At 43.4% G+C, this 234150-nt stretch overlaps 3 protein-coding genes and 1 long non-coding RNA gene across 11 annotated transcripts; 3 read left to right on the forward strand and 1 right to left on the reverse strand.

Moving 5' to 3' along the window:
- The first annotated feature begins 8111 nt into the window (after window positions 1–8111).
- ANKRD66 (ankyrin repeat domain 66) lies at window positions 8112–22372 on the forward strand. 3 transcript variants are annotated; one of them, XM_049653764.1, is made up of 5 exons: window positions 8112–8179; window positions 14245–14409; window positions 16195–16423; window positions 21014–21147; window positions 21765–22372. In XM_049653764.1, the coding sequence occupies exons 2-5, from the start codon at window positions 14247–14249 to the stop codon at window positions 21767–21769; spliced, it is 531 nt and encodes a 176-aa protein (XP_049509721.1). In that variant the 5' UTR covers window positions 8112–8179; window positions 14245–14246; the 3' UTR covers window positions 21770–22372. The 3 variants fall into 3 exon arrangements, with proteins under 3 accessions (XP_049509721.1, XP_049509720.1, XP_049509719.1); XM_049653763.1 differs by having other exon boundaries at window positions 22222–22372; XM_049653762.1 differs by having other exon boundaries at window positions 21014–22372.
- Window positions 22373–50084: 27712 nt separating this feature from the next.
- On the forward strand, window positions 50085–87064 carry MEP1A (meprin A subunit alpha). The gene is made up of 14 exons (XM_049653765.1): window positions 50085–50157; window positions 50243–50267; window positions 50356–50406; window positions 54917–54957; window positions 55680–55755; window positions 66276–66393; window positions 71054–71229; window positions 75520–75741; window positions 76511–76660; window positions 79426–79641; window positions 80943–81416; window positions 82151–82324; window positions 82843–83143; window positions 86219–87064. Exons 1-14 carry the CDS (start codon window positions 50089–50091, stop codon window positions 86373–86375), a joined length of 2250 nt encoding a protein of 749 aa, XP_049509722.1. The 5' UTR covers window positions 50085–50088; the 3' UTR covers window positions 86376–87064.
- A 5645-nt stretch (window positions 87065–92709) lies between these two features.
- LOC125938533 (uncharacterized) lies at window positions 92710–98614 on the forward strand. The gene is made up of 3 exons (XR_007462729.1): window positions 92710–94052; window positions 95257–95361; window positions 97279–98614. It is a non-coding gene; the product is annotated as an uncharacterized LOC125938533 (long non-coding RNA).
- Window positions 98615–101057: 2443 nt separating this feature from the next.
- On the reverse strand, window positions 101058–197902 carry ADGRF5 (adhesion G protein-coupled receptor F5). 6 transcript variants are annotated; one of them, XM_049653769.1, is made up of 23 exons: window positions 197601–197902; window positions 153673–153798; window positions 146615–146669; window positions 136205–136378; window positions 133826–134002; window positions 133580–133689; window positions 132270–132328; window positions 131285–131427; window positions 127335–127556; window positions 126181–126384; window positions 120653–120823; window positions 118634–118753; window positions 118271–118480; window positions 116035–116247; window positions 114104–114259; window positions 112077–112285; window positions 109885–110064; window positions 106708–108102; window positions 105117–105158; window positions 104969–105028; window positions 104045–104129; window positions 102728–102794; window positions 101971–102075 (listed from the first exon to the last, which is right to left on the reverse strand). In XM_049653769.1, exons 2-22 carry the CDS (start codon window positions 153772–153774, stop codon window positions 102730–102732), a joined length of 4152 nt encoding a protein of 1383 aa, XP_049509726.1. In that variant the 5' UTR covers window positions 153775–153798; window positions 197601–197902; the 3' UTR covers window positions 101971–102075; window positions 102728–102729. The 6 variants fall into 6 exon arrangements, with proteins under 6 accessions (XP_049509723.1, XP_049509725.1, XP_049509724.1 ...); XM_049653766.1 differs by lacking the exon at window positions 102728–102794 and having other exon boundaries at window positions 101058–102075; window positions 197601–197892; XM_049653768.1 differs by lacking the exon at window positions 102728–102794 and having other exon boundaries at window positions 101058–102075; window positions 133580–133686; window positions 197601–197891.
- Window positions 197903–234150: the final 36248 nt, after the last annotated feature.

Below are 234150 nucleotides of genomic sequence, written 5' to 3' on the forward strand. Positions count from 1 at the left end.
GCTATAGACCACTGCGCTGCAGGTAAAGCAGCCCAGAGCAGAGATAATTAACAAAAGAAAAGGTGCCTTGTTAATTCTGAGGTCACATGTCCTACCTGTCCCATCCCCTAGGCTAGTTAAGATAAACAAGGGGGGGTGCCTCATGTCTTCTGTAAACAACCTTCTACCCCACTGCCCAGTGTCAGGATTTTGCTTTGTATTAACCCAAACCCCTAACCCCGAATATCTTCAAGACCTCTTCCCTCACATCCACAAGTTAATGTTCACAGATTCATTGTCTCTTTGTGCACACCCATCACCATGTTTGTAAGCCTTCTGATCCTAATAAAAGTGGGGCAAGTACCCTTATTTGAGGCTCTTGTCTTTTCCTGGACGTTAGCCATCTCTTGCTTTTCATCCTGCATCCTGCTCTTTTACTGGCCAAAAGAGAACTTCAGACTTAGAGTCTATGACAAAAAAGAAAATTAATTAAATTTAAAAATTTTAAAATTATCCTTTGGATAAATACCTAGTAGTGCAAAAATGTTGATTCAAAGAGGCACATGCACCCCAATGTTTATAGTAGCACTATCAACAATAGCCAAATTATGGAAGGAACTCAAAGGTCCATCGACTGATGAATGGATAAAGAAGATGAATAAGGAAGATGGAATATTAATCAGTGATAAACAAGAATGAAATCTTGCCATTTGCCACAATGTGGATGTAACTAGAATATATTATGCTAAGGGAAATAAGTCAATCAGAGAAAGATAAATATCATATGATTTCACCCATATGTGAAATGAAAACAAAGCAGATGAACATAGGGGAAGGGAAGGAAAAATAAGATAAAAACAAAGAAGGAGGCAAACCGTAATAGACTCTTAAATACAGAGAACAAACTGGGGGTTATTGGAGGGGTGTGGGGTGGGGTGGGGCTGAGCTAAATGGGTGATGGGCATTAAGGAGGGCACTTGTTGGGATGAGCACTGGGTGTTATAGGTAAGTGATGAATCACTACATTCTATTCCTGAAATCTTTATTAAACTGTATGTTAACTAACTTGGATTTAAATAAAATTTAAAAAATAAAATAAAATAAAAGGAACTCCAAGGGAGGAAATGTCCAGGAAAGGCCTAATGCTAGTGTGACACAGCTTACGATAGATTGATTTTGAACTACTGAGTGGTATCTAAATATAGAAATTACATTTAAACCAGAAATCCGAGAATATACCTCTCTGAGTGGCCCAAAGAAAAAAGTATGAGCAGAGTGCTCTATTAGACTATTGGAGACAATATTCAGATAGTCTAATAATGGGAACATTGCTTATTGGTTTTCAACTTTTAGAATCACCTTATAAACAAGCCAAAGTAGAATAAACTATGATTACACAAGAAAATGTAAATAGATTAATTTTTAAATGTAAAAATAAAGGTAGGTAGGTAGAAGGAAATAGAACTGGGGAGGAGGGTGGAGAGAAGGTTGGGTTACTAAGGGTCTCATTTTAGAAAATCGAGAGATTCTGTCTACAGTTGGTAGGACAGAAATAAAGTTCTGGATGTATAGCAATTCTGCAGAGGAGAGAACAAGCATGAATATACAGAAGTAATTCTATCAGGAGGCTCAGGGAAGAGAAAAGATAGGGCCGGTGTGTTTGTGAGCCAAATGCTCACTCTCTTAGTGGAAATTAGATAGATAGTGCCTAAGATGATCCACTAAGAAATAATAGTACCATGTATTATTTTGGAAACACAGGGAGATCACCAAAAACCCAACAAGAAACACTGTTAAGATTGATTATCTTTGGGGAATTAGACTGGGGTAGGGATGGAAGAGTCTGACTTTTCTGTTCTAGAACACCTTAACAATTTGAAGTATGTGCATGATTACATTGAATAAATATTTAAAACTTTTTGAAATAGGAATTTGTCCAAAGGAAGGCTTCACAGAGAGTGGCTTTTGTGAATGAGTGGGAGGTCATCTGGAAGAAAGAAAGCAAGAGCACGTAGAATGCTGGAACAGAATGTAGAACTGTATGAGCAAAGGCACAGGGACCTAAAGGTGAATGACATTCCTTGGGAATGTCAAGTTCCCCACTGTGGCAAGCATCAGGTGTATAGATGGGGTGGGCCAGAAGTTAAGGATGACAAGATAAGCTGGGATTACCATAAGAGTCTTCCCAGTGATGCGATGGGGTGTAGAGTGTGAGCTCCTTAAGGACAAGAACTCTGTCATTTTTATTCCCCTGCATCCAGTACGGAGCCTAGCACACATTAGTTGCCCTCTGGAATATTTAAATGAATGCAAAACATCGTGAGGCAATGGGAAACCGTCAACATTTGTAAGCAGAGCAGTAGCATTACAGATTTTTGGAAAACAATACTGTACTAAAAAAAATTGCGATGGGAGAAATTGAAAACAGGGGATGAATTGGGAGGCTAGGGGGTGAAAGGTGGATATAAACTGGGATAGTGACAGTGGGAACTGAGGTAGGAAGATCTACTTAAGGGATATCAGCAAGGTATAAAGGATAAAGCAGAGGGATGAGTCCAAAATGGCCCCGAGACCTCTAGTGGGGAAACCAGGTAGATGATGGAGCCATTAATTGAGAAAGGAAAAGCAGGAAGAGGAACAGGTTGTTGAAAGTGAGATAATAATGCAGTTCTGTACACATTGAGTTTGAAAGACTCGAGGACGATGTTTTTAAATTGTGAGTCTTGAACCTTTAATGGCTTATTAAATGTACTTGGTGAGTTGAGACATATTTTTTAACGAAGTGAAACGTGATAGATTTCAAAGTATATCACATGCGATAAGGTTATGTTGTTTCACAGAACAACTTTGTTCCAGTCGTATACATACTCAGGTAACTGACATAGAATGTGTTTTCTACCATATGTTAAAAAATAATGTTTGAGAGCCTTTGGCCTTGGATACCAGGCAGAACGAGTGGGGGCGTGGAGTTGACTTATTCCTGTTCAACCCCTGCCTGTGCACATCTCTTTCCAGCTCTGTAGTCAGTGACTTCGCTCTGATAGCTTGAGATCAGCCATAGGGAGGGCTTCATGTCACAGAAATCAGCAAACACTACAAAATGATCCTTTCTTCCAGTGAGCTAGCACATCTGGGTGGAACCATCTCCTGGGCCGTTAGTTGTGCAGGTCCGAAACTCAGTCTCAAACCTGGGCAGAAGTCATTTATTTGGAAGTGAAAATGCTGAGAACTCATGGGATTGGCCATCAAGGGTTTGCAAAGAGAGCAGAGGTGGAAGAATTCTAAAGAACATCACAGTCATGGACGGTAGGCGGAGGAGAAGCTGATGAATGAAATTGAGACAGGCTAGTCACAGTAAGGATAGAAAATGGGAAAGAGAAGCTCTGTGGAATCAAGAGAGAAAAGAGGTTTTAAAAGGTAAGTATGACCAACACTGTTGATGAGATAGAAGGAATGAAGGCTGAGGAAAGGGTCATGAGGCTTAGCAATTAGAAAGATGTGGTGACCCCTAAAACTAACAATATCATGACTGAGGGGTGAAGTCAGAGTCTGTAAGGAGTAGAAATGCAGATGCAAAGACAATGAGTGTAGACTATTTTAAGATAGTTGATGGAGAAGAAAAGGAAGGAGATATGGCTGTGACTTGGGTAACAGTAAAGCATGAAGAGAGTGATAATGTGGGAGATGGTCCTGGGCTCTGTCTGAGGCTGTTTGAAGCTTTCTGAGCCCCATGGTGGCTGGAATTCACTCCTTAGTCATGGAGTCAGTCTGTCTGGTGATGTGCATTCCCGGATGATGTTTGCTCTTCCAGGAACAAGGCCAGAGTGGCGGCTTATCTGGTCTTGCAAAATTAGACAGCAGATTGACCAAAGGCAGAGAAAATGAGGGAATTGATGGTAATTTGAAAAGAGATTTTTTTTTCTAGTTAAGATGAAATAATACATTCCTGTTGTTAGAAATCTAAACAAAACTGCAAACATAGGAAGCGGGTGGGTCACGCAACCCCAACTTCATGAAGGAGTTATTTAACATTTGGTGCATATCTTCCTGACATTTTTTCCAGACATAGTGCGGTAATTAAGAAGGCTGAGTCAGACAGAGCTGGGCTTGAACCCAGTTCTACCTTTACTAGCTCTCAAGGCCTTTGGCAACTTCCGTACCCTTGTAACCTTTCAGTTTCCTAATCTGTAAAGCAGAAATAAGAATAGTATTTGTATCACAAGGTTGCAGTAAGAACTGAAAGGGATAATGCATGTAAATTGCTTAGGACAATACTAGGCAAGCAGAGTGAGCATTTGAAATACATATGTATGTGTATGTATGTGAACATACACATTATACATATATATGTACAGTAAGACCTTGGTTTGGAAGCATAATTCATTCCAGAAACATGCTTGTAATCCAAAGCGCTTGTATATCAAAGCAAATTTCCCCATAAGCAATAATGGGATGCAGACAATTCCTTCCACAACCTAAAAATACTCACACAAAAATGATCACAATACTGTAATATAATACAAAATAATAAAGAAGATACATAATAGAAAGAGAAATAAACAGCACTTACCTTTGAAAACCTTCCTGGAGGGTGTGAGGGAGATAAGAGAGAGGAGGGTTACTGTGTAGGAGATCTTTCACTATCATTAATGGAATCACTGCTGTCTATTGGCTCAGTGGAATCTTTCCCATTTTGTGCAACTTTAGCAAGGAACCTATCCAATGATGTTGGTTTTGCCTCCCTTTGAGGCTTTCGCAGAAACGTGACATCGCTTTGTCCTTAAACAGATTCACTGCTCTCACTGCTACAGCCTTATTCGGGTGGTGCTTTCCCACAGAATTTTGCACTGTTTCTCACATTTTACACATCTCCCTAATCTCATTTGAAGTGAGGGATTCAGTTCCTCTGCAGACGAGGTGGAGATATAGACTTCTTATAAAATCTTGCAATTTTGGCCACTTGCATACCTTGTACATACTTCTTGACGATTTCCTTCTTAACTTCCACAGCAATCATCTCCTTCTTACGCCTTTCTTTTCAACCTTTTTCTGCATGGGGGCCATTGTATATACACTCACACGGATGTTGACTGTGGTACAGTGTTAATAAACTCTTGTCATATACCGTATTTAATGTAACTGGCAGTAAGAGGAAAGGGTCTAAATCTGCAGGCAGCCTGACCTAGAATGAAGCAAAGCATTCGTCAGCTTCCCCTTGAATGGAAAAGCAAAGGACTGTCCATAGGTGTTTTGAAGTGACAAAAAATATATTAGTGCCAGGTGTGGGCGCCTTCCAACGTTCCGAAAAATCACTGGTTTCTGCCAAACACCGCAGCCTGAGACCAAGCATCTGGGCATCCCATAATCTCACAGCGAGAGAGAAAAGAACCATTGGCTCAGTTGTGATCTTGTGACATTCGGCATCCCGTAGTACCACTCGGATTGTAAGACATCGCTCCTTTATCAAGTTAAAATTTATTAGAAATGTTTGCTCATCTTGTGGAACACTCACAGAACAAGTTACTCACAATCCAAGATTTTACTGTATGCGGGAAAGAGAATTAATATATGTAAATGCACACATACATACATAACATGAATAACCAAGAAGAACTGAGAAATATTGGTGACGTGGGTGGGTTGAAAGACAAGAGAGAGGAGGGTTATTATTGCAAGCCTTTGACTCTTGGTTTTGGCTCAGGTCATGATCTCATGGTCCACAAGTTCAAGCCCGGCATTGGGCTCCATGCTGTGGGTGCAGAGCTGCTTAGAATTCTCTCTCTCCCTCTTTCTCTGTCCCTCTCCTGCTTGCTCATGTGCTCTTTTTCTCTGTCTGTCTCTTTTTCTCTCAAAATAAATAAATACATTTTAAAAAAAGATTGATGAGTAATATCCCAAACACCTAGAATAATGCCTGATGCACAAAGGCATTCAACAAATATCTCATTTTTTCTTGTCACTCCCAGATGCCAGATCACCATTCTGTCCTCCCCATTGTATTGCCTCCTCACAAGTATTGCTTTGAGAACAAAGTCTATATAGGTTTGTTGTTATCAACTTCTTTAGAATTGGAGGGAGGCAGAAGAAAATCAAATCATGGTGTTCTGAGCAGAGGTCAACAGTAAGCAATAAATATACAATGGAATGACAAAGCGGCCCAGCCAACCCTTGAACTTGTGGTCACTGAGCATCTCTTATATATCCTGAGTTTAGTTAGGGTGGGGATTGTGGGGAATAAGTTTAGGAATTCCCTGAACTTACACCAATGGGTTAAGAAGGTTTAGGCTGAAAGCATCTGAGATTAAGTAAACAGAGCAGAAGCGCCCCCAACATAGTACAAAAGCAGAAAACTGCTTTCACAGGAAGGAAGGTACAGAATAGGTAAACAGGTAGACAGGGCCATAGACCTCAGTAGGGTGAAACTGACTGGAGTAGGGCTAATTAGCAAAAGTAAGGTGCCTTGTGGACTCATGCTCTGTCTTACCCCTAGGCGAGCTAAGATAAACAGAAGGCTCTCCTTGTGCCTGTGGTAAACAACCATCGGTCCAGTGCCAGGATTTTGTTTTGTATTGACCCAAACCCCTATCACAGGATATCTTCAAAACCCCCTTTCTCTCGCACACATGAGTTAACGTTCGTGGTTTCATGGTCTCTTTCCGCACGTCCGTCATATTTGTAGGCCTTCTGATCCTAATAAAAATAGAGCAAGGACCCTTACTTGGGGCTCTTGTCTTCTCCCAGACATTACATCCTCTCTCACATTTTAATTCTGTGTCCGCTCTCTTGCTGGACAAGAGAGAACTTCAGGCTCAAAGTCTGTGACAGGGGGAGATGGTAAGAGATGCATTAAAACACAGTGACTGTGTGAATTAATCAAATCACATAATGTCAACGGATCGCAACATTCTCATCTCTAAATGAATTTTTGAATCACGATTTCTAAAGTCCCTTCCTGATCTAAAAATGGCTTCTATGGAGAAGATACTCAACGGCAGTCACTTCAGCCAGAAATGCTAGTCCCAGTGCTTGAGCCAGTGTGACCAAAGGTCAATGTCTGGCCCATAGATGTTGCCGGGTAGCCTCTGTGTCCTATCACAATATAAGCAAGTGACCCTTGAGGGTAGATTATTGACATTCACCCCAGATGAAGGCATTCATTCAGTCATAATTTTAAAAAAAATTAAAATTTTGACAGAAATAGCACACAAAGCTTTATAAACATAAGATGAAGATAAATTCTGATCTTGCAACAATATCAATTCTTTGTACACTGCAAGAAGTGGACTCTGCTAATGGAATACTGAATTTATGTAGTAAATGCTTTCAACATGGTCTGTCTTTTACTTTGGACTCTCAGCTCGAAGAAGAAAGGAACACGAGTCTTGTTCTCCACAGAGCCTAGTACAGTATATAAGGCATTCAGTAAACACATGTGGGAAGAAAGGTAGCAGAGAAATGATAGGAGAAAGAAAAAAAAAGAATGAAAGAGGGGGGAAGAGAAAGAGAGGGAGGGGGAGAGAGATAAAGAGGGGGAGGAAGAAGAAAGGAAGGAAGGAAGGAAAGGAGGGAGGGAGAGAGAGAGAAAAGGGAGACAGGAAGACCAGCATCACCATAAAGATAGGAGATGCTAGAATAAGGGATCAAAAATGAGGAGGCCATGAGAAATTGACTGAAGGCTTTCTCCTTCCTCCACCCTGTTAGCAGGTGCTTTATCAATTATTTCAGCTACGCATCTTTTGTTGCCGTATGAGAAAAGTGTTCAAACTTCCTTTTATTGGTGAGAATTGAGTTTCAGCAAATTTAAGGGTCTTGCGCAAGATCTCAAGCTGGTTCTGAGAGTGCGGGGTGCATGTCATCTACGACACCCCGCGGTGGTCACCGGGCAGCGTGTTTCCTTCACAGTGCCCTGTGGACTGGCAATCTGTTTTTCCATTTTCATGCATTTGGATGAAATGCTACTTGAAGAGGAGCTGTCAAGGACCACACTCAGACTACAGAAGCAGGCCAGGACCGCTGACCAGCTTCAGTGGAAGCAAAGGGGCAGTCCCCTTTCCTCCAGCAAGGACCTCCTCCCGGAGGCCTACCTTGATTGACAGGCTTTACTGACGAAGGAGGGGCAGTTTCCATGGTGTGAACAAAACAAACCTCTGGCCCCTAAGACGCCTGCCTGTGCTGGGTGCCTCAGATCTCAAGCAAGAGAGTAAGTATTTTTATATTACTCCTGCCTTCAGCTTTTTACACCTATTATGGATCATTCATATTATTAGAACTTATATTTACTGGCTACTTCTTTACATTTGGGTGCCTGTACCAGAAAGACAGAAATTCAGGTGCACTTCATGAAATTTATGAAGATTCATGTGAAGGAAAGTTTGCTAAATTTCAGTAGTCAGTTGCAGGCTAGTGAATTGGACGTTTTCTACAATTTTTTTTTTTTTTTAAAGAAAGCCTCTAGCAGGATCATTTATTTTTTAAAAATTTTAATGCTTATTTATTTTGGGGGGGGGAGGGGCAGAGAGAGGGCGACACAGAATCGGAAGCAGACTCCAGGCTCTGAGTTGTCAACACAGAGCCCAACGCAGGGCTCAAACCCACAAACCGTGAGATCATGACCTGAACTGAAGTCGGAGGCTTAACCGACTGAGCCACCCAGGCGCCCCCTCATTTATTGTTTTTAAACGGCTTTATTGAGCTATAATTCACATACCATAAAATTCATTTATTTATAGTACATAATTCAGTGGTTTTTAATATATTCAAAGTTATGAAAGCCTCACTTGCCCCTGCCTAATTTTAGAACGTTTCATCACCTTCCCCCCCCCCCCCCCCCCGCAAAGAAATCCTATCCCCATTAGTAGTCACTTCCTACCCCCGCCTCCTCCCAGTTCAGGCAATTAATAATCTACTCTCTATCTCTGTGGATTTGCCTATCCTGGACACTTCACATAATTGGAATCTTACAATGTGTGGTCTCTTGTGCCTGGCTTCTTTCATTTAGCACGTTTTCAAGGTCCATTCGTGTTGTATCAGGTGTCAGTACTTTATTCCTTTTCTTTGTCAAATAATGTTACATCGTATGAACTCCCACATTTTATTCATGCATTCACCTACTAAGGGACATTTGGGTTGTTTCCACTCTTGGCTATTATGAATAATGCTGCTGGAAACATGCGTGTAACAAGTTTTTGTGTGGATATATATTTTCATTTCTGTAGGTAAATAGCTAAGTGTGGAGTTACAGGTCATTTGATAAGTCTATGTTTAACTTTTTGAAGCACTGCCAAACTGTTTTCCAAAGCAGCTGCCCCATTTTATATCCCTACCACATCTGTGAGGGGTTCAATTTCCCCACATCCTCAGTGACACTTGACATTGTCTGTCTTTTTGATTACAGTTATTCTAGAGGGTGTGAGTGGTGCTTCAGTATGGTTTTCATTTGCATTTCCTCCGTGACTAATGATGTTGAGCATTTTTTTCAGGTGCTTATTATTTTGTGCATATCTTCATGTGCCTATTCTTTTGGAGAAACTTCTGTTTATACTCCTTGACGATTGTTAATGGAGCTTTTTGTTTTTTATTGTTGAATTGTAAGAGTTCTGTATGTATTCTGGATACAAATCTCTTATCAGATATATAATTTTCAAATATTTTCTCCCATATTTGCTTTTATACTTTTCCTAAGGTATTGTTTGTAGAAAAAAAGTTTTCAATTTTGGTAAAATTCAATTTATCTGTTTGTTTTCTTTTGTTTCTTGTGCTTTTGCCGTCCTGTCTATGAACCGTTTCATTGTCTAACCCAAAGTAATGAAGATTTGCTCCCATGTTTTCTTCTAAATGTTTTAGTTTTAGGTCTTCTATAAGTCTGCAATTCATTTTAAGTTTTGTGTGTGGCATGAGGGAAAGGATTAACTTAATTCTTGAGTATGTGAATACCCAACTGTGTCAGCACCATTTGGAAAGACTACGATTTTCCTGGCACCTTTGCTGAAAGCCAATGACCATAATGTAAGCGTTTATTTCTGGACTCCCAATTCTGTCCCTTTTCTCTCTCTGTATCTATTTTTATGCCACACAATGTACTTTGTATCACAGTTTTTTGGTTACTGTATCTTTATAGTAAGTTTAGAAATCTGGAAGTTTGAGTCCTCCTACTGTGGTCTTTTGCAAGATTGTTTGGCCTATTCTGAGTCCTTTGTATTTCCATATGAAGTTTTAGGATCACTTCATCAATTTCTCTGCAAATAAATGTAGCTACTCATTGGAAACTTCTACTTGAATTGCAACTTCTCTGTGGGAAGTTGTGGAATTTCCTTGGTATGAACACAAACGTGACCCCAATGGAGTTGACTTAAGCCCAAACTTGGTTAAAGGTTGGTGTGAAATGTAAGCAGAGGCTTCCAGACAACTGATTCTAAAAATGGTTTGTTTTTTGTGACACCTGCAGGTCGGAAAGCCTCCAGTACTTGTTCACGATTTGATTTATCATCGATCAAATCCTCCGGTGTAAGGGTTTTCTTACTAAAACAAACAAGCCAAAAAGAGGAAACACATCCCATGCCATCTTCTCTTACCTAATATATACTGAGCGCTCACTTCCTGCAAAAAGGCATGTCCTTGTCCGACACATCTAGTGACTCTGAAGCACTTCAGGCCGAGGCCCAGGCATCTATTTTTTTTTTTTTAATTTTTTTTTTTTTAACGTTTATTTAGTTTTGAGACAGAGAGAGACAGAGCATGAACAGGGGAGGGTCAGAGAGAGAGGGAGACACAGAATCTGAAACAGGCTCCAGGCTCTGAGCTGTCAGCACAGAGCCCGATGCAGGGCTCGAACTCACGGACTGCGAGATCGTGACCTGAGCCGAAGTCGGACGCTTAACCGACGGAGCTACCCAGGCGCCCCTGGGCATCTATTTTTTAAAACTCACCAGTAATTTTCACGTAGTCCTTCAGTGAGGAACAACAGCCGCATCCCTACTGCTTCTCCCTTACTTCAGGTCTCTCCCCTGCCTTGTAGCCAGAGACATTGCTACTCAGTGTGGTCTATGAACTGGTAGTTGTCGTGTTGACTTGTTACAGATGCAGGGTCTCAGGTCTCCTCCTAGACCTACTGAATCAGAATCTGCATTTTAACAAGATCCCAGATGCTTTCTATGGACCAGAGGTTGGTAAACTACGGTCTACGGGCCAAGTGTGGCTCACTCCATTTTTCCAGGCATGTGGTCACCACTTATGAGGGTGGCTCTCGGGGGGCAAGCACGGTGAGCTTTGGAGAGCTAACTGCTCTCTAGTCTGCTCTTAGCACTTGTCCGCTGAGCTCACGGCTGTGCCTAGTCCCTGCCCAGGGCCCTGCTGGTCAGCGCCTATACTTTGGGGACTCTGCTGTAGGCAGTGAGCAATAGGAATGGTCCAGCCAAGTTACCTTGCCTCCCACCAGCTGTCAACTTGAACTGATTGGGCTGTTGGAGAGGAGAGAGGGCATGCTGGGATCTGGGCATCACTGGAGTAAAGGGCAAGTGACCATCCTTTCAGCCAGACCCCTCCTCCCCGGGCTGGTTGCTCTTGGCCCTGAGAATGTCTCCAGATGAGCGTGGCACAAAGGACGCTCACCCACCACCACCAATCGTTCCCCTCCCAGGATGGCCCGCCTCTGGCAAGAGGTTTTCTCTTGTTGCATAATAGTTAGGTAACGTTAAATAATCGCCTTGAGTTTTGCCTCTTGGCCTATAAAGGCTAAGAAGTCTCCTATCCAGCCCTTTATAGGAAACATTTGTGGATCCTTGGTCTGTACGTCAGTTAGAGCCACTTGCTCTTTGCAGAATGTGCCTCCCTCCCCACTCCCGATGCGCTGTTGCCTGGGCTGGATCTTCCACTATGGCCATGCCCGAGAAGACTCTTACTCATCCTTTGGGGAGTTGGCTTAGGTCACTTTTGGAAAAAAGTCCCTTTCACTTCCTAGCCTGGGGAAATGTCCTTTCCTTCTGTCCCCAGAAAAATCACTGCCATTATAACACTTAGGACATTGCATGTTAATTATGTTACGCACTTCTCTCCCCCTCTAGGGCTGTCCTCATATTTCCGTCTACATCAGGAGGTCTGATATGAGGCTCAATAATTCACATCTCAAATAAATTCCTAGGTGCTGCTGCTGCTGGGCCACAATGTGTCTGGCTGACTCCAAATTCTTCTTGAGATCTCAACTGAAATGTTGGGATCAAAGAGACATTCTCGCTGGGCCCACCGCACGTGGCTCTCTCCTCATTCTTTAATTCTATCCCAACCCCTGGGGCACCTGGGTGGCCCAGTTGGCTAAGCGTCCGACTTCGGCTCAGGTCACCATCTCGCGGTCCGTGAGTTCCAGCCCCGCCTCGGGCTCTGTGCTGACAGCTCAGAGCCTGGAGCCTGCTTCGGATTCTGTGTCTCCCTCTCTCTCTGCCCCTTCCCTGCTTGCAGTTTGCCTCTCTCTCTCTCTCAAAAATAAGTAAACATTTAAAAAATTTCTATCCCAATCCCTTATTTTGTTTATATCTGTAATTCCCAAACTTGTTGGTCTCAGGACTCCTTTACCTTTAAATACCTTTACCTTTAAATAATAAATTTACCTTATTAGAAATTAAAATGCAGGCATTTATATACATTGCATTAATGCAATATACATTGCATTAATATACCATAACATAAAAATATTTTTATGAAAAATAATTACATTTTCTAAAGCAAAAGAAATGAGAAGAGTAACATTGTTTATGTATGTATGTATGTATGTGTTTATGTAGTTGAATCCCTATAATATGTGGCTTAATAGAAGATAGGGGGGTTCTTAGATCTTCTGTATTCAGTTTGTTGTTTTGGCTGAAATATTGAAAGAAAATCTGGTTCCACATATATTGGAAAAGGGAATTGGGAAAGGGAAGAGTATTTTGTAGCCTTTTCAGATAACTGCAGATATTCTCTGATACTGTGCCCAAACTGACACATGGTTGTGTTTTTTAGTGACTTGGCATCTGAAACAACCTCAGTGTATTTTTTGTCCTCTGTCTCACTAAAATCCACAGGTCTATCTTGAATAGGTCTCTTTACCCATGCATGATTTTGTAACATAATCCACTTGTCATTTGGAAGACATCAGTTCACGGACTTATGCAGACTTCCCAAATGTTGACACATTTCATTACAGAATCTTTTAAAATAACTTTTGTGAAGTCATGCAATTAAGGGTCAACATGCATAGTTCTTACTACTTTAGTTTCTTGGTTGAAACTACCTTTTCGGTTTTTTTTTTTTTTAATATTTATTTATTTTTGAGACAGAGACAGAGCATGAACAGGGGAAGGGCAGAGAAAGAGGGAGACACAGAATCTGAAGCAGCTCCAGCCTCCGAGCTGTCAGCACAGAGCCCGACGCGGGGCTCGAACTCACGAACTGTGAGATCATGACCTGAGCTGAAGTCGGACGCTTAACCGACTGAGCCACCCAGGTGCCCCCCTTTTCGTTTGTTTTTGACTCTCCGTGTGTGATGCCACTGCCTTGCTTCATGCTGAGGCAACAGCAGCTTTGTACCTCATTGCTTTTCAACCCTCAGGGCAAATGTCTGCACAGTGAACAAGGCCAATGGCATTTTCATATTATAATGAAAATAGTTTTGACTGCATGCATCCCCTGAAAGAGTCCTAGAGATTCCTAAGCATCTGTAGACTGTAGTTTGAGAACTGTCGGTTTCTGCGTTAATGTTGTAGATAACTTGCAGCCGTGTTGTTTGCATGTTTATATCTAGTCCATCTGAATTGGTGTGCCAACAGTATTAACTTTCTCTGGAGTCCCTTCTCTGCATTCAGTCAGTAAACTTTTCACACGGATTGTCATTGTACCCTCACAACAACTCCGGCAAGTTGTCTCCGGGTTATAGATGAGAAAGCCAAGGCGCAGAATCCCACAACTAATTCAGAATCGCACTACCAGCACTTTGGAACGGGAACTGGAGATAGCACTGGAAAGTGGTTTGAGGCCAAATAGAAAATGCCAGCCCATGAATTCAGCCTGTATGCCTGGAGGCAGAGGGGAGCCTCGATAGATTTTAGGTAAGGGACTGGCATGTACTAACCATGGTGGCTGAGATCCAAATACACCCTCAGCAGCGCACACACATGCAAATTTGTGAGCGGAGAAAGAAAGTAAATGGTAAAGAATCCCGTGGAATCACGTACTGAGAAGAAAGAGCTGTAGAGAACTTCCTAAGGGGCATGTTTCCCCCCCCCCCCATTATTTCAGTCATGGAATCGACCAAAATGTCAGACATGACAAAGCTTCACCAAGCTGTGGCTGTTGGGGATTACAGTTTAGTGAAAAAGATTTTGAAGAAAGGTCTCTGTGACCCAAACTACAAGGATGTGGACTGGAATGACCGAACTCCACTTCACTGGGCTGCAATCAAAGGTGAGTGGGCAGTGCCTGGGTAGAATCCCTCTTTTGGAGCCCACCATTTGTGAAGTGACCAGTCTGTGTGGGGGTAGTAGAAAGAACATTTCTTGAGAGCCAAATGGAACATTTCAACCCTGGCACCACCACTTACTGGTTGTAGCACCTTCAGCAAATTATTTAATGTCTCTGGGCCTTAAGTGAGTTATCTACATAATGGAAACTGATGCTACCTTGGAATCTTGTGGTGAGGATTCACTAAGATAATGCATGTACAGTGCCCAGCCCATAATTTGCTCTCAATTGATATTAGTCTTCTGCCCTCTTGACCTCCAACAAGAAAGGGAACATCATTGCCGAGGTCAGACAGGGACTCTGCCTTGTTCATTGCTATAACCCCCATGCCTCACATGGCTCGGTTACAGAATTCAAGGAGAATAGTAGCAAAAGCAGCCAATGGGCCTATCAAGGCCTTCAGCAATGGAACACCATGGAAGGATGTCAAGTAAGAGAGTGTTCTGTTTGCTTTTTAAAATTTTGTTTTGACTTCTATATGGAGAATGGATTGGCAGGAAGCAAGACTGGATGCAGAGAAATCAGTTGGTAGAATTTTGCAGAAACTTAAGTCCAAGGTGATGGTGGCTATAATGAAGCACCTTTTAGTGAACACTTGCTTTATGCTGGGCACTGTGCTGTATACATCATGCCTGTGGTTTCATTTGTACTTCACAAGAACTCACTGAGGGAGGTGATCATATTTTTAATTTACAAATGAGGAAACCTGAGCCTCACACCTTCATTTCTCGTCTGGGATGCCATAGTCAGCAGCTGTTATTTACTGGCAGGTATGAGCCCACATCCGTCGTCCCCAAAAGCCTGGGCTCTTAACTGGTGCTAACTATAAAGTCGGTGGGACTTAAAATATTTTTTATCAAGGTGTAATTAATATACAGCATTATATCAGTTTCAGAGGTACAACAACACAATGACTAAATTTTTTTATGTGTTGCGAAATGAGCACCACAGTAACTGAAGTTAAAATCTGTCCCCATTTGTAGTTACCAAAAAGCTTTCTTCTGGTAAGTTTTAAGATCTACTCTCTTGGCAGCTTTCAAATCTGCAACACAGTCTCGTTAACTATAGTCACCCTGTGGTACATTGCATCGTCGGGACTTACTTATTTTATAACTGATGTTTGGACCTTTTGCCGGTCGTCACTCGTTTCTCCCACCCCTTACCCCCCACCTCTGGCAACCACCAGTTTGTTCACTGAACCAGTGATATTGGTGTGTTTGTGTGTGTGTGAGGTTTCTGTTGCTGTTGTTGTTGTAGATTCCGCGTACAAGTGAGATCCTAAGGTATTTCTTTTTCTCTGGCTTATTTCCACTCAGCGTAATGCCCTCAAGGCCCATCCCTGTTGTTGCAAAATGTTTGCTTTTCAATCACCATTGAGACTGACAAAAGCTGAGTGAGCCTGACCAGTGCCCTACAGGCATGAGTACAGCGCCTTAGGAGGGAAAGCAAGATTCCTAGGAAGGGATTGGGGGGAAGGGAATGCCCTGGAGGGAGGGAGTAGAGGGAATAGTTGGAGGGCCCAGGCCTCTGGTAGGAGCAAGGTTCATGGGGTGAAGTGGGGCACTGCGTCCCTGGTAAGAAGGGGCGGGGGAGGGAGAGGGAGGGTGAGGAGGGGCTTCCCAGCAAATGTCTTCCCTTCTTTTGGACAACCTAGGCTAGTTCTGGCCTCCGCGGGGGCAGAGACATTTTAATCTTAACCTCTTCCCGTTTCTTCCCTTTACATCTAAGGGCATGTGGAGGTGATGCAGCTCCTTATAGAATACGGAGCCAGGCCCTGCCTGGTGACTGATGTGGGCTGGACCCCAGCTCATTTTGCAGCTGAGTCAGGCCACGTGAATGTGCTCAAAATTCTCCATGCATTGCATGCGGCCATCGACGCCCCCGACTTCTTTGGAGACACGCCGAAGAGGATCGCACAGATCTATGGGCAGACGGCCTGTGTGGCGTTTCTGGAGAAGTAAGTTTCCTTTATTTCCAGCTAGAGAAGTGGCAGAGAAACAGGAGCCTGTGATCAAGATATCTGCCAACTCAGTGGTCTCGGGTCCATCCCAGGGAATGAGCAAATTCAGCTAACAGTTGTCTGAGTTGTTTTTATTAACTTTTCACAGAAATGACTAGTTTAGGTGGAAGCGACATTGCTGCAGATTATGTGAAATCTATTGTTTTTGTATTATACCAAAATTATAGTTATTTTAATGATACATATTTATAACAATGTTAACAACATCTCATTGTTATAATTACTATTTTAGATTGTACAAAAATTATCTCAGATAACAGAGGTGAGACACCAAGTTTGCCAATGGGACGTGGGACAAGATTCATGCAGCCCCTGCAGATTCCTGAAAGGTATTCATACTAGCTATGTGACCTTGGGCAAGTTAAGCCACCTTGCTGGCTCAGTTTTCGTATTAAAAATGAACCTGGTGAATTAGGCTATCAGCTGTAAGGTCCCTTCTACCTTTTAAAATTGCTGTTCGCCTATGAATCTTCTATTCTCACACTCACCTAACATAAGGACTTTTCTAGCATTCGCTAATCTTTTCTCTCACCCACACATTCAAATGGAATGAAGTGTCAGTGATGCACGTGACAGTTACAGCTTCGGGAGGCATGGAAATAAAATTTAGGAATTTATGATCCGGTTGGGTTAATCAGTAGTTCATACGCGAGGCAGTAAAGTAACAGAATGACAGTGGCATTGCCTGAAAACCAAAATGAGATCCGTAGCAAATCTGACTCCAGGGCAGGGCAGTTCATGGTGGGGAAGGGGGATGACTGTGAAATCACCTTCTAAGAACTTGAAGATAAAGTTATCGTCTGTTAAGTAAAATAGTTGCTTACAATGAGGTTGGATATCTGTAGAAGTAACCAAAGAGACCTTCTCTTAAGAAGGTGCTCCACAGTAAAAAATACTCAAGCAGTGCCTGGGTGGTTCAGTCTGTGAAACCCCTGGCTCTTGATTTTGGCTCAGGTCATGATCCCAGGGTTGTGGGGTCAAGCCCCGTGTTGGGCTCCGTGCTGAGCACAGAGCCTGCCTGGGATTCTCTCTCTCTTTTTCTCTCTGCCCTCCGCCACGTGTACACATGCACGTGCTCTGTCTCTCTTTCTCTATTTCAAAAATAAATAAATAAATAAATAAATAAATATCATCATTGAGGTGATTTGGAGGTTAAAGAGACAGAACCTTGAGTCCTGACTCGAAGACTCTTCTCCCCAATCCTGCATCATCCCCTACATTCAGTGAGCGTCATCCATTGGGGACCTCAGCATCTGCAGCATTGTTCTCTGAACTTTTAAAAACTCTTAACATATCACTATGTGGGCATGGTTCCCTCTCTTCGTTCTGCCAGTTCCTGGATCACCACACAGGGATTTGAATGCATCAAGACCTCTTCTCATTCAGCTTCTTCTTTCCCTCCCGATCCGTCGTCTGCCTGAAGGTTCCACGATCTTCCATCTATCTGCCATCTGGACGCCATGATACACTGCTTCTTCCACTCTGTTCCCATGATTCTTAAGTTTCCAACCATTTGTCCTTCTGTACCATGTGACCCAGCATTCCCACCCTTGAGTCAGTGTCTGTCTTCTCCACTCCTGTGCCTGTCCTGGTGGAGAAAAGCCCACAACGACGTACACAGGCACCATAAGAAATTCTGGGATTCCTGTCTTCAGCTGAGCCCTCAGAACAGTTGGACTATCCCTTCTTGTCCTGCTCCTCCATTGACGACTCACGTCCCCATCGTACCTCCACCTGTTCCTCAGACAGTAGGCTTTCCCCTTCATAGAGAAGATTGAAGCCAAGAGCATATGTATTTCAACCTCCTACACCTACATGTGGTATATACACCACATCCGTTCCTTCTTACCTTCCTGTCTGTCCTTCTGGGAGAAGTGTTACCTCTCCATATAGGCCCTGATCCAAATCTTTGTACCTCCTACAGGGCCATCGTTCCCATACTCTCTGTTGCATCTTTTACCCTCTCTTCTGTATTTTTGGCTTTTTTTCTACTCCTTCCCTTCAGTCCTCATTGGCCTTTGAACCTGTTCAAATAGATCTTACGGAACAAGCACACAAACGATTAGAGGTCCTTCTAACTGTCTGCTGTTTCTTTTCTCTTCCTGCATTTCTATGCTACTTGAATGTTACTCTGTGTAATCGTCTCTCCTTCCTCACCCACCTTTGCGCTTCTTCCCCACTGTTGTCTGAATCAATGCTCATCCAGGGAGGTCCTTGTTGCTAAATGAGTGACCTCTTATCAGTTCTCATCTCCCTTAATTTGGTATTTGACTGCCCTTCTCTTTTGGCATGTCTCCTTGGATAACTTTTTATCCTCTCTGATGCTACTGTCTTCTATTTCTCCTTGCACCTATCTGATCATTTCTTCTCATGATTCTCTTGGGCTCTGATTCTCGCTGGCCTTTTAGATGCTGAAATTCCTCAGCATCTTATCCTTGGCTGTCCTCTGCTGAACCTCTCTGCATAATCTCATCCCCTTCCTAGTGACCCGTGGGTGGATAAGCATGATACATGAGCCCAGCATAACTGAAGTGGAAGATGGGTGGTTCCTCCAAATAGTGGGGGTGGGGGTGGGGTGCTATTACCAGGAAAAGTGGGCCTGCAGGGCTGAGCCGACGAAAACAACAACGATCAGCCACATCACGTGTAAGTCATGTTTAGGTATCATCATCTTCCATGTGGAACTTCCCTTTTGACAGTTGAAAGGGGTTAGAGAGAAGGAATCCTGGTTAAGAGGAAATTAATCTGGACCTTGAAAGATAGCTAAGGCCTGACTAATGCAGGAGGGAGAAAGATTCTTGATTTGGAGAGAAGGGCACCAAGTCGGAAGTGTGCAGGGGTTGTGCATACGTGTGAGGGAGTGGAGGGGGAGTGAAAGGATGAGTGGCCTGGCTAAGTACACCACTCATGCTAGAGAGAAGTGGAGAATAAGGTTGGGTGGGCGGGTGACCATTATGGGATGGGCGAGCAGATGAGTGTGAACTCATCTAGGCATTGAGGAGAGGAAACAGATGCTCTAGCAAAGTCCCTTCTGTAGGGGAAGAGACAGCAGGGGTGGTATGCAGCTAGGATTGGAGGCACTCAGACCATAAGTAGGGAGGTCACTGAGGAATTTCTTAATGCCTCATGTTGCAAGTAGGTGCTCTCCTGGGCTAGGATGACGAAAAGAAAGGATATAAGAGAATTTCAGAAAAAGCCTAGACAGTATTTGACAACTTGCTGAATATCCTAGGGGTCCTAGTGAAATAATTCAACTTTTGATTCGGCTTCCTCTAAGCCGTGCATTCAACAAATATTTTGGAGCCCTACCTACCATGCCCACTGCTTTGAACTCGATACCACAAAGGATTTAAAGATAAATCAGATACAGTGTTGGATGTCAAGTTCCCTGTGTGAGAGGGGAGATACTTGTTTACATAAATAGTGCTACTACGGGATAGAAGGTGGCAAAGCCCAAAAAGAGCAGGGCAGAGGAAGGATGTTATGTGGTCTAAATACGGAGCGGTCACTTCTTGTTGTTAAGGGGACAAGCAGGTTTGCTATCTAAAGAGATAAAAATTGAATAATAAAGATTGAACTGTGCTTTTTGTAAAACTTTGTACCTGAACTACTTCAAACGATACTGTTGTCTGCTTTTCTTTGTCCATGTGTGTATGATGATCTATTTACCCATTCCTCTCTTACCTCTTCTATTGTTCCATATCTACCACCTATCTATATATCGTGTAAGTATTCTTTTCACAAATCCTTCTATATACAAATAATACATATGTGATTATGACTACTTTTCTTTTTTAAATGTTTCCATATTTTAAATTCTTATACAACAAGGGTGCTTGAGCGGCTCAGATGGTTAAGCACCAACTTTGGCTCAGGTCATGCTCTCTCAGTTCGTGGGTTCAAGCCCTGCGTGGGGCTCTGTGCTGACAGCTGAGCCCGGAGCCTGCTTCGGATTCTGCGTTTCCCTCTCCATCTGTTCCTCTCACACTTGCACTCTCACTCTTTCAAAAATAAGTAAACATTTAAAAATTTTTTTTCATAAAAAAATAAAATCTTATGCAACAAATGTACATGGTTTTATAATTAAGGAAAAAATACAATGGAAAAAGAAACGAAGGAAAACAGCATCCTAGTAATATGCTGGTGGCTCTGTGAATGTGAGTCCTTCAGCATTAGCAGTGTCGTCTACACGCTAAGCGCCCATCCTTCTATGAACTTCCCACTCTGGGCATGCCATTTTTCTCCACCTCAGTAGCTTCTTTAGTGTCCGAGGTCCCAAAGCGTACACTTGGAGATGCTGGAGCTTGGCCCCCTTCTTTCTCTCCGGGACTCCTGAGGTGGCGGGGCTGTGTGCAGAGGGCCGGAAGAGACGCCCACGCTGATGCCAGCCCAGAGTCTCCCACCCGGGTACTGAGAGCCGCCATCTTGCCCACACAGGCTGTCCCATCTGGGTACTGAGAGACGCCATCTTGACCACACAGGCTCTCCCATCCGGGTACTGAGAGCCGCCATCTTGCCCCTCTCCAGGGCCGAGCCCGAGTGCCAGGACCATCGCCGCACTGCCAGGCAGAAGGGGCTGCCTCTGGACCAGAGGGACGAAGACTGGGATGCCAAGAAAAGGGAGCTGGAGCTGTCTCTTCCCTCCTCGAATCAAAAAACTAGTAAGAAAAAGATTAAAAAAATCCGAGGCCCCACCAGGCTGAGCCATCCCAAGGAGAGGAGAATGTGAGGACAGCGTTGGTGGCTCTGGCACCCATGTTTTCTGCGGAAATAGTTTTCCCTGGCACCAGACTAGGAGTGGTTAGATCTGTGCTGTCTTTACATGATTCTAGAGACCATTCTGTAAGACCATTCTGTAGACCGGCCTTCTACCGGCAGCTCATGACCTGTCATTCAACCCAAAGCCTCGCTGGGCGTTCCCTACAGGAGCTGCTGCCTCCTTGCTGATCCAAGCTGTCCACAAGTATTGCCAGAAAGGGACAAGTGTTAGCTGCTTGTGTTTGGCCACGAGTCCTTTGCACTGTCAGCACCCCGTGACCCACTATATGCAATTATTGAATTATAGGGGGCAAAGAAAGAGCTCTCCCTAAGGAAACTGGATTGTTTCAATGAAAAAAAAAAGTAACAATACAATCCCAATAATTTCCAACCTACTCAGTTCAGTTAATCTATGGAAATAAAAAAAGGTATTTGTTACCACGTAAACCAAGCAAGGAGGTGAACAAATGTAGCTCCCAGTTTCCAGTTTTTTTTGTTTTGTTTGTTTGTTTCTTTGCAGAGTAGGGGCTCACAATCTCAGCATGGTCATTGATCAGTGATCACCTTCACATAAGAAAAACGGTGTGGGTGATGGACCAACTCATTGAGCGATAACCGGAAACCCCAACAAGAATTCATTTCATCCCACGTAAGAAATGAGAGGTAGCAAGGATAGTGGACCATGTGAATACAGCTCTACTTGTGCAATGTGTATTTTAGGGAATCTGAACACAGATCAGGTATTTCCAATGAAAATATTGCATCCAAATTGAGATCTGCTCTAACTGTAAAATATATATCAGATTTTGAATACTTAGAAAAAATGTAAAACAGCTCATTAATGTTCTTGATTGCATGGTGAAATGATACTATGTTAGATATTGAGTTAAATAAAACGTATTACTAACATGAATTTTCTCTTTTTCCATCCACTTTTTGAAACACGTGGCTCCCAGTGGGGTGCCTGGGTGACTCAGTCCGTTAAGCGTCTGACTCTTGATTTTGTCTCGGGCCTCAGGTCATGATCTCATGGCATGTGAGTTCAGTTGGAGCCCTGCATCCGGCTCCGTGCTGACAGCACACAGCCTGCTTGGGATCCTCTCCCACCCCTCCCCTTCCTTCTCTCCCCACCCCGTGCGTGTTCTCTTTCTCTCTCAAAAATAAATAAAAACTGAAAAGAAAAAAAGAAAATATGCGACTGCTAGAATGTTTAAAATTCCGTAGGTGGCTTCCCCCCCCCCCCCCCCCCGCTTTTTTTTTTCCTCCTGACAGCACTGCAGGAGAAACCAGAAAATATTTACAGCCTCCACCGGGCAGATGGCCTGAGGCGCTCCAATTGGCTACTCTACGTTCTAGATTTACTAGCTTCTCTGCCTAACTCAGTCTCTTTAGGCATCTAACGTCTTCATTACGCCTTCCTCAATTCATGTTTGTGTTAATACAGGCCGTGCTCGGTTTGAATTACATGAAATGAACAAATGCTTGAATGTCTTATAGGAAAGCAGCATAGCTGTGGAGGGTACGCTATCCAGTGTCTATATCCGTCCTGAGCATCAGTCCCCTTTCTCCTTGCTCAGCAATGCACCAAGGTGGCTCCTGCTCCCCTTGATCCTGTTGGTCCTCAACCAGTATGAACTTCGGAAGGCACCTGACTCAAGCTGGTCCAATAAGATTCTTCTTCCAGGAGGGTCAAAATGGAGGCTCTGGGCCAGCTGGTTCTGGGGTATGAGACTAAGCTCTGGGTGGAGCAGTGTCTCTGACTCTGTCCTGACACCACCCCACCTGCCCCCCCCCCCCCCCCTCCCCTTGATGTCTGCACAGAGCCCATCTTCTGTCTCTCTCTCTCTCTCTCTCTCTCTCTCTCATTCACACTTCCCTCCACTTCAAGACACAACACACACAGAGGATTGTAGGTGGAGGTCATGGGGGTAGGATGGAAAAAGGCCCAGGCTGCAACAGAGCCCCCTCCCCCACCCCCACTCCCCCAAGTTGGGGGGAAAAAATGCCTGTAGTTTTCTGTCATCACTCATCCCGAGACCCAGTCTTCTCACCAGTAACCCCCATCCCACCACTGATGGACCCTTCACGAATGAACCCCCTCCCTCATTGAACCCTCATTCCTCTCACTAAACCCCCTCCATCTCAAAGCCCTCACCCCCCTCAAAGAACCCCCTGTCCACAATTTCCCCTCCACCCACAGCACTGGCTAGGCCCTCAGAAAGACCGCCATCAGAGCCTGTGACTGAGCTGGGCCATGGTCGGGGTCGGGCTCTGTGCCTCCCCTCTTGACTGGGCCTTTCTGGGGTCCCTGCCTCCCTGTGAATCCTCAGGAGCAGAGGAGTCTCCATTACCACCCCCTGCCTCAACATTGCCTCTGCCCCTGAGCAACCCACAATGGGTCTTCCTCTGGAGCAATATGTCCCCCTCAGCACCAGCCACCATGTGCTGGGCTGAAAACCAGTAGGGAAATCTTGCCCAGAGGTTGGAGCTGGAGGGTGGTAGTCTCGCCTGTTTCAGAGGAACACTGATGACCGGAGCTTGTGGCCCAGGGGCTGGGGTGGGACGAACCATGGGGCTGAGGCCACCTCCCAGGCCTGCCCCTCAGCCTTGGTAGGCCCCGTGAAGGAGACTTAATGGAGTTAAGAACAGTGTAAAAGAGGATATTTTAACAGCCAGGACGCCCACAATTAAACTGGCTGTCCTGGAGGTGTCCACACTGAGACAGGTGAGTACACTGTGGGGGTATACAAGACTCCCATATACGAGTGGGCTGGACTCAAGAATTTCTGTGGCCCAGCTCAGATTTCACACCCCTCAGATTTCACACCTGGGTCATACATACATACATACATACATAAATATGTAAATAAATAAAAGATTCTTCTCCTGCTAACTGGAAAAGAAATCTTCATGAGAGGATGGGCCAGTAGCCTATAACCTCAGAACTGTGGAGTGGCTAATTCTACACAGGGCTGAGGAAGTGCTGGGAGGTGCTCCACGGAGAGAAAGAAAAGACTGAGGGAAAAGATGGCGGGTGGGGGGTGTGGAGGGGATGAGGGTGGGGACGGGGTTCACTGAGAACGCACATGCACAGCTTTCTAGTTTCCAGTTCTGGTTCCTTACTCAGGAAATGTGTGGAAAACTACTTTCATAATAATATTTCCTCTTTTGCTTACAGCGTATTGAATTGATCCCTCCCCCTCTTTTTTTTTTTTTTTTTTTTAAATCTTTTCTAAAAAGGACAGTATTTTAAGATCATAGGCTTAGGAGTCAAGTAGATTTAGGTTTATGTCCTCCTCCATGAAATAGGCAAAATAATCCGTACTTCTTGGGGCTGTGCAGTGAGGGTGAGATGAGATGTGCAGCCTAATGCTGGCATTGGCACTCTAACAGGTCGGTGTGATGGCTATTATGTTTCTATAGGAGTAAGCTCAGTTTTCTCCTGAGAATCCCAAAGGGGTCCAGGAACAATGCTCTGTAGGGGTCAATTGAGGGTCCCCCATTGTTCAGTCCATAAACACGCCCGGTCTAGTTTCCGTCTTCCATCAGCTTCACAGACCCGGACCAAACTGATAAGTGTTCTCAGGGTCCTTTACTGCAGCTACGGCCTCCCAGTGTCCTTGCAGAGTCCCTCGTTCATGGTTAGTCTCATTGAGACACTAGAAAGAAGAGACTGTGTATAGTAAATGAACGCAATAGGAAGAAGACACTGAGGGCTCTGTTGGAATGTGGATTCTGTACTAAGCATGTATTATATCTAATCTCCATGACCCACCTGCAGAGTAGGTCTTACTGTCCCCCTGTGACACCACAAACTGAAATTCTGAGAGGTTGTGTGACTTGCCCTAAGCCCCTGGCTAACTCTCCTATAACCTTGAAATTCTGCCCGGATTGGAAGGCGTTCTAACCCTTCAAGCTCTGGGATCTCAGTCAGATTGCTTAACTTCTCTAGAGTCCTCACCTGTTAACTGAATTTTAGCTGAGTTCGCAACAATTCTGAGAATTTGAGACAGAAGACACGCACTTCCTCAACACCCTCCATTTTAAATAATGCTCTCAGCAATGCTCTCAGCGATGTTTACCCTCATTTCTCCTCTGTATTCCAAGAATCGTGACCAGCTGAGGAAATACACAGTGGGGAATGCAAGTGGTTAGTAATAAACACCAGCTATGACCATGTGATCAATTTCAGAGATAAGGACTGTGATTCTCATAAGTATCCCTCCTCATTTTGTTATGAACATGTTTGGTGTGTGTGTGCGTGCGTGTGTGTGTGTGTGTGTGTGAATGCAAAATGGTACAGCCACTTTGGAAAGCAATTGGCAGTTTCTTACGTGGTTAAATATACACTTACCATATGACCCAGCAACCCCAATCCTGGATTTCACTCAAGTGAAACAAAACTTACATTCATATACAATCTGTAAGTATTTATAGCAGCTTGATTCATAATTGCCAGAAATTATGGGGACTATCCAAACGTCCTTTAACTGGTGAATGGATAAACAAACTTGGTGCATCAATATCAGAAATAAGTATTACTTAGAAATAGAAGGGAATCAACTACTTTTGCACAAACACCATGCATGAACCCCAAATCCATTATGATAAATATAAGAAGGCCAGATCAAAGGCCTGTATGAATCATTTGTAGGACAATCTGGAAAGGACACAATTAGGATAGAAAGCACATCAGTTGTTGGCAGAGACTGTCTACCAGAGGGAAGAGAGAGGGAAGGACTGTCTACGAATTTTACCTGTATAAAATTTTAGGGTGATATAACTGTTTCCATATCTTGATAGTTGTTGTGGATGTATGATTATCCGATACATGAAAAAGTATGAATGTTATTGTATGCAAATTATATCTTAAATACTTTTTTTATAGGAGGAAGGAATTAATGACTACTTAACTCATACACTGAGATAAATCTTTCAAAATACCGGGTCCACGAGAGTTGAGAGTGGAAAAGGGAATATATATCAGAAATTCTTGGAGAAATTCCTTGGAAATACTAAGAGTTCAATGAATTCCTTAATTAGCTGTGCAACAGAATCACCTTTGGGATTTATAGAAAATGTATGTGGCTTTGGCTTCAGAGATTCTAATTCAATAAGTCACGGCTAGGTCCCAGGAATTTCTATTTCTTCAGTATTCACTAAATTGTTGTGAAGCCCATCTTGGTTTAGAACCCCTGAGACATAATTGCCAACGTCCTTTCCAAACTAAGCATTCCCATGACTGCATAGAAATTAGAATATATGTAAACTTTTCTGGTGGAAGAAAACAACAACAAAACAATCTTTACTAATACTGATATTTAGCATTTCTTTCAATTATGAGTTGGGTAATAAAACTCAAATATTAGGGGTGCTTGGGTGGCTCAGTCGGTTGGGCGTCCGACTTCGGCTCAGGTCATGATCTCGCGGTCCGTGAGTTTGAGCCCTGCATCGGGCTCTGGGCTGACAGCTCAGAGCCTGGAGCCTGTTTCAGATTCTGTGTCTCCCTCTCTCTCTGCTCCTCCCCTGCTCATGCTCTGTCTCTCTCTGTCTCAAAAATAAATAAATCTTAAAAAAAAATTAAAAAAACAAAACTCAAATATTAGCATTTTCTATGACTTTGCTGCACACAGACACCTCATGTATTTTCATTACATATTGACATAATATAAATCATGGCATTTCGGATTATTAAATATCTAGATATGTGAAACCTCTTGAAATAACAATAACACTCATCATTAGTTGGAAATTATGATAACTATTAGAATTATCCTTGTGTCTAGTTATACAACACATTAAAAACATACATATTATATCACAAGCTATTATTTTAACATTTTGATAATTGCATTTTAAGAAAATTAGTTTCCTTTATACTCTTTTACATTTTATTTTATTTAAAAAAATTTTTTAATGTTTTTATTTATTTTTGAGACACAGAGGGACAGAGCATGAGCAGGGGAGGGGCAGAGAGAGAGGGAGACACAGAATTGGAAGTAGGCTCCAGGCTCCGAGCTGTCAGCACAGAGCCTGATGTGGGGCTGGAACTCACGGACTGTGAGATCACGACCTGAGCTGAAGTCAGACACTCAACTGACTGAGCCACCCAGGCGCCCCTACATTGTATCTTATTCATTTATGAACACTTATTCTAGGGTTGGCTCAGTTGGTTGAACTTCTGACTGCAGCTCAGGTCATGATCTCACAGTTAGTGAGTTCCAACCCTTCTTCGGGCTCGAGGCTTTCAGCACAGAGCCCACTTTGGACCTTCCGTCCCCCTCTCTTTGCCCCTGCCCCACTAGTGCTCTCTCTCTGTTACAAAGAAATTAAAAAACATAAAAAAATAATTTAAAAACACTTTCTCTAGAAGAGGTCCAGTGCTTTCCCAGATGACCAAAGGGGCTCAAAGCACAACAGACTTAAGCACTTTCATGGTAAGTCTTCTGGATTTGAAGTGTGATAACTTCCATAAATGAGACACACCCATATTTAAATAAAAGCAGAGGGGAAGACTAGTCTAAAATACAAATAGCCACTGGGTTTTGGGTCACCTAAAGTATTTCTGGTGAACAACGCCCTTCTGCTCAATCAGGTTGGCAAGGGAATTTGTTTACTTGTTTTACACAAGTTGACAGGTTGAGGGTAACAAGCCTGGGGCTTGAGAGCTGCTGAGCTAAATCTGAGCAATCCCCTATCACGATACTTCCACATATGCACCTGATGAGACCTCTTCTTCACCTATGCTTTCAAGAGCATGACAAAACAAAGCAAAGAAATCAAGCCCAGCCAAGGGTCTGAACTGGGTGCAAAGGCATAGATTTGTAAAAGCAACAGTTATCATGGAATACACACAAGTACACAAACACACACAAACACACGCATAGAATCAAACTGTAAATGTTAAGCTCTATTGAAGAAGGGCCACATAATTTATATATCCTCTTTTAAGATACTATACTTAATTATTTATTTTTATTATTGTAGTGTTTGTTTTTGAGAGCAGGGGGAGCATGAGTGGGCGTGGGGGGCGGGGGTGCCAGAGAGAGAGAGAGAGGGAGACAGAATCTGAAGCAGGCTTCAGGCTCCGAGCTATCAGCATAGAGTCTGACGCAGTGCTCGAACCCATGAGCCACGAGATCATGACCTGGGCTGAAGTCGGTAGCTTAACTGACTGAGCCACCCACGTGCCCCTAAGGTACTATATTTAAAGCTCTGATCATAGCACAGTGAATAAACCATGAGGTGTTTTTATCGTTGCTATTGTTTCATTTGGCTGTAAAAGATATTAATTGCCTATGGAAAAAAATCCCTAGTGGAAATGAGCAAAGATTATCAAAGTGAAGGCATAATGACTACTTTTGGAAAAGTACCATGTCAGAGGGCATAAGAACATGAGGGTAAGAGTCTAGCCTTTAGCCCAAGAGAAATATAGACTCTATTGCTTCCTAGCTAAGCGATACTGAGTGAGCTGCTTACCTTCATGACATCATTCTTTATCCATAAGGCAGGATTGTACCTGCTACATTGGCTCTTGTGATGATTGAATGGTATGTGGACAGGGAGAAAAGATTGAGAAAATGTGATGGGAGAAGCCTTTCTCCAAAGATCAAAATCAAGGGATTCCGTAAAAAATAAGATGGATGGAGGAAGAGAGGGATGGATAGGTAGTTGGCTTGATGTGTGGCAAAGTAAGCAGTGAGAACCAGTAGAAAATCAGTGTAAGAGTGTTTACTGTAAAATTCTTTCAATCGTTCTGTAGGCTTAAAAGTTCTCTAAATACAATGTTGGGGAAAATAATCAAGAGGCTTTTCTGTAGCAGTGAGTGGCCTTTGGAAATGTCGATGGTGCCAGGAAACGAGGAACGACTCCCTCACGTTCCACTGTGTAGTTGGGTTTAGGGCCCAGTGTAGAGTAGACAGATTTGGGCAGGTCCAAGTAATTTTGTTTCCAAGCACTTTGAACTTGAGCAATTTTTTTAGCCTGACTTGTCCTCATTTTCATCCATGACAAACAATGAGAACCATGCCTGCCTCTTAGGACGGAATGCAAATGTACCCGGCACCTATGATTAGGAAAATGGTTAGGGAATGAAAATTATTATTATTATTTTTATCAGAGTCAAGAACACCTTAAAATTAACTAATCCCAAACCCTCATTTTACAGATGGACAAACAGATGCTCAGAGGGGAAAAGTGATTTCTCCTAAGTCACACAGCTGCTTAGTTGTAGAACCAGAATTTGAATTCACATCTTCTGTGTTCCAGTCCTGTAATCTGTCTCTTGAATCGCTCTTTCTCCCAAGACTGGTTTCTTAAATCTTATAGAATTACATGATCCAACTCCATGGCAATCAAGTATCATCAATCAATCCCAATGCAAAAGAGCAAATGCCTAGTAAGAGACAGACCAAGGCTGGAATGGCGGAGTTCTCGCCCCTGGTGGTTTTGCTGATCTACCCTTAGGCAGTCCCAGATTCCAAGGCATCAAGAGATTTTGGAGCTGCCTGCTTTGAGCCCTCCAGGGATCTTGGGCCTGAGAAGCACCGTGGTTCTCCCACTGGGGCACAGGGCATGTGGTAACTTCACAGGTGTAGCTGCAGCCCCTTACCAAAACATTCCTTGTCCGGTCTCATTTGACAAGATCAGGGCAAAGAAGCAGTCCTACTGGAATATGACTGGGGTCCCAAGGCCTGCCTGTTCCCACATATGCTCCCCACGTTGGGCTAGACAGCTCCAAATTCTTGCTGAACTTGCAGAAGGGAAATCAGAGAACTTCTACCCCTTGGGAACCACATGACTATTTAGCAACATTTCACCGAGAATTCAGCAATTGGAGAAAACGGCTCCTACTGTCTGAGTCATTCTCCAATCTCTGGCCGGCTCACACGGGGACATTTCTCCAGCCTTATCTAACCGGGACTCACGCCGTGCTAGTCTTAGAGAAAATTAATCTACAAACATTTCTTCTTTAATGTTTGGTACAGGAATTCTCATGGCAATATGATTCTGGGCTTCCTTATCAGTTGCCATGAAACTTGATGATTGTAGACCCTGAAGAATCTAAAGTAGCAAAATACTTTCCACAGAGAAGTTCAAGTTGTGTATGAAACAATGAAATGCGAGGTCTGGATATCGTCGTTTTTATAAAAATGTTAAGCTACATCAGATTTTCGGATCGCTTTCCTGCCGTCAGAAAAAACATCTCTGGAACTGGCTGGCAATGAGCGAGCAGACACTGGATGCGTTCTTTCTTTCTTTTTTTTTTTTTTAAGTTTATTTATTTTGAGGGGGGTAGGGGCAGAGATAGGAAAAGAGAGCATCCTAATCACACTCTGCACTGTCAGCACAGAGCCCAACATGGGGCTCAAACTCAAGAACTGTAGGATCATGACCTGAGTCGAAGCCAAGAGCCTGATGCTTAACCGACTGAGCCATCCAAGTGCCCCTAGATGCATTCTTTAAATTTGTTTTTTATTGCGGTGTAACTTACATGCCATTGTCATGGCTCTCATTTTAAGTGTACCTACTGTTCAATGATTTTTAGTTAACCGAAAGAGTTGCACAACTATCACCCCAGTCCAGTTTGAGAACATTTCCCTCACACCAAGGAGATTCCTCCTGCTAGTTAGGGAGGCACTCTCCATTTCCACTCCCAGCCCTTGGCAACTGCCAATCTACTTTCTTTCTCTATAGATTTACCTTTTCTAGAAATCATACAAATGGGTAGATGGCTTCTTAAGAGCTGATAATCATAAATATATTACTCACAGATTTAATCAACAACTTACCAATGTATATTATGCATACCAGTTGCTTGCGAGTGAAACAGACTAGTTCCTGTCCAGCTAAGAAGGCAAGAAGTTAAAACAACTAAAACCAAGAAAAGCTGATGGTCTATGAAAGGGGAGGTCCAGGGCTCTCTGGGAATGCTTATCTAGAGCTCATAAAGTAGCCTGGAAAAGTCAGAGGAGTCCTCTTGGAGGAAGTGGCATATGAGTGAAAGACTCAAGAGTAGGCTGGAGGTAAGCAGGAGAATTGGGAGAGAACTCTGCAGCCTAGACATAGAGGATGTGTGTTGAATCTGAGGGACCCAAGCAGGTTTGGCAAGGCTGAAAATATAATGTGTGTGAAGGAGCAGGGAAGGCCAGGGGACATGGTGACCACGGCGGTTGGCCTTGGAGGGTACATAAAGCCAGGTCACAGTTGGCCATGGTGTGATGCTCGGATGGTGTCCTGAAGGCAAGAAGAAGCCTCTGAGGAGGTTCAGGCAAGGTTGCATGTGACATCACAAACAGACTGGAGCAGGGCAAGAATGCAGACAGGAAGACCAGCTAGGAAAGTGCTGGAATAATCTAGGCAAGAGATGCCACTGGGAGGCAGCATAGCCATGTGGTTAAAAGCTTTGGATTTTTCCAGAGAAGACATAGAGATGGGGGTGTGGAGAAAAAAGGAATAAGGAGCTGGCTTACACAATGACAGAGGCTGGCAAATCCAAAACCTGCAGAGCTGATGTTTAAATTCAAGTTCAGTAGTTGGCAGTTGTCGCAGTACCAGGAATAGTGGATATCTCAGTTAAAAGGCTGTCAGGTAGGAGAATTCTCTCTTACTTGGGGGAGTGTCAGTCACTTCTTCTATTCAGGCCTTCAACTGATTGGAGGAGGCCCACCCACATTAAAGAAGGCAATCTATCAATTACTCAATCTATCAATTTAAATGTTAATTTCGTTCAAGAAGACCCTCACAGAAAGACCGAGAATAATGTTGAACCAAATACCTGGGCACCCCATGGCCCAGTCAAAATTAACTATCATCTAGGTTAAGAGTAAAGGTAGTAGCTAGGGGTACCGTTTTATAAAGAGGAGTCAGGGAAGGTACCTCCAAGGAGAAGCCATTTGAACAGTGACCTAAGTGAAGTAAAAGCAAGATGCTATGGAGGAGGGTCACTCTGGGTGGAGGGAACAATAAGTACCTAGGGCAAATCCAGAACATCTGAGCTACAGTAAGAAGCCACTATGGCTGGAGCAGGAAGCTGGTGGGGGACGCCTCAGGGAAGGAGCTGAGGTTGAAGAGGCGGCCAGCAGCAGGTTCATGTCAACCTTGTGAGCCACGGCGAAAATCGGGCATCTCGTTTTAAGGGCCGTGGAAAACTACTGCAGAATTTTAACCACATTTCTGACTCTTGTGCTGAGACTAGGTTGCAGAGGGGCAAGAGAGGGAGCAGGGACACCAGTAATGGAGTTTACTGTGATCAGGCTAGAGATGATGGTGGCTTGGGCTGTAGTGAAGGCTGTAAGAAGCAGCCAGATTACAGGCATACTTTGGAGGGAGAGCAGAGGACCTGATGGTAGGGTAAATAGACACATTAATAGACAATAGACAAATCCTCAGGATGTGCCCCATCAACCCTTTTCACAGACCTCAATTATGCTCAATGACAATTCAGCTTTCACACAGGGAAACCCTTTGCTGGGGTGGCCTCTGTCAGCTGATGGTTTTTCTGAATGGCTGTGGATGTGCTCACTCTTCTGGAAAGTTGCTCTTGCTTTATTCATCACTATATGCTTCTGTCTGTTTGCCAGGAAAGCTATCTGTGCACGTGCTGCCTTCACTAGATCTTGGTAGCTCAGCTTTGCTTCGTGAGAGCTTCTTGGTTAAATATCATGGACTTGTTTGTTTGCTTTTGTCTTATTTTTCTGAAGAACTACAATGTTATTTGAGGTCTAATATACACATGTCAAAGGCACAAAGCTTACGTGAACTGTTTAATGTGTATATTTGTGACATCTACACCCTAAACAGGATTAGAACATTCTCATTGCCCAAGAAAGTTTCCGCACGCACACTTCCAGTCCAACCGCACCACCCTTGTCCCTGTTCCCCAAACCTCTGTTCTGATATCTGTCACCATAAATTAGTTTGGCATATTCAACGTGATATAAGGAACTCATTAGTATGCCTTATCTACGTCTGGCTTTTTGCATTCAACATGATGTATTTGGACCATTCATCTATGGTATCGATTGTGTCAGTGGTTCATTCCCTGGATGAAGATAGCATAATTTACTTATTAATTTACTACTTGGCGGACAAATGAGTCGTTTACAGTTTGAGGTCATTATGCTTAAACTTCAGTGAGGCATTGTTCACAACAGCCAAGAGGCGGACATAACCTGGATGTCCACTGATAGACGTATGGATAAAAAAGAGGTGGTGTATACACATAATGGAATATTATTAAGCCTTAAAAAGGAAGGAAATCATGCAATATGTGACAGCATGGGTGAACCTCGTGGACACTATGATGAATGAAATAAGCCATCACGAAAGGACAAATACTGTATGATTCCACCTCTACGAGGTCTCTAAACTGGCCAGAGTCATAGAAGCAGAGAGTAGAATGGTGATTGCCAGGGGCTGGGGAGAGGGAGAAATTGGGAGTTGCTATTCAACGGGGAAAAAGTTTCAGTTATGTAGGATGAATAAGTTCTAGATATCTGCTCTACAACATGGTGCCTACGTTAACAATATTTTACACTTAAAATTTTGCTAAATGCATAGATCTAATGTTGAATGCTTTTACTACAATAAAAAATTGCAATGAACACTGGGTATGTGACTTTTTCTTTCCACATATTTTCATTTCTCTTTGGCAAATACCTGGGAGGGGAACCGCTTGGTCACAGGGAAGGTGTGTGTTAAATGTTAACAGTTTTGTTTTCAATTTAGTTTTCACGTGTGGGAAGGCACATAGGACACCCACTTAAAGGCTTTCGTCAATAGGCCTTAGAAGGAAAACAATACGTGGGGATAATGATAAACATAAAAATTATAGGGTGCCTGGGTGGCTCAGTGAGTTGAGTGCCCAACTCTTGATTTGAGCTCAGGTAATCATCCCATGGTCATGGGATGGAGCTCAGCATGGAGCCTGCTTGAGATTCTCTCTCTCTCTCCCACCCTCTGTCCCTCCCCCACTCCCTCTCTCTCTGTCTCTGTGTCTCTCTCTCTCTTATTAAAAAAAAAAACAAAACGATAATGGGGCTCCTGGGTGGCTCAATTGGTTGGGCGTCCGACTTTGACTCAGGTCATGATCTCACAGTTTGTGAGTTCGAGCCCCGCGTCGGGCTCTGTGCTGACAGCTCGGAGCCTGGAGCCTGCTTCGGATTCTGTGTCTCCCTCTCTCTCTGCCCCTCCCACACTTACACTCTGTCTCTCTCAAAAATAAATAAACACTAAAAAAACTTTTTTAAAGAGATAAAAATGATGATAAAGAGAAAGAGAGGATCATGATAATGGTGATGTTTTTGTAGTACTTGCCATGTATAGCTTCATGTTTGTTAATTTATTAAATCCTTACAACAACACTGAGAGGTAGGTATTAACTATCCTCATTTTACAGTTGAAGAAACAGAGGCTTGGAGATGTGAACCAATGTTCTCAAGGTCATTCAAACCCATATTGAAAAAGCCCACATTTTTCAACTAATTGTACCACGTCATATAACAAGTCCTATGGCCATCATCTCTCACATCTTCTCCCAATGCCCTGACCATCCTTCTGGGTGGCTGCTTTGCTTTTTGGTGGACCTTTTGGAACCCTGCTGTGTCCAGTTTGCTTGGCGGCTGCTCTCTAGTGTCTGAAGTGCTAACGACGTTTGCCTGCCTAGACGGTCCCTTTGACCAGTTTGTTTGCCTTCCTCCGACCCCCTCCCGTTGGTCTCCACACCCCTCTCTCTTCCCCTTCCTTATCCCTACCCGCTTCACCCAATCCTCCATCATTACTGCACCCCCACCGCCAGACCCCATTATAATTTACCTAAAGCCCATAAACATGCATCCCTGAAACAACTTCTCTCAATGGTTAGAAGAATCTTCCCTCAAAACGGCTTATTTGCTCTCCAAAGTATTTTGTTGTTTTTGTGAACAATTGTGTCCAGAATCGCTTTTATAATGCAAGTATTTGACTCAATGTCCTTATTTTGGTTAAACCACCTTGTAGCATCAAAACCATGATGCTGCTGAACACAGACATGCTGTTTATGTGGGTACCTTTCTTCTATCCGGTGGGGATTTCAAATGAATGGATTTCAAGGAAACAAAAAACCCACTGGATTTGTTATGATTTCATTTCACTTTTTTCTTCTAGATACGTCTAATTATAGTTAAAACAATTAGGACACATCCCGAGTCTTGGTTTTTTGGCAATAAACTGCTGCCTAATAGCAACATACTTGAGTAGCCGTTTTCATCTCCTTTAAATTAATCTCCATGAAACCCTCCAAGGTAGAGCCAGCAGAAGTAAGTGGGAAACACAGACATTAAGCAGGAACGTGGCTAAGGAATGGATTGTCTTGAGTTTGGAATGGAACCTCCGGTACAACTTCATACAAATTTCATATATTTCATAACTCCAATATCATGGGGAAAATAACAAATTCAACCCGTTGTGGGGATGCTCTTTTTAAAACATTGAAATCAATTCGTACTGACAATTATCTTAAATTGTTTATAATGCCGTGCTCGCTGAAATGTCCCTGAAATGTAGGAGATGATTTCTGTGAAGTCAAGGCGCTGATGTCCAATTTGCTAGAAAGTCGGCGCCCCCTGGTGGACTGCAGAACAACACAGGGATTTCTGTCACGAAGTTCCAGCCTAAACAGGATAGATAGCCTTCACCAAAGTACACACTGGATCCCAGCATTGGATTATAAAAGTAAATAAAATTTTGCAAGCGGGCGGTTAAGCTTATTTAAGACATCACAGAACCTTCAAATTTGAGGTGCTATATCATCAAGGTATAACATCATTTTACAGATAAGGAAACCAAAGCTCAAAGAAGTCAAACCATAAAGCATCAAACCCTGATGTCCTGACAAGATATGAAGGCCTTTCATGAAAACAGAGTTAACATGCTCAGTAACCACACAGGCATACATATCAAGAGAAATACCTATAGAAGGTATGGCAAACGTGAAAATGTTTATTAATACCCTAGTGTTCTGCATTCCTTAAACATTCTTGATGTATCCCACCCCACATAGAGTGAATTGGTAGAGAGGCAGGTTAGGAGGCTGATGCGGTCATGCAAGGGAGTGGTTATACTCATCTGAGATGGGGTGGAGGCTTTCCGGAAGGGTGGCAAGCAGATGGTTTTGAGAGTTGGTTATGAAGGCGAATCCACACCCCTACTGCCATTAATTTCTGGGAGAAGGAAAAGGCAAGGATTGTTCCTAACGTTCTTGTTTGGGGCCATTGGGTGGATGGTAACAGAGGCGGGGAAAAGAAGATCAAGACCAAAGGAGAAGACTTTGGAACACTGGACCAAGATTGTTTAATAGTGGATTTTCAGGAACTGAGATATCTGATAAAGAACATGTCTTGGGGCCCAGAAGGGCTGAATATAGTGTCTCAAATCACACTTGAACTAGTCACCATTTCCCCCTCCTAGAGTGAAGGGGATAAAGCAGATAGAACATGTACTGCGGCATCAGACACAGGTGAATTTAAAAGCTGGATCGGGGTACCTGGGTGGCTCAGTCAGTTGAGCGCCCGACTTTGGCTCATGTCATGATCTCATGGTTTATGGGTTCGAGCCCCGCATCGGGCTCTGTGATGGCCGCTCAGAGCCTGGAGCCTGCTTCACATTCTGTGTCTCCCTCTCTCTCTGTTCCTCCCCTGCTCCGCTCTGTCTCTCTCTCTCTCTCAAAAATAAATAAATATTTTTTAAAAATTTAAAGTAATTATTGATAGGTATATAGTTACTGCTATTTTGTTAATTGTTTTTTGGCTGTTCTTTTTCTCTTGTTATTTTCCCTTGTGATTTGATGATTTCTTTAGTGTTAGGCTTAGGTCCTTTCTCAACTTTTGTGTATCTCCTATAGGTTTTTGTTTTCTGGTTACCATGAGGCTCACCCCCTATAATATATGCAGTCTATTCTAAGTTGATAGTGATATGTTTAAATGCATTCTAAAACTCTTCATTTTTACCCCCCCCATTTTATGTTTCTGAAGTCACATTTTACATCTTTATATTTTTTTGTATCCTTTAGCTGTTTATTGTGGTTATAGTTATTTTTACTACTTTTGTCTTTTAACCTTCATTCTAGCTTTATAAGTGATTAATCCACTACCTTTACTGTATATTTACTTTTGCTGGTGAGATGTATACTTTCACATGTTTTTGTCTTATTAATTAATGCCCTTTCTTTTCAGCTTAAAGAAGTCCCTTTAACATTTCTTGTAAGGCTAGTTTAATGGTAATAAACTCCTTTAGCTTTTCTTTTTTTTTTTTTTTTAAACCTGGAAAGCTCTATCTCTCCTTCAATTCTGAATGATAACTTTGCCGGGTAGAGTATTCTCAGCTGGAAGCTTTTCCCTTCCAGCACTTTGAGGACACCGTGCTGCTCTCTCTGGCTTGCAAAGTTTCTGCTAAAACACACTACTGATAGTCCCACGGGGCTGCTTTGTACGTAGCAAGCTTTTTTCTCTTGCTGCTTTTATGATTTTCTCTTTAACTTTTAACAGTTTAATTATAATGTGTTCAGGTGTGAATTATTTGGGGTTCATCTTCTTTGGAACTTTCTGGCATTCTTGCATCTGATGTCTGTTTCCTTCCCCACCTGGGTGAAGGAAGTTCTCAGGCATTATTTCTTCAAATAAGCTTTCTATCCCTTTCTTTCTCTTCTCCTTCTCCTCCTCCTCCTCCTCCTCCTCCTCCTTCTTCTTCTTCTTCTTCGAATCCTATAATGCAAATGTTATTCGCCTGATATTTTCCTATCAGTCTCTTAAGCTATCTTCACTGTTTTAAATTCTTTTTTCCTTTCTGGGGCTCTGTTTGGGTGAGTTCCACTGCCTTGTATTCTAGGTAACTGATCCTTTCTTCTGCTTCATCAGTCTGCTATTGAATATTTCTAGTGTATTTTTTGGTTTAGTTATCGTCTTCTTCAGCTTTGTGACTTGTTCGGTATTTTCTTACGTTTTCTATCTCTGTTGAAGTTCTCACTGTGTTCATCCATTCTGTCAAGTTCGGTAAACATTTTTATGACCATTATTTTAACTCTTTTTTTTTTTTTTACGTTTTATTTATTTTTGAGACAGAGAGAGAGAGAGAGAGACAGCATGAACAGGGGAGGGTCAGAGGAAGAGGGAGACACAGAGTCTGAAACAGGCTCCAGGCTCTGAGCTGTCAGCACAGAGCCCAACATGGGGCTCGAACCCACGGATTGCGAGATCATGACTTGAGCCGAAGTCGGACGCTTAACCGACTGAGCCACCCAGGCGCCCCTACTTTAAACTCTTTATCAGGTAAATTACTTCTCTCTGCTTCATTATTATTATTTTTTCCTGAGGTTTCATCTTATTCTTTCATTTGTAACATATCCCTCTGTTTCCTCATTTTGCTTTTCTCTCCGTGTTTATTTCTATGTATTAGGTGAAACAGCTACCTCTTTCAGTCTTCAAGGAACGGCCTTGTATAGGAGATGAGCCTTATCTTTCAACTTTGCCCTAGCTCTTGGTTGTCTCTTAAACCTTTGTGATTGCCTATGCAGGTTGATTTATTCTTGATAGGTCCCAGTTGTTGAGGGTGTGCCAAGACCTATCAAGTTTTCAAAGGGACGGGCAAGATATATCTCAGTCAGCACCTCGTTTCAGGTTGATTGGAAGCCAGACCTTAGCAGAAGCTTTTAAAGTATGGAAATATAGACAATTCTGCAAATATATACAGTACATACAATTGCAAATGCAGATATTTCCTGTAGGATTGACCATGATAAGTCCCACAGTCACCCCTGGTGGCCTCCAGATCAGGAGAGCTGGAGATGTTCCTTGGGTAAAAAGCTCCTTTCTGGAAGATAGCAGGAGATGTAGCATGGCCAAGAGAGATCACAAACCTGGCACTTCCCAGCCTATATTCCCCGAGATCTCCTCTATAGCCTCTAGATACCTGGAAAACCTGAATTCTGCCTTTTAGACTGAAGCTCCAAGACAAGAAAGTAGGTCTTTTTCGTAGAAAAGGGGGCATAGTTTTTGTCTGCTGTTTATGTAGCACTGTGCGGATGTTAGCCTGACAAAAACTATCTCTCCATTTATAGTTGCAGTCTTCTGGGGCCCAGGAATACAAGCCCCTTGATCCAGAGCCAGGCAATCAAGGAGCATCCCCTGTGTGGGCTGCACATGCTCACCACCTTTAGCAGGGCAGGATTGTGGGAGAGCACAGGGCTGGGGCACGCCCATTGACACTATCAAGATGGAGAGAGAGCATAAAAATTATTCCTGCCATTGCCTCCATCCCTGGAGAGAGCCTCAACAGGCCTCTGCTCCTCTGGCAGATGCTTTAAGATCAACAAATGAATCTCCTTCATGTATAACCTGGGTACTCTTTAAAGTGCTGCTTTTGCACTGGTCTCTGGGGTGAGTGAGTCTGTGCACAAGCGCTTTAAGAAATGTATCTCCTGGACAGGAGCCCCATTGGTTTTCAAAGCCAGACATTTTGGGGGTTCCTCCTTTCACTGGAGGTTCCAAGGGCTGGAGTGCCTGATGTGGGGCACAAACCCCTCAGATCTCAGGGAGAAGTTCCGGATTCATGAGACACTTCCTGATTGTGCATTGCCACACCGTGGGTGGCGTGTGGGGCGAGACTATGTCTCTGTCACTCCTATGCATCTGGATGTAGACTTCTTATTCTTTGTTGTGAAAGAGTTGTTCAGCTAGTTTTTAGGTCTTTTCCTGAGGGAATTGATCCATATGTAGTTGTAGATTTAGTGTGTCTGTGGGAGAAGGTGAGTTCAGAATCTTTCTATGATGCCTTGAAAAGTCCTGTCCTGTTTCCCTCCTAAAGAGTTAATTCTGCATTCTTTGGGTCTTTGGCTAACGGACTTTGAATCACCTTCACTTTTCTGTGGCGTGGTTTCAGAGGGTGAGGAAATTAGAGATTATCTTAAAATTACCTTTCTCAAAAATAAATAAATAAATAAAACACATCAACTCAGCAATTCTACTTATTGGAATTTGTTCTAAGGCAATAACATGAAGTACATACAATTGCAAACGCAGATATTTACTGTAGTATTGACCATGATAAGCAAAATCAACTGAAAATAACCACTCTATCCACAACACAAACTTCATTAGTTAAATCCAGTATATCCATTCAATGGAACTATATGTAGCCCCGGAAAGGCATTTTGTTAAAGAATATCTATTGACATGGGGAAACATTTATAAGCTAAGCTATGAATGTAACATAACTAACATTTGTACAAAAAAAAAAAAAAAAAAAAGAAAGCATGGAGAAAATTCTAGGACATATACTAAGATACTAATTGATTATTTTGGGTAGTGGGATTACAGTTAGCATTTTCCTACAGTGTTTTCCAGTCTTTCACACTGAATAACTACTAATTAAGTTTATAAAAGAAACTAATAAGTTTGTAACTATAAATTAATTTTATAACAAAACTGAGCAAATATTATTTTTCAAAAGCTGGGGTATCTGAAGATGCCACAGTTTTTCGTTGTTGTTATTGTTGTTGTTTTGGGTGGGGCTGTTCATTGGTGAGAGCCAGTTGAGGGAAAACTGAGCACTGACATATGCTCTCAAGAAGGATAATTTAGCAAAAAAAGATGAAATTCTAACTCAATATTTCCTTTAAAGAAAATTTTGATGACCAAAAACTAAGTGAATAAAAATTTATATCACTATTATATATGTATTTATATACATATATACTATATATACATATATAATATATATACACTATATATACATATATAATATATATACAAAATTTTTTATTTTATTTATTTTAATTTTTTTTAACGTTTATTTATTTTTTTGAGACAGAGAGAGACAGAGCATGAATGGGGGAGGGTCAGAGAGAGGGGGACACAGAATCTGAAACAGGCTCTAGGCTCCGAGCTGTCAGCACAGAGCCCGACGCGGGGCTCGAACTCACGGACCGCAAGATCATGACCTGAGCCGAAGTCGGCCGCTTAACCGACTGAGCCACCCAGGCGCCCCTATACAAAATTTTTTTAAATGAAAGATAACTGACTATGTCAAAAGTGAGACTTATGGTGACTTTTCTCTTCTTTTTAATATATTTTTAAACTTTAAATATTATGTACTTCATAATGTACGCGTTACCACGCTATAAATATATATTTTTTCCTGATCCAGTAAATGAAAAGGCTGAACTGTCAGGAAAAGCTAAGATTAAGGGCCTTGAGGACAAAAATGTGCAAGGTTCTTCTTGGTTTTCTCCTTAGCATCCACCATGGACCCAAGTGCATTTTGGTAACTGGATCAAATACCAGCTGGATGGTTACTGTGTCAAGGTGGATTCATGTTCCTTCTATGTGAGTAACTGCAAACTCAGTGACATGTTAAACTAAATAAATACATTAAATAAATAAAGATGAATAGCATAAGAATTGCTTTCAGAATTGAGAATAGAGCAGTTCTGTTTCTTCGGGAAAATAGTTGGCGGTAAAGCGATAGATCCCGGGATGAGAATCAAGAGCTTTTCTAAACATACAGCCAACCATCAATTGCTCTTTTGGTTTTGTGGCCAGAATCTGGGGATCCACCCTCAGCGTTTGTCTCTTATCCAGACAGACTTGTCTGGATACGGACTTGTTAACTACGTAGGGATGTGTGGTGATTGGGAAAAAGCATCAGAACAATGTTGTTTCCATTCGCTCAGTAACTTGATGGTCCAAATCCAAAGCAGATGGTTGAGTCTTCTCTAAAACATGTGGACTCAGGACTATGAAACCCTGCCTGAGGCTCAGAGGCTGTTAAGAAACCTATCAAATTAAATTCATTCTAGGCCTCTGAGAATGGAGATAGCATTCCTCCATGGAGATAGTCCTCCGTGCGGAAACAATAACAGTTAAATTACGTATTTATAAAGCATTTGATACATGGTAAAACATTTCTCCACATTTAAAATTCCCTTGACCTAGTAGTAAAAGAGGGAGAACACGTCTCATTAGCCCCATATTTTTGAAGAATAAATCCAAACATAGACTATTCTGCCCAATGTCATCTGGTACGTTAGTGGAAGAGATAGGATGTGAACACCAGGGTTCCTGATTTTTTTTTTAAAGTCAGTTTTATTGACATTAATTTACATACAACAAAATCTGCCAATTTTAAGTGTACAACGCCTTGATTTTTGACAAACTTTTACGGTTACATAACCACCAACACAGTCAGGATATAGAATATTTTCATTACTCCCACAAGTTTCTTTCTGTCCTTGGTAGTCTGTCTCCTTCTACTGCCATCCTTTGGTCCCTGGCAACTGCTGATTTGGATTCTACTACTATAGTTTTGCTTTTTCTGATGTTTTATATAAGTGGAATCATACAACATATGGTCTTGTATCTGACTTTGAAAGCTTAGCATCACGCTTTTGAGGTTTATCCATGTTCTTGTGTGTGCCAATAGTCCAATTGTTTTTTTATTGTTTAGGAGTACTCAATGGTGACAGTGTTTTATTGTGCATTCTATTTTATTTTAGTCGAAGTCTGCTGTGATCTATGTGATCAATGAATACATCACGATTTGTTCATCTATTTCCCTTTGGCCCATCTTTACTTTGGGATCTACTAGTAATGCTGAGAGATGCTTGCCTTCCCATGATGTTCACCTCTATCTAAGCTCCATGAGGGCAAGGACAGTGTCTGTCTGGTTCACGGGTGTTTTCCCAATGCCTAAGACAATGCCTGGCACAGAGGACGTGCTCAATAAAGGAATTGTGGACAAATGCATGGATGAACAAAGGAATGAATGAACCCGATATGGTGGTCTAGCTAATCAGCTAAGAAGGAAACTGCCCTGGAAAGAGAACCACATTACTAAGCTCATTTCTCTATTTTGATATTTTTCAGGTTCTGGGTACTATATACAACCTCTCTGAGCTCAGGCTTATAAAATGAGGACAATAGTTTTTACCTTATGGGATTGCTATGAGAATTGAATGAATTGGCTTATGTAAAGCATCTTACACAGTGCCAGGTCATAAGTGCCTAATAAGTCATCTGGTTAGTATCATCATAATTGCTCTTATTTGGATAAGAAGAAATGGCGCTCAAGGTAGGAAACTTTGTAAGCAGTTAGCAAAGTGCTCTTCCCAGAAATTCTATTAAAAAACCTAAGGGACGGCTAGTTTTCTTCCTTTCCTGTTATGTAGCGTCACTTAGCCCATCCATTCACAGGACGTCAGTGACTGGCATCCTTGCTTGCATGTTTGTGCAGAGCTGTCCTCACGCATGTTTTGCAAAGTGGCTGCCACCATAGTCTTCCTGCTCTCGCCATTGGTAATTAGAAGACGAATTTGTGTTTAAAAATTTGATTCAGCATACGAATGTGAGCAGACCTGACAGATGAATGTCAGGAAGACCTCTTAGCTCATCTATTTACTGAGATTAATTACTCTCAGAATTTCCAGTAATGCCCCCACATAGGTCCTCCTGATACTTTCCCCCTGTGCTAACTCAGATTCCTATTAAGGTGTCAGATATTGTGACTGGCCCTGAAAATAGGGGATGGCCACTTGCGTAAGAGAATCTGCTGCCCCCAAAACAATTTTGTGGTTTTCAAGGGGAAATGGGATTATAATTCCCATTTGTCTTCTAAAACGATTGACCTTCTTGTTCTCTGGATTGAGTTACATGTGTGACTTACCATCATCTTGCTTCCATTAAATGACCTCTGAAACTGAATGACCTCTCCCAGGACAAAGAAAAATCCTCAAGCCAAGCCTCACCCATTCTTTCTCCGACAGCATCTCTTTCTGAAGAATTTCATCTGTCCACGCGTGACTCACCCTACCCTGTAGCTTTGGTGTTATTCTCAATGACTAACACTGTCTCCCTCCTTAAAACGCTTTAGAGCCCCAAAATCCTCAGATGACCGGGAAGGTCTTTGTATCTAATAATTAAGCATCCCTTTTGCAATTTAAGCTTGTTTCTTTGTACCCTAACTTCAAGGACAGTAGTGTCGAAATAAATTTCCAAGCCCAGATGGAGCCACTCTTGCCCAGTAAACGGAACTTCTGTGATCCTGTAAATGCTCCACGTGACCAGAAATGCAATGTATCCAGTCAACCAGTCCCCAGCCACCAAGCCGACCTCAGGCTTTATGCTTATTTCTTGTTCCTCGATCTAAATAAGGTCAGATATGCGACCCCAGTCGATCATGCCCTGTTTCTGTGTTGCCACTTCCAATGCTTTGTGGAACATGCTCTTGCCCAAAATCCCTCGGGAGGAGCACGCCACTGTTCGTGAGCCACAGTGCCCCCCCCACCCCCATCTGTGGATTATTTCCCTTGGATAAGGGACATCAAACTTATTGCTCAGTTGTTTTACTTTTGTCATTTGGCACTAGAAAACCGAACTCTTCCTCTTTAGAATCACGTTTCCTTTTAAAGGAAAGCCCATCCCAAGAGTGTCTTCCCTTTACTCAGCAATTCCATGTGTTTGGTCTTCCTCTTGGATGCCATGGTCTAACTTGGCCTCTTGGGCAGTAATGATCTTTGTAATTAGCAGAGGTTATAGATTTTTCCTAAAATCAGGGGCAATCCTGTATCTTTCCGCTGAGTCTGTTTCAACTTCAATACGTAGGAAGGGAATCGGCAAACAGAAAAGTAAGTCTCTTGTCTGATTCTTCCCCACAGCATGAAAGATGGGTGACTGTATGCTCTTTCGATCCTACAAAGGAGGAAAAGCTGAAACCAAACCCATTGAATGCCGACCTGGATACGGAGAGTAGCTTATCAGGGGTCTCAGTGCCCAGGATAGTAGGACGTCTCTACTTGGCTCTCCAGTGGAGGCCACTGGGATTGGTCTTGGTACAGGGCAATGTGGAGTTGCCTGCACAGATCAGTGGGTCTCATATTTTCCATATAGGGTTCACCGTCATGCTTATTAAAAATGCAAAATTTCAAGCTGCACCCCAGAGAGGCTGTTCCTGGATGTGTTCTGAAGTGGATTTCTGCACCAAAGATCTTTCTAATTCTTAATATTGTATATGTCCCTGCTAGGAAAAACTGGAGGCTGCTATGATCTTTTGATTTTTTTTTTTTTTTAAATAAAAAAGGAACCGGGTGTAAGCTAACTACTAACCACAATCAGAACGGAAGCATCTGTTTATTGTCAATTCCCCAGGGTCCTGTTTATCAAAGTGTCTTCCATAGACTACCTGGCTCTCACCCTCAGGTAGATTCCTGGCTCTTACCCCTGACCTGAATTAGAATTTCCAAGTCCCAGGCCCAGCCATGTTTATTTATTTATTTTGAGAGAGACAGCGCAAGTAGGGGAGGGGCAGAGGGAGAGAGAGAGAGAGAGGGGAGAGAGAGAGAGAGAGAGAGAGAGAATCCCAAGCAGGCTCCACACCTGTCAGCACAGAGCGTGATGCGGGGCTTGAACTCACGAACCTCGAGATCATGACCTGAGCCGAAAACCAAGAGCCGGAGGCTTGCCTGCCTGAGCCATCCAGGTGCCCCAGGAATCTGTACTTTAAAAGACTTTCCAGGGTGCTTTTGAAAGATACTATAGCTGTTTTCCTAGCGGCTAAGTCTTCTTAGTAAAAGGTTGGAGACGGCCGCTATTGGAATGGGGGCCCTACATGCTGTGGCCTGATGGCCGAGCCTCTCGCCTGGGCTGTAGCTGTAGGTAGAAACAGCTGACTCACAGGTGGTATTTTAGGAACATTGCCAGGAGCCCTGTGGGTTTGGCCAGGTTTCTCCATCTTTCTGTGTCAGTGTTTTAGTCTGTACCGTGGGCATGAGAGGAGTGCCTGCTTCACAGAATTGTTGTGGGGATTCAAGGAATAGCTATACTTTAGATCCGCGGAACAGCGTCTGGCCCACAGTAAAAGCTATGGATACGACGGTTGCTGCTGCCGCTCACTTCGACAGTTTGCCAGTTCTTGCCCTGAGCACCTTTGAGCCCCGGTTACACGTCGATCGCCTGGAGGAACAGCAAAGGCAGTTGTGTCAGAGGTTAACCGATGGACTGATAGTCTGTTGAGGGCAAGCTCGGTGAGTGAAGCAGAAAGGGGCATGTGGAGGAGGCAGAGGGCAGGGAGCATCCCTGAGAAGGGCCTGGGGGGATAGGACTTTGCTGGTCTGGAGGGGCGTCCTGGCCTCCGCTCGGACGAGGCGAGAGGGTGTGTGACAACGGGGGACGGCTTCCCTGGCCCCACCTGCCACTGGCTTTTCGTTTCCAATTGTCACAGCACTTTCTCAATCGGTCAGTTTATGAAACGTCCTCCCTGGGATCAAAGCAAACCGCTGCACCCAATAGCTTCAGAGAAAATCCCATCTTACTGTATTTCATCCCACACGATTACAAAGTGCCTACTGTGCGCTAGACACCGGAGCAGGTACGGAAAGTAAAATGTGACCCTTGCCCCGTGGAGCGCCTGATCTAGCTTTGAACTGCAAAGCCATAAACTCTTTAAACCTGGGACTTAAGACTCCAGCCTTGCTCACTTGACACTCCGGGACATGAAGTGCCTAGGACTGCAAACAGCTGGTAACTGATTAACGTCCGCAGTCAAGATCATGAAAAGAAAGTCGTTAGAGACAGGTTGTGTCTGCCGAAGACCTATGATCCCATCAGTGGATGTTCGGCTGAGCAAGGAGTGTGCTGGGCTTTCGTGTTCTTACGGCCTGTCTTTTGCCAGAAGGCAGTGTGTACGGTGGGAAAGAGCTCTAGCTCACTGAGCGCTTCCTAGGTTTCCGGTACCTGTGGTTTCCGTAGGTTACCTTTCAATCCTTACACTAGCTTCATTAACTAGGCACTGCTGTCCATTTCACACACGGAAAGCAGGTGCTCAAAATGGCACAGCTAGTCAACGGCAGAAGTGGGATTTGAGTTCCTGTCCATCCGATTCCCAGAGCCGTTGTTAGAGTATATCGTTTAGATAAGGATAAGAAGGAAGGGAACGATAAATGCACATCGGGAGGCAGGGAAAGGTGGGGAGAATTCAACAGTCCCGCAACTGCCTGTTTGAAAAGCTAACAGGAGAGATTTTAGCAGGAGGGGGACCAAGGCAAGAGTGTTGCCCTTTTCTTTAGAAAACAAATAGCAAAGTCCTAAACCCCTGCTTCCTGGCTTCGGAACGAACAAATATTCATTCTTTTAATTGCTTCAAAATTTGAGAAAAATTAAACCATACATTTAAGAAATTAAAGCCTCCTGTGTTTTCCTCTCTTATACTCAGAGCCAATTATTCTCACAAAGTTTATGTTTCTCATGAAGTCTCCTGTTTATCTAGTCCCTCCCCACCCCCCTTTTTTAATCATCAAGATTGTATTTGCTGACCTAAGCCATCTTTAGCCGTTGGGCAAGTTCGGGTCCTTTTTGAGAACACTGGTGGCTTCCCGTGGTTCGAAGAGTGTGGGCAATGGCTCTCTACCCGCCCTTATGACCTCACACTCGATGGCTGCAGTGACAAGGAAGTCCGTCGCAGATCTCTGCCCATCCAAGGCTGACTCCGGGCTGTCATGCCTCCTGTTTTATTGCTCCGGAAGCCCACTTTCTGCCTGAGGAAATGCTTTTCTGACAGGAAGTGCTCTTCTGACCACAGGACTGGCCCACCTGCCCACAAAGTAGGTCTGAGATGGAGACAGGCAGGCCCTGGACCTTGAAGATTGCTGATATCAGAGACTCTCATACCTCCTGCATGCAAGAGTCAGAGGGCATGTAAAGATACGCAGTCCTGTGCTGGGGCAGGTACAGCCCATACTGCACACCTCTTCCCCACACTGCATTTGGTGGCATAGTGTTGGTAGCTTGAAATGAACCATGGTAGGGATATTTACAGCCAGGAAATCAACAAACGCTACACATAAAAGCTTGTTCCCTCTGAGATCTGGTTGTTGAACATTTATCCGTGCATGACTGATACTTTGTTTCTCCCAGTATAAATACATTTTTCCAGTTCTTTACTATTACAAAAAAAAAAAAAAAAAAACAGCCCACAATGATATGGTACTTCGTTATATGGTACTTTGTATACACGTCTGTGAATCTCTATTTAGAGTATATAACTGGAAGTGGAGTTTTTAGCTTGTAAACTATGCATCTTTCAACTTACTAGATAGCATCGATTGCTGGTCTGCCAGCAATGTGTAAGATTTCCTATTTCCTCACTTTCTTGCCGACATTTGGTATGGCCAGCCTTCTTCATTTATGCCAATCTGAGCTTGAGGTAGCATCCATTGTTATTTAAACTGATATTTTTCGGGGCGCCTGGGTGGCTCAGTCGGTTAAGCTGCCGACTTCCGCTCGGGTCACATCTCACGGTCTGTGAGTTCGAGCCCCGCGTTGGGCATCTGTGCTGATGGCTCAGAGCCTGGAGCCTTCTTCCGATTCTGTGTCTCCCTCTCTCTCTGCCCCTCCCCGTTCATGCTCTGTCTCTCTCTGTCTCAAAAATAAATAAACATTAAAAAAAAAACCTGATATTTTTCTGATTACTTGTGAGGTTGAAAATCTTTTTACATGTTTATTGCACATTTGGGAGGTTTGTGGTGAATTTTGTGTTCATACTTTGCCCGTGTTTCTCTCGGATCATCTCTCTCTTTTATTTCATATTTATTTGTAGGTATTCCTTTATATACCCCGGATAACTTACTCTCACTCAATTATATGCAGTATCAATGTCTTCTTCCATCTGTGGCTGATCTTTTAACTATACTGTTGTGTCTTTTGTCACAAAAATTTTAAATCCTGATATAGTCAAACTTACTATGCTTTATATGGTTTTTTTTTACTGTTAAGCAATATTTTCTGATCTCAAGGTTAAAAGCATTTTTTCCTATATTTTTTCAAAGTTTAGATTTTTGTATATACATCTTTAATCTATTCAGTTTGTGTGTGTGTGTGTGTGTGTGTGTGTGTGTATGAATGGTGTATGAATTTAATTTTTTCCTCATATGGAAATGCTGTTGTCCCCACATTACTATTGAAAGACTAAAGTTTCCCTATGGACTTTTTGGCTCCTGTCATGTGAAATTCCCATATAGTCTTGCATCTGTTTTGATAGTCTATTCCATTCTGTAGACTAATTTTTCTGTCTTTTTTTGGCAATAACCCACTCTCTACTATAACTTCAAAAAATTCGTGATATTCCATTAGGGCAGTTCTTTCTCCTTGTTCTTTCTTTTCAGTTTTCTGATCTACTTTCGGAAGTTTACTTTTTTCATGTAAATTTCAGAAAGGGTTTGTCAGTTCATCAAGTTTCACAAGAAACTTGGCAAGATTTTTATTGGAAAATCATTTAATTTGTAGACAAATATCAAAATAATGACCATCTTTATTGCATGAAGTCTTCCCATTCATGAATATTTTATAGATATAAATGTGTGTGTGTGTGTGTGTGTGTGTGTATGAATAGATCTATGTCCTCTGATAATTGCTCAAAACATTTCCATAAAATTTTAATTATTTTTATTGGATTTAAGTACTTTATAGATATTTTATAGATTGTTTTGATTTATACTGTGGAATGGGTTTTTTTATCTGTTATATTACATGAACAGTTTTTGCTGCTATATAGGAATGTTATTGCTGGTGTATAGAAATGTTACAGGTTTTTATATATTCATCTCAATATTATCCTTTTCAAACCTTTCCCTGGTCTGGGGAGCTGGAGATTTTATGTTAAACTTGGTATCTGTTCTTAAAAGGATCAATGACATTTCCTCTGGCTACTTTTTTTTAATGCCACAGTACATATGTGAGGGTCAAAGTTTCTAAAATGACGGCCAGGGCAAGGTCCGAAAAGTATTTATCACAAGGTGTATTTGCTAAATGTGTTCACTTGCAACAATGATTTGGATTAGATCCACTTGTGTTCTGTCTTTCATCTTGTTTTGTGCCCACATAGCAGCTGTATCTGTAAGTAGAGTTCTTCGGTTATGAGTGTTCAGAAATATTAATTCTGGTATATGTTATCCATTTTCTGTATATTTCTTTCTTCCAGATTAAACATCTCTCCAAAGGAAATGGTAAGAATCAATTGAAGTGCATAGAGAGTGTGTCTGAACTTTCTTTTGTTCAACAAGATTAATAAGAATTTTTCCCTACTTTTAACAGTGCATGATGAAGATTTTGATGAACAGAGGGATATTTCAGAAATCAATTTTGGTGGGTATAATTTCTGCATTATTAATGCCTTGAAATAATTTTAAATCTTATGATACAATTGCTGAACAGCTCTTATCTCCATGATAGAGTATTGGGTAACTTTAGGGGAGAAATGTCTATTGGTGTTTCATTGGAATTTGCTACGTTTCTGAAAAATGGAAATGAGAGACCACATTTTCTAGAGAAACTAGTGAGTGCTCCATGGATTTAGAAACATATAACATGATTTTTGTTTACAAAAATTTCAGTGTTCCTGTCTTTATTTTGAAAAAAGGAAAGAAAAGTAGATGATTATTCTGCTTGATATATATATATATATATATATATATATATATATATATATATATATTTGTATGTACCTGTAATATATGCCTAGGGCTATATTTAGTGGGGGGGGGGAACCCAGCCCCTCTACTGGTGTGTCATATTCATTAACCCCTGTTTGCTTAGGATTTAGAGAAGAGTGTAAAGGTATTCCATTTCAACATCTTGGCTACAAACATTTTTATTGAAGGACTCCAGCAATCTGGTCCGTTACCAAGAGGAGAGAGAAGCTTTTCTCTCTCTTGTTCTGTTTGTAAAATGAAGGAGAAGCCCTTTACATTCTGGGTATGTTTGGTTAGGATTGGTGGGAAACAGATATTCACGATCCTAAATACCTTATCAAGAGCTTTCCTATCCGATTGCCAAATCCTGTAATAGAGTAAGCGCTAATTTTCATTTTGCAAGAAGGGACAGGAAGCTCCTTGTGGTGGAGGTGATCTGCCCAGATCACAGATGGCAATGATGGGGCTCACCTTCAGTTCTTCTAACTCAACCCAGTGCTATTTGCAGACTACAAAACTGGAAAAACCCAGAGCTAAAGGTCGAATTTCCGTGGCTTTGTCCCATTTACAGGAAAGGGAGGCTAGTTGACATATAATTGGAAAAGCTTGAAATAGTTTTAAAGAAATAGTTTGGTAAGGTAAATGGGTGAACGGGTCCCAAGACTTCAGAGCCAGGCATGAAATCATCTCTCTTTAGTCAGGCGATCAAGGTGTAAGTACCTGAGAGGATCGGCTGTATTTTAAAACAGGGCTGGCACTAGAGTTAGAGTTTTTTCCTTATCACATCCTTATTTTTCTAGACAAGATCATTCTTTTATCTTAGAGCCATTGTTTTCATCTCCACCACCCGCTCTGAGCTGTGTGACTCCAATGAAGAAATTTTACCATGTGGGTTTTTTCTCTCTTTAGGTCATTCCAACCAAGCTGCTAGGATTGTTAGGGTTAGCTACATAGCCAGATCCTACATCACAAAAACTGTTCGGGAGAAACCACACACTGGAAATTGTTACCTTTTTACCTATCTTGTCTCCATGCCTCACAATTTAACCTTTCTATCCCAAGATTTGCTTTTTTTCAGACTTTTCATTTCACTTAAAGAAATTCCCCCTGTCTGGATCAGTAGGCTCAGATCCTCAGAGCTGCCCCAACTCTTATCTGTCTCCCAAGATGCACACCATCTATCAGCAAATGCTTTTAGATCTACCATCAAATTATATCACGAGTTGTGACTTTTGAGCACTTTCCCTTTTCTTGTCTTGGTCTAAGGCATCTGGGTCTGGCCAGGTTCTTGCTGTGGCCTCATAACTGTTCTTGCCTTCCTGCCCTCGCCCTGCACAAGGCTCTTCCTGCCAAAGTAGACAGAGCTCTCCTTCTGATATGATTCGGGCCATGTCACTTCTCTTATCCAATCTTCCAATCTTCCAACACTGACCAGTGCTGGTTGACATCTTGTCCAACACAGAATAAAGCCCCTGGAACCTTGATTCCCCAAATGTGTTCTGCAGGTCAGTATCACTTGAACCACCTAAGAGCTTTCCTAGAAATGCGGCATCTTGGGTCTCACCCCCACCTCCCTTTTTACAGACCCCAGATGATTCCCTGCACATTAGAGTTTGAGAAGAGCTGAACTTAGCCAGCCATCTGATCTCTCTTTTTTTTTTTTTTCTACTTTTTTCCCTTAATTACTTGGATTTTCCAGCCACCCTGACCTCATAGCTATTCCTCTACAAAGGTGGTTCTCAGTGTGTGGTCCCCCAGCCAGAAGCATTAGCATCGCCAGAGAACTTATTAGAAAATTCTCGGGCCAGAAGCATTAGCATCTCCAGAGAACTTATTAGAAATGAAAATTCTGAAAATTCTCGGGCCCTGCCCCAGACTTGCCCACTGAGAAGCCCTGAGGGTAGGCTCCACCATCTGTGTTTAAGAAGCCCTCAGGGGATTCTCAGGCTAAAGTTTGGAAAGCTGCTCTGAGACATCAAGGCTTTCCTCATTTCTATTTGCTGTTGCCTTTGCCCTCAATACTCTTCCTTTATTCCCCATTCCATCAGATTTCTGCTTAAATGCCACCTTCTCAGGGAGGCCTCCCCTGACCACCCTCTATAAAATGTGAACCCTCCCCTGCCTCAACACTTTCCCCCTGTTGTTCTTTTTTTCTTTTATTGCTCTTTTCACCATCTGCTACTCAAGTTCATTTATTTGTGTGTCTCTCCTCCCTCCCCAGTCAAGAATATCACCTCCTTGAAGGCTTTGTTTTATTCCGTTACATCCCCAGCAGGTAGAACAAAGTCTAGGACACATTAGGCACTTAATAAGTATATGCTGCACGAGCAACTTGGGTAGTGAATCTCCTGAGGCTTTTTTTTTTTTTTTAAAAACTTTTATTTTTTATTTTTTTAATTTTTTTTTTTAACGTTTATTTATTTTTGGGACAGAGAGAGACAGAGCATGAACAGGGGAGGGGCAGAGAGAGAGGGAGACACAGAATCTGAAACGGGTTCCAGGCTCTGAGCCATCAGCCCAGAGCCCGACGCGGGGCTCGAACTCACAGATTGCGAGATCATGACCTAAGCTGAAGTCGGACGCTTAACCGACTGAGCCACCCAGGCGCCCCCTGAGGCTTCTTTTTAAGGGATATGTGCTTCTTTGAGAATTCCTCCCCCCAACTGCTCTACTCTCTCACACCTCCATGACCTCATCTATGCTGACCAGCCTGGGCGCCAAGGTCTGAATGGGTTTGTTCATATCACTCTGGAAGAGTCCAGCTCTCACCTGCATCCCTAATCCAAACCAGGTGTCAGGAAATGTATGCTTTTGTTCATGACATGCCTAAGACAGAGAGGGGATAGATCAGCACATACTACCCCTATCAAAAAGGCAATTCTACGCCAATGAGGCAGTCGTGTCATTGCTATTTGTTTTTGTTTAATTGTGCTGTGATTGTATACATAGGTTAGGCTTATGGAGGTTAGGAAATGTGTGCATGGAGGGGCACCTGGGTGGCTCAGTTGGTTGAGTGTCTGACTCTTGACTTCAGCTCAGGTCGCGATCTTGCAGGTCATGGGTTCAAGCCCTGCACTGGTCTCTGTGCTGATGGTGTGGTCCTGCTTGGAATTTCCTCTCTCTCCCTCTCTTTCTGTCCCTCATACACACTCTCTCTCTCAAGATAAATAAATAAACTAAAAAAAAAAAAAAGAGATGTGTGCATGGGGCAAGGGATGATACAAGGGTAGCCTTAGTCATTAGGAAGTGAAACCACAGCTTCTCCTAATACCTACAACCCCAGGGGTGTCCTTTATCATGAATGAGCCATCAGCTTTGTCACATGGGACCTCTGTTACCATGTGAGGCTATGGTGATAATTCTCTAGCTTGGTTTCCCAGCTGTAAATCAGGAACTGTTCTCACAATGATATAATCTACCGACCCTGTTTGAAGTCCTTTGTGTTTTACAGGGGAGGCTGCTTATCAAATATGAGTGTTATGATAAGAAGAGACATTCTTTTACGTGCTCATAATTTTCCCCACAAGGGTCTTCCCTTTTAAGAATCCTATTTTCAGAAACACAGTGAGGCCAGACTCAAAGAATACCATCAGGGAGAAATTTTATTGTGCTAAGCTCCTGATAGATATTTGGAGATACAGTTTGAGTGGATTTATCCATATTTGCCTGGCCTTTATTGCAAGGGCATTATCTTGAGTTTGGCTTTGGAGAGTATCATTGTTTATTCATGGGGCAGAGAAAAATCAACCCATTTACCTACAGTCATGAGGAAGGATGGAACAATAGCAGAGAGTGCCCTGAAAAGGAAGTCAGGAGTTCTCAAGCTCCCTCAACTGTTGACCACCTAGTGCCTTACTTCCTGTCTCAAGATTCCCTTGTGCCCTCCTCAAGTATGAGAGATTTGGAGTCAATGATCAAAAAGATGCCTTCTAATTCATTGCTTACTTTTAAGATTCTTGGACCAGGTTTCTTTTTCCAAAATGAGACCAAGGATGTGATAAGACATGATATTTATGGGTTGTTTACATTTACTCAATTAGAGGAAATTTTGCCTATTTCAAAGTGACTTTTATCACATGAAGACGAACACTGGAAGATTTACAATGGAAAAGATTAATTTTATTATGAGAAATGCCTTTTAGTAATGCTCATTCAAATATGTATATTTTTAAATCTGCATCTAGCTGAAGGCTTGGACCTCTTTCAAGGGGACATCCTCCTAAGGGTGAGTACCTGTTAAGGACATAATGACGATCCTCAGTACTGGCTGTTTTTTATGACTGGGAGCCTCTGCTGTGTCCAGCCCTGGCATGGGCACTGTGGAGGACATGAAAGAATCTAATCTATCATCTGTACCCACAGGGGCTTCAACTGTGGTCGATGATGACAAAAACAGATGAAAAATAAGTAAACAGTACAAAGAGTCTATAATTACCATATTACATGTTCACTTATTTTTCCCAGTAAGTGAATGAGAGAAGGAAATGCACCAATATACATATCTATTTTTGAGAGACAGAGACAGAACACAAGCAGGGGAGGGGCAGAGAGAGAGAAAGAGACACAGAATCCGAAGCAGGCTCAGGCTCTGAGCTGTCAGCACAGAGCCCAACACGGGGCTTGAACTCACAAGCCGTGAGATCATGACCTGAGCCAAAGTTGTATGCTTAACCGACTGAGCCACCCAGGTGCCCCAATGCACCAATATGCTTAAAGTGACTATCTCAACTTTTAGAAATTGTAGGTCTTTTAAATTTTGTCCTCAATAATTTCTCTGAAGTTTCCAAATTGTCTGTAATGAACTTCAATCACTTTGGTCATCAGAAGACAAATGTGATTAAGTTGTTTGAATTGTATGACAGGTTGTGGTGTGAAAATTTAGTGAAAGAGGAGGCCAGGGGGGCCTCAAGGATTGCCTTCCTGGTCATCTTTGCCTTGTTTCCACAGAACTCCAGAAATGGCCTGAGAGACCCTAACACCAGATGGAAGTTCCCCATCCCTTACATTCTGGCTGACAATTTGGGTAATATTAATTGTTTTAATTAGACACTTTGGGTTTTACTCTTCTCCCTCCCCACTCCTCCTGTTCATCAGCTTCAGATTGGGAGTAACACCATTGCATATGAGGGGTTCCAAGTCCTGATGGTTCTTTATTCCATGGAACGGAATGTATAACTTTATACTGACACCAGGGCAGCTTAACTGGTTGGAGATACGAGAGGTAATTTTAAAAATTACAGAATATCAAATAACAATTTAAAAATGCATAACACATTACATGTTAATAAAACCAAGGGCACCATGAAGAACAAAAATACAATGAAATATAATTTGGCTTCACCACAGTGAAAAACTTACACTTTATTATTTTTTTTAATTAATTTACTTTTTTTATGTTCGTGTCAGTATTTTATTTTTCTTTCTTTTTTTTGTTTAAATATGAAATTTATTGTCAAATTGGTTTCCATACAACACCCAGTGCTCATCCCTACAGGTGCCCTCCTCAATACCCATCACCTACCCTCCCCTCCCTCCCACCGCCCATCAACCCTCAGTTTGTTCTCAGTTTTTAAGAGTCTCTTAATGGTTTGCCTCCCTCTCTCTCTAACCTCTTTTTTTTTTTTCTCCTTCCCCTCCCCCATGGTCTTCTGTTAAGTTTCTCAGGATCCACATAAGAGTGAAAATATATGGTGTCTGTCTTTCTCTGTATGACTTATTTCACTTAGCATAACACTCTCCAGTTCCATCCACGTTGCTACAAAAGGCCAGATTTCATTCTTTCTCATTGTCAAGTAGTACTCCATTGTGTATATAAACCACAACTTCTTTATCCATTCATCAGTTGATGGACATTTAGGCTCTTTCCATAATTTGGCTATTGTTGAGAGTGCTGCTATAAAGATTGGGGTACAAGTGCCCCTATGCATCAGTACTCCTGTATCCCTTGGGTAAATTCCTAGCAGTGCTACTGCTGGGTCATAGGGTAGGTCTATTTTTAATTTTTTGGGGAACCTGCACACTGTTTTCCAGAGTGGCTGCACCAGTTTGCATTCCCACCAACAGTGCAAGAGGGTTCCCGTTTCTCTACATCCTCTCCAGCGTCTATAGTCTCCTGATTTGTTCATTTTAGCCACTCTGACTGGCATGAGGTGGTATCTCAGTGTGGTTTTGATTTGTATTTCCCTGATGAGGAGTGACGTTGAGCATCTTTTCGTGTGCCTGTTGGCCATCCGGATGTCTTCTTTAGAGAAGTGTCTATTCATGTTTTCTGCCCATTTCTTCACTGGATTATTTGTTTTTCTGGTGTGGAGTTTGATGAGCTCTTTATAGATTTTGGATACTAGCTCTTTGTCTGATATGTCATTTGCAAATATCTTTTCCCATTCTGTCGGTTGCCTTTTAGTTTTGTTGATTGTTTCCTTTGCAGCAGCTTTTTATCTTCATGAGGTTTGCCTTTGGGGATGTGTCAAGTAAGAAATTGCTTCAGCTGAGGTCAGAGAGGTTTTTTCCTGCTTTCTCCTCTAGGGTTTTAATGGTTCGCTGTGTCACATTCAGGTCCTTCATCCATTTTGAGTTTATTTTTGTGAATGGTGTAAGAAAATGGTCTAATTTCATTTTTCTGCATGTTGCTGTCCAGTTCTCCCAGCACCATTTGTTAAAGAGACTGTCTTTTTTCCATTGGATATTCTTTCCTGCTTTGTCAAAGATTAGTTGGCCATACATTTGTGGGTCTAGTTCTGGGGTTTCTATTCTACTCCATTGGTCTATGTGTCTGTTTTTGTGCCAATACCATGCTGTCTTGATGATTACAGCTTTGTAGTAGAGGCTAAAGTCTGGGATTGTGATGCTTCCCGCTTTAGTCTTCTTCTTCAATATTACTTTGGCTATTCACGGTCTTTTGTGGTTCCACACCAATTTTAGGATTGCTTGTTCTAGCTTCGAGAAGAATGCTGGTGCAATTTTGATTGGGATTGCATTGAATGTATATGTTGCTTTGGGTAGTATTGGCATTTTAACAATATTTATTCTTGCAATCCATGAGCATGGAATGTTTTTCCATTTTTTTGTATCTTCTTCAATTTCCTTCATAAGGTTTCTATAGTTTTCAGCATACAGAGCTTTTACATCTTTGGTTAGGTTTATTCCTAGGTATTTTATGCTTCTTGGTGCAATTGTGAATGGGATCAGTTTTTTTATTTGTCTTTCTGTTGCTTCATTATTAGTGTATAAGAATGCAACTGATTTCTGTACATTAATTTTGTATCCTGCGACTTTGCTGAATTCATGTATCAGTTCTAGCAGACTTTTTGTGGAGTCTATCGGGTTTTCCATGGGTAGTATCATGTCATTTGCAAAAAGTGAAAGCTTGACTTCATCTTTGCCAATTTCGATGCCTTTGATTTCATTTTGTTTTCTGATTGCTGATGCTAGAACTTCCAACACCATGTTAAACAACAGCGGTGAGAGTGGACATCCCTGTCGTGTTCCTGATCTCAGGGGGAAAGCTCTCAGTTTTTCCCCATTGAGGATGATATCAGCTGTGGGCTTTTCATAAATGGCTTTTATGATATTTAAGTATGTTCCTTCTATCCCGACTTTCTCAAGGGTTTTTATTAAGAAAGAATGATGAATTTTGTCAAATGCTTTTTCTGCATCGATTGACAGGATCATGTGGTTCTTATCTTTTCTTTTATTAATGTGATGTATCACATTGATTGATTTGCGAATGTTGAACCAGCCCTACAGCCCAGGAATGAATCCCACTTGATCATGGTGAATAATTCTTTTTATATGCTGTTGAATTCGATTTGCTAGTATCTCATTGAGAATTTTTGCATCCGTATTCATCAGGGATATTGGCCTGTAGTTCTCTTTTTTTTTGATACAAGAGGTAATTTTAAAAATTACAGAATATCAAATAACAATTTTAAAAATGCCCAACACATTATCATGTTAATAAAACCAAGAGCACCATAAAGAACAAAAATACAATAAAATATAATTTGGCTTCACCACAGTGAAAAATTTACACTTTAAATAATAATAGAGGTGAATCTAAATATATTGTCAGCATACTGATGTCTTCCCCTGTTGTTGCAAAACAAACACTCCATCCTTTTGAGAAATAGAAAAGTCTATATTTCACATTCTCAGAGCCCTTCCTCCTCAGAAGTAATGATTTCAATTCTTTTCTCTCTTAAGATAAAGGACTGGATAAGTTATAGTTCGCTCATTGTTAGAAATAACACTTGGGGGAAATAAATAAATATTTGAAGCCATGTGTGGACACTGCCTGACCTCAAGCAGGTAACTGACAGCTGAACAGCCACGATGATGCAATGCCTGTGCGGCCCATCTCATGGATGGGGGAAGGTCAGAGGAGAGGGGAGGCTGGGACAGGCTTGCTCTATCTTAATGGGCTGCCAGGCTACTCCCACTCTCAGGAAACATGGCTTATGTTTCAATATTTTCCACCACTGTTATTAGTGCTGATCCCTTTTCTGGAGAAGAGCTAGATATAAACAAATGCTGTTGTCCTTATTTATTTATTTATTTATTTATGGAAATTTGAGTTCTTATTCCCCCAGTGTTTGCCAGCACGTTTGCAAATTTATGGAGCACCCATATTTATTGATATGTGTTTGAAGAAACATCAACTTTTGAGAGGGGTATTTTCCCCATTACACTTTTTCTTCCTGTCTGTCGCACCTGCTCTGTCCCCCTTCCATCAAGACATGGACATGATTTTTGAATCACTATTATGTGCTGGCCACTGTGCCTTCACCTAATATTGTATTTAAGCTTCGCCATGCCTCGGTGAGGCAAAAGTCAGTGCCTCACAGACTTTAATGTGCGTAAGGCCCCCCTGAGGATCTTGTGAAATTGTAGAGTGGGTCAGGGGTGAGGTCTGAGATGCTGCACAGCTGATGCTAATGTTTTTGGTCTGCCGGCCACAGCTTGAGTAGCAAGGTCTCTTTAGCAGTAATGTAGGTAACAGATTAAAAGAGCAAGCTGGAAGACAGATGGCCTGAAATAAGGTAGCAGCAGTAAAGATACAACAGTGGTTCTTAAGTAGTATCACAGGAGAATCACCTTTAGGGTTAAAAAAAGTTCAGATGCCTGGGCCCAAACCATTGGAAAAAGCCAACTTACTAGAGTTTCACTTTTGTTTATAACTCTTTTATCGAAGTTAAAGTTACATGGATTGAAATTCACAAATCAGTGTAAAAGTCAGTGGCTTTTGATAAACGCATAAACTTATGGAACCCATGCTCCCATCACTCCAGAAATTTCCTGTATGCATTTCCAGCCAATCTCTACCCCACATCCAAAAGACACGACCATTCTTTACCTTATACGTTAGTTTTACTAATGTATACTGATTTACCGATTTACTAATGTATCCTGGTTTACCGATAATTGGAATCACACAGTATGTACTGTTTTGTATCCAGCTTCTTTTGCTCAACATGTTTTTGAAGATTTTCCATATTGTTGTGGACCAATACTTAATTCTTGTTTTACTACTCAGAAATATTCCTCAGTATTATGGCAGCTGTTTATCCCTTTTTCAGTTGATGGACATTGGGTTGTTTCACATTTGTGAAAGTCTTCTGTACAAGACTCTGATCATTGTGTACAAGTCTTTGTGGATATGTATTTTTTAATTTATCTTGGGCCAATGTCTAGAAACAGAATTGCTTGATCATATGGCAAATATATGTTTAACTTCAATAAAAATGCCAAGCAGGTTTCCGAAGTGGCTGTACCATTTTTCATTCTCACTAACGATGTAGCAGTGTTCCATTTGTTCCACATTTTCAGTAACATTGGCAATGTTTACCTTTTTAATTGTAGCCATTCTGGTGGTTGTAAAATGGACTCTCATTGTGATTTTAATTTGCATTTTCCTAACGACCAATGATATTTCCCACATTGTCATGTGCTATTGGCCGTTTGTGTATCTTTTTTTATGAAATGTCTGTTCAACTCTTACCATGATTTTTTAAAAAGTTTTATTATAGTGAATATTTTCTCCCAGTCTATGACTTGCCTTTTTTGTTTGTTTTTTTAAGCAGTGTATTGATTTATTAATCTTTTCAAAGAAGCAACTTTTGACTTGTTAATTTTCTCTTGTTTGTCTGCTTTCTATTTTGTTGCTTTTCGCTTTCTTTATTTTTTCCTTTCTTCTACTTCCTTCCAGTTTAATTTGCTCTTCTTTTTTTATTTTTTATTTATTTATTTATTTTTTTAACGTTTTATTTATTTTTGAGACAGGGAGAGACAGAGCATGAACAGGGGAGGGTCAGAGAGAGGGAGACACAGAATCTGAAACAGGCTCCAGGCTATGAGCAGTCAGCACAGAGCCCAACGCGGGGCTCAAACTCACGGACTGCGAGATCATGACCTGAGCGGAAGTCACCCGCTTAACTGACTGAGCCACCCAGGTGCCCCTGCTCTTCTTTTTTTAAAATGAAGGTGGAAATTTATATCATTGATTTTAAAACTTCATTTTTAGAATATAATATAATGCGATATATAATATGGCATCTAAATCTGTACATTTTATTGGAAACTATGCTTTTACTGTTTTTCACAAATTTTGCTATGGTTGTGTCTTTATTAAAATTTAGTTTAGATATGCGCTAATTTCTGTTGCAATTTTTTTAAATCAATGGGTCGGGGCGCCTGGGTGGCGCAGTCGGTTAAGCGTCAGACTTCAGCCAGGTCACGATCTCGCGGTCTGTGAGTTCGAGCCCCATGTCGGGCTCTGGGCTGACGGCTCAGAGCCTGGAGCCTGCTTCCGATTCTGTGTCTCCCTCTCTCTCTGCCCCTCCCCCATTCATGCTCTGTCTCTCTCTGTCTCAAAAATAAATAAACTTAAAAAAAAAATTAAAAAAAAAATCAATGGGTCAATTAGAAGTGTGCTTTTCAATTTACAAATGTCTGTAGCTCTTCTAGATATTCTATTATTAATTTCTAGTTTAATTTTGTTGAGGTCAGAGAACATATTGTATAAGATTTCAATCTTTTGAAATTTACTGAGACATGTTTTGTGGTCTACCTTTGTAACTATTCCGTGTGCACTGGAAAAGAACTTGTATTTGGCTGGTTTGGAGCATGTTATTTTATCAACGTCAAATAGGTCAAGGTGACTGTGTTGTTCAAATACTTATATCTGCATAGAGTTTTGGACTTATTGTTTTATCTGTTACTGAGAGAGAGGTGTTAAACTCTTTGACTATAATTGCGCATTTGTTTATTTCTTCTTTTTGCACTTGCGTGAAACTGCTCTTCTGTGCAAGCACATTGTCATATCATCTTGCTAAATAGACTCTTCTCATTTAGAGAAGTTTCTCTTTATGTCTGGCAATCTTCTCTGTTTTGAAGTCTACTTTGTCTAATTTAAATCTAGCTACACCAACTTTATAAAACTTACTGTTTGCACTGTGCATCTTGTGCAACTTTTTACTTCCAACCTATCAATGTTTTTATATTTAAAGTGTCTCTTTTTCAGACAGTATATATTTGGGTCTTACTTTTTTATACAGTCTATAAACCTCTGAATTTTAACTACAGTATTTGGTGTATTTATATTTAATGTAATTATTGATATAGTTTGATTTAGAACTAACAGTTATTATTTGTCTTTTATTTTTGCTTTTATTTCTTCTTGCCTTCTTTTGGTTAAATCCAAAAATTTAAAATTTCACTTGGGGCCTGTAGTGGCTTTTCAGCTCAATCCCTTTGTATTGTTTTGTGAGACTTTGCAGTAGGGATTACAATTTGTAGACCTAATATGTGACAGTATCCTTAGACTTAATATTGTGCTGTTTTGCATAAAATGTAAGCATTTTAGAACAGTATAATTTCATTTATAACCCTTTCTTTTGTGCTATTGTTGGCTTATACTTTTCAACTGTATACTGTATAAACCTCATAATACAGTGTTATCATTTTTTGCTTTAATCAGTTGTCTTTTAAAGTAATGAATGAGAAAAATTCTCTATATTTACTTTTATACTTGCTATTTCTGGCTCTGTTCATTCCTGGAGATCTGGGCTCTTAGCTGGTGTCATCTCTCTTTAGCCTAGTGAACTTTCTTTAGCATTTCTTGTAGAGCAAAACTGTTGGTGGCAAATTCTCTTCTTTCTCCAAAATCACTTCTTTTTTGCCTTAAGCTTATAGGTTTTTTCCTTCTTTCTTTAAAGTTGTAATTATTGTCCTTTTCCACATTTTATTATGAAACAACTTAAATATACAAAAAGCTAAAACCATTGTACAGTGAACACTCATATACTCATCACCTACATTATACAAACAACATTCTGCTATATTTGCTTTATCTCATCTATCCATCCTGTCCATCTTTCTAAACTTCTGTCAATACATTCTATTTTTGATACATTTCAAAGTAATTTGCAGGGACCAGTATGCTTTACCCCAAACACCTGAGCATGCATATCTTTAACTGAAATTTAATATTTATTTATAGTTCTTTTTAATGTAAGATGTACAGAGAGTAAAATGCATGAGTCTTAACTGTACAGTTCAATGGGTTTTACATATTACACTTCTATAATGTAAACATATTCATACAACTCCTATTAAGAGCACTTTTATCGGGTGCCTGGGTGGCTCAGTTGGTTAAGCCTCCGACTGTTGGCTTTGGCTCAGGTCATGACCTCCTGGTTCATAGGATTGAACCCTGTGTCAGGCTCTGCACTGGCAGCGTGAAGTCTACTTGGGATTCTCTCTGTCCCTCTCTCTCTGCTCCTCCATCCCTCTCTTTCTCTTTCTCTCTCTAAAAACAAATAAATAAACTTAAAAAAAAAAAAGAGCACTTTTATTATCCCAGAAAGTTCTCTCATGCTTTTTATAGTTCTTCTCACCCTTCCCGAAACAACTCCTTTTTTGTTGTTGTTGTTTTTGCCTGTTCTAGAATTTCATAGGAATGGAATCATATTTTACGGGGTTTTTTTTTGATTACCCAGTAAAATGTCTTTGAGATTCACCAATATTGTTGTGTTTATCAATAGTTTGTTCCTTTTTATTACTGAGTGGCATTCCATTGCGTGAACAAAGTATATCACAGCTTAAACCAATCTCCCGTTGATAGACAACAGGCATTGATTCTACGTTTGAGCTATGATGACTAAAGCTACTCTGAACATTCTTGTACATGCCTGTTTGGAATATATGCTTTCATATTCATGTCTCTGGTGTAAATATCTAAAAGTGAGGGATGCCTGGGTGACTCAGTCGGTTAAGCATCCGACTTGGCCCAGGTCATGATCTCATGGTTTGTGGGTTCGAGCCCTGCGATGCGCTCTGTGCTGAGACCTCGGAGCCTGGAGCCTGCTTTGGATTCTGTGTCCTCCTCTCTCTCTGTCCCTCCCTGCTCGCACTCTGTCTCTCTCTCAAAACTAAATAAACCTTAAAAAAATTTTTTTAAGTGAAATTGTTGGGTTATAATACAGACATAGGTTTAGCGTTGGATCTCTTTCAAAGTACTTGTACCTTTTTACAAACTTCTACAAATGAGGAATGAAAGTTCATTTACACCACTTTCCAACATTCGTTGCTGTTATTTTTTTAAATTTTAGCCATACTGGTGGACATGTAGTGGTATGTAATTGTGGTTTTAGTTTACTTATTGTCATTTTACTTTCTTTTTTATTTACTTATTGTTCATTTGTATGTCTTCCTTTGTAAAATACCTGTTTAAATAGTTTGCCCATTTAAAAGATTAGTTATTTGTCTTTCTTCTTTGAGTTGTAAGAGTGTTTTACATATTCTGGATGCAAGTCTTTCGTCAGGTATGTATTTTGCAAACATTTTGTCCCAGTTTGTGACAACTTTCATGACAACTAAGCTGTCTTGAGTACAAATATTCATATTACAGATGTCACAGAGGATAGGTAAAACTTCATGAAAATCTTTCATGTTGTTGTTATTACCTGTGTTGCTTTTTATTGTAATTTACTGTAATTTACTGATTATTCCATTGATTATTTATTTAATGACCTTGATCTAATCTTACGACATCTGAACCGTGAATCTCTAATTTGGTAGTTTATTAAATGAAATAGGGTCAGGAAACCATAAAGTAAATACTGAGTAAACTGCCAAGAACTATAAACTCTTTGAGAGAATGCACAAAAGCAAATGTACAATAAATATAATGTAACTTGATATAACATAGCTTAATTTTTAACTTAGAGCCCTACCTTCAATGAGTTGATGGGAGAAAAAAGGACACACGCTAAGTAAAACATAATCTCTGTTCCTCCAGAGTATCTTTCCTCCCCACCCCATGCTTATCTTTTGCAATGCCAGCATGTGTGCTTGTTAGGGGACAGGAAAGACATTTGATCTTTGGTCATTGGTCCTAACCTACAGTTTACCAGTAAGCATCTATTGTGCTGGCCTCTTCAGGTCCATTAGGCTTCTGCTGCTTTGGTTCCAAGTTTGGGTTATAGAAATCTTTTCCAGGGGCACCTGCGTGGCTCAGTTGGTTAAACGTCCGACTTCGGCTCAGGTCATGATCCCGCGTTCGAGTCCGGCATCAGGCTCTGTGCTGACAGCTTGGAGCCTGGAACCTGCTTCGGATTCTGTGTCTCTCTCTCTCTCTTCTCCTCCCCAACTTGTACTCTGTCTCTCTCTCTCTCTCTCTCTCCCAAAAATAAATATTAAAATTTTTTTTCTTAAAAAAAAGAAAAAAGGAAATCTTTCCCAAGGCTGTTTCCAGCGCTGTTTAGTCTTGTCATCTCTCCAGAAGCTTTGCTGGGAAGCAAGGTAAAATACCATATGCGCTTCTCATGCTCTTAGAGCCAATAAACTTCTCAAAACTCTGCTGTCTTCCTCCAGCAAGAAGGTTATCTTTTTAGACTGCAGTGAGCACCATTCTCACTGCTTCTCTACAAGATACTTTATTCACACAGAAGACAAATGGCTTGCAGTCTTCTGCTCTGCAGCGGGACTCTCCTCAGGCAATTGCACTCAGGATCTCTCTGCTTGAATGGGGAAAGGGGAAGGGAGGAAATAAGGAAGTCAGTTTATAATTTTGTTCAGCTATACATAGGAGTGTATTCTTATTTTGTAGTTATATTTACATTATATATTTAAAGTTTGCACTTAATGTTTTTAAAACAATTTTTTTAATGTTTATTTTTGAGACAGAGAGACAGAGCACAAGTGGGGGACGGTCAGAGAGGGAGACACAGAATCCTTAGCAGGCTCTAGGCTCTGAGCTATCAGCACAGACCTGGATGCGGGGCCCGAACCCACAAACCGGGAAACCATGACCTGAGCTGAAGTTGGACGCTTAACTGACTGAGCCACCCATGTGCCCCAACACTTAATGTTTACATACAGGACTAGTTTTATAGTTGTAGTTTCCAAGGAATCTACTAACTACCGAAAAATATACCCATAGACCTCTGTGGATTTCATGTGGTGGCAAGATTTTCTCTGAACCATGTTATATATATTATCTAAGGTTTAAGTAACGCTCATTGATACTTTTACTGATTTCTGCAGGGCTGAACGCCAAAGGAGCCATTCTTTACGCCTTTGAAATGTTCCGCCTCAGGTCTTGTGTGGATTTCAAGCCCTATGAAGGAGAGAGCTCATATATCATATTTCAGAAGTTTTCTGGGTAAGTATGAAATTTTACAAAGTGTGAAGCGACACATGTCTTTCAAAAGAAGAAACTGGAAAGAAACGGAAAGCAGAATCAAGTCTTGCTCTGTGAATTTTGAAACTATCGTATTTTTAATGTTCTAGATGAAGAATGAGTTGTTTGGCTATGTCTGGGCAACAGGGAGATTTATCTCAATTCTTTTCCTGGGTTTAGGTCATGTTTTAACTTGCGGAGTGTTTTTTTTTTAGGTCAGGTGTATTAAAGTATAAATTACACTCTTTTTATGGTACTGTTTTAAATTTTTTGTTTTAACGTTTATTTATTTTTGAGACAGAGAGAGATAGAGCATGAACGGGGGAGGGTCAGAGAGAGGGAGACACAGAATCGGAAACAGGCTCCAGGCTCTGAGCTGTCAGCACAGAGCCTGACGCGGGGCTCGAACTCACGGACCGCGAGATCATGACCCGAGCCGAAGTCGGCCGCTTAACTGACCGAGCCACCCAGGCGCCCCTTTATGGTACTGTTTTAAATTATAGTACTCTATTGGGTGGACCTATACATAGAAAAGTTCTATGTACAGTTTTTACTTTGTGTTTCTCCTAGGAAAGAAATGATATATCAAGAAAGAAGCTCTTCTTTCCCAGTGGTATTTATGTCAACCAACCTGGGCTAGATGCAGTGGGGAAGTCAAGCTGTCATCTGCTGTGACGGCCCCTCTGTGTCTTTCAGCACAGACACATTTCCTCATGCTGCAGTTCCCCAAACTGCCTCTAGGTGTTGCCTGGATTTGGTTGTCTCGTTCTGATGGTGGTTTTGTTAATCATGGATGGATAGGAGATGGGGAAGGAAGTTAGCATATGATTTAGCCTCTCAAGAAAAAAAAATATGCAAAAAAATAGCAGTGAAAAAAGTAAAAATTGTGGCGACCACTTAGACACGAGTTCTTTACTTACCTGAGTGCTTTTTTCCTTAGCTCGGACTTTTATTAAAACTGCAATTTATGCACACCTACCCTGGGCCGGGAAGTGTGTTAGTCTCTAGACACAAAGAAGCATGCCGCAGGGTCTTAGATCCCACAAGGTTTACAGCTGGCAGCTGGGGGTGGTGGAGAAAAACAATAGTTATATATGCTAAGGGGAGTGCCGTGGGCCATAAGAGGGCAGAAGCAGGAACTCTCACTTAGCATGTAGTGAAGCATCAGGGAAAGCCACACTGCTTGTTAAATGAAGAGGGGAGAAGGACATAGAGGCAGAAGAGAGGGAGGTACAAAATGGGGGATGGGAAGAGAGGGAGAGAAGCGGGGGGAGAAGAAGGAAGAGGAAGAGGAAGAGAAGAGAGACAAGAAAAAAGCAAACATAAACACGAATGTGTCTTACTCGGAGAACTCATGTAAGGGGCATGTAAGGGGCAGTGAGATGAGCCGTGGAGCCAGGCGATAAAACGGAAGCCTGGTAATAGACAAACCACGCGTGCGGGAGTGCCCTCTTCTGTGCGTGATTCATTATATGTTCAGTTTTCCATTTTGGAAAGATTACTCTAGCAACCGTGGATAAGGAATCGAAGTAAGGGCAAGACTGGTGGCGGGAGACCAATGAAAGAATGTCCCAATCATCCAGGACAGAAATGAAATGGACGCACACTAAAGAAGAGACAGTTGGAATAGAAAAAAGGGAATGAATTTCAAAACAATGAAAACAGGGGGACTTCTCGAAAGCTGGTGGCTAGTTGATGGGAAGGGTTAAGAAGAATGAGGAATCTAAGATTTTTGATTCAGTGACTGCCGGGTGGTTACTTCATTCACTGAGCTTGGGAGTATTGCCAGAAGAACCGCTTTCAGGGTAAGAGACTGAATGTGTTCCTGGACATACTCTGAGGTTCTTGTGGGTCATGTAAGTGGAGATAACCAATAGTGTTCCCACAGTTCCTCTTTTTGTGAAGGAAAAACATGTAAAGTACACCTTGGACCTCGCCAAGAACACGGATTTTAGAGTTTGTCTGCTTTTGACATGTTCGTTTTGTCCCTTGGCAGCCTTTGCACTTCAAGAAAGTACGGAAGCTGGGGTGCTGGGTGGCTCAGTTGGTTAATTGTCTGACTTCGGCTCAGGTCATGATCTCATGGGTTCGTGAGGTTGGGTTCTTGTGCTGACAGCTCAGAGCCTGGAGCTTGCTTCAGATTCTGTGTCTCCCTCTCTCTCTGTCCCTCCCCCACTCACACTCTGTCTCTTTCTTTCTCTCAAAAATAAACATTTTGGGGCGCCTGGGTGGCGCAGTCGGTTAAGCCTCCGACTTCAGCCAGGTCACGATCTCGCGGTCCGTGAGTTCGAGCCCCGCGTCAGGCTCCGGGCTGATGGCTCGGAGCCTGGAGCCTGTTTCCGATTCTGTGTCTCCCTCTCTCTCTGCCCCTCCCCCGTTCATGCTCTGTCTCTCTCTGTCCCAAAAATAAATAAAAAACGTTGAAAAAAAAAATTTAAAAAAAAAAAATAAATAAATAAACAAATAAACATTTAAAAAAACATTTTTTTTTAAGTACCAAAACCTTTAATTATTTATTGAAGGTTTCAGGGAAAAAAGTTCATTTTCTTAACACTTTTATTTCCATTTGTAGCTACCACGGTTTCTCTTTTTTTTTTTTTCTCTTAAAAATAAAATGAAGCTAATACCATCACTTTCCAAAAGTTCTCTTTCCCCTAGTAAAATTCTCTGGACTTCTTCTCAGTTTGTAACTCAATCCCCAAGTACTTGATGAAGGGGAAGGTCAGTTTTAAGGGATGTTCTTTCTTGTGAAATCTGAGTCTGGGAGATTCTTACTGCCTGTGGCTTAAGTTAGGGGAACGGAAAAAGGAGGAAGAATGGTGAAAAAACTGGACCAAAGGGCCCAAAAACCTTCAAGGCCCTGGTCCCCTGAAGGGGGTGGGGGAGTTAACTGGGCTCTTTCTAGAAAGACAAGGTAAAAGAGTCAGACAGGCAGAGTTGTGGCATTTTTGCAACTTACACATTTCTGTTGGGAGAGGGATGTTTAAAAACAAGGTAAATAAGTACTTCCTCTGGATTGTGGGTATTTTGCAGAGTCAACTCTAGTTTGGAATAAAATGCCACCGTCAGAGATGCAAAATGATCATGGTGATGCTTGCATAACTCAATACATTTACAAAAGAGCATTGATTGTATTCTTAAAATTGGTGAATTTCATGGTATGTAAATTATACCTTAAAAAGTTGTTGGAAGATAATTAAGGTCTATCTTTGAGTAGAAACCAAAGTCATTAGCATTTGAAGGTATATGATGTTAGCAATCTTGGTGACAACAATGGTGGGTAAGACATTGTGATTGTCATCAAAGAACTTCTAATCCATTGGTCACACTTAAAAGATGGGTGGGGCACCTGGGTGGCTCAGTTGGTTGGACTTCAGACTTCAGCTCAGCTCTTGATCTCACAGGTTCGTGAGTTCAAGCCCCCATGTAGGGCTCTGCGCGCTGACAGCTCAGAGTCTGGAGCCTGCTTCAGATTCTGTGTTTTCCTCTCTCTGCCCCTCCCCTGCTCACACTCTGTCTCTCTCTCAGAAATGGATGAACATTAAGAAAAAATTTAAAGTATGAGCAGATCTCTTATTCTGTTGAGCACTGGTTAGAGTATAGATCCTGTTCCACAACTTAAAGCAGACGAGACAATTCGTGGAAAGCTTCAGATTTGCCACTAGAGGCGGAAAGTTGGATTTATGAGAAAAGACAAAAAATAATTGGGAAAAAAAGGGGCAAGAGACTGCACCGTGATGAATTTAGAGAATCTGCCAGCAGTTGCTGAGTCTACTGCTTTCTGTGAGAAGTTATGGGTCCTTCTTCCCCCGAGTCTTTAGAACTGGTAGGCAGCCAGCCCTGTGCTTTCGTAGTGCTGCAGATTGGCCGACAGCCAAAGAAGTAGACTCGTCTCTTTAATGAGGTTCTTTTTCACGATTGTAAAATTGATATCTGCTCATTATAGGAAATTTGGAAATTCATTAAAGTACAAAGGAGAAAAATTTAAATCAACCACAGCCACGACCCAGAGACAACTTAATACTGTGGTACAGAGGGAATAGTGTTATACTGTGGAATGTCCTTTGAGTTTGTGGAGGTGAGAAAGAATGCCAACTTTTACTTTTTTCTACCTGGTGCATTATTAGGATTGATTTGCCTCTGAGTAGGTATCACACTGATAATCGACCATCACTTTTATTTTTTTTTTAATTTTATTTATTTGTTTTGAGAGAGAGAGAGAGAGAGAGAGAGAGAGAACAAGCATGGACCATTGTGGAGGGGCAGTTGGGGGGGGGGGAAGCAGAGAGAGAACCTCAAGCAGGCTCTGCATTGTCAACATGGAGCCCAATGCAGGGCTCGAACTCAGAAACCATGAGATCATGACCTGAGCTGAAATCAGGAGTTGGAAGCTTAACTGACTGAGTTACCCAGGGGCCACTGGACCACCACTTTCAAAGACTGTATGTATGTTATTCCCTGCAGGGAATGTTGCTCAGTTAACTAGTCCCCTATTTTGAACTATTAGCTTATGAGAATGCCGTTGACAATTCCTTTTTTAAAATCAAACCTAACTTCCTTCAAATTTGTGTTCTGGAACCCCATGAATTACAGCCACTTGAGAGTTCTTTAGGAGAAAATCTCCCTCTCCTCTTCTTTAAAGGTGCTGGTCTGAGGTTGGCGATCAACACGTGGGACAGAACCTTTCCATTGGCCAGGGGTGTGACTATAAGGCCATCATTGAACATGAGATTCTCCACGCTTTGGGATTTTACCATGAGCAGTCAAGAACTGACCGGGATGACTATGTGAACATCTGGTGGGATGAAATTCTTCCAGGTGTGTACAGACCCAAGGGAGTTGGGTGGGATTTACCTTGATCGCTTGTTGGGACCAACCCTGGGATGTCTAAGCCACACCGGTGTGCAGACAGAAGCTTCAGCTAGAGCACAGCAGAGGAAAAGTGTATTATTTGTTGGCCTGTTCTGTGGGTGTTGCTCATCTGATCCTAACTGACCCCAGAGAAGGGCCTTAGGGAGTGATGTGTGTTGGCTAACTCAATGCCAACTGAAAGTTCATCAGAAGCTTTTGCTTTGTTTCGGTGTTTTTGTTGAAAATCCATCTAGAATGCTATCATCCTGTCATCGTAAATTGAATTAGGCTTCCGAGGATGTCATGGCCATTTTTCTGGGTGTGAGATCTCATGTAGGTCTAGGAGTCTGCATGAAGTTTAGCTGAACAAAAGACGACTCTAATATATACTCAAGAACTTTGCTGGTGCTTTACCAAATCAATGATAGGTGTTTAAAAACAGACCAAAACAGGGGCGCCTGGGTGGCTCAGTCGGTTAAGCGGCCGACTTCGGCTCAGGTCATGATCTCGCGGTCCGTGGGTTCGAGCCCTGCGTCGGGCTCTGTGCTGACAGCTTGGAGCCTGGAGCCTGCTTCCGATTCTGTGTCTCCCTCTCTCTCTGACCCTCCCCTGTTCATGCTCTGTCTCTCCCTGTCTCAAAAATAAATAAAACATTAAAAAAAATTAAAAAACAAACAAACCAAAACAACAACAAAAATGAATTCTTTCATCTGAAATTGTCTCCCCAGTTGTGTTAACTCTGGCTGATGATCTGAGTTCTAGTTAGTCAAAATTGACTGGCCTTTCTTCCTCCTGTACCCCTCCTCCCCTTCCTTCTCCTCCTTCTTTCTTCCTAAATACCTCTCTCCTCCTGCCCCCAGCCACATTGTGCAAGGGATAATACAGTCTTATTTCACTTACTGTTATGCAGGTATGTTGTTCTAACAATTTCTGTTCTGTTCTGTAGTTTCTTTAGACTTCCTTGGCATTACCTTTCCTAATTGTTTGAGACAACTAAATGGTGCTCTTAGGTATATGAAAAACACTCTTTTATCGAACAGCTTCCCAATGTGCTGGGAAGAAAGCCAATACTGTGTTTCTGAAAACATCTAGTTTTTAATTAGGACTTAGTTCAGGAAGTGGGAAAACATCTTTTTTGGCAGCAATAGATTAATAAAACTTTCATGTATTAAAATGCCTTTACCATTACCAATCGTGGTTTTCACAAAGCAAGTAATTGTCTTATAATTATCTGTTTTATTTAGATACCAGTTTCACATATGGGTTCATATACGGCAGTGCGTCTATAATGATTCGACTTTGAGGGACTCGTCAGAACCACGATTACACATACCCCACATACACTTCCACCCATCCTACCACCCAACCACTGAGCTAAAGTAATATTTTTCTTCGCCCCTCAGTCCAATCTAGAGATATATTAGCAAGTATTCACCTGGACATGAAATAACAGATCAAGTTTAAGGCATTTGTCTCCTAGATGTAAGTGTGTTAGAACTGGGTCTGTGTAGGAGGGAAAGGAGAGTGGGGGTCATTGGTCCAGGGCACTGGTAGACTGCCTGTATTTGCCTCTAGGCTTGACTTTCTTACCTCCCTGTACATATACTTGGTTCTGCTGAACATTCAATAAAGATGCAGAGAACGTTCACATTTTTCAGTCTTGGAGAACACAACGGTTAGTGTTTTAATACCATTTTAGGCCAAATAATTTCTCTTTCTCAGAGGGAGCCAACGCATTTGACAGGGTAATTTTCAGACTGGCTCAGCTCTTGGCTGAACATGAATTACTCAACACATGTTGTTTATCTCCTCCCTATATTTTCATATTCCGTTTATCTAAATTGCTCACTATCTCTGGAGAACGGTTCTCAAATGAGACATCGAATTAATAAGACAGTAAGGGAGGGCACTATTATTGCTGAGGGTAATTTATAACTTTCATTGCGTCTCATCTTTCGTAGATGACTATCTAATTGTTCAACCTAAGAAGATAGTATACTGGCAACGTAGTTCTCTCCCCAAATCCGTCTCTGTTTCCGTCTCCGTCTCTTAAGCCAGAAGTGTGTTTTCTGGATCATTTCTCTCCCACCAAGGAAAGACCTCAATTTCTGAGGTCAAGCAGGATTCCGCAAACTACAGCTTGTGGGTCATATCCACTTGCTCTTGTAAATAAAGTTTTATGGCAACACTGCCATGCCCGTTTCTTCACCTATTTCCTATGGCTGCTTTTGTGCTACAATGACAGAGTTGAGTAGCTGTGACAGAGACCACATGGCTCCCAACATCAAAAACATTTTCTGCCCGATCCTTTACACAAGAGATTTGCTGACTGGCCTCTCTGGGGTACAAGATGGCTCCCTCTTTGAGGCTCTCAGCTGCGAGTTCCCTGAAGGCAGGACCTGGCCCATCCTACTCACTGCCAGGGGCCACCACCACTTAGCATAGCTCCTCAGATATGGATAGTAGGCACAGCAAAAATGTGTTGAATAAAATTTAAAAAATTACTCAAAACATTTATGTCGTGAAGCATTGTGAAAAGAATCCTTGAGTAGTAAAGAATGAAATGATCTATTCTAACCCGGTGATTTTAGTTAAAGTTAAGGAAAACCTATCCGGTGAATTTGAGAGTGCTTTTCTTAAGATTTCATCACAAGTCACCAGGAGATCCCAGACCAAGCCTCAGTCCTCACACTGGCTGGATGTTCTTTCTAGTTCTATCCCTTAGGGTAGGACAACCTAGGGCCAAGTGTTCTGGAAGGAGTTACTTTCCCCTTCTGTTTGGCTCATTTGTTTCTTACAGTCCTGTGCCACCTTCGAAAATGCTTTGATCCCTTTCAGGTTAAGTCTCCATGAAATCCCATGAATTGGGAGGATGAAACGTTGGTATTCTCATTTACAGTTAAAATCAAGTTTTGATCAGCAGGGTTCATCACTTTTCCAAAAGCATTTAGAGACTCCCTCCAGCACTCGCTAGACCACTTCACGTTGTGCCACTCTTCTTCAATCCTAAATGCATCCACGTTGATGTCTTCGTAAGGTAGTTAAAAACAACTGGATGGGAAACTAGAAAAGGAGAAATACATGAAGACGGGAAGTCACGATTGGGGGAGTTATGAGCCTTCTCATTCAGTTTTCCTGCCACTCCCTAAGAAGGAAATTAAAAATCTGTGAGCTTCTCATGATTGCTGCTGAAACAGTAAATTCCTGATGGCTAGTGGATTAAAGGAACATCTGATTGGTTTTCTGATCCCAGCATTTCACTCTGCAATATATATTATCTTACTTGTGTTAATCTCATAAAAATATTTTCCTTTTCTATTTTGGACGGAAAGTCAATTTTGCGCTTCCTGTTTTATTTTTCTGTCCATGAGGCCATTTCTGGAAAAGGATGTGAGCCTTGATTGACAGGATGCCCCTTTCTTGGCAGCTACTGACCTTTCCTTCTGCCCCTTGAATTGACTTTCTAACCTATGGAATTGCTGACCAGGTATAGCTTTTGGTGGATGAGGTACTTGCTTATTAGCAAGATGTATCAATCCTGAACATTTTTCTGAATTCACAAATTTCCTTTTCCTGCCGTTTGGAACACCTGCCTCTGCTTTAATGTTTTATCTTCTCATTCTTAAAACCTGATACGTATACACACACACACACACATTTATTCATTTATTTGTAAAATGAATCTTTGATGTAAATGTATACAAATATTTAATAAGTTGTATGCAAATTTATAAATTAATTATAACATGTGTTTTTATATTTATTTTTAAATATACTTTTAATTTTTATAAGTGGATATACTATTATATAATATATTAATATAATTAATATATTATTTGTTAGGGACACCTGGGTGGTTCAGTCAGTTAAGTGTCTGACTTTTTTTTTTACATTTATTTATTTTTGAGAGACAGAGTGAGACAGAGCACGAGTGGGGGAGGGGCAGAGAAAGAAGAAGAGAGAATCCTAAGCAAGATCTCAACTCAGGTCTTGATCTTAGGGTTGTGATATTCAGGCCTGTGTTGGGCTCCACTCTGGGCATGAAGCCTATTTTAAAAAAAAATATATTTGTTACTATTAATTAATAATATGTATTGATATTATGTACATTATGCTAGTATAAAATATGTTAAATATATATATTTAAATCAAATGTTCATTTTTTCTTTGTGGTCTCTGCTTAAGTATCTAGTCAAAGGGGGCACGACAGGGGAAATGATATAACTAAAAAGGACCCGTCGATGCTCTCTCTGATAGGTTTTGAGCACAACTTTAACACCTACGATGACAGCTTCATCACAGACCTCAACACGCCCTATGACTACGAGTCTTTGATGCACTACGAGCCTTTCTCATTTAACAAGAATGAAAGTGCTCCTACCATCACGGCCAAGATCCCTGAGTTTAACACCATCATTGGGCAGCGCCTGGACTTCAGTGCCACTGATTTGGAGAGGCTGAACCGAATGTATAATTGCAGTGAGTACTGCTGGGTCTGAGAAGTAGGTAATCGAACCTCAACAGAGCTTCCTCTGCTCCCCCAGTTTCCCCTATATTTCCCTTCACTATTCTTTCCTGTTCTAGTGAAGGACAGTGGACCAGCCACATAACCTTAACTTATCGCTAGATTAGAAAAAATGGTAACACCTGCCTCACAGGATGGTTATGAAAATCAATTACGTGGTTGTGTTTTGCAAAGTAAAAGTATTGGACCAATGATGTAAGAAGCTGTAATTGTCCAGCTTCTTTAGCATCCTTTTGAATGGTGCATCATTCTGTAAATCTCAAGATAGGGGACAAGCTTGGAAGTATTTTTTATCCTGCAAAATTCTTTACCCAGAGTAGTTGTTCTAGAGCAATCTACTGCTCAGAGATGGGATGTTTTCTAAAATGACTCTACTAGTCTTGAGAGACACATTCTTTAATTCTGTTCAATATGTATGTACAGAAGACTTACTACATACAAAGATCTACTAGGTACCTCCTTCTTGATCTAAAGGAGTTCTTGGTTGGCATTTATAGCAAAGCATGATGACAGGTCTTTTTATCATCTGACTCTGTGAGGTGGGTAGGGCTGCATCTACGTTGGATGTCCTAAGATGTAATAGATGACAGCAGAATTTGCATTTGAGAAAAGTCAAGAAAGTGTGCTGTATCTGAACAATGAGGTCTTTTTAGCACAAGACATCAGGTATTTGAAATAAGAGGACTTAAACTTTAAACCAGGTGACAAAAATATCATTTGCAGCCACAACGCACACCCTTTTGGACCACTGTGCTTTTGAGAAGGCAAACATCTGTGGGATGATTCAGGGGACCAGAGATGATGCTGACTGGGTCCATGAGGACAGTTCTCAGCCTGGACAAGTGGACCACACCTTGGTGGGACAATGCACGGGTGAGTGAAGGCAGAAAGTAGGAACTCTACAGTGGTTCACCAGGTTCAGTTAGGGAATGGCAGCTTACATGTTTTGTCTCAATTGCAATGTTAGTTATCCAACATGGAAACCTGAACAAGCACAAAGACCATTTCTCGTATCTTAATTATTAGCTCAACAAAAAGCATGCAGGTTCTGGGCGTGCAACAGAAAGATGCATTTAGGTCATGACAACACTAATACAGACTTGTGGTTGCTAATACATGATTTTGTCAATAAAGGTCATGTCTCTAGAACAGTGCCCTCCAATTGAAGTATAATACAAGTCACATACATAATGTGAAATTTTCTAGTAGCTACGTAAAAAAGAAACGAGAAATTGTCGCTGGCTACACATTTTATTGAACCCGATATATTCAAAATATTGGCATTTTGACATGCTATCAATATTAAAGTTATTAATAAGCTACTCCACACTTTTGTACCAGGTATTTGAAATCTGGTGTGTATTTTACCCTTGTAGCACATCTCAGTCCGGATTGGTCACAATTCAAGTGCTCAAATACCACGTTTGGTAGCCGCCATATTGGATGGCACAGCTTCAGATCGTTCTTAGGTGTGTTTTGTACAGTGAAAAAGTCATAAAGTCAGACGGACCCGGACAGGAAATCTGGCCCCACCACTTGCTAATTGTAACCACAGAAAGTTGTTTTTGTTGGTGCCTTTTTTTTTTAAGTCTTCGCTTTTGTCAGCCTCTCCGAGCATTCCAGGATTTTGACACTTAAGCATGAAGATGGAAGGAAATAATGCATATAAATCCTCCAGCTGCAGACCAGCAGCTGCCTTCTCTACTTTTTTTATATCTTCCCTTTCTGTCCAGAGGTTCCATTCATTTTTTTTTATTTCTACTTTAGCAGCCTTTTAGTTTGTGCCTGTCTTAGAAAAAAATCTCAACCCTATAGATTATAGTCAGTTTCTAAAGACTAGACTGTTACTGCCTGTGGGAGTTGGTTATATTTCCTTCACAGAAGGGACCCGGCTTGTCACTCAGTTGCCAGGCCACTGGGCTCAGAGGTTGTAAACAATTGCCACTCTCCCTCCAGCCTCGGCAAAGGGTGAAAGTCTCTGTCACACATCATATTACTAAACACATAATCTCAAGTGTCCAAAGGGTGATCTAAGTCTGAAGTTCCCTCTAAATTCCCATCAGAGCTTCCCACCCACTCTCTCCCGTGGGCTGGCTGACAGGCCAATGTACAGTTGCAGGCTAAACAGAAGGGTGACCTTCATGTGAGAGGTCCCAGTACCCTAACAGGAACAACGTCCCAGCACCTTAATAGGAAAGGAAAGAAGAAATATCTAAAAAGTTTTATCAGGTTAGCTTGACAAGCCATTATGCATCTTCCACGGGGGACATTTAATGGGAGTGTATTCCCTCTGCTAGAGGGCACCGGTGGTGGTAAGGTAGATGTATAGACTCAAAGAGCACAAAGGATCCCTTGGGATAGAAGCCACCTCCCATCTGAAACCAGGAGAGATGAATGGGCACCTTCTAGTTAGTGGCAGAGCATGGGCAAGAATTCAGGTGCCCCGATTCCCAAGTCCGAGTTATTGGACTTTCATTTCCTACCCCTCAGTGCACCTGGGTGAAATTCCTCAGCAAGGACCACCTGGAGACCCTCTTAGCCATGTGACCTCTTGTATTTGACCCAAGCACTCAGTAATTCACAACGCAGACAATTCAGGCTAGTAAGGTCAAGTACTCAGAAGAACATGCAAGAAAATATCATGTTTCCCGATATAACATTAAAGCCATTATGATATTGTTAAGCTTTGTAGAAAGCTTATTTAACCACTGATGCTTGCTGCCATTGGGGAAGGTACAGTGCCCCATGTATGACGCTGGATGAAGCGGAGAGTCATATTGCCAAAGTACCTAGAACTGTACTAGAAGCTCACTTCGTTTGTACTTTGTGAGATATTTTGAGTGGGATGTTTGGTAAGAAGTTGAACGCTGTGGTACAGCTTGAAGGGCTTCTTTATATGCAAGAATTGTTCTTTGTGGTTGACTTTGATGTGCTGATTTTCCATATGACATATTCCTTGAGCTGCCTGCTTCTTTTGGGGGAGAGAGTTCTAAGCTTTAGGAGTTGGACAAATCCCAGCCTGGTTACAAATACAGACATTTTGCACCCTCCTTTTCAGTGTTCTTTCGAAGCTTTCCTTACAGGCAGGAGAAATCTTCAACTAGTCCCCTTAATATGCCTCGAATGCCCCTTCTTAAGGTACAGTAAGTGTGATTCTTTACCATCAATAATACATCCAATTGCAGGCTAGAAACAGGTGAGACTGAATCTTTATTATCATAAATATTTAAATTCCAGTTTCCAAATATGGGGAGCGCACAGTTTGTTATACAACCAGGAAGTCAGCTCTTTTCCTTGGAATGAATCTCTAATTCAAACAAGAAAGCCAATGAGGAAGATAGAATTCATCTCAGAGATGAATTTGCTTGAAGCCCATGTCTCCTTAAGTCAGAGGTATACATTTCACAGGCTTGGGCATTAGAAGAGGCACTGGGGAGCTGGGGCTTTAGCTGGGGAGTCAGTTCATGGAGACACAAAGGAGACTTACTGACAAGCCATCTTTGTTCCTTTTCCCCAGTAGAGTTCTAGCTCGTGTTGCCTGGATGATGGCCATTGTTCACTATTTCACTTGGCTGGCATCCACGGCCCCCTGGGGTGTGGGCAGCTGGAGATGGGTCATTGGGGTGCTCTCGCCACAGGTGCCGGCTACTTCATGCACTTCAGCACCAGATCGGGGGTGGCAGAAGAGGCAGCCCTGCTGGAGTCACGGATTCTTTACCCAAAGAGGAAGCAGCAGTGCCTGCAATTTTTCTATAAAATGACAGGAAGCCCTTCAGATCGACTCGTCATCTGGGTCAAGAGGGATGACAGCACGGGCAACGTTCGCAAGCTGGTCAAGGTGCAGACCTTCCAAGGTACCTAGAGACATTCATGCAGGGGCTGATTTGGCTTAAATCTGGGATCCTGCTCCTTCTTCCCCTTTCCCTTCCCCTTCTGTTGCTCCCTTCCCCCCCACCTCTTTGTTCCTTCTTCTCCTCTTCTTTCTCCTCTCCCTCTTCTTCCTCCATTTTCCTGCACCTCCCCCCCCCCCACCTGCTCTTCTAAGAGCCCAGCATAATGTCTGGTATGTTTTAACCCCTCAGTGAATATTTTAACCACTCAGAAGTCAGAAATAGCATCAACAATTTAAGTGAGGCTGAAATACACTTTTGCAAGAGGTCCTAGACCCTCAAGATCCTTTCTGGTTTCTTACGCTGCCCAGCACAGGACCCCATGTTCTAGAATGACCTCACTTCTTACTCAGTTCTTTATTCAGAATTATTACTTCCAATTCAGTCTCAGGAAAAAAGCAAGTAGACCTAATTTTCACTAGAATGTGAATTATCTGGATAGTAGCAACCCTGATTGTATTATTTGCTTCCTGAAAGAGGATGGATCCCCTACTTGGTGGAATTTCAGATAATATGGAAAACAGAAAAAATTAGGTGTTAGTGGGTGAGTCGGTTCTGCATAGGGGAGATCCAGCTTGTCCTGTATGTGAACATTTAATGTAGAGTCTGTCATATATCTCTCTAGCATCAAGTCATAGGTTGGACCATATGAAGTTGCCATTATTTGACTTGGAGTTTACAAAATGATTGTTTTATATGGTTCAGACTAATATTTAGGTATTCAGTGCAAACATTAGGGGCTGGGGTGCATTTATACCATGAGACCCATGGGGAAACACAGAACCTATGGAATTTAATAATAATGGAAAACAAATTCTGGTTAAGATTTGAGTATGAGGGGTGTCTGGGTGGCTCAGTTGGTTAAGCATCTGACTGTGGCTCAGGTCATGATCTCGCTGTTTGTGGGTTCAAGCCCTGTGTCGGGCTCTGTGCTGACAGTGTGGAGCCTGCCTGGAATTCTCTCTCTCTCCCTCTCTCTCTGCCTTTGCACTCTCTTTCTCTCAAAAATAAATAAACTTAAAAAAAGATTTGAATATGAATGTGAAAATAAATTATAGTGTATCTTTTTACAGTTATTTTCCTTCAGTAGGTATGTGACTTTGGAGAAGTTCCTTAACCAGTTTATAACAGTATCTACCTCATAGGAATGCTATGAGGATTACATTAGATAATTCATATAAATCTCTTGGCCTGGCACTAGATTCATAGTCCGTGCTCAATAAATGTTGGCCACAGTTGTCACCAACCTTATTCTCTGTCCTTAGGAGATTTGGACCAAAATTGGAAAATTGCCCATGTGACACTTAGAGAAGAAACGAAGTTTCGCTACCTTTTCCAGGGCTCAAAAGGTGACCCCCAGAACTCAAATGGGGGAATTTACCTAGATGATATCACTCTGACGGAAACCCCATGCCCCACAGGCGTTTGGACAGTACGGAATTTCTCGCAGGTCCTTCAGAGCACAGTTAAAGGGGACAAGCTCCTGAGTCCTCGATTCTACAATTCAGAGGGATATGGTTTTGGGTTGACTTTGTACCCTCATGGCAGAACAAGCTACAGTCCATCTGGCTACTTAGGAGTTGCTTTTCACCTGTGCAGTGGGGAGAATGATGCTATCCTGGAGTGGCCAGTGGAAAACAGACAGGTGATAATGACAATACTCGACCAGGAACCCGATGCCAGGAATAGAATGTCCTCAAGCATGGTGTTCACTACCTCTAAGTCCCAGACATCTTCAGGTAGGTGCTCTAAGATCTGCCACTCGACCCAAAAGGGCCAACAGATGTGGTTCCCATCTGTGTACAAGAGGTTAACACCTCCTCTCACTTTTCCTCTTCGGGTGTATCAACAGCATAGTCATGTGGGAATAGTAAGCTGAAAATGTTCAATGTCATTGTATCTCCCTTCTCTTTTCAGAATTTACTCTTCAAGCATTTATTAAGGACGTGCACTGGGCCAAACTCAGTGCCCTGTACCCAGCATAGAAGCAAATCAGGCAGTTCCTGCTTCGTCTAACTCAGTCTAAATGAGAGAACAGGAACTGCTAATCATTTATCAAATACTCAGAATTTCCTAGCCTCTGTGCCGAACTAATGCACTGACTCCTAAAATATTAGTGATCGTCAGCATGTCAATGAAACAAGGTTGTATCAATAAAGAAATGCACAGAATTTTTAATTTTCAAATGAAGAACCTTAAGCCTTAAAAGGAAGAGGCTATCGCCATCCTGTCTTTCCCTCTTCACTGAGGAAGTGACCTAGTAATGGACAAATGACCATTCAGAGCTCTGGTTCTCTGCCCCTCCCCCTTCCCAATTCTGAGTTTTGATTCTCCTGGAAAGCATAAATAATCTGATTTTTTCCAACTTGTTTTTTTTTTTTTTTCTAAGAAAGCTCTATATACTCATTAAAGACAAGTGGGAGAGTGAAGTATAAAGAGGTAATGTGATGTTATGTTACCTATAACTTTGCAGCCATAAATGACTCCGTCATCTGGGACAGGCCGTCCATTGTGGGATCCTATCATAAGGACTGTGATTGTTTTAGAAGCATCGACTGGGGCTGGAGTAATTTTATCTCCCACGAAATGCTAAAAAGGAAGAGTTTCCTTAAAAATGACGACCTTATAATTTTTGTGGACTTTGAAGGTACTTTTCCTGATTTTCCTGAATAACTAAACCTATGTTCTGGGGCTTCCACTGATCTTACACCGATTTTTAAGCATCGCATGGGGGATAGGGATTGTTTTGAGGACCAGGTTAAAACAAAAAAAAAAAAAGATGTGCTCTAGGAGAGCTATTGCTCAAGGACTCTCATCTTTATTTTAACTGTCCTTGGGAGGAACTAAAACTTCAGTGTCATCTTTTTTTGATAATTTATCAAATATGGCAGTTTGTTGACTTCAGTTTAGTTTGGGTCAGTGTATCTATGCTAGCTTGGTGCTTCTTTTTCAAGCTGGATAAATAAAAATGTGATTGCATTAGTTTGAAAAGAAAAACAGCTAGCATGCGAATCAGCTGGATTCAAAGCCACCTCTCCATGGCACTGAAGGTGATGTCCACGAGGGATAGAGGTGGCCCAGGGAACTTTCTCCAGAAGTGGAAGTTAATTGTAGTCAGATATTAAGTACAGATGTTCCTCACTGTCCTTTGTCTAATTCCTCAAGATATAACCCACCTTCTCCAGACTGAAGTTCAAATTGAAGACACAAGGCTGATTCCCCAAGGCCTTGTTCTCCAGGGCCGGGAGCAGCAGACCTCAGAAGAAGGCACAGGAAAGGGCTTGTTAGAGAAAGCCCTACCCAGCAACCTGGACCAGGGGCAGCCCAGCCGACCGAAGCGGTCAGTGGAGAACACAGGCCCCTTGGAAGACCACAATTGGCCCCAGTACTTCAGAGACCCATGTGACCCAAACCCTTGCCAAAATGAAGGCATCTGTGTGAACGTGAAGGGGATGGCGAGCTGCAGGTAGGCTCCCTGGCCATGTTTTGGGGTGGGGGGGGGGGGGGGGGGGGGGGGGGAGGGGGGGGGCCCAAAATTTCCTTCCCCCTGTGGAGGGGTGGGGGGGGGGGCAGGCGGTCGGTCAGCAGAGGTGAGCCCAACATTTGCTTCCCCCTGGTAAAAGGTTAGGACAATGACTACATCAGATGGTCAACTGGACGTGGCAGTCCCTGACTCCACAAAGCTGTGCTCTGAATCAGTGGGCCTGTGCGGTCGGGGCACAGAAGAGGTCCCACATCTCCTATCTCTTGACGTTTATCCCTTCCCCCGCTCTGGGATGTGATCAACAGGGTCTTGACTGTTGTGATTTTGAACTCCACTGCAGCGCTCACAAAAGTTCCAGGGACTTTCTACTCCATGACCTGCCTCAGTGGGACTTAGGGCCAAGCTTATGTTTACTGACTGCCAATGTTGTTAATTATGATTTCTGTTGTCTGTTCTGTTGTACTATTTTTATAGCTATGTTTTTAATAATAGTAATGAGGACATCTGATATTTTTTGACTGCTTGCTCTGGGTCTTGGGGTCTCCTGAGTAGTAAACATACATGCTCTAAATTATTCGTCACATCCACCCTGGGACATAAGGACCCCCCTTATCCCCATTTGGTGCTTAAGGGAGCTGAAGTTTAGAGAGGTTAAATAATTTGTCTAAAATTACCCAGACATCAAATCCTGAAGCTGAGACTTGCATCCAGGTCTGTCTGTCTGCACAGTTCGCTGTATTTAATTGTCCTTTTTATAATGTTTGTTTTTTGCATAAAATATTTCATGAGAGGATATACATGAGGACAGAAGCATCGATTTCATCTGGCGGGATAGTAGCAGAGGTAGCGACCAGTCTGCTCGGCTCAAAATACCTACGTTTCTTCGGAGTTCTTTTCAATCTCCACTTTGTTTCTTCTTCTGTAAACTCTTAGTTTGAAATAATTTTAGATTTACAGGTACATTGCGAAAATACCGCAGAGCTCCCCATTCCCTAATGTTCACACCTTACCTAACCACAGTACAATCAACAAAGCCAAGAAATGAACATTAATGCAAGAAAATAGTGTTAACAATAGCATTACACCAAACCACAGACCTTATTCAGATCTCTGCAGTCTTTTCACCAATGTCCTTTTTTGTTCCAGGATCCGGCGTAGGGCCCCACAACATACTTAGTTTCACGTGTCCTTAAGCCTCCTTCAGTCTAGGACAATCCCCCAGTCTTTCCTTCCCTTTCACTACTTTGACAACTTTGAAGAGTACTGGTCAACTATTTTGTAACTTGTTCCTCAATTTGCATGTATCTAATGTTTTGTCATGAATAGCTTGAGGTTGTACATTTTTGGCAAGAGTCGGGACACCTGATGCCAATGGGCGTTATGACTGGTGCTTCTAACCTTGATCATGTGGCCAAGGGGTGTCCGTTCCTTACTCTGTTGCTAGTATATGTCTTGGGAGAGACATTCAGAGATCATGCAGCATCCTGCTTTCCTAAATTCCTCATCCACTGATGTCAGTGCCCATGGGTGAAACCGCAGCAACAATACCTCTGTAATATTCCAATGGTGATTTCTCATTCCCCCCAATCCCTCCGCATTCATTAAGTGACATTCTTCTGTAAAGAATAACTGTCCACTCCTCACCATTCATTTATTCATGCAATTACTTATTTCTATCGCTAGGGACACACAAATGTTGATTTTATTCTATGGGCTATAGTTCCATAATGCCAGTATTTCTTATATTGCTCATATTGTCCCAGCCTTGGCCTTTGGGAGTCCTTCCAGACTGGCTCCTGTGTCCTTTTTGCACACACTCATTTTTCCATGAACACAATTTTACTTTCTGGCACCACGGGATACTCCAGGCTTATCTTTTACTTTCCCTGTCCCAGCCCTGGAACGAACCGCTTTTCCAAAGAGCCCTGGTTCCTTTTATTGGAGAATGTCCTCCTTGTAGAGGGCTCCACAGCCATGGGTCTGCACTGCTTAGCTGATAGGTCCCTGGATGCCAGATTTCCATATTTCCCAACTGGCTTCCTCCTCAGAGTAAGGAAAGCCAGTGGTTTCCACTTGTGTGTCACCCTCTGCTAAACCAAATGATGCCTTTTCCACAAACCTACAGCTTGCGGTATAAGCTCCTCTAAGGTAATGCGAGGGAATTAATTAAACTGTATTTGGAGGGGACTGGGCCAGAAGAAAGATTGAATGAACTTGCTGTTATGCACTGATTTTTAAGAAGCCAACGTCTAGTTTGGAGGAAGATAAAATAGTCCCGGCATTAGTAAAAGCAGTCTGTGACTTCTGATTGTCACATTCCACTCTGTGATTAGACTTTGTGGTGAGGAGATTGCTTGAAACAAAGGCTAGAATGGCTGCCATGGAAAGGATGAAACATCCCCCTCAATGCCCTGCTTCTGAGGTTAGTTGATCTCTGTACCAAATGACATTAAAAAACAAACAAGCAAACCCAGGGGGTGGCCATTGTGTGCCTACTGCGTACCAAACATGACAATAAGCACAACGTGCTCACGATCTGGCAAATTTCAGGGCAGCCTGGGATACAGGTGACAGGATGCTCACGTTACAGCAACATTCAAATTGATATTGTTGGAAGATCTTAGGCTCCCACCAATGCACTGAGCCAGACTCTTTCTGGAGAATTTCCCCTGTAGCTTATAGTCCGAACCAGCGTGGACAGCGTATTCTTCAAGTACCCCAAACCTTCCTCCTAAGCCTTGCACGTGGTGGCCAAGAGTCCCCGGTCTGGAGACAGACCTCTGGAAATTAGGCTTTTAAGTGTGAAACACTAACCGTGTGACCTTGAGCAAGTTATTTAACCTTTCCTGCAAGGACAGGATAATAAGAATAAGGATAATAAGACAATAAGGATAATAATAAGGATAATAAGAAGGGCCTGGGAATAACTACCACCTCCTAGGGCTGTTACAAGGTTGTATCGACTCATGCAAAGCCTGGAACGGGGCCAGGCACATGGAGCCGCTCCGCTGGAGGCTCTGGTGGCTCCCACACTCCTCCTGTGTCCTGTCCCCCTAGGTGCGTCTCCAGCCAAGCCTTCTTTTACACGGGGGACCGCTGTCAGGCCATGCAGGTGCACGGCAGCCTCCTGGGCCTGATGATCGGAGGCACAGCCGGCGTGCTCTTCTTGACCTTCACCATCATCAACATCCTGTCTCAGAAGCCAAGGCAGTGACACGCCTGCTAACAGCAGCCAGATCACAGAAGCACCTTTGCTACTTCAGACCTTCCTTTCTGGGCCTCAGCACAGTTTGGGGCAATTTTTAGCAGCCTTGCTTTGAATAGGCCTCTAGCCTCCGGTGCGGCCATAATGGTTCTTCTGCCCCTGATTCCCACATGGTTCTGTGACCCTACCGTGTGCTCCGAAGGGATCTAGCGTGTCCTGGGACAGCATCCACGACACTTCAGTGTGAATCACTTATTTAATTGGCTGTCTTTCCCGTAGACTGTAAGCTCCATGTGGGCAGGCCCTCATTTATCACGTTAGCTCCAATGCCTGGGGGCGCACCTGGCTGGCACATCATGAGGACTCAATAAATACGAATGAATGAAATACTAATGAATGAAGAGCTAAGTTATAGAAACTCTCACTCCTACTGCAGATAAAATAGATACAGTGATACTTGTATGTCATTTATATTAAAATCAAATACTTATTTTTCATCAGACACCATAGTACTCAATACACAATAGTACATCAGACACAATAGTGTCGTGGGTGAGAGGAACATTCCTCCTTGCAGCAGACTTAATGGCATTTGCTTTCTTCCTCCTCTGATTCTAAAAATAGGTCTTTAATAAATTCAATAAATATTGAGTCGGTACCTTCTGTGTGTCCAGCATTGCATGTAAATTTGTGTGTGTGTGTGCGTGTGTGTGTGTGTGTGTGTGGAGAGGGAAGGTTGTCCAAAGCTCCCTCAGATCTGTTTAAGTTTAAAGTATATTTTATCTACTGTTCATGTATAAAATTACTATATTAATAAACAGAAAGTATCTGGTAGAAGAAAGTTAAAATTTTTTAAATGTTTATTTATTTTAGAGACTGAGAGGGAGAGAGAGAGGCTGAGTGAACAGGGAGGGGCAGAGAGAGAGAGAGAGGGAGACACAGAATCCAAAGCAGGCTCCAGGCTCCAAGCTGTCAGCACAGAGCCTGACGTGGGGCTCAAACTCACAAACCACGAGATCATAACTTGAGCTGATCTTGGAGGCTTAACTGAGTGGGCCACCTAGGCACCCCAAGAAAGTTTTAAAGAAGTATTTTTAGACGCCCTTTCTTTCTGCAGTTCCTAAGGAGATAAAACTGTCTGGTGCAAGAAAGTTACAAGATAGGTCAAGCCAAAGGAAAGCTGAGATTCCCATCCCCAGTTGGCAAAGACACCACAGAGGGCTGGCTCTGGATGTTTAATAAAGGAAAATACATCAAGGAGCCTGAGTGGTCCAGGAGTTAGGGTACCAACTTCCTAAGTACACACTTTATGGCCATTCTGTAAACAAACATGATGGGTTAAGAAGAATCCCTTGAATAGAAAGGTGTGGGGAGAGTACGTAGCAGGTGCAAACAGCACCTCTTGGGAACTGACTCTCCAGTCTGAGTGCGTTGGTGTCCCCGGGGACCTGGTCAAAGCACAGATCGAGGGCACCACTGCCAGAGTTTCTGACTCAGTAAGTCAAAGGTGGGTCTAAGAATCTGCACTTCTAGCACATTCCCAGGTGACATTACTGTTACTGGTCCCTGGACGGCACTCGGAACCACGGCTCTGATGGAAAACGGGTCTGGACGTCAGATACCTTAGACACATCTAACCAGCCGTGCAATTTTAGTAAAGTCACGTAAGCTCTGGGTCTTAGTTTCCTCATTTGTCAAACGGAAGTAATAGTGGACCACCTCCTCTCACCCCACTCTAACACATCCCGGGGTGCAGACTAATAAAGTGGGATCATGGGTCAGAACGTATTTTAGAGTTGAATGCGTGCAGATGTTACCTTTTAGTTTTCAGACCAGATGAGACCGTACCCAGCCACCAGCCTAGACTTCTATCTCCAAAAACCATATTGAAAATAAACAGCTTCTTCCCTAGGGGCTTTGCAGCCTACGAACCCACACTGCCTTTCCAGCTAGGCCTGGAGGTCGTTCCCCCCACAACCTCCCGGTGTCTCACCTCAGAAGGGAGCTCCGCGGGGCACCTAGATGGCGCAGGAGGTTAAGCGTCCTACTCTTTATTTCGGCTCAGGTCACGATCTCACCTTTGGTGGGTTTGAGCCCTACACTGGGCTCTGTGCTGACAGAGGGGAGCCTGCTTGGGATCCTGCCTCCCTCTCTCTCTCTCTCCCCTTACCCACTCACACTCTCTATGGCTGTCTCTCAAAAATAAATAAATAAACATTTAAAAATAACCTGCTCGTCAAAACAACGGTAAGAAGGTACCGGAGTGAGGGTCAAATATTTTGATATGTCTCTGTAGGTTCTCACAACCAGAAGCATACCTACTATATAGGTGCATCTCCGTTGATGATTGATGGTCATTTCTATCGGTTAAGAATTGAGTACCTCATGGACTGGACACGGCATTTAGCTTTTCTTTGAGCCTGAAGCTTTCAATCATTCCAGGAGGGTTGGAAGATATCTTATTCTTCTGAGGTGTTGGGGTGGTGATGGAAAAAATAGGCATTTGTAACAGGCGAGAGAAATGCACATTTCATCACCTCTGGGCAGGATGCGATTTAGACGGGCAGTGTGAGAAGGCAGGAAATTCTCTGTATCTGGGTGCTTGGTTCCTTGGTCTTAGGGGGAAGGAGGCAGAGTAGTTTGAACATCTGAAAATGTCTCGTGCTTCCCTCCACTTCTCCCATCCCTGGTCCTTTCCCCTTCCCCCAAATGGCTCATTTCCTTCTGTGAAGTGGCCTGGGCTGATCTGGGCATCCACCAATGTCAAGTTCTTCAGTTATATCTGGAGCATGTGGGTGGGAGAAGTGCTCGGGACCTATATGCCTTTACTTCAAATGTTACAACGAAACAAGATTCTAAATTCTGTCACACATTAACATATTTGTCATCCATCAAGCCCCACAAAGGTCATCTAACTTGTTTTGTAAATGTAGTGAAGTGTCTGCTCTGTGAAGTTGCTCTCCAACGAGCATCTTAGATTAAAGGTTCATTCTAGGTACGTGCAACCAAATAATTTGAAGGCCAGGAACAGAATCGTCCAGCTCACGATCTCTCACCTGGGCACTACTGACATTTTAAACTAGATATTCTTTGCTGGGGGCTGTTCCGTGCATTGTAGGATGTCAGCCGTGTCCTAGCCTCTGCTCACTAGACATCGATGCACCACCTTCCTGGTTACAAAGACTGAAAATGTGTCTAGATGTTGCCCACTGTCCCATGGGGGCTAAAATCATCCTGTTGGAGAACCACAGATCTAACTGGATCAGCCAATGGAATATTCCCTCAAGTGAGGAAAATCAGAACCAAATATAGTTGTAATCCGAGATTCTACTCCACATTTAGTTCACTGGGCCTGCCAGAGTTTTGTACCTATAACTGTTGGATAATTCCATTTTACTGATGCAAAGACGAGTTTATCCTTTATACTAAGGAAAACCCTCTGGTGTGGTTTGAGATAGCAATATTCAAAAGTTTTTGCCATAGAGGGGTGCCTGGGTGGCTCAGTCGGTTGAGCATCCGACTTTGGCTCAGGTCATGATCTCGCAGTTTTTGTGTTTGAGCCCCACGTCGGGCTCTGTGTTGATGGCTCAGAGCCTGGAGCCTGCTTCCGATTCTGTGTCTCCCTCTCTCTGCCCCCCTCCCCTGCTCGTGCTCTGTCTCTCTCTCTCTCTCTCTCAAAAATAAATAAACATTAAAAAAATTTAAAAAGAGAAAAGGTTTTACCATATGTATTTCTGCAGTACAGTCTTTTGGTTAGGGCCCTTCAAGGCTAACTACCATGGTAACGTTGCAGAGTACTTTGACAAGCGTCTCACCCCCTCCAGCTGTGGATCACAGGTGACCCGAATACTGTATCCTGTGTAATCCGATATCGATGCAGCCCTGCATGCAGGCAAATTACAATCTAACACCTCTTCTCCAGGTCCTCCTTTCTGATGAATTATGTCATCCTTTTTACGGCTTGGGGGAAACCTAGGGATCCTGAGGTTCCATTCAGATAACGTGAGTAAAGTGGGCCGATTCTAGAGAGAATGAGTGCTTTCATTGGGTCAAAGATCCTTTTAATAGCAGAAGGTATTGTCCCCTTTAGGCTACCAGGGAAACTTAATAAGACCGGTAGTTTGGGGAGGGGTGATGTGTGTGTGTGTGTGTGTGTGTGTGTGTACATGCGTATTAGAGTCTGTAAGAGATACAGCTAAAAGTCAGATGGGAGAAGACAGTGAAGACAAAACCCATCTTTCTCCACCTTTCACAATTTGGCCAAGGGCTGGTTCTGCAGTCCCAGAATGGATTGAGACACGGCTTTGTGTTGGGCACCGATTCCCTTGGGCCTAGACAAATTTAGGACAGTTGTAACCAAGTGTGATTCCACAGCTCAGTGGAAATCATCAGGAACATTTAAAGATTTCTGTCTGGTCAAGAGAGTAAAAGCAGAGTGGAAGCATGGGATCACCACTCTCTATTCCCTAAACTGGCTGTCAATCAGCCCTGAAGACAGCCCAGTGCTCTCACAAATGAATCGGAGAATCCAAATAATTCACTTAGCAAATCAGCAGCTGCTTCAGTCTGCATATCACAGGGGAAATCACGACGTAGCCAGGTTTATTCGAACAAATGTCTCAATTCTTCACTTGTGTTTAAACGCCACCTTAAAGTACCTGGGTGGCTCAGTCGGTTAGGCGTCAGACTTCAGCTCAGGTCATGATCGCGTGGTTCGTGAGTTCAAGCCCTGCGTCGGGCTCTGTGCTGACAGCTCAGAGCCTGGAGCCTGCTTTGGATTCTGTGTCTCCCTCTCCCTGTGCCCCCCTCTCAAAAATAAATAAACATTAAAAAAATTTAAACACCACCTCAGAAACATACTTCATTTCTGAGAAATTCTACTTTTCTTCTGTGTGTTTAAATGGCACCCAACACTCCGAAAGTGCTCGATGGATCTCTGGCAAGAGTAAAACAGCATCGCTGGTGACAGGAACCTCATGGAAGTTCGTCTGCATGAAGCCCAAGATTGAAATGGCTGCTCCATTTGGGAAGTCAACTAGATGGCTAATGTGAGATCTGCTTTCAAGAAAGCAACACGGTGGGAATCCTTTTATGCTCCATCAGAGACCAAAGAAGGAAGTGGACCAACTCCCAAGTCTGCCAGAACACTGGTCATTGTGTCCTGGGCTGGCTCTGGGTGAAATCATAAGGTAAGATTAAGGTTGGAGACGCCTTCCCTTCTCCAAGCTTTCCATCACTACTGCTCTCTCTCTCTCTCCCATTTTGTGTACCCGGAAGTCTCCCTGCTATTGGACTGTACATGCATCGGGTTGCATGAAGAAGCAACAGAGAGAGGTGGCCAAGTGCACATATTCCAGGTCAGACCCTCTGCATTCAGTACCTGGCTCCACCATTCTTGAGCTGTGTGACCTTGGGCGTTATTAACTTCCCTGTACTTAGTTCATTCATCTGCAGAATAAAAAGAACGTCTACTCAACCCAGGGTTGCTGTAAGGCTTAAATGAGATTATATGCATTAAAAGCTCAGGACGGGCACCAAACATGTGCTGAGAACTCAATAAATATTGGCATAGTTAGATACTTATCAGCCAGTTGCATTGGAAGGTAAATTTTATTTCATTTGCTGTGTACTTCTCTCCCAGAGGTTTTTGCACGGTAAGCCTCATCTCTCCTTGAGATGTGGTTTTCGGTTAGAAGGATGTCCCATAAGGGAGAAGGTGGCAGAGTTATTCTGGAAGGGGGTTGGGGTGGGGGCTGTGTAAGCAACATCCCAAAGCATATGACATGGTCCCATGTTCAGAAGTTGCCTGCCCCCTTACACAAGGCCGGGTCAGCATGTTCCTTTGTGCCAAGGATTAGCCTTCGTAGCAATTGGTACTGTTTACTTCTTCTGGGTTTTCTTGGATCACACTCTGGTTGGCCAAGCCAGCAGCCTCCTCTTGAATGAGTGTCCAGAAACTAGACCAAAACTCACCAGCTGGCCTCAGCAGTGGGCTTCGTGTCAGAGAGCCCTGGGACAGCTGTGGGTCCAGCGTGGGTGGAAAATGAAAACCCAGCTTGGCAGTAATTTCCCATGGATGGAGTAGAATAGGGAATCAGGTCTATCCTAGTTCATCCTTTTGAAGGTGTATTTGTGGGAACAGCGTGAAGGCCCTGTAAAAAACGGAAGGCATCCGTCTGTCTTCCTCAAACTACCTTCCAGACAGATTGCTGTCTGAAAGGGGAAACCAGGTGATTTCTGGGCTTGCCTTTTGGCTTTGGCTTTGCCTTTGCTTGGGTACAGAAGATTCGGTCAGTAAGGCGGCGCTCCCTCCGAGGACCACAAGGTGGCGATCGAGCCTCAGCAGAAGCCTGCGGGCCCCACGAGGAAACCCCGGAGCAGGAGGCCAAGCTGTCTGTCAACTGCGGAGCCCAGCTGGAGATTCCTGTCGGTTCGCTTTGACTCGGACAGACAGCTGCGGGAAAGCGCCTCCGGGCCTGGGCCTGGGAACCGCTCACTGTTCCAGAAAAACATTCCTCCTCGGGAAAGCAAAATCGAACACCTCTTTCCACCGCAGCCGGGGGGTGTGGAGGCTGGTTGGCAGGATGGAGGAGGAAGACACGGGATGGCACAAAATGGAAATTGTGCCAGAAGGCGGGGCCCGCGACGCTCTTGGAGGTGCTGTTCAACGGAGGAAGTGAGCTGCGAGGACCGTCTTCCCGCGACTTGCCCCATCAGTTCCTGTTGCTTTTCGTGCTGAGAAAAAGCGTCTTTTTTTTTTTTTTTTCCCTGGGCTCCTGGGTGTGTTATGTGTGGTTTGTAACAGTCGTCGGCCTGCCTCCCTGGGACTTGGCTCTGCATTAAAGAATGAAACCCTGGGGCATGATCCGTCTCGCCTCTCCCCTACCCCATCGCCCATTTGTGCAGAGGGGGCCCTGGTGACCTTGCAACTCTCTCTTTTAATATAAAATTTATTTACTTATTTTAATTTTTTTAAATGTTTATTCATTTTGAGAGAGAAAGAGAGAGAGAGAGGGAGAAAGAGGGGCAGAAAGAGAGGGAGACACAGAAACCGAAGCAGGCTCCAGGCTCTGAGCTCAGCACAGAGCCTGAAGTCAGGCTCCAGCCCACCAACTGTAAGATCGTGACCCGAGCTGGGGTCGGATGCTTTAACCCACTGAGCCACCCAGGTGCCCCATAAAGTTTATTTATTTATTTTTGAGAGACAGAAAGAGAGCGAACGGCAAAGGAGCAGGGAGAAAGAGAGAGAGAAAACCCCAAGCAGGCTCCACACTGGCAGCGCTCCACGTGCGGGGCTCGAATTCACAAACCGGGACATCATGACCTGAGCGGAAATCAACGGTGGGTCGGACCCTTAACCCCCACAACCGACTGAGGCAGCCAGGCGCCCCGCCCTTGCAAGTCTTCATCCCAGAGTTTAAAGGTCAAAGGTTAAGAACGGGTAGCTAGAAAATCACTTAGAAAGCAGCAAAGATGACGGTAGCTACGTTGTGGGGGACCACGCCCCCCCCCCCCCCACACACACACACAAACGGGAAATTGGTGTCTGGAGATAAATGACAGGGGCCTGCCGCGGGGTAGGCTTCAGGGATTGTGCCTTCTTGTTCTGTGTGCTCCACAGTCACTGAGCATAGAAAACTTGTGAAGATGGTTTCCTCTCTAGAAGGTGCTAGAAGATAAACTTAGGTATCTGTCTGTACTGGACATAAGGAGAGATGGGGTGGGGCTGCTGGGGAGGCAGTGGGTGAGTGGATAGAACCCTAACCCTTGAGGTTGGTAAATGGGAAGCAATCAGGTGCTTTCTCGCTGCCCCACTCCTTCAGAATCGCTGAGGGGGACCAGAGAGAAGGGGCGGATGCATCACAGGCATGGCCCAGGGGGCCAGTTCCACTCTCTCAAAGTCCACTGCTGGGCATCTGCAGCCCCGAGGGGTCATTCGATAGGAGTCTCCCCCCGGGGGTCAGGCTGTATTTGGATTTTGCTGCTGCTGCTGGCTGGCCTGGAGGAAAGAGGCACCTGGAGGTCTGCCGCGTGGACCCATTTGATGCTGGAAAGCGTTACTCAAAGCAGGCCTTCCCTGGGAACCCACTAATCACACTTAAAAAGCTTTCCTGCTTCCCCAAACTTTCATCCTCCTGGACCATCCGGTCTCCAGGCCCTGGCTCAAGGGCCCAGAAGGAGTTGCAGGGGGAGGTTGATCCACAGGGAGGCCCGGTCCTCAGAGTTCTGAAGGCCCCTGGGGTGGTGGGACAGGCCTAGGCCTCCGGCGATCTTCCCTGTACCGTGGGACAGTGGACGGCCCATACCCGCCTTCTGCGCTGTGTGTGCTAGGGACTGAGTCCTGACCTGTGAACCAGATTCTGAGGCAAGGAAGAGGGCCGGACTCTTCCGGGAAGTGTGGACAGTCTATGTGGAGGTATGTCCACATATGTGCTTTGGTCCCTCGTAGGAAAAGTCATCTTGTTACGTACAGGATTAGCTTGCAGGGGATCTTTGGAGCCAGTAATTTGTTCAGGAATCATTTCCTCATAGGTACCTCACGAACTGTGACCTAACCTTCCTGATCCAGGGTCCTCCTGATAACCCCCTAGATGCCCAGGGCTTAGAATGCCCCTGGAACCCCATTAGAATCACCAGAACTTAATGCCCTTCCTTACAGCTGTCTGTGGGCAGCCTCTATCTGCCTTTCAAAGAGATATTGGGAGTAATCTTTTGTTTGAATGCTTGACAGGCTTACAAAATCTGTTTTTATGTAAACGGTGCTTTGTAAGCCTGACCACAGCCTTGGGAGGTAATTAGAATGATCTCCAGGTTTTAGGTGAGCGAACCAAAGACCAGAGAGGTTTAGGGGAGGCTCGGGTGAGCGAGGAATCGTGTGTTTCTGTTCTAGGAGCCGTGTTCTTTCTGCTACACCATACTGATGAGACGGCAAGCTCCTTCCCCAAGAAAGAAGGCTGATGGAGGTTCCAGACACTTCCTCCTTCCTAAGGAAGAGGTGTAACTGTGATTTGTTTTTTTGTTTTTTTTTTAGTTTATTTATTTATTTATTTATTTGGAGAGACAGGAGTGGGGAAGGGCAGAGAGAGGGGGGGGGAGAGAGAGAGAGAGAGAGAGAGAGAGAATCCCAAGCAGCCTCCAAGCTGTCAGTGTGGAGCCTGATCCAGGGTTTGAGCTCATGGACCATGAGATCATGACCGGAGTGGAAATCAGGAGTCGGGCACTTAACCGCCTGAGCCGCCCAGGCACCCCAGAGCCGTGATTTTCGGAGGCAAATGCCCCATGCTTGTCACAAGTCTCGGAGGGGAGTTTTGAACGGTGTGGCTTTCAGGCCAACTTGGAGGGGCAGGGGTGATAGGGAAGAGAGGTGTTTGGGGCCTTATGGAGCTCTGCCCCCTCCCCCCTGCCCCAATGTGTGCAGGGTCTCTGCACAGACCAGCACGGGTGGTGTGGTGCAGGTTTTCTTTAAATTCATGCTGCTGCCTTCCTGTCGGCATACACAAGGCAGAATAGCAGAAAGCCTTTGTCTCTGGTTTATGCTCTAAAGCTGCGTTGTCCAATGAGGTAGCCTCTAGAGACGGGTGGCTGTTGAACGCTTGAAATATGGCTGAGCCATTTGGTTAGTGTGAGATGCACACTGGCATTTCAACACTTAGTACAAAAAAGAGAGAAAGGAATGTAAAATGTCTCATTAACACATTTGCATCAATGACATCTGGAAACGACAGCGTTTGGGATATACTCAGTAACATAAAAGCATTATCGCAATTAATTTTACCTAGTCCCCTTTTTGTAACTGGGCCGCTAAAAGTTCAAAATTCTCACGTTCTAGTTCCTCTAGACAACGCAGCGTACAAGGTGTTACCGAATAGTTCAAAGGAAGCTGCGTTCATGTTCACATAAAGTGTTCATAGAAAGCCTGCTTTTCTTCCTGTTTATATGAAGAAAGTATAAACGTCGTAAAGCTGGGGCGGGGGGAAATCTTCAAAACACAAAAATAAACAATCTTCCTTCTGAAAGATGTATGCGTTTCCTTACAAAGGAAAAAACTCGGTGCAAAAGAGCAGGAAACTCCAGACAAGTTGCTGTGACCCGTAAGAGCATATGAGAGATCTGTGGGTTTATGGAGGACGAGATGTTCCCAGTCCTGGATGTGAACGACAGGCTCCCAGTGTCATCACTGCACGGGGAGCCTTGAAGAACGACAAAGTGCCCAGCACAGGAGGAACACTTTGGCTTTATTTTAATTTTTAAAAATTTTTTTTATGTTGATTTTTGAGAGAGAGAGAATGAGTAGGGGAGGGGCAGAGAGAGAGGGAGACACAGAATCTGAAGCAGGCTCCAGGCTCTGAACTGTCAGCACAGAACCCGACGTGGGGCTCGAACCCACGAACTGTGAGACCGTGACCTGAGCCGAAGTCAGATGCTCAATTGACTGAGCCACCCAGGTGCCCTGACATTGAAATACTTGAGTCACAAGAGCTTTATTACTGACACTGCCAGAGAGACCCTGTAAAGTGTGATTACTGATATGGATAAAGAAACATTTTCAGGTCACATATCCACAGCTAATGCCTCAGAGAGAATCTACAGAGTAGTGTTGGGTCCTTAATGTTGTTTGCTTGTTTAAACAATCTGATGAAATATCTTGTGTGATACTCCCCCATTAACTGATCAGGACCTGTAAATATAATATCACTCCCACGACTAGATTCCATTATGTGGCAAAGGTGAAGGGATTTTGCAGAGGTAATCAAGGCCCCTAATCACCTGACTTTGAATTAATCACGAGGGTGATTATCGCGGGTGGGCCTGACCTAATCAGGTGAGTCCTTTAAAAGAGGGTCTAGGATCAGAAACTGAAGGAGCCAGGGAGATTCGAAGCAGTACAGAAGTCCTCCTGCTGACTTTACAGAAGCAAACGACCATGTTGTGGAGAAGGCCATACGGCAGGGAATGGCAGGACACCTCTAGATGCCGAAGGCCCCAATCCTATAACTGTAAAGAACGAATTCCACCGAACAACCGATGAACTTGGAGGAGAAGCCCAACGTTCAGATGAATCCACAGCCCCGGCTGACAGCTTGAGGTCAGCCTGGGAAGACCCTGAACAGAGGACCTAGTTAAGCCGTGCCCAGACTCCTGGCCCACAGAAACCATGCGATAACAAGGCAAGTGCTGTTTTAAGCCTCTAAGTTTACGGTAACATGTTACACCCCAATAGAATATTAATACAGGGCATATGGGCCCATGTTGCAGAAATACCTGTTGCTAACAGAACTCATGGGACGCTGTTTTCAGCTGTCGGTGAAAATTCCAACCAAGCCACACACAACTGTTAGAATAGATATTTGTTTAGTTGGGTGCTGAGAGCTTTACTTCAAGGTCCCGTGTTTAAGCCTTCCGTAAGCCTCCAGGATTCACACGCTGCATTGGGGTATGGCTGGTGTGATGGGAGACGTCAGTGCTGTCAGCCAATGGAGCTCTGCTGGGAGCTTCTGGGAGCCCCCCACCCCAAGCCTGGAGAATGGAGTTAAATTCTGGTTGGATTTCCGGTGGGGGAGCCTGAGACCGCAGCACTGACCTACTGCGAAAGAGCAGACAATCTGTATAAAGAGAGTTCCAGGAGACCTCGCTGGGTATTTTCCTGTTACAAGCATGGAAAGCCCACATAGAGTTTGCCGACACACTATTGTGACCCGATTTAATATCCCCAGTCATAATATTAGAAACCTATAGAATCTCGTTTCAGAGCTAACGGTTTTCAAATGATGAGACACGATTTCCATGGCCTTTTAAACATTAACACAAGGAAGATAAATCTCCACCGTAAGCCCCTCCTTTATTTTGGACACTCAGAGAATCAGCCTTCCCCTGGCCTGTGTCACCGATGCTCTTTGGGATGCAGAGTGCCCTTTGACATCAACTTCCCACGCCACAAATAAAATGCATTTCGCCTACACAGGATTTCTGTGACTAGACTTGCTTCCTTTTGGTCTCCTCAAAATCAGTTGTGACTTTCCTTTCCTCTCACCTCAGAATAACTCCCTCCCCTGCTTCTGCACTTACTGGTCACTGTCGGCTTCCTCCTCTCCACGTCACTTTTTTTTTTTTTTTTAGCCTTCCAACCCTGATCTCTCTGCCGTTCTCTACACAAACCATAAAACGCTATCACTTGCCAGTGTTTCTTTTTTTAAAATTCATTCATTCATTCATTATTTATTTAGAAAGGGAAAGCAGGCATGCACAGGGGAGAGGGAGGGAGAGCATCCCAAGCAGACTCCGCACTGTCAGCACAGAGCCCGACATGGGGCTCGATCTCACAAACTGTGAGATCACGACCTGAGCCCAAAATCAAGAGTCAGGCCCTTAACCGACCGGGCCACCCAGGTGTCCCACTTCCCAGCGTTTCTCAGTTTCTTAGCAACTTCTATCCTGAAAACCCCATGGGTGTTTATTTACCTCTTTGTCCATATATAAGAGATGGGTGGGGCGGGGAGGGGGGGAGGAGAGTAGCCACATGGGTCATTCAAGACGTGATGTGTTACCAATATTCCCAGAGAATATTTCCATAGTTTATTTTAATTTCTCATTTGCCTTTTTTTTTTTAAGTTTATTTATTCATTTTGAGAGGGAGGAAGAGAGAGAGAGGCAAAGAGAGAAGGGGAGAGAGAATCCCAAGCAGGCTTTGCACTGTCAGCAGGGCTCGATCTCACACATTGTGAGATCATGACCTGTGTTAGACGCTTAACCAACTGAGCCACCCAGGTGCCCGAATTATTCACAAATAATTGCTATTTGTGACTGCTCTGACCTCACAACCTCTGAAGTATTAGCACAGATCCTTTTGCAAGAAACTGACTTACCAGAAGGCTCTTAATGCAAGCAAGTCCTGGCCCATGGAACTTTACCCACTGAGGGAGGTCAGGAACATGGGAAACACTAGACACTATGGGAGCTCAGTGGACCACACATCCCACTTTGCCCCATCAGAGCCAACATTCCTTCTCCCTCGTCCTCAGAAATCTGCTGCCAAACCCTTGCAATCCTTGCTGACTGAAAACTAGTGAACGCAGGGCCTGGCGGGGCTCCCGCTTCCATAGGCCTTCCAGATTCGTGGGCTGCTCTCTCTTACAATTTTGAATTCTATTGTTTATTTTAGGATAATCTTGGCAAACCGCAGCGGTTGAACTATGTATCTTGCAGTTGGGCAGAAAACCAGCAAGTATCGCTCTAATTTTTTTTTTTTTATTTTTCATAGGCTTTCTGGAATTTGGATCTGGTATTGTGGCTTGAAAGGTGGAAAGTGCACGCACACACACGTGTGTGTGTTGGGCATAAGGGAACGTGCTCCAGTGAATGCATGTGGGCAAAGGGCCAAAGCCACATCCTATGGAACTCTGCAAAGGTTCCTGCCATTATGGAGGCTCTCCCCCATGAACACAATGATTCCCAAGGTTATCCCTGCTGACGTGGGGGGAAGTTCTATGTTTCTTGTCCCGTTGTGTTTTTGAACGCCCCCTGAGTGCTATGCTTTCCTTGGCTGATCATGTCACGATGGCCATGCTCACATGTTGTACTATATAACTAAGTCTCCATCATCCCTGCCATTACTACAGGAACCAGCCCCGGCAAAGCCATTACGATCTCTAATTCTCCTTCCATCCATCCTGGAGCCTAGCCTCCGGCGCTGTCTCCTCAGGACTGAGCTCTGCCCAGAGGTGACCATTCCTGGAGAATTGTATAGCTGAATCATTTCCTTTGTGACCATTTCCAGGCAAGCATGGGAGTAGAGGTCTACACCATTTGGGAACACGTAGAAATGAAGAGCTCATTTACTTGAAACGTGATTGGGACTTCTATTTGTCCCACCTCCTTCTCCCCATGAAGAACAGAGAGGCAGAAGTAAGAGTTTTAAACTACAAATAAAAAGAAGGGATGTCAAAGAGTTAAAATATTAAAAAGAAACCCTTGCAACCCTTGAGTTCCTTTCGGAACTCAGTAAATAAACGGTTTCTGTGTCACAGCCTCTTGGTTCCTACCTTCCTGATGGTGAGGCCTGTTTTGGTTCTCAGCCCTTACGAAGACCACGCAGCCCACATTTCCTGAGGAGCCTCACATGTTTATTGTGTTTTGCTCTCTCTCTGCGATCAGACTTCACTTTGGAACGTATGGTTGCTGTGGCTATAGCCGACTTTAATATGGATGCGATTTGAATAACAGTTGTATTTTTATGAAATGCACACAGCACGAGAAACACACACACCTGCACCTAATTCATAAACAATCACCTCCTTGGGTGCAAACCTCCACCATCTGCTCACTGAGGTAAAGGGTCATTAGGAGCGTAGACTGAGCCAGCTGTAAAACTTCTTTCCAGAAGATTGCCAAGTAGTCGGAATAAACACAAGTTAGACAATGCAAAACTCTTAACGTATATTGGTCTCGGAACTCAAGCACTGAAAGAGCTAATGCATAGGGAGCTATACAACACACCAAGGGCCACGAAATCCACGGTAGCAACAACAGGAACAATAAACCGTGCCATACGATTATTAAAATCTATTCTATTGTGCCCAGAGAAGTACCTGGTTAAAGCTGTTAAATACAGTATATGACAGGTGGGATCTGTTTTCAGTGCAATATATCACACTTATATCACATTATATCACATTTGGCAAGTGATGGATATAAAAAAATATATTTTTGGCCTTCAAAAAAGTGGAATAAACCAACATGTAAGGCTTTTCCCGATAAACTTTAGAAGATGCAATTAGCCGTTGGGTCTGCTGGGATCTAATAAAGAGCCTCAATCACGCTTCCTCTGCCTACTCGGTCCACTGAGCTCAAACCTTAGCACGAACTAATAGCATCTGTGTGTGTGTTTAGCATCAAGAGAATTACATCTCCTTCCATGCATTTCTTATAAATATTATTATCCACTTGAAAGCATCTGCATGTTACAATTTCCTCCCTGTCTTTTCCCACTGTCCTTTTTTTTTTTTTTTCTCTCTCTCTCTGTCCCTCTCTCGTAGCTAAGAAAATACCAGGAAGATACCAGACTTTCCCCCTGGCTTATTTCAGTTTCCGTTTTGAGCCATTTTTGTATTCTCCATGTGGCAGTGTCTGAATAATTACATTAACATGTAATTAACAAGTAATGCAGTTTTTAATGTTTTTCTCTATCTTTTTCTTTTTTCCTGTTTCCTTCCTTCCTTCCTTCCTTCCTTCCTTCCTTTCTTCTTAGAATTCACTGAAGTAGTTCCTAAGTATTAGCCTTGTACCTAGGAAAGCTTATTTTTGTGTCCAACGTGTGAAAAGGAACAATGCCTCTTTGAAATTCTATTTTACAATACAGACAGGGAAATTGGGCCTTGGGGGACTTGAGTTTCACTTAAATACTATACACATTTAGTATCACACAAGAGGTGGGGGTGGGGCAGCAAATAAACTTAACAATGACTTTGAGTCTGTCCTTATGAAAGAAAGCTTCTTCCCCTAATGAAACAGTCTCTTCAGCATCCGCTCCAGGAAGCCTGTGGAGAAAACAGTTTACCCGTGGCTTTGGAAGGACTTTTTTCAGAGAGCATCCACTGTCCTTTAAGAAGTCGTATGGGTGGATTTTCCTGTTGTTAGTTGAGCAACGAGTAAGCACTGGATGTATTTTCCAGGGATGAGCTGGTTGTTTCTGGGGTGGAGACATTGTACGTGCCTGAAAAACAGAGCAGCAGCTCGGCCTTAAGGACAAGATTTCCTGATCACTGTGGTGTGAGCCCCTCCTAATGGCCCAAGGGGAGTTCTAGCCCGAGAGCCAGGGAAGCTCGGCCATGCCTGGAAACACACCCATGCCTGCCCTCCTCCCAGGACCCAGAAGTGCCAGAGAACAAAGCTGTTGTTCTCAAGCATGCGCGGCAGCCCACGAGACAAGCGCTAACTGCTTCACATCAAACCAGCAGCCAGATTTCTACAAAGGCCAGGGAGATACGAACTCTGGGCAGCCCTCCACATGCCACCACATGCACGGGCCTGGGGACATCTGTGTGAGGGAACCTCCCTGGCCCCCTGGGGTTGGAGTGACTTGGGAAGGTCTTGGGAGTGACTTGGGAGGGAGCCAGAGGCTGAGCTGAAAGGTGAGGGTGGCGGTTGGGGGCAGGGAAGGGGAACAAGAAAAGAAAGGGGAAAATTACAAGGGAAGAAAAGACAGGACTGGGAAAGAAGCAGAAGTCAGGCGATGCTAATGAAAGTGCAGCTGAGGGGGCAGCCACGGAGCAACCACAGGGGCTGGTGTCAGCGGGAGGCGGGGACTGAGCACAGGGCGAGTGAAGGTGGTGTTGGGCAAGGAGGGGACACAGTGCCTACCCTACCATCAGACTGGTGAGCTGCCACTGCTAACAAGGTTTCCATCACTGCCTGGGGGGCCCTGCGGGGCTGCTGACAACATAAACCAAAGTTACAGTGATTACGGGACCCTCAGGTAGGCCAGTAGGGCGCTGCGTTAATGACCTTCGAGGGGTCATTGAATGGCAGTGACTGGAAATCTCAGGCCCTGGGACCTCAGGAGCAGAGACCCAACTCCACCTTTGACCTGACTGATTCAAAATCAAAGAGCACATTTTATCGGCCTTGCATATTGTGTCATTCTGATTTGGTAGAATCATTTCGCAGAGTTTTAACCCGAGCGCGAATGGTCAACACGTTCCAGCGACAGTGCTGGCCAAGTGCAGTGGTTGTACTACACCCTGAAGATTTGATAATTTCACACCAGCTGCCATCGGTGACTTGCAAAATCGCAAGTGAAGGTCCTCCGGTTTCATGAGTAACGCATCAGGTCGAAGCAAAAAAACACCAAAGTCCTCCGGAGTTTTAACAAATGGTAGGCATTCTCAATTGATTATATAGGAAGAGCCTTAGTCTGGAATAATGACGCTTTTCTAGATTCGGCATTTGTGAGATCTGTTCAGTTTCAAGAAGCTGGAAGGAGTTTTGGTGCTTATTTTCCTGGGGGTAGGGGCATAGCGGGCAGAGGTTTCAACTTGCCAGACTAGCTGAGACCCATTGCTTAAAGTCATTCACATTATTGATTTTATACCTCCAAGGTAGCAATTTAACTGTGCATGTTTCTAATAGAATAGCTAACTTGGGTGATTCCTCCTCTATGCATGCACGGTTTTATACATGCCCACATGTAAAACAACCACACTCCCCCCACCCCCAAAAAAAAGAAAAAAAAGGGAAAAGAAATCCACAGCATGTGAAACTGTAGTAGTTTTCTAAATATATTTTTTTTGCCATACCTTAACCCATAAACATGACCTGCCTATTCTTATTTAACGCGAATAGCAATGAACTCCGCATTTGACAAGGCTAGCAATTTACAGTTCCCACTTTTGTGGTGGATACAGTTTTGACAGCTCTCCACAGGCTTGTCTAGATTCTCCAAATCTTATCCTTTTTAAGTTATTATCAGTTGCCCGCTGAAGGCAGTTGCTCTCTCTACAACCTGCTGGTGGTTTGGGAAATAGAAGCGAGTTCCTGTATTTAACCTCTGGCCCAAATGAGGCTGTTCATGGTAAACGCCATGAAGTGGGAAAGTAGGGGTGTGAGAGTCCGCATCAGGGCAAATTTGCTCAAGTCAACCCAAACTAAGTACCCCAGGGAGTGAGCTAGAAGTCACTACGTACCTGTCTTACCAAACAAATTGTTAAATCTTCTTGATATCGGAGAACTCATAGAAAATACTGGTGTAGATGAACCGAGGGATGTTGACTGAAAAAGAAAAAAAGACAATTAGCAAGCAAATGTTAAACCAAAGCCCTGTTTTGATTCCTCTTTTTTTTAATTTTTTTTTTTTAACGTTTATTTATTCCTGAGAGAGAAAGAGGTATAGCATGAGTTGGGGAGAGTGAGGGAGGCACAGACTCCGAAGCAGGCTCCAGGCTCCGCGCTGTCAGCACGGAGCCGGACGCGGGGCTCGAACTCACAAACTGTGAGATCATGACCTGAGCCAAAGCCTGACGCTCAACTGACTGGGCCACCCAGGCGCTCCACCAAAGCCCTCTTTTGATTCTCTCTGATGGTTTGTTTGCTGCCCTCTAGTGGTCACTGCCTGCATCTCTCATTCCTCTTGAAAGTGAGCCTGAAAGAGCATGAATTTCAAGTTCAAGCAAATCAAGTAGGAGGGCCACCTTGAAACATCGGACTCTCACCAGAATTAGGAAAATAACTTTCAAATATGTGTTTTACTGTTCTATAGGGTTTAGTGTCTTCTGACGTGTGAAAACAGTCAACCCTGAGCGCAATCGTTATTTTCCAAAACGAACTACCAACAATCTCTGCGTTATTCCTCACATTCTGTTCTCTATTGTCTTCAATGTCCCCAGAAAACTTCTTGTTTCGCACTGAACTTGGATTTTTGACCTCCAGCTGGTATTGTCTGTGCTACCTGATCCCTACTTAAAGATGTGGGACAGCATCTTAGTGAAAGCTCCGTGGCTGACTTTAATAGGCAGAATCAGGTGAGACGCACACGCAGTGGAATGATCTATGGTGAATCAGGCTGTGGAGAGGGAAGGGTTTGCCAAAGTCCCTGCAAAGGAAGGACTTGCCTTTGAGTGCTGTGAAGACCATCTTGACAGTGAAAACTTCTTCAGCAAGGCTTCCTGCACCTGCAATTGTTTAAAGGAAGCCCTGGTAAGTTCAACATGCCACAAACACTGGACTTTTCTGGGAGCACGAAACTGTGATTGTTCTTACCTTCTGATCCCAGAGGCACCCAAAGAGTAAAATGAATAGCCCCTGAAAAAAGAATTGGCAGGAAGTACATTTTAATCTTATGATTTTATGGTTTAAAATTATGATTATAATTCAATACGATTTTAATCGTGTTCTATTGTCCGGCAACATAGGAAGTATTGTTACCCTGGCAATGAATTCGTACTACGTCTTCCCACTTCTGTGTTTATGGAATGGGTCTGGTAGATAATAATGTTCAAAGGGATTCAGTAGGTCCACACTAAGAGACCTTAAATGTTATAATGTTATAAGGATATCATTCCATTTCCTTATCCCCGCCCCTTTGTGAACTGGAGGTCCTATTGGCTATGCTGTTAAGTACATCTCTTACGTCTCCGTAGGGTTCACATAATTGTGATGAGGACCTGGAGCATGGGGTGACATTATCAATCCCTTGTAGTCAAGCCATACTATAAACTTCATTAGATATGAGCCATATAGTTTGAGGCCATGGGCCTAGCAGAAGTTAGGATCTGGCATGAGCATCGGGGCAATGTCTCAACTTCACCTCCAGACCCACTGCCCCCTCACCAGCTCGTGAGGACCTATGCTTACCACCCATCTACTGGTTGAATCAGAATTAAGCATTGCCTTCCTTGTGCTCCAAACTCTTGTTGTCTGTACCTCTGCTAAAGTTCTTCTAACAATTGGACTTATATTATAGTTATTTATGTGCTATGTGCTATGTGCTATGGGAAAGCAAAGAGTGTGTCTTTTTTTTTTAAGTTTATTTATTTATTTTGGGAGAGACAGAGACAGCATGAGTGGAGGGAGGGGCAGAGAGAGAGGGAGACAGAGAATCCCAAGCGGGCTCTGCACTGACAGTGCAGAGCCCAGTGTGGGGCTCGAACTTACGAAACTGTGAGATCGTGACCTGAGCTGAAACCAAGAGTTGGACGTCTAACCGACTGAGCCACCCAGGCACCCCAAGAGTGTGTCTTTTTCATTTTAGTATAATACAGCAGAATGTTTACCTTACATAGGACATTCATTCTTCCTTCTTCAGCAAATGCTTCTAGGGAACTTACTATGTGGTACATAGCACTCATTTTATTTAGCAGATGGTTATCGAGCACCTACTCTGGGTCAAGTTCTTTTTTAGGTACTACTAGGGATACAGCGATAAGTGAGATAGATGTTATCCCTGACCCCACAAAGATAGAGTTCATTTAATGCTTGTAGAAATTTAACTGGAGAGATTACTTGGTTTTATAGTGGTATTTTCAATTAGGAGATCATAGGTGGCATCCTGATAATGTTGGATAAATAGCAAAATCCTGTGTAGGGAAGGGACTTTCCTCTTACGTGTATTATCAGGGCTTTTCAAAGAGAGTCATGCATGCAACTAAATTATAATACCAGTGATAAGAGGTATGAGGTTCCATGGGAGCTGAGGAATGTGTCCATTCTATATCACCGAGTGCTTGTAATTACTTCTCTTTAGGGCTCTGAACTAAAATCCTTCCCCATTCCTACCCCTGTTTGTGTTGCTATCATTAATTTGTCCCACCAGGACAGATACTTCCTGAGAGCCCTGTAGAGTGGAACTTACCTGAAAGGCATTGAGGAGAGTGAATATGATATGGAACACAGCATTGCTTCCTTGGAACACAGTGGCAAGACCAAATCCCCAGGTGAGCCCCAAGAGCGGCGTGAGGACCCCAATGCTCTTGCTGATCTGAAACAGACTACTCTTCTCCTGCTTGCTTGGCTTGTCCCCGATGGAAGGTCTCAGGATCTTGGAGATGACCACAATCGTGATGGTCATGTTCACCACCACGATGATCAGTGCTGGGATGACGAAGGCCAGCAGGGCCTTGGTATCCTCCCAGTTGAGCCAGCAGGCATTCTTCCTCGTGTAGACTTCTTGGGGCTGGGTGGCCCCCACTGTGATGACCGAGATGACCAGAGGGCAGCCATAGCCAAGAGAAAAGGCAATAGTCTTCTGAATGGACTTGCTTGTGTCATGCAGGATGAAAACCAGGCGGTAAAAGAGCATGAGGCCCAGAGTCAGCATCCAGAAAAAGACACTGAGGTAGAAAAAGTGGATAAAGAAGGTGGCGGCCACACAGGCTGTCTCGTTGAGTGGGTGATAATGGTTATGAATGGCAGCGGCTACAATGAACCAGCTGTCAGCCACCAGAAGGGAGGCGGCGATGTTCACTATGCAGATGTGGCGCATATAGGAAGTCCGGTTCTTGGTCACTGATTTCCACACCACGGCTTCCACGACTAGACAGGCTGCCAAACTCAAGATGGAAAAGCACAAACCAATGTAGGAAATGATGTCCAGTAGTATTTCCAGGAGAGAACCAGGGTACGGAGAGTCAGGGGACATGAGGATGGAGAACGACGTTAGGTGGTCACAGACGCAGGAGACGCTGTCCTCATCGACTTTGTTCACGTAACACCCACTGCTGTCCCACCCCCCTGTGTGGTTGGCAAGGTCGAAATTCCAGAAGACACATCGCGGTACCGCACCTGAAGGGTTGATGTTCTTAAAAGTCATTGAGATACTGAATGGCAAAGTTATATTGTGGCTGACGGTGGTTGTCATCACTAAGCTGTTCGCAAAATTCTTTCCTGGAACATCTTGGGCGAGGATGGTTTTGAGAGTTGGAAAAGCCACAGTGACAATAGATGAATCTCGCTGCAGGTTTCCCAGCTGGCAGTTTTCAATGGCCACATTACCCCACAGGTCTGAGTCTGAGAAAACAAAGCTCTGTTTGTAGGCTTTTGGATGGCCAGGTTTTATCACCACGCTCCTCATCTGCACATTAGTTTGGTTGATGGACAAAACAGTGCTATCTTCTGGCCGTAATGCTCGGGAAAATCTTTCCACTGAATCCAGTAGCTGTGAGCTCTGGTTGGTCTGTTGCTGTTGTACCACCTTCCACGTACTCAAGATGGGCTTGCTGAGAATTGTGTTAACCGTAGACAGAACGTGCTGTAATTGACATGGCATGGGGTCAGACCAATCAAATTCTTTCAATCATAAAAGGGAGGAAAAAGAACATCTCCCTGGAAACTGGTTGCATGGGTACAGGTAAGAGGAAAGGAGAAGAGAAAAATGAGGCCTCGCAGGCTGTAGGGACCTGTGTCCCACCTTCTTACGACAGGGAGTTAGCAGAAGATGTGTCCCCAAGGCTGTGAGACTTTGTTAAATATTTACCAAGAGTCAGCCCCAACACATACCCACTGAGACCAATTTAGCAGGCTGGGAGAGATTTATTAGTGGTTTTATTTTCCTTTAAATCCCAAGCCTGTAAAGGGTGATAGTTTACCGGCAAGGGCAAAATAGTTTCAAAAAACCCTCTCCAATGCTGAGCACCAAATTGTTGGCAAAGGCATCATTCTTTTTTTTTTTTTTTTTCCTGAACATTATGATTTTCTCTCCCATGAACTCGGGCTTGTCATTTTCCATTTGTGCTTTCTCTCAATATAATTTCTTTGCCCTTCTTTGCCTCTTTCCATTCAATCTGAAACTATGAGCCTTGTAGTTCGTCGAATGGTGGCCCCCCGAATAATCTGTCCCAATACCCAGACCCTGTGAATGTGACCTTCTGTGGGGGAAGGGTCTTTGTAGATGTAACTAAGGATCTTGAGAGGAAATCATCCCAGAGTAGCTAGGTGGGCCCTAACTCCAATGTCAAGTATCCTTTTGAGAGACAGAAGAGGAGAAGACAAATGGGGAAGAGGAGAAGGCCATGTGAAGACAAACTCGGAGGGTGTAATGAGGCAGCTGCAAGCCAAAGAATGCTGGAACTACACGGAGCTGGAGGAGGCAGGGAAAGACTCCCCACTGGAGACTTCAGAAAGAACGTGGTCTGGCAGACACCTTGATTTCAGACTGCTAGCTTTGAGATCTGTGAGAGAATAAGTTCCTGTCATGGTGAGCCACCCAGTTTGTGGCAACTCCTGGGGCTCCTTGTAGCCCCAGGAGGTCCACATAACCTCCTTGGACCCTTGTTGCCCAAGCTGCTTTCCAGATGCCTCCGGCTGGGTTGCACATCACGGAGCACTGGCAGGAGATGGGATGGTGGGAGAAGAAAGAGGCGGAAATGTATTTTCCCACTACCCACCGCAGCCACGCCCTCGCCCCTACACACATGCTGTCCTCAACACATCTGTGGTGCTGGTTCTGTTGCTACCGCTCGTGATTCCTCCTCTAAGGCTTAGTTCTCCCTCTGCTGTAGCTACGCTCTTTCCCCTCCTTTCCCCTTTAGTCCTCAGGGTAGTACTGTCTTCCATTCTTTCCTTTTTGTATCCCTGGTTTTACCTCTTTAAGTATTTTTTTTCATTAAAGCCTCTTCATTTGAACTCTTCACTTGAATCCTGGGTGAATTTTCTTTCCTCTCGGAACCTTGACTGCTTCAAAGTTCATGTTCAGTGCTAGAGCGCTGAGACGCCCACTTTGTACATAGTCTGAAAACCTTTAATGACTGGTTTTCTTAGGAAGCAGATACGGATTCATCATGAAGAAACTAAGATGGGGATTCACTAAAGAAATCTTCTTAAGTTCCCCAAATGAATACTAGAAACACTCTCTGTGACCCTAACAGCCACGGCTCGCAGAGCATGCTACCTGACCCTAATATCCAGTGTATTTCTCTGGAGAAGACAAAGAAGGGGCTGCAGTGGGGGAGGGGTAGTTATGTTTCTTGACTACACGTCCCAGGGGGTGAAAAGATGAGACCCAAAGCTCCTGTAAGGCCCCAGACAAACTCACCGTCATCATTTCTGAATTCACTTGGGTTGGAACCGTTGAGAGCAAATCAAGGATGTTAATGATGGCTCCCAGGCTCCCAGGAAATGAGCTGACTTCGTGTTTCACCTTGCCTGTGCTAACAGAAAGATCCTTTAGGTACGTCGGGAGTTTCGCATCCTGATAGGGGCTCTTGATCAAAGCCTAGTAAAACAAAAGCCAACACAGACAAAGGGAAAACTTGCCGGTTGGTCTGGTCATCAAATCCTGCTGATCTATCATCCATGATGAAAATCTCTTACATCCGTGGTTTCCTTTTCTCCATTCCTAGAAGTACATCCTATAAGGTAATTTACTTATCTCTTAATTTAATCTGTGTGCCATTCAGACTAGAATATCACGTAAGTCCTCACACATAGAAAGGGAACAGTAAAACGCATGTTAATCTGATGGCTAGTTTTTTTTAAAAAAAGGAGAGTAGATGTGATTGCTAGACAACTAGATTAAAATTGAGTAAATCGTCACTTGGTGGTCTGTATGGAAGCCACGTTGCCACTCTGCTTTTTCTCATCGCTTACCTTGCTGGCCATTGGAGAGGTGACTGTCCATCCCAATTTTCCTGGGACAGTTCTGTTTTATATCTGCTGTCCCAGTGTAATGATTACTAGTGCCCTCTTTTGTTTTCAAAATGCATCCTGGTTCGGATGATAAATTATATGGTCACCCTATCTATAGTGATCACACTTCTGTTTTCTAATTAGCCAACTACCTATATTATAATGACACAATTAATTAAACTACTTATAATTAAAGATTTCAAATTCTACCTCCTCCAGAAAGAACTTTGATGAGTATTCCAAACTAAGGGAGTTTCTTCCTCTGAATGCAAAAGTGTTTGTTATTTTACATACTTTACATTTGTGACATTTCTGTTTGTGACAATGTCATCTTGTGTTTTAATTTCAATATCTCTCCAATTAAATTATAAGCTCCTTAATATTATGAAATGTGTTATATTCCTTCTGATATCCTATAATGCCTCACATAGCATAAGCCATATAGATTGGCACATAGTAGGTATTCCATAAATATATATTGAATGGATAAATCAAATAAAGCATGATAGACGAACATGCCCCTTTTCCATTGAAAGTGTATCTAGGTATCTAGAATTGGGACCAGGGCCCAACAGGGAGTTTCTATCTTTCTTGATTAGGAAAATTTATATCGCTGATGTATCCTTCATCAAGGCCCAAATCAGATGCCAAGTTTTTCAAGCAGACCTTTCCCAATTATCCTAAGCAAAATTAGTGTGTATATAACTACTCAACTGGATTATGTTCTCTAGAAAATCAGAGACCAAGTTCTGATTTGGTCTCTTTACCCTGATAGCACCTACAATAATGCTTTGCGCCTAGTAGGTATTTTAATGAATTTAGTGTCAGGCAAGAAAAGAGACAGAAGATGGTCAGAGGAGACACAAATCAATATTACCCCTTTTCCTTAATTCTTCTTCCAATGGTGAGAGCATTTGGAACCACTTGGTTGATGATATCATTAATTATAACCACTAAGTATAACTACGAGTAGCCTCATCAATGTTGACTTATTGTAATTCATTAGGATTTGCATTTTAGGAGTCTCTACTCTAAGCAACTTCAGTATGAGGTCACATTTATTTTGATGAAAAGAAATTTTTCCCTACCATATGGCAGTAACCTCTCTTCTAGGTAAGAGAGGCAGGCTAGTTACATCTCCCATTACTATAGGGTTCCCTCTATGATTGAGGAAATCTCAGACCTGTAAAAGCATAAAGCCCAAGTATATATATTTTTTGCGCCAATGAACCTTATTTTTTAAGTTTCTCCTTTTTCTGATAAGATTAGAGCTACTTGCTTGATATCAAGATTATTCAAAGGGGATCGGTAAGAGAGGATAATTCTACCTGCACCTCGGAGGTAATAAAACAAAGCACTGAGAAGTCAAGGTAAAAAGGTATACAGTTGGTCCTAGGGCAGAATGCATATTTTGTTGTCTCCATATTTGTGTGTAAGAAAAATGTAAAGCATTTCTAGGTTTGCATCTTCTTTGGAAATAAACAAGTAAAAGTCGCTTTGGGAGCAACACAAACCAGCCCAAGGCCCATTTGCTGAGAAATAAGATAAGCTAGAAATATCTCCCCAACAAGAGCTCGGAGTCAAATATTTAAGGATCACCTTGGCCAGCTGGAGAAGACTATTTATTGGGGCAGAGATGCAGTCATTCTTCTTCACCTTCCACTGGGAGCCTACACATTTGTACGTTATGATCCCACCAGTGGGACTTCCAGGGCTGCTGGGAACACTTGAGAACTGGCACAGTTTCTGGATGACTTTCCCAGGCTCCCCAACACCTATTATTGGATCTTGGCACATGATGTTCTCTCCTGCATTAGGAACATGGAAATAAAAGGGACTGTTTGAAAAGGAGGAGAAAAGATAGCCGAAATAGGGTCAGGCCTAGGTAGAATATTGATGTTGGAATTCATTTTTTTCTTTGCTTTCAATGACCTTTTCAGAGTTACCCACTTTTTTATTTTGCACCTGACTTTTCAAAACCCCTCTTTGTGCTTTCAACACAAATCTGACTTTAATCTGCACTTGCTTTTCCTAACAGAACTTATTTCCTCTGTGCCTCATCACCATCTCCAGTCCGCAGGAATCTTCTCTCCGCTGCCTGTAAAATCTAAAGCATGGAAAAATGAGAGCTTAATGTGTGCTCATCTAGATAAGAGATAATCAAGTTACTAGGAATCTTCAGGAACATAATGCCTAATCCAAGGGATTCTCAACTTTGGCATATTAGAATCACCTGGGGATCTTGGAAAATACCAATGTCCAGTCTTACCCCTGCTCAAATATAGGAAGCTCTTGGGCTGGGATTTAGACATTGGCAGTTTTTTAACTTTCCCCGGTGATTCCAGTGTGCAGTCAAGGTTGAGAGGCACTGTCTTAATTCAAATATGTAATTAATGGTCGGAATTCCAGGCACCCGTGACCTGAATATTCTAAGCAATATTTGTAAACATTTGTTCCTTCTGGCTTCCCTTAGTGGTGACTCCATTTCGTGTCTACTTAAGACCAGACTTGCATGGGAAAATGACATTTGTTGAAGAACCTCTAATCTCCAGGGGACCTTGATTCTCTGATGAGCAGATCCCTTTCTCACGAACTTACAAATTTAGCATTAAGTTCTCAGTCATTGTATAAAATCTTGAAATACTAAGTAGTTTCTACTAGGAAAAGGAAGTGGAATCACACCTGGGATGAGGAAAGAGGAGAAGAACAAAGATAAGTCAATAAAACGTCAATGCCTGGGTGAAGATGCGGCATGGGGGACGGTGAAGAAGTGGCCTTGGTTACCCCCCCAAGAAGAGGTGTGCTTAGTAGGGTCAGGGGACAGTGACTCAGAGAGATGGGGAATTCTAAATTCCTACTTTGATGTCCAGGGCTCAGTCACCAATACACGTGAAAATGACCACAAATCACTAAGTAAACCCAAACATGATTCGTGATAGAGCTATGAATCCCTTGGATATCAGAGGTGCTATTACAGAGAAGGGTTCTGGGGGAGGGGATTGCTTCTTGCAGAAGCCCAGGACCATCCTTTATTCACTTGCCTCTCTGATGCTCCTGAGGAGAGCTCTTGGTCATGGGCCATTACAGAAATGGCCACAAACCATGACCTTCAACCTTGAAAATACGTGGGGTGATATTGGCCCAGTGATGACAAAGGATGACAAAGATCGTTGCCTATTTTTTAGATTGATTCTTTTCATGTAGCCCTAATAGGGACACTTTTCCTTTGCTGAAAGTTCAAAGATACTGTGTACTTCCCAGTACAGTGCTTAGCCTCCCAGACTCCACTGAATAGGGCTTCGTCCACAAGGTTTTCTTGATTGTTTGCTCCCTACCATCACTAGGAGAGTTAAACCTGGAAGCCTCTTTGTACTGCCCACAGCATCTCGAGTTCAGCCCTTACTGCGTTAGATGTAATAACATTTTTTATCACATCCATCTTTTCCCTATGCCTGAGGCCAGTCAACATGGCTTAGTTCTTTTCAAATCCCCCACCCTTAGCCCAAGGCCTGCCCCATGAAGGTGCTTAATACATATTTATTGAATGGATGAATGAAGGAATGAATGACTAAATGAATACCTTGCTCATGACTATAATGTTTTAAAATAATTTAAAATGCTCTTACCAGGAACCAGGTTAAGCTTCATAGAGGGGCTCTGGACTGAATTATTAGCAGCATTGGTAAAGTGACAAAATATGTTGAACTTTTTTGGACACCGGGAAACTGAGCTTGCCATGAAATTATATTTGTAGCACACTTGCTTTCCATTAACTTCTTTTTCTGAGATAGAATTATAGAAAGAATTAAGTCACAAGATGAGTCTCCAAAGCACACATTTTTTTTTTCAGGTAATCCAATATGGATATGTGTGTCCAGACTTTTCCAAGGAATGTGCCACATTCATTTTTTGATATGGGTTTAAAAATGCCTCTAGCATAGAAGTAAGTCAGCCCATATTTACACTGTGTTCACCTCACCTTTACCTCTACCATTCATGACTCCAAATCTGTGCCCATACAGTTTGGACAATCAGAATGCCTTTCAGCTTCTCTCTCCTCCTTCTGCCTGTCCAAATCCCAGCATGTCCTGTGCATTTATTCTGTCTTGCCTTTACCACATTGGTTTAGAATCACCTCTTTATGGACCAGTCTCCTCCATTAGACCATAAAGTCTTGGAGAGAAGGTATCTGGTCTTACTTATCATTGCATCTCCCAATGCCTAGCTGAGTATTTGGCACACAGAGAGCCTTGAATGCACGCATGTTAAACATAGAATGTTGAAATGTTTAAATACTTCAGTATGCAGATTGATTCTAGACCCTCCTACCATACAGCCTTCTCTAAATTCTCATCTTAATTGGGTCCTGCTTTTCTGAACTTCTAGTGTTCTTTTGATCTGAGTTGCTCATTTTAGAAATGTAATGCTATATCCATTGTCTTTTTTGACATGAACGCTTCCAGCTAGATGTTAATATATGTGCCCCACCTTCTTTTGTCTTCTTTTAATTGACTACTATAGTGTTTTGCATTGGGCATGTCTCTATGAATAGTTGTTCAACGAATGAATGAATTGAGCTTGTAAATCCTTCAAGAAGGTGTCTGTGTTTTGAGATTTGGGGTTGTGAGATTTGGGGTTGAGATTTGGGGTTGGATTTGGTTGACCTTAATCTGTAGGAATCCTGAGGTCCATGGATTGAGGGTACATCCTACCTTAGAAGATTTGCATTTTTTTGGCAGGTACCATTGGGTGCTACCAGTAGGCCACTTTAAATTAGTCACTCTTCAGTGTGGAATTCCTGGACCCCATAGGTAGTATAAATTCAAACCCCAAACCTGAGTGGGGGCAAGACAGTTATAATTCTTAGGGGAAATTTTTGCCCACCCAGAAATGAGGCTAAGCTCTTAACTCTGGCAGACAAATTTTGTTTTTCTGCTTATCCTCTTACTGAGTGAGCATCTCACCCTTTGAGGGTTCTGACATTGTGCTGGTGATATAGGGTGCCTTAAGATACTGCCTAGAGAGTAAGGCCTTTTCCGGAATGTCCTTCAGAGCCTTAAAACCCAAGGTGCTGCATTTCTGACACTGGCAGATGCCTTCAGAGAAGGCCCAGAAGTACTAAAACATTTCTATTTTTTTTTTCTTTATGCTCTTGGCCTCTTACTTTCTTGAATGCTCAACTGTGCATAGTTAAAAGGATTTTTGAGGTACTTTTGAAGCATGCTGATTCATAGCGTGGGGGGAGGGACTACCAGAATTTCTAGTCTGATGTACTGAGGAAGTAGAAGGCCTGTGAAAGTATTCTAGCACTGTCTGCGACAGCTCCCAGTAAAACCAATGGGCTTCATTCACCCTCACAGACCCTAAAGATTTTGCCACAAACCAACAAGCCATGGGTCACACAGCAAAACAGAAGGTATTAAAGTTTTGTGGGGTTCTCTCTGTTACGTTCTGTCTCTGATGCAGTCTTCATATCTCTTTACCTCTCTTTTAAGATGAGATGTTTAGACTCCACATGAAGGAGGTGTGCCTCACAATGCAGCAATTACTGTCTTACCTGCAAGAAAGGATAGGGAATCCATTTGGAAAGTGACTTTGTAGTCTTCATTCTCCTGAATGCAACACTTGAAGTGATGGGAACCTTTACATGGAATTGTAGCTTCCAAGGGATCAACCATGATGTTTGGCTCCAGAGGCAGCGGGTAAACAGTCACATCTTTTGTAGCGACACTGTATGAATTCTTATATCTAAATATGCAATGATAGGTTCCTGAGTAGAAGGAAACAAAAATGAGATGGAGTGTAGTCACTGCTCCAAAATAGCGTTTGCTGGGAAGGTTAAGAAGAGGATTAAATTTCCCTGTCAAGCATGGGCAAGGGCACATCATACCTTCCTCTGGACATTGGACAAGGGAATGTTTGATCACCTCTCCTCCTGGGTTCTCTATGTATTTGAAGGACCAACCAATAGCCTACATAAAACTCCAAATAAAATTAAGTGGCTTATCCAAAGTTATACAGCCCGTTGGCTGTGGAATTGCATTTGAAGCCAGGTTCTTTCCCAATACCTACTCCCAAAGTTCTTTTATTAACCCAGGGGGAAAGATGGGAGTTTTGGCGTGTGCTGAGATGGGGTGTTCTTTGAGGGGAGTTGTCAGCCAGATGGAGCACTGAGGTGTTGTGATGTCTCCTCTCCCCATCTCTGAGTGAGTGGTTTCCTCAGGTTCCAGGGCACCATGACGCCATTAAAGAGTGTGGGAGGGGCAGGGGTAGGCTAAAATTCTTGAGGGAGCTTCATCTGTGGGCTCTGGAGTTAGATGTATGATGCCTGACTCCTATCTAGAAAAGTCTAACGATGAGAGGCTGGCTGGCTTTGCCAGAGTACAGAAGGAAGGCTACAGCAGGAGTAGCCTGTGACCCTGTGCTTGGTGAGGCAGAATAGACTGTGCACAGTACTTGGGTTGAGCTTCTGGAGAGGATCTTTTCCCAGTGGACTTTATGGCAGAGCCCATCAGAGGATGAACCACCACCTGAACAGGTGCCATGAAGACAGTGCAGGAAGATTATAACAGTACCTATAGCTCAGTAAGACCCTTTGATTTTCTTTACATTCCCTCTCTTTGCCCCAACTCTGGGGTGGCCAGAGCAGCAACTGGCCAGAGGAAAAAACAGCTAGAACAAAGACTGAGAACAAACCCCTTTCAATTTCTGTTGGGAGGAAGGGAAGCTTAAATTCAACATAAAATAAAAGTGTAGTCAGTTCAGACGACAATAGATTTTTTTTTTTTTTAGTACCTGAGTATAGGACTGCTAAATAGTTTATGTGACTGGAAAAGCTATAGCTTCTTCTCAGTTACGGCTTCTCAGTAGGAACGAGCAGTTGGACAGAGTAGATATAAGTCCAGCGTGAGAGAAAAATACTCCCATTTCCTGACTGTATTCTACCAAGGCCAACCAAACAATGACTAGCTCTTTCTACGATGTTGCCCAGGCCTTATATGGACAAATAGAGATGACCTGGGACTTGGAGGACCTGGACTGATTAACTTTATGGTTAATGAAAGGCTTCAGAGTAGAGCGGTCAACAAAGAGTTGGCCACTGGAGCCAGACAGTCTCAGTTTCACCCTGGATCTGCCATTTATCAGAGGTATAACCTTGGGTATTTTACTTATACTCACTGGGCCTCAGTTCCTTCATCTTTAAAATGGGGACACTAATACCACTATCCTCTAGGTTTATTGTTTTAATTGAACTAACCCACTTAAATACTTAGCACTGTGCCTATCACATACTAAGGACTCATTAAATGTCAGCTATTATTACATCCATTCTATCAAATTCTCTTTTTTCCCCTCCAAATATTTGCATTTCTTTCCAACATGAATAATGTGTAGCGATAAATAGGAAATAAAAATGCTCCCTTCTTTGGAACCAGGCATATAAATCCTTTACCTAGATTTTTTTTTTTTTTTTACATCATGATTGGGTGAAAAACTCTAAAAGTCTGGGGAAACTACTTTTAAAAGCAGTCCTCTTAACTTCATGGCAAGAGCACAGGCTCTTGAATTGGAGACGAGTTCCAATCCTGTCTCTGCAACTTAAGATGTAGAAGCCTAGGTGTATTTGTGAATCTCTCTGAGCCTCAGTTTCCACATCTGTAAAATGGAGATAGTGACATCTTCCCCTAAAGTGCTCTTGCATGAAATGTGATGACATAGGCCCTCCAGGGGCCTCTCATAGGGTGTTTCCGGGGGTCCCGGCAGCAGAGTGGGGTCCAGGGTCTTTCACTCACCATTCCACTCCCGGGTCACGGTCTTCACTGTGAGTACTGACTCTGCTCCATCAGCATACCTCTTCGTGGTATAAAACTTTGGGTATATTTTAATTCCAGCAGAAGTGTTCCAGTATACCTCATCATAGTTACTCACATCGCTGATGCACTTTATGGAAAAGTTTTGCCCCTCAGAAACAGAAATTGGGTCCGGGGTTATTGTTAGGTTGGCTGAAAGAATGCAAACAAAACAGACAAAAGAAAAACCAACAACAGGCACAATGTTTAGTCTTGCTGGTGACATTGACACGCGAGTGAAATTTCAGACAGAGACAGAAAGTGTGGGCCGTCCTCACTCTACTTGTGTCAATGCGGGACTGGTACCTTGCTGTTCCTGGGCTTTACTGGTTTCTAGGCTGTTCCCGGTGGTGCTCTGAACTGTACTCATTTCCATCACATGCCTTAGGAGCTCGTGCACTTTCCCATTGTGGCTGGAATTATTTCCTGATGATCAGCAGGGCAAAAGGTTGCAAACTTAGGGGTGTTGACTTAACCCATGTGTTCATGAGGAATTCTTCAACAAAAATGTTAACCGGACCCTTAACAAATGTAAGAGCTTACATGAACATTCCACTGTGTTTGCCCCTGCTTCTCTCTTTCCACTCCTCTTTGAGCGTGTCATTGACATTTCAAAATGCCATTCACTTTGATCTTCTATAAGCGAACAGTTTCATGCCTTGAGCCCACTGATGCCAGCTTCCTTTTTCAATCAGTGTAAAATCTTACTCTTGGTCACAATCAAAAGAAATCAGGGCTCCCCATTGTGCCCTTTAGAAGCTGGGATCCCAACGTTCAGGTACAGTCCCTCAGTTCCATAAGCATGGATTGCTGTGTCCCTCCCCCTGCCCTCATTGGCTGTAGGGATCTCAGGAAGAGATGCCTTTCTACAGTTTGGCGGTTTCTGAGAATGGAAAGGTAGGAACCATGGATCCACGGAACCATGAATCTGTTCCTCTTGATTCTCAGGTGAGGTCCAAACTACCGGACCAGTGGTTTTCCGTGAAGTCTAAATACGTTTCTAAGACAGCCTGAACCCCACATAATCAACACAACTCCGAGTCAAAACTGGAAGTGTATAACTGCTCCCACTATAGACAATTGCAAATCATTGCTCAAAAGACCCCCGAACTCATCCATGGCAGTAATGTTTTCAGATAAACATAGTCTTGATCTTTGTAAAAATGCTAAGTCATAAGAGCAGAAAATGTGAATGAGACTAATAAGTATTGTTCATATGAACTTTTCTCCAAATTGTTCAAAGGGGTCTGATGATTGACCTAAGTAGTTTTTCGGGTTTGTGTGTGTGTGTGTGTGTGTGTGTGTGTGTGTGTGTTTGTGAGATGGGTGGAAAAACAAGTTTGACCGCCCCTTTTTTTGCAGATAGGGGTGAAGTTATCACGTTTTATTGTATGGGGAGAAGAAATGACACTTTTAAGAGGCTTAACCCAGTCAAAAGGCTAAAAACGACTCATGACAACTGTAAAATAACCACAAAGTATCAGATTTTTAAAGCTTTCTGCAACATCCTCTCTAGAACAGGTGGAGTGGGAGAGAAGGATGCCAGAGCAGGTGAAGGGTGGTAGGCAGTGAGCCAGGCTACTGGAAGAGAGGGAGGATAGGATTATGGGGGGAAAGGGGAAAATTAGGGGCGCTACCCTCATTAGAAATTCAGTGATTAAACAGAACTAATCCAAGCCTGAAACTGTATTTCCCAGTTCACTTCCTGCTTTATCAGGACGATGCAGGCCTTGGCCTTCCCTGCAACCATGTCTTCACAGCCCCTTCCTCCTTTCTTTTAAAGACTCCATCTGAATTTATTTAGTTTTTATTTTTTTTAAATATAACTTATTGTCAAGTTAGCTAACATACGGTGTATACGGCGTGCTCTTGGTTTCGGGAGGAGATTCCCATGACTCATCGCTTACGTACGACACCCAGTGCTCATCCCAACAAGGTGCCCTCCCCAACGCCCATCACCCATTTTCCCTTCTCCCCATACCCGCCCCCCCATCAACCCTCAGTTTGTTGTCTGTATTTAAGAATCTCTTATGGTTTGCCTCCCTCCCTCTCTGTTTGAAACTGTTTTTGCCCCTTCCCTTCCCTTTCCCCATGGTCTTTGTTAAGTTTCCAAAGTTTCACTTTCACGTAAGAGTGAAAACATGACTTCATCTGCATTTAAATGGTAGGCAGGGAAATCCTCTTCTGTCTCCCATTAGTGATTTACCCCAACCACACCCCCACTACCAGGGGAGGCCCTGCTTGATTGCTCCTCGATATTCCCAGGGGATTGATGGCCCTTGGCTTGAGGTGCAAAGCCAAATATCCTAGTGAAGGAGTCCTTACCCACAGAGGTGAATGTCACTTCTATGCTCTTACTGCCTCTGGCTCCGTGCTCGCTGATGAACTCACACACATAGGTGACCCTCATTCCACCCAGTCTGCTTGGACACTGTCTCCCGTCGGCCTTGAGGGTGTATCTGCTGCAGCCGGAATCTGTGTCTGTTTCAGAGTTTCCTGCAGCGACACAAGCATTTTGTTTGTTTGTTTGTTTTGTTATCATCGCTGGGCGACTATTTGATTTAGGAGCAAAGAGGCCAAATCAGTGCCGAGGAGTTATTATTTAAGTCAGCTTTCTTCTTTTTGGAGAAGGAGGATTGTTACGGTGGTGACCACTTACTAGCAGGGTAGTGTTGAGAAAGTCACTAGACTGCTCTGGGCAGAGAGAGAGAAGCAAGGTGTTTGGATATGATTTCAACGGCAAGGAAAAAAGATGTCAGATTATTTAGACTATTATTATTGAAAGGAGAAAGAAGCCTAGAGCCTGTGATATTTGTCTCATTGGAGAAATGTTTCATCATGACGTGTACCCTCTTAGGAGTCTGTATGTTTCCGTGGAAGTTGCGACTTCATGCTTTCTCAGGTTACCAGCTGTTTCCCCTTCAAAATACCTCCTCTGCCTGAGGCACCTGGGTGGCTCAGTTGGTTAAGCGTCTGACTTCAGCTCAGGTCACGATCTCATGGTTTGTGGGTTCGAGCCCTGTGTCCAGCTGACAGGTCGGAACCTGCTTCGGATTCCGTGTCTCCTTCTCTCTCTGTCCCTCCCTGGTTTGCACTCTCTCTCTCTCCATCTTTACTTCCTGTTAACGACTCTCTAACTCCCTCCCTCCTTCCATCCCTCTCCTCCAACCCTGCCTACCACCACATCCTCATCAGGCTTCTTCAAATACTGTCCAATCTTCCAACAACCAAGGAAAACGATAAGCTTTCTGATAAGCTCCAGCATAAATGCATCTTTTCCAGCCTTGGTTGGATGACCACTGATGTTTGAAATACTCTGATTAATACATAACCAGCTTTCACCCCCAGTCCCCCAAATGTTCCGAACTCCAAACCGATCTCCATCTTCCCCCACTTGATTGGATTAGCTCCAAGCTCAGAGGCACAAGCGTCAGCTCTAAGGCTCACCTCTCCACTTGGCCCTTGAAAACTCCCTTCTCCCAACTCTCCCAGGACCTCATTCCATCCTTTATCTTTTTCCCCCTCCCTTGTGACTTGAATTTTCCCTCCTGTTCTTTCACATCAACCCTCAGATCTATGCAAGCCCACGATTCCTATTTTAGATTCTACATGTGGATGGCTCCTGACTCTATCTGTAAGAGAAACGCTCTTGTTGGAAACTCTAGAAACAGATTCCCAAGCATCGATTTCACATCTTAGGTAACACCAACTCAACATGTTCAGTTAAGAGCTGACCTTTCTTCTCCTGGACAAAACCTGCACATTTTCTGTTTCTTCTCTTGCCATTGGCAGCTCCCAGAATTAAAGGTCTTAAAGCCATCTTTAATTACTTGCATTTCCTCACATTCCACTCCCACTCAGTTGTAAACATCTTCTGGCTTATTCCTCTGAAACATCTCAGAACTGTCTTACATACTGCAAACATCCACAAAGTTTTGTAAAAATGGGTAGCGTCATCACCATTTAACAGATGAAAGTGCGATCAGTGAGGTGACCCGACTTGCCTGGCGTCAGGAAGAGGGCACGCGGCAGAGACGGGATTGCAGCTTTTCGGGAGTAGGTTATAATCGTCCTGGAGAGCACGGGTCATAAGGAGGATTTTTTCAGGACAGACGGCTTGGCTCAAGTTCTCCCTTTTTCTTGTACTCAATTCTGTGGGCTTTCCCACAAACAGAGGAATCACTATTGAAAATCGGATTTGAGGGGCTCAGTCGGTTAAGCGTCCGACTTCGGCTCAGGTCATGATCTCCCGGTTTGTGAGTTTGAGCCCCACGTCGGGCTCTGTGCTGACAGCTCGGAGCCCGGAGCCTGGCTTTGGACTCTGTGTCTCCCTCTCTCTCTCTGCCCCTCTCCTGCTCATGCTCTGTCTCAAAAATAAATTTAAAAAACATGAAAAAAATTAAAAATAAAATAAAATAAAATAAAAATAAAATAAAATAAATAAATAAAATATTTATAAAATAAATAAGATAAAAATAAAATAAAATAAAATAAAATCGGATTTGTCCATGGCATCCGTAGGAACACATAGAGAAACATGGAGGCGAAAGAGTAGTTGGTGAGATGGGGCATCCCTTGCTACTCTCGGGGAGACACGGGGCAGCACACAGAAAGCCTCCGTTTCTCGTGTGCAAAATGAGGAACTAGGCTAAAGACACGGTCCTCACTCCCCTATGCCCAACAAAAGTTCCTGCAAAATTCAAGAAAAGATGCCACTGCCTGGATCCCAAACCCAGAGATCCTGACACGATTGCTCTAGGGTAGAGCCCTGACAGCTGGTCTTTTTCACAGACACCTGGGGTGACCCCACGTGCAGAGGAACGGAGAGCACAGCCACCCATGATGCTATCTGCTACTTTCAGCTGCTTCCCTACATAGGTCTTGCCTCAGACCCTGAAGCCAGCCTACCTCCAGTGGCACGTCATGAAGGGACTCCAAAGCCACAAGACTGGTTTCTACTCAGTAAAGAAAAACAACCAGTCTCCCTTCTTTCTCTCTCACTGATGCCCTGTTTGGGTGCGAAAACAAAACAAAACAAAACGACACAAACAAAACACACGACCCCAAATAAAATCCATTTGGGACAGCACACAAGCACACAGAATAATATATGCTTAAACATTTCAGCAGAGCAATCAGAAGAAAAGACACAGGAAAGGGGACTGTGGTGGAGTTTAAAGCTGTTCCCTCTAATGTCATCCAATGTCTGTCAGCCAAGAGGGAGCTGGCACCCTCCTATAAAGATTCAGTTTTTTTCTAAATACTCCGCATGGTGATGGGCCACTGGATGTGGTAGGCAGGGCCATGAAGAAGTTTATGAACTCATTTGGGAACAGCTGTAACTTGTGAGCCAGGAGGGAATTAAGGCTCCCATTTTTTTTTAATGTTCATTTATTTTTGCGAGATGGAGAGACAGAGTGCGAGCAGGGGAAGGGCAGAGACAGAGGGAGACACAGAATCGGAAGGGGGGCTCCAGGCTCCAAGCTGTCAGCCCAGAGTCCGACGCGGGGCTCGAACTCACAAGCGGCGAGATCATGACTGAGCTGAGGTTGGACGCTCAACCGACTGAGCCACCCACGCGCCCCATGGCTCCGTTGTTTTTTGTCATCACACCACATAAGAGCCACAGGGAGGCTACCAAGTCTGTTGCTCGTCACTTCCCCCAGCCTGTCAATCTGTTTCCATGCAGGCCATATAGGCAGACTAGACGCTGCACTGATAATAATAACTGTGAGTACCTTTACTATTACCAGCGGCAGGAGCAGTACTGATGCTCTTACCTCTGTACCGTTACCATTTATATCATCAGTTGCTGCCTGATGAGTTGAAAAGCTCCAAAAAGCCCTCCGCGTTCTACGAAGACCACCTTCTTAACGCTAGAAATTCTACCAGGCTGATCACTGTCTTGCTGTCTTATCCCTTGGGTTTTGAAAATGAAATGCACCTGTTTCTGACGTGAGGCAGTACTTTCAGTCCCACCTGCGTTCCAGTGAATTATTTTGCTTGCCTGTTTCCTACTGACCTTGACAGATGGGTGCTGACGACCTCGTGGAATTTGGAGAGAGAGACAGAGAGAGAGAGAAAGAGAGAGAGAACTTCAGGAGTGGGGCACAGGGAGGAAGGCAAGGTGCTGGGGGCAGAGGCTAAGTTCATCAGAGAACAGACGGTACAGGTCCCCAGGTGGCCAGCCCCGTGGCAGGAAAGCCATTGTTCTGCAGTCGGACCGGCACTGGGTATTAGGAATGTCTGAAGCAGTGGCGGCCACAGAGAGGTCCCTGTGCATCTGTACTACAGGCTTCCTGGTTCCTCTGCCAGAGGGCAAGGTTTTTCACCTCTCAGAGTTGAAAGCTTATGAAGTCAGTACCAAGGGAACTTTGCAAGGTCTTTCTCCCATCTGGCAATTCCTCCAGGGTGCCTGCCTACACCTCCTCTTCCTGAAAAATCAAGGAAGTGACTAAATGTATCATGTGTCAACATTTTCAGCAGTTACCAGATGCCTTTCCCATTCTTGGGAGTATTTAAAGTGAAATACAAATGGGGCAGGTGAAATGTGCTTTGCAAATAGATGTGCTCAGGAAAAGGTGCATGGAAATTCATCATCGTTCTGTCTTTTTTTTTATAACAATATCGTCTGGTAGCAAAGGCTTTGTAAAATAGAGCCTTGCCACGCTGATGGGTAAAACCACATTTTACTTTAATGGTTTTTTTTAGTTTAAAAAGGAATACATAAAACTGTCATTTCTTAAGGGAAGGACTGGATCTTGTTACATGAAGTTTCTAGACAACAAGCAATCTTCTGCTTCAGAACAAACTCTGCCAGATCAGCCGACTCCAGCACTGGCTCATCAGGCATGGGAAAAATAGTTTTGCCAAGGCAAACACTGGTCTTGTGAAATCAGACCTGAGGTGAATCTTTTCCTTTCTTTCTTTCTTTCTTTCTTTCTTTCTTTCTTTCTTTCTTTTCTTTCTTTCTTTCTTTCTTTCTCTCTTTCTTTTTTTCTTTCTTTCTTTCTTTCTTTCTTTCTCTTTCCTTCTTTCTTTCTTTTCTTTCTTTCTTTCTTTCCTTTTTCTTTCTTTCTTTCTTTCTTTCTTCCTTTTCTTTCTCTTTCTTTTCTTTCTTTCTTTCTTTCTTTCTTTCTTTCTTTCTTTCTTTCTTTCCTATTGTGACAAACTTGAATAAGTCATTGTAGACCTCAATTTCCTTATTTGCAAATTGGAGGCAAAAAAAGCCAGTGTCAAGTGTGTGATCAAGGTTAAATACGATTAAAAGTGATAACAGATTTTCAAAACTGGTTAATCATAAAGTGTTATACAAAACAGGGTCTGTGTAAGGGATCAGAAATTGACATGGAACAATTGAGAGACACACAGGTCTACACAGAGAGATTTTAAAAAGAGAGAGAGAGACAGAATTAGGTAATACCGAAGGATCTGAATACAGAGGTGGAGGCATGAGAAGGACAGACACCAGGAGAAGAGACACAGAAAAGAGAAATTCCAAGTCAGGCTCCAAAGCAAAGCCAGTGACCTCATCCTTAGTTCTTTGCTAAGATGAAGAGGAGAAAAAGGTGGGACAGACTTTTTTACAAGTGGGAGATACTATGGTCCAAAGTCATCAGGTGTTCTCTGCCAGGATCTTGTCTACAACCCAAGCATGACAGTTATATGCATATATTTTTGGAATGTTCTAGAATAGCGAAGCTGGAGCTGGCATTAATCCTAGTACTTTTTCACAGTGTGAAGTTTGGGAAAAAACAGCCGTCTGACATTTCCTCTTCTACCCAGTGCCTCTCCCATTTTTACTTGGCCAAGAGGCAAAAGTGTATATGCAAAAGGGCATCTAACATCCTTACCTGGAATGTTTATTTTCCCCTGCTGCTTCCATTCTACCATGCTCCAATTAACGTTAATCTCACTGCAGCAGTTCAAAGATACAGGATTGTTATCACACGTCACCTTCATTTCTTCAGTTGCCAAAATTCGGATGGGTGTAACATCCATTTTTTTTCTGGACTCATATTCAAAAATATCTAATGTCAGCTTGCAAATATATTCACCTGCATAGAATATACAAATGCATTTTTTATGGCCATGTATATGTATTTCCTTAGAAGAATGATAGCCTCGTCTCGTGTGTCATGACAGTATTTCGCCAAACATCGTTTGCAAAAGCATCCAAGACTTGCTCTAAACAACCCTGAAGACACATTCAGGAAGTGCAGAAAGTCAATGCAGATCATTTCTGATGCCGCAAGTTAAATGAGTAGAGAGATGTTCTAAGGAAGGAGCAGAAATCTCAGTCTTTGCTGGTAAGAAAAAAAAATGTGTGGGGATGGAAGAGGTAGCAAGGAGAGTTAGAAGACTGTGGATGATTTGGGCATTCTATTTAACTCTGCGGCAAAATCAGAATCAATAAAGATGGAACAGGACCCGTGGGTCTGCAAACCAACTTCTCAGTCAGAGAAAAAGAGGTGCCCGCCCCCACTGCCCCATTCACATCTGGGTTACAACGGGGTTATTAAATTCTAGAATGTCAGGTTTCAAACTTCTGCTTCTGTTGTTTTGGGGGAAGGAGAGATTACAATAGAATGCAAGAAAACTGGGCAGGGGGTGATGGAGGGCGATGGTCCTGACGAGGGTGGTAGTTCACAGGTCTATATATATGTCAAAACTTGTTAAACTGTTAAACTGTACAAGTTTTGAGTATGTACAGCTTATTGTATGTCTCAACAAAGCTCTTTAAGAGTTTTTGAAAATTAAAAACAAAAGTCAGCTTTTCCTCTCACTTTCTAACTCATAAGCCCTTGGTAAATGTGGAAACCTGTTTTTGTCTCCAATGCTATCTATATTCGCTTACGCATATGCCATGGGATTCATTTTTAATTTTGAAAAGTTGAGCCTGGTGACTTCTTTTCAGAGAGGAAAACACCATATACACATTCCACGGCTTGTTTCTTTATGAGTTTTTTGTTCCTTTCCCTGCACCAGTTATTGGATGAAATCCCACCTGCGTCCCCCTGAGTGATGTTGTAAATAGTGAGGCGCGATATTGAGGTCATGTTGTTGAGCACGAAGGTGTAAACCGAGAATCTGCTTTTGTTCTGGATGTCGGAGTGCCTTTCGACATGGTGCCAGGACACGTTAGAGGACAAAACTTCAGTTTCACACATCAGAGTTACCGTGTCCCCTTCAAAAATGATTTCTGGCACGATGGTGAACTTAGTTTCATCTGGAAACCCAAAGAAAAGGTAGTAAGATGTCAAAGCAAATGAATGTAATTCACGCTACCCACCAGACGCCCCCACCACATGGGTCCATGGTGCTGTCTGGAATGAGGCAACACATCCTCCTCATTCCTTGCCCGGATTGCTGGTGTCTGAGGCCCAGAGACTTACCAGTTACCAGATACCGGGGACATGGCTTCCAGTTCGGAATCTTTGCACAATGGTAGTAATGGAAATGGTAGTAAGAACCCTCAATGGTAGTAACAGGAATTTCAAAGCTCTTTTCAATATTTCAAAGAGTCTGGTGGAAAATTGCTCGTTTGCTGCTAAAAAAGCCACCCCAGCTAATTTAAACATCAAGCTTCTTTGCTACTGACTCAATAATATCAACAGCTTCCTGCTGATAACAAATACCCCACACCACTGAATGCTCTGTCCTATGTCTTCGATGAATTATAAACAGGGAAAAAATAATTTCTTGCAATAGTCTGTTAAGATTTTTTTTTTAAAGACTCAATACCCACAGGCCCGTAAGAAGGAGAGCTTGTTAGACATACAGGTCCAGATTTGAATTTTGGTTCTGTGCCACACATAGCTGTGTGGCCCTAGGGAATTTACTAAGCCTCTCTGAGCCGCAGCTCCCTTGTCTGGGAAACAGTAGCAGCAAGAGCTATCATGGGAGGTGATCTGGGGGAATGGTACCTATTACTGTTTTCACAGTAAAATTCTGGAGAACGATGGCATGAAGTCATTTTACGGGTAGAAATAAAACACAACATTTACTATTTTTGTGCGTGTTTTTTATGGCTGTCCTTTGCTCACACAACATGCAGTTTATGTCCTGTAAGCCGTGTTTCTTATTCTATGTCCTTCATGAATTCTACGTGTTGAGGGAATCAGAGGGGCTGGATGAAGAAGCTGTATGAGGCCTCTTTTACACAGGCGTCAGGCTCAGGCCAGACCCTTTCCATATTGTAAACATGGGACCAAAACACCGTAAAATTAATTTGGGGAGCTATGATGTTCCAGTCAAAATATCAAGGTATCTAAATATTTCTTATCTCTTTTGTTAGGCTCCTGAATTAAATAAGATTTTAAAATATCACATTTAACTGTTAAGAAGCCAGGCCTTCTGTGAATATTTAATGTAGTGAACGGACTCTGAAGTCATACAAACTTATGTTACTTACTATGTGTTCTTGAGCACATTCTTTACCCTCTCTCAGCTTCCATTTCCTCACCTATAAAATGGAGATAATAGTACCTATCTCACAGGATATATGAAGACAAAATATTTGTAACCCTCTGGGCTTAACACAGGAAAGAAACAATAACAATGTCTCTCTTCATTATCATTGTCGCCAATAATAATGATTAGTAAGACTGCCAGTAGAATGTGGTTATGTGGAATTGACCGTAAATCTATCGGCAGTGATTAAAGGAACATTCTGGTTAAGTGACCCTGCTAATTAACCAAACATTGATTATATTGAGGATTAATATACCACCAAATAAATGGAAATGTTCTGAACATTGCCCCGTGCCCTTTGCAGTTCATAAAGGTTTAAAATAAGTTCCTGATACTAACTCATTCGTTCGGCTCTTTTTCTTTCTGGTTCTGTTCCTCTCCTCTGCCTCCAAATATAACTATAAGTTAAAAACAAACACCCAGTCACTTGACCTTCTGGATATTTATATTCTAGGTAAATACCACCAACACTATGGAAAGCAGGATGATGTCTGAGCTCTCCCGTGGAATTGCACATGACATAAGTTCGTGTTTCTTGGTCTGAGTCCGTGCACATCCCAGGATCATTCTGGATGTAAACCCTCTGTAGAAGCAGGGTCAAGTGCCGTTCGCAATGGCTTCATTGCTCTTTGGAAGAATAAGGCACAAACTCCAAAGTGCCTTTGTGAACTGCATTGTCAACACCATGTTTCTGGACCGGCAGTCAGCCACTAACCAGTAAAACTCGTTTAAGTGGCTGGCTAACCTCAACACAACTGAAATTTGGAGGAGAGAGTAATCATAACCAAAGCTTACCTCTGCAAGAGGCCGATATTGTCCTCGGCCCTCAGAACCATAAATACAGGGACTTGCTCAAGGCAAAACCTGTGTGGGTTGGGGGGGTGGTGTTGGGGGTCAGGCAGGGGTGGCATGGCTGGCTGCCTTCCATGGGAGTCTGAATTTTAGGCCACTCACTCCTCTTCCTTCAGTTTTCCAGTTTTCACCTGTGTTGTTGCTGCCTTATTTATTCCAATTGTTATTTTTCTTTTCTCCTTGCTTCGGTTGTAGCACTTTCTTACCACTGTGCATATCTCTTTTAACATTTTGTTTTTGAAAATGACCTGGCATCTAAAACTACTGGAGAATATAAAGACGAGCAGTGTAAATCTGTCGTGGGGACGGCCTAACCCCTGTGCCCTGTCTCCCAGAGGCGCCTGCAACTGACCTTTCAGAGTCCTCCCCAAATGGACGCAGCGTGGTTCTGAAGAGGCATAGACTTTATTCTGGAACCACGTACTAGAATTATCTAGGACATCTGCCTCCAAATTCTTGCCTGCCGAATCTCTGCCCAGCTGGCTCTCTCCTTTCTATTTCCCAAGTGACAATAGGTCCACCCACCTGGTAACACACCAGAACACAACTCTGTACCCATTTGTAAAATGGGGGAAAGCATTTAAAAATCCCAGGATTTTCACTACTGCTCTATGGGATCCAAAGCAGAGGTTCTCAAACTTTCCCACACATTAGAATCACTTGAAGGGCTTGTGGAAACACAGATTGCCCTGGTTGGTTGCGGTGGCCCTAGGAATTTGTATTTCTAACAAGTTCCAGGGGATGCTGACGCTGCTGGTTTGGGGGGGGGGGTGCATACTTCAAGAACTACTTCTCTAAAATAACAGTATCAATTGTTTAATATCAGTGCATTTCATGGATGTCCCAACCCCACTCCAATGTTAGTTTGTGGATGTTTTGGGACTTTTTTTTTTTTTTTTTTTTTTTGAGAGCAAGAGAGAGAGTGGGAGATGAGCAGAGAGAGAGAGAGGGAGAGAGAGAATCCCAAGCAGGCTCCATGCTTTCAGGGCTCTGTCCTGATCACATGCACCACGAGATCATAACCTGAGCCTAAATCAAGAGTTGGCTGCTTAACTGACTGAGCCACGCAGGCGCCCGGATGATGTGGGACTTCCGATTATGTGTTTATTTTTTTATTTTTAATTTTTTTTTAACATTTATTTATTTTTGAGAGACAGAGCATGAGTAGGGGAGGGGCAGAGAGAGAGAGGGAGAGACAGCATCTCAAGCAGGCTCTGGGCTCCGAGCTGTCAGCGCAGAGCCCGACTCGGGGCTCGAACTCACAGACTGTGAGATCATGACCTGAGCCGAAGTGGGACGCCCAACCGACTGAGCCACCCAGGCGCCCCCAGACTTCTGACTAAAAACGAAACGAAACGAAACAAAGCCCTCCATCGACCCAGATGGCTCTGGGACCCTCTTGCAAAATCTCTCCCCCTCTGCAACCCCTTTCCCAACTGCAGTGACATTAGCCTGGTTGGCAGGATCTGTAACGGTGCCTCAGATGGGAAGCCTCTGTGCCAGGAACCAGACAGCATCTCCCCATGGAGGGCACTGTAATGTAATTTCCTGGTTTTAAGCATAATGATAAATACCATTGCTATAGCTAAATAGAATCCATGTATAGGAAAAACATGGAGATGTCCTACTTACTGCTAGTAACTACTTGAAAGGAATTGTAGTCCATTTTGTAGGTCTGATTAAGGTTCCGCATTACTTGATCATTTGCTTTACGCATCAATTCAGGTGATGGTGTTGTAGTCTTGACCTCGTATGTCACAACCACACTTCCGGGCCTGGATGGAGACCACTCGGTTCAGTAAGGCAGTAACTGACCTGGAAGAGTCTAGATCCTTATGGTTTATTTACATGGGAAAACAAAATGGCAAGCACAGCCTGGGTACTTTTTATCTTCAAAGGTTCACTCAAATCAACCCAGTTTCAGGCTCTAGCTGAAAGCCTGCAACAAAGGCTTGCACACTCAAATGTCTGCAGGCAGGTAACGTAAGTGAGCAAAACGGCTGGACGGGAATGAGTGAAGTGAATCACACAAGTTGGTCATAGGGTCACAGCCACAGTGCAGAGACTGTTGTCACACAGCCATGCTGGCCCGAGGTTACCAGATATGCTGAATGTCAACTGAAGCAGAATCCCGAATGTTTCTGTGAACATTCTTCATTGTTAAAATTGGCATCTAACTTTTTGAAACACTGTGCATACCTCCTTAGGGCTGCCGTGGAGCCCAACTCCAGGCGGAGCCATTTACACAGCAGCGTGCAACTCTGTGCCCGTGGCTGGCTGGACAACTTTTCTTGAATAAAGCATCATGCATGACATTCTTTCACTTTTATATTTTGGAACTCCCTAGTCTGTGGACTTATCCCTTATCTGTTTGCAAAACTCCTGCAGGCACAGAATAAACAGAAGTCTTGGGCTCATTTTCCATTTAAGCGGGTATATCTGTGAGGAGTGAGTTTCCATTCTCAGTATTGCCTCCCTCTTTGCGCCCTACCAATCGAGCATTGTCTCCACTTCTACCAAACTGCTCTAGATGATGCCCCTCTAATGGGTTGTTTCTTCTTCACTAACGTAGTGGTCTCTGCCGTTGGGCAGGAATGACCCGATTACAGCTTCTTACCTGAACCCTGTCACAGTCACCAATTTGAAGCCTGGTAAAATACTGTAACCTTTCCAGAACTGGAAAACAAAGAAAGACAAGTGTCATGTATCAAGGTCCAGTGAGAGATAAGTCAAAAGGTTGAAAGCAGAGTAAAAAGCACATTATTTTTTCTTATCATCCCAGGTAAAACTTTCTCCCGTATATTTTGTTAAGGCTAACGCTGACAGAACTTTGAAGAAGTAATTCCTCTTGACCTATGTCAGCCTGGGTTCTCCAAGAAGCAAACAGACACCAGATTTAATGTGCCAAAAATCTCGCTCAGGGAAATGCCTGGCAGAGAAAATGGGGAGGTTTCTCTGAATACCCACCCCAGGGAATTCATTTTGATTCAAGTCACATTTACCAGTAGATGCAACATGCAAAGCACTGTGGGTGCAGAGCACCGTGCCAGGAAGCTGGGTTGGTAGGATCCAAAGATGAATATGGAACTCTCTCTTCCCTCAAAAGCATATAATTGAGGGTGCAGCGTGTGCGGAAGGTTCTCACGCTGTGTAGCGCTATCACATGCCAGATAGGCACATCAGATGTCCAAGAGCCCTTCGGCGCTGCAGCATGGCACCCACAGAAAATGAAACCTCATTCATGTGGTTTCCAAGGGTAAGCAGAGGCTGCTCCTGGCCTGAGGCAGGGGCTTGGCTGCCCAGAGAGTTAAGGGAAGTCATTATCTCAGCCCCCCTGTAATAATTTGTACCACACCAACTGGGACACTCTATCGCAAATGAGTTCACTCAAGCAAAGCCTTTAGGTTCAGATGAATTAATCCAGTGTAAATCACTTAGAGTAGTGTCTGGCACTCAGTTAATACTCCGGGAATATTCTCTATTTTTATATGAGTAAATTGAAATCTGTCTTAAGTGAGAATGCCTCATGACCTTTAATGTGGAATGATTTGAAACCACGGTGCCAGCCTTGGGCTGATCTACCCAAAAGACGTTAGGGCTTCATCCGTGAAGTGTGGGAAGACAAATAGAAACGCGCCACCAGGTGCTTCTAGACCTGAATGGGATTCAGTGGGTTGATGACACCAAGTCTCCTCTGAATCAATTCTACCCTGGGAGGAAGTTCCACCTATAGGTCGAGATGACATAAAATCATCCCCTGCACACTGTTGGATTTGAACACTCCGTAATTCATCATCCCAGATATCTAGAAATATTTTTGATGCCCATATTCATAAACTCTGACAGAATTTATCCTTGGTGAATGCAACAGATTCAGTCCAGCCCAAAGAACTTGTTGGCTAAGAGGTTCTTGGGGTCAAAACCTACCGCTGTTTCCAAGTCAGTCTTGTAGGACCTATAGAGAGCAGAGGAAGAGTTCTTGAGGTCTTGTTGAAAGCCCACATTGAGTCGGACTGACATTCTTAGGGTAACATCTGCTGAAATAATCACAGGGCAGTATTTCAAAATCTCATGTTAGTGTTTGAATACACACAGGACCGAGAAACATTTGCTTGAGTTGATATCGGTCACTCAACAAACAAACAAACAAACACTTAATCAACAGTTACTTACCTCCCTGGAGCTGGCAAAAAGGTCCCTTGGGAGGTAGTCCTTTAAGGCAACTGCAACGATGCCCTGCAGGGAAGCCATCATGCTCTTGACAAGTGAGATTGTGGAGACACCTTTCTTGAGGCCACCTATAGCCTGTCTCACACGAGCACCAGATTTCATTTCCAGTAGGTCTGCAGACTATCAACAACCAGAACAGTGAGGAGAGAGAAGGTGCTCGCCACCTTTACATGTATAGACTGTAAGTATTTATACTCTGTAGAAAATTCTAACTTGACTCCACATTGCCCTTTGGGAAGTTCAACAGTACTACGTGAGATTCGTGTGATTCCCGTACACATCACCACGCTATTAGGTATGGCCGTCTGAAGGATGACTGCTCTGACTGTTACAGCGGATGCCTACAATAATAATGTGATAGACAGATTTCTGGACACAAAGTGTATGGTAGCCAGCTTCCAAGGCAGCCCCTGACCACCCCTATTTCTGACTATTAACACTGTTTTGTCACTCACTCTCATGTTGCCCTAGACTTAGTCTGTGTGACCAACAGAACATGGCAGAAGTGATGATATATCACTCGTGAGATTAGGATATAAGACGCTGTGGCTTCCTTCGGTGATGTCTGTCTCTCACCACTTGCTCCGGGGGGGAAGCCAGCTGCCATTGCATGAGGACATGTCATGGAGAGGCCAACATGGTGAGAAGCAAGTCTCCAGTCAACAGCTAGTGAGGAGCTGAGTCCTGCCAACAACCATGTGAGTGGGCTTCAGAGGGGATTTTCTAGCTGCAGTGGAGCCTTTGGAGGACTGCTACTCTGCCCGAAGCTTGACTGTGCCCTCATAAGAGACCCTGAGCCGGGGCCACCCAGCTAAGCTCCTTCTGAATTCTTAGCCCTCAGAAGTTGTATGGTACGATAAATGTTTGTTGTTTTAGGATGCTAAGTTTTGGGGTAATTTGTTAAACAGCAAATACAGAGTACAAATAAAATTGTGCCTGTTACATTTCTAGTCACACGTAAACAAACCAAATACTTTCTAATCCCACTGGGGACATTGGAAAATGCTCTGAAAACAGAGGGCTTTGAATTTATTTCTAAAACTCGATCGAAGTCATGTCATGGGGAGCTGTCTATTCTAAGAGTGACTACCCAAAGGAAAGTCATCAGATCACTGTTCCTGAAATAGGAGAGGCACCCAGGCTCTAGTAAATCTGTGGACACTGATGTAGTCCTTTGCCACAGCATGGGTGGGAAGGGCATCCAGAGGGAGCTAGGAAGCAGCCATTTCGGGTTCAGCTAGCATATATTAAGAATAAAAAATTGTGGGGCGCCTGGGTGGCTCAGTCGGTTGAGCGTCCGACTTCGGCTCAGGTCACGATCTCACGGTCCGTGAGTTCGAGCCCCACGTCGGGCTCTGGGCTGATGGCTCAGAGCCTGGAGCCTGCTTCGGATTCTGTGTCTCCCTCTCTCTGACCCTTCCCCGTTCATGCTCTGTCTCTCTCTGTCTCAAAAATAAATAAACTTAAAAAAAAATTAAAAAAAAAAAAAGAATAAAAAATTGGATTGGGGTGCTTGGTGGCTCACTTGGTGACCTGGGTGGCTCCACCGAGTGTGGAGCCTGCTTAAAACTCTCTCTCTCCCTCTCTGCCTCTCTCCCCCATTCACATGCTCTCTCTCTCTCTTTCTCTCTCAAAATCAAAGGAATAAACATTGGAATACATAGACTGATGCTGATGAACTATTTGAAATATAATTCAAAAAATTCTTAAAAGATAAGAATTTTATTCTTGCCTCCATTTTAGAATCATGAAATCCCAAATCTGTTAGTGTTTGCAAGGCAATAACTTTGTTTGGGACAAGGGGGACTCCCATATCATAGCATCCCAGGTGATGGTGCCTGAGAAATAGGACAGCTCGCATAATCTCAAAAGGGAGGCAGTGACCAGAAAATCCCGTCACACGGCCAAATCCAGGTGTGTACCTGGTTCCCATTTCCTGACCTATGCTGCCAAAATGAAGGGAACTTGCTCTTTATTAATACCTGAACCAGTCCTTGCCGTACCCACTGACTACCCAGATGGATGGGACCAAGTAGCCTGTTGTGAAGGACCTGGAAATATCTTGGGACCATTTTGTGACAACCAATACACAAACCACCAAGCAAACATTTGGCTCCCATTTGAGATAAGGAACTGGCTATGGAGTCTGCCAAGAGGGGCTGCATTCTGGAAGGCCGTGAAGTCATAAAATCACACATCAGGCCTTTTTGAGTCACGTCACTTGCCTACGAATTGCAATTTGCTGTGACAGTAAGGAGCTCGGACAGCTCCTCTCCTGATATTCCCAACCCTCCATTCTATAGCAACGGGTCTTTGACTCACCTGTGGTCACCTCAATGCTTAAAATGGTGGTGGTGGCTTGGTCAGTGCTGTTCCCTTGAATTGGGAAACTGAGGCTGTTCAAGTAAGTTTTGATAGGCTCCAGGAAGGAGGCGTTTTCAAAACTGATCTCAACATCAACAGTGTACTCTTCAGCTGCAACTCTGCTTGAGGCAACTGAAAGGAAAGCACAGGAACCTGTGAGAATTCACCACGGTGGGGGGCGGGGGGGGAGGGCGGGGAGGGTGGTGGGCAGAGAGGGAGCATGGCGGACAGTTCCACATTTACAGGCAATAACAGGACTATGTGGATGCTGGCACATCAGCCTTGCCCCATTTATGGTGCTCCCTGTCTATGACTTTACCATTTAAAGAAGGAAGGCAACTGATCTTTCTGGTCTAAGTGCAGTGGCCTCTGGCCATTTGAGAGATTCACAGGCTAAGCTCAGGACCTGTCTAGAACAGAAGCAGGGAGATCTAGCAGGGGGCCTTGGCAACATCCAGACAATAAAGCCACGGTCCTGACTCAGAGAAATGAGTCAGGGTGTTTCCAACACCATTCAACTGACACGCGTATATTTTGAGATCTGAACTACGCATGGCTTGAAGTCCTCCAGGAAGAGTCATCCTGTTAATTTCCTTTGCCCTTAGCCTACGCACATAGCATGGGCTCTTAGTTCTCGCTGTGTACCTCTGGTGTCCTGAACATGATGGGTACTCAACAAAAGTAAAATTTGCCCAGGAGAACGTAAAATCAGAGATATCTCCAGCTCTTCATCGCCCTTCCAAATGGTCTCCAGGCTGTTTCTGTGTCTGGCATCCTAGATGTATTTGGTCCAACACATACCCACCCACCAGCAAGCCAGACAATATATAAACTGGAATGTCATTTCATAATTTCCTGTATTACAGCATGTCTGGTTCACCAGTTGTAAGCTTCTCAAGGGCAGGAACTATTTCTTTCACTTTGTATGGCTTGACTCTATCTGGCATGGAGCTCACCCCATAATAAACATGTGCCCAATTAGCTCTTATTAAAATTGTGACCCTCTAAGAGAGCCACACATTCACCTCCCCATCACTGCCCGAATCTTTGGTTCATTCTTGGCTGAAATACATAAGAGGAGCAGAAGCCAAGGACGAGTTTCATAGCTAATGATGAACCTTCAAAGATTAGGAGAAATTTTTACACAGATGCGTCGAGAAGACAAATTGTGGCTTATTTGATCTTGTCAGTCAAAGAAGGAAAAGGTTAGAGAATACTTGCAAAAGTATTACTTGAAAACTTAAGTCAAATCTGATGTATATTTTGCATGATGTATATTTTGCCAAAAAAATCAATTCTATGTTTTCTAAAAGGGCAAAAATTTTTCCCATAATATGGCCAGATTTGTTTAAAACTTTCCAAGGAATATTGATGTGAAGGACTAAAAATGAGTTAAGTTCATTGTGGGAAACTCCCACAAAGTTTTTATTACAGAATAAGTTTTTATTACAGAAAGCTGTAATATTTGTAAACTGATAGTTATAAACTATGCCTTAGAAGGTTGATTTTAGAATCACTCACTAAATTCTACTCCTAAAACCAATGCTACCCTACATGTAACTAATTTGAATTTACACAAAATCTTGGAAGAAAATAGGCAAACAAACAAACAAATAAGAAGAAGTTGGGTTTTACTCATCAACCTTGTTGAGAAGTATTTCATTTTGGCATCCGTCCTGCAACTTGCTGTAATTAACTCAAACTGTGAAAAAAGTCTTTGTCTATCTCTCAAAATTAAGACTGCATCTTAAGGTATATTTCCTCCTTATAAAAATGTATTTACAAGCAGAGCAAAAAGGCTTTTAAAACCTGGCGCAGAGTCACAGGCTGTCATGATACCACAGCGATGCCTAAAATTTCCTGTTTTCTTTCTGATTCTCTGATGGTTCTGTGATGAAAACAGGCTTCCCGGAAGAATTGCTAACCTTAATCTGTGTGAGCCTAACTCTAGACACGGTGGGTTGTCCACAGGGAACATTTGAGAGGAGGGCGGCTGCATAATATTTATAAAGTCTGCCTTGGAGCATATTCTTTTTCCTGAAAAGTAATGCAATGTTTATACCCTCCAGCGCATTCCTAGCTCCAGGATTCTCTTTGTCCGTAGGCAGTCTATCTCCTCCCTTGAATGTAAACAGGATATCCTAGATGGTAGGGTTTTTTAGCAGAGTGAAGTCAATAACAATCCCACATCCCCCACTTCCTCATCTGCATTGTTGCACCCCAGGATCTGACCCCCACCATAGCCTCAATGCCTGCCGGCTCACCATTCCTCCCGCTCATCCCTGAGCCCACCTCTCTGTGCGCTTTCCAGACACAGTTGCAGAACAAGCGAATGCCTGGAAAGCACATGGTGATTCATCAATGGCATCATTCCCCACTGAAACCAAGGTGGTCCTTCCAGTGAGATCTTACAGGGAACTGAGCCACAAGCTTAAAATATGAAGAGGAAAGTTCCTATGGTTTTAGCAAATTCTCTTCCATGGGATTCGTGCAACTGTAATTAAAGCACTAACCTCTAAGTTCCTCTCCCCTCATCTGCTTTTTATGTTCTTCAACAACTTCTAAAGGAGTTTCAGAACTCCTGAGTGCCACTTCTCCCTAGAGGCTGATAAAGATGGGGGACCTCTACTAGAGAAGGAAATGCCATCAGCATGGAAATAGTTCTTTAAAACAAGCTCAACAATCCAATAGTAACTCAAAGGGCTAGGGGCTTGCCCTTGGAAGTCATCTATGCCAGTGGTCTGCACTTGACTGATGATTATGTACATCTAGGGAATTCAACACACATGAATACTTTGGAGTCTCAACCCAGGTGAGTCAAAGTAAAATCTTCATGGATTAGGTCCAGAAATGTGTGTGTGTGTGTGTGTGTGTGTGTGTGTGTGTTTCAATTCCCACTGGTGATTCTGGATCAGGCAGGTTTAGGATTTAATGTTCTAATCCAAGTGAGGAAACCAAGAAGGTAATCCGGGAAAGCCAATATTAGCGCCTAAACTTGTTTTTTTTACATGTGTGTGTGTTTTGTTGTTTGTCTTGTTTTGTTTTTGCTTTTGCTTTGTTTGTTGTTGTTGTTTTCAGACACCCCCTGCTTCTGGTCCTATGGAGACAGTCAGGTGGCCTCCAAGTGCATTTGTGCACGTCTTTCTTCGGTCATACCAGATGGATCAAAAGTGATCATAACAAAAGTAACAATAATAATAGCAGCTGCCGTTTATTCATTGGCCAGTAGGGTCTGAGGTCATGAGGAGAGTATGCATATACCCATTTTGCAGATGATAAAACTGAGGCTTGATGGGTTAAAGCCACATAAATAGCAAATTTAAAGCTGGGATTTGAAACCATATTTTCTTAACTCCAAAGTTCATTTTATTTTTTTTCCCTTAAATGTTTTATTTAATTTTGAGAGAGAGAGAGAGAGAGCCTGAGTGGGGGAGGGGCAGGGAGAGAGAGAGAGAGACAGACAGAGGATCTGAAGCAGGCTAAGCACTGACAGCAGAGAGCCTGTTGTGGGGCTGAAACTCACAAACTGTGAGATCATGACCTGAGCTGAAGTCAGACGCTCAACCCACTGAGTCATCCAGGCGCCCCAAAGTCTATTTTTTCTTTTTAAAAAAATTTTTTATGTTTATTTATTTTTGAGAGGGAGAGAGGCAGAGTGCAAGGAGGGGAGAGTCAGAGAGAGAGGGAGACACAGAATCTGCAGCAGGCTCCAGTCTCCAAGCTGTCAGCACAGAGCCCGATGCACGGTCGAACTCATGGACCACGAGCTGAAGTCTGATAGTTAACTGACTGAGCCACCCAGGCACCCCAAGTCCATTTTCTTTTAACCACTCCTTGTCACAACTCTAATGGAAGAAGATAATGAAAGTGACCACTTTGTGAACCCTAATGTACTCTAAAAGACAAGGCATTATTATGAAATGTGTCTTTAGAACTAGTGTGCAATTCTCAAAGTCAATTTCAAAATAAAAGCATATCCAAGAGCAAAATTATTAATAATAAATGGAAGAATTATCTAAAACATCGTTCTATTTGTTTCAGCATCATAAATGTCTTAGAAATCCACACTGAGGAAAAACACACTGTGACCCCTCATTGACGCTCATGGATTTTGATCTTAAGTCTAGCTAGATTTATTCATTTGTGCCCTAGTTTCTTGACTTATCGATTCATAAGTAACTTTACTGTTGGCTGAGTGCCTACTTCCCAGGCACGACGCTAGGTGCTGGGGACCTGGCGTAAATAAGAGAGGCAAAGCTCTACCTACTTCCATGGGTCTCCTGCACCCGTGCGGGAGGTAAAAGTTGGCTGAAACTTCAACGTCAGGCAGTTCTGAAGGGCATGGAGATGCTAAAGCAGGGTCAAAAAACAGTGGCAGGCAGAGTGCGGGCAGAGTGGTATTTTAACCATCTAGAATGGTTAGAAAAGACCTTTCTAAAGCCATAAACGTTGAGCAAAGATGCAAGTGAGAGGAGGAGATTGCCATGTGCATATTCGGGGCCTCTTACTCCAGGAAGAGAAAATCAGGACCAAAGCCTCGAGAGTGATTTCCATGGCCTGCCTGAGGAACAGAAGATGCCCTCGGGATCTGGGTCATTCCTGTCCCTGTATGGCCCTGGGGGAGTGTCTGATTTGATGTGCAGGTGTCACTGTGACCCACAGGTGGGTGGGACCAGAGGCACACTGTACTCACAGCCCTGAGACAGACCCACAGTTTGGGATGGAAATGCCAACTCCTGCTTGCCTCGCCTCTCCCAAATCTGAGGACTTTGGAGCTGGGGGGAGTGATGTTCCTTGATCTGTCCCAGGCTACAAGGGGGCTCAGGAGGAACAGGGGATGGTTTTCCCACCTCTGTGTCATTGTGTGTCCTTTTAGAGGCCCTTAAGTTCTTCTCTGCTGCCTCTGGACCATCTGATTCCAGAGTTTAATGTGTTTGCTTTTTCTTGGGCTCCTGTGGCCTCCTGCCGTTTGCCTGAACTTTTCTGACTCAACCGATGCCCCAAGTGGAAGGTAGCACATTCCAGGTGTCATCAGTGTCACAGATGGAGGTCTATCAGGCAGGCCCAGAGGTACGACCCCACCAGGATTTTCCCTTCTCCTTTCCCATAAATCGTTGCCCGACACGCAGCACTTATCTTAAAGAGACATTTCTGGAACGTTGGCCACAAAGTGCGACAAGTAGTTCTGGGCCTTAATCTCAGCTGTTTAAGCAAACAATATTATTTTTGCCTGGCAACTCTAATGGGAATTGTGGCTTCTCAGAAGGTGGAGACTGAGTATGCCTAAATCAATCTCCCAAGAGAAAGGAGGTTGGTGTAATCTTTCTCTTGACCAAAAAGGGACGATGCTTCGTGATCACTGAAGGCTTGGCTCCCTTGTTTCTCACCCTGGAGCAGGTAAATATTAACAGCCACCTGTCTTTCTGCTTGTTTCTTACTATGTTCTAGTAGTAGGTAGCAATTTGGCTACACATCTGTCTCTGATTGCACCATTGTCAACAGATAGACCAAGGATCCTGTTCTCCATTTGGATTTTAGAAAGGTTTGTTCACGCAGGGGAAAACCACCAGAGCCCCAGGCTATGGCTCACCGGCAGGTGTGGATGGGAGAGAGGGTGAGCATCACAGCATGTCATAGAACGCTGGGCTGTAAAGTCTGGAGAAATGAATCGTTTCTACTAGTTTGTCACATACCCAGGTCAGACCCGTAGAAAGCTCTTTTCCCGCTAAGTTGAAGACGGTGCTCTGTACTCCTTACCCTGTGAAGCTGCTGTAATAACCGTGGAATGGAATCTAATGGGCAGGAGCCAGAAACACATGTTGAAAATTATTAACTCTGCACTATGAGCATGGACTGTGGAGCCAGTGAGAGGGGCAGTGGAATACCTTCCAAAAAATTTTTTTTAATGTTTTATTTATTTCTGAGACAGAGAGAGACAGAGCGTGAGCAGGGGAGGGGCAGAGAGAGAGGGAGACACAGAATCCAAAGCAGGCTCCGGGCTCCGAGCCGTCAGCGCAGAGCCCGACGCGGGGCTCGAACTCACGAACCGCGAGATCGTGACCTGAGCCAAAGTCGGACACTTAACCGACTGACCCACTCAGGCGCCCCCGGAATACCTTCTTACCTGGACAGGCCATTTAGCCTCTGTGAGCCACACTTTGCCATGTGTAAAAAAAGGAGTGATATCTTCTCTGCAGAATTGCTGCTAAGGAGTTGGTATGAGGGCCCCTAGCAAATTGTCTGGCCTATAGTAGCCCTTTTGAAACAGCAGGTAGAAAGAATAATATTAATGATAGTAAGTGTGATGATGATATTACAGGCAGATGCCCCCTGGTAGGTCAAGAAAAGCTAATGCTACTCCAATGGTCTCCCCTTTGAGACTGTTACACAAACAAACGACACTAATCAGAAATTAAAAGGGGGGGGTGCCTGGGTGGCTCAGTCAGTTAAGCGTCTGACTCTTGATTTTGGTTCAGGTTACGATGAGATCGAGCCGTGCATCGGGCTCCATGCTGAGTGTAGTGTGGAGCCTGTTCAAGATTCTCTCTCCCTCTCTCTTTGCTCTTCTCCCCCGCTCATGCTCTTTCTCTCTCTCTCTCTCAAAAAAATTATTTTAATTAAAAAAAAAAAAAGAAATTGGGGCACCTGGATGGCTCAGTCGGTTGAGCGTCCGACTTCGGCTCAGGTCATGATCTCACAGTTCGTGGGTTCGAGCCCCGTGTCGGGCTCTGTGCTGACAGCTCGGAGCCTGGAGCCTGCTTCAGATTCTGTGTCTCCTTCTCTCTGCCCCCGCCCCGCCCCCCGCTCACGCTTTGTCTCACTCCGTTTCTCAAAAATAAATGAATGTAAAAATAAAAAGAAAAGAAATGAAAAGGAAAAAGCATTCCCAACACATGGAACATCAACCCTAAAACCAACCCCAGACCTTGGGCCGAGAGCGCCTCATTCTTGCCATCTCACTCTGCCACCACCTCCGCTTGCTCAGTGCACTAAATGCCGTGTGTTATCCTAAGAAAGACGAAAACATAACCTTCGCTCCCCGAAATACGTTCCTCAACCTAGACAATGCACAGCATTTCCTGGACCCAGATGAAGGGCAAGCACACACTGGGGCCGCCAGGTCTGCAGAAAGATTGACATTCCCACACCAGCAGTCAACAGCCCAATTTCCTCACTAGGTAGGTACGTAAATGTGAGCCCTTCTTGCACGGGGCTAGGACACCCTGGGTCTCCCTTTCTCGAAAAGGTGTCCATTCTCAGTCATTCCTTCGGAAACCAAAGAAGAACCCACGAGGACTTTTCAGCCCAGGACCCAAGAATATTCCCCAATCGGGCTCAGAAACCTGGCAGAGAGCACTTCCACACCGACACGGAGAACACATGCGTGTTACTTCTAACCAATAAAGACACGTCCACTCGCACTCCCCTGAGAAGATTGCCCTTAAGAGTAACTTTGGAGCTTCCTGGCAAACCTCCGAGACAAGATTCCCATTCCAGCTGTGGTTCTCCCTGTGGCCTCCACATCCCTCAGACACCCAGGTCTGTGTGCTCCTACCGTATCACGTGGATCACCGCTACCCTTCACCCTATGTCAAGTCTGTCTCCAAGTCTTCTTGACCCGCTCCTTGTAAGGTCTTTCACAAATGTTCCCCTTTCTCCTTCCCCGTTTCACTCGAGGAACCAGGACCAGTGATGATCCATGCTGCTGAGCCTCCTCGCTGGTCTCCCGAGCACTGACTTCTTCCTCTAATTCGTTCAGCCATAACCATCTGGCTAATTTTCACTTCAGGTGGCTTCCATCGGTCCCTTCTGTGTGTCAGCCTCTCAGCCGATCTAGAATCCACTTCCTCGTTTCGTCGGGACGTAACTCTGGATGCTCTGTCCTATTCTGATTTTCCCCCTGCCCCCCAGTAGCCTGTCTGCTCTAACTGGCAGATCCACCCTTCTTCTGATCCTCTGGCCTCTAAGTGTTTGTGCAGACTCCTCTTCCCCAACAGGGTTCTGAATTCGTTTTCCTAAAACACTACTTGTGTGCCATGTCTTCCCTTCTCCTGCCTTCAGTGGCTATACGGGAACTTCTTTGCACCAGGGATTTCAGGCTCTTTCAAATGCAATATTATTTCTATAAATAAATCTTTGTTTTTAATGAAAAAAACACACGAATAAATCCCTAGATAACCCTAGTAACATTTAAATAAAATGTACATAATATTATTTAATCATCTCAACAACTCTGAAATGTAATAACTCATATATATACTTGCATGCAATCATATGTCTGTGTTTGTATGATGTATGTAATATACATACACATACACACATATGTACGTGTGTGTGCATATCAGGGCCCAGTGAAGATATATAACTGACCAGAGTAACTTAGGAAGAAGCCCAGAGTGCTCTGAGCATAAAAGTAAGTGCTGATCCTACTTTTAAAGATGATTCTATCTATCCCAAACCCTAAAGCTTTGATCCAGTGCCTCAAAAGGAAATGCCTGTCGACAATTCTCTTTTCTTGGAAACTTTGTTTGCCTCCTGTTGGTTTCTTTCATTGTTTTCCTCGAGAATGGTGCTCTCCATTGCAATTTATATTTCAGCTCTCTGAGGTCTAGCCTCTGAGTCTTTCCATAGCCACTCCTTACTTTGGTGATTTTGTAGAAGCCCCAAGGTCAAACCGTCTTCTGCAGATGATGGGTTGAGTCATTATCACCTTCCAAAACGACTCTAAAAGCCTAAGCGCACAGAGGATCATGTATAATAAACGAAAAATATATTTTAATGGTAATTTATTATCATCATGATGGTTTTCAATGAAAGCACATCTGGAAAATTTTGGAATGTCAAATCCTTAGATGCAGGCGTGGCTTCCTTCCCAAAGGCTAACGTCTCACGATGTCACCACGGGCCACAGACAGCCAGGCCCGGAAGTGCAGGAAGACGCTACTTTTACAGCTGTATGGTCACCAACTGTCCCCGAGGAGGCTGGCAGCCTGGGCCTTACAGGAGCCTGGGAGAAACCTGGAGCTGGAACTCACCCGCAAGTACTTTGGTTCTTAAAAAGAAAATCGTTCAAAGTACCGAATGGGGACATCTCCAGCTCCGCTCCTGTCACAGGGTGCCAGGGGGCTCAGGGGATGGGAGTGCCTGCACTGATGCTTTGTTTAAACGCACAGAAAGTGCCACCTGTGTGCTTCGGACCGCTTCAGGGAAGGAGGGGAGTGGGAGAGTGAGGGTCTATAAGGATATAAAACAAAGCCGAAACAGAAAAGGAAGGAAAGAAACGCAAAGGAAGAAAAAATGAAGGTATGACCTTCCAGAGAACATTTTGAGTCCTTAATAAAATATGATCGAATTGTCATTTCAAGCACTGGGCAGAGGTCGATCTGGTTGGCGCTCTGAGAAGCTCCAACAGACACCTTTATCCTGGCCCCCGCGAAAGCCCACCCTCTTTGGCGGCTTTATGACTCCTGCAGATGACAAGGCCAAACAGACCAAACCACGGCATGTCTGGGTGTGATTCAGTCATAATCCTGAGGGTTAAGAAGTTCTACCTTCTCCAGAATTGGTACAGACACTGGGCCAGCAGCTTTGGCGGTAGGAACCCACCCTCGACTCACACAGGGGCAGCTGCGACAGGGACATACGCTCTCTATTTGTTCACTGATTTACTGAGAAACTGGGCTCAGTGCCAGGCTACAGAGATGAGGAGGGTTCAAGGGAACTCATGTCTACTGGGGATGACAAACGGGAAGTAAAATTATTACAAAGCATTGGGACGCATCTTGTGCTATGGGAATGTGACAAGAGCAGTGGGAACCCAGGAAAACGGCCCCTCCCTGTCTGGGGAATCAATGGAAAGCCTTACGTGGCAGGAGCCCATGTGAATGGAGTCTCTCCGACAAACAAAGGAGGGTGGTGGGTGGGCAGCGACCATGTGAAAGGAAACAGAAGGAGAATAAGTGGGAAAATCACGTGGGGTCTGCTAACAATCCAGCAGGTGATTGGATTTGAGAAAATCCTTGGAGACATCCAAGGCATTTGGGAGCCCATGAAAGATTTTATATGGGGAATCAGATTGGTGTTTTTGAAAGGCTAGGAAGTGGGAGTTGAGGAGAGCCACTGGGGACAGACTCTTCAGGATCTCGGGAGCAGAGAGGGGGGAGGTGAGGGGCTTGTAACGTGCTGCTAAAATCCATTTAATGTCATTAGGTAGAGGAGGGAATGGAGTTCCCTTGTAATTGCTTCTAGAAATTGAACCCTGATACACTCGGAGACTGCATTATAGGGATCACAGGGTTTGAAAAGTCACAGCAAATGTCATTTGATCAGGCTTACTAGAAGAGACTGCCAAGCGAAGGCTTTACGTACCTGCTCGTTTTTGCCTTAGCGGCTCCTTCCCCGCTAGTTCATGTTCCCGGAGAATCTGAAAGAACATTTTAGGAGACTGTCAGTGAGGGTTAGAGATGTCTTATCTCCTTGGCTTCCTGCTCATGTGCTCTGAAACGTAGGAGCTGAGCGTAGGGCTGCGGATTCCGGGTGAGCACCTTGTACCCCGTGCATGGCGGGAATTCTATGAATGTGAGTTGGCATTCACTTTTCATAGACCGGTCTCTAGGCCCAGGAGCGGAACCAATCACCACATCTGAGTTTCTCCGAGTCCCCGTAGTTTGAGTCGGGTCAAGAAATACAAATTATGGTGTTTTTAACTTGTGCTCTCTGCCTAAGACTTGAGCCCTGAGTCATTCCGGTGACAAGTCTTAGACAAGTCTGAGACATGACCTCTCCTCAGCACTCAGCCTGTCCCCACCCCAATCTTTCTGCTGCGTTAGGGCTGTTTACATTATGCATGCTTAGAAATCATTTTCTCCTCCTTTGTTCCTTTTTCTCCTGGATGGTTCTATTGTTGCTTTCTGTGGCAGGGGCTGTGAGAGCTAGCTCTGGAGTCAGACTGCCCGGGCACAAGGTTGTGCTGCTTACTAGTTATGTGACCTGGGGGAACTTACTTACCCTCTCTGAGCCTCAGTCTTCTTTTCTGTAAAATGGAATAATAATATTTCCGACCTCATAGAACTGGTATAAGAATTAAGTCAACTGCATGTAACACATAGTAAGCCCTTAATAAAGTTGAATTATACCACAGACTATAATAGTTAAGAGCAAGGACCCTACGGACATTGAGTTCAAATCCTAGCTCTGCTGTTAAGTGGCTGTGTGAACTTGGGCAAGTTATTTAGCCTCTCTGTGCCTCCGTACTCATCTATAATATAGGAATAAAAATAGTCTGCCTTGTGAGGTTGTCATAAGGATCAAATGATTAACAAATGTAAGGCACCGAGAATAGTTTGGTGACGTCGTAAGAGCTATTCTGGGACAAAGCGTCACGCTCTTCTAGAAGCACCATTGCCACGGACCCTTTCATCCACACATTGACACTCGCTTCGTCTCTATAAAGCTCTTCTCCTGTCATCATGCAGCTTTCTTTAAGAGTTGACTTGGATTGGCTTTGTTGGGATCACTGCCAATTCTGCGGCTGGTAACCACACCTTGACCTGACCTGGGTTTCCTAGTTCATCCCTGCTGGGCTGTGCTTCCCAATCCAGACTCCCTTCAAGGCTCAACAGGAGAGCCATACGGCCCCTGCCCTCTGTGGTGTGTCCTTTCCCATGAGCTCAACACATCCATGAACGTCACCCCAGGCAAAGCTCATTGTACCATCTGTGGTTCTCGTTATTTTCTAGTTATAGTTCTCATTATTTTCTAGTTATCTCCCATCATAACAATTATAAAAATATGAATGCCTAAAATATATCCAACACTCCTGTGCCGGGCACTGTTGAGTACTTGATGTGTGCTTAGGTATTTAATCCCCACGACAATCTAAGGCACAGGTACTATGATTATTCACATTTCCCTGATGAGAAAGCACAGGCGCAGAGAGGTCAAATGACTTGCCTAAGGTCACACAGCCTTTAAAGGGCAGAGCCAGGACTCCAACCGGGCTAGCCTGGCTCCAGAGTCTGCACGTGTCCACACGGGCATTGAATGATTTTATCAGGAGATACCCCGGGAAACGGTGGGTCTGTCTCCGTGACCTCGGCTCTCTTACCTAGCACCCTTTCTTTCTCTGTCACCTCCTCCTATCCCCTCCTTCTTTTCGATGACAGTGTTAACAGCCATGAGGATCTGTACAGGAGTGGTGTGCCTGACAGTTCATAAGTGTTCTTGAAGAAGCAAGTAGAGGAACGATGCATGACGATTGGAAGGTCAGAAGCCCAAATGCTCTTTTGTTTGCAGAGGGCTTATCTTAGCTGTACCTAAATGTGCAGCAACCAAGAGGGAGCAAAGTCAGTGCCTAGGGCTGGTTCCTGTCCAGCTTCTCCCGGAGACTGCTTTGGCTCTGTGCCCAGGCAGAAGGGAAGGGGCTTCTGCTCTATTCCTGCCTGCATCCTCTCTGGGGGGCTAGGGACAGGGAGTGGGGAGCCACCAGGAAGGCTTCTCCGTCCACTCTTCGTGGGCTGTGGTTGGGGGACTCGGCCCAGGAGAAGGTGATCCCTGGCAGTCACCTTCGGGAAGCTCTCCAAGGTCTCGATTTCATTTGCTCCATTTTCTGGAGGGGCTAAAGACTTGAGGTTAAAACAATTCAGGTGCAGTCAATTCCCTCGTAGATAGCATTTCAATCTGTGACCGTAAGGATCACTTCCCTTGGCTCCCCCCAGTCCGGGTTAGCAGGTCTGGGGTGCGGTGACAAAAACTGTCTTTTTAATGGGCACATCTCTGGACATGAGGCCATCTTTTGAGAAACACTACTTTTTAACTATTTCCTGCATTCTTATGGTGAGTATCGGGAACTGTCAGGGGACATCTCTGCAAAGCACCGCCTCTGTAGCTCTGTCACCTACTGCCTCTGTCGTCCTTCCAGCGAGGATGCACCGCCTCTTGTGAGAATAACCCATTTTTTGTTTTAAGTCCCGCAATCGTTGGGGCAAATGCGGCAAAAATACTGAAAGCGATAAAGTCTTTGAGGAGTCCCCTGCGGGGGTGGTGGTGAATACCCTTGGCTCTCCCAGATTTGAGAAGGTACAAAGAGATGGGTCGCAAGGTCAGGAAAGGGTTGCAAGAGATGGGTTGCAAGGTCAGGGGGGCCTGGATTTCAACAAGGCAAACGTTAGAATCGCACCAAGCACCGAATCCCACCACCTCCCCCTCTTCCTGGTTGGAAAAGTCACTCGCTCATTCTGAGGCTCAGTTTCTCACGTCGTGGAAAGCAATGTTCTCAGGCACACCAGCTGCTTGTACGGTTTCTGGCAGTGGAATGTGTCTGTGTGTCAGGCTGGCTTGGGACTCACCAGAGGCCATACTTGCCCTCCTGAGTCCTCGTGTCACCCCCATTCAGGGACTGCTGTGACTCTGGCACTTGCCTTTTCTCTTAAACATGGGGTACTGTGGAGAACTCTTAGGGGAGCATAGATCTTCTCAGATGAGTCTTTACTTCGGAGAAGAAAACAGAACTTCCAGGGGACTTCCTCCTGCTTGTCCATATAGAGGTACCTAGATGAGTCTCTGAGGACAATGGCCATCCCCATCCAAAGGGGATTTCCTGATGGCCAAGTCTCAGCCAGAAGACACAAGGTCACCAAATCCAGGAAATGCCCCACCTCTTGGACATGATGACTTTAAAATAATTGTGTATGGGTTTGGGTGGGGGAAGGGGTAGCCTGGAGTGATCATGGGCGATCAGTCAGGAATGAGAGGTGGCATTTTATGTGAAAAAAAAAAAATCCCAGGGAACAGGATGACAATAAGGTGGTGACTAAAGGCTCCAGGGTCGTCAGATCTCTCTCCTCCTCGCCAAAGCCCTGTCCCTCACTCCTCTTTTTCTTGAGCTGGACTCCCCAGCTTGACATCTTTGCCTCCAGTTAGATAATTATCACCCCACAAAGGCATCCTAGCACAGGTTTACTTGTGCTAGCAAAGTAAAAGTAAACAACTCTGCACCAAATCTTAAGTGTTGGCCCTGTGCTGGTATGAGAGCGTCTGACCCTCACAACAAAGCGATGGAGGAGATGCCATTTATTCTCATGCTATGTAAAGGAAACAGGTTCAGGGAGACGGAGAAAAGACGAAATTTCCCAGGCTGACCAGAGCTGGGTTTCACACTCAGCAACAATGCGGGGACTGAGTGTCTACAGTCTTGCGGCTCAAAGCACAGCCACCGGAGCAGGCACGACGTCAACTTGTCAGAAATGCAACATCCGGACCCCACCCCAGACTTCCTGAGTTGAGATCTGCACTTTGACCAGGTGCGCCGGTGGGTTCATACACACGTTGAAGTTTGAGGGGCTCCGTTGCCACACTTTGAAAGCCCACCACCCCACCTTTGCACACGCAGGCTCGCTGCGGCATTACTCAGAATAGGCTAGACATAAAAGCAGCCCAAGTGTCCATGAATGGGCAGACGGATAAACAAAATGTGGGATATACATCCAACGGATCATTATTCAGACTTAAGCAAGGAAGGAAATTCTGACGCATGTCACAACGTAGGTAAATTTTGAGGACATTATGCTAAGTGAAATAAGTTAGTCATGAAAAGGCAAATACTGGATGACTCCACTTACGTGAGGTACCTAAAGTAGTGGAAATCATAAAAAGAAAGTAATAATAGTGATTGTCAGGAGCTGGACGAAAGGGGGGAATGGGAAGTTCTTGTCTAATGGGGTTAGATCTTCAGTTTTGCAAGGTGAAAAAGTTATGCACACTTGTTGCATAGCAATGTGGATCTATTTAACGCCACTGAACTTAAAAATGGTTAAGGTAGGGCGCCTGGGTGGCTCAGTCGGTTGAGCGTCTGACTTGGCGCGGGTCATAATCTCGCAGTTCGTGAGTTCGAGCCCCACGTCGGGCTCTGTGCTGAGAGCTCAGGGCCTGGAGCCTGCTTGGGATTCTGTGTCTCCCTCTCTTTCTGCCCCTCCCCCTCTTGTGCTCTGTCTTTCTCTCAAAAATAAACATCACGGGCACCTGGGTGGCTCAGTCGGTTGGGCATCCGACTTCCGCTCAGGTCATGATCTCACGGTCCGTGGGTTCGAGCCCCGCGTGGGGCTCTGTGCTGACAGCTCAGAGCCTGGAGCCTGCTTCGGATTCTGTGTCTCCCTCTCTCTCTGCCCCTCCCCCGCTCAAGCTCTGTCTCTGTCTCTCTCAAAAATAAATAAACATTAAAAAAAATTTAAAAAAATAAACATTAGATTTTTTTAAATGGTTAAGATGGTAAATGGTATGTATGTTACCACAATATTTTTTTAAAGCCTATCAGCACAGGGTTGCATTTGAAATGGTAGAAGGTCAGCCTTGGGAACGGATGGGCAGCTTAGGGCAATACAGGCTGATGAGGCAGGTTCAGGTGTATCTCTCCAATGAGAGGGTCTGTGGCCTTTGGGTTGTGTGAAGATATTATATCTCAAAGGCAGATCTAGAGAGGAAAAGTGGACACCTCTGGGATAGTGGTGGGAGTTTCTAGAAAGATGGAATTCGAACCCAACCAGAAGCCTTGGGAAGTCACTGGCTTATCCTCTGACCAGCCAATGCCCCCAGATGGATGGAGGGGCATTATTGGGGCCACAGCAACGGGGGCCATCCTGGTCTAGGGGGAGGGCACAGCTGAAGCCAGGAGGCCAGGAGTGCTAGGAAATTCTGGAATAAAGGTCAAGCTGACTGTATTGCTGAGATCACCTCAGCCTCGGGCTTTCTGCCCACACGTCTGAGTAGCTAGAACTCTGCACTGACCCCATGAAGTCATAGGAGGTGTGAATGTTTCTCTCCCATTTACCTGGGCAAGCTGCTGCCTATGATCACACAAGGGGAACCTCACACTGGAGTTTGGGAGAAGAGACACATAATGCACACCTCCCAAGTCATGACAGAAATAATGGAAAAGACAAAGCAAACCTAGGTCAAATGAAAGACACAAAAACAGAAAAGAGGAATTAAGTGCATCAAGTTCTAAAACACAACCCTGAAAGTAAGATCAAGCATCTTCTATATGACATTAAATGTGAATAAACTATGCTCCCCCAAGCAAAGTCAGATTTACTCAGATTTTGTTGAAAAGAAAAAACAAGACGAAACTTCAAACACATGTTGTTTATAAGAGGACTTCCAACACAAAGTGGTCCGTTAAAGGCTAAACAAAAAACAAAGAACAAAGATTGGGCAAACACGAATATAAAAACAAATTTGATAACGGAAACAGGGGACAAAGAATTAAAATTAAAAAGTACCAAGCAGAGGGCCGCCTGGGTGGCTCAACTGGTTGAGTGCCTGACTCTCAATCTCAGCTCAGGTCATGATCTCACGGTTCGTGTGGTCAAGCCCCGTGTCAGGCTTGTGCTGACAGCACGGAGCCTGCTTGGGACTCTTTCTCTCCCTCTCTCTCTGTCTCTTCCCTGCTTATGCTGTCTCTGTCTCTCTCAAAAATAAATACATCATTTTTTTTAAGTACTAAGAAGACCGAACGAGACAGTCTATAATGCCACAAAGTACCAGTGAAACTCTTAACAATAGTGACGGACTGAATACAACATTGCTAAAATACCTTTTAAAAAAATCAGTAGCAAAAAATGCCATTACAGTAGAGAAATAGCAGCAGTAAAAAACACCACAGCTTTTACTGTGTGCCAGGCACTGTTCTAAGGCATCTCACACATATTAACTGACCTAATTCTCGTAGCAGGCAGGAAATTGGTACTATTCTCATTATGAGACAGGTGAAGAAATTGAACCACACAGAGAATTACATCGGTTGCCCAAGGTTTGAAAACCAGTAATGTGCCCTGTCTCTGGTGCACGAAGTGGCCTAAGGAAGGAATAACTAATAATTTCCATAAGGAAGGAGGGAGTATTTATTATCCTCCGTCTTGTCTTCCCAAAGACAAGACGAAACCACCTGGATAATTTGTCAGCAAAGAGTTTAAATGACATCGACGGCCCCTTCAGCTATATCAATCTGTGATTCTCTCTCTCTCACACACACACACACACACACACACACACACATTTTGAAATGTGTTCTAGTCTGATGCTCACGTTAAAATAAATGCTTTGAGAACGTGTCCTGCCCCCCAGTCCTCAAAATCTGCCTTCTGGTCATTGTTGTCAGTTTCAGAGTAGAGTCTCAGGCCTCAAAGTGGCCATTTACTTAAGGAGGGAAGCCTGAGGGATGTTCCCTTGATCACCACTAATGGTGGAGTATGGTTAGTTGTAGCCAGGTAGACAAACGAACATCCATGTATGTCCACCACGCCCTCCTCGCACTTGCAACATTTTCTCAAAGGCCCCAAAAAACATTTTTTAAAGCAATTTCCATCTGCAACAGTCCCAGGAAGTCAGAAAAATTTGACAGAGAAAAATATAGCACACATGGATGTACTCACCAAGGGATGAACAATAGACTCTAAATTCAAGTTCGGTGTAGCTTGGGAAAAATAAATCACAATAATCATACAGCACAGCGTGGTTCTCCTTGGGGATTTCATTTCTTTACGTTTGAGGTGCTTTGCCTGAAATGTAAATATGATGGTTTAGAGATGGAAGAATTTGTTTATTACACATAGAAAGAACTAGCAAACCCTGTTTCGAGCATCACACTACCAAAGGACCTTTGCAAACAGACAGGAGAACAGAAGGAGCATGAAAATATCAACTATAGAGGAGAGTCTTTGCTTCAGACCCAGGGCTGAGGATATGATCATGTCAGGATGGATGAGGGTTGGGCGGGTTGTGGAGGGACCTGTACATAGGACAGGTAGCGGATGTTTGGGTACCCTTCCTATATACATAGAGAAGGAGACAGAGAATGAAGGAGAAAGGAGAAACGGGGGTGGGAGGGAACAAAGCAAGAAAAAAGGAAAGACTTCTCAGCAAGAAATACTTTAAACATCGTGATCCAGTATACCTAACATACGAACAAAAGGATTCAGAGAACACTACTTGCCTTTGCTACATACAACACACTGTGATATTTCCAATTGTATTCTATCCTACCTTACCCTGTTTTTCCTTTTAATTCTGGTAGCAACCCATTGAATTGACTTCATGATGCATAATAATGGGCGTGGGACCCATTAGTACGAAAAATCTTGGATTTAGCCATAAAAATATAATCTGTAATTTATAGTCTTTTATGGTATTACAGTAAATAACACAGAATATTAATATAATATGTCCCATCTTATGCATTGATTTTTGATATCAACCTCTTTATAATGCTGGTGATTAAGATGAAGTTTTTGGTGACCAGATTAATCATCTCTGCATTTAAAAGGTAGAATACACAGGGGCACCTGGGTGGCTCAGTCGGTTAAGCATCTGACTTCAGCTTGGGTCACGATCTCGCAGGCTGTGAGTTCGAGCCCCACGTCGGGCTCTGTGCCGACAGCTCACAGCCTGGAACCTGCTTCAGATTCTGTGTCTCCCTCTCTCTCTGCCCCTCCCTCACTTGTGCACTCTCTCTGTCTCTCAAAAATAAATAAACATTAAAAAATTTTTTTTAAAGAAGGATATCACATTGCATAATCCCAGTCCAATGAAGTGGACCCAGACAAACCACTTCGTACAGATTCCTTTCCTTACCAACTTTTTTACAGCCATGTATTTTCATGAAAAGAACACTAGACCAAGAGACAGAAGATATGGGTTAAGATGCAGAATCACCATAAACTGTGTATCCTTGAGTAAAGTCACTCACTTTCACTGAGCCCAATATTCCCCATCTATGAAACGGGGATAATTATACCTCCTCTAATTTTCTCACAGACTTTCCTGAGGCTCAGATGATTAAAAGCCATGGGGCGTCTCGGTGGCTCAGTCAGTTAAGCATCTGATTCTTGGTTTCAGTTCAGGTCATGAACTCACGGTTCATAGGATCGAGCCCCGAGCCAGGCCAGGTGTTAACAGTGCCCAGCCTGCTTGGGATTCTCTCCCTCCCTCTCTCCGCCCCTCTCCCATTCTCTCTCCCTCTAAAAATAAATAAGCTAAATAAAAGTTTGGGGGTGCCTGGGTGGCTCTGTCAGTTAAGCATCTGACTTTGGCTCAGGTCACAGTCTCATGGTTGAGCCCCATGTCGGGCTCTGTGCTGACAGCACGGAACCCGTCTGGGATTTTCTCTTTCCCTCTGCTTCTCTGCTTCTCTGTCTCTTCTATCTCTCAAAAATAAATAAACTTTTTTTTTTAAGTTAATCTGTTAAAAGCCATGAAGAGCAGCAGGGGTGCAGGCTGCCGTGGTTTCACCCTGATTGTTAGTGGAATCCAGAGGGCAGTCATCAGGAAGGGGAGGCCTTGGCCCAGGCGTTCGAGGGAGTGCCAGGGGATCGTGGCCAGGATAACACACAGATGAGAGCCAAGACCTACATGCCAGGGAGAATTGTGTTTCAATCACCAGCTGCTGACTGCCTCCTTTTCCTTTTCCCCCGTGGAAAAGGGGGAAGCAGAAGGCCCTGGAAAAGTGACCCAATTTGCAGATCTGGCAATCAAATACATTTCTAAAATTCTGCAGCTCAATGGCTTTTGGAAAATGCTTTGCAATTTAGGTTGCGAGAATAGATATCTAAACCAGATGCATCTGCTGTAGGGCAATTGTAGCAACTGACTCTTTGTTCAAAGGGAACAGGCTTTTGTGGGTATTGAGCAGACTGAGCGGGGTGATAACAACTGCTCCCGGGATGAATTGGGTATTCAGGAGGTGATGTAACCTTTTCGTGCCCCACCTTCGTGCACTATGCTAGCTGGTTCTGGATTGAGACAGTTAATCAAAAGGATGAGATTTAGTCACTGAACGGTTAATGAGCCTCCCTTGACTCATGACAGCCAGGGAGGGACCCAGGTGTTAGAGGGACTGGAGCTGACTCTATATCCTTTTTACCATTCCCCAGAGGTGGCTTTTCTGTCAGAATTAGCAAGAATTATAATGTCTCCAAGTGGTCATATCTGGTCCTTTTGTATAGGCCACTGGCCAATACTGCCTATTGTCCCCATCTTCTCCCAGCTCCCTAGAGACAGGTATTGATTAAATTAACACTGTCTATTGACCTATTTGGTGACAACAAAATCACAAGTCAATAGAGATGTCAAAAGGACCCCACTGTGGGGAAGGGAATGTTCCCTGGATGCAGGGGCATGAGAACAGGTACATAGCCATTGCTTACCCAGTAAGGGTGAGAGGTGGGTTCTCCACTTAAGAGAAGAATGCCACCACCTTGAGGGAGAGGTAACGTTAAAAGTATTTGACAACCAGTTTTGTATGGGCCTGGCCAATCAGAACAGTGATACCAGCTGAAGATCAGTTCAGCTTTTGGGGGTCCTACATTTTGGGAGATATCTGAAGACAAACTTCCTTTACCTATATCAATAATTTTTCAGTAACTCTCCAGCTCACAGCTGGTTTTCATCTGTGAGGAGGCCAGTGGAGACTGTGGGGGTTACTTAGCACGGCTAATGGGCAGAAAAATCCAAATTCACCCAATCAAAAGCATGAAGTAGAACCCCAGATTCAAGGCAATGTATCTTCACCAGAATCTCTTTAATTGTAAATCCCCTAGAGGTTCTTATGCATTCTATATTCCTGGATTAAATGGCGGACAACAACCAAGAAACACAGAGGCAAACGGAGGCAGAGAAGAAAGAAAATTATCTGATGTTCTCAATTTCATTCTCTTTTTAAATTATAAATCTGGGATACTGCCTACTAAAATTCACCAACCTGAATGAGCTGGCTGTGTCTCAGAACCAACTGGGAACTATGATCTCATACTCAGTACAAACCCTGGGGTGATGAGCAACTTCCAGATCTTCTCTGGACCTATTTTCCTGTCTGTGAAGTTAAAGAACAGGGAGAGGGAAATCAAGCACCCTGACATCATATGCCAGGAATAGGTCCTCAGGATTCCCAGAAGCCCTGCACTTGCAGGATGAGGGTCTGGCTTCCTTGAAGCGGTCTATAATGACATTCTCTTGCAGAGTGATTATGCATCAGGAACTGCCACTGTGAGACTGGCCTGAAACACATTAGGGAATTATTCTCCCAAATCTGAAAATCACCCACTTTCCTGGAAACCCTTCATCAGCCCTGACTGGCCCATACTTTATCGGGGGAGTGGGAGGAGAAGTAAATGGCCTTGCACGCCTTTGCAAGGTTAGAAGCATGTTCACGAAATGGCCACATCTGTGAGGCTCGATGCCCCAATGTCACCAAGTTGTGTTTCCACACTCCGTCTAAGTAGGGCAAGAGTGAGATTCATTCTGGAAATGATTTATTTCCTAAGCCCTACACAGCTCTCCCTTTTCAGGCTCTCTGGTATCCTCAACCCCTGTCCTCTGGGGAGCCTAGCCCAGATACTCTCCTGGTTCCTTCTGGAGAGGAGGAAGGTAAGATGACAATGTGAGCCCACACTTGCTCAGCCTCTGTGACCAGGGCTCTGCTCCCCGCTCTAGTCCCACACACATTGCCTCCCTTAGCATTGCCTAGGGGAAAAAGTTCCCTGGAGTATTTGTACATCATCTGCTTCAGTGGTTCTTCGCCCTGGCTGTGCATCGGAAGCATCACCTGGGGAGTTTCTTATTTTCCTTTTTCCATTTGTTTGTTTGTTATTTTAAAATCACCCTAGACCACTTGAGTTGGAATGTCTAAGGGGTGGAAGCTGAAATTCTCCATCTACCAGAGCTGTTTCTGATGCAAGGGAGGTTTGAGGTCTACAGATCCGTATTTTCGGCCACCCATTGCCCTTTCTACATTTCCTTGCACGTTGGTACCTTCTATCACCAGCCTATAACGCTCTCTACTAAAGAACTTACATAGAAACAGAAGTTTGAGGGGATGCATTTAGGAAGCAGTCAATTATGAATGAATGAACGAATGAATGAACGAACGAATGGAAGTGTGGGCTCCAAGGTGATCTTCCCACCAGTTTTTGATACAATCCAATAGCCAAGGCCGTTAATTGAGACTGTGTTCAACATCTCATACAGCTATCAAGTGTGTTGCACACTTGTGCACTGGCAAATACAGAGTGTTTTCTGCAGTCCCCAAATTGTGCTGTGCCTGCATAAATTGAAGTGAGCCATGGTCCTTGCCTCCAGGAAGCTCCCAGTCTCATTGGGAAGGCACGCAACATAGACTGAAAGAATATCAACATAAAAACCACTATGTACTGAAGGTCTACTATGTTCCAGGCACACTGCTAAGTGCAGTAAATAGGTTAGTGCACTTAGTTTCCCTGTCACGATGACCCTGTGAGGTAGGTACTTTTATCCTAATTCATAGATGAGAAAATGAAGGCCCAGAGAGGCTGCAGAATTCACCCAGGCCACCCAGCTAGTTGAGTAATAGAGCCAGATCCACCCCCACGAGGGCCTATCTCCCAAGTGAGCTGCACTGTGCGAGTGATAAGCATGCCTGGAACTGAAGATGGGGGAAAGCTGGGCGAGTTTGGGAGTGATTAGGGTCAGTGGCCAGACTTTGAAGGATGGGTGATGCTTTCATGTGTAACAAGGGAAGAAAAGAGAGTCTCAGGTGAAGGAGAACAGCATACGCAGAGGAAACAAGAGCCCAAAGGGGGAGATTTAGTAGTCCCTTGAGCCCCTCCTGGAGGTTCCCTTGAGCAGCTTGCCCGGCCGCTGTGCAGTAGGCTCAGCCACGGTCCTTAGGAGGGCTTTGTTCTCCTGAACAATTACTGGCACCAAAGAAGGCAGATCTATTTTTGCTCTGACTTGGAAGGAGAATTTGGTGGCATTACAGTTCAGGCAATTCCCTTTTTCCTGTAGTAGACTACAGTGGAAAGAGCACCACTTTGGAAGCGAAACAGGGTTGTATTCTGACTCAAGCTCCACCGCTCGGTAACCATGGTGAGACACTCACCCCCACCGAGCCTCAGTTTGCTGATATGAATGGCAAGGATCCCAGCGCTCGCCTTGCGGCACCGCTGAGGAGATTAGAGATCATGCCCACAAAGCACGAAAGGGCCTGGTCTTCATTGCAACTTGTTCTGGGCTGCGTTGTATCCCTCCAAAATTAATATGTTGAAGTCTAACCCCCAGTCCCTCGGAATGTGACCTTTAATTGAAGGTAGGGTCTTTAAAAAGGTAACTTAGTTAAAACGAGGTCATTAGAGTGGGTCCTCATCCAGTACGGCCAGTGGCTTTATGAGAAGAGGAGATTAGGACACAAACAGACACAGAGGAAAGACCACGTGAAGACCCCGAAAGATGATGACCATCTACCAGCCCAGGAGAGAGGCCTCTGAAGAAATCAACCCTGCTGACATGTTGATCTCCAATTCTAAGCTCCAGAACTGTGAGAAAAGAGATTTCTGTTGTGTAAACCACCCCGTCTGTGGGACTTTGTTATGGCAGCCCTGGAAAACTGATTCGAATTCAGTAAAAATGATACCATTCGTTTTTTATTTAAAAAGGGTAAGTGTGGCCCTCTGGTCTGTTGCTTAATATTTATTGAGTGTTTATTTTGAGTATGTTTTTGATGAACATTGAAAAATGGATTATCGGTGTGTCTGAACAGAGCATAAGAACACACACAATCTGAATTAGAAGACAAATTAGAATTTATCTCTAGTTCCAGCACTGCCTCCATGGAAGTGTGGGCTCCCCTTAGTTTTTCAGATGAGAAAACTAAGGCCTAGAAAGGACTATGTGCCTCAGGAGACCCCACCAAGCATTCTTACATCCTAGATGACAATATTGTCCTACAGTCGGGCAAACCATTTATGATAGAATTGTGGATAGTGACTGTCATCAAAGATGATGATGAGAAGTATAGATCTCTGTAATTTATTAGGTGCTCACTGAAGTTTGCCTCTGAAGTCCCATTACTATTCAAAGAGTCTAAAATTTCTCACATTTATTTCAAATCCAAGGTAAACCTCACGTAGGCTTCTGAGCCTAACCATGATGACCTCTTGTATTTATCCAACCCACCTCTGACTTACTAGGCAGTTCAGGCCTTCACCGCCTCTCTCGTGCACCATTGCAATGGCTTGTATTCTTTCCCTCTCCGCCCCATTGTCTACATGGACGCAAGATTAACCTTCCAGAAGTGCCCTTCTCACATGTTATTCCCTGTTCAGCTCCCCATTGCTTTTTGAGTAAAGGCAGTTGCTTTCATTGATACTCAAGGCCTTCCATGACCTAGATTGTATATTCCAGAGCAAGTATATGTAATAAGCATCTATTAGATTTTCATCACTGACGGTGGCTGATTTTTCATAATTGAAAATAGAGTGAGAGGTTTTCTGGGGTTCATGCCAAAGTAAAAATGCAAAACCTAATCTTTGAGAATCAATCCTGGTGGTGGAGAGGAGCAGTTATTATTGTCAAACTATTTTTGAATGTTTGGTAAAACCAAACGAATCCTACCATTTACTTGGTTTGTTAATCTCCGTCTTTCCCCGCCCCTTGGCCTCGGGATAATCACTGCATACTCCAGTTCAATCCATCCTTCAATGACAAGGCAAAAGGCTGCCTCCTGGCTGGAGGTTCCTTGATCTGCCTAGCTATAAATAGTCTTTACTTCCTCTTAATCGAGGTCCTTAACCTTCCTCCTTGTATTGTATTTGTTGTCGTAAGCATAGCATGAAGCAAATCTATTTATTCCCTTACTCATGTATCCATTTCTGTATTCATTCACTGGGAAAACATTTATTAAGTCCTGCTAAATGCCAGGTGCTCTGCTAGGTGCAGAGAAAGGAGCAGAAAACAAGCAAATGATCCCTGTCTCCATGGAGCTTAGAGTCTAATGGAGTAGATGAGCATCATTAAAGGATCAGTCACTCAATTCACTGTTTGACCATGACCATGAAAGTGTGACCAAGGAAAATAATCATGACACTAATATGTTGTTGAGCACTTACTATGTGCCAGGCAAAGAGCTGAGCATTGACTGTATTAAATCTTTTAATCCTCATTGCAATTCCAGTATAGGGATTTTAGTATAGTATCTACTTAACAGTATGATATCAAATGAACCGAGCCACAGAATGGTTAAATAATTTTCCCCAAATTACACAAGACGGTAATGTGAACCGAATGTGAGCCGAATGTGAACCGAAAAAGCCTAATTCCAGAGCCCATATTTTTCACCACTGTGCTGAGTTTTCTAATAAAGTCTATTAACAGAGGGACATGACCTAGTCCTGGGGATCTGTGGAAGGTATCCTGAAGGAAGTATTTAGTTGAGCTGAAATCTGAAGTGTGAGTTGGAATTAGCTAAAAACAAAAGGGAGCTCAGAGGGGGAGGAGGTTGAGAGTTCCAGGTAGGACAAAGATCATGTGCAAAGGCCCTGAGGCAGAAAAAATGCACGGTACATTCAAGGAGCTGCAAATGGGCCAGAGTGGCTGGAACACCAAAAGGAGCAGGGGATGTATACGGGAGGGCTTATGAGGTGAGCAGGAGCCAGGACAGGCGGGGTAATTGCCACCACAGGAGTGTTAAGATTGATTAGGAAGACAGTAGAGAGAGTAGAGATGACAGCCAAGAACAGAGGCCCAGAAAATTCCAGCAACCAGAGGTCCTGTCAAGGAAGATGATGGAGCGAAGATGTTTGCGAATGAGAGACCAGAGAGGCAGGAAGGAAACAAGGTTAGAAGAGAGTCTGGAACCAGGGAAAGCCAGGTTTCAAGAAGCAGACTGTCACAACTGTGTCCAGTGGTGCTGAAAGGCCCACACGGAGGGGGCCGGTTTTGCCCATGGGATTTGGAGACATGATATGTTCTCAGCAAGGGCAATGTACTCATGATATGTGCTCAGCTCTCGTTGGGGCGAGGAGGGAGGAAATCACATTGGGGGTAGCTGTAGACTATGTGCAAGACGAGTGAGTGTATACAACTTAGGAGATTTGCAAGGTGGAAGACAGAGTGGAGATTCCTCCCATTTGTAACCTGCTTGGCTCTCATGTTGCATGGAGTAGTGATGTTATATGTATGACTTTCTTTTTTTTTTATTAATTTTTTTAATGTCTATTTATTTTTGAGACAGAGAGAGAAAGAGTGCCAGTGGGAGAGAGGAAGAGAAAGAGGGAGACACAGAACCCAAGGCAGGCTCCAGGCTCCGAGCTGCCAGCACAGAGCCCCACGCAGGGCTCGAACTCATGAACGGTGAGATCATGACCCGAGCTGAAGTTGGACACCCAACCAACTGAGCCACCCAGGAGCCCCATGTGACTTTCTTTTTAAGAAAAGAACTCAATATATTGCACGTGAGGACTGTATCAAGGGAAGCCATGCCTCTTACTCGACCTTGGCCTGTGGCTGGCCAACTAGACAAGTTACCGTCCCCTTTGAGAGAGGCCACACGCATATCTCCCCGTGTCCTGCCTTGCACGTTCTGGGGAACAGCCTAGATGTTCAGGTAGTTATTTTTTTTTTTTAATTTTTTTTTTCAACGTTTTTTATTTATTTTTGGGACAGAGAGAGACAGAGCATGAACGGGGGAGGGGCAGAGAGAGAGGGAGACACAGAATCGGAAACAGGCTCCAGGCTCCGAGCCATCAGCCCAGAGCCTGACGCGGGGCTCGAACTCACGGACCGCGAGATCGTGACCTGGCTGAAGTCGGACGCTTAACCGACTGCGCCACCCAGGCGCCCCAAGGTAGTTATTTTTTAAACACGTACTTCTGATCAAAATAGCAGGTGAGAGACTGGACATAGATCTGCACATACATCATTCTACTCCTGGAAAATAATTCAGAGCAGATTCCTTTTGATGACAGGTGCTAAATTATAACACCAAATTCCAGGAGGGCTTCAACTGCAAATCCTGCTGTGATTATTACTCATCTCCATGAGGCACAGGGTATCAGCCATAACCTCCCTCCTGAACTTGAGGATTAAAAATCCTCACGTATAACCTTAAGAGCCTGCCTTCATAGATCTGTATTTTCCACGGCAGAGGTGACAAGACTTATCTTTGCCGACATTATTTAATTAGATGATTCATCCCTCACACATGCAGAAGTATAAGCTAAATATTTATTTAACACAAACACGAAACACAATACCAATTAAAGGACTGCCTTGAACATTTTTTTTTTCTATTTAATTTTCCCTTGCCTTGAAATAAGGTCCCGCAACAGCATTGTGTCAGGGCGGCTCGGTACCATCAGATTACAGAAGAACATTTGTTTGTACACAATGGGGTCAAGTTTTCCAAAACACACTGCCCGTGTGTGCAGCATTGATAACCTTTTACACTTCTTTCCCTGTTGTAAATCCCTGGAGAATTTGAGCCTTTAAGCAAGAGATTGCCATCTTTATGAAAACATTAAGTTCCTCACTCTGCTCTTATCTCATCGATCTTCCTACTTTCATTTACTGTGTGGAAGGGGTTCCCTAAGTCCCAGCAAAACAATGCCGGGGCTGTGCTCCAGCTATGATGGAGGGTAGCCCTGTGGTTGGCTGTAGGGATGCACTGAGCAGCAGAGGGCTTGGGTGTGGGGCCAAGCCTTACAGATCTGTGGTCCTACCCTCCATCAGGTATTCAAAAGAATACTGGAGTGTTAATCATAAAAGTAATGGACCATTTGGAGCAGTCTCTGGTCACTATGCAGGAGCAGGGGCCGGGGGCCCTCATTCTGGATGGTACGGAGGTCTGCGGGAGGGTCCGAAGGCTGGGTGGCTGAGGCAGAGGTGGGTGGAGGGCATTTGGACACTCCAGGGGCTTGAGGGGCAGCAGTTATTTACAACATGGTTTAAAATATTCCAACATTTTAGGGGTGCCTGGGTGGCTCGGTCGGTTGACCGGCCGGCTCTTAGTTTTTGCTCAGGTCATGATCTCATGGTTCGTCAGTTGGAGCCCTGTGTCGGGATTGGCGCACTGTGGAGCCTGCTTGGGATTCTCTCTCTCCCTCTCTTTCTCTGCCCTTCCCATGCTCTCTTTCTCAAAACAAACAAACGAACATTTAAAAAATTATTCCAACGTTTTAATGATTGGCAGGGCCACTTTAGCCCTCTGTGTCTCCCGCTTTCAGAGACCTCATCGTCTCTGTCTCCTGAGACCATGCATGGCTGTCCTTGGCCCATGACTTCATTTCTCTGAAATTTTCATTTTCCCTTCTAGGGATTTTATTAAACTTTAAGAATAAGGTGTGTGTACTACTCAAAATGAAAAAAAAAAAAGTATTATTTCCCCCCAAATACAGTTCCCTGAGAAGTCATGAATATTCCAAGATTTCTTTAATCTGGAGCGTCTGATATTAGCCAGTGCCATTCTTCACTAGTCCTCGTCCTCCCTGGTTTCTTGGTTTCTGATGCCCTTAGTGCCTCCTCGTTCACGGGGCCCCCTTTCCTCTTCCATCACTCTCCCCTTCCTCTCCCATCACTCCAGCTTTTGCTCCTTTCCCTCCTCCTCCCAACTGCCCCACTGTGGACCTGGGTCCTTGGCTCATCCCCCCGACACCCTTTCTCTTAGAGAGCTTGTCCACTTCCATAGTTTTCATTATCAAGTTACATGAGAATTCCAAAACTTTATTTCCACCCTGATCTCTCTGCTACGTATTAGGCGCATCTCCCCAACCACACTCTTTCCCTCTGGGTGGAAAATTCAGCTCCCCAAAGACTGAATGTAATTCTTCTCTCCCACTGCTACCTCATAACCCATCCCTTTCAAGATTTCCCAACAGCTGGCTTCATCGTCCAGTTCCCCAGGCTCACCACCGCATGGGTATTCCTCACACAAGAATCCAGGGCAGGAGAGGGAGACTCAATGCGACCAGCCACCAAGTCCTGTCACTGCCTCCGCTGCTGTTTTCTTTCCCTCGGCTGCCACCTGGTTTGGACACGATCACCTCGCACCTGGATGATTGCAGCAATCTCCTGGATGGGCTTCCTCCCCACCCCACCCCCACTGCCCTGCTCAATAACCCAACGCACCATCGGCAGATTCATTTGCCTAGAATGCAATTTCTCATAAATTGCTGTCTACCGCATTCAAATTCTTCAAACGTTCTCAAGTGACCAGGCAATATTTGGGCTACTTCACCTGGCACACACAACCTAAATATAAACCCAGCTCTGCCATGTTTTTCTTCCATAAAACTTGCCTGCAAAATAGGCTGACCACTCACAAGTTTTCACCGTACTTTCTTTGGCAAAATGTGTCATAAATACTAACAGTAGGTCTTGGTTGAATGAATGGCTGCCTCTCAGTTTCTTCTCAAACCATTCCTGGCCGCTGAAATGTCCCATTCCTCCTTTCTGAGCTGTCTTTTGGGGTCTCGCTATTCACTTAGTAATGGCAATAATTGCTATCATTTATCAAGACTCGGCTACATGCCAGGAATTAGACTAAACACCCTGCATGAACAAGGCTCATCTAATCCTTAGGTCCTACCTTGGTAGAACTATCATCGTCCCCATTTAATAGATGAAGGAACTGAGGCATGGAGAAATTAAATAACACACCCCAGTCACACGGTAAAGTAGTCGAGTCTGCTGCCAAGGCTGGAGCTCTTAATCTTTACAGCATCCTGCCTCTTTTCTTATCTCCTCCAGAGATGCATCTTTCTCCTGAATACACTGCATGTATCTGCCGTGTGGACCTTTCTGCAGTGCCCTGTGAGGTTTGCAGCATCGCATAGTAATTAGGCATGACTCATAAGTCAGACTGCCTGGGCTGGAGTCCCGACTTCATCCATTGCTGGCTTTGTGTGCCTCAGGCAACTTGCTTAAAACTGTGTGTTTCTTCATCAGTAAAATGGCTACTATAAAAGCACCAGACGTATAAGATTATTGGAATAACTACATGAGCTAACAATCTTTGGACAACCCTGAGCAGAGTGGCACATTATAAACACTCAGTAAACATTTTCAGGTACTATTAAAACCCTCAATGCCTGTGTTTGGCCCTCTATTAAGAATCTAAGGTAATTAAAGGAAAGGATTCTCTGCCTGGGTAACCCCATAGCACTTAGCAAGTCTATGCAGCACAGACGCTTTCACCAAACTGTGACTTCAAAGGTTTCACTTTGGGGATTATTTTTAGGAAATAGGCAAGATTTCAGTTATTGAAACTTTATGACTAGAATCACACCATGTGGGCTGAAATGCTGTGTTGGTAAATTACTTATGAATTCATAGTGTACCCACAGCCAATGCAGACATTTCAGTCAACAAGCCACCCGGTGGTACTTACTCTGTGCGGAAACCCAGGGGCACCCTGGACTCTGACGTAAAGCTGGCAGAGCCCCTCCTAACGCTCTCCATTCATACACACACATGACAGCCACGAGCGATTCTAGCTTGAACTGTATTGAGAGATCTTGGAAGGGATAGTTCTAGGAGCACATTTTATGATTAAAAAATAACCCTGATTTATTGTCTATCCATACTTAGCTCAATCCACAAAGCGGCAGATCACGCAAAGGATAGTTAGTATTTCTTTCTTCCCTTTTTTCTGGACGTGGGGACACACACGTCAACGTGCCGTTGGATAAGATATATGACCCCCATAATCATTTGGCACCAGAAGAGCACATCCTGTTTACCTCGAACATTTAATCTGGGTTCGTAAAATTCGCAAGGAACAAGGGAGCCAGTCTATCTGCAGTGAAGTCAGGGGTGTGGCCGGGCCCTTGGTGGGGGAACTGGAAATCTCTGCATTCTCACACGTGGGTGTGAGATGGGTCCGTTTCTCTCATGGGCAGACAGCAGCAGCCAGAATCCTAATGCACATTGCTCACGTGCTCACAGCTGCTGGCCCTTCCGGCCCCAAATGCTTGGCCACATGAATAGGTGTTGCTTCTGCTTCTCCATCTGGCAACTTTCTCTCTTACAGTTGGGACTCCATGGTTCCCAACCCTAGCTATATAAAAGAATTGTTTCGGAGAGAAACAAAGAAAGAAAGAAAGAAAGAAAGAAAGAAAGAAAGAAAAGAAGGAAGGAAGGAAGGAGGAAAGAAAGAAAGAAAGAAAGAAAGAAAGAAAGAGAAAGAGAGAAAGGAAGGAAGAAAAGAAAGAAAGAAAGAAAGAAAGAAAGAAAGAAAGAAGAAAGAAGGAAGGAGGGAAGGAAGGAAAAAAGAAAGAAAGAAAGAAAGAAAGAAAGAAAGAAAGAAAGAGAGAGAGAGAAAAGAAAAAAAGGCCCTGCCCAGATCTCTTTCCCAGAGATTCTGATCTAGCTGTTCCAGGGAAGTACCTGGGCATTGTTGTCTTTTTGTTAAGTTTCGATGGTGATGCTAATGGACAAGTGTTGGAATCTGCTAAAATCTGGCCCAGGCAATAGCTTGATCTGTCTGTAGATTCCCAGCAAAACTGGGAACCCATGTTGCTAGGAAGCTGACAGAATCCAGCCACACACGTTAATTCTCTCCTCTGCATGACTTTTATTCTCACCTTACTGACCCCAAGAGGGGCTGGGAAGCCGGAGACCTGGGTTTTTTTCTTATCTTGGTGCCCCAAAAAGATCCATTGTGTGATGCTGGGCAAACCGCTTAATCTCCGAACCTTTCATTTTTGTATTCCATAAAATGAGATAGGATATGTGTTTCCCCTGAGGTGGGGTGGAAGAAGTAGCAGTCCCTGCATGGGGACACGGTGACGTGATTACTCTGATTAGCCCAGGAGAAGGGATCCAGGCTGAAGACGCACGGCAGAATGTCCAAAATCAGCAGGGCCAAATGGCCTTCTAGTTTTGGATAGGGAAACTTTGGAAAGGCCAAGAAAATACCAAATAGCAACTGAAAGTATTTTGTAATTATTCTCGGGTTTGACATTGTAACTTCTTTCCAAATGGTCTCTCCATGACCCATATCGACTGGTTCATAGGGAATTTTTCTTATTCACTTGTCTCATGACATCGTGCAGGGGGGAAAAATAGATGGTTACCTTTTCACAGAGGGCCAAAAGAGGTAGAAACTGAATTTACCTGTTTTTTTAAAAATCTATTATCCATTAAATAAAAAGGGAATCTCTCCTACCCTCATCCTATCTTCCCTGAACCAACCACTCAATCTAACTAGCTTCTAGCTAGTTAGCTGGCTAGCTAATCATTCATCTATCTATCCAAGTTCATTTTCCTTTCCTTTCCTTTCCTTTCCTTTCCTTTCCTTTCCTTTCCTTTCTTTTGCTTTCCTTTCCTTTGCTTTCCTTTCCTTTGCTTTCTTTCCTTTGCTTTCCTTTCCTTTGCTTTCCTTTCCTTTGCTTTCCTTTCCTTTCCTCTTTTTTCTTTCCTTTTCTTCCCCCTTTCATTTCTAAAACAAGGCTGCCTTTGATGGCCTTCAAAGAAAGAAGGCCAAACCTCCGGAAAATCCAGAGTTTAATCTGTGGGATGCTCTTATTTTTAAAAAATTATTTATTTATTTATTTTGAGAGAGAGCATTGCACACATGAGCAGGGGAAAGGGACAGAGAGAGAGGGAGAGAGAATCTTAAGCAGGCTCCACAATCAGTGTGAAGCCCAGTGTGGGGGTCAATCCCACGACCGTGAAATCAAGATCTGAGCTGAAATCAAGGGTTGGACACTTAACCAACTGAGCTGCCCAGCCGCCTATGGGAAGCCATTATTAATAGTGATTGCCAAAGCCAAAATCAACGCAAAGGTAATAATGACAAAAATGAAAAAAAACTCTTTTGGACTTTTCTGAGAGTCAAAAGAGCTGTCGACACCTCCAGGTATCATTTTATCTTTCAGTGAGAAAACGTGTTGTTAAAGATCGATAAATGAATCTGACAATGAGAATTTATTGTGCTCTGTGCCTTGGCTTGTCCTGAGAGCAGAGAAGACAGAAAACAACTGACAAGATACACAGCAAATTATTGATGGGATAATTTGGGGGAGGAGAAAGACATAGTGGGTACTGGAGGGTGTTAGAAATATTCTATTACAGGAGGAATATATTTATGTGCTACTTATATAATTCAGAAATGAAAGACCAAAAACATCTGCCCTTTATGGAAGGAAAAACGGAGTGGCGGTGAAATGGCAGGGCCTGGCTCTCTGCAAAGCATAAGAAAACATGGTTTAAGCAAGCCACACATCAAAGGGCTTTTCCTCCTTCTAGAATGCTCAAGGTCAAGTCTGCCCAGCTCTTAAACTCAGCACTTTTCTTGACTTCCTTCCCAGCGCTGACTGTAAACGCTTTCCTCTCCATCATGGGCGGGAAGTGACAGTTTAACATTTTGGAGATCACCCGTTACCCCAAGGACTGCCTGGGAGCTGAGAGATTAGCTGGTGCTCCCCCTCCTAGACACAGTACAGCCTCTTGGCAGCACAACGGCCCATGGATGCCCGGCCATAGAAATACTCATGGCGGCCTTCATGCATGCTCTGGTCTTTATGGTATTTTCTGGCTCAGGGATGGGAAAATTCATTTTAAAAAGAAAGAAGAAAAAAGAAAAAAAAAAAAAAAGGAAAACTCTCTTCATTAGAGAGGAAACCCTTAAAAGATGCCATCTAATTGCCGACACTCAGTCTTCCTAAGCACAGCCTCGTCAACTTGGCCAACAGCCTGAACAATGCTCTTGAGCAGATATGCTTTATGCTGGCAACATACATGTGACAGCTATACAAAAGGAAGTCAGGCAAAGAGGATCATAACTGGACCGAGGCACCCCCAGGGTCTTGCTACAAAGGGAGATGAACCACAGTAGAATGCCTGTTACCTGTTCAGCACCGCAGTCCCCAGGCTGGCTTCTGCTCTGATCAGATGTCTAAAATCATCCAGGTTTCCACTATGAGGCCATTGGCCCCATGCTCTCCAAGGAAATCTACACCCGATGAAGGGAAAGCCAAGCAGGATTCATTGTGAGGGCTCCGTGCTGAGCTCTGCCTCACCCCTCTCCCGTGCCTCCCCTGCAGTGATCCTCCAAGGCTCACAGAGCCATCCGTTGAGAGGCTCACTTCTGTTTGAAAAACAAGAAGCGATTTCCTGGTCCTCTTCCCCGGATGGCGTGCATGATTTCCCTTACGCCCATGGGAAGTCCTTCAGATCCTTCTTATCTAGAAACCTCTCCGCTGAGTGGCCAGACTTGTTTGGCCAATGCCCCTAGTTCTTGCTTTTCTTTCACCAAAGGAAAAAAATCAGAAAAATGAAACCAAAGCAAACTCCAAAGGGGTTAGAGCTGAGGAGCGGTGTAGGATGCACTGTTTCAACCTTTGAAAGATGTTCACTAAATCAGACTGTGTTTTCAGAGTGGAAGGAAAGTAGAATTATTGATGAGTTCTTATTTCTGGTAGCATCAAGAAGTCAGAGAATTTTTTTAAAAATCCCCAGAATATGAAAAGACCTAAAGATACTCTTAGCCCCAGCGCTGGGAGAGCTGCACTTCAAATCTGCCACATTAAGGGAACTGTGGGCACCTGGCTGGCTCAGTCGGCTAAGCGTCCTACTCTTGATCTCGGCACAGGTCGTGATCTCACAGTTCCTGAGTTCAAGTCCCACATCATCAGGCCCCAAGCTGATGGCGCGGAGTCTGCTTGGGTTTCTGTCTCTCCTTCTCTCTTCCCCTCCCCTCCTCGTGCTCTCCTTCTCTCTCAAAGTAAATACATTAATTTTAAAAAAAGATTTAAAACAACTAGTTCTCTCGGAGTTCCAGGAACACTCTGGATGCTTACGCATCCAATGCTGCGATGCTTCAAATATCATCTTGATAACAGCACTAGTATTTAAAGACAAGGAGATACATGGAAAAGGGCCGGTTGGCAGGCTGTATTCAGGTTGTTGTGTTTAAAGATGAATTATAATCAGAGTTTTGAGCTGGAAGTGACCTACCCATCCTCATTTTACAAGTCAGGCACCTGTGAGCTGGGGAGAAACAGCGACTTGCCCGCGGTCAGAACACAGATGAGATGTGATAGATTATCACTTTTGTTCTCATGCTTTAGTGTGGGGAATGTTGTTCAGGTAGCCCTCCTCTGGACCCCTTCCCGTGGAAAGGCTGAGGCACGAGGCCTGGGCTGGGCTCGGCCAGTGTCAGACTGTAGGGATTCAGACTGTATTCCCATGGGTTTCTATTTATGTGGCCTCGTACACATGACAGCACGTCGCTGAGACTTGGTTTTATTGTGTGTGAAAGTGGCTAACACCACCGCTGAACGTACAGGCTCCCGTGAGAACCTGGTATAGAGAAGGAGAACTGTTACTATCTGGGGCCCCGGGCTCTAATCCTACAAGCTCATACTCTTTTCCTATCCCACACCATCTCTCTCCCCTTCTCGCCCACCTTCCCATCTGGTCAAAGCTATCCCCGGGGCGCCCGCATGGCTCAGTCTGTCGGGCATCCGACTCTTGGTCTCGGCTGAGGTCATGACTCCGTGGTGTGTGAGTCTGAGCCCCGCATCAGTCTCTGTGCTGACAGCGTGGAGCCTGCTTGGGATTCTCTTTCTCCCTCTCTCTCTCTCTCTGCCCCTCCCCTGCTTGGTCTCTCTGTCTCTCTCAAAAAATAAGTAAATACGCTTAGAAAAAGCTATCAACCGTAGGCATGTTGACAACTACCAGTCGTAATCAGTCCTGAGACAAAAGTGAACAATTTTGACCAAAAAAGAGGATAAACTTGCTATGATGAGCGCCGGGGCTTCTATGGAAGTGATGAATCACTGAATCATGCCCCCGAAACTAATATCACACTGTATGTTAACTAACTGGAATTTCAATAAAACCTTAAAAACAAACAAGGAAATATCGGACATCCCAATACAGTTGTGACTCTCACTTGCAAAAACAAAAGATGAACCGTCACAATATTACTCTACCTCTCGGTAGTGATTCTCAGTTGTATTCTCCAGTTAGCTTCACGTCGTCGTGGGCGGACTTGGCGTTTGCCCGCCACAGTCGACCCTCCACTTCCTCCTTGCTGCCAGCCCAGGCTGGCTGGGGAACTCAGGGAAGGCAACCTGGCTGTCTCGGGCCGGGTGGGCATCGTGATTGGTCTAAAGCATGCAGATCTCATTTTCCTTGCCGGACATTGGGGCATGCTTGGACACGAAGCCAAGTGAGGACGCACATTACCTCTGGATTCACCCTTAGTGGGGCAATAAAAGCCCTTATTATTTAATCCGGTTCCAGTTGGGTTTTCTGTTATTTGTAGCTAAAAGCTAAAAATCATAACCTGGTGAATCACGATGAAGACTAGATCTTTTGAGCCTATCTGTAATACTACTCTTGGCCTAAGCAAATATTAGGAGGAGTATTAAAACACATACGCATGGAGCCAAATAGCTTCAAATCATATCCTAAAATATTCCAAATTAATTTCCTATGCTAAATATACGAAGTATTGACTTTTTCTGTAAGGAATGGATAGAGATACTCTAGATTCTTTATTACACTAAAAATCCAGAATACTAAATGTACGTAGTGGAAAAGCGCCCAGGTCTTGAAAGCCCAGAGTAGGATGGTGGTGAGAGTGCCGACCCCAGATCTGCTAATAGCTCTGTGCAACCTCAACAGGTTATTAGTCCTTCTGCACCTCAGTGTCCTCATTTATAGAATCGGAGTAATAATAATACCTACCTAAGGGTCGCTGTGAAGATTAAAATGCTTGCAAGAGTGCCTGGCACATAGAGAGATGGTGTAAGTGTTGGCTACTGTTATCTCTACTGAAAAGAAATTTTTGTTGTAATAATAGCTGTGCATGTGGATTTGGTATTCTCCTTTGCTTTCTGCTAGCGTTGATTTCTTTCTTTCTTTCTTTCTTTCTCTCTTTCTTTCTTTCTTTCTTTCTTTCTTTCTTTCTTTCTTTTTCCTTTCTTTCTAGAGCACAAGCAGGGGAGAGAGGCAGAAGGAGAGGGAGAAAGAATCTTAAGCAAGCTCTACACTCAGCACGGAGCCCAATGTGATGTTCGATCTCACGACCCTGGGATCATGACCTGAGCAGAAATCAAGAGTCAGAGACTCAACTGACTGAGCCACCCAAGGTGCCCAGAGATTGGCACTTTGAAGAGGACTTTGGTATACATCTTGTTTTCATCATGATATTTGGTTCCTTTGGGGGTGACTTGAATGTAGATTAGGACAAATGTAGGTGTGTTGGAGAAGAATGAAGAAACAATAGGAGGAAACTGGACGTGGATGTGGTAGTTATAAAGGATGCTGAAAGAATTTTACTGGCTGACCGCTTTGGAAAAGGATTGCAGGCTAGAAGTAAATGTCAGGTGGCCCGTTAGCCCACTCCAGGTGAAAGGGAAGTTTGCAGACCTCAGACTTACAAAACAAGTAATGATACCAGGGAGCTTGACTTGCATCCATCTTACCTTAAGATGGGGTAAGATCTGTTGGGGCGCCTGGGTGGTTCAGTCGGTTAAACATCCTACTCTTGACTTCGGCTCAGGTCATGACCTCATGGCTCATGAGTTCGAGCTCTGCATTTGGCTTCAGGGTGGCAGTGTGGACCCTGCTTGGGACTCTCTTTCTCCCTCCCTGCCCCTCTGTGATTGCTTGTGCATACACACACACACACACTCTCTCTCTCTCTCAAAATAAATAAACTAAAAACAACACACAAATTTAAAAAACACCCGCTGTCAGAGTGAGCTCTCAGTAAATGCTTCTTTTAAAATGCTCCAAGACTTCCTGCTTTGGGTGGGTTGGGAGCGGGCTGTAGGCACAGTTGGCTCTCTGACATGGAACGGGGCGTTGTCAAGGTGGCTGTTCCTTTGCTTCCCTGAGGAGCAATTCCTCTCTCACCCACAGTCCCGTTTGTTGCTAGGAACACTCTGTGCTTGTCCCCACTCACTTTACAATGAAAACAAAGACAAATAAAAAATGGAACCACCATATGGTCTCGGCTGCAACCCAGAATCAGCTGCCGACGGGGAGACTTTGCCCTGTCACAGCTAAGGATTCAAGTGGCTGTGACAGAAGCCCTTCTCCTGAATTCTAAGATGTTGGAGTTGGCGGAAAGATGAACCCAAGCTTCTTCAACCATTCTTCAGTGGTGCAGCCAGAGTAACTAACTCACCAGTCATGTTATATATGTTTGTTGGCATGACATGTCTCTTAGGACTTGAGGGTATAACCTCATTCCGTACAGAGCTGTTTTCTCAGGCAGAAATGTCAGCCCCAAATTAATGCACATTCCCAGCAGGCTCCAGGCTGTTTCACTGCTCTGCCCTTCCCTCTTGCTCACCTGGGTAACTTCTAGTCTCCTTTTAAGTTATAGGTGTTATTTATTCCAAGGACCCTCCTTGCCCTCCCAGCCTGGGACACATGTTCCTTCTCCCTGGACCCATAATACCAGGTACATGTCTTTTTGCAATTACCTCACTGCATCCAAATGATTATTTTGATGGATTGACTTTAAGCAGCCTGAGGGCAGAGACTAGTATTATTTATTGTATGCCTAGCAACCAGTCTAGTGCTGGCATATAGTAGATGATCAATAAAAGCAAAAGGAAAATGAAACTTCCCCACCTCGGTTTCCATTGCTGGTTGCCCCTGTTAACATTGGCATGTTCCCTGACCCTGTCTTTGCAACTCTTCTGTGTTGACACTTATTTCCCACATGATCTCCAGCAGTTTTATGGTTTAAATCTTTGTGCTGATGACTTTCAAATGCATATCTCTATCACGGACTTCTCTCCTGATTTCCAGACCCATATATGCAACTGTCTACTTTGTATCTGGATATCCAGTAGGATCTCAAACTGAACATGACCAAACTAAAGTCCTGATCTGCCCTCCCAAACTAGCATTTCCAACAGTCTCTCCCATCGTAGTAAAGGACATGGCCATCCTTCCAGGTTGTCCAGACCACAACTCTAAGAGTCATCCTTAAGCTCCCCCTCGTACACTCTATATAATTTGTCATCAAATCCTATCATCTCTACCTTCCAAATATCCACATGATTGGGCATTTCTTACCTTTTGCATCACTATCATTCTCATCGAGCCATCATTGTCTCTTGACCGCATTATTATCACTGCCTTTAATTGGTGTCTGTGCAAGAATGCAGTTAGAATCGTCCTCACAAAAAGTACGTTATGTGATGCCCAGCTACACTCAGCAATCCTGTGCTCCCATCTCTCACGGTCAAACTGAAAGTTCCTTCAGTGGCCTGCAATGCCTACACCCCCCACATCTGTGGGCCTCCCACTGTTTCTTCCTTTAATTCCTCTCCTACTTCTCTCCCCTTGGTCACATTGCTCCTCCTTGCGAGCCAGGCACAATTCCGTCTCAGAGTCTTGGCACTGGCCTGTACTCTTTGCCTGGAATGCTCTTTGCCTAGATATCCTCACATCTCCCTCCTCGACCTCATTCCCACCTTTGTCCAAACAGCGCTTTCGTAGTGGGGCCTCTGCCAATTGTCATAGTTCATAGTTCAGCCTTTCCGATCCTCCCGCCCCGATCAACTTTTTCCCGCATCACATATCACTTCTCGAGCATTCTAACGTAGTTATTTGTTGTGTTTCTTGTCTGTTTCCATCTTTCATCCCCCTCTCTAGCATGTAAGCTCCTTGAGGGCAGGGATGCTTATTTTGTTCATTAAAACAGAGTACTTGAAAGGGTCACACACAAAGTCATGAATGCCACAGCATTACTATATACACAGCAGAAGTACGTCCAAAAGTACATAATGGTTCAACTTGCAAAACACTCCCACCTTCATGTCTTGGCAGGGTAAGCCCTGGTTTTTTAATCTACAACCAGATGTTGGTAACCCTTTTGACCCCGTGCGGCCCGGGGTCAGCTCTCTTTTGGTGTTTCTATATCAAGGCCAGGAAAATTCCCCTCTGGCACTGACCTGTCCTTATGCAAGGAAGGAACCAACAAATAATCGGTCAGTTTTATAGTATACAAATGGTCTTATTCTTATCTTTTGTGTGTGTATCTTGGCAAAGTCTCTGCTAATTGAAGTTGGTCAGATTTACAGTCAGCTGGGGACTCTCAGGTTTAATCTGCACGTGCTGTTACTGGGTCCATTCCACCAATAGAGTTATTACACCTTCTTTGTGTTCGTGTCTTTCAGATACTTAGATTAGTTTGCTATGGAAGATCCCAAAGCTTCCATCTTTTGAACCAATTAGATACGGTTGACAGCTCCAGTGGACCCACCTTCTTATGCTTCCAGTGATGGCTCTGGGTTCTGTCAGAAATGCAAAGCACAAAGGCACACTCCAGATGGAACCCTGTTTTGCACTCCACACCCATCATTACTTTCCCTACATTTTCCCAGAAGAGGGAAGGGTAGCATATGGGAGACGTGGAGGCAGATTTAGGACATGGCTCCATAGAGATGTCATCAACAGCCCTCCTTTGACCTTTATTGACCATTGCTTGGAGAGGGTTGACCATCAATGGAGAGGATGAGCCATCCCCAGCCTTCAGATTCCACCTTCAGTTCCCATAGGTGACATGTGATTCATAGAGCAGAAAGTCCTTGCAGATGCCCACAGCATGACATATGTCACCCACATGCTGCAGCTGTGATACACATGACATCAGTTATTGATTGACCAAATTTGTCATTGACTCCTCTCCCTTAAGTCCTTCCCTCAACGCTTCTGTCAGCATCACGGCAAAGAACAGGTTATTTGAGGACACGGGGATTCTTTCTTCCATTGGTCTTAGAAGGAATCTATTTAGAAAGCAGCTGCATTTACTAGAAAGTGCACATGTTCTGTCCACGCTCACTCCTGTTCTAACCTCTGCTTCTTCACTGTGTATCTGGGGAGCACATGCTCTGCTCTGCATCAGCAGGCAGCGTAGACCTCAGGTAACAGGGCCACCTGCAAACAGGTGGAAGGCCCGAGTTTGGGCCTGCAAAATCTTGTCCCCATAAGGGCAACTCCTATCCAGATTCCATTGCTCTCTGCTGTTTTCAGGGTCTCAGCACTCCTGACCCCAAAAGAAAATTTCCCTCATTTTTGCCTCTGATTGCAGAGGTAATTTCCTCAGATTTTATCAAGTTGATTAGCAGACAGCTATGATGCCAAACCCACTAGATAAATATGAGTTGAAGAGTTATCCAGGTGAGGATAAAAGTAAGAATCAAAGAATGTCATAGTAAAAGGAGTCCAGTGATCATTATTCCAGCTGTCTGATGTCAGAGGGACCTTGAGGGGCGACCAAGGTCATAACACCCAGTAGTGTCAGAGCCGGAACTGGAGTTTAGGCCTTCTGTCTCCCCATACAGGACTCTCAACATTGTGCCCTGGTGCCTGCCCCTCCCCTGACCCCGCTAGATACTGTACAGACATCTTTCCTCTTATGCCTAAATTGGGACAATTGCACAATACAGGATGGAGTAATGATTCCTGAGTAGAGAGAGAGACGATATTAAACTTGTGTTAAACTTGCAGACTTTTCTTTAGGATGTTTGGTTCACGTCATAATGAGTGCCTGACATGGTGCCTGAAATAAATCAGCCCAATTTTTCCAGCCCCTATATTCTTTCATGGAAGACAGTTCAATGTTGAAAGTTCAATGTTCTTTTTAACAAACTGGAACGTAGCTGCACTGAGAGTGTAGTGAATGGCACCGTAGTGGTCTGGAATATATGGGGCCAGGTGACATCAGTAGTATAGGCTGTCACGACTGTGGCAGGATTTGAGAAGCAACAGAAAAATCTCCAGTGAGTTGTATAGAAGCTTGAATTAGTGTAGGTCATCGAGGAAACTTTCATACGGAAGAGACTCAAGATACCAGAGGGGGATGAAGCTAGAGAGAAGTGGGGAACACAGAGGTTGTATTTCAGACAGCGGTTCTTATCTGCATCTGGGGGCAGACCTATAACATCAGGACAGCCTTCTGCTAATTGTTGGTGGAATTGCTACCATCACATAGCCTGACAATCCCCAAAATGGCCGCTTCATACCTTCTCTTCTCTCCTCACTCTTTGCAGGAGCCTTGTCTCATACTTCATTGAGAAAACAGAATCAATCAAATGGGAATGTTCATCCCCCCACACACAAACTTTCAACCCTCTTGCACCTGCACTGCCCTCTCTGGCCCTCCCTCCGGGTTGAGAGGATGTGTCCCTGCTCCTCCTGATGGCTTGCCTCTTCCTCCACTTGGCTCTGGGTCCCATTTCCTCTTCCTCAGCACTGGATCAGTCCCAACAGCACACAAACATGCTCCAGAATCTCTCTTCATATGTCTCTCTCTCTCTCTCTGTTGCCATTGACTGCAACGTTTTCCTGCTCACCATTATAGCAAATTTTGAGCAGAGAGCTGAGTGCATAGATTTTGTCTCCACATTCTCACTCTTCTTCTCTGGCCCCAAATTCAATCAAATCAATCTTCCTCCACTGGTACAGCTGACCTTTTACAATGTAGAGGTTTAGGGGCACTGACCCCCTGCTCAGCTGAAAATCTGCAAATAACTTCTGACTCCCCCAGAATTTAACTACTAATAGCCTACTCTTGACTGGAAGCCTTCCTGTAACAGAAACAGGTGGTTAACACATATTCTGTATGCTATGTGTAGTATTTATTGTGTTCTTACAATAAAGTAAACCAGAGAAAAGAAAATGTTCTTTAAAAAGTCATGTGGAGAAGAAAATATACTTATAGTAATGTACTGTATTTCTCAAAAAAAAATCCATGTATAAATGGACTTGTTCAGTTCAAATCCCTGTTGTTCAAGGGTCAACTGTACTGCACAAAGGGGCTTTCACGGTGTTCACCATGGCTTCCACGTCACCCTAGTCAATGGTCCATTGGCTGGCCTCACCTTCCTTGACTCGCAACACCATTTGACAGAGTTGGCCACTCCCTCCTTGAAACCCAGTATTCTGGCTTCTGTGACACCCACTCTTCTGGCGTTCCTCCTACTTCATTGGTTCCTCCTCTCAATCTCCTTTGTGGCCTTTCTTCCTCTATCTGATGTTTAAAAGTTGGCGTGCCCCAGATTTGGTCCAGGGTCCCACCTGTCCCTTCTCACCTGTGCTTTCTTCCAGGCAACCTCATCTGGCTCCATACTGGGAAGAACATTCATGCACAAGAGCAAAATAAAGATCTTTTTAGACATATAAAGACTGAAAAAGTTTTCATCTCACTGACTCTGGCTGAAAGTACTACAAAAATAGGGTGAAAATATTTTTTGCGCCATGGACTCCTTTGGGCATCTGGTCAGGACTATTGATCATCCTTCTTGGGATTATGTTTTTAAATGCGTTAAAACAACAACTACAAAAATAAAAAATAAATGCATAAAACAAAATACATAGGGTTACAAAGGAAAATAATTACCTTGCAATGTGCTTATCAAGATATTAAAACATAATGTGACTTAGTAATACACTGACTTCTTTGTTAATATATTCAGTTAAAAGATTTAATGGTGCAAATTTAATAACTACACAATTTTAAGTGGTAATGAAAATAAACTGGAGTTTAAGGATCTGCAACCTAGTGATGTGATATAAAATTATCTGGAATTTTTATTGGAGACAAAGTCATATGTACAGCAAATATTACAGTGATGTGCTGTCTATGTTTCTAATTAAAGGAAGTCCTAAATTTCAATCAGGGGTTAGTGAAAATAAAGGCACTTTCTCATTCAAGTTCACAGACTCCCTCAATTTTACTCATATGGCATCCATGTACCTAGGTTAAGGGTGTATTTAAGAAAGAGGGAAATTGAACACTCAAGAACTGAAAGTTTAAGAACTATCTTTAAACTATTAGTTTTAAAAATTATTAGTTAAAAATGACTAACTTACAGAGGGGATTATAAAAGAAAATATGAACTAAAATACTAGGTAACTGTGAAAAGGAACATGGTAGGTGTTCAATTAATATTTGCTTAATGAACAAACCGACCGAGAGGAGATTGGTTTTATCATCCTGTCTTTTTCAGCTGGCCAGATACACACCATCAGGGGATTCAGTACTTCCAAAGGCAAGGTCACAGCATGGTTTTGCTAATACACTGTGCACACTAATGCCCCCTGCATGACTCCCTGCTTGTTACTAGGGTTACAGGAGCCCATCTACACGAAAGGGAAGATACTCCATCATCTTAGCCAAACAGTGGAAGTAATTTCTGAGGTAGGGCTAGAAATCCCTGGCACATAACAGATGCTCAATAAAATGTCCAAGACCCGCAATATGAAGGTAACACTAATAGGCCAATAGCAGCTCTGGTCAACCAGAGAAGGCCACTCTGTGGCAAAAGTTGCCACCCCTCCCCCCAAGTATACATCTCACCTCCTCCAGAGTCACTGCTCTCAGCTTCTGCTTCACATCTAACAGTTATGGCTCTAAACTAACACTTCTCTCAATGCTTCAAAAGAATAACGCGTCCTTTTTAAATGCCTTTTCAAGAATATATAATATGTCAGGCACAATGACAGTGTTTGCTTGAGAAAGAAATCGGAAAGAGACTGGTCGACGCCTGTGTCTGTGAAGAACAACAAAGACTCTGAAATTCAGCCCCGTTGAGGAGAAGCATAAAATTGGGGGCAGCAGGGTTGAGAATGGAAAATAAATCACAAATGAAAATTAATCAGAGCTTCTTAAGTTAAACACCCTGGGGAAAGGAAGAATGTGCCTTTTAAAAGCACAGAGATGCAGAACGCTGAAAAATGACAGAGCTCATGAGCTCCGGGAAACCCAACTATTCCATAGTTAGCAAGATCTTGTTAGACCAAGAACACCACGTTTTATGTCACCTGTAGTGAACTACTTTTAACGAAAATGGTAAGGACACATGATTTCCAGATATCACCCCTACTACTCAGTCAAATGGCTCCTGTTCAAAACAACTTGTTTGTGTTAATGTTGGGGAAACCATCAGTGGTTCACTTCGAGTGGCTTAAAAGTAGATTTATTAAATTCCCCATGTCCCCGAATCTAAGCCACGGATATGGCATCGCTTTGGCACCCTGTTTACTCACCGATCTGTTCCCGTTTCATACCATTATGGCAAACCGAGAGTCTGTCTGACCTTCTAGTTGGCCCGGTAGTTGAGTTGCTCTGGGTTCCAGCCTGCACTTTTTGAGTTTTTTCAGAAATAGATGGGTAAGACATTAGGGGAAAGGTGCTCATGGAGGCTGCTACTGCCCTTTGAAGTGGCCTACCATCGGGCACATGGTCACCCTAATTCATGGAAGCTGCCCATCTCTCCACAGCTCCATGGTCCATCCCAGGACAACGCGGGGTCTAGGTTTCCAAGTTCAAGACATCTCCTAAATACCTTACTTCTGTAAGTCAGACTATGCCTCTAGACACCACAAAACTATTTTTAGACCTCATACATAGCACACGAAACACAGCTACATATCAACAAGGACATGATTATTCCAGGTCCTCACCCCTTATATTTGCTTCATTTGACTTGGAATGTTAAGAGAGGGAAAACCACATATTATTTTTAGTCTTTTCCTGAATTCCTCTAATGTTCAATTTTCCATTTTTAAGGCCATTGAGATCTGAGCTTTGTGCTTTACGTGACAGCATATATACACAGTTAGGGTGCACTTCTGTCTGGGACTCTCTAGTTGAACCTGCTGGGCTCTCACCAAATATGGGCCCTCTTATGAATGACCTCTGGTCTTTGGATCACTTACTAGTAAGTTGGAAATGCTCCCACACTGTCCCTTCTTAAGTGCCAGAGCCACCTTACACATCAGGTGCCTGTCCCGGGATTATTTATGTGCACTACTGGGAATAATATTTGAGTATATTTCTATGTTTAAAGCAAAATTTTCCAGGAACCAAGAAATGACCAAGAGAGAATTGGTTCCCTAAACCCACTAATACACAAACACACACGCACACACACGTATACCCATGCCACACTCCTCCTTCTCCGCATTGCGAAACCAGAGAGAAGAGGTAGCAGCCAGCTCAGGGCATTTTGGACCATGGGCACATCCAGCATGTTTGATTTCTGGACCAGATCTTTCACTAGCCCCTCCCTTTTTTAGAGGAGAACACTATTTTCAGTACTAATCCGTACTTTCTTGATTAAATCATTCAGATTTAAAACAACTAAGAAAAGAAAACGTTTCACTTGAAAATATTAAAATTCAATACAACATTTCAAGGGGAACTAAAATTTGTATCTGCCAGATGAAGAGAGTGCAATCTGCAGTCTGCACTCAGCTTCACTGTTTTAAATTTTAAACACGAATAAAAACTCAGTGTGGTCCCGTAGAGTAACAGAATTGAAGCGACTCCCATTCAGTTTCTTTGTCTATACAACCACCCTGTTAACCTTGTTCATTTTTTTTAAGGTTTGTTTATTTTTGAGAGAGAGAGTGAACGCAGGGGAGGAGGCAGAGAGAGATGGGGACAGAGGATCCAAAGCAGGCTCTGTGCTGACAGCAGAAAGCCCGCTGTGGGGATCGAACTCAAGAACCGTGAAATCATGAGCTGAGCTAAAGTTGGAAGCTCAACCGACTGAGCCACCCAGGCGCCCCATAACCTTGTTCATGGTTTATTTTTGAAAGAGAGAGAGAGAGACAGAGGATAAGCAGTGGAGGGGCAGAGAAGGACACGCAGAATCTGAAGCAGGATCCAAAAAAAAAAAAGGTAGTGTGTGGCTCTGATCAGTCAGAGGGAAACCAGCTTCAGCTTCACTTGACTTAAAGGAAGGAAGCAGGAAGCTCTGCTTGAGGACAGGGGTGAAGCCGTCCTCTGGGACCGGCTGTCCTATTACCTCCTGACCCCCTGTCTCTAATCGAGAACACGCACAGAGAGCAGAGCGTCTGCAGCACTTTCCACACCTCTCTCAAGATTAGAGACCACGTCTTGCACAAGAATCGATCCTTCTGGTTACTACTAAGTGTTTACGCCCTGTCAGGCAGTGGGTCGAGCCCCGAGGGAGCCTCACAACTGCCTAAGGGAGGAGCCACTGTTGTCCTATTTTAGAGGCAAGAAACTCAGTCTCCGAGCTGAGTTGGAGAGGATGGAACGCAGAGCAGCCTCATGGCCGAGGCCCCGTGTCCTGCCTCGGGTGGGGTTGAGCCCTCCCGGGACTCTAGCATCTGCGGGGCCTGGAGCACGACCCTCAGAACATCGTGGTTGTGCTGCTGGATGGACAGCGCTGGGGCCCATCTGTTGTTAGTCAAACCTAGCTGCCCGTAGAGCAAGATTTAGAAACGCATGAAGTGAACTTCGGGATAACTTACTACTATGATACGTGTGGGATCAGATGCCAGGTATCCTTCTCATTCTGTTCTTCTGGGTCTGCTGCCTGTGGCACCTGCCCCTCAGAATATCCCTTCCCACGGAAGCATTACATGCAAGGATGGATTTAAATATGGCAATAGCGACGTTGTGTGGATTCGCATCACGCACTCTACGTCATGGCTGAAATCCTCTTTTCGTATGTCTCTTCTTCTAAGTCGTGCGTCGTTCATTCATTCGTTCATTCATTCATTCAGCAAATATGTGTGAAAACCAGACACTAACCTAGACCCTGGAGTCAAGCATAGAACAGATAACTAAAACAGCTGTCCCTGAGTTCGCATTCTAGTTGGGGAAGAGTGCTGGCAAGCCTCCAGGTCCCCCTCTGCCCTTTGCTGCCCTGCTGTGTGCCCAGGAGGCCGACCCCACACCTCGTGGTGCCTTGTCATCTCAGAAGGGGATGGCAGGACCGGGAGGGTGGGAAATCCCAGCAGAAGGCTGCAGGATGGAAAGAAAGGGGAGCCAGCTACTTGCTCCCTCCTTTCCTTGCCGGGCTGCAGTTTTGGTAGGAGGCTGTGTTCCTCCACCCTCAGTCCAATTCTGGGGAGCTCCCTCCGCCCCAGCCACAGATGTCGCCAGTCTCCTCTGACACCCCAACATCAACCTTCTTGCCCCTTTGTGCCCCAGGGGAGGCAACCAAGGTCTTCTTGATGCTGCTGGTGCCCTGTTGACTTAACTGCCTCTACCTCTTTCAAGTAGCTTTTGACAATGTCATTTCTTTTTAATATAGACCAAAAAAAAAAAAAAGTTATATATCAGAGGAGCAAAAACGCTATGTAGAAACATAGAGCCCAGCAAGGGCAATAAAGTGTGTGTGTGGTGGGGGGTGGGGCGCCTGGGTGGCTCAGTCGGTTGGGCGGCCGACTACAGCTCAGGTCATGATCTCACGGTTCGTGAGTTCGAGCCCCGTGTCGGGCTCTGTCCTGAGCGCTCAGAGCCTGGAGCCTGCTTTCCGATTCTGTGTCTCCCTCTCTCTCTGCCCCTTCCCTGCTTGCTCTCAGTCTCTCTCTCTCTCTCTCTCTCTCTCAAAAATAATAAGCAATACAAATTTTTTTTTAAATGTGTGGTGTGCACGCATGTGTATGCACATGCACATGAGCTTGTGTGTTGGTGGGGGTGGCATGACGCCCCTCTTTCTTCCATGTTATTGAAAATCCCTTTTTGGACCCTTATCCCACCCTTACCTAGCCTCAGAGACTCAGACCTCTTGCTTTTGGGTTTCCTGCTGTGTCCTTTTTCCTTATGTGTCTTAAACAGAGCAGTTCAGACCAATCACAGCTTCTACTTCCCAGCGTGTGTCCCAGTCTTCCCAAGCAAAGTGCCCTCCATCAGTTACCATCCTACTTCCAAAGTGATGTTAGGAGGTATTGACAACCGTAAATGTTTTCTAGAACATGTAGTTTCTGAATAAACATGACTTACAGTTTACATGATTTAACACGATTTATAGTTTTGTGTGTTTGGGAGGCATGTAGGCTCTTTAACCATGGAGAGCCTGCCGGACAAGTTCCAATGTTTCTTCAGCACGTTCTTGCTGGAAGAATGATGATGCTCTGGGTGCCTTCTAAAGCACTGTGCTCTCTTTCCCTGCCTTTCTGGTGGCCTCATCCCACCCCCCACATGCCATTTCATGAGCAGAAAATCAGAGCTGAGCCTGATGGCTTCCCTCCCTCCCACATTCTGAGAGCCCTTGATGAATACTATTGACTGGAAAATAATTTCTGTGTATTTCTGTAAGTTTTTGTTCTTTCAAACATCTAGGAGGCTGATGATAGTGAGCAACTTGTGGGGTTGCTGCCAAAGTAGATGAGGCCACGGGAGGGGAGTTATTCTTCGATGGAGTTCAGGACTCAGTACCCTCCAAATATGGCATCTTGGCATATTGAATATTTTAAGCTGAAGGAATGTGAGAAAATGGCAGAAGCAGGAAGATCCCCTTGATTTTCCCCAGCCCTTCTCCCCTGGAGCAGATGAGAAGACCCTCATGGAAGAGGTACACCCTACCCCCCATACCCAAGATGGAAGGACACTGAGAAGACTGAGCAAGAAGGCCCTGCTGAGTCTCCGCCTTTAACTATACTTGGCTCATACTCTGTCCTACTACATCTTTCCATGGCTCTCCATCCACCACCATACCTGGCTCAAAGGCCCTCAGTTCTGTTTCTTCAGGCCCTCGTTTCTTTAGAAAGGCTTCCATATCATCTAAAACTTATGTTAAATAAATGTATATGCTTTATCCTGTTGTCTTTGTCAGTGTAATTTTCACACTCAGCCAGGGACCCATTTTTCCCCTACATTCCCAAGCCATGGATGAAACCTTGGAGCATACCTGCTCTTCTCACCATAAGAGGGAGCATCTTGGTGGATGTGAACCAGCACCTGAGACTAGGTCCTGGTGATTCTCATGGGGAGAGTGCTTGATAGCTCTTGGGGGTCTACTGACCAGGGCTTCCAGACCCTGCATGTGACCTTCTCCGGTGTCTCAGGATAGAGTCCAGAATCTTCATCATTAACAAGCTCTCTAGGTGGCTCTCGTATAAAATCAACTCTGAACACTTCTGTTCTAGGGACAACCAGCTATGTTCAACCACAAAGAGCTCCACAGTAAGCCCTCTCCTCTCCCCAAAGTTCACCTTATTTTTCTCCATTTTTCAGATCACATCAAAGCAGAAGTCTCAGGGACTCATTGCTCCCTCCTTTAATTAGGGGATCTTTTCTGCCTGTAGGTGTGGGAGTCTTGCTTGAACAGGGCAGTTGAGTGGTCAAGCTCTAGGTATCTGGATGGAGTCTAGGCAGGGATTAGAACTCAGGCAGCTCAAAAGTGTGGTGACGACATCGAGCAATGGGAGAGCACTGGCTACCCCATGAGTTTCTGGAGGCTCAGGGCAACTATCTAAGCAGACAACCAAATCGATATATTTGGGAGACTTTGACTAAAATCCTTATGTGAAAATTAAATAAAAGAGGGGATAGAGCACTCTGGTGCAAGCGTATCGTTTCTTGGGCTCAATGAAAGCCATTTTCTGCTTATTTCCTTTTTATACAGTTACTGTTAATTTCAATTATTTTTAGTAACTTCCCTTTGAGCTCATTGTTTATAACTCAAAAGTGATTTTCAGTGAATGCTGACTTTTGTTGTGAGGATATAGAATGCAGAGCTCTGGTAACTAATTTCGCTGGTAAACGAAGGGGCAAAATGGGGTAGTATAAAAAAAAATATCTTAAAATGGGTATTTAGCCCATTTCTTCCATTTGCAACCGAGATTGTCAATGGAACTGAATCTACTTTGGATGGATGAGGATGTCCAGATGCTTCCAAATATTCAGAATGGTTTTAATATTTTAATATTAAATATTTTAGATAGAGGAATTTTAATATTTTATTATTTTTATTTTAATATTATAGATAGAGGAATTTAAGCTACTGGACTGGTAATAAAACCCTCACAGAAACTTGGTTTTCTGTGATTCGTCTTTATTTCTGCTCTTGGGAGCCTCACTTTGATTCATCACTCATTTATGTTAATGATTGTTCATTTGGCCACTGGCTATTGTTCACATCAACCTTTTTCTTCTAGATCTTTGGTGTAAAAATTTAGTTTGTGACCATGACAGTAAAAAATGTACCTTTTTTTTTTTTTATTGTAAGTAAAAGGAAACATTAAACTTCCAGGATCCTTTCCTCTCCATCCACCCTTTCACCCCTCCTTTGTTTGGGGTGATTCTGGGTTTCCCAGCCTCTTCCTGCCATATCTTTCGAGGAGGAAATAACAAACTTTGGACATATGTTGGCCTTAGCCAGCTGGCCATACTCAAAGACACCAATCGCCTATTTCCACTGTTCACAGGCCATTCCGTAAAGACTCAGATTCAAACTGTTTTCAAAGGTAGAGAAACTTGCTTAAAAGCTGAGGCTGTAAAGCCCTCCAAAGGGACAAACCCTTGACTTAAGTGTTTGCTTGGGGCAACAAGTGACTTCCTGCTTTGCAAACAGAAGTTTCAAAGGGTTGATTGTTGAAATTCCAAAGAAACCTACAAGTCACCGTATTTTGAACCACTTACAGAGCAAAATGAGCCCGAATATGGGGAATATTTGGATTAAATTTGCTTCAACTACAGAAATATTTAGAAGTTAAAGGAGCATTATAGCAAAGAAAGTAAGAGAGTCATGCATCCTGGCAGGAATTGTCAAATTTTAATGCGGCTTAAGAATGACCCAAATAATTTTGTGTAAGTTCTTGGCTATATGATCAGAGATTCTTCCCAGTAGCAGCACGAACACCACCCGGGACTTTGTTAGAAATGCCAATTCTTGAGACTACTCAGACCTTCAGATTCTAAAATTCGGGGGGATAGGCCCAGAGATTGGTGTGGATCAATCAGCTCCCCAGAGGTGATTTTCAGGCACACAAAGTTTAATAACCACTGAGATACAGCATGATCTCTCTCTCTCTCTCTCTCTCTCTCTCTCTCTCTTTTTATACTGTTGCCTGGTTCCCAGGCCTAGGCCTTTTGTATCAAAACATTCAGAGAAACACTGGGGTACAGGTGTCACTTGCCTGACGCCCCCACGTGGTCCTTGAAGGCCCAAGTCAAGGTCATTCCCTCCAAGAACCTGCCTCTGACTCCCTCTGGTTGCATGTATACCTCTGCCCCTCACTACTCTGTCAAAGCACTTCCTGAACTGCACTGTAATGGTCTATTTGTGGGTTCTTCCTCTGCCCTGTGATCCCCCTTTCCCCGACTCTCACCCCCAAGGCCAGACCTTGTCTGTCTCCTGTTGTGCGCCTGGGACCCAGCACAGTGTTGCACATAGAGTAGGCTGGTGTTCAATCAGCGTTTGTTATGAATGAATCCTCCAGGCGGCACATGATTAGAGGCGCTTATAAGAGGTTAAGAGCAGGGGCTCTGGCACCAGAGTACCTAGGCTCAAGTCCCAGTGCTGCCATTGACTAGCTATGTAAGTTTAATCTCCCTGTTCCTCAGGGGTTGGCATTGATGACATTTTGTGATTATTAATCACCGCTCTGGCAGAGAAGCAACTCCACCACAGGGTATGTGCTGAGTGCCTTTCAAGAAATTGTTCCTGTACAATGTCACTTAATTTTCACCACAATTTGTGAACTGCTTGGCTAGTCCCATTTGAGAGAGGGAGGCTTAGAAAAGGTAATCAATTTGCCAAGCCTTCTTGAAAAACTCTATAGATTGGAGGGGTGCCTGGGTGGCTCAGTCGGTTAAGTGTCCACCTCTTGATTTCAGCTCAAGATCATGATTCTGGCGTCGTGGGATTGAGCCCTCCATCAGGCTCTGCACTGAGCGTGGAGCCTGCTGAAGATTCTCTCCCTCTGGGGGCCTGGGTGGCTCAGTCGGCTGAGCGTCTGACTGTGGCTCAGGTCATGGTCTCACAGTTCATGAGTTTGAGCCCCCACGTCGGGCTCTGTGCTGACAGCTCAGAGCCTGGAGCCTGCTTCAGATTCTGTGTCTCCCTCTCTCTGCCCCTCCCCGACTCATGCTTTGTCTCTCTCTGTCTCAAAAAATAAATAAAAACATTAAAAAAAATATTCTTTCCCTCTGCCCCTCTCCCCTGCTTGCATGTGTGCTCTCTCTCAAATAAAATATAAATAAATAAATAAATAAATAAATAAATAAATAAAATGGGTTCTGGAGGACAAGTAGTTTACTTGACAGAGAAGGGAGAAAAGAGGACTCTAGACAGAGGAATGGAGGGCAGCAGGGAGGTGGTATAGATGGAGGGGAGAAGGTGGTCCAGATCATGGCCATCAGGAAGGTATAGGGAGAGCAGACCGAAAGGAACCTACAAAGAAGACTGGGAAGGCCCAGCGAGGGAAGGAAGAGTGAGACCGTAGTGTCCTAGCAGGCAGGGACCAGACCGAGGGAGGTGGTCGTCAACAACTGCTGTGGGCAACAAAGCGAGATGTGTCCGGGGACACTGAGGTCAGAGAGAATCGTGGCAAGAGCATTCCTCAAGGTGCACGGGGGGAGGGCACATGGGAAGACAGAACAGAGCAGTTTTCAAGGTGCGTGGTTGGTGACGACTTGAAGACAGGCACATCCAAAATTCTTCAAAAATTTATTTGGCAAGAGAAATGGAAGATGAACGAGGAGTGTGGGGTGGGGAAGATCTGCTGTTCCTGTAGTTTTGAATTAAGAAGGACCTGAGTAGGGACATCTGGGTGGCTTGGTCGGTGGCTCAGTTCATGAGTTTGAGCCCCACATCGGGCTCTGTGCTGACGGCTCAGAGCCCGGAGCCCGCTTCGGATTCTGTGTCTCCCTCTCTCTCCCTGCTCTTCCCCCACTCGTGCTTTGTCTCTCTCTCCTTCAAAAATAAATAAAAAAAGAAGAAGGACCTGAGTAGAACTCAATAATAATGGGAAAGAGCCAATCACAGAGGAGAGTACCAAGGCCACTGGAGGTTCCTGGGAGGGAGAGGAGAGCTGGCCTCTGGATGCAGGGAAAGGTCATCTCTTCTCTTGAGACAGGAAAGGAGGAGGAAGAGTTGAGTGTTGAAAACGATCCTTTCATGGAATTAGTGGTGAGAAAGCAAGGGAGTTATTTCCTTTGGGAAGGCCGAGCTGTCCCCTGGGAGTGATGTGCGTGTGTGTGTGTGTGTGTGTGTGTAGGCACCCATTTATGTCTACCTGCACTCATGCACTTGGCTTGGAGATTTGTGGATAGAGGAGTCACTGTGAAAATAGTGATAATTAGAGGCTCCAGCTGGGCGAGGGTTCATGTGTCTCTTTTGATTGCCCTAGACTTAGACTATACAGTTATATGGATTCTTTGCATCCTCACTTATAACATATGAGTGTGTGTGTGTGTGTGTGTGTATGTGTAACTGTCATATATTCTTGAAGTTTCTTGCAGGCAGAACTTCTGCTTTCCCTGCGTGCCTAGTAGGGTTTAGGTATGTAGTAAATGCTCAATAAATAACTTAGTTGATTGGATGATTTCAACTCATGGTGCCCTGCATGAGCCAGTAAGCAGACTCCAAACAAGAACAGCAGCTGTCATGCTAGGCGGGTCCTACCCTGGGGACAGGGAACTGAAATCGGGTCAGCATTTTTCTGTAAGGCATATATGGTAAAGAAAGTAGACATTTCCCCGGGTCTGAACAACGACTGGGTGCATGCTGTGATACTGAATGAAAGCTTTTCAGATAAGATGTTTTGTGCTTTATCACCCATTTCCTCCACCCCCACACATGCACACTGACGCACACACACACACACACACACACACACACACAAACCTGCAGGTGCACACACACACCCCAAGTATGAAATCTTTCTTCTTCTTAGAAGGCTGGAAACGTGACTCTTCTGTGATGCGGGGACACAGGAGTGGTGGGCAGGAGAAAGGGTTAAGTAAGGATCTCTAGTAATGCTTCCACTTGTTCTCTGAGGATTAACAAAGAGAGGAAGCACAGCCTTTGTAGAAGGAAATTCCCAGGCCCCACTTCGGACATTCGCAACCTGCCCTGTGAACCCCTGAGGGGGTGTCTGATAATAAACACTCACAAACAAAACAATCCATAAAGGCATTTTTGACAACATTCTTGCATTTTCACCAAAGAGTTAGAACACCTTTTCCTGCATCTGCGGGCCTGGAGGGGGCCTGGACATCCACCTACCAGCTGAGCCCAAGGATCCCTGCCCAGGACTACTATTCGTACGTGCGGGTCTCCTTGCCCCTCGGGCCTGATTGTACAGGGGCCTCGTCCCCACACGGGGCTGCTAGCATGCAGGTCACAGACCCCACACAGAGTGGCTATGGACCGCCCTGCACAGACCTGAGACCTGCTCCTTCATCTTCCCTAGTGACCCCCAGACACAACTTTTGAGTGTTGCAACCTTGAGTACTAATGCAGTGACCTTCTCCAGCTGTAGAGACAGCCTGACAAGAGATAAAAACTCTACTAGCAAAATGTGTCAATGAAGTAAGAAACCTAATGGCTTCTGTCTCTGTAGTGGCAAAAAAGATAATAAAGGATAAAACAAACAAAAACTAAACAGCGACCTCCAAAACAGCAACAACGAAAAGCCCTCCAGACTTGATGGTCAATAGTTTTAGTCATTTCTTGTCAGAAGCTCAAAGCATATTAGGCCCCAAATGCAAAACCTTGAGCCAGAGTCTACTTTGAGCCAGTTTATTTGTGATATTGCACCTTATTCCTCCCCAAACTAATAGGACGTGAGGTTTGTTGCATCCATTTTGTAGATGAATAAATCAAGGAACAGAAACTGGCCCTAGGATAATAACAAAGATCTCGGTGATTCAGATAGATTTCTGATCACCTGCTCTCTGTACGTGTGTGTATGTGTGTATGTAGCTGTATGTATGTACATGGATGCTTTTTTTTCAAAATATCTTCTTTTTTTAATTTTTTTTAATGTTTATTTATTTGAGAGAGAGAGAGAGAGAGAGAGAGAGAGAGAGAGAGAGACGGAGACAGAGTGTGAGATGGAGCTGAGCAGAGAGAAGGAGACGCGGAATCCAAAGCAGGTTCCAGGCTCTGAGCTGTCAGCACAGAGCCTGACGCGGGGCTTGAACTCACGAAGTGTGAGATCATGACCTGAGCCGAAGTCGGACACTTAACCGGCTGAGCCACCCAGGTGCCCCAACTTTTTTTTACTATAATATGCTTGACAACCCCTTTACTAAATGCAGTCAAATGCAGGATCTTTGAATGACATCCCTGTTTCTGGGCTAGACCAGAATCCACTTCATGGCATGGGTGAGGATTAGATCCTCAGCTGCCAATAGAAAGCTGAGTCTTTATTTCTGAAATGCCATCACTGATCTCTGGGGTATTTTTAGATGAAATAATCATACATGTCTATTCATTTGCATCTGCCCAGAGCTGGCGGGCGACCTCCATGTTGACCCCAGCATTCAGGACCATGTAGACGAAGGGAATGACAGGTTCCAGATCTCTCTCTGGGCGGGGTTACCATGAGCCTTCCACTCAGGCCTCCTGCCCTTTGTACTGTAACAATGCACGGAAACACAGTCTTGTTAGAGGAAATTCCCAGGGCCATAGCTTGGACATTAGACAGTTGCTTTGCTATGCTGGCCAGGCTGATGTGCATCTAAAAATAAACACACTGGTCTGCATGGGCTTCTATGATTTTGCCATGCACAGTTGATTATATTTCAAAGAGTTTTATTTTTCACTTGGCTTTTAAGAAAGCAAGCCTTTAGGTAAACCTGGAGAATAAAATATATCATGGTTTCATCTTGATTTGACAAAACGTTAGCATTTTCTGACACCCATTTCTGTTGGAAGGGCCACTGTCCTTTTGTTCTGTGACTCCACGACAAGACGGAAGAAGCATAGCATACTGAGTTGCTGCATAAGTGACTGCAGAAGATGTGAGGGTTCAAAACCACATGTCAGCCAGTTCTTCTGAGTGCAGGAAGGATAAAGTATTAGCAAAGAAGCCTAGGGCCACCCAGCCATAGATGATGCAAACACACAGGACCCACTTAAGCGAAATTCTCCCTGCCCTAAGTCTCGAGGTCCTTAACTGGCAGAGAGGCTGTTATCAGCTGTGGCTCATTTAGCAAAGGAAAGATGGGTGGAAAGATGGGCTAAAGACCTCAACTCAGAGCAGGCAGACAGCCCCAGCCAGTTCTCCTCTCTTCCTAAGAGTCGAGTATTCTGCTTGTGGTCCCTGAAATTTAGAGGAGAGTAGAAGCACTTAGTTTGCACTTAAAATTAGATTTCTGAATAGCTAAGAATACATATTCACAGAGTAGTGTTTCTATTTTATAGATAAAGCAGAGATCGGAGACAAAGCCCTGAGTCTTGCTGTTACTTGCCTGACTCTAGTTTGGCGGGAAAAGTACCAGAATGTGGCAATTTTCCATCAAATAAGAATGTGTTTGCAGCACAAGAAGTAACCCACAATCTAGTTAGCGAGTAACCCAAGAAGAGCACTTTGAGGTGAACTTTTCCCACCTCATTGTTCTCATTCCTTTTTTTTTTTTTTTCCTGGACGTCCACCGTAGCTCTATTGTTGTGGCAAAGGACCTATTTAGAAACGATCGCTGCAGATGTATAGAGCTAGCTAATGAAAATGCAGCTAAGATCACTCTCCAGCCTGATGATTTTTTTTTTTTTTTTGCAACCCTCCTTTGGTGGTTTGGGCTGGGGCCCTGACATCACAAGACTCCTGGTGGCTTTGAGCAGGAAGGACCGAGAGGTCATCACCCGGACTCCACCCAGTGCGGGCATCCCTTTGGGAAAACCCCGGCCGTGGGCCTCCAGGGTGCTGGCATACTGCCTGGGACAGGGCGTTCACCACACCGCAAGGCAGCCAGCCCACCCAGTTTCAGACAGTCCTGATGGTGGGTAAGCCCTTCCACACGTGGAACTAAAACTCGTGGCCCTATAATTTCCACTCATCAGTCTTCCGTTGACTTCTTTTCGCACATAGAGCGATCTTTAAGGATTTGAAGGCAACCTTCACATGCTGCAAGGGCAACTTTGTACTTCGAATATCTCCTGGTTCCTTCAACCAATCTGCAAATGACAATTTTCTCATTTTCACCATCTTGGCCAGCCTCCTCTTTCAAGATCTGATGTATTTCTCGAGGCAACATATTCGATACTGAAGCCGATGAATCTCTACAACCTTGTGTGCCAAAGATTATCTGCATTTTCAGAAACAAAACTAAGCCTTGACAAGATACAGCCACTTATTTTAAAAAGTGGCAGAAGGGGGACCCAAAACCAGGGCCGCCTCTTTCTAGCCCACCACATGCCTCTGATTAAACAAGAAATGTTGACCAGGTATTGATCTCAGGCCAGGGTTGATCTCAGATACGTTGTAAGACTGCTGACAGGTCATTAGGAATCTCGTATGTAGGTTGATATCCCTTTTGTTGCAAGTAAGTAACTTGTGTTTACTACTAGAGAGTAAAGTTCCCTGGAGAGGTTAGGAAATGACCAGCAGAAAACACTCTGGCTCCTGAAAGGCAACTGCAGACAAGGTGTGTGTGCGTGTGCGTGCGTGCGTGTGTGTGTGTGTGTGTGTGTGTGTGCAGGGAGTATGGAAGCAAAGAGGTGCATGAGTGACAAGAAGCAAGAAGGAATTCAGAAAGTCTGGCGGCATTTCCTTTGGAAGCTCCAGATGATGATAGAGCAAGACAAGAAGGCTTGAAGAAGGAAAGAGTCATTACCCGGTTTGCTTCGGACGGTGGTTGTGTCTGCGGCACAAAGAGGAGGTATTTCTTTCCTCCCAGCTGTCCACGCATCCCATGGAAGCGCAAGCTATGGAGACAAATCGTGCAGGCTACGATGTCCTGCACAACATCTGATTCTAGGTGAAATATGGTTAAGACATACATCTTTGGGTGGAAAAAAAGAAAAAGGGAATCCTTGTAGCTGTGCCACAGTGGGGGTCAGGGATGGGCTATCTGTCTTTAAGCTTTTAGATTTTTCCTTCACTGCTTGATAGAGCTACAGTCTTCCCTTCTTCTGGCTGCTTTCCAAAAAGAGAGATTGCCTGAGGATGATCTGGCCTCCTTCCTCAGCTGCCCTACTTCAGCCAGCTCTATACCCAGCAACTAGTGCCAAATGGGTTTCTTTCAGCTGCAGGGCACTGCTCCCTAGGAACTATTGCCACACTGTGCCTGATGGCTGAGCACATGGCACAGTAATGCAATGACTCCCTTAAGATCTCTTCTTTGTCAGCGTTGCCCTTCAAATAACCCTGCAGCATGAGAGAAGGTGACTGCATAGACTCCCTGGAGCCTCTCATGAAAGCAAGAACTTCTCCTCCTTAGAGCTCTGTGCCCTGCTCACCGTTTGAGAAAATCAACTTTCAGGGAATGGATGCGGCCCCACCCGAGTTCATATGGTAAGTGAGTCACAGGTGCAGGACTAAATCAGGACTAACTAAAGGCCAGCCCAGCTTTCTTTCTGCTAAATCACACTGCCTTCTGGTGCCCAATGCCTTCACCTGCATATGCCAATATTTATTACAGATCGGACTTTCAGTTTTTCTTAATCCCTTTCAGGAAGAAGTGGAATAGAGAATAATAAAGAACGTGTCCTCTGTACAGGGAGCTTCATGGTGGCAGTATTCGCATCTGTGTCGTTTGCCATCGTATCCTTATCACATGGCGCAGTGCCTGATATGTGGAAGGTGCTCAGCACATAGTTGCTGAAAACCGAGTAAGTCTCTGACTTGGAGCAGTGGAGGAGGAGGGGCACAGGTAGAGAAACACCTAATGGGAGAGCCTGCCCACAGAGACGTAAAGAAATAGATTCCAAAAGGTATGGCACATAGCAGGTACTCAAAATCCTTGGTGGAAAAAACGAATTCAGCAAAATCTCGTAAAAGATAGCAGGGCAAAATGTTGCAGGGCTTGGCAATCTCCTTGGAAAACTGCACACTTTAGACCTCAGTCTGGTTACTAATTTGGGTTCTTCAAACAATATATCCATTTATTTGTTCATTCATTTGTTCGTGAATTCAGTAAACATTGATTGAACACACGGTATACACCTGGCATGGTTTCAAGGGCTATAGCTTCAAAAATAAAAGACCAATAACCCCTCATGGATGAAAATAAGCACAGCAACCATAATTTAATGTGCTAAGGGCTATGACAGAAGCATTTCACCAAGTGCCATAAAGGCATAGACTTGAGAGACACTCGGTCTGCGGCGGACTGGATGAGGGGTAGGAAGGGGTAACTAATCAGGCCGCAATGGTAGCTGGGTAGAGGGGATTAATGGCAGCCTCCTGGACACACAGCACACAGAAATGTAAGTAGGCTTTAGAGCTCTCACATATTGGGGAAACAGAAGGTGTTCAGTACAACCAGAAAGACTTATGGACGGGATGAAAAGGAACAAACTTTGAAGGTCTTCTCTGCCTTCCTTAGGTCGGGGCTTCTCAGACTATAATGTGCCTATGAATCACCCAGGGACCTGATTAAAATAGAGATTCACTAAGTCTGGGGAGGGAATGGAGAATTTGCATCTCTAACGAGCTCCCAAGTGATGTGTGATGCGGCTGGTCCCAGAATGGACTACCCCTTAGGTAGCAAGGAGATAAGCAATGGGGTGCAAAGGAAACATTTCACTGAGGAGAGTGACATTGTCAGAACTGCATTTCCCAAAGACCTCTGTGGCAGGATATGCAGGATGGAATGGAGAGAGACCGTGCTGAGGTAGAATTCCTAAGTGCAAGAAATTACGAGCATCTGAACGAAAGAAGCTTTGGGAAGAATAGTTAACGTTCAATAAATGGGATAAATTAGCTGATATTCTGTGAAGTCACCATAACTTATTTCTCCCAGAGGAAGGGCTGGTTGTGATGATAAAAATGAAACACTAAAAACAAAAAGCAAAAAAAAAAAAAAAAAAAAAAAAATCCAGAGAAATATGTAGTGTTATTTGAATAAAACTTGACCCTTCCCCAAGTCTCAGTTCACACATCATCTTGATTCTCAGTAGTGACCAGCAAAAGCAACCAGTTAAGGGGTGAGCATCATCCTTGTAGACAGTTATCAAAACGGACTAAGTAAAATCAGCCTGTCAGCCATCACTTGATAGACATTGTCACTGCTTGCATCTAATTTCGGGAAACCACAGAGAGAGCAATTGTTTCATAGCAAAATCTGGAAAATAACAGGGAAGTCCACCAGATCTGAACAAAATGCTTATTCATTTACTTATGACTTACAGATACCCTAAATTAGAAACATCTATTTCTATTTCTGTCAGAAAATCCTCTGTAAACTCTGGTACATTTTTAACACCCCCCTCCCACCAATAAAACCCCCAAAACTCAGAAAGAAGTAAAAACAACAACAACAAAACATGGTAAGGGTCTATGATTTGAAAAGAAAAGGCAGGCGGTAAGCTTTTCCCCTTTATGCAGAAGCCAAAACAATGCAACTTCTAATGAGATTTGCCCTCCAAAGAAAATAAGAATCAGCTTCATGTTTTCTGTATCATGCTAGTTGGCATTCTTTATCCAAATATGTTCACATTCAAAACAAAAACCAAAAACCAAGAAACCCAAATGTCATCTCCCCACTCACAATTTTTTTCTCACGGTCCAATCATCAGGCAGTCTCAGCAAGACCCACATGTTGAAAACACACAGCCAGCTAGAGAAGCAATATGGACATACATATCTACTTCAGAGCACCTTGATTCACGTCAAGACAGAGCAAAATAATTCAGGGACCTACCTTTCTCTTCTGTGGCTTGCAGGCTCCTGAAATTTGACCCTGTACTGGAGATCTTCCTGGGAACCTCTTAAGTGAGGTGTAACTCAAGGGTGAGTTCACACAACCACAGGAGGGTGGGGTTTCACAAGACCAGACTTCAGATCCTCGGGACTCACACAGACCTTAGGGAGCAGAGGTGAACTGCCTTCTGTCCTCCTGCTGCAGGAAAAAGCTGGAAGGCTGAGTATGGCTGGAGGTGGGGGCGGAGGCTGGGGGAGGGGAAGTAATATGGGAACCATAATAAATAAGAGATCCTCTCCACATGATTTCCTGTATTTGGTGCCTGTTGCCTTTCTCTAGGCTCCCTAGAGGAAATAAGAAATTTAAACTTGTCCTTTGGCCACTGGGAAGAGGAGAATAAACATGCTAAGACCCAAGAAAAGTGTGAATGAGCAGAGCAACAGGCAGGGAGCTGGGGGGCCACCTAGCTTTACCTTTTACCAAGTGCTTTCTTCCTGAAGTTTCTCCAAGTGTTTAACTCTGAAAAAGTCAAGAACGCCCTCATCCTCTCCCAGTGAGCCGAAGCATTTTCTGGCCACGGTCCAGATGTGTTACAGAGCCATTGAAGGAAGACAGTTCAGAGCAGGCCTGGAAGAGTCTGTTTGCCAGCATAGGGGAAGACGCTCTCCTTTCTGTCTTTGGAAATGCTGGTGACATTCTGTGTCTAATCTTGGGACAACTCCGAAAGTCCCAGGCCGTTTCGCCTCAGGGTTTAAAGAATTATCTGAAGGCTGCCATCCCCAGACTGCTGGAAGCAGAACACCCTCTATAATTTGAGGGGCTCAATGCAAAAATGAAACCGCGAGGCCATTTATCCAAAAATTAAGGGTTTCAAGACGGTGGGGCACCTGGGTGGCTCGGTTCGTTAAGTATCTGACTCTTGACTTTGGCTCAGGTCATGATCTCATGGTTCATGATTCGAGAGCCCATGTCGGGCTCTCTCTCCCCTGACGGCGCAGAGGCTGCTTGGGATTCTCTCTCTCCCTCTCTGTCTCTCTCTGACCCTCCCCTGCTTGTACCCCCCCCCCCAAAAAAAAAAAATAAATAAATAAACTCTTAAAAAAAGGATTTCAAGATAGTGACAGCAGAACATAGAGCCAAATACAAGGACCCTTTTGATAGGGGCTCTGTGCAACTATACAGCTTGTATGCCCCCGAAGCCAGTCCTGGCTGCAGAAAGAAGGTTGAAACTGCGCGCGTGTTGGTTTTAACCAGCTGAGTTATCAAGAGGCCTGGGCTGTAGACATGTTTTCCCGAGGGGTGACAGTCAGCCCTCGAATGCCGTGCACCCGGAGACTGGTACCGGGGGTGACGGAGAATGCATCACTGAGTTAAAACCACACCAGCGGTCTATTTGCAGACCTTTGACTCCCCTCCAATCTGTTCTCCACCTCGCAGTCAGAGAAATTTCCCTCAAATGCAGTCCTCAGGATAGGATTCACATGCTTAAAATTTCTCTGTAGCCTAGGACCTAAGGCCAAACACTTTGGCCTAGCTTCCGGCCCCTTCCACACTGGGCACTGGCTAACCTCTCCTACCTCACCTCAGCACCCACCGCCACCACACTTGCCCCCTTCTCCTTCCCTCCTGCCCTACCTTTCCTCATTGCTGGGAAACCTATGAAGAATGTCTTCCCCGGACCCCCAACCCTTCAAATCTCACGTCCTCCAGGTAACATTTTTCTGCTTCCTGGGCCCCCTGGGTTTTCTCCCTCAGTAAACCATGCTTCTCACAAAGTGCGGAAGACCCGCCCTGTGTCCACCCGCCCCCCACCCCCCGCAGCTGCACTAGAAACTGCAAGGTTGTAGACTATGTCTGGTTTATCCGGGACCCAGGGCCCAGGAGGGGGGAATTTGTGTACGTTGAATATGAGCAGGAGCATTATTCATTATGGTTGTCCCCCTTTAGGGAGAGGGAAAAACATAGACTCAGAAGAAAATGTAAGGTTGTCATTAAGGTTTTATTTACGGTTTAAACTCCTGCAGAGCAGAGCAATTTCACATGTGCTGTGGTTCAACGTTCATTAAGATGCCTGTTTGTCATGTGCTGGCCATCCCCGTTCTCACAGGGACTATGTTACGGGTTGGAAATGACCTCTGTTGAGAAAATGAAGCTTTGGACAGGTCAGCCATGAGGATCAAAGTTGGTAAGGGTGAAGGAAAATGGGAAGATGCTGGATAGAGATGAGGAAAGAGGTAGTGAAGGCCACGCAGGTGGGAAAATGGAGAGGACAGGGGACAGGAGGGGAACACGGGAGGAAGAGAGAGGGAGGCAGGGAAAGATGGATAAGGTGGCAAGAAGCACAAGGATCCAGCAAAGGCTGGAAACCAGAGGGGTGGAGGGGACGGCAGGAAAATGACTGGCCAGGCCAGCGTTTCATCCAGAAACAGAGCACCCAAGGCAGGCTCCGTGGTCCCTTCCTGACGCCCATGCCTTTCTTAGCTCCCTAACAAATCAAATCATATTTTCTAAACATCAGAAGACATCCAGCTGACCTGCACCTCCCTTTTCTGAGACCCAACCTCCCATCCACAGAGATGGACGCCTCCATCCATGCATGTGCCCGTGACCCTGTCCCACCCCTTCATGCTGCCCTGCTGTGGCCACACAGATTGGAGCAGGGGGGACACTGACCCTGCGGAGGCAGTTACACTACCTCCTATAAGAATCTGTACTTAGGGTTGAGCCTGGGTGGCTCCATCAGCTAAGCGTTCAACTTCTGCCCAGGTCATGATCTCACAGTTTGTAGGTTCGAGCCCCATGTCAGGCTGTGTGCTGACAGCTCAGGGCCTGGAGCCTGCTTCGGATTCTGTGTCTCCCTCTCTCTACCCTTTCCCTGCTCACACGCTGTCTTGCTCTCTCTCTCTCTCTCTCTCAAGAATGAATGCAACATTAAAAATTTTTTTAAAAGAATCTGAACTTAGGTCAAACAGGTACAAGTCAGTCTTTGTTGGTCACTTGAAACAAGGAAGTAAAATTTCCACGCACTTTGCACAGGATCTTTGCTTCACAACCCCCAAATCTTCATGGATCTGGGGGGACTGAGGGGAGAAGAGAACAACAGCAAGACAGAGGAGAGTGGAGAGAGACAGAGAGTGAGGGGAGCTCACCCATGAGAGGGCATGAAGTCCCTGCGGGGGAGGGACAGGCATGGGGCCCAAACTCTATCCCAGGAGCCAGGGTTCCATGAGGTCCATCCTCTTACAGCCCAAATAAAATGTGACTTTTTTGGCTCCTGTTTTATTATGAGGACACACTGAAAAAGACAAAACTCACATATCTAAACACCAAAAGGCCCAAAGGTGAACCATAGCTTCTGACTAAAATCTTCTTGAGGATTAGGAGGACGAGGAGGCTGTGCCTAACAGTACCAGCAACATTGCTAAAAACATTTTTAATGATTTCTCTTCTGAGTCCCCGACCTCAAGGTTGCTGCTCAGACCTCTCCACCCCTCTCTCCTTCTCCCTCTACCAATGCTTCCAGGAGACATCTTGTGAAACATCATGCCCTCGTTCTTGTGAAAGCCACCAGCTGTCTCTCCCGTCCCTGCCAAACACGCATGTGCAAAACAGTGACTCATCCATGGTCCCACGCACAGTGGGCGACTGTCGCCTGTAGGACCTGCTCTCGGGCAAAACACAGGCAAGGCACGTTACCATCTAAGAAGACTTGTAACTTAACACTTGGGTCCCTGTCATACATAGCTATGACCAAGTCCCCACTTTTTACAGAACCGAGGTAAGTGATCTTCCGTTACAATCAACCCAAAGTGCCTTGCTCCAAAAAAAAAAAAAAAAAAAAAAAAAAAAATCCCTGAAAGCTGGCCACGCCTTAGCCTTTGCTGCACCCGTGGGAAACAGCATGAGATTTGGGGCCAAACAGACATGAGGGCACATGTCAACTTCTTTAAAAAAAAAAAAAAAAAAGGGAAACGACGAAGGTCACATTTCTCCATTCAGCAGGATGCTGCTGTGGGTTTGGGGTAAGCAGCCTTTCCAGAGTGAGCAAGTTCCCCTTCATTACTAATTCCCTGAGAAATTTGTTATATTGGTGATGGTTGTTATGAGTGAGTATTGAACTTCATTGCTTTTATTATTATCCTCATAAATAGGTACTGAACTTCAAGAAAAGCCTTTTTGCAAAATAAATAAATAAATAAATAAATAAATAAATAAATAACTATCAAAGCAAAAGGTAGAGGGGGTCAAGGAACATGCCACAGTGATGCTGTTACAACACAAATTAAGTTCTGAGGTTTGTTTGGATTTGGAAACATTCATTGTCATTGTTTTGAACACTTCCATGACAATATGATTTTTTTAACATTTATTTATTTTTGAGAGAGAGAGAGAGAGAGAGAGAGAGTGCAAGAGAGAGAGGGAGACACAGAATCTGAAACAGGCTCCAGGCTCTGAGCTGTCAGCACAGAGCCTGAGGCAGGGCTCGAACTCATGGACCTCGAGACCATGAGCTGAGCCAGAGTCAGACGCTTAACCAACTGAGCCACCCAGGTGCCCCACCCATGACGATGTTACTACTAAAATTGCTAAGCGTGTAATCTGGCTGCTTCTCGTGGTTCCTCTGAACCAACAGGTTACCTTATGCATGTAAAAGGGTTGCATTTGTCTGAGAAGCCCCTGTTGAGGTAGCCTGATTAAAGTATAAACTATAGTAACAGAGCCATAATCTAGCAGCTATAAAAACAGTCTAGGTATGCGTGATTCTGAATATCTTGCTTGGGGCAATTAATTATAATTTAATATACACATGTATCTATAATAAAGCAAAGATTTATTAAACCAATAGTTTGAATTTTCTTCTTAGCATTTCAATTTTGTCTCTAATTAATGGGTATTACTTCCATTTAAAATAGAAATGTCAATGGGCACCTGAGTGGCTCAGTCAGTTAAGCGTTTGACTTCAGCTCAGGTCATGATCTAGGGGCTCATGAGTTTGAGCCCCACTTCAGGCTCTGTGCTGACAGTTCCCAAACGAGGGATGGACAGAGAGAGAGGGAGACACAGAATCTAAAGTAGGCTCCAGGCTCTGAGCTGTCAACACAGAGCCTGATACAGGGTTCGAACTCTGGAGCTGCAAGATCATGACCTGAGCCACTCAGATGCTTAACTGACTGCACAACCTGGGTGTCCCCATCCATAATATTTTTAAATAAAAATGTCAAGGGGCACCTGAGTGGCTCAGTCGGTTGAGCTACTGACTCTTGATTTTGGCACAAGTCATGATCCCAGAGTCATCGAGCCCCACATCAGGCTCCTCACTGAATGTGGAGCCTTCTTAGGATTCTCTCTCTCTCTCTCTCTCTCTCTCTCTCCCTCTGCCCCTCTCCTGCATTCTCTCATTCTTCCAAAAAAAAACAAAAAACAAAAACAAAAAAACGGGGGGGGTGGTAATTGCAATGGCAGAATTCCGTTTTCTTCAATATTTTGCTTAATTGTATATGTTCCCTGAATATGTAAAATATAAACAGGGAGTAAGTGAAGCATGTTGACTATCAGAGTAAATAACAGAACTGTCTCAGCAGAACAATTGGGAGAGGATAGGCTCCAGGTTGGCTCAGTCAGTTAAGCGTCCAACTCTTGGTTTCGGCTCAAGTCGTGATCTCGCCGTTCTTGAATTTGACCCCCTGTCAGGCTCTGTGTTGACAGTCCGGAGTCTGCTTGAGATTTTCTCTCCCCTCTCTCTCTCTGCCCCTCCCCTGATCACTCTCTCCCTTTCTCAAAATATATAAACCTTAAAAAGAATTTAAAAATTTTTTTCATGTTTATTTATTTCTGAGACAGAGAGAGACAGAGCATGAGCAGGGGAGGGGCTGAGAGAGAGGGAGACATAGAATCCGAAACAGGAACCAGGCTCCGAGCTGTCAGCACAGAGCCCGCCGTGGGGCTCGAACTCACGGACTGTGAGATCATGACCTGAGCTGAAGTCGGTCGCTCAACTGACTCAGCCACCCAGGCGCCCCAGAAAGAATTTTTTTTAAAAGAACAATTAGGGGGATACAGCATCTCAACTGGGGAAGAAGTATAGGTGAAGTCCAAAATGAGACTGTACAGAGTCGCAACTGGACCCGGGTTCACCAGGTAGAATAAAAGTGCCAAGGTTTGGGCTCATTTGAAACTCGTACCTTCTCACCTTGGCGGTGAGAAGATCTTCATGAGCAAAGGACACATATCTCAGGTATTTGATCGTTTTTTAAAACAGTATTTTCAGTAACTCCGGCTGCCTAGACAGCCATCCAGAAATACCTTACTGTCAATCAGCTATAGCAAAGCCTTCAACAAAGGGGTCAGTGGCACTTTGCCAGGAAGAGACCAGAAAATATTAATATATCTGTGTGATTTAGTTTCTCTTTAATTTTGATATTTGTTGTATTTTTAGTGGATGTAACCTGCAACATGTACTTGTAATATCAAAGGCAGACAATAACTTCTCTTTAAGGAGTGATCTGGTCAATCAGTTCAGTCTGCTCCCTAAAGTCCTACTTTCAGGTATGCAAGTAAACATAAAAGTGTCTTGTTTTGTTTTGTTTTTTTAGTTTTGAAATGAATTCGTTATTTGTTCTATTATTTGGAGGGGAAATAAATAACACCCGTAGCAGCCCAACGTGGAAGTTTGGATGTTTTCCTGAGAAGAGTGATTCTTGATTTGGAAGGAATCATGAGAGGTATACACACAGTCGTGGCAAGTAATAAAGAGGACAAATGTGATCTGTTGGATGCTCAGACATCACTTAACTGCACTCACATAGCTCTTCCTGCAAGAGCTCTAAGCGCCTCTGGGAGGGAGAATCCGTCCTGTCCTGACAGCTTTGGCTCCGCCAAAAGGTGGAGGCTAGTCTTGTTTCGTTAGCTGTTTTTCTCTTCGCCAACTACCAACATCACATCGGTCTTTGAGGATGGAACGCTATAGTCAGGAGTTCTGTGACCTTCAGTATCTCACGGAGAGAGAAAAAGGAAATGTGTATTCCCTGACATCAAACTTGTCAAAGAGGGAGCACGTGCAAGAGACATCAGTGGGATTGGTTTTTTTGAAAAAAAGAAAGTTTGCCTGAAGTAAGACCAACATCATAATCCTCCCCGGAAAATAAAGATGTTGGAAGACAGAAAGGAAGAAAGACGTAAATCCAAGTATTCGGGAGAACTAGGAATTCTCATACACTGATTGTTTTGTGGGGAATTAGGAACTCTCACAATGCTGAGGTTATTTGGTAAGTCACTTTGGAAAGCAGTTTGGCAGATCCGCGAAAGTTTAAAATTCTGATCACTATATGCATTCGAGAAAAGTCTTTGTCCATATATGCAAAGCAGAAAACACAAACATATTCAAATGTATTGCTCTTTATTGTTAATAGTTAGACTCGGAAGAAACACATATACGTAATCAGTTAGGAAATGGATAAAAAAAATTAGCATTACTATAAGAATAGTGCTCTAAATCAACATGGATGGATAATATTTTAAAAAGTCGGGGGGGGGGGGAGGGGGAGCCAGAGTGAAAAAAGTCAGTTGCAGGAATGTATGTACAAAATGATACATAACGAAAAAATACCCAATGGTATCCAGGAGAAGGAAGGTATGGAATAGGACTAAGCAGGGAATAAACAAGATTTTTCATGTTATTCCACGTCTTTGGTATAAAAACAAAAACAAAAATGGCAAAATATCTGTCCTTTAATTCTATATGGCACACAATACAGTTGATCTTTGTCTCCATAGCTTGTCTTTCAAAAAGAGACGAAAGCAAAGTCACTAAAATATTATTTTAAAAAAGAGACATTTGAGTCATAGATTAAACACATTCTTTTCACATCCTCCACCTGCAATTGTGGTAGAAAAAAAAGTTACTAGGAAAAGAACTCTAGGGAACATCATAATTGTGTTTAATCTTGATGAATGGCATCGTTATCCTTGGCTTGAGGTCAGATTCACTCACTTCCTCTATATGAAATGAAACCTGGTCTCTTCAGGGACCCCTCCAGGTGCCATATTTTCCAGGGTCCTGCACGCTGACTGACATCTCAGCATCCTTGACTGCACACGATCCTCCACACGAGAGAACCTGCGGAAACTCAGTGAAGAGATCTAAAAACTTTCCCCAAACAAGTGGCTTTAAAAATGTATGTATCTTAGAAGGTTTGAAAAAGGAATGATTTTATGTGGATGATGTAAAGCAGAACTTGCCTTAAAAGTTAAACTTAGGCATTCTACATCTGATTATAAATCCTGTTTTGTGTGGTTGGAGGAATTTTATTTATTATTTATTTTTAATGTTTATTTATGTTTGAGAGGGGGGAAGGGCAGAGAGAGAGGGAGAGAGAAGAAGACCGGGGATCCAAAGTGGGCTCCATGCTGACAGGAGAGAGCCAGATGTGGAGCTTGAACTCACAAACCATGAGATCATGACCTGAGCCAAAGTCGGTCGCTTAACCAACTGAGCCACTCAGGCACCCTGGTTGGCAGAATTTTAGCAACAGACCGATGTGAGTTGAGGATACACCAAGAAATTTGTTCCTAGTTCCAGAGGTAGAGGAGACAACTATGGCTTTGTGGAAAAGTCCTAAATTTCTCTAACCTCTGGCTTTCCCATTAGTTAAGGGATGGTCCTTGTTTCAGACTCACTCCCAGCCTTGCCATTCAACATCTCAGAAGGAACAGAGAACAAACAGAGACCATGTCTCTTTAAAGGTGGGAAGAAGGGAAGTCACCTGGTGGTCCAGGTGACCTGACTGTGATGACATCACAGCCCCTGGCAAGGCACATCTTCCTGGATCTCCACCCCCTTATCTTCGAGGAAAATGTGAGGGAAAGTTGAGTTCTTCTGAGACATCCTTGCTACACTGGAACCAACACCAAGTGTTTTACCGCCAAGCCATTACTCTTGGTTCCTGCCTTTGAACCCCACATCCTTCATTTCCCAAAAGCCCCATTAGCATAAGGCTTTTGGGTCCAGCGGATTTTTTGAAGGTCTGAGAAAATGGAGAGGGTAATTACATCAAAGCCCAGAAAACAGCTCACACTGATTACTGGAGCCATGGTCTTCAAGTCCATGAAAAAGAGTCCCTCTGCCACGGCTCCACAGGGGATTTTTCTAGCCAATGTTCTCCTGAGGCCTCCATCTATATCATGTGCTTGGACTCTCCTTCCTTTCCAGGACCTCCTGGAAGCTCCCTCTTCCCTTTCCCCTGGGTCCCATCCTCTCACTGCTGTGGAAATTTCTAATGCGCCTCAATCCATTAATCAGAGCAGTGTATCTCTCTTAGTTTTGCATCCAGAAGCGCCCTCCCAGGGGGAGGGTTCAGTTTTCACCTCCAAACTGACCCAAGGGAGTTATCTTCTAAAATAAGCATCCATCTTTATGCTACCCCCTTCGAAGGCTATAGTACTTATATCAATTTAAATAACAACATTTTGGGGCGCCTGGGTGGCTCAGTCGGTTGAGCGTCCGACTTCGGCCCAGGTCATGATCTCGCGGTCCGTGAGTTCGAGCCCCGCGTCGGGCTCTGTGCTGACAGCTCAGAGCCTGGAGCCTGTTTCAGATTCTGTGTCTCCCTCTCTCTGACCCTCCCCCATTCATGCTCTGTCTCTCTCTGTCTCAAAAATAAAGGTTAAAAAAAAAATTTTAAATAACAACATTTTCTTTTTCTTCTTCACCCGTGCCTAGCTTATCTTCCTGGATATGCATGGCTTAGCTTTTATACTATATTTTAAGCATCTTGATTGTATCTTGTATCAGCTCTGTATCCCTCTTTGTGCCACCTATTTACTGAATAAATAAATAAGACAAAGAATGATAGAAGGCATGAGATCAGAGGGTCTTTAAGAAAGGATATAGAGAAGGGAAGATTGATTTCTATTAATGATGAGAAAAACGTAAAGGCCTCTTTTTCATGGTTGCAGATGACCCAAAGCTGGGAAATAGAAAAGTGCACAGAAGTGAAATTCAGCAAGCTCTTGAAAATTCTAGACGATTTCCAGAATGCACTGCCTCTTTATTTGGCCTAGATTATGAAATGTGTTCTGTAAATACTGAATGTGTTAGGAAATGACGTGAGGTATTCCCCCTCGGCCTCCCTTTTCTTTCTGGAATGAGAAAGGAAGAAAAATAAGCTTCTGCCATGGTCCCTCTGGACTGAACTGTCACACCAGGGTGTGTGGGCAGCACTTGGTTGAAACCACTTCCTTTGGTTTATCATTGTTGACATGGCCCCAAAGCTAACGTCTCAGTTCATTCCCGAAGGATGACTCCCATTCTCTCTGCCTCAACAAGCTGTCATATCTTCTCACAGAAACAATGATTTTCCCAGCTATCAATTCTTTAAATCAACCAGAATTTATAAAAACATGTTCTTTATTCCTCTCTGAGAGTCATAAAGAATTGTCACTTAACATGGTTTGTTCCTCATCATCCCCAGCTACCTTAGAGAGAAAAATCGGTCAACACCACCAAAGATTTGACTGTCTTATCAGTTTCCATGTCTGGTTTTATCCTCAGCACTGGAGACTCAAGCAGCTCACAGTCTTAGTAGTTAAATAATTTCATAACTCTTTAAGTTTAGAAACACCTAAACTTCAGAACATCGACCACGTTGAGAGTTTGAATACAACTTTAACGTAATTAGGAAAGAATTACCGTCTACTATTACCTCAACTGGCTTGCCCATATTCCCATGTCGGATGAAAATAGGATAGAAATGTGGGTACAATGGTTGAGAAGTCACAACAATGTTTTATTCCAAAACCTAGTCATTTATTTGTATATGCAGAATGTTTTTTTTAAACAAAAAACATCATGTCTAAAATAACAACAACAATAATTGCTATCATGTCTTGAGTACTTATCACGTACCAGAGGTGATGCTAGGTTGAATGATACCTCGCTTAATTCTGATAACCACTCTGAAAGGTGGGGATGAGGACTTCCATCTTTGATAGGAAACTAAAGCTCAGAGAGGTGAGGTAACTTACTCATAGTCACTTAGCTGTGCTTTAAAAATGTAGTTATTTTTTGGCTTTCATAGAAAATATTGAATAAATAATTGAAAGAAAGAATTACTAAATATATGAACCAATGGCTTCCTGAAATGACCCACACTGCCATTGTTATTGTTCTTATGCAAAGAAAAATAAGCACAAAATGTTACAATATTAATAATAAAATGATCCAGAAAATCAGCAAGGTAGGATGAAACAGATTTTTACATTGAAGTATGATATTTGGGAGGAGCTGGTCCAAATAGAGGGGAGAGATGAACACTTTCGGGAGATAATTCTAGTCCTTTTAACTTTTACTTGAAAAGTTTGGCTTCGCTTTTCCTTGATACTAGTATTTCTCTTTACTACTATTATCTTGACCATCACGACAAGTTTCCTTTTAGTTGTCATATGGAAGAAAATGAAACATCCCTAATTACAGGTGGCAGAAATTCCAGGGCAGTGACTCTCCACATTTTATATCTTAACATCTCTTGTCATTATTAGAGACTCTGGGTCAAAATCTGACTGGAACAAAATTCTCAGCCATCCCCTTTCCCCTCGCCCTCTATATCTACTAAGGACAGCGATATGTCCATAAATACTGATGTTTATTAATCTTTCATTTTAAGTGTATACAATTTCAAAAATATTATATTAAACATATTAATAAAAATATTATATAAAAATAAAAATATCATATTAAACATTGCTATTAAACATTAAACAGAGCACCAAAAATCATAAGCATAGAAAAATAAATTCTTAGTAGCTGAAATAATAATTCTATTATTTAAAAAGGATAATAGTGCTATTTTTTTTTAATTTTTTTTTTTTAACATTTATTTATTTTTGAGACAGACAGAGACAGAGCATGAACGGGGGAGGGTCAGAGAGACGGAGACACAGAATCTGAAACAGGCTCCAGGCTCTGAGCTGTCAGCACAGAGCCCGACGTGGGGCTCGAACTCACGGACCATGAGATCATGACCTGAGCCGAAGTCGGATGCTCAACCAACTGAGCCACCCAGGTGCCCCAATAGTGCTATTTTTAAAAATGTATATTATTCTGACTGAAACACAAGCAAACTTTCCTTTAAGTTATCAAAAATAGGACTGATGATGTTCCAGGTATATGTGGAGTTTGAGGAAATATTAATTTATTAATGTTACTGAACATGCTTATCTGACCTAGTCTTTCTGCAGTCCCTCCACCACGTCTCAAAAAGAGCCCATGAAGAATCAAGACTTGGAAGCTGGAGGCATGGTGCTCGGTAGGGCAGGTGCAGACTGAAGGCCCGATAAAAAACAGAAACTATGGGGGCCTAGGTCTGGAGAACAGACCTAAGGCCCATCAGGCATTCAAAAACTGATGAGGTAGGTTAGTGGTCAAAGGTCTGCCAAAGACCCAGTTCCGAGAGAGTTCGCCCGAATGAAGGGAACATGTTGGTAAGACAATGAACAGGCCCCCAGCATCAACCACAGAGTCCTGCGTACCTGGGGAAGGTGGGCCCTTTGAGTTTTAGCAGTCTTTATTGCCTCTCCCAGCTCCATATGGAAGTGGCCTGAAGGTGCCCAGCTCGAGGCTGCTACACCAAAAAAAGGAGAAGGACCAATTCTTCGAATGTCATTGGAAAAGAGTTGGTAGGAAGGAACACAAAATAGTATTCGAAGCTGAATGGTTATGGATGAACAGGAAGAGCTTAACTGTTCGTCTCTAGTTTACAAGTGAGAAATGAAATTAGTTTGTGAGATGATTTGCTGCATCCCCCCCCCCCCCATCATTCATCTCTGAGGAGCATTTGTTCTGGACTATTGGCCTCTGGGCTCACTCGAGTACTGGGTAGAGCTGGACAGTGTTGGAGGTCAGAGGAAGAGCTTGAGATACGTAGAATACCAATGGAACGGTCAAAATCCTGCTGCTGGGCAAAAAAGACCAGATACAGCAAAGAGAAGATAAGGAAAGAGAAAAAGTAGCTATTGCAATTCTGCAATTCAAATTTGGAGAAGACATTTTGAGAAGGGCCAAGCTTTCAGGCCTTGGGCCTGCTCTCCAGACCTAGGCTCTCACAGTTTTTGTTTTTTATCAGGCCGTCAGTCTGCACCTGCCCTACCCAGCGCCATGCCTCAAGGCTTGTGTTTACGCTTGTAGGACTGAACAAGAGTACACTTAGAGAGCCACATCCTCTATGCTCCTATATCGAAAGATTATAAATGAAAGTAACTCTATCAATCAGGGCTCCACCAGCAAAACAGAGCTAGATGGAGATACGTATTAAGAGCTTTCTTGCAAAAATTGGTTTATGCATTTGTGGGAGCTGGCTAGGCAAGTCTGAGATCTGTAGGGCAGGTGATCAGGAAGAATAGGCTGAACTCCGGGGCACGCTCCGATGCTGCAGTCCACAGGCAGAATTTCTTCTTCCTCAGGAAACCTCAGTTCTGTTCTAAAGGCCTTTCAAGTCATATAATCAGGTCCACCCAGATTATCAAGGATAATCTCCTTAAGATCAGTGGATGATAGGGGTACCTGGGTGGCTCAATCGGTTAAGTGCCCGACTTCGGCTCAGGTCATGATCTCACATTTGGTGAGTTCAAGCCCCGCGCAGGGCTCTGTGCTGACAGTTCAGAGCCTGGAGCCTGCTTCAGATTCTGTGTCCCTCCTCTGCTCATGCTCTGTCTGTCTCTGTCTCAAAAAAATAAATAAATAAATAAACATAAAAAAAAAAAGATCAGCTGATGATAGATATAAATCGTATCTATAAGATACCTTCAGGGCAACACTTAGATTACTATTAAATTGAACAACGCTTTTGCTCTGTGGGGAAGATAATGCTGGAATTATTTAAAAATGTCTTAAATAAATATTTAGATTGAGAAATAACCATGAACTTTACATTCCTTTTTCAAATATTATTATATAATCACATATAATAAATTAGCATTATCATAGAAAATACTATAAAATATTTTAATTTTAGTATATACATTTAATCATATCACATATTGTGATTTTAACCATCTCACAAACCAAAATTTAGATATATATGATATCTAGATAGATAGATACAGATATAGATATATCATACAGATCTATCTATATATATCATATAGATCCATATATTTATATATCTACATAATATAGATCTAATTAACGTGAGTATAAGATATATATATATCTATATGTATATAAAACAATACACATATATATATATATATATAATTAACATACAGTGTAGTCTTGGCTTTAGGAGTGAAACCCAGGGATTCATCTGTTACATATGACACCCAGTGCTCATCCCAAAAAGTGCCCTCCTTAATGCCTGTCATCCATTTAACCCACCTTTCCCTCTCCAGCAACCGTCAGTTTGTTCTCTGTATTCAAGAATCTCTTATGGTTTGCTTCCCTCTCTGTGTTTATCTTATTTTTCCTTCCCTTCCCCTATGTTCATCTATTGAGTTTCTCAAATTCTACGTATGAGTGAAATCATATGATATTTGTCTTTCTCTGACTGACTTATTTCGCTTCGCATAATACACTCTAGTTCCATCCATGTTGCTGCAAATGGCAACATTTCATTCTTTTTGATCGCCAAGTAATATTCCATTGTATGTGTATACGCATCTTCTTTACCCATTTGTCAGTCAATGGACATTTGGACTCTTTCCATAATTTGGCTATTGTTGCTAGTGCTGCTATAAACATATGATATTTTTACATTTCATTTTCTTTCAAGTTTTTCAAAGCTGAGGTAGTGCAGAGAAAACTAAAAGTAGCATTATGTTGCTTCATTTGTTCAAATCTCTCTTCAGAAGAGAGCACACCTTGATCCACAATGGCAAGAAAATCATCCTTACAGAAATTTCTTTGGGGATTATTTGTACATGAATCTTCTTTATATTCGTGTACACATTTTTGTTTCCTTGTTTAATTAACTTATATTTTATTGGAATGTCCCTTTGCTGTACAGGTCAAATGCAGTTTCTTTTGATTCACAAAAACACTTTTCCTTTAAAAATTAAAAACAAAAACAAAAACAGTTTTACCTCCTTTGTAAATGAAGTAGCCAAATTCTCATCTTCTCTTTTCATAAGATTTTGCCCAACTATTTATACCAAAAAAACAAAGTTCACTCCCAATAACAAAATAAGGGGGCAGCTAATGTTCAAAATTAATTGCATTTTCTGTGGAAGACCACAGTTTGCTATTTATTTGAAGCTCTTTTGTTGTTTCACTTAACTCCCCTAATCATCTGATATTTGGTCTAAATTAAATCTTATTGCCTAACAGCATTCAGTCTGCCTTGCCCTGAGGTGTCTGTGGATGGTCGCGTGGTCAAATTTGATATTGATTTCTTCCATTTTCCATCTTTCGGACATGGATACAGACAATAACATATAATTTTTCAATTGTTCCATAGAATGCCAATTGTTATCTACAAGTTGATGCTTTGTGTCCTGGTAACAAACTCACACCACGTTGAATACTCTGGCTGACGTGGTTTTTCTTCACCTGAATACAATCTCAACAAATGTTTAAGTCAATGCCTAAAATTGAAAGTTGTCTTTTCAGCTTTTCATAAAAGCCAGAACTTACTACACCAGATGTAAAAACCAAGAAGGCACTTGTAAATTTTGACTTCTTTACTTCTTCATCCAGTGTTTTTTTGTCATTTGTCTGATAAACGTAGGTGTACAAGAAGACTTTTATCATCATATAATCTAGTTGACCTGAGATATGCATACTTTAAAATTTTATGTGTTAAATATTCTTATTTTATTATTCATGATTTGCAATCCCTTTAAAAATTTTCCATTCCAGATAGTGATCATTTAATTTTTTTTTATCTGTGGTTTTATCTGTGTGTCCAGTTTAGCCTCAAATTTCAAAATCACTTCTGCTTAACCGAAAAATTTTCCAGTGTTTTCTGTAAATATTGTTCTATTATTGCCACAAAACATCAATGTGCTTGGATGAATATTGGACACAACATTATTCTTTTAATAATCTCACCCAATTCCTCATGGTCTATTTCAGTGATTAAATACTAGCAATTGTTTTCCATTTATTCAGCCTTTTTTTTTTTTTTTTAGTTCTGATAATTGCCATTTACTTTGGGAGGGGGGGTTACATTGTTTATGTTCTGTTTTTTTGAAAGCCTAAGAACTTCCAGTCACTAATATCTTCATTGGCCAAAGCTGACCTTGAAAATGGATTGTGCAACATGCATTAGTAGTATCAAAACACTGGCTTTGAACTTGCATTATAAAACCAATTAGATTGTTAGAAGGCAGAGGTTTTATCGGTTTTGTTAAAGTATCCAGAAACTTTCATGCAAGGAAACCTTTAAATTAAAAATTTAAAGGACATCCTTAATTGAGTACATTAGCATCTGTTCTGGCATTTATATCTATAAATAAATATGTTTGGGAGACAACAGCCATTTTATCATACCACTCAAATTATCAGGAAGGACTAAGGCAAAAGTTAGAAGCTTCTGCAGTGGTAGTTCTATTTATTTGCAGACCAAACGTCCTCCTTTAAAATTATTCTGCCTGCAATGCTGAAGTTTCAGCCTATTCCAAATGTGTTAATGAAACCAACTCCCCTGAGGTTGGCCCTTCCTAATAGCACGGCTATGCCTCCAGTCCTTCGGCTGTACAGTTAGGGCTGTCTTTAACTCATGTCAATTACCAAATCCTGGCAGTCGTTACCTCAGCAATGTCTCTCTTGTCTCCTGCCTTTTGGCGTCTGCTAACACTTTCCTAGTTTGGGCCATCATTACCTCAGGCCCAGACTTCTAAATAGATTCTCAAGTCCTCTCCTAGGCTCTTTCCTGCTCAAGTCGAACCGCACACTGGTGCCACATTCATTCTTCAAAATCTTAGCCTGATTTTTGCTTGTAGATATCCTCCTTGTACCTTGTTCAAAATCAAGCTCATTTGCCTCTTCTTTCGAAGCTTTAGCTGATCCTTTCAACCAGAGGATACCTCCTTCTTGAACCTCCTAGTGTCCTCTGGGAAGGACATTCTTTTTGCTTTGGTGTTGTCTGATTACTTCTCTTATTCCCCTTACTAAACTATGAGTTTCTTGTGGTCAAAGTCCTGGTATTTCTTTCTTTTTTTTTTTTTTTTAAGTTTATTTATTTATTTAGAGAGTGGCAGAAACAGAGTGAGCAGGGCAGGGTAAGAAAGAGAGGAAGAAGAGAGAGAATCTCGATCAGGCTCTGCACTGTTAGCACAGAGCCTGACGCAGGGCTCAAACCCACAAAGCTGGAGATTATGACCTGAGCCGAAACCGGAAGTTGGACGCTTAACCAACTGAGCCACCCAGGGACCCCAAAGTCTTGGTCTTTCTATTCTTTGTCTCCCCTGTATCCTTCACATGATACTATATATACAAATATTATCACTAAAAATTTGCTGAATTAAATTAAATGGAGATTTATAGAAGCTTCCTTTTCTAAATGAGCCAGTTTTAATATCTACTCAGATTAAATTTTTTATGAAAACATTTTCTTTTTCTTGAATAACCAGAAATTTATGGCTCTAATTTCCTTCTTCTGAGGAATTAAAGGCAATAATCTCTTTTCACAGCTCCCCATTGTATGAATAATGTTTCCAATTCTAGATCTGTGGACAAACTCATTTGAGCCTAATGTTTTGGGCTAGTTGTAAGTTTTAAGCAGAAATGACTTGGAGTTGTCTTTCCTTCAGCATTACAAAAAGTGGAAAAGAAGTGGAAATGAAATCCTACCGATTTCCCCTAACAGGGTTCCTCAGTCCTCCAAATCTGAGGGCAAGCTAACAGTAATACCTTATAATTCTATCTCATTCAAGAGATCCCAGGATTGGCAAATGACAGAGCCAATAAAGAATTAGCATCCAAAATCTATAAAGAACTGATAAGTCTCAATACCTCAAAAACAAATAGTCCATTTTAAAAATGGGTGGAGGACATGAACAGACACTTTTCCAAAGAAGACATCCCGATGACCAACAGATCCATGAAAAGATATTCATAATCACTAACCATCAGGGAAATGCAAATCAAAACCACAGTGAGATACCACCTCACACACCTGTCAGAATGGCTACAATTAATGACTCAGGCTAAAATTAATGACTCATACATCTCAGGATGTGGAGAAAAAGGAACCCTCTTGCCCTGTTGGTGGGAACGCAAGCTGGTGCGGCCACTGTGGAAAACTGTATGGAGGTTCCTCAAAAAGTTAAAAATAGAACTGCCCTACGGTCCAGCAATCACACTACTGAGTATATACCCAAAGAATACAATTCAACACCATCATTGAATACACTATTCAAAATAATTTAAACACTCATTCAAAGGGATACATGCTTCCCTGTGTTTATAGCAGCACTTTTTACAATAACCAAGATGTGGAAGCAGCCCAAGTGTCCATGGAGAGATAGATGGATAAGGAAAATATGGTATAGATACACATGGAATATTATTCAGTCATAAAAAAAGAAATCTTGCCATTTGCAACGACATGAATGGAGCTTGAGAGTATAATGCTAAGCGAAATAAGTCAGAGAATGACAAATACTGTACAATTTTACTCATATGTGGAATTTAAGAAACAAAACAAACTCTACAGCAGCAGCTGCCCATAGCGTTTAACTGAGAAGGACTGTAATACAAAGTCAAGGCTAAGTGGCAATGATCAGTGATGGGCTGGCTGTATCTGGCAAGGACAGAGGAGGAGGGACAGCATGTGTGCAGTACATTCGATGAGCCTAATCTGGTTCAACTCTTTGGTTTTATAGGTGGAGAGATTGGACCTCAGAAAGTTGGAATGACTGGTGTTAAGCCACATTGCTCCCTAAGGCCAGAAACTGGGCTAGATGGCAGAATTTTGAATGTCAGCGAAGTTTCACGTCTATTCCTGCGCCCTGTCCATATTCGTGTAAACAGTTATGCCAGATGTCACTGACTGCTAGCACCACCGATTTAGGGAGACAATGACCCATGACTCCTAAAAACACATACAGGGATAACAGTCTAATTGCTGCTCAGGAAAAGATCTCAGTTTTTATGGGCATGAAAACACCTGCAGAGAAAGGAATGACTACTGCTTTACAGGGGTGGGAGATTGTGGAGTCGATTTATTTTCATAACTTCTGTTTGAAAAATCTCAACGGGAACTCCAACATCAAACAAGAGAAAACCTTTCTAAGGATGTTTGTTCCTGTTTGTTTAAATGAGAATATTCTAAGATATTTTGGCTACCTGGTCTGCTTGTTTCCATGCTGAGGGACATTCTGTCCTCTAGAAAGAGAAAAGAAAGAACAAAGCCTGAGCCTGGGAAAAGTGGAAGTAATATTTTTCCCTAAAGATAATTGTCTTGCAAAGCCATAAATATGACATGTTGTTAATGGAGGATAATTAATTCATTCCTCATAAATATCATTCTTATTTCACCTATGTGGGTATTTTCTCCAATGTTCTTATTTTCCTCAAAAGTACAGACACCTCCTGATAAGATGTGGATCATCTGACAAAACTGAGAAGTCCCTGCATTAAGAAAGCAAACATTTTGAGATTTACTAGGGCAATTCACATAGAAGGCAAGAGATACATTTATTTCAACACTTTACTCCTACCCCTCTGAAACATTAAGACAAATATTTACCCAAGCCGTCAGGATATATGGCTGTGACCAACACAAAATTGATTTTTCACATACATATCAGTCTCAGAAAAGTAAGTTATAAAAGAGCAGGTTCACAAATACTTTGGAGACTTTGTAAAAATGTCAAAAGGAAAGCTGTTTTTTTCTTACACAACATTCTTAGTTTGAGGGAAGAGGGCTTTGAGACAACATGACATGTAATTTTAAAACCTTGAATTTTAAAACCTTATATAAAATGAAAAACCTTGAATGTCTGCAGTCCATTATTATTTTGTGTGTGTTACGCATGATTCCATCACACAGAGTTCTGACATAATACAAAATATTTGCAGAATCAACAGTATAATACACCTGTAAAGGACCATGGAACAAAGCAAGAACATTACAACCTTGAACTGTTCTCCAGTCCTTGGGCACTTTGGAGGCTGCTAGTAAGGCCCAGACCTCACAGTGAAGACGTGGGGCTTAAACCATGCCCTGCTTTGTACCTTCAGCTCCCGGGCCCTTCTCTGAACTGGTGGGTGCAGTGCAGATAAAAAGGAGGGGGCAGATGGTGAGAAATATTTAGGAGGCAAGAAGGCTTTGCTAGTAGACCATGGTGAGGAAGAGGAAGGGACTGAAGACCAGGCCCAAGGTGGCCAGAGGGACTAAGGAGACCAATGATGGAGACATTTCCTGAGAAGGGGAAGATGAGAGAAGGATCTTGTTTGGTGCCTGAGATAAGGAAAGAATCACAGATGCCTGCACTCACTACCAGTTTTCCTGCATAGGATGTGATGGTAGAAGTCATTCCCCTAGAGTCTGGAAATAAAGAGAGCTTAGGTTTGATAATTATTTATTAAGGCTACTAAACATATTTCTTTAAAAACCAGATTTTTCTCCTAAATTAAAATCTGAATATAACATCAAGATAGAGTCAATCATTCAAGAACAGATATTGTGTACAGCACCTTCAATTTTGTAAGAGGTAAGAGGCGTGTAAAGAACAGGTCCTGATTTCAGAAAGGTTTTTCTACCGGGGAGGAATGCAAAGCCAAGACCACGGACTGAATTGCATTGACAGAAATGAAGAGGGCTGCCCATTGAGTGAAACTACCTGTGCCATTGACTGTGCGTGTGACCCTGGGGAAGCTTCTCGGCCTCTGTGCATCCTCGTTCATAAACTGAGGATAAGCACTGTATACCTCTCTATGGAACCACTGGGAAGATTAAGTGAGTTAATGTACGTAAAAGTGCTTAGACCAGCTTCTAGCACACAGTATGTGCTCACTACCTTTGACTATAATTATCGTTATATTTATCATATACTTTTTAAATAGACTTAGAGACATAATACTTAGTTTTTATGAAACAGGTTTCCCGCAGTGTGGAATAGCACGTTTGGGGATATAAAAATGAAGAATCAGGCTCTATGCATTTTTGATATAAGTTATTACAATTATAGTATTTATAATATATATGTGTGTATACACACACACACACACACACACACACATATATATATAATACGAACCAGACACCGATAAGCACTTCACGTATGCCATTTTTTCTCACTTAATGCTTGTTACCACTTTAAAAGATGGGCATGGGTGTGTACATTTTAATTGAGATTCTAAAAAGTTAAGTACTCGCCCAAGGTCAGTCTCACAGTTAGTAAAGTGGTGCAGCTGATATTTGGATCATGCCGTCACCCCTAGACAAATTGGGAACCTCACGGCTGTATCACTGTCTTACACAAAGCAGTTGTGCTCTGCGTGCAGCCCCCATACAGCCATCACTTCTGAAATCCTCTGAAATATTCAAAAACAAGAAAGAAATGAGCATGAAAGCAGGAGAGACAGAGCCTTCTGTTGAGACTGAAATCTAGGGTGAAGGCACTCCCACGCCTGAGAAGAGAATTTCCTCCCTGGTTACTTAGGCGCACAAAGTAGGAGCCCTTTAAATTTGACCTGGGCTCCAAATGTGGTTTGGTCTGTCTCTTCCTGGTTGTCAGGACTGCACCTTGCAGGAAGAGGACAGTTGACTGGTGACATTTTTATTCTCTAGCCCATCAAGCGAGGAAGTATCTAGTAAGTCACTCCTCTGGAAAGCTCAATTGAATGAGCTTTTCCCCTTTGTAATGCTAACAGTGAAAAAAAAAAAAAAAGTTCTATCATTCCAAATGAAGCAATGTACTAAAATGCATTTTCTCCCAGCAAGTTTTGCTGGAAACATTTCTTTTGTTGAAACCAGTGCTTCAATTGCTTGTCTCAGGAACTCTAGACATTAAAAATTAAGAGCTTTTTTGCATTTTCGTATTCTCGTACTCTAAGTGTTTACCAATAGTGACCATATTAGGAATGAAATCAGAAATGTAAAAAATGTACGTGGCAATTCATCTTGTTTTATTTTATTTTTATATTTTATTTTTTTAATTCCAGTGTAATTATCATGCAGTAAAAAAATGCACTCTTTTTTAATTTTGGGTGTACAATATAGTGATTCAACGGTTCTATACAGTACTCAATGCTCATCATGATAAGAGTGCTCTTAATCCCCTTCACCTATTTCAACCATCCCCCCCCACTCACCTTCCCTCTAGGAACCACCAGTTTGTTCTCTGTATTTAAGAGTCTGGTTTTTTTTTGTCTCCTTTTTTCTTTGTTCACTCGTTTTGCTTGCTTCTTAAATTCTACATACGAGTGAAATCATATGGTATTTGTCTTTCTCTGATTGACTTATTTTTTTATCACGTATCACTTATCGTTATACCCTCTAGACCCATTCATGTTGCAAATAGCAAGATTACATTCTCTTTTATGACTAATATTCCATTGCATACACATATGCAACATTTCTTTATCCATTCATATATCGATAGGCACTTCAGCTGCTTCCATAATTTAGCTATTGTAAATAATGTTCCAGTAAACAGAAAGGTGCATGTATCTTTTTGAATTAGCCTTTTTGTATGTTTTGAGTAAATACCCAGTAGTGGAATTATTGGATCATATGGCATTCTATTTTTAATTTTTTGAGGAACTTCCATGCCATTTTTTGCAATAGCTTGGCTAGTGTGTATAAGGGTCCTTACCTCTGCATCCTTGTCAGCATCAGTTTTTGGATTTTTGATTTTAGACATTCTGACAAGTGTGAGGTGATATCTCATTGTGGTTTTGATTTGCATTTCCCTGATGATGAGTGATGTTGAGCATCTTTTCATGTGTCTGTTGTTCATCTGTAGGTATTCTTTGGAGAAATGTCTGTTCATGTTTTCCGCCCACTTTAACTGGATTATTTGTTTTTGTTTTTGTTTTTGTTTTTTTGGTACTAAGTTATTTATGTTCTTTATATAAGTTATTTATGTTCTTTTTGTAAGAGGACACTAGCCTCTTATCAGATATGTCATTTACAAATATCTTCTTCCATTCAATAGGTTGTCTTTTTGTTTTGCTGATTGTCTTCTTTGCCGTGCAGCTTTTTATCTTGACATCGTCCCAATAGTTTATTTTTGCTTTCGTTTCCCTTGCCTGAGGAGACATGTCCAGCAAAAAGTTGTTATGTCCAATGTCAGAGAAATTACCGCCTGTGCTCTCTTCTAGGATTTTTATGGTTTCAGGTAGTACATTTAGGTCTTTAATCTATTTTGAGTTTATTTTTGTGTGTGGTATAAGAAAGTAGTCCAGTTTCATTCTTTTGCATGTAGCTGTCCAGTTTGCCCAGCATCATTTGTTGAAGAGACTGTCTTTTCCCCATTGCATATTCTTGCCTCCTTTGTTGTAGATGAGTTGACCATCAACTGTTTTTGATTGCTACAGCTTTGCTGTATATCTTGAACTTTTTCAAGTTTCATGCCCAGGAATTTTACCTCATTAATCCTACTTTTATGAATCTAACGAAAGGAAATGGTGAAAGATACAGATGTGTGTGCCATCTATTACTATATTATTTACATTATAAAAAATTGAAGCAATTTGGCTTATTTTCCTAATTCTAAGAGCTGTACTTTAATGCATCTCACTTCTCTAATGCATGTTACAGACGATGTATATCTAAGGTAATTTTTCTTTCAGTCTATGAAATGTATTTTAAAACTATGTTTCATTTAAAAATCATCGACAACTTAAAGGGAAATATTAATGCTCCTGTGAAATTAGGGAGTACAGTCCACAAAGTCACCCAGATGCCAACTGCAGAGTTTGGGGATTCTTTCTTTTTTTAAGTTTATTTATTTATTTTGAGAGAGAGGAACAGAGCAGGCATGACGGTGCATGAGTAGGGAAGGCGCAGAGAGAGAGAAACAGGGAATCCTAGTCAGGCTCTGCACTGTCAGCACAGAGTCCGATGTGGGGGCTCAAACTCAAACTCATGAGTCATGAGATCATGACCTGAGCCTAAGTCAGACGCTTAACTGACTGAGCCACCCAGGTGCCCCGAGTTTGGGGATTCTTAAGGCCACCCTCAGGTTTGATAATTCAGTAGAAGGATTCACAGAATTCACCGAAAACTGTTATACTTACAGTAATGATTTGTTATAGTGAAAGAATTTAAAATCAGTCAAGGGAAGATATGCATATGGCAGGGTTCCAGAAAATTCCAAATGTGTAGCTTCCATTTGTCACCTTCCAGGGCCACATGAAATCCCCTGGCAACAATGTGTGACAATATGACAAAGTGTTGCCAACCAAAGAAGGCCACCTGATTCTCGGATGTCCAGAGTTTTTATTGGGACTCAATCACATATACATGATTGACTGCCCTATGACAGTGCGGCGTATCCTACCTAAGTCTCCAGCCCCTCTAGAGGTAGAGCAAAAGCCACATGGCCTAAAGCCTGTGTCATAAATCGCATTGTTAGACTGCAGTACGGCACAAGATCCTAAGGTAAACAAAGACACTCTTATCAGGCAGGACATTCCAAAGGCCCAGAGAATACCTTCCAGTAGCCAAAGCCAAATGCCAAACCTCTCTTTGGGTAAGAATAATTCTTCAGTACAGAGCCCTGCAAATGGGGAATTGGTTAAATTATTAAATATAATTCAGCAACATAATGGAACAGTGTGCAGCTCATTAAAATTGTTTTGAAACTTACTTATGACATGGGGAAATTTGGAGAGCATAGTCTTGTGTATATCCTCTAAATTGTGCGTGTGCCTGTGAGTGTGTGAGGTCTTTGTGCTATAACCGCATTCTTCTGCATTAATGATTTTTTTCAGTGGCTCACATTTAGTTTTCATGAAATGTATTTTTTATTCTCCCATTCAGGTTCTGTGTTTCCTTACAGGATAACAGAGGCTTCTCCTTCCTTCCTATTGCCTTTGTCCCCAAACCAGGCCTTGTGTCAATGTTTAAAGTCAAAGAATGGAAATTTACCTTGGAAAGTCAGTCGTAGAGAGAAGAGTTTCTCAGCAAGAATTCTCTGTTTCTCTGTCTATTAAACACAATCTTTCATTTCTTCACTCAGTGAACAAACCTTACAGAATTAGTGTTAGGAACAGGGCCATCCAGATGAGTAGGCTATATAGTCTTCTGTCCGAAGGGCTGGGAACCTGGGGACACAAAGAAACATATAAAGAGTAAGCTACCACATATGACAAAGGTGTCTTCTTACCCCACAAAACCCCAAGTGTTCCAGCATGTTCCCATCTAGAAACTTAGAAAGTCAATGGGAGGTTATTCTACCTGAGCTATAGAGGTAGGGCATTTACAGTAGAACTGTCCTTCCTCCATGGAGTCTGTAGTTTCCAGGCCAGGACCAAATCCCAGGATGTACTATTAGGCTGGGGACAAAAGCATCTGTGACCTACGGATGCAGAATCGAAACTATTTGCTTTGGCATTTAGTCACTCGCTCCCCTTTCAATTCCCATGCCCAAAAGGCACATTACATTGCTATTCAAGACATTAGAATGACAGGACAGACATCTGAAGGAGACTCCGCAAGTGACACTGAGGTTTCCGCAAGTGACACTGAGGTTTCCACACTTTATCGTTAGTGATTTCACAGTAATTGAACTGACACCATTCCTGGCTTTGCCATTTGTTTTAGGGCAAGATAAGCAAAACAAAACAATGACAAAATAGAACAAAATAAAAACACACGTTTCTTTTCCATCAAAATAAATAATTAATTGAATGAAAGAATAAATTTTAAATATTCTTTAATAGATACAAGTACAAGCACATAGACACAAAGTGGAAAATACCATAACATCAGAAAAACAAACAAAAAGATTGCAGAAATACACAAACAAAATCAGCATATCTCACTTGGGGAAAAAAAAATATTCCTCTCTTACCCCTCATATGCAGAATCTGCCTCAACCCCCAGTATTATTTGGTTCTAAGAACCATAAAAATTGTCTTCGGCGCCATTTCTAATGACCGTCACAGCTGCTGTGTGTAACATCTACGTCAGCTCTTTTGACGCAGTGTTAGGTGTTTTCTTAAGCACTCAGCATTGTTATTACTAAGTTAAAAAACAAGCTCCACTTTTCTGCCCCATTCAAAGCCCAAGGGTGTGGGGGAAATCTCTACCTACAATCCAGGCAGGGCGCACAAAACACACGCACGCACAGGTCCACAGGCCAAACAACCACCAAGAAGGGAAATACTTCTCATTTTGGCTTGTCCAGAAAGGCTTGGCAAACAATGGAGAAAATTGAGATGGGAAAATACCAAAAAGCTGCCGAAGCATTCATTTGTGTGTTTCAAAGAAAACCAGGGAGGTGTGAGTGGCTCTGGATTATGGTGCGTTGAGGTGGGTATATAGTCATATTAAATGAAAGGGCCTCACTTTCCTGGTCTCCGTGACCATATTTTTTTCTGCCACACCCAGAACTACTACTTTTCTACAGCAGATTTACAACTAAATAATAAATAAAGCAATATGATTTTGACCACAGTGGTGACCATTTTTCAGATTGCACAAAGAGGGAAATATCTTACCCATTTTATCCCCTTAGGCCATTTTATCCAATGGCCTAGTTTTCCTGCAGACAATTTTAGCGTAATATAAAATTTGTCCAAAATAAGGCAAAGCTGACCTTTCCCCTTATCAACTAAATGTAATACACACCACACACACGTATGAAGGCACACTCACACACATACATACACACACACACACACACACACACACTCAATTTCTTGTAACCAAAACCAAGAATTACAACAAGGGGTTATTTTTTATTTCAAAATTATTGAATCACTCCTTGGTCTTTCTTGGTTCATTTTGGAAAATGTGAACTCCTCAAGGGCATATATTGTGTTTTCAACTTCCTTTCTATATCCCCCACAGCACCACACTGTTTTGAACTTAATAGGAACTCAGAATATGTTAAATGAATACATACACGGATGATTCAGAACATAACTCAGAATTTATACACGAATGATTTCAAGAGTAGAATTTAGTGACTCATTTATATTCATTACATATAACACCCAGTGCTCATCACAACAAGTGCCCTCCTTAATGCTTATCACCCATCTAGCCCATACCCCACCCAGCTCCCCTCTAACAACCCTCAGTTTGTTTCTATAGTCAAGAGTCTCTTACGGTTTGCTTCCTTCTCTTTTTTCCCCTTCCCTGTTCATCTGTTTTGCTTCTTAAATTCCACATATGAGTGAAATCATGTTATTTGTCTTTCTCTGACTGACTTATTCCACTTAGCATAATATGCTTTAGCTCCATCCATATCACTGCAAATGGCAAGATTTCATTCTTTTTGATGACTTAGCAATTTTCCATTATACTCTTTCCATAATTTGCCTATTGTTGATAATGCTGCTATAAACATTGGGGTCCATGTGCCCCTTTGAATCAGTATCTTTGGATCCTTTGGGTAAACACCTAGTAGTGCAATTGTTGGGTCATAGGGTAGATCTATTTTTAACTTTTTGAAGAACCTCCATATGATTTTCCAGAGTGGCTGCACCAGTGGAAGAGGGTTGCCCTTTCTCCACATCCTTGCCAACATCGGTTGTTTCCTGTGTTATTAACTTTAGTCATTCTGACAGGTGTAAGGTGATATCTCATCATGGTTTTGATTTGTATTTCCCTGATGATGAGTGATTTTGAACATCTTTTCATGTGTCTATTAGCCATCTGGATGTCTTCTTTGGTAAAATGTCTGTTCATGTCTTCTGCCCATTTCTTAACTGGATTATTTGTTTTTTGGGTGTTGAGTTTGATAAGTTCTTTCTAGATTTTGGATACTAACCTTTTATCAGATATGTCATTCACAAATATCTTTTCCCATTCCGTAGGTTGCCTTTTAGTTTTATTGATTGTTTTCCTTTGCTATGCAGAAGCTATTTATTTTGATGAAGTCCCAATAGTTCACTTTTGCTTTTGTTTTCCTTGCATCCAGAGATATGTCTAGTAAGAAGTTGCTACAGCTGAGGTCAAAGAGGTTGCTGTCTGTGTTCTCTAGGATTTCAATGGTTTCCATTCTCACATTTAGGTCTTTCATCCATTTTGAACTTATTTTGGTGCATGATGTAAGAGAGTGGTCCAGTTTCATTCTTCTGCATGTTGCTGTCCAGTTTTCCCAACACCATTTGTTGAAGAGATTATCTTTTATTAAAAGATTTTAATTAGCAAATGAAAAGTTGTATTTCAAGTGTATACAATTCATATTCAAATCTAATACAATGAGCTAGCTACCATCAAAGAATAAAGCACAGTCCTTGCTGCAGAGGAGGGTATAATCTAGCAGGTGATTTAAGATTAAAGGAGATGAAGGAAAAAAAAAAAAAAGAAAAAGAAAGAAAAGACAAAGAACAGCAAATAATAGGAAAAGTATTCAATAAATACCCTTCATAACATCTTGGTGGCTACTTGAGTACAAGGCTCAGAGGAGAGGGAAGTTGACAGAGGCAGGAGCAGGCAGGAATATCCTCACACAGGACATGGGATGTCACCTGTACCATGAAGAGTCAAAGAGATTTGCCAAGGTGGAAGATAGAGTGGGTGGGTTTTTTAGGTGAGTGGTAGTGTTTTTCTTTTGCAACTATAGCATAAATGTAGATGAATACCAAGTTATTTATTGATGGGGCCTACATACTCCAAATCAATAAAAATAACACCTTGAAAGATGGAAGAGGTTAGGAGAGAGCAAGAAACTGACCCGGAAAGCTGAGAAGTTGTAGGCTTGTGCTAGGTTGGTAATCATGTGGAAATGCAGGATGGATGAGAAACACATAGGTTCCACATAGATAGGCACCTCACCTGCCTTGTTCATCGTGCTCAATACTCTGTGCCTAATATCTACAACAGTGCCTGACCTGTAACAGGAGCCCCATAGATTTTTGTTGAGTAGATGAATGAATCTTGGAAAGGCTCAAAGTAAGACTCAGGTTTGTATATTTCCAAGCAGAACCATTTTAGAGACGTGTAGAGTGAGTGCTATGTTTGATTTCCTGAATGGATTGGTCTCCAGTGGTGTTTGCTAAAAACATAGTCCAGTCCTCCATTAGAGTAAAGGTAAAAAAAAAAAAAGCCCTCAAAGAATGTTCTTTCTCTTCCCTTCAGAAGTGCATGAAGGTAAATACTCTTTTCTAAGCCAACCTACTCCCTGCCCAGACCCTGTAGAATGAAGTTTGTTCATTCCAAAGTTTGCATGACTACCAATGTTAATAAAGGTCACAAAAGTGTTCAGCCCTTTACAAACAAGCCACTTATTTATTTTGCCTGTGTCATCTGTGCAGTCTGAGAATTTAGTATGTGTGGTAGAGTTTATTGTGCATAATGGTTTCGAATCTAGTCGAATCCTCAGATTTAGCTTCAACTAAATACAAAGAAAGGATCTGTCCCAAGATTTATAGGATATATTTGGGAGGAAGAAGTGCCCCAACTAAGAAAACATGGAGTGAGTTGACATGTCAATTCATAAGATGAATATTAAAAAGAGACTGTGTTCTATTCCTGAAACTAGGGGCAACTGTGCTATTTCAGGGTTTTCTCATAATGACACTGTCCTCTTATGCTCTCCACCTGGACCTTTCACTTTTGACAAATAGAAGGAAGTAAAGAAATTCTCCCCAATACATATCTTTATCCTTGTGTGGTCTCACAAGCCCTTCAGGGAAAGAGAATGATCAATGTCCTCCCTACAGTAACCTTCAGTGTCTGCACTTTGTTTTCTTCTAGGAACATGAAACCCGTGTTTCTCCAAAACATACTCTCAGTAGCAGTAGAAATAGAAATAATTGTTTTCCCCCTTTTTACTTTTTTTGTCCCTCTCAAGTCTTCATGCTTTCCAACATCCAGTAAGGGATTTTTACTTATGTGTTTATTTTTCATTTGTTTGTTGGCAGGTGTCCTCCGTCCCCATATCCCACAGAGAAGGGCTGAGAAGGCACGTGCAGTATTTCCCATGGCTTCTCAATGACCTGCTTTTCAACACCTTCACTGGGGGAGAAAGAACAGCCGTTATCTTCCCATTCAAGAAATTCAGCCTGGAAGACTGGCTTCCTGTGAATGTGTCCTCACGCTCCTAGGAGGTCATTCAACCTTCTTGACATTCTTGTCTGTCCGTGGCTTATGGGGGGTATGTTTGGGGAAGCAAAGATTGGAGTCTGTGACCCAGCAGAAGACCACCAACTATGAACTCTATGGCCAATATTTTAGTGGTTAACTGATGACATTTCTTGCAAGGGCTAAATAGGTTGATAGGAAGACATTAACCAAAGTAGAAAAACATGATAGATACTAGCAGGCATCTTGGTAATTTCTCTTTTACCAGCCTTTCAGCAAATCTTGGATCTTGAAGAGTTTTCGAACAGAAAGAACAAGGGTTTTAGAGTTTCTGACTTAAAATCTCACTTTTGTTACTTTCTAGGTAAACTTGGTCTCTGTTTCCTCACCTATAGAACCTAGAGGATAATCATAGGGGGGATGAAGTGCCATTCTCTGCATAAAGAATCTGATGTTGAGACATGTACCTGGGACAGAGAAGATTTGTAATAGAAGGCTTGTCGAGTCTAAAAGTCTTTAATAAGTGGACTTGAGTGAACTCTTTCTGGACAAGGTGGAGATAATAACCATGAGCATTAAGTCAGTGGTGGCACAAGAAAAATGCACCTGTATCTAGGCAGATGTCCAACCAGGAGGCAGAGCTATGTCTTAAAGTGGTGTCTGTGTGTGTGTGTGTGTGTGTGTGTGTACCTATGTGTGCTTTATCCTGGACTCCCTACTCCCACTCCTCCTCCTGGGAATGTTGCAGGATAACTGAGCACACACACAATGTACTTTAGTTTATCCAGAAGAAGCGTTTGCAAAGGGAAAGCTAGAATTCAGTAATGAAGTCTCACTTCTTGGCAGTAGAAGTTGCTGGTCCCTGCCAAGGTGCAGATGACATCAGATCTTGAACAAAGTTGCCCAGTGCCTATATCTACGTCCGTTGTGTATTTTTACACATGAAACTGGTTTACCAGCTGCACGGGAGGGGGAATCCCAGAGTTAACACGTTTAATTGGGACTTTATAGCACTACCAGGCTGGCGTGGAGATGGGAGGAGGAAGGCCGTGTGTGCGGAGTTAACTCTTCTTTTGGAGTTACCTTCAGGATCAGCCTCATAATCTCCTAAATATGATGACAGAACCAGCAGCTTTGAGATGGGTGTGAAGTTTTTGAGGAAATCAAATTTCTCCAGATCCGTATTTGTGGATATAAGTAGCCATACAGAACAGAGCAGTTTTTGTTTTGAAAGTTAGGTATGACTCTAGAGCTCTATAGAGTTATAAGATCTATTCCCTCTGTATTTCATACTAGTTCAATCTCATGGAAATTTTCCAAATGTCCTTGATGTGAATGTTTGAAATAAACATCAAATATAAACTTACAAGGGAGAATGCATACAGTGGGTCCCCTTTGCAGGGCAGGATAGTCTTAAAAGATATATTCCAAATGTTTAATAATGATAATTTCTTGGGGGCCGGAGGGGTGGGGGTTGGGGGAGGCAAAAGTATAATAAGGAAAGAGTTTTTTACCTTGTATCTTATATACTTTTTGTATTTATAATAAAATAAAAGCTAAAAGTGAGCTTTTAGATGTTCACTAAACATATACTGAACATCTACGATGTTCCAGGAATTTTGCTACACGTACAATTTGATCTCATTACCTTAACAACACTGTGGGCAAGGTATTATCACTGCCTCAATTTTACCGTTGAGGAAATTGAGGTCTTGGAGGAGATAAATCACTTGCCAGAGATACATGGCTGAGTATAAGAGCTATAATGTAAATGAGGAGCCCAGATTCTGTACTTCTGGTCACCACACTAAAACTTCCTCAGCTGAATAAATAAATAAAAGTTCAAATTCCTCTTGGGGGAACAAAGAGTCAGTCTCATTACCCTGTAGTCACACCTTCCATACATCTTAAGTTTATACTTGGAATGTAAACTTTCGTTCACTTAAACATTCAATCAAATGTACATAACTGGGCGCCATCACCCCTCCCAGCACCTGCCATGCCTGGGTCAGGGAAATGGACATGTGTTGGTGGTCAGAGAGGGAGAATGCAAGAGAGCCCAGAAAAAGATACCGGAGGCTGCTGGTTGGTCTTCCTTAAAGTACGAAACAAAAGGCAGAGAGAGAGAGCCGAGCTAGAAAGGCCTTGTAATTGGGGAAACTGAGAGCATTGCATATTGGGAGATGTCCTGACTAGAAGTTACAGTAATGTTTTTTGATATACTTTAAAGTTGTTTTTTTTTTTTTTCATTTTTTTTTTTTTTTAGAGACATAGAGAGAGAGAGGACAAGGGGGGGGGGGGGGGGGGCAGAGAGAGAAGGAGACACAGAATCCGAACCAGGCTCCAAGCTCCAAGCTGTCAGCACAGAGCCCGAGGCGGGGCTCGAACTCACAAACCATGAGATCTTGACCTGAGCCGAAGTCGGATGCTTAGCCGACTGAGCCACCCAGGCACCCCTTCTTTTGATATACTTTTAAAGTCTACTTTGTATTCACCAGATAAAAATAATTAGAAATTTCTTTTGGTTTGTAACTCTTCAGTATTCTTGTTTTTAAAAGCCTTCTTTTGCCTGGGCATTTTTTCTTATGACTTATCATGGGTCATTAAATAATGAACAAGAAAAAAAAATATGCATAAGGGGTCCTTCTCTCCTTCACAGCTCCCTATGTCTTTCCCTTCTCTTTTAAATTTTTTTTTAATGTTTATTTTTGAGAGAGAGAGAGACAGAGTGTGAGCCGGGGAGGAGCAGAGAGAGAAGGAGACACACAATCGGAAGCAGGCTCCAGGCTCTGAGCTGTCAGTACAGAGCCCAACACGGGGTTCAAACCCATGATCCGTGAGGTCATGACCTGAGCCGAAGTTGGATGCTCAACCGACTGAGCCGCCCAGGTGCCCCTTCCCTCCCTTTTAAACAAGTATTTCCTAAGCCATCCGGATAGAATGTCCCATTATGGATATTTTCCTTGGTTAAATCTCTGGCCCACTGACTACTTAAAAACTTGTGTTTGTTTTCCCACTGAGAAAGAGGAAGAAAAATTAACACCTATAGTATCTAGACACTAAACAAGCTACTCTACCGACTTCATTTAAGCCTTCCAATGACCCTGCAAAGTAATTGTGATCTCTCCCATTTTACAAATGGAGATAAGATAGCCTGTCCAAGGTGGCCAGTGGCAGAACTGAGTTTGAAGCTTTGTATTTGGTTTCTGAAGAGTGTGTATCTCTCCTCCTAATACACTGCTTTGATGTGCTAACAATGTCGTATGGGATCCATGCTCCTTTATTAACATTAGCATTATTAATATCATTAATAGTCACCATTTGTTGGATGCTTACCAAATACCGGGCAGGGTGCTAAAAACTTTCAGCCTCTCTCATGTGCTCCCAGCATTAACTTTACACAGAGTTATGACCTTTGCTTACAGATGAAATAACTAAGGTTTGGGAATATAACAAGTTAATACCTCTAGCAAGCTTTGGAACCTGGCCTCAAACCCTGCTCAGTCGGGAACACGCCCTCTCTGAGTTTGCTAAGTCAATGCTTTCCAAATCTGAGCACGCATCAGCGTCCCCGGGTGGGGCTTGTTAGAACATAAGTCCCTGGGCTCCACTCCAGAGTTTCTGCTTTAGGAGGTCTGGGGTACATCCAAGAATTGGCATGTCTAACAAGTTCCAGGTCCGATGCTGCTGGTTGGAGATACACTTGGAGAATCGTTGCTCTGGCCTGAGAGAAAGCAGGGCATGGGCACTTCACATTGTGGCAGACTTTAATGTGTAAATAATTGTCGATATAAATTCTGGAACTATTCCGCGAGTGTGACTTCCTTCTATTCCTTTTCAAAATTGGTGAGGGTGCAGGCCGTATGACATTCCCCACAAGCGGGTGAAACAGCCGACAGGTGGGACTGGCTCGCCCAGCCAGCCAACGTCAGGAAAACAAACTCACATCATCACCAGCGCCAGGCGGGCCGTTTGTGCCTCGGAGAGTTATCCTTGGCAATGTCCAGCAGCACATTGTCATGGAATTCACAGCTGCCTTGCCCACACCCTGTTGGGGGACATGGCTGACATCTAAGAACCAGGAAACCTTATCCACAAAAGCACTGTGTCTCTTGGTGCCACGCCACCCTGGGGCACTCCTCTGCTCCGGCTTCAAGCATCGGGTCAGAATTCCAAAGGGGCGTTGCCTCCCATCTGGTTGGCACAAATGTAGCTGTTGGCGGTGCTTTATCTAGGATTCCTACCCAGCAAGATAAGGTCCCGCCAAACCCACTTGGGCTGGTTCTCGTTGGTGATAAATTTCTCTTCTCTCAGCATGTTACCTATAAGGGGACACGGGATCAGAGAAAGTCGGGACTGGCAGGGTTCTCTAGGCTTATCTAATGAGGGCAGATCTGCGCATCTCACTGATGGGAAACCACAAGGCAGAGAAATGCTTGGCACTCCTGAAAGCCAGGCTTCACCGGGACTCCTTCCCAGAAAGAACCCTCCACGTCCACCCCAGGAGGCCATCAGGGAAATGTAACTAGGCATGTCTGCTGGGATTAAGCCAGGTGAAATGTACACCCATTCTGGGAAGATCTGTTGTCATCTGCAAACAGGGGACTCTTCCCCCATCGCTTCTGGCTTCGGTTGTTTCTCAAGTCCCAGCCCTCCCCCCTAGCCTCCCTCAAGTTCTCAGGAGAATCCGGAGTAAAGTGTCTGGAAAAATTACATCATGGTATCTTAGGACCATGATATCATTTTAAAAGACAGCCTCGGGGATCCCCTACTTATCCCCCAAGGGCCAATCTCTGTTCAGAACATGCCAAGCGCTGCGGCTGCTCGTGTGAACTGAGGCCAGAGGCTTTCTGAACACGAGAAGTTGAGGCAGAGTGGGGCACCTTGGTGCCGGATCTCCTTGCTTCCGTGTTTGTTCTCGTCCGATCCCTGAGTCCGTCCCCACATCCTTTTACAGAGGGGAAAATGATATACAGCATACTGTGCTGTTTTGAGGACCAAAAGATGCAATCTATGCTGAGTCTGGCACAGAAACTGGGATATTGAAGGCTCCATGGTCTCTGTTCCCTCTCCCACCCTTTCTTCATACCACACTGTGTGCTAAGGCAAGCTCTGGCAGTAAGGGGAGGGCTGAGGAGTATGCTTCAAGCACCTTGATCCTTCTGGAAGAAGCTGTGAGGGCCTAAATACAGTTTTATGTTCACTTGTATTACTTTGTCCACCCCTAAGACCTTGGGTACAAAATGGAATCTATAAAGAGTTTGGATAGCTCAGTCATGGAGTATGTGGCTCCTGGCTGACAAAACTCTAAAATTTGCTAAACTCCTTCCTCCCAAAGGAAGAGATGAATCCAAAAAGCTCAGGATATCCCCAATCTATTTTGTACCACGTGCTTGAATTAACTCTGTATTAGTCCAAAGTACCCAAGGACATCCTGTTGATGCAGCCCAAATTTAAATAAAACACTGCCTTTCTAGCAGGTGGAAATCTCGAGTCGACCGTGCCTAATTCCTGCTTGGCTTAGAAGCAGGCAGCCTTCGCTATTCACCAGCACCCTTGGGCACAAACCCAGGAAACAGAGGTATTGTTTGCTGTCCCAGAACAGCAATTATGTTCTTAGCTTCCTAATCTCTTTTACTGTACAAAACACCACAGAAACACTGTAAATTGTTCCTAATTAGAGTAGCTGGATTAAAACGCCTTTTATTCCCCCAAATTCCAAAGTGTATTTCAGGTGTGTTTAAGCTTTGAGCAATTTGTTCAGATTTATTTCTTGGTCAGAGTCCGCCCCCTGAAGTTTGATAAAGGTAAGTGCAGCACAGCCCTGCTGCCTTCTTAACAAAAGGTAAATTGTCTTTCCATTTAAGAGTCCTCTGAAAGGACATAGCTTTGGGGCTCTTACCAAAATCTTTATCAGTCTGAGAAACATTCTAGGTGTTACAGAATGACTATTCCTCAGCCCCTTTATTTATTCTGAAAGCGTCAGAAAAACCTGGAGAAAATTAATCTTTCTAAAATAGCTAGTTCCAGATCTGGAAGAGGTTATCCAATACAAGGCCAAGCGAAGTCTAAACATGATTCCATGCTATATATTCAGTATGAAACTTCCCAACAGTGGGATTTCTTATTCTGAGTGCCTATTATATTCTTATATCTTGATACAAGATGGGAATAAGCAAGTCAGGGTCTTGACTCTCAGCAGTATTTAACCCGGTTGCTATCCTTGAAATCTTTCTTGAAAGCTTTTCTTACCTTCTGGGATGCCACATTCTCTTGGTTTCCCTCCTGCTTCACAGGCTGCTCTTGCTCATTCCCCTTTCCAGGATCTTTTTCCTCTCCCTATTTCTAGATGCTGGGGTGCCCTGGCTCAGTGCTTGGACCTCTTCACTTTTGCCCTATACTCACTA

Source organism: Panthera uncia, assembly GCF_023721935.1.
Source record: "Panthera uncia isolate 11264 chromosome B2 unlocalized genomic scaffold, Puncia_PCG_1.0 HiC_scaffold_24, whole genome shotgun sequence".
Lineage (NCBI taxonomy): Eukaryota > Metazoa > Chordata > Mammalia > Carnivora > Felidae > Panthera > Panthera uncia.

Coding starts and splice junctions, on each gene's coding strand:
- ANKRD66 (XM_049653762.1), top strand. CDS start 14,247: ATGGAATCGACCAAAATGTCAGACATGACAAAGCTTCACCAAGCTGTG. Junction 14,410..16,194: donor TCACTGGGCTGCAATCAAAG/GTGAGTGGGCAG, acceptor TTTACATCTAAG/GGCATGTGGAGGTGATGCAG. Junction 16,424..21,013: donor TGTGTGGCGTTTCTGGAGAA/GTAAGTTTCCTT, acceptor GCCCCTCTCCAG/GGCCGAGCCCGAGTGCCAGG.
- MEP1A (XM_049653765.1), top strand. CDS start 50,089: ATGATTTGGATTAGATCCACTTGTGTTCTGTCTTTCATCTTGTTTTGT. Junction 50,158..50,242: donor CCCACATAGCAGCTGTATCT/GTAAGTAGAGTT, acceptor TCTTTCTTCCAG/ATTAAACATCTCTCCAAAGG. Junction 55,756..66,275: donor CATTCTGGCTGACAATTTGG/GTAATATTAATT, acceptor TGATTTCTGCAG/GGCTGAACGCCAAAGGAGCC.
- ADGRF5 (XM_049653766.1), bottom strand. CDS start 153,774: ATGAAATCCCCAAGGAGAACCACGCTGTGCTGTATGATTATTGTGATT. Junction 146,670..153,672: donor AGTCTATTGTTCATCCCTTG/GTGAGTACATCC, acceptor ATGTTCTTTCAG/ATTCTCCGGGAACATGAACT. Junction 131,428..132,269: donor GTGACTGTGACAGGGTTCAG/GTAAGAAGCTGT, acceptor GTCTCCATCCAG/GCCCGGAAGTGTGGTTGTGA.